The 288,358-nt window shown below is 47.0% G+C and overlaps 4 protein-coding genes across 4 annotated transcripts; 2 read left to right on the forward strand and 2 right to left on the reverse strand.

Moving 5' to 3' along the window:
- Nucleotides 1–72,965: 72,965 nt before the first annotated feature.
- LOC136577851 (uncharacterized) lies at nt 72,966–74,072 on the forward strand. The gene has a single exon (XM_066577775.1). It carries the CDS (start codon nt 72,966–72,968, stop codon nt 74,070–74,072), a length of 1,107 nt encoding a protein of 368 aa, XP_066433872.1.
- A 3,590-nt stretch (nt 74,073–77,662) lies between these two features.
- Nucleotides 77,663–130,320, forward strand: LYPD1 (LY6/PLAUR domain containing 1). Its single transcript, XM_066575245.1, has 3 exons — nt 77,663–77,769; nt 117,988–118,122; nt 129,921–130,320. The coding sequence occupies exons 1-3, from the start codon at nt 77,721–77,723 to the stop codon at nt 130,148–130,150; spliced, it is 414 nt and encodes a 137-aa protein (XP_066431342.1). The 5' UTR covers nt 77,663–77,720; the 3' UTR covers nt 130,151–130,320.
- A 334-nt stretch (nt 130,321–130,654) lies between these two features.
- Nucleotides 130,655–212,116, reverse strand: GPR39 (G protein-coupled receptor 39). Its single transcript, XM_066575244.1, has 2 exons — nt 211,085–212,116; nt 130,655–132,232 (listed from the first exon to the last, which is right to left on the reverse strand). Exons 1-2 carry the CDS (start codon nt 211,926–211,928, stop codon nt 131,739–131,741), a joined length of 1,338 nt encoding a protein of 445 aa, XP_066431341.1. The 5' UTR covers nt 211,929–212,116; the 3' UTR covers nt 130,655–131,738.
- Nucleotides 212,117–228,101: 15,985 nt separating this feature from the next.
- SLC35F5 (solute carrier family 35 member F5) lies at nt 228,102–275,927 on the reverse strand. The gene is made up of 16 exons (XM_066575246.1): nt 275,829–275,927; nt 272,380–272,431; nt 269,768–269,911; nt 264,765–264,908; nt 263,180–263,242; nt 262,950–263,034; nt 260,036–260,226; nt 259,746–259,827; nt 259,546–259,633; nt 259,373–259,437; nt 258,067–258,171; nt 247,041–247,200; nt 245,284–245,374; nt 237,629–237,783; nt 237,388–237,479; nt 228,102–229,944 (listed from the first exon to the last, which is right to left on the reverse strand). Exons 3-15 carry the CDS (start codon nt 269,882–269,884, stop codon nt 237,395–237,397), a joined length of 1,431 nt encoding a protein of 476 aa, XP_066431343.1. The 5' UTR covers nt 269,885–269,911; nt 272,380–272,431; nt 275,829–275,927; the 3' UTR covers nt 228,102–229,944; nt 237,388–237,394.
- Between the last annotated feature and the right edge of the window lie 12,431 nt (nt 275,928–288,358).

The raw sequence follows: 288,358 nt of genomic DNA on the forward strand, positions 1-288,358 counted from the left end.
GTTTCTAAATTATTGAGCCTGCATCAGGGTAAGATGACGGCCGAGAAGTTTTGTTCACAATTTCGACAGTTTTGTGTAGATTCTGGGTGGAATGACCGGGCCTTAAAGGACCTTTTCTTGACCAGGCTCTCTGAGTCGGTAAAGGACTTGTTGTTGGGTCACCGGGAGCCTAAGACGTTAGAGACGGCAAAGACGTTAGCAGTACAGGCTGACCGGAGGGCTAGAAGGGTCACCAGACCAGAGAGTCTCGCCTTGGCCTGTAAAGAGTTCGCCCGGAAACCAGATTGAGAAGATGGAACTGGGATACCTGTCAGCATCTGAGCGTCGGGCTTTCCGACGACAAAGAAACAGGTTGTGCTTCTACTGCGGGGACCCTGGACATCGTGTCGCCACCTGTGACCAGAGACGGCAGCAGGAAGACTTCCGCTCCTAGGCGATCTCCGGAAGGATCGCCTAGGAGCTCAGGTACTTCCGGGTTTTTCCAAGTTGCTTCTCCCCTGTTCTATTCTATTGGGTTCCTGCCTCATTTCTGGTCATGCTTTTGTTGACTCAGGGGAGGCAGTTCATTTTGTGAATTTCGAGTTTGTCAAGTCAATAGCTTCTGAGTTGTAGATTTAAATCCCAGTGAACAGGTCTCTGGAATTGATGCTTCCCCACTGGCCACGGATCTGATAAAGAAGATTACACTGGAACTAAGGTTATCTGTGGGAGCTCTACATAGAGATTTGTACATTTTTGGTGATGGAAGGTCTATCGGTTAATGTCGTGTTGGGGCTATCGTGGTTGCAACTACATAACCTCGTTATCGATTGGGTAGCTTCCGAGTTGATACAGTGGGGTACAGGATGCCAGGACCATTTGACAACTGTCCAGTTGCATTCCTCTGGTTGTGAGGTGGTCGGTCTACCTAAGTATTTAAAAGGATCCGCAGATGTATTTTCCAAACAGCTTTTGGAAGCTTTCCCCCCTCATAGGGAGTGGGATTGCAAGATTGATCTCCTTCCTGGAAGTAAGATTCCTTAAGAGGGTGTCTACAATGTTACTGTGCCGGAATGGGAGGCTATGAAAGAGTATGTAACTGAGAGTTTGGCCAAGGGCCATATACACCATTCTGAGTCTCCTGCTGGGGCCAGTCTGTTCTTCGTGGAGAAGAAGGATGGTAGTCTCCGGCCTTGTATTGATTATCGTGTGTTAAATATCATTACTGTAAAGAATCAATACTCGCTTCCATTGATTACCGATTTACCTAATCCGGTTGTGGGGGCTAGATGGTTCTCCAAGCTCGATCCGAGGGGAGCTTACAACCTGATTAGAATCCGTGAAGGGGATGAATGGAAGACCGCATTCAATACTCCATTCTGGCATTTTGAATGTTTGGTAATGCCGTTTGGATTATGCAATGCTCCGGCTGTGTTCCAGTGCTTCATGAACGCCATTTTTCATGATATCACAGGGGCGTTCATGGTGGTATATTTGGATGACATATTCATTTTCTCTCCCGATTGGGAATCTCATGTGAGGCATTTACATGTTGTTCTTTCGCGTCTTCAAGACAATAAATTATTTGCCAAATTGGAGAAATCTCATTTCGGGGTGAAAAGGTGTCGTTTTTGGGCTATGTTATAACCCTTTCCGCCATTCAGATGGATTCCAATAAGGTCGTGCCATAAGTGAATGCTGCCAACCGACCAGTCTAAAGGCACTGCAGTGCTTTCTTGGTTTCGCAAATTTTTAGTGTAAGTTTATCAGGAATATTTCTGTGGTGGCCAAACTATTGACGGACCTAACCAAGAAGGGCGCTGATTTAGTTAACTGGTCACCTGAGGCAATAGAGGCTTTTGTATGTCTGAAGAAGGCATTCTCGTCAGCCCCTGTATTGATACAACCTGATCTTAACCTGCCTTTTGTGGTGGAGGTAGACACATCTGAACATGGGGTGGGTGCGGTTTTGTCACAAGGCTCCGTCTCTCTTGCCAAATTACAGCCGTGTGCTTTCTTTTTCAGGAAATTCGTTCTGTCGGAAAGAAACTATGATATTGGCAATAGAGAATTATTGGCCATCAAATGGGCGTTTGAGGAGTGGAGACATTTTCTGAAAGGGGCTAAGCATCAAGTTACAGTATTTACTGTTCATAAAAATGTGATATATTTAGAGTCCGCCAAACGTCTTAATGCGTGACAGGCCCGGTGGGCCTTGTTCTTCTCATGCTTTAATTTTGTCGTTACATATATTTCAGGGTCTAAGAATGTCAGGGCTGATGCTTTATCTCACAGTTTTGGAGCTCCAGAGCAGGAGGATTCCCACATATCCAACCAGATTTTGGCAGCTCAGGCGACGCCCCGGTTTCTCTTCCAGAAGGGAAGCTCTTTGTACCCAGTGCCTGTTGGTTGAAGGTGTTGGAGGAGGTTCATACATCAGTCTTAGCGGGTCACATTTCGTGGGACATTTCCCTGTTACCAGAGTCATCAATCCGGTGGCTTTTGAGTTGGCATTACCGGAGTCATGGAGGATTCATAAAGTTTTTCATAAATCGTTGCTGAAGAGATACGTCCCTGCCAGTGGTTGCTAATTGTTCTCCAGCTAACATCCGCCCAGGTTGCTCGCTCCAGTCTTCTGACCCAGTTTGCTCTGACCTATCTGTCTTCCTCTGGATTCCTTGATAGTTCTTTGGTGGTTATTTGACCCTCTTAGTCCTGACTTGGATTTTGTTATATAACAAGTATCTCTGCACTGGGCCTTGAGTAAGAAAACATAGGACTGGCTCATGCTCTCTTTCTCTGGGGTACGCTCATTCACTGTTCATGCTGATCCTTGCACTTAGGAAATCTCTCCTTCTCTTCCATCTTCAACACATAAGGGTTGAAGGTGCCCCCATGTGTCTCTGTGCTTTACTTTCTCTCAGCTCCAGAAGATGGAAAACCCTGAACTGAACTCCTTTCCTACTCTCAATCACTCACATTTATAGCCTCACTCATACCACGTGACAGGACATGAATTGATACATTTACCAGACAGTCAGCTCATACCTTGCAGACAATAACCTCTCATTTGCTGTAGCTGTGTAATACACTAACAGAATGACAAGACAGTTTTGCACAGAGCATCTACATAAGACATACATGTATGACATTATGAAGGGGGCCAGGAAAGCATATACTGGACCACTACAAAATCTTGTATCCCAGCTAGAGGTGGTGCAACAGGGTACCAGAGCCTCCATGCCCACCCGTATCACATCTTGTATCCAAGCTAGAGGTGGTATGATAGGGTACTAGAGCCTCCATGCCCCCCTGTATCACATCTTGTATGTAAGCTAGAGGCGGTACAACAGGGTACTAGAGCTTTCATGTACGCCTGTATAAGATCTTGTATCCAAACTAGAGGCAGTACCACAGGGTACTAGAGCCTCCATGCCCGCCTGTATCACATCTTGTATCCAAGCTAGAGGTGGTACAATAGGGTGCTAGATCCTCCATGCTTGCCTGTATCACATCTTGTATCCAAGCTAAAGTTGGTACGATAGGGTACTAGAGCCTCCATGCCCCTTCCCCGTATCACATCTAGTATCAAAGCTTGACGCGGTACAACAGGGTACTAGAGCCTCCATGCTCACCTGTATCACATCTTGTATCCAAGCTAGAGGTGGTACAACAGGGCACTAGAGATTCCATGCCCACCGTATCACATCTTGTATCCAAGCTAGAGGCGGTATAACAGGGTACTAGAGCCTCCATGCCTGCCTGTATCACATCTTGTATCCAAGCTAGAGGCGGTATAACAGGGTACTAGAGCCTCCATGCCCGCCTGTATCACATCTTGTATCCAAGCTAGAGGCGGTATAACAGGGTACTAGAGCCTCCATGCCCGCCTGTATCACATCTTGTATCCAAGCTAGAGGCGGTATAACAGGGTACTAGAGCCTCCCTTCAAGGTGTGAGTTTTCCAGAACAAATGACGCTTTTGCTTTGATATTGTCATCACTTATATCAATGCTGAAGTTACAATCACACAAGTTTCAAGTTTCATCCCATCTGACAACTTCTAGGGGAGGGAAGTTACTGACAATTAGTGAGTATATATATATGTATATAATATACACACATACACACGTATATACAGTACTTCTAGGAAGGGATGAGTTTGAGAATGAGTGTAATTCTCAGCTCAGCCACATGGCTAATGGACAGAGACATTACTGATAACCAGCCTAGGATTTTGAGAACTTGGTTGAAGTATTTACAAATCTGCCCATTGCGGTTGGTTCTCTGGGTATCTATAGATTGTGTTCAAACCGCCATTACTAGTTTACTGGTTGTTACCAAAGTATTACTTGTTCTGCTTCTGCTGTGCATTACTGCTGTTGTATCTGATAGTTGTTCTATAGAATGCATGGAGGAGTCGTTATCATTCCACTCCAAGCCGGCTGTCGTCAGGTTCAATCAGCCGAACCGTACATTCTCTGTACTTACTCTTCTGTTTGCAAAAAGCTGCATAACCGCTCGTCTTCTGCAGTTTATTAGTGCTAATAAAAATGTCCATTCTGTAAATCCGTTGTCCGCTTGGCATCCAGGGATCCGCGCCGCCCACCCTCTGCCGCGACACGGGCGCCACATTTATAGAGTGATGTATAATATCATCACACTAAATTAAAAAACAACTTTTCACAGAATAACCGAGAGACAGAAGTAGTTCATCTCCCGGCGTCAGTCGTGGCAGGAGGATCCGGACGGAGTTCTAGATCTCCAGATCACCAGAAAGTGATCTAAACTGTAGAAATCAGGTTTATATTAATTATGCTAAATAAGTAAATCAATTTATATTAAACTTTTTGGCGATTTCTTATATTTTCGATGTCATGCTCTATGTTTAACCCCTTAAGGACCAGGCTGTTTTATACCTAAAGGACCATACACTTTTGGGGAATTTTACCCATTTGGTGGTTTTTCTGCCCTTTTCCTTTTTTCCTCGAGCTACCAAAGTTACTTTTGCTCCTTTTTTTCCCCGTGACGTATAAGACTATTTTTTATGTCTTTTTTTTTCAGCTTTTTAGTGACCCTTATCAAGCATCCGTGGCCAAAACGCGTTGCATCTCATCTCCTTCCCCGCTGGGAAAAGTATTTGCTTACATCTGTACAACTTGTACAACTATATTTCTGTATATCTCTGTGGATTCAAAAAGATTATATTACTCTTCCCGGGCTCATTGTGCCATGAAGGAGGATCTTCTAGTGATCTACAGGCCATCTGGGACCCTAAGGTTGGGTTCGGGGGGGGGGGGGGATTTGCCGCGGAAATTCCGTGCGGAATTTCACCGCGGCAAATCCGCATGCGGCCGCTAATCCCGGGATTAGCCAGCCATGTGGACGAGATTTCTCAGAAATCTTGTCCACACAGGACGGCAAATCCGCTGCGGCTAAGCCGGCAGAAGCCGCCGCTGCGGCCCGGATTTGCCGACCACAGCGTGTCCATTTTTTTCCCGCTGTGGCCGCACGCTCCTTTATGGAAGCGCCGGCCGCAGCGGAAGAGCGAGCGGCCGGGCTGCTTCAAAGCCACCATGGGTTTTGAAGCAGCGGTTCTCCCGGCGGAAATCTCACGGTTTTTCACTGCGGCCGAACCGCGAGATTTCCGCCAAGAATCCACCCTGTGAGAACCCAGCCTAAGGCCTTAGTCAGACGGGCGTTTTTTCGCGCGATTTGCGGATCGCATGACGGATGCCCATCCGCAAATCGCGTGACCGGTGCCCGAAAATCACCCGAAAATCTGCTCCTAGCCGCGTTTCATTAGAAACGGGCCGGAGCTGTCCAGCGCATTGCATTCAATGGAGCGGCACTACAGCCCGCTCCATTAAAAGCAATGCACTGCGGGCGAGTGTGGGATGAATTGTCGGGAAGGGCTTAAAGGGGTTGTCCCGCGCCGAAACGGGTTTTTTGTTTTTTCAATAGCCCCCCCCGTTCGGCGCGAGACAAACCCGATGCAGGGGTTTAAAAAAAAAAAAAACGATAGTACTTACCCGAATCCCCGCGCTCCGGTGACTTCTTACTTACCTTGCGAAGATGGCCGCCGGGATCTTCACCCACGGTGGACCGCAGGTCTTCTCCCATGGTGCACCGTGGGCTCTGTGCGTTCCATTGCCGATTCCAGCCTCCTGATTGGCTGGAATCGGCACACGTGACGGGGCGGAGCTACGAGGAGCAGCTCTCTGGCACGAGCGGCCCCATTCAGAAGGGAGAAGACCAGACTGCGCAAGCGCGTCTAATCGGGAGATTAGACGCTGAAATTAGACGGCACCATGGAGACGGGGACGCCAGCAACGGAACAGGTAAGTGAATAACTTCTGTATGGCTCATAATTAATGCACCATGTATATTACAAAGTGCATTAATATGGCCATACAGAAGTGTATACCCCCACTTGCTTTCGCGGGACAACCCCTTTAAATATATAAGCCCTTCCCTGCAATTCATCCAGAAAAGTGTTAAAATAAAGAATATATATATACTTACCTGCTCCCGGCAGCCGGAGTTCCGCGCGGCCGGCCTGCAGTGGGTGTGAAGGGGGTGTGAGTCAGACCTGCCCCCTGATTGGCTCAGCGCTGGTTTTATAAAATCGCGGCAAAAAACGCCCGTCTGACTAAGGCCTAAGGGTGGAGGTTCCTATCCCTTTTGTTTCCACATTGGGGAACCCCCCCCCCCCTCCCATGTGAGTATCCCGGCGACCCGTTTTTTGTTCACTTCTTAGAAGCGCACGTCTTCATTTCCTAGCAGTATCTCCCCCCCAATATCTGCCATTTTGGGGGGCCTTTTCTTTTGCGTGTACGTGCTGCTCTCCTACTTCGGAGGATTCTAAGAGAACGAAGGAAGCTTTGTCGGGTTTTACATCTGATTCATCCAGGCGCGGTCCACCTCCACATTTAAGATGCAGTGGAACTTGTGGTCCTGCGGAAAATTCTGCACCAAAGTCTGCATGACCAATGGGACGATTTTGATGTGGAATTGTGCAATTCTGCATCAAAATCCGCGTTGAGACCTGCGGATTTTGGTGCGGTTTTGGCAACTGTGTCCAACAGAAATATTGTTTTCCATGTAAAGTACCCTAACGGGCTGCAGGTCTGTGCAGTCCACGTCTCCCTCTGTTGGTCATTACCGGCAGTGGACGACGACTTCTTAAAGACGCAGGCGCACACCAGCTGCATAATGCTTGGTCTGTGGCTGACTCGCTCGCATTATTTAGCACTGCGGTACGTGTTTTTAAAGCAACCAGGTTCCGTGGTTCATACGAGATAGTGAAGGGGTTTTTATTTGCCAGTCTGGATTTTTCAGACTGCTTCCTGACTTTGCTTATTGATTACCTGTCTGCTCTGCCAATATCTGTTTTCTCATATTAGCATGAACTCTGCCAGCCCGGAGCTCCAACCTGCCTATCAATTCTCATATCACGCTTCGGAGTGCCGTCAGCAGTTGCTGTTGAAGACTATTTCAGGGATATGACCTTGGGGTTTGTGATGGACATTTTAAGGTGAAGATGAAGCAATCCTTTAGACTTCCTCCGGTGTAGCCCAAAGCCATAAATAATAGTGATGCTGCGGGTTCACTGTCTGCCTTGGCAGGTAGGAAAAAAAGAAACAATGGAGATGTGTGGTAAGCAATGACTTAAATACAGTTGTAAGGTTTAAATGGTTGTCCAGCTGTAAACTGTTGGTGACATATCCTCAGCATGGGTCATCAATTGAAGATTTCCAGAGACCCCCACAAGTCAGCTGTTTGCGTTGCATTTGTACAGTGAGCTGATTTCTAAAGAAAGCAGGTGGCTCTGTTCCTACTGCAGTGGCTCAGTTTGGTATTACAGGCAAAATTACCATTCATTTCAATACCTGCAATACCAAACCTGGCCACTGCAGTGAGAACAGAGCTGTCTGCTTCCTGCAGAAATCAGCTCATTGCACAAGTGTATTGGGCTGGCAAACAGCAGATTAGCAGGGGTCCTAGGCATCAGAACCCCATTAATCTTCAATTAATGACCTATCATGGAGATTGGCCTTCAGCCGTTTGCAACTGGATCACTCCTTTCACTGGTGCTAACAGGGATGTGGGAGGAATCAACTACATAGATTCTGCGCTTTTGTACAGGATGTCCTGAAAAATAACCCTTAAAGGGTTTTTCCGGGATTAAACTATTAGTGACCTATCCTCAGGATGGGTGATCAATAGTTAATCTATGAGGGTTCGCCCCTTCGAATTCCTGCCAATCAGCTCATTAAAGAGGCCTGAGAGCAGCTCAGTCCCATTCAAGTGAGTGGGATTGAATGGCAATACGAGTGACAGCCATTATACAATGTACAGTGCTGTGCCTAGTATGGACTGAAGTTGCCACAGAACTCACCTGAGTGTCTCTGCCATTTCAGTCAGCTGATTGGCAGGGATCTCCAGTGGCGGATCCCCACCAGTCAACTATTGATGACAGATCCTGAGGATACTGTAGGCCATCAACAGTGTAGTCCAGGAAAACGTCATTAACCACTTCATGACTACCTAATGTAAATTCACGTTGGGCGTTCGCGAAGAATGTATCTAGTTGAGTCCGTTTCATATACTGCAACTATCAGCTGTTTCTGACAACAGATGGTAATTGCTGTGATCAGAGTTAGCTCTGATTGCAGCAGTTAACTGCTTAGATGCTGCGGTCACAGTTGACTGTGCATCTAATCAGTTAGTGGGAAGGAGCGAACCCTTTTCCGCAGCCCATTGGCACCTCTTGTGATGCAATCGGGGGTTGTCGATGGGCTAGCATGGCAGCTTGGAACCTACTTAAGGCTTCCTGGCCTGCCATGCATAAATGCCATGCATAAATACTCATGGCACGATTTGATAGGCAATATTAAAAATCACTATATACTGCAATACTGAAGTATTGTAGCAAATAGTATAAGCAGCTAGTAATTATTAGGAAATTATAGCACCAGTGTTTATGGTGGCACAATGCGCCACACAGCTCTGCTACATGCACGTCACACACACAGTTCTGTACATGTACATCACATACAGCTCTGCTATATTCTTAATACAACTTGGAGGAAAAGCAACACAGCAGAGTCCTGCACACCAATCACCCCCTAGAGGATCATGTGACCCTGGACTCCTCCCACACAGGTGACTGATCGCATGACAGTGACATCGTCACAGGTCCTCTAAGAACACGGCTGCAGTATGTGTTCGCTAGTATTCCACCCCCCTACAAACCCCGGCCTCAGTTGCTATGGAATACTAACGAACACCTAGCCGGACAGCAGCCGTGTGCTTACAGGACCTTTGATGACGTCACTGTAATGTGATCAGGGGCGGAGCATGTTACTCACTCACGGACAAGTGGTCATTAGTACTTTAATTAAATTATTTCAAGTTAAAGTCTCCTGTGGGGACAAAATAAAAATGTAAGAAAAAAGAATTATTAAAGTTTCTTAAACAGCAGAAAAAACTTAAAAATATTAAAAGAAAAAAAACCTTTTCCCATAAAAAGTCTAAACAATTCAAAATCTCAACATATTCAGTATTGGCTTGTACATAAAAGTCCATACTATTAAGTACTAGAGATGAGCGAACGTACTCGTTTCGAGTAATTACTTGATCGAGCATTGCTATTTTCGAGTACCTGGCTACTCGGGTGCAAAGATTCGGGGGGCGCCGGGGAGCGGGGGATGGCGTGGTGGAGTGGGGGGTAGCAGTGGGGAACAGGGGTAGCCCTCTCTCTCTAACTATCCCCCCCACTCCCCTCTGCAACCCCCCGCTTACCCACGCCCCCCCCTCCGAATCTTTTCACCCGAGTAGAGAAGTACTCGAAAATTGCGGTGCTCGAGTGAAAAAGGGGCGTGGCCGAGTACGTTCGCTCATCTCTATTAAGTACACAATATTTATCCTGGTGAAGGCCATAAAAATGTAAAAATGAAACAGAATGACAGAATTGCGATTCTTTTCTTTTTTTTTTATAAAAAAAAGTGATTAAAAAGTCAAATGTTTCAAAAAATGTAACTAATAAAATCTACAGCTCACCCTGAAAAATTAGGTCCTCACACAGCCCAATCAACTAAAAGAATAAAGTTACGGGTCTCAGAATATGGCAACAGAAAGCAATCCCTGCTTAAGAGAAAATGTTATTAGATTTTTTTAAAATAGAAAAACTATATCAATTGTATCCCCGTAATCATACTCACACACGGAACAAAGTTCATATGGCATTTCTACTCCACTGTGAATGCTGTAAAACTAACTCACCCCCAACCCCCAAAAAATGGCACAATTCAATTTTTTTTATTTCTCCCCACTTAAAATTTTTTTAAAGTTTTTCCATACATTATATGGTACCTTTACCCCTTTACTGCTGAGGTAAAATGAAAGCTGCGCTGTGATTCGTTGCTATGGGCAACACAGATTTTCTTTAAAATCTCAATCCAAGTTAATGTGTATCTCGTTCAAGTTTTTATCCCGGCCACGCGGGGTATCCCTGCTAGCTGAATAATCGCATACGCGCGGCAACATTGTCTGCCCTCACATGTCTGCCTGTTTGGGGAGGCCTAGCTTATGCGGAGCACCCCCTTCCCCTCCACTCCGCTGCACTTAATAATCAGATACGTGTGGCAACAACCTCTACCCTCTGTGCAGGCCTAGCTTATAATGTGCACCCCCTTCCCCTGCGCCTCGCCGGTCCCGTGTGTCACATTGTAGCGTGGAAGCTGCATGGTGAGGAGCACCTGAGTAAAAGTGTGATTCACAGGAGTGCGTGGGACTGAGCTAAAGGAGGAGACAGTCCTTGCATCGGAGAGAATCTTCCTTTTGGGAGTTTTACAGTCTACCAGCAAGAAGGCAGGAAGAGAGACTGAAGTGCCGTGACGCCAGTACCCAGCCAGCTGTAAGTTATACCAAGCCGCCCCTCTTGGAGAACATTAACCCTTTACCGTGCCACCTGTTTGTTCTCCGCCAGTAAAGACGTTGAGTTGCTCAGCAACATGTTGGCCCAGGAGTTGTAGGATTCGGATCTGCATTGCATGCCAGCCTGGACAGCCTATGGCCCGACCCTGCTCTCCCCGCTGGATCCAAGCCTGGGGCAATTTCTGATGGGCTCAAGAGCTACGGCAAGCTGGGCATGAGCATTCGACTGCCTGACTTGAGCGAGGAGGCCCTCAGGCAGAAAGTCTCCGGGGACCGATCAATCCCACCAGTGATGAATCTTATATCTATGGAAAAATGAAAAAAATTGTTTTTAGAAAGATGGGAATGAAAAAAAACAAAAATGAAAACTCTCTGGTTCGAAAGGGGTTAAATTGTGTAACTGTGTCCTTCCTATGAAGCGAATAACTTAGTAGAGAATGTAAGAAACCCAAAGAGGAAGATCAACGAGCGTAGCCAAGTTCAACGGCGTTGAAAGTGTGAACATACTGCGGCAGGAAAGTCATCTCAATGCGATCAGCGTCAAGGTAGACTCGTCTGCATCTCTACTCTCATGAACGACAGTGAGAAGATCTCTGCTTGCTGTCGGTCTGGAGATATTTAAGATTCCGGAGAACAGACTTCGCAGCGTCGCCGCTTTCTCTGCACCTGACGTTATCCAGGAGAGATATGCGATGAAATCTGACACATCATATCCACAAAGTCATTCACACAAAATGATATCTTGATGCTTCTTCTGAGTCCCGATCCGACCTCTGAAGGCGAAAATTGATGTTGCAGAAAAAAAAATTGGAAGATTTCATGTTTCTTTCAAGATCTTCTTTATGACCCTGTCTTCTTGGAATGAAGCGGTGATCCCAACGCCTCCCGGCTGCTCCTAAGATAGAATTATCCATCCATAGTGCCGCCATCGCTCTGTGGAACATTTGCAGTGCTTTAAAGGGAACCTGCCATCAAGTCTTCACAATGCAATCCATGATAAACCTTTAACAGCGCTGATAATGAGATTTCCTTATCGCAATTTGGTTCTGTAATCCGCGCCCGGTACCGTCACAATCTGCTTTTGAAGTTTTCCCATGCTGTATTAAAATGAGTTGATGAGAGTTAGATTTGTCCCTCAGCGCCGGGCCGGGCCGCCCCTGTTCTTGATTGGCATGCATACTGATTTCCCGTCATCGCTGCAATCATGTAGCAAACCCTGCCCGCTCCTCAGCTCTCATTTACTAGCTGTAGCTTCAGAGGCATACTGCGCATGCGCCATGAGGATCGTTACTCCCACTGCGCCCGAGGTCAGATGACTGCGAGAGTGATGATCCTCAAGGCGCCTGCGCAGTATGCCGCTGAAGTCTCAGCAAGTAAGGGAGAGCCACGGTATGCGGGCAGGGTTTGCTACGGCGCTTGCGCAGGATTAGCGCAAAGACAGGAAATCAGTATGCATGCCAATCAAAAACAAGGGCGGCGCTGAGGGACAAATCTGACTCTTTTAGGCTCATTAACATAGAGTGCAGGAACACTTCAAAAGCAGATTATAAAGGTACCAGGCGCGGATTACAGAACTAATTAGCAATAAGGAAATCTTATCATCAGCACTGATGAAGGTTTGTCATGGATTACATTGTAACGACTTGATAGCAGGTTCTCTTTAAGCAAGGAAGAAAAGAAAACCCTATTGGAAAGAAAATCTGATTTTCCACAGAAATATTCCTGGCTGTACCGGAGATGGAACCAGGTGGCGCCAAAAACATGGAGACTTTTCACTCAGTATCAACATCTACTAATCTACCTAAACCGGATATCTTCATCTTAGTATTTGGTGCCCCCATAACTCCTCGGCAGCCCGCTGTCCTGAGCTCATATTTGACTCATCACTTTCATCCGCTTCCTAAACTCAATCACTTGCTCGCTCATGTCACCCGTGTCACCTGCACCTCAAGCATCTGCAGAATTTGAATTCGCCCTTTTCTTACCGCTGAAACGGCAAAAACCTTTACTGTGTCCCTGATCCACTCTTGTCCGGACTCCTGCGACTCACTACTAATCAGTCTTCTCACTAAACACTCTCTTCTCCAATCCATCCTGAATGTACCAGTAGCAGCCAGGATCAGCTTTGCGTCCAACAGGTACATTGATACATCCACAATGTTTTAGACACTACATCGGTGCCTCCACCCTGTACCAGTCACTACATCGATGCCTCCATCCTGTGGCAGTCACTAGTCCAATGCCTCCACCCTGTGCCAGTCACTACATCGATGCCTCCATCCTGTGGCAGTCACTAGTCCAATGCCTCCACCCTGTACCAGTCACTACATCGATGCCTCCATCCTGTGGCAGTCACTATTCCAATGCCTCCACCCTGTGCCAGTCACTACATCGATGCCTCCATCCTGTGGCAGTCACTAGTCCAATGCCTCCACCCCATGCCAGTCACTACACCAATGTCTTCACCTTGTACCAGTCACTTCACCGATGCCTCCATCCTGTGCAAGTTACTGCACTGATGCCTCCTCCCTATGCCAGACAATACACCGATACGTACAAACTGTATCAGTCACTAAATTGATGCCTCCACCCTGTACCAGTCACTACATCGATGCCTCCATCCTGTGGCAGTCACTAGTCCAATGCCTCCACCCTGTACCAGTCACTACACCGATGCCTCCACCCTGTGCCAGTCACTATACTGGTCGCCTATCCACTACTAAATATAATTGGTGTTATCATGTTAAAGAAACATTTATGTTCGCAGCTTATAGTACTACCGTATTTTCCGGCGTATAAATCTTCTCAAAAGTTGGGGGTCGTCTTATATGTCAGATATGGTCGCCGCATACGGTGGGGGGAGCTCAAAACCGACTGCAGGCGCATCCCCGCTGCGACCGTATGAAAGCAGGAGGGAAGTCTATACTCACCTCCCGCGGTGTGTTGTCCTCCCGATGGCCTGCGGCGCTGCTGCAGGCTGTTGCTTCCTCCTCCATGCCGACAGAGCATTGCTTTCTGGATGCGGGGCTTGAATGCCCCACCTCCAGAAAGCTAATGCTCTAATTGGCTAACTCAGTGGGGCGTCAGCCAATGAAAGCCGACGCTGGGTTAACCAATCACAGCCATTCAATGACCTAATTCAAGCCCCGCATGCAGAAAGCAATGCTCTTTCGGCATGGAGAAGGGAGCAACAGCCTGCAGCAGCGCCACAGATCATCGCAGAACGCCACGGGAGGTGAGTATTGATTTTTTTTTTTTTTAGTACATATTTTAGCTGGAAAAGTTGGGGTCGTCTTATAAGCTGGGAAATACGGTACATTTCATTCCAGGGTTCTACTTATGCAACACCCCAGAGGGGTGACCCTGGGCACCTGACTAATGTGAAGAGTGGGGAGGGATAAGTGCTGACTTGTCACGGTGGCACTTACCAGGCTCTGGTACCAGAGGGATGACATGTAACCAAATCCAGAGCAGGATCGCAGGCCAGCTTCGACACCCCTAGGATAGGGAATGCCAATAAAAAGGATGAGGGGGGTTGTAGTTATCACTCGTGATGCCACCCTTCCTACACACTGGTATGTTACGTGGTGGAGAAAAGCACACAGAGACTTGTGTATAGTACCTCGGGTCCCCAGGAATGGTTGAGGCCCTGTAGAACTTTACTTGAAGAATTAACTTTAACACAACAGGTATTCAAGGCAATGTAGGTACAATTCACTTTAAATGAACACAGACAAGAGCTCAGAGGTAGGGAGGATACACAGGCTGAACATGGTCCTACAGTCCACGTTATCTGTATGTCACTGCTCCTGGACTGGGAGCACTCCAGAGGAGGAAGAGGGTAGGGGTCGCTCCGCAGACTCTCTGGCAGACAATTAGTTATAAAAAAGACTCAAACAATGACACCCCGCACAGCAGGTGTCCAGGGGTAGGAGTTGTGTTTTAGGTTTCGCCTTGCACACTCCGTGACTGAGCAGTGTGTTCTCAAAGGGGATGAAAGTCAGACACTCAAGATAGCCTGTTTCCGGATATATACACTCTGTTTTGGAGGCACCGGGACGGCTTCTTCTTAAGTGTGGGGAAACTGTAGGGGCCCAGAACACCATCCTGGTCCCCTCCATAAATGTCATACATGTTTTGTCCTATGTGGATGCACTGTGCAAAGCTGTCATGTCATATCCAGTGTGTGTGTTGAACAGCTGCGGCGCTTGAGAGGTTAGAGTGTATATATCCGGAAACAGGCTATCTTGAGTGTCTGACTTTCATCCCCTTTGAGAACACACTGCTCAGTCACGGAGTGTGCAAGGCGAAACCTAAAACACAACTCCTACCCCTGGTCACCTATATATAAGGATGTACCCACCCCAGTGTACTCTGACTAAAAGAAGTGTAATTTCTATGTGTAGCTTTTATTTATGACAGCGTGTAAGGACTGACTTGCAAGTATGTTAGAGAAAAATCTACTAGGCTGCACAGAATCCAAAGCACTAGTATTGCTGTGGAGCTTCTTACATAACACTTTTCTCCAAAGACTAGTAGTGTAAGATCAGTGGAATGAACCTCACTGTTTCTTACTTAGAGGAGAAACACACTGTTACCTTACCAAAAAATATGAAAGGGCGACTGGCAGGAAAAAATAGCAAAAATATCATTGGCTCAGTCAGTAGCTTAAGTCAATATCGCTGTCCGTGATTTGAATGAGGTGAATGAAATGCCCCGCCCCCTGTGACAGACTGAACGGGCTGCTGAACACTAAAGACTGGACTAGGGGTACACAAGAGACCTCCAGTCATACACATATAACTAGCATACCATATACACAGTCTCAAGCATACGGTAAGTGTACTAAATTAGTATGAAATTGATTATATTAGACTAAACATTAATTATGCATGAAAATATTAAATGACTTCATGCATGAAAAATTGCTGTAGAGAGAGGATGAGCAAATTCATTTGTTAAACTTTCAATACACCTTTACTTTTCTTCCTCCAGCACATACCTAAACATTTTCAACTTTTCAACATGAAAAAACATTACTTTGCAGTCCTTGTGCAAAAAAACAAGAAATGAAGGATTGTCTCTTATGCAAAGAGTCCTTTTTAGAATTCAAATTTGGTTTTAGGCCTCCCGATAAGCTGGGACATGTAGATTTCTCCGGTCTCCGAGTCTGTGGACCAGCCAGACGGGGATGGGATACTTTCCCAGGAGGAGACTCCCAGCGATGCCACTGATGAGGGGTTATCCGGGTTGTGGAGCCGTCTCTTTACCTCCCTCGGCAGTGTGGCTGGCAAGTCCAGTTCTTTAACTTTAGGAGGCCCAGTGAGCGGAGGCCTCAGTTCCTTCCACAGCAGAAGGTGCTCTCAGGCACTGAAGTGTACCTTTACCCCCGGGTCCTCAAAATCCCACAGGAAGGAATGCAATACCGGGGGTATGAGTGCTCGCATCAACTGGTTGTCCCTGTGAACCACTATCCAGGGCAGTGGTGGCTCCTCTCTCCCCTGTGGTCACAGTCGCAGCGCTCTTCTGGGTCGCTGCAAGTCCAGTGAAGAAATCGCCTGCAGGCTTGGGTGGCTTCTGGAGCCTACAAGATTGCAAGGTGCCTGGAGGGATCAACCTCTTCTTCAGCAGCAGTAGTCCGGGCGTGTTGTGCTCCATCTCCTTTAGGATGGGACCAGCATGGTGTTCTGGGCCAGTACACTTACTTATTTTTGTTGTTTTCAATGCCTCTTAAAAATTTTTGTCAATAAACGCAAAAGTGTGGAAAAATGCATTAAATAATAAAACAGATATTTTATGCCTTCAAGCAACCCATTTTTCTTCAAATGCCTTCAAATTTTCTCAGAAAAAGTACTCAAAAATGTACATGTCATGCGCTGATAAGAAAAAAGCAAGATTATTGATTGCTTTCAAGGAGGGTGTAGATTTTAAACTCTTTGAGTCTTACATCAAACCCTTAGGCCTCATGTCCACGGGGAAAATAAGAATTAAAATCCGCAGCGGATTTTAACTCTTCTCCCGCGCGCGGATCCGCACCCCATAGGGATGCATTGACCACCCGCGGGTAGATAAATACCCGCGGATCGTCAATAAAAGTGATTTTTTTAAAAATGGAGCATGAAAAAATCTGGACCATGCTCCATTTTCATGCGGGTCTCCCGCGGGGACGGCTCCCGCGGGCTTCTATTGAAGCCTATGGAAGCCGTCCGGATCCGCGGGAGACAAAAATCATATTTTACTCACACGCTCCGGTTCTTCTCTTCGGCGCCGCGCCATCTTCTCTCAGTCGCGGCCAGATCATTTTGCTTCGGCCCGGCGCATGCGCGGGGCACGTCACCGACGTCATCATGCACATCCGCCGAGCCGAAGAAAGAAGATCCGGCCGCAACGAGAGAAGATTACGCCGCAGCGAAGAGAAGAAACGGAGCGGATGGGAGGTGAGTTTATTCTCATTTATTCTTATTTTCAGCGCTCATGTCTGCGGGGCAGGAGGGACCCGCTACGGATTCTACATGGAGAATCCGTAGCGGATCTGATTTTCCCCGTGGACATGAGGCCTTAGGTGGATTTGTTATATTATTGGGGATTATAAAAAAAACTCAATTATTACTTTAGCTAACATTTCTTCTCCTAACTCCTCCCAGATCAGATTTGTAAACGAAACTATCAGAAAAATTAGCTCATTACAGAAGGGTAAACTCGTCATATGTAGAGATTTTAATACGATCCCAGACACAGTTCTCGACTCTACTGGACATTCTAATAGAACTTCCCCCTCACTCGCTCCATGGTTGCACAAAGAAGCCCTTCACGACTCTTCCAGGTGTCTAACTTCTTCCTCTGGAGTATTTACCTTCTGTTCTTCTAATCACAGATCACTTTCCGCATAGACTGATTTCTGGTGGATAAATTAACTCTCTTTTCGGTTATCTCGTCTCAAATTGGGGTTACTACATGGGCGGATCACTCTCCCATTACTCTGTGCCTTTCCTTAGCTTCTCCTCTTAATAATGCTAGGCCATGGGGGAACAATTTGTTCCTTATGAAGAATGTTCTATTCAATAAGATTATTTCTTCAGAATTGAAAGAATATTTTGCACACAACGCCGAACAGATGTATTTACTGGAACGCTCACAAAGCATTTATAAGAGGGGTCTTGATTAAAATTAGCTTCCAACATAAAACCTTTAAACAATCTCGCATCAATGACCTTCTTAAACGAATTACTGCTCTTCAGCAGGTGTTACAAACCTCTCCTTCGGGTCCCCATCATGGCGAACTTCTCAAATTGAGAAATAATCTCAGACTAATCCTACTGGAAGATTACGAAAGAAGAATGTAAAATCTCTCGGCAAATCTTACTACTCTCCCATTAATAAACCCTCGAAATTAATGGCCTCTTCTGTTAAACAAAAACAGATAAAATCCAAAATTCCTTATTTATTTAGTCTTGATGGCTCTGGCGTCCAAATCACACATTCTTAACCTTTTCCAATCCACTATCTGACCTGTGAAGACATTATGATTTAAGGCTGTACAGCTCCGATATTGGAAGATGTCCGTCGGGGTTCTCTTACTGTATATTGCCAGCCACTCTGCTGTCGGAGCCTATCCAACGTGTCACCCCATGCAGTACTGGCTTTAGCCAGCAGATAGCGCCGTTGTATAACGGCAGAAAAAGAGTAAGCCTCCTAGGAAAACCAGAATACAAATTAAATTGGAAGGGGTTAATGCTCCCATCTCCCCAGATGAGGTCACAAAAATAATCAATCCGCTTGAAACTCTTTATGTTTTACTTCTTATATTATGTTTTACATTTTACTGATTTTACTGATTCGATTATGTTTATATTACTCTCTTATCTACCAGCAATATTGTCATTGACTCTCGTAATGTTCTCTGGAAATTGTTTGTACCTTTTGTTTATTTGCAAAGTTTTTTCCAATCAACGTTCTTAATGAGAAGAAAAAAGAAAGCTTGTATGTACTCCAAAATAGTACCAAAGAAACTACAGAACATCACGCAAACAACGAGCCCTCACACAACTATGTTGATGGAAACATTTTTAAAAGTTATGCGAGTTAGAAGATTGCGGCAGGAAATTTTTTTCCCCAAGATATTTTTTTGTTTTACAGTTGTGCGACAAAAAAAACTATAGAAATGTTGTATTTTGTAATTGTACCGTCCCACAGAATAAACGTATCGTGTCATTTTTACCAAAAAGTGTACGCTGTAAAAACAAGGCCCAAGATGATGGGATTGTGGGTTTTTTTCTTTTCATTTCACTCCACTTTGAATTTTTTACACTTTTTTTCAGTACATTATATGGTACAATAAATAGTATCCTTTAAAAATACACAGTATTTAATAGCAATGTGAAACACTGAACAAGAAGGGAAGAAGAACTGCATGATTTTCACCGATAATCATGAAGTTTAACCCCATCTCGCTCCATGATGTATAGGTACGTTATGGAGCGGCGGGGTATGTATGAAGAGAGGTTGCGGGGAAACCTCTCTTCATACAGTGCGGGCGTCAGCTGCTTATTACAGCTAACACCCACGTGCAATAGCCGCTATCGGCTATTAACTATTTAAATGCCGCTGTCAATTCTGACAGTGGCATTTAAAGCCCCTGAACGATGTTCGGGGGTCCCGCACGGCCCCCCCACGGTGAGATCGGGGGAGCCGTACAGGTGTCATGGCAGCCGGGGGCCTTCTTAAAGGCCCCAGGGCTGCCTTACCAGACTGCCTATCAAGCCATCCCCTTGGGGTGGCTTGATAGACTGCCTGTTAAATGGCAGTATGACGTAATGCTGTAGCATTACGTCATACTGCAGGAGCGATCAAAGCATCGCTGGTTGTAGTCCCCCAGGGGGACTTCAAAGTAAAGTAAAAAAAAAAATCAATAAAGTTTTTTTCAGTGTAAAAAAAAAAAGTTATAAAAGTTTAAATCACCCCCCTTTTGCCATATCTATTATTAAAAAATCTAAATCATAAAATAAAAATATGTATTTGGTATCGCCGCGTCCGTAAAAGTCCGATCTATCAAAGCAGCGCATTATTTTTCCTGCACGGTGAACGTTGTCCGGAAAAAAAATCTCCCAGAAAAAATGCAATAAAAAGCGATCAAAAAGTCATATGTTTTCTAAATTGGTACTATCCGAAACTACAGGACATCCCGCAAAAAATGAGTCCTTGCACAACTACATCGACGGAAAAATAAAAAAGTTATTGCGCGCACAAAATGACTGCAGAAAATAATTGAAAAAATGTCTTTGAAAAAAAAAAAAAAGTCGTATAGTAAAAAAAAAACTATACCGACCCATAGAATAAAGTTATCATGTTGCTTTTGCTGCCGTTTGTGCGCCGTAGAAACAAGACGCACTGAAAGATGGCGAAATGTCGTGTTTTTTTTCATTTTACTCCATTTTGAATTTTTTAAAAGTTTTTCAGTACATTATATGGTATTTTAAATAGCACCATTGAAAAATACAACTCGTCCCGCAAAAAACAACAAACCCTCATACAGCGACGTCGATGGATAAATAAAGGAGTTACGATTTTTTTGAAGGGGGAAGTAAAAACGAAAATGGAAAAAGAAAAAGGGGCTACGTCATTTAGGGCTTAAACAGGCTGCACGAATGCAAACGAACTAGTAATGACGTCATCGTCCCGATCGCTTGGGAAAACAAGAATCGTTAGATTCTCGTTGTGTCTAAAAAGGGTCTTAATATAGTAAAAAAAAACCTGCCTAAAAGCAGGTCGATCTCCCTGACAAGGACTGACACCACATCGGGAATCTGGGGGCTACCGAAACTGTCCCTGATGGAAAATGGGGCGACCAAATCGGATGTTAATGACAATATACAACAATATAAAGAAGCAGATGAAACGCTAGAATAATTAGAAAGGACACCGGCGAGATGAGCGTGGTGATCAGAACTCTGGTAACAGAGGCTGAAATATATGTACTAGGAGATATACTAGTGAGATTTTATGACTAGCGGTCCTGGAATATACAAAGTGGCCACAAAAATGAACCCTGCACCACACTGTTATGAAAGCCGTCCAAAAGAAAATCTGTGTTGCCCAGAGCAACCAATCACAGCGCAGCTTTGATTTTACGACAGAAATACAAGGCTAGGTTCACACAGGATGGATTTCCAGCGAAATTCTCGCGGATTGGCCGCACCAAAAAACTGCAGAAATTCCGCTGGAAAAGTGCAGCTGCGGGTTTTGAAGCAGCTTCGCCACCTGCATTTCCGCTGTGGCCATCTCTCCCCATAAAGAGGAGAGAGGCCGCTGAGGAAAAAAAAAGAATTGACATGCTGCGTCTTTGTTTTCTGCACCGCATGGCTGTTTCCACACAGCTTGGTCGCAGAATGTGGACGAGATTTTTGCAAAATCTGGTCCACTTTGCTGGCTAATTCTGGATTAGGAGCTGCGGGCAGAGTTGCTGTGCGGACAATCAGCATGGGAATTCCGCAGCAATTCCAACCCGTGTGAACCCAGCCTAAGAAATGAATGCTGAGCTGTGATTGGTTGCTATTGGCAACAAAAATTACAGGGGAAGTCGTTGAGTTTTCGATTTTTAATTAGGCCAGTATTCTTCGCCGGGTGCTGATGAACGCTCACTTAAAATTTCACTCCAATCGGACTAAAACTGTGGATTTGTACACGACACAAACAAAGAAACAGATTTTGCGATTTATACATAAAATGATAGTGGCTGACACCACCCTGCTGACCAATCAGACCCCATACCCCCGGGTGACATGACATGGTGGGCACCCAGTGCCAAACAACACCGCACATGCACCAGCATTCCTTCCACATGGGTTGATGTCACGTATAACACATGCTACACTGCGATCATGTCGTGGCCGGTGCACCGTGATAGCTGCATGCACCCCCTAATGATACAAATAAAAACTACAGCTCATCCCGCAAAAAAAAGCAGCACTTACACAGCGCCATCGCCGGAAAAAGTTTTTTAAAAATTTCCAAGTTCTGGACTTTAGTATTTGGTGACAGAACACAAGTTTCTTTTTCATTTAAAACTGCTAAAACATAAAAAAAAATAAGTAAACTTGGTCTCACCAGAATCGCACTGACCGACGGAGTAACAACACTAAGTCATGTTTACTGCACCATGAACAAAAAGAAAATCCAAAAAACAGTGGCGCAATTGCATTCTTTTCCCCTTTCACTCAATTCACAAGCTGTTCAGCACGTTAGGCCTCATTCAGACAAACATCATTTTTGTACACCCATAGCCACGCAAAACAATGGTGTTTCACGTGTGGAAAAATCAGGCAGATTCACACTACTGAAGTATCCCGACATGATCTGAGTTGCGAGGTGCGTGCTTTCAAGGTTCCCATAGGAGTCAATTGAAACGCCTGCGCAGCTCGCATCAAAGATAGGACTATCTTTCGCGAACCTCGGAGCCGACATGTGAGTTTGCACTCACATGTCCTAGCTTTGTTCAGTGCGTGCAATTACGTGCGCCTAACTTTCTTTCATGTGAACCTATTGGTTCCTTATAGAAGCGTGTTTTGCGCGGCTGCCAGCTGTACAAAGTTTACGTTCGTCTGAGCGAGGCCTTATGTGGTACAAAACAATAAGCCCTCGTGTGCTACGTCAATGGGAGAAAAAGGTTCTATCGCTTGGATAGCAGGCATGTCGCACTGCAAATGAATATATTTGTGTATGCTTCCTTTAAATACTGTTGTTTGCTAATGTTAGCTTTAACACTGTGTCCCCAGGGAAGGACAACCCGCGACTGGCACAATGCACCAAATGCTCCCGATCGCCCTGGTAATCAGAGTGTGGTATAAATTGGAGGGTGGTGCCCGCTGCCTGACAGAGTGAGTCAGGATAGAGACATTGAAATCAGACAATGAGTGTCTTTGAAGTGCCACGCTAAGACCTACGAGGAAAGGCCCATTTAGACACAACGATTATCGCTCAAAAGATGTCGCTCAAGTGACTTTTGAGCGATAATCGTTGTGTCATTTACAGTGCAAGATGATCGCTCAAGATGAGCGATCACCTTACACTGCCAGCGGAGGATGCAAAAGACAAGTAAGTTGTCCCCGCTTGTCTTCTACATACAGCTGTTCCCCTTCTCCGAGCGCCCGACTGTTATACAGCCGAGCACCCGGAGCGGAGGATACAGAAGACAAGCGGGGTGTCCCCGCTGTTATACAGCCAAGCGCTCCGTGCCAGGTATGGAGAACAGAGCTGGACCGCTCAGTTCTTCATATTCAGCCTGTTATCAGGGAGCGGGATACAGCTGAAACAATAGTATCAGCTGTATCCCGCTGTGAATCACTGATAAGCACGCTGAAAGATGACGATGAGCGACGGCATAACGAAAACTGCACGATGTAAGTGTAGTTACACACAACGATTATCGCTCAAAAGACGACTTTTGAGCGAATTTTGAGCAATAATCGTTGTGTCTAAATGGGCCTTTAGAGAAGTGAGGGACATGCTACTAAGGTCCATCGGTTGTACGACGCCAAGGAAGAAAACCAAGATCCACCTGATCTTCAATAAACCCATGAGGTTTGACGATGGATGTGGGCTCCATTACTTCTCGAGGTGGTGAGACCGGAAAGAGTAGCAGTTAACAAAAGTGGGAGACAAGGTGGTGTCTGAAAGACCAAACTTGAGTGGCCAGAGCTGGGCGAATGACGTGGATGCCAAGTTCCCCTTGGAGGTTTTTGGAGACTCAGATTGCCGGTAGACCCCTGTTCAACCCTCAGATACTTCAATACCTGTCAGTCAATCCCTATCCCGCAGAGATGGACACTACCCCAGACCACCTCCCACATAGGGGCAGAAAACGACACAGAAAGAAACGGAGAACACCTCAGTAGTGAAAGAGCGAATCCGCCTGTACTGGGGTCCCCCACAGTCCACCATCCCAATTAATACGTACTCATAAAGTGATTGTGGTCCTTCCACAGTCCCTCGTCCTCCATCCCTGGGCTCAGACATCTCCTTTTCATCAGCAGGCCGGAGAGCGCAGACTGTGCGGTGTCATAATGAAATTGTCATGAAGAGAAATAAGAGGTTGTCAGGAGCCGGAATCCTATTCTCCAGAACAAGGTCTCCTGGAGACTCTTCATTGTCCCGTCCTGCTACACAAATCCATTTCTTATTTTATCAGCGAGGACACAATCTATTTTCTTGCATTCTATTACACCTTCAGCAAATTAAGTAAATAAAATCCTTTCAACTTGGGATCTGCTTTCTCCCAGGTGCTTTATTATCTCCCGGTAGATGGGACTCCGGAGTGATTTGTGTGCGCAGCACAGAAAGGAGATAAGGAGATTTTTCAAAAGCAATTACTGAAAGAAGCCGTTTTAATCATCACTGTTTCAATTTCTTTCTTAAAGTTTCCTTGGGCACATAAATCAAACGCTATTTCTTGCTATATTTCTTGTCACATTTCTTATACCCTATCTGCTCATTTTGCATATCGTCATTGAGTATTGCATAGCAGAGTTATGGTAAATGACCCCAGCGTCACTTCGTGGCGCTGAATCTACTGTAATCTAAAAACCGTCCCAATGTAATGGAAGGAATATACAATGTGCTTCATTCAGAATGAAAGAAGGATAGAGCAGAGTGAAACTGACAAAGGCAGCGTCCCTCTGTAAGTTCCTCCAGTCATGTCAGGACTATTCATGGCCCTTTCTCACCTTTTACAAGTTCTCCTCTGCTGTAAACCTTACTCATTTCACAACATGAAACCAGACTCCAGAAAATGCAATAGAGAAAGAGGACAGAGTACAAAGGCCCAAGAGTTCACTCGACCAGAATTACAGAGGACAGAGAACTACGGCCCAAGGGTTCACTTGACCAGAATTAGAGGAAATAGAACCACGGCCCAAACATTCACTCAACCAGAATTACAGAGGACAGAGTGCCAAGGTCCAAGAGTCCAGCCGACCAGAATTACAGAGGACAGAGGACCAAGGTCCAAGAGTCCACTCGACCAGAATTACAGAGGGCAGAGTACAAAGGTCCAAGAGTCCACTCGACCAGAATTACAGAGGACAGAGTGCCAAGGTCCAAGAGTCCAGCCGACCAGAATTACAGAGGACAGAGGACCAAGGTCCAAGAGTCCACTCGACCAGAATTACAGAGGGCAGAGTACAAAGGTCCAAGAGTCCACTCGACCAGAATTACAGAGGACAGAGTACCAAGGTCCAAGAGTCCAGCCGACCAGAATTACAGAGGACAGAGGACCAAGATCCAAGAGTCCACTCGACCAGAATTACAGAGGACAGAGTACCAAGGTCCAAGAGTCCACTCGACCAGAATTACAGAGGGCAGAGTACAAAGGTCCAAGAGTCCACTCGACCAGAATTACAGAGGACAGAGTACCAAGCTCCAAGAGTTCACTCAACCAGAATTACGAAGGAAAGAGAACTGCGGCCCAAGAGTTCACTTAACCAGCATTACAGAGGACAGAGTACCAAGCTCCAAGAGTTCACTCAACCAGAATTACGAAGGAAAGAGACCCACGGCCCAAACGTTCACTTATCCAGCATTACAGAGGACAAAGTATCAAGGTCCAAGAGTTCATTCGACTAGAATTACAGAGGAAAGAGAACCATGACCCAAACATTCACTCAACCAGAATTACAGAGGACAGAGTACCAAGGTCCAAGAGTTCACTCGACCAGAATTACAGAAAACAGAGTACCAAGGTCCAAGAGTTCACTCGACCGGAATTACCGTGGACAGAGAACTACGGCCTGGTCCACTTGACCAGAATTAGAGGAAAGAGAACCATGGCCCAAATTTTCACTCAACCAGAATTACAGAGGACAGAGTACCAAGGTCCAAGAGTTGACTCAACCAGAATTACGAAGGAAAGAGAACCACAGCCCGAATGTTCACTCAACCAGAATTACAGACGACAGAGTACCAAGGTCCAAGTGTTCACTTATCCAGAATTACCGTGGACAGAGAACCATGGCCTAAGAGTCCACTTGACCAGAATAAGAGGAAAGAGAACCATGGCCCAAATTTTCACTCAATCATAACTACAGAGGACAGAGTATCAAGGTCCAAGAATCCACTAGAACAGAATTACAAAGGAAAGAGAACCACGGCCGAAACGTTCACTCAACCAGAATTACAGAGGACAGAGTACGAAGTTCCAAGAGTCCACTCAACCAGAATTACACAAAGGACAGAGTACCAAGCTCCAAGAGGTCACTCGACCAGAATTACAAAGGAAAGAGAACTGCAGCCCAAGAGTTCACTCAACCAGCATTACAGTGGCCGGAGAACCACAGCCCAAGAGTCCACTTGACCAGAATTACAGAGGACAGAGAAACACGGCCCAAGGGTTCACTTGACCGGAATTAGAGGAAAGAGAATAACGGCCCAAACGTTCACTCGACCAGAATTACAGAGGACAGAGAACCACGGCCCAAGAGTTCACTAGACCAAAATTAGAGGAAAAAGAACCACGGCCCAAGAGTCCACTCGACTAGAATTACAGAAGACAGAGTACCACGGCCCAAGAGTTCACTCGACTAGAATTACAGAGGACAGAGTACCACGGCCCAAGAGTTCACTCGACAGGAATTAAAACAAGATCCGGGCTACGGCTCAATAACAGCCAATGTGTCTCCATTCTCATACTACACCAGCCCTGAAGTGCTACTTCCCCTGCCCTTAAAGCCATGGAATTCCTCGCAGCTTTAAGCCGCCAGAGAATTTGATATGAAACTAAAATTCATCAGTTAGTAATATAGCCAAGAACAAGTCCTGAACTCCTGACAATTACAATATCTATATACCTACTCTGTAAGGACGAGTTAAAGCAAGCCCCCTCGGGACACCCATTCTCATCAGCAGTCAATTCCGATTGCCAGATTGGTGTCACAAAGGAATTCTTTCCCCTTAAAGGGGAAAATTGGCTTCTACCTCATTGTGGCTTTTTTTTTGCCTTCCTCTGGATCAACATCTGGGGCTGGTGGGGTGGGGGGGGGGGGGTAATAGGCCGAACTGGATGGATATGTCTTTTTTCGTCCTTACATACTATGTTACTGCGGCATCTAAATGGCCGCAATCAGATACATTAAATAAATGATCGATGAAATAAAAAAAGAGATCACAATTGCACCTTTTATGGGAGGGTTTTCTTTTCACGCCATACATGATGCAGAATGACCTGTTAACTTCAGAAAATATATATAGTTTTTATTTTTGCACTACTTTAAAAAATAAAAGCCTAGAATTGCTTTCTGTCGCTATCTTCTGACATAACTTTTCTTATTTTTTCATTGTTGGAACTTTGTGATGGGTGATGGACGTTCTGTAGTTTCTATTGGTACTATTTTGGGGTACATATGACTTTTCGATTGCTTTTTACTAATATTTTTTTTAGGAGACGGGGTGACCAAAAAACGGCAATTCTGACATTGTGTATCTTTTTTTCTGCCAGTATTTAATTTGAAGGATAGAAAATATTTTATTTTAAAAGATTGGACCTTTGTCGATGCTGTGATACAAAATCTGGTTTTTTTTTCTTTTTATGTTAAAAGTAGGAAAAGGCTTTTTAACCTTTAGTATTTATGTTATTCTATGTAATAATTTAAAAATCTTTATCTTAAGTTTACGTTTTTTGTAGTCTCCATAGTGGACTTGAACTTGCAATCGTTTGATCAGTTTTAGAATTCACTGTAATACTTCATTATTGCAGTATATTGTACTTTTACAGGCAGCCACAGACAGGACTTAATAGAGAAAAATCCATGGTAGGCCTTCAGGCCTTTACAAGGCTCCTTTCTGCCATGGCAACAAATTTCACCTCAGAATATCGTAGTGGGGGCTGTTTGGGACACAGAGGGAGGCCCTGCCCTGTGTCAGGTCTGCAGCCCCGCTGTGGTCCCATTGGTTGTTGTGATCGCAGGAACTTCGGTGACCGCTGCAGCCAATGAGCAGCTGCAGTATCATCGCTTGTTCTCCTGGTATCGGCACTCACATCCTGAGCGCCATGATGTCAGGAGTTCAAGAACGTGACGCTAAAGCCTCTCATTGGTTGGAGCAGTCATGTGATTTCCTGTGACAATCACCAGGAACACAGGTGATTTCCTGTGACAATCACCTGCAACACTGGATCCCAGCGGCCGCAGAGGGTCAGTGGGTCTCTGTTATTTTATTAACACAGGTAGTGCTATTGAAAAGGGGTTCTCCAGTAAACAGGCAACCCCTTTAAGGGAGAGCAAGCAGAGACCAGCAGACCTGGGTCCATGGAGGCAAAAGAGAGGTGGTTGCAGATCAAGTCAGATAACCAATGAGTCTGAAGACCAGGTTGCAGGTGACTCATACATGGCCCACAGCAGTACGGCATCGGCGCTTGGGAGGAGAGACCGGGACCAGTGACAGATGATGAGTGATGTCAGATGAGATGTGGTAGCATGTGAGTGATGGTGAAGCAGGTGAGCAACAGACTGGTGTGACGAGAGACGCAGCCTCAGACTGGAAAGCATGGCAGTAACTATCCCATGAGTGTGCCAGTCCGCTCTAAGGAGCTGCGCCCTCCCATGGACTATAGGAGTTTCTTTTATTGTGTGCTGCAAAACAGTAAACTTCCTAAAAGAATGTTCCTAAACTTCCTAAAAGGCCCAATGTCCACGGGCGAATCGGATTCCGCATGTGGGAGCCCGCAGTGGAATCCGACCCTGCCCGCGGCTCAGGACACTGCTTACCCGTCCAGGTCTTCTGTGTGCTGTCTCGGTCTTCTTTTTTCTTCACTGCGGATAAGTGAATATTTGAGCGAACATTAATGCACATTAGTGTGGTGTCCCACCTCTCTCGCGAGAGTTACCGGGGACCATCTTTGTTATATAAGGTATTAGAGCTGCGCAATCAACTGAGAGTGCAGCAGACGCAGCTAGAGGTGCCAGCAGCGGGTGTACGCTGCTTGGCACTTGAGAAAGCCCCAAGACTGTGAGAAGGGGACAAGCAAAGTACAACTGGTGAAGTGGCGGAGGCCGTTGCAAGCTGGAGTCGCTATATTGAGCTCGGATGGGGGGCTCAAAGGCAAAGCCAGAAAGCAGCACCAGAGACTTCCATAGCTGAGGAGGACGCAACATTAGTGGAATAGAAATACCATAAGACTGCAAGAAATAGCGACAGGAGGAGCTTTGTGCCAGCGCTCCAAGGTTTGAACAGGAAGGATACAGTCAATGACATGTGAGATTACGGTTTACGGCATTTGGAATGACTAGTCCCTCAAGGTTTCAGAGAAAGGGCAGCGTGATATAAGGAGTGGCAATATGGAGGACCAAGAGATATGAGGGACCAAGTGATACCCATGAAGTAGTAAGTGGGGCCCCCATGAATCGGTGTGCACACCAAAAAAGACTGTTTGAAGGCCAGTAGTAGCTCAACGAGTTATGGGTTCAGAGTAATGGGTGGCATATATAATTTAGGTACTGGTGAGTCTGCGGATATATATGTGGGATGTCATGGCGCAGCAGGTCCCTGTCCAGTATAGTTTAGTAAGAAGTGTCAAAGCAGAAAGTAATCATCACCCTCCTATGGAGTGGCAAAAGTAACTACCATCGTTCAGTAGAGTTCAGTTTTTATATATGCCTCCTCCGTCAGTCATCGCCGCGCCGTACACAACGCCATCATCCTGCTTCACATATTCCTACTGCCATTCTACTACAAGATGCATTCACTGGAGACCATTTTTCTCCAGTCCAGACAGGCCGTTGGCCAGCGGGTCGCTTCCCCTGACAGTGAACTGATTGTAGGTCACCCCTCGCTCGCACCCTTCGTGATCAGCAGTTCTCTCCAGAGAGACGTTTGTACCGAGCGCCAGAGAACAACGAGTTCAATGTACAGAACAACCACAAACTGCAGCTAATAATCATTTCATAAATATGGAAATTAAAAGTGAACCCTTCACCCGCGTGTAATCACATTAACTAGGAAATGGCGCTTTCCATGTAAAATGATCTCGATCTGAAGATTTTGTCTCCGCTGTTAAATTTTATCGAGCTCCTCACTTTGCATTTGTTTGGTTATCTGATCTCTCTGCTAAATTGATTAACAAGCAGGATATCAACGAGTCCATAATTCACTTACAGATTAATTAGATTCTGAGTTAATATCCAGTCACGTCTTGGGCCCCGAGCCAATGATGTCGCTATCAGCAAGAAGCTGACCAAACAGCTCCCATGTGGGTTAATCTCCAGATTAAATACAGCCAGCCCTTACAAACCCTAACGGCAAGGTCAAAGCTGCAGTTAAAGACCACCGCCCCACAAACCCTAACGGCAAGAAAAAAGCTGCACCTATAGACCACCGCCCCACAAACCCTAACAACAAGGTCAGAGCTGCAGTTATAGACCCCCACCCCACAAACCCTAACAGAAAGGTCAAATCTGCAGTTATAGACCACCACCCCACAAAGCCTAACAGCAAGAACAAAGCTGAACCTATAGACCACCACCCCACAAACCCTAACGGCAAGAAAAAAGCTGCACCTATAGACCACCGCCCCACAAACCCTAACAGCAAGAACAAAGCTGAACCTATAGACCCCCACCCCACAAACCCTAACAACAAGGTCAGAGCTGCAGTTATAGACCACCACCCCACAAAGCCTAACAGCAAGAACAAAGCTGAACCTATAGACCACCACCCCACAAACCCTAACGGCAAGAACAAAGCTGAACCTATAGACCGCCGCCCCACAAACCCTAACAGAAAGGTCAGAGCTGCAATTAAGGACCACCGCCCCACAAACCCTAATGGCAAGAATAAAGCTGAACCTATAGACCCCCACCCCACAAACCCTAACAACAAGGTCAGAGCTGCAGTTATAGACCACCACCCCACAAACCCTAACAACAAGGTCAGAGCTGCAGTTATAGACCACCACCCCACAAAGCCTAACAGCAAGAACAAAGCTGAACCTATAGACCACCACCCCACAAACCCTAACGGCAAGAAAAAAGCTGCACCTATAGACCGCCGCCCCACAAACCCTAACAACAAGGTCAGAGCTGCAGTTATAGACCGCTGCCCCACAAACCCTAACAGAAAGGTCAAAGCTGCAGTTAAAGACCACCGCCCCACAAACCCTAACGGCAAGAAAAAAGCTGCACCTATAGACCGCTGCCCCACAAACCCTAACAGAAAGGTCAGAGCTGCAGTTATAGACCACCACCCCACAAACCCTAACAGAAAGGTCAGAGCTGCAATTATAGACCACCGCCCCATAAACCCTAACAGCAAGAACAAAGCTGCACCTATAGACCGCCGCCCCACAAACCCTAACAGAAAGGTCACAGCTGCAGTTATAGACCACCACCCCACAAACCCTAACAGAAAGGTCAGAGCTGCAGTTATAGACCACCACCCCACAAACCCTAACAGAAGGATCAGAGCTGCAGTTATAGACCGCCGTCCCACAAACCCTAAAAGCAAGAACAAAGCTGCACCTATAGACCGCCACCCCACAAACCCTAACAACAAGGTCAGAGCTGCAGTTATAGACCACCACCCCACAAACCCTAACAGCAAGAACAAAGCTGCACCTATAGACCGCCGCCCCACAAACCCTAACAGAAGGATCAGAGCTGCAGTTATAGACCACCACCCCACAAACCCTAACAGAAAGGTCAGAGCTGCAATTATAGACCACCACCCCACAAACCCTAACAACAAGGTCAGAGCTGCAGTTATAGACCACCACCCCACAAATCCTAACAGAAAGGTCAGAGCTGCAGTTATAAACCTCCACCCCACAAACCCTAACAGAAAGGTCAGAGCTGCACCCACAGACCGCTGCCCCACAAACCCTAACACCAAGTCAAAGCTGTACCTATAAACCACTACCCACAAACCCTAACAACAAGGCCAAAGCGGCAGCTATAGACCACTGCCCCACAAACCCTAACACCAAACTCGGAGCTACACCTATAGACTTGATGCCTCACAAATCTAACAGCAAGGTCAAAGCTGCACCAATAGACCCAGCCGTGTTGTTGGCAACAGCTGAAGGCCGGTCCCAAGCCTGGATATATGGGGAGGGTAAAGCAACGTCAAACTACTGCACTACCAGTGCCAAAATACGTTATGGATCACAACTAGAGATGAGCGAACACCAAAATGTTCGGGTGTTCGTTATTCGGAACGAACTTCCCGCGATGTTCGAGGGTTCGTTTCGAATAACGAACCCCATTGAAGTCAATGGGCGACCAGAACATTTTTGTATTTCGCCGATGCTCGCTAAGGTTTTCATGTGTGAAAATCTGGGCAATTCAAGAAAGTGATGGGAACGAAACAGCAACGGATAGGGCAGGCGAGGGGCTACATGTTGGGCTGCATCTCAAGTTCACAGGTCCCACTATTAAGCCACAATACCGGCAAGAGTGCCCCCCCCCCCCCAACAACTTTTACTTCTGAAAAGCCATCATTAGCATGGCATACCTTTGCTAAGCACCACACTAGCTACAACAAAGCACAATCACTGCCTGGATGACACTCCGCTGCCACTTCTACTGGGTTACATGCTGCCCAACCGCCCCCCCTCCCCCCCACAGCGCACACCAAAGTGTCCCTGCGCAGCCTTCAGCTGCCCTCATGCCACACCACCCTCATGTCTATTTATAAGTGCATCTGCCATGACGAGGGACCGCAGGCACACACTGCACAGGGTTGGCACGGCTAGGCAGCGACCCTCTTTAAAAGGGGCGGGGCGATAGCCCACAATGCTGTACAGAAGCAATGAGAAATAGAATCCTGTGCCACCGCCATCAGGAGCTGCACACGTGGGCATAGCAATGGGGAACCTATGTGCCACACACTATTCATTCTGTCAAGGTGTCTGCATGCCCCAGTTAGACCGGGCTTTTTAATTCATAGACACAGGCAGGTACAACTCCCTATTGTGAAGTCCCTGTCGACCGACAGCATGGGTGGCTCCCTGGAACCCACTGGCGGTACACAAAAATATCCCATTGCATTGCCCAACACAGCTGAGGTAGTAATGTCGTGCGTAATACAGGTGGGCTTCGGCCCACACTGCATGCCCCAGTCAGACTGGGGTTCTTTAGAAGTGGACACATGTAGGTTAAACTCCCTGTGGACCCACTGCCTGGGTGGGTGCCAGGAAGCCACCGGCGGTACATAGAAATATCCCATTGCATTGCCCAACACAGCTGAGGTAACGTCAGCTGTAATGCAGGTGGGCTAAAAATTAATTTGATTACACTGTAGGCGAGGGCCCACAAAAATTGCTGTATCAACAGTACTAATGTACATCCAAAAAATTGGCCATGGCCAGCCAAGAGGGCAGGTGAAACCCATTAATCGCTTTGGTTAATGTGGCTTAAGTGGTAACTAGGCCTGGAGGCAGCCCATTGTAACGAAAAATTGGTTCAAGTTAAAGTTCCAACGCTTTTAAGCGCATTGAAACTTATAAAAATTGTTCAGAAAAATTATTTGAGTGAGCCTTGTGGCCCTAAGAAAAATTGCCCGTTCAGCGTGATTACGTGAGGTTTCAGGAGGAGGAGCAGGAGGAGGAGGAGGAATATTAGACACAGATTGATGAAGCAGAAATGTCCCCGTTTTGGATGGTGAGAGAGAACGTAGCTTCCATCCGCGGGTGCAGCCTATGTATTGCTTACGTATCGCTGCTGTCCGCTGGTGGAGAACAGAAGTCTGGGGAAATCCAGGCTTTGTTCATCTTGATGAGTGTTAGCCTGTCGGCACTGTCGGTTGACAGGCGGGTACGCTTATCTGTGATGATTCCCCCAGCCGCACTAAACACCCTCTCCGACAAGACGCTAGCCGCAGGACAAGCAAGCACCTCCAGGGCATACAGCGCTAGTTCAGGCCACGTGTCCAGCTTCGACACCCAGTAGTTGTAGGGGGCAGAGGCGTCACCAAGGATGGTCGTGCGATCCGCTACGTACTCCCTCACCATCCTTTTACAGTGCTCCCGCCGACTCAGCCTTGACTGGGGAGCGGTGACACAGTCTTGGTGGGGAGCCATAAAGCTGGCCAGGCCCTTAAAGACTGTTGCACTGCCTGGGATGTACATGCTGCTCGATCTCCGCACCTCCCCTGCTACCTTGCCCTCGGTACTGCGCCTTCTGCCACTAGCGCTGTCGGCTGGGAATTTTACCATCAGCTTGTCCGCAAGGGTCCTGTGGTATAGCAACACTCACGAACCCCTTTCCTCTTCGGGAATGAGAGTGGGCAGGTTCTCCTTATAGCGTGGGTCGAGCAGTGTGTACACCCAGTAATCCGTTGTGGCCAGAATGCGTGCAACGCGAGGGTCACGAGAAAGGCATCCTAACATGAAGTCAGCCATGTGTGCCAGGGTACCAGTACGCAACACATGGCTGTCTTCACTAGGAAGATCACTTTCAGGATCCTCCTCCTCCTCCTCCTCCTCCTCCTCAGGCCATACACGCTGAAAGGATGACAGGCAATCAGCCGGTGTACCGTCAGCAGCGGGCCAAGCTGTCTCTTCCCCCTCCTCCTCATCCTCCTCATGCTCCTCCTCCTCCTCCTGTACGCGCTGAGAAATAGACAGGAGGGTGCCCTGACTATCCAGCGGCATACTGTCTTCCCCCGCCCCCGTTTCCGAGCGCAAAGCAGCTGCCTTTATGGTTTGCAGGGAATTTCTCAAGATGCATAGCAGAGGAATGGTGACGCTAATGATTGTAGCATCGCCGCTCACCACCTGGGTAGACTCCTCAAAATTACCAAGGACATGGCAGATGTCTGCCAACCAGGCCCACTCTTCTGAAAGGAATTGAGGAGGCTGACTCCCACTGCGCCGCCCATGTTGGAGTTGGTATTCGACTATTGCTCTACGTTGTTCATAGAGCCTGGCCAACATGTGGAGCGTAGAGTTCCACCGTGTGGGCACGTCGCACAGCAGTCGGTGCACTGGCAGCTTAAAGTGATGTTGCAGGGTGCGCAGGGTGGCAGCGTCCGTGTGGGACTTGCGGAAATGTGCGCAGAGCCGGCGCGACTTTACGAGCAGGTCTGACAAGCGTGGGTAGCTTTTCAGAAAGCGCTGAACCACCAAATTAAAGACGTGGGCCAGGCATGGCACGTGCGTGAGGCTGCCGAGCTGCAGAGCCGCCACCAGGTTACGGCCGTTGTCACACACGACCATGCCCGGTTGGAGGCTCAGCGGCGCAAGCCAGCGGTCGGTCTGCTGTGTCAGACCCTGCAGCAGTTCGTGGGCCATGTGCCTCTTATCGCCTAAGCTGAGTAGTTTCAGCACGGCCTGCTGACGCTTGCCCACCGCTGTGCTGCCACACCGCGCGATACCGACTGCTGGCGACATGCTGCTGCTAACACATCTTGATTGCGAGACAGAGGAGGAGGAGGAGGAGGGTGCTTTAGTGGAGGAAGCATACACCTCCGCAGATACCACCACCGAGCTGGGGCCCGCAATTCTGGGGGTGGGTAGGACGTGAGCGGTCCCAGGCTCTGACTCTGTCCCAGCCTCCACTAAATTCACCCAATGTGCCGTCAGGGAGATGTAGTGGCCCTGCCCGCCTGTGCTTGTCCACGTGTCCGTTGTTAAGTGGACCGTGGCAGTAACCGCGTTGGTGAGGGCGCGTACAATGTTGCGGGAGACGTGGTCGTGCAGGGCTGGGACGGCACATCGGGAAAAGTAGTGGCGACTGGGAACTGAGTAGCGCGGGGCCGCCGCCTCCATGATACTTTTGAAGGACTCCGTTTCCACAACCCTATATGGCAGCATCTCAAGGCTGATGAATTTTGCTATGCGGACGGTTAACGTTTGAGCGTGCGGGTGCGTGGCGGCGTACTTGCGCTTGCGCTCCAACAGTTGCGCAAGCGACGGCTGGACGGTGCGCTGAACTACACTGCTGGATGGGGCCGAGGACAGCGGAGATGAGGGTGTGGGTGCAGGCCATGAGGCGGTAGTGCCTGTGTCCTGAGAGGGGGGTTGCATCTCAGTGGCAGGTTGGGGCACAGGGGGAGAGGCAGGGGTGCAAACCGGAGGCGCTGAACGGCCTTCGTCCCACCTTGTGGGGTGCTTGGCCATCATATGTCTGCGCATGGTGGTGGTGGTGAGGCTGTTGGTGTTGGCTCCCCGGCTGAGCTTTGCGCGACAAAGGTTGCACACCACTGTTCGTCGGTCGTCAGGCGTCTCTGTGAAAAACTGCCAGACCTTAGAGCACCTCGGCCTCTGCAGGGTGGCATGGCGCGAGGGGGCGCTTTGGGAAACACTTGGTGGATTATTCGGTCTGGCCCTGCCTCTACCCCTGGCCACCGCACTGCCTCTTGCAACCTGCCCTGCTGATGCCCTTGACTCCCCCTCTGAAGACCTGTCCTCCTGAGTAAGCGTTGCACACCAGGTGGGGTCAGTCACCTCATCGTCCTGCTGCTCTTCCTCCGAATCCTCTGTGCGCTGCTCCCTCGGACTTACTGCCCTTACTACTACCTCACTGCAAGACAACTGTGTCTGATCGTCATCGTCCTCCTCACCCACAGAAAGTTGTTGAGACAGTTGGCGGAAGTCCCCAGCCTCTTCCCCCGGACCCCGGGAACTTTCAAATGGTTGGGCATCAGTGACGATAAACTCCTCTGGTGGGAGAGGAACCGCTGCTGCCCAATCTAAGCAGGGGCCCGAGAACAGTTCCTGGGAGTGTTCCCGCTCCTGAGCAGGTGTCATTGTAGTGGAGTGAGGAGGCTGGGAGGAAGGAGGAGCAGCAGACAGAGGATTCGGATTTGCAGCAGTGGACGGCGCAGAACTGCGTGTTGACGATAGGTTGCTCGAAGCACTTTCTGCCATCCAGGACAGGACCTGCTCACACTGCTCATTTTCTAATAACCGTCTCCCGCGTGGACCCATTAATTGGGCGATGAATGTGGGGACACCAGAAACGTGCCTCTCTCCTAATCGCGCAGCAGTCGGCTGCGACACACCTGGATCAGGAGCTCGGCCTGTGCCCACACCCTGACTTGGCCCTCCGCGTCCTCGGCCGCGTCCACGTCCTCTAGGCCTACCCCTACCCCTCAGCATGCTGTATTACCAGTGATTTGATTTCACAGGCAGGAAATAAATTGGCGCAAGACTGCAGCCAAATATAATTTTATCCGTTTTTTGAAAACGAAAGGCCCCACTGCCTCTAGTGAATGAATAATCAAAGTTTAATAACTGTGCTGTGTCCCTGCTAATGTGTCACAGAACGTGAGGGTAGCAGAGTTATTAACTCTGGCAGAGCAGGTATTTTTTTTCCCAATTAAGGAAAGCAAATGGCGAAGCTAGGAGTAAAACGTAGCTGGGTGCGTCTGATTTTTAAACGTTGCACATGCAGCCGACACGTGTCCACCGCCCTTAGGACGGACAGAGGCTGGACAAATACAATTATTTTCAGTTTTTTTCCACCAAAAGGCAGCACTGCGTATATTCAATGAACATGAGAAGTTTAATAACTGTGCTGTGTCCCTGCTAATGTGTCACAGAACGTGAGGGTAGCAGAGTTATTAACTCTGGCAGAGCAGGTATTTTTTTTCCCAATTAAGGAAAGCAAATGGCGAAGCCAGGAGTAAAACGTAGCTGGGTGCGTCTGATTTTTAAACGTTGCACATGCAGCCGACACGTGTCCACCGCCCTTAGGACGGACAGAGGCAGGACAAATACAATTATTTTCAGTTTTTTCCACCAAAAGGCAGCACTGCGTATATTCAATGAATAATAACTGTGTTGTGGCCCTGCCTACACAATTCTTTCCCTGCAGTATCAATGGAGGGTGCAATGCTCTGCAGAGGCGATTTTGAGAAGAAGAAAAAAATGCAGCACAGCTAACAGCAGCCAGCACAGTACTGCACACGGTTAAATATGGCCCTAGAAAGGACCGTTGAGGTTCTTGAAGGCTACACTCACTCCTAACACTCTCCCTGCCTATGCAGCACTTCTGTCCCTAATGCCGGGTGCAACCCTCTGCAGAGGCGATTTTGAGAAAAAAAATAATTGCCACTGCTAACAGCAGCCAACACACAGCTATCAGTGGCCCTAATAAGGACCTTTGGGGGGTCTTGAAGCCTACACTAACTACCAATTCTTTCCCTACAGCAGCTCCGGTACAAACAGCACTGTCCCTCATCTAACTCACACGGCATCTGAGGCGAGCCGCGGGAGGGGCCGACTTTTATATTCGGCGGACACCTGATCTTCCCAGCCACTCACAGCAGGGGGGTGGTATAGGGCTGGAACAACACAGGAGGAAGTTGTAATGCCTTCCCTGTCTTTCAATTGGCCAGAAAAGCGCGCTAACGTCTCAGGGAAGGAAGTGAAAGTAACCAGAACACCGCATGGTGTTCGTTACGAATAACGAACATCCCGAACACCCTAATATTCGCACGAATATCAAGCTCGGACGAACACATTCGCTCATCTCTAATCACAACCAAATGAGTCCAAATATGGTGCTGGATGGCATCGGTCAAGCCACCAGGGAAGAACAAGGACAAAACTTGAATAACTAGGGCATTAACAACGCAGGCAGGACAAAGCCATTTGTACGCTGATGCAGCTCCATGCGAAAGGTTTTGTTTGCGTTTCTCAAAGATTCACACTGTGGCATAAATATGGGAAAATTGGAAATCCTAAAAAATGAAATGGAACAGCTCAACATTGACCTGCTGGGTATCAGCGAGATTCACTGGACAGGCAACATTTTTTTTCAATAGTGATTATTACACTGTTTTCTGCTCAAGCAATGAAGTATAATAGAAGCCAGCAGCACTCACCACAACCCATAAGGGGGGGAAACAAGGAATATTTTCCAAAAAGTGTATATTGCACGCCTGTACCGGGATTGAATCCAAGTCCCATAGAAGTACAGCAATCAAAAAGATAAAACAGGCAGCAAATATTTGGTGCAAAAAACAGACTTTATGCCTCCATAGGAGAGCAGAATAGTTACCGCATCATCTCCCAAATGGCGAAAGACCGAATGTTATGGTCGAAACGTCGCCATTTGTGAGATGATGCGGTAACTATTCTGCATTCCTATGGAGGCATAAAGTCTGTTTTTTGCACCAAATATTTGCTGCCTGTTTTATCTTTTTGATTGCTGTTCTGCTCAAGCAGTGACACCATCAGATGCAATGGAGTGGCATTCATCGCAAACAAGGCAGTCGCCAAAGATGTCCGTTGGTTCAATGCCATAAACAATAGGATCATATCCATACGCATCAATGGGAATCCTCGCTCGATCTCAATTCTGCAAGTTTATGCACCCACAACCAATGCAACAGATGAGTACATTGCAATCAATCAGACCCCTGCCAAGGATACCACTTTTATAATAGGGGATTTCAATACAAAGATCGGCTCTGGAGAAGATCTACCAGTCGTTGGCAAATTCGGATTGGATGAGTGGAATAATGCAGGCGACCGTATAGTGCAATGTTGCACGGAAAACTGCCTGTCGATCATAAACACATGGAGATGCCATTTGTACACATGGATGGCCCCAAATGGTGTGCATTGAAACCAATTCGACTACTTCCTATGTCAACTGCGTTGGAAAAGCTCAGTTCGGGCCGTGAGAACTCTTCCGGGTGCAGACTGCGGCTCTGATCATCAGCTCCTTGTCGCAAAAATCAAGTTCAGATTCAGCAACATCCAAAGGTCACCAGCAATACGCCGTTTTGATGTAGACAACATCCCCTCACAATAGGCAGGCGAAGTGAATAACAGATTTGAAGGACTCCGCAGCATCGGAAAAGACCCTGACGAATTATGGGCGGAAATCAAATCCATCACACTGAAAGCAGCAACAAATCATCCACTTCAAAAAATCAGCAAAACGACTGCAACGGCTATTGGATGAATCCATCAGAATCACCAACAAGCGCCGAGCAGCTAAAGCAGCGGGCACCATTGTTGAAGTCAGACAGCTAAATACGGAATTTCACAGAAAAGTTAGATGAGACAAGAAGAACTACTGGAACGACCAATGTGCGAAAATGGAAGAAGCAACCAGCAAGGCCACACCTGAGCTCTCTTTAGTATTAGTGTATCTTGACGCCACCGGAAGTTAGGGGTTTGACAAGAGGAACGCCCCTCTCCCACCCCTAGCTCCCGATTGGTGGCAGATGTCAAGGTCCTGGAAGGTCCTACCGGGCACAATGTAAGTAGCCAGTGTTCCCCCGCATGGTATGGGCTCCCTGCTGTGCTTCTCCAGCGTTGTAATTGCAGCGCTGGCTGTCACAGTGGCCTCCCTGCTGTCCGCTGTCTGTGCAGTGGCCTTCCTGTTCTGCTCCTCCTCCTGCATGCGTGGGGTACCTTTCTGTGTGTGTCCCACAGCGCTGCGGAGTTGGTGCTGCAGCGGCGGCGGCAGGGAAGGCGCTTCAGCCCTGTGTGTGGTCCCTGCTCAGGGCTACCCTCAGTATGAATGCGGTGCCTGCAGGGAAGGAGATAAACTGGGCTGTTTTGTCCCTGCTGAGGCCCCCCTTTGCGGTGAATAGGCCTTCCGGTGGTCGGGAAGTACCTTTACGCCGCTGTGCTGCTAGAGCTGACTGCAGCGGGAGGCGCAGGGTCACTGCCGGCGGTAGGGAAGTACCTTTCCACTGCTGGGCCTGGGTGGCTGCAGCGGGAGGCGCAGGGTGGCTGCCAGCGGTCGGGAAGTATCTTTACGCTGCTGTGCTGCTGGGGCTTGCTGCAGTGGGGGTCGCTGTATTATTTCCCCATACATCTCTTGTGGGCTGCCAGGACCTGCAGCCCTTCCAATTCTGCAGCCAATCAGGTAAGGGGGCATCCCCCCCTGTCAATCTTGACTCCACCACTTGTTCATGGTGGCGTCAAGATACACTAATACTGCTCTCTTCACCCAGGTGAAGCAGACCCGGGCGCCATTTGCACCACGCAAGGCAGCAACCAGCAATGACTGGGATGGCAAATTATTACAATAAGAAAATAAAACCAAGGTGGCGAGAATATACAGCAGAGCTGTATGCAGGCCATCAAACAGACAACCCGCTGGATCATGTACATCAAGTAGAACAAGAACAAGGCATTCTGGAGGAAGAAGTCACATGGGCCCTGAAACAACTACCAAACAGGAAAGCTGCGGGCATTGATCACATACCAGCCGAACTGCTCAAAGCATTGTCAGTCAAGATCCTAACCGAACTATGTCAGAAGATCTGGAGCTCCAAATCGTGGCCCAAAGACTGGACAAGATCTGTCTTCGTCACACTTCCAAAAAAAGGTGATGCTCAAGAATGTTCCAATTCCCGCCCCATCACCCTCATACTTCACGCAAGCAAAATTCTTCTGAAGAGCATACAAAAACGCATAACGACTGTTGTTGAACGGGAACTGCCGGACGTTCAAGCTGGCTTCCGCAAAGGTCGTGGCGTCAGAGACCATATCGCGAGCCTGCGCTGGATCATGGAGAAGACCCTGGAGTATCATCAGGACGTGTACATGTGTTTCATCGACTACAGCAAGGCATGTGATTGTGTCGAACATGACGAGCTTTGGAAGTGTCTGTAACAAATGGGCGTCCAAGAACATACTAAACAGCTTATAAGGCCACTTTACAACAACCAAGAAGCAACAGACAGGACAGCTTATGGCAACACGGATTGGTTTGGAATCGAGAAAGGTGTATGTAGTGTCCCAGAGTAACATCCTGGTCCCCTCCATAATTGTCATACATGTATTGTCTTATATGTGTATTGTGCAAATCTGTCATGTCTATTTTCTGTATGTGTGTTGCACAGCTGCAATGGCTGAAGGGTTAAAGGGGTTGTCCCGCGAAAGCAAGTTGGGGTATACACTTCTGTATGGCCATATTAATGCACTTTGTAATATACATCGTGCATTAAATATGAGCCATATAGAAGTTATTCACTTACCTGTTCCGTTGCTAGCGTCCTCGTCTCCATGGTGCCGTCTAATTTCAGCGTCTAATCGCCGGATTAGACGCGCTTGCGCAGATGGGTCTTTTCCCTTCTGAATGGGGCCGCTCGTGCTGGAGAGCTGCTCCTCGTAGCTCCGCCCCGTCACGTGTGCCGATTCCAGCCAATCAAGAGGCTGGAATCGGCAATGGAACGCACAGAGCCCACGGTGCACCATGGGAGAAGACCTGCGGTCCACCATGGGTGAAGATCCTGGCGGCCATCTTCGCAAGGTAAGTAAGAAGTCACTGGAGCGCGGGGATTCGGGTAAGTACTATGCGGGTTTTTTTTTAAACCCCTGCATCGGGTTTGTCTCGCGCCGAACGGGGGGGCTATTGAAAAAAAAACAAACCCGTTTCGGCACGGGACAACCCCTTTAACTCCCTTAAAATCATTGCCTGTCAGCTCTGCTGCATGCTGAATGTATCTATCCTGCTGTGTCATGTGGTACAAGTGAGGTGATAAAAGAGAGTGTCTGAGAGCGGGAAGGGGTCTTCTTCAATCTGTGTTAGAGTAGGGTTGAATCTTACCTGCTACTGAGGGCTAACACAGAGCCGCATGGGAGCACCTTTAGCTTCCATATTGGTGAAGATGGAAGAAGAGGAACGAATACCCGTAGCACATGTAGAGTGGATGTAACAAGAGTGAGTCCATTCCAGAGAGAGAGCGCACAACCACTTCATCCTACTTCATACAATGCAGGTACCCATTCACACTACAGGCACTTATTTTTCCTGTGTGGCCGTCCGCCAATAGGATCCCCTCACAGAGGTACATGGCAGCCCCACCTCTGCTTCACAGACATAACACCAAGGCCTGAGCTGCACATACAGACTACAAACCCCAATGTGGCAGGTTGGGGTGCAACGCAGGTTCAGGATGGCACAGCACCTGACTGACGGAGACAGAGTCGGCACATTTTCATTTTAAAATAACTTTATTTACTAACAGCAGCATGGACATTGTTTCGCTCCATACGAGGGTTCCCCTATTTTAACATTGCATAATAACTGGTCATAAATGCTCTCTCTTAAAGCGACAGTATTCTTTATTTCTACAGCAACTTGAAATATACTTTCACTTTAAATCCACTTTCACTTTAATGGGCATCCGTCGCTGTCAGATAAATCTTGTCTCAACTCCTTGGCCGCAGCAAGGCACATGATTTGCCACTTCACTGTCAGTGTCCTTTGCAACTTCTCTTGTCTTCGGCATAACTGTTACATACATCCCACTCCGCCATAGACCCTGGCCTCACATGCCTTGTGTAGACCCCGGCCTCACATGCCTTGTGTAGACCCCGGCCTCACATGCCTTGTGTAGACCCCGGCCTCACATGCCTTGTGTAGACCCCGGCCTCACATGCCTTGTGTAGACCCCGGCCTCACATGCCTTGTGTAGACCCTGGCCTCACATGCCTTGTGTAGACCCCGGCCTCACATGCCTTGTGTAGACCCTGGCCTCACATGCCTTGTGTAGACCCCGGCCTTACATGCCTTGTGTAGACCCCGGCCTCACATGCCTTGTGTAGACCCCGGCCTCACATGCCTTGTGTAGACCCTGGCCTCACATGCCTTGTGTAGACCCCGGCCTTACATGCCTTGTGTAGACCCCGGCCTCACATGCCTTGTGTAGACCCCGGCCTCACATGCCTTGTGTAGACCCCGGCCTCACATGCCGTGTGTAGACCCCGGCCTCACATGCCTTGTGTAGACCCCGGCCTCACATGCCTTGTGTAGACCCTGGCCTCACATGCCTTGTGTAGACCCCGGCCTCACATGCCTTGTGTAGACCCCGGCCTCACATGCCTTGTGTAGACCCCGGCCTCACATGCCGTGTGTAGACCCTGGCCTCACATGCCTTGTGTAGACCCCGGCCTCACATGCCTTGTGTAGACCCCGGCCTCACATGCCGTGTATGAACAGCCTCCTTACAAACAGAACGCATCACATGACGTAAACGTCACTTTCGTATCCAGATGTCATCACATTACAATACTGGTGGTTTAATCCTCTCCTCACATTTTACGGGAATCCAGATTACAGCTCTGACGTGCGTCTTGCTGCGCCATTACATCGCAAACACATCATATACATTACCCATTCATATTAACACTTTATGTAAAACATCGCATTGCGCCATAACCATATAACATTACGACCACCTAGCCATTAAAATGTGACAGCATAAATTACAGTCCCTGTGAGTCCATTACCCCCATCTTGGCCAGGGATTCAGCCTTACGCAGTATTGGGGGTTGCAGCCCTCTCACGCTTTCAGAAATCCTCCTTTCACCCCGATACTTGTTTACAGTGACTTTGGCAAGTCTTTAGCATCACCCTCTGGCACTGCAGGTTGCTTCACCCCTGAGGGTTTGGTCTGTCTTCCATTCTTTGGCTACCCTCAGGTCCTCAGGGCCCTTTCGTGTATTGCAGGTCAGCTCCCCATTCTGGGGACGTGCCTGCTATGTAGCTCCACTTCAATGGAGGTGGGCAGGGCCTTGCCGTGCTCGTGTTGTTATCAAGGAGGCATTCTTCTGGGCGGTGACGTGCTAGCCACAACATCGCCTGCATTATTATGGGGATACAAGAACATGGCACCTTGCACCCTCTTTCTGTTTCCCCTCCTCAGCTGTGTCTCTCTGGCTGGTGAAGGGGAGCTGTCCGCACAGCGCCGCTGACAGGTACTGGCAAGCACCTTGTTCTTCCTTCCCTCATCCTCTCTCCTGGCCGCATTCAGACTGGGAGGGGACATGGTTTACACTAACATGTGTAAAAGGGCAGGTAAAAGCATCACATCTCCAGCATGTGTTAGATCCTCTGTTCAGACTAATTTTCCTCCCCATGGTGCTGGCAGATGTGGGCACCATCCTGCTCTCCCTGTAACCTGAGCTTTCTTACTTGCTTCCAGCACTGCTATGCTTAAATTGCTCTAGGGCTTCTCTGCTCAGTTGTAGGCTCTTTGCCAATCGCCTTCCTATATAGCTGTGATGGGAGTTCACATCATTGTTGCAGAGTTGATGTTGTCTGAAGTCCTACTCTCTCGCTCCCAGTTTGCCCTTGTTTGTGCAAATATCCTGTTTGTATTCCGTGTTCTGTTATTTGTCGTCCTGTCTGTTCTTGCACTCCTCTGTATATATTCGAAACCTGTTCCTCTGTGTTTCCTTACAAGCCTGTCTCTTCCCCTGTCTCTTATTTCCTCATGATCCTGGTGTGTCTTTTGTAATATAGGTGTTCTGTCCTGTCAGGGTCAGACAGTGCCTACAGGAAGACTGCGGGGTTATCCTTATCAGGACGCCAGCCCTGCTTGCACTCAGGGTCTTCGCTCTCCTGTATACTAACTCAGGGCTAGGCACCTTTCCTAGTTTGCATTCCCAGACTGGGTCGCAGTCATCTGGTATCTCATCTCCGCACGCTAGAGGATCAGCTGTCGGCCTTGCCGGATCGAGTCAATGCATAGCTGGTAGGTTGTCGCAGTGGGTCCACTTCCCTAACATTATGTAGACAGCCAAACTGCTAGATGGAGGAGCAATCACACAGGTGAGGGTATTCATGAACAACCACTCACACACTTTCCTTATACTGAGCAGGGCGGCTACTTAGTACTATACTTGCACACAGATATAGCATATAAAGGGTGCCAGGCCACATGATACGTGTAGTGCACCAAGCAGGCTTACAACCTATTAATAACACCATATTTCAATCCAGCGGGCTGCCCTGCACTTCATGGGTGAACCACACTAGCACCCTGGGCTCCCCCAGCATTCAAAGTCGCACTGCAGGTTACTGATAAATATGAGGCATTGGTTAATATTTTGACTAAACTACACAAGCTCACAACCCGCGTCAAGGGTCCTCGTTTACTTGTGAGTCACTGCACTAACATCAATCAAAATCATTGAAAAAGGGAATATATAGAAAAAAAATCACAGAAAGCAGCCATATACTTACCAATGTACTAATACAAGAGGGCAGGTAGAATCATCACATCCTTCAACATGCATGTACACATTGGTAAGTATATGACCGTTTTCTGAGATTTTTTTTTTTATATATTCCCTTTTTCAGTGATTTTGACATGTGTAAGAGGGAATGTGGCAATGCTACCCTTTATACCAACATGAAGACCGGAGCTGAACCCATTGATCGCTGCCTCACAAACGCTAACACAGGAACTGGCAAACCTGCCTTTGTCTCTTCTGTGGAAGAGCCACCTACTCAAAATGATGAGTGTTTCAAATTATTATAGCTATTGCAAACAATTTCTTCTCTTCTGAAACACATGAAAATTGTACAGGGCCATTACACAAAAGAACTCACATACATATAACACGACAAGTCGTTTCTTCATTATCACCACTATGAGGGGTCATCTTTTTAGTATTACTGTCATCATCAGTAGATGAAGTCTTCTCAGCAGCATCACCATCATCAATAGCAGTCGTCTCTTCAGTATCGCTATCATCATCGGAAGCAGAAGTCTTTTCTTTAGTATCACCCTCATCATCATCAGTGGTAACATAGTAACATAGTATGTTAGGCTGATTGAAGACAATATCCATCTAGTTCAGGCTGTTTTAACCCACTCCTTGTTGGTCCAGAGAAAGGTGAAAAACAAAACCGACAAGCCAATTTAGCTCATTTCGAGGAAAAAAATTCCCTTCTGACTCCATATGGGCAGTCAGAGTAATCCCTGGATCAACATTTGAGATCAGCTGGCCACCTAATGTCTATATCCTGTAATGTCATAGGGCTCTAGAAAGGCATCTAGTCCCCTCTTAAACTCCTCTATGGATTTTGCCATCACCACTTCCTCAGGCAGAGAGTTGCACAGTCTCACTGCTCTTACAGTAAAGAACCCCCTTCTGTGTTGGTGATGAAACCTGCTTTCCTCTAGATGTAACGGATGCCCTCTTGTTACCGTCGCAGTCCTGGGTATAAACATATCATGGGAGAGATCCTTGTATTGTCCCCTCATGTATTTATACATAGTTATTTGGTCGCCCCTTAACCGTCTTTTTTCCAGGGTAAATAATCCCAGTTTTGGTGCCTCTCTGGGTATTCCAGTCCTCTTATTCCATTTATTAATTTAGTAGCCCTTCTTTGAACCGCCTCCAGCACTGTGACATCTTTCCTGAGCACCGGTGACCAGAATTGTCCGCAGTATTCCATGTGAGGCCTGACAAGTGCCTTATATAGTTGTATAGATAGTTGAATAAAGTGATTCCTTATATCCTTAATTTGGTCAGAATAAAACTAATGTGAACTGTAATTGACCTGAGCCTGTAAACCCATTTAGGTATGCCCATTGTGTAGATCCTGTAACCAAATGGGGCAAATGTGTATCCTGTAAACAAATGAAGATTTGTAACTATCTGACAAGGAGCCATCAATTACTGAAGGGTCTTGTGATCTTTGACTCGTAGATGCCTGAGGGATTGGCCACCCACAGGTGTGTAGGACTCATAGTTGTCAATAGCCGCACGTACACATTTTTCTTTGTATATCAGCTGGGGCAGAACGAAGATGGTCAGAGCAAACTGGACCGGCACTAGGGACGCCTTATGCAGTGGGGAATTTCCCTAGGAGAAGCTCTGATCCATTTCATTGATGCTCTCCCAACTGATAGTAAATTGGACAGATGATGGAAAAAGACTCCTAGGTGATGGCCTCTGTCCAGTGGTGGGTATGGATCCAGCTGAACAGATGTCGTTTATGTGTTGTAAGTATATTCATGTGTAATGTTAATGTCTTCATGTATTTTCCTTGGTGATATCAGTTTAACCTTTGCCTAAGAAATAGTGTAAAAGTATGCAATATCACCTATTTTATGTAAATTAGTTTAACTATCATCCATTTTATATAATTTTGTTAATTTATTATCTTATTAAATAAATTGTGTTGTATCAACCCACTTGTCCTTCTTTAAAGCCATATCCGAACTAGTTGCCTTTCGAGTTGGCAATACAATAGTGCAAGAATAATGTTCTCGCCCTTCGCCCCTATACCTCTTTTAATGCACCCCAAGTTTTTATTAGCTTTTGCAGCAGCTGACTGGCATTGGTTACTCCAGTTAAGTCTACAGTCCACGAGTACCCCCAGGTCTTTTTCCATATCACCTTTCCCTAGCAGTACCCCATTTAGTGTATATTGGTGACATGCGTTTCTCCTGCCCATGTGCATAACCTTACATTTATCAATATTGAACTTCATTTACCATTTTTCTACCCAAGCCACCAACTTATCTAGGTCCTTTTGTAGCTGCATATTGTCCTCCGTTGTATTAATTACCTTGTATAATTTCCTATCGTCTGCAAATATTGATATTTTACTGTGCAGTCCCTGAACCCTGTGGCAACCCACTAGCAATGGTGGCCCAATCAGAGTATGAACCATACATTACCACCCTGTTTTCTGTCTCTAAGCCAGTTCTTTACCCAGATACACACGTTTTCCCCAGAACGAGCTGCCTCATTTTATATATCAGCCTATTATGCGGCACAGTGTTAAATGCTTTAGAGAAGTCCAGATATACGAGATCAATAGACTATCCCAGGTCCAGCCTAGAACTTACTTTATCGTAGAAGCTGATCAGATTGGTCTGACATGATCGAATCTTCATGAACCCATGCTGGTGAGGAGTTATTCCATTGTTCTCCTTGAGGTATTCTAGGATGGCGTCTCTCAGAAACCCCTAGAATATTTTTCCAATTATTGAAGTGAGACTTACCGGCCTGTAGTTACCAGGAGTCTCTTTTAGACCCCTTTTTGTATATTAGAACCACATTGGCAATGCGCCAATCCAGTGGTACAACACCGGTCTCAATAGTGTCCATAAATATAAGAAATAGTGGTCTAGCTATCACGTCGCTTAGTTCGCTTAGAACCCTTGGGTGTATTCCATCTGGCGATTTACCGATTTTAATCCTCTTTAACCGGCTCTGCACTTCCTCCTGTGTTGGGCATGCAATATTTAGCAGGGGTTTCGTTCTATTCCCCTGCATCTCGTGTGACATTTCTTTTTTGTTTGTGAATACACTTGAAAAGAAACTATTTAATAGATTTGCCTTCCCCTCACCATTGTCTTTTATGGTTTCTCCTGCATTATTCGTTAAAGGGCCAGTGCTTTTAGTGCAAATCCTTTTACTGTTTATATACTTGAAGAATAGTTTAGGGTTATTTTTGCTCCCTTTGGCAATCAGTCTTTCTCCCTCCTCCTTAGCAATTGATCTTTTCTTTACATGATTTGTTTTTTTTCCCTGCATGATTTTAGTGTTTCATCGCTGTCTTCTTGTTTTAATAGTATAAATGTTTTCTTTTTTTGTTTATTGCCCCCTTACAGTCTTGTCGAGCCACATTGGTTTTCTTCTACTTGTAGTTCTTTTATTTTTAAAGGGAATGAACTGCTCACATGAGATAATTAGGATGTTTTTAAACTTCTCCCATTTGTCCTCTGTACTGTTATTTTTGAGGATGTTGTCCCAATTAATGTTACCGATAGTAATTCTCAGCTGATCGAATTTTGTTTTTCTAAAGTTTAGTTTATTTGTCACTCCCTGATAAGGCTTCTTATTGAATGAAAGCTGGAAATTAATTATATTGTGGTCACTATTTCCCAAGTGTCCCCCAACCTGCACCCCTGTGATTTTGTCTGGTTTGTTAGTTAATAGTAAGTCCAGAGTGGCCCTACCTCTAGTTGGCTCCCGCACAAGTTAGGTAAGGTAGTTGTCTTTAATTGTTCTCAAGAACTTATCCCCATTGTGAGATTTGTAGGTTTCGTCTTCCCATATTATATCTGGATAATTAAAGTCCCCCATAATAATTACTTCATTGCAGTTTGACACCTCTTCTATTTGCCTTAATAATAAGATTTCCATTTCTTCTGTTGCTTTAGGTGGCTATAATAAAATACTGATAGGGGTTTTCTATTTTTTTTCTTCCTGTATTTCTACCCACAGAGATTCCACGTGTTTATCTCCTGCACCCATATCTTTCTGTAGCCTCGGCATTAAGTAGGATTTAATGTACAGACATACCCCTCCCCCTTACTGTTCCCCATGGTCTCTTCTAAAGAGATTATAGTTATCTCTTCAGTATCACCACCATCATCATCAGTGGTAGTAGTCATCTTTTCAGTATCACCTTCATCATCAGTGGTAGTATTCGTCTCTTCAGTATCATCACCATCATCATCAGTAGTAGTAGTCGTCTCTTTAGTATCACCACATCATCAACAGTGGTAGTATCAGGAACGGCGGCTCTCGGGGTCTCCGTGCCTGCACCGCCAGTTGTAACACACGGGCTGCGGGGGTGCGGCACAGGGGAGCCTTGGTCTTTGTGACCTCCCTTGGTTGCCATAATCCTGGACGCCGGCTCCGGGCACGCGCTCCCAAGCTTAGGGAGCGGGCACCTAGGTAGCTGGGTTGCTGGGGACGCCGTGGGTGCCGTCCTGCGTCACATCCCCATTGCCCTGACACCCGGGCGTGCTTGCTCTGTCTCTCTTTAGCAAATGCGGGGGGATGTTTCTCCCAGTGTCTGAGATTGGGTCCTGTGGCTGTCAGGCTCCACCCCCCACCCCCCAATCAGCTGCTGGGGCGGGAGTTCTGCTAGCATTTAAACTGCTCAGTTTCCGTCAGACCTTGCCAGTGTATGTTTGCTCTCCAGCTACACCCGCATTATCTTGAATTGATGCCCTGTTTTGACTCGCTTGCTTTGGACCTGACTTCGACTTCGCCTGACCCCTTGTACCGTGTTCTCTCCTGTTGCTGACCCGGATTGCCTGACCTGCTTTTGTGTTTGTTTGTTTTCCTGTATTTGTCTGTGAGTCTGACTCCTGCCCCGCATCCCTAGTGTGGCTAGGGACTGCCCCCCAGTTGTCACCCTAGGGCCTAGCCTAGGGGGGCAAGTAGGTCGGGACAGGGGTTGCGGGTAGGATTAAGGACTTCCACCTGCCCGAACTCCAGTTGTGACAGGTAGTAGTCATCTCTTCAGTATCACCACTATCATCATCAGTGGCAGTAGTCATCTCTTCAGTATCACCACCATAATCATCAGTGGTAGTAGTCATCTCTTCAGCATTACCATCATCATCACCTAAAGTGGTCGTCTCTTAAATATTACCATCATCATCAGTGGTAGTAGTCGTCTCTTCAGTATCACCACCATCATCAGTAGTAGTAGTCGTCTCTTCAGTATCACCACATCATCAACAGTGGTAGTAGTCATCTCTTCAGTATCATCACCATCATCATCAGTGGTAGTAGTCATCTCTTCAGTATCACCACATCATCATCAGTGGCAGTAGTCATCTCTTCAGTATCATCACCACCATCATCAGTAGTAGTAGTCGTCTCTTCAGTATCACCACATCATCAACAGTGGTAGTAGTCATCTCTTCAGTATCATCACCATCATCATCAGTGGTAGTAGTCATCTCTTCAGTATCACCACATCATCATCAGTGGTAGTAGTCATCTCTTCAGTATCACCACATCATCATCAGTGGTAGTAGTCATCTCTTCAGTATCATCACCATCATCATCAGTGGTAGTAGTCATCTCTTCAGTATCATCACCACCATCATCAGTAGTAGTAGTCGTCTCTTCAGTATTACCACCATCATCACCTAAAGTAGTCATCTCTTCACTATCATCATCATCATCAGTAGTAGTAGTCGTCTCTTCAGTATCACCACCATCATCATCAGCGGTAGTAGTCGTCTCATCAGTATCACTGTTACGTGTGCTGTTGAGACATGTTGGTACAATTGTGATTCCAGCAGCACAGCACTCTCAGGGTTAATGATTGAGCTGGCTGGGTGTGGTACTTCCTGCTAGCCAATCTCCTGGATCTGTGCTCACATATAAACCCAGCTCCTGGTCAGTCTCTGTATGGCCCCTAAGGTGAGCAGTCATAAATGCTTGTCTGGTGAGGTTTGCAGTGTGATCTGGTTTATGTCCGTTTGTATGTTTAAATTCTGTCAGTTTTGTGTCAGCGTGCTGTGTGAACTCTGTCCGGTTCTGCTGGACTCCTGGTTAGTGTAGGGACTAGCAGTATAGCCAAGAGCCGTGAAGTGGCCTGCTAGCTTCCACATATTGTACAACATGTCAACTAATACCTGGTATTTATATTCAGCTTCCTATCTGTTACTAGTAGTTGCATGTTGTATGCGGTGTATTCTGGGTCTGTCATGTGGCATGTGAATGCATCCTGTTCTGGTGCGTGGTTCCTAGAATCAGCTAGGGCCCAGATCCAAAGACCGCTGGGCTGCCCTTATTGGGGCAATGTCCCCGCTTAGGTAGGGCCAGGTCTACCTCCTTATAGCCAGGGGCAGTTGCTTGAAACCCGTGTGCATACCCAGTCTCCCTTTGGTCACGATCGTGTGGGTCCCGTGCTTTGTCTGCCCACACGATCGTAACAATCACCACCATCATCATCAGTGGTAGTAGTCATCTCTTCAGTATCACCACATCATCAACAGTGGTAGTGGTCGTCTCTTCAGTATCACCACCATCATCAACAGTGGTAGTAGTCATCTCTTCAGTATCACCACCATTATCATCAGTAGCAGCTGCCTCTTCCTCTTTGACAGTATTCAGACTAATTAGTACTATTAATAGATGAACATCTATGGATCTAGTGATTAAATAATGTAGCGTTGACTCGCCTCATGCAGCGACCTCAGTCCTAGGTGCTCATTCTGTCAGTTACTGTAGATTTCACCCCTGAACACAACCATTATACATTGTGCATTCAATACGTCTCTTGTCATTGTACTGGGGCCAAGGAGAGATAGGACCTGCAGGACAAAATGCTTCACCTATACAGAAAGCATTAATGAAAGACTAATCTTACATTCTGCAGCACTTTACAATTCTTCAGATTAATATGTAAAATCCACATTCCACTTTAGAAGACCATTGCATCAATACTGATACTGCCACCATGGAAATGTGACACTCTGGCCAAGGACCTTGGTGCAACTCTTTGCCAGTAGAAGAGAAGAATAAAGGAGCTGAAGGATGATTTGGAGATCCCATTGTCATCACTTTATCATTTTGTCTCCATTGTGGGGGTCCCACAGTGCAGGCAGATTACGAGATGGAGCAGTAAACAGTAACAGTCTTTACTTGGCATCTGAATCAGCACTACAGTCAATTTAACTTAACACACAGTTTCTGAATGTTGCAACACAGTTTGGCAACGGTGACTTTACTACTTGGCAACACTGTCTCAGCTAATCGGCCTTCATGGACTCATAGTCTGTCTGTTTATACTGTATATTCACTGTCTCTTTAACTACCCAGCAAGCCTGGCATGACTCCATGAACACTCTCAGCAACATGACAGGTCCACGACCAGAGCTCCCACAGCTACAATGGTCCAACTAACAGGACACTCTTGGCTCTGACCAGGAGGCCTTGGGGACTTTACACTGCTCATGTTTTCAAGCTGCACCAAACCTCCTTGACAGCAGCCTCCAGGCTTTCCTTCCTGGCTCATGACTGTGACCATACCCAACCTTGCACCAACCTCACACACTTGCTGCTCACTCCACCAAGGTCAACACAACAACAAAATAGGCACCACCCTGTGCCCTGCCTTTTGTTCATCAGATGCACATGCTCTGCCCAGCATGGTGACCTGGTGATGTATACCTTCCAATAGACCCTGTGACTGGGAACAAGACAACTCCCACCATGTCGACTCGAGCCACAACAAAGACTGCTACATGAATTGGTTGCATAATACAAATCGACAATACGCAATAAACCTCAGCAGCGATGCAATAACCATCAGTACCACTGCATTTCTCCTAATAGACATTGGCATTTATATCGCTTTCCCCAACAAGCATCTTTAACTGTTCTGGGGTCAGCAGGATGGGCACTCCCTGTGGGCATAGGGCTTTCCTCCTGGAGTAATGGGCTCACCCGTGCAAACTCAACCCATACTTGGAGTTGTGGCAGTCCAGTCCTTGGATTTCGAGTAAGCAACCCCCTTGCCCTGCTCTCCTGTCACTGCGGAGGTTGCATCTCCCCTTGCAGTGACATCACTCTGAATAGAGCGCAGGCTGTATGATCAGCGCTCCATTCATTTCAACTGGGCTGACGGAAATACCGGAGCGGGTGCTGCTTGGGTATTTTGGCAAACCCATTAAAAGTGAATTGAGCGTTGGTGCGCTTGCAGTAACCCTCACAATGAGAAGGACAGGGGCACATGGGCACCCCGTTCTTGAGTTCTGCAGGGCCCCCCCCCCACCAATCAGTGAACTTTAAATTCTGGTACAACCCCTTTAACTTTTTAATCCCTTTTGCACCTGGGCTGCTATGAAGCTTCTATGTCTTTAAAAGGAGTAACCCTAAAACCAACACTTGAGGAGAGAAGACGTCTGCTCTGGGTTTATTATCTTCTCCAGAAATAACTGTAGACGGCTTCTCGCTGCATCATTCCCATTGTCAGTTTTACGGCTTTGTAATTGTTCCATCTGAATTCTAGGGGGATAAAAACCTGCAAATTCTTCCAGCAGGCTGGGATTTATGATAAGACTGTGATTCCTGCTCTGTAGTAAAGTACATATGTTTCATCGATACGAGGGCCGACTCCTCCCTATTTGTCCGCGGTGTCATCGTCAAGCTGCCTGCGCCGTGAAGCAGCTGATGCCGTTTGATAAAAATGTCGACTCCGATCTCCATGTTCAATTTTTAAGTGGTTGTAAAAATGAGATGTGCGCACCGTATCTCTGCCTGTGAGGCTGCCTGCACCAACACTGCATCCACTAGTAGCATGACTGATGAAGTTAGGGCTCACTCACAAGGGCGTACGGGGGCAGCGTATTACGTACGCATTTTTCACGCAATCCTAAAAACCCATTGATTTACATTGGCCTAATCAGACATTCTGATTGAAGGCTGTACAGCTCCCGATGTCAGAAAACATCCGGCAGGGTATTCTTACTGCCGATTAATGGCCAATCTGTTGTCGAGGGGCCTCTCCAGCATGTCACATACCGCAGTACTGGCTCTAGCCAGCAGATGGTGCCATTATATAATGGCAGAAAGAAAAAGCCCCGTAGGAAGCCCTGAATCCAAAATTGGATTGCAAAGGGTTAAAATATGCAGTAAACATGCATGTTACATGCGTATTTAACTGTATACTGCGTGTTATGCATGTGAAAAATAGGCGTGTAATACGCAGACCCCCTACACCCGTGTGAGTGAGCCCTAACCCACAGACTGTGAAATCAGAAGGGGACAAGGAGATGAATGAGGCGGCAATAAGCAGCAGAAACAAAAACTTTACCGTGCAAGTATTTACAGTCAGTCTCCTCATTGGAGGGTTCATTTACTTAAAACATTGCACAACCCTACACAGAGGCGAACAATATAACACGTGGACTTAAAGGGAACCTGACTTTAAGTCTTTACAATGTAATCCACTATAGACCTTTAACAGCGCTGCTAATGAGGCTTCCTTATCGCCTTTGGTTCTGTAATCCGCGCCCGGTACCGTCACAATCTGCTTTTGAAGTTTTCCTGCACTGTATTCTAATGAGCTGAAAAAAAGTTAGATTTTGCAGAAAAGAGTCAGATTTGTCCCTCAGCGCTGCGCCAGGTACTCCCATGTTTTTGGTTGGCATGCATACTGATTTCTCTTTCCTGTAATCCCGTAGCAAACTCAACATCTGAGCTCTCCTTTACTAGCTGTAGCTTCACCGTCATACTGCGCATGCACCATGAGGATCGTTACTCCCACTGCTTCCAAGCTCAGATGACAGTGGGAGTAACAATCCTCAAGGCGCATGCGCAGTACGCCGCTGAAGTCTCAGCAAGTAAGGGAGAGCTGAGGGGCGCGGGCAGGGTTTGCTACGGTGCCTGCGCAGGATTATAGCGAAGACGGGAAATCAGTATGCATGCCAATGAAGAACATTTTAATATAGCACGGGAAAACTTCAAAACAGATAATAAAGGTACCGGGCGCGGATTACAGAACTAAATAGCGATAAGGAAATTTCATTATCAGCGCTGTTAAAGGTTTATCGTAGATTGCATCGTAAAAACTTGATGATAGATTCCCTTTAATGTCGACCACCCAGAGACTGGATAGACATTTGTCTGGGATGATTTAGTGATCCTGCATGGAGCAGGGGGTTGGACCCGAGGACCACAAAGGTCCCTTCCAAGTCTGTGATTTATTCTGACCCCACGACATTAGCTCTGTATTTCACCCACTGCAGTGCCAGCCTCAGTAGACCTTTACTTATGGCCCTTGGTCTGCTGGGCTAAATTATACTTGGGTCCTCCTGTCTGGCACTCACAAGGGGGCCCGAATCAAATGTGGCTATTGCCACTCTCCCTTGAAGTAGCCTTTGGAGTTTCATCTAGCCACATCTTTAAGCTGCACCTCAACTCTTTTCTCAGTAATTGTGGCTTTCAGCACCTGGACTGATGCTGCATCACCCCTCTAAGCATGTAATTGGTCATACACGTGTTTAACAGGTGGCCCAGGGCAGAGTCCACCTCCCCAAGATCAGGTCAGCTGATAGGTGTTGTAGTCTCTGGGTGGGCCAGGCACCTACCTGTAGCTCAGGTCACAGAATCCTACAAAGAGAACCTGGCATCCACATCATCTGCCCAGCTCTGGCTGCTCATGAACGGTCACTCATCAACCGTCTTATCTCCCGCTATTCGTAACCGGTACTCCTTTTGGTTCCCAGGCTCAGTCTCCTCACTGCAAGAAGCAATAAAGCCCACATCCATCATCAACCTAATGGGTTTTATTGCTGTCTATGCAGAGGGATTTCGCCTGGGCGCTGGGGTGGCACAATCACTGGAGCTTAGTTGATTGTCCCCGTTTCACTAACTCTTAGGTGTTAGGCTTGGCACATGGAGAGACTGTCTCTCAACTCACAATATCTCTAACCTGACTCACTCAGCCATGTGGTGGGCACTGCCCTCCAATATATACCACAACCAGGGTGAAGGGGATATTTGGTGCATTGCTCCAACCACGGATTACCATTACCAGCGCCCAGGGGGCACAGTATTAAAACAAATGTTACTAGCATTATTTAAAGATGCAGTACAAACAAAATGTCCATGGGCCATGCAACACCCTCTCACACATGTAACAGACATTCTTCGCTGATGATGATCACAATGATTGTACCATGTAATGGGTTTTATTAGAGAAGTGATCATACATGTACTGGACATTTTACTTTAGTGATGATTGCTATGAATTTAGCATGTAATAGCTATCACTAGGAAGTGGTCATAGATAGACTGGACATTGTTTCATAGTGAAAACCATTAAAGAGGTTTTCCTAGCTGAGACTTTTATGGCATATCGACAGGAAATTCCAGAAAAGTCAGATGCAATGGAGTGATGGAATAATCCTCCAGAGGGCCAACTATTGGAAGGTAGCTATGAGTCAGGCCTGGCAAGAATACATATACAAACAGATTTTGGGGGGCTTCTTGTCCCTTAGTGCACAGTCCAGTTTTGGTTGGCTGGGTGACTTGGAAGGGACCACCAGGGTCATCGGGTTCAACGCTCTGCTCAATTCAGGATTCACTAAATCAACCCATATATATGGCTTTCCAGCCTCTCTTTGAAGACTTCCATTGAAGGAGAACTCACCACCTCCCATGGTAACCTGTTCCACTCATTGATCCCCCTCACTGTCTAATATCTAATCTGTGTCTCCTCCCTTTCAGTTTCATCCCATTGCTTCTAGTCTTTCCTTGTGCAGATGAGAATAGGGCTGATCCCTCTGCGCTGTGACAACCCTTCAGATATTTGTAGACAGCTATTAAGTCTCCTCTCAGCCTTCTCTTCTGCAAGCTAAACATTCCCAGATCCTTTAACCGTTCCTCATAGGACATGATTTGCAGACTGCTCACCATCTTGGTAACTCTTCTCTGAACTTGCTCCAGTTTGTCTATGTCTGTTTTAAAGTGGGGTGTCCAGAACTGGACCCAGTATTCCAGATGAGGTCTGACTAAGGAAGAGTAGAGGGGGATAATGACCTCACGTGATCTAGACTCTATGCTTCTCTTAATACATCCCAGAACTGTGTTTGCCTTTTTTGTTGCTGCATCACACTGTTGACTCATGTTCAGTCTATGATCTATTAGTATACCCAAGTCTTTTTCACATGTGCTGCTTAGCCCAATTCCTCCCATTCTGTATGTGCCTTTTTCATTTTTCTTGCCCAGATGTAGGACTTTGCATTCTCCTTGTTAAATACCATTCTGTTAGTCGCCGCCCACTATTCAAGCTTTTCTAGATTTTTTTGAATACTCTCTTCCCTAGTGTTAGCTATCCCTCATAGCTTTGTGTTGTCAGCAAATTAGACCAGCTTCCCCTCAACTCCCCCCTCTAGATCATTTATAAAAATGTTGACCAACACTGGGCCCAGGACAGAGCCTTGTGGTTCCCCACTTGATACATTCTTCCCTTTGGATGTGCAGCCGTTTATGACCACTCTTTGAGTACGATCACTCAGCTAGCTAGTTTTGAATCCACCTCTGCAGAGCCTCCAAAGGATTTGTCATACATGGCTTAGCAGGGGTTAACATAGACTGTCATACTCATCCTCCTTCTTCTGCAATTATTACTCTGTGTCATGGTAAAATGATCAAATGTCTAATCAAAATTGAAAATGCAAAAAGTTCCAGTAGCTGAAAGCTCCTCGCGTATCAGTGAAATTATCTGCAACCCAACCCTGGTAGCGACGACGGGAAGTGGGAGCTGCAATAAGTGACCATGTAACAAGAGCCGCCAAAGAGAGAGAGAGAGGAGCCCAGGCTGGAGGATCACATTGCTTCTGGAGCCCGCCGGATGCAGGACATGGACCTCTCATTAGTCACATTCAGCGCTGGAGGGGCTGCTGCTCTCAGGAGGTCACAGACAAATGATCCTCAGATTTCTATACAAGTAGCAGAAACGCTTCATTATTATAGAACTGATTTCCCCTCCGACTGCAGAGCAGCTTATTATGTGCGGAGGCTTCACGGGAAGGTTCTAACGTCCTCCGTCGCTTCTCCTTCACCTTTGTGCATTGGAAGAATGAGACAATCTCCTCAGAAAATGTTCCCTTCTGTCTAACTGCTCTACTCATGCACTAAATAACAGTCCTGCCGCGCCGGGGTCAGGCTGCCGAGAGATTGTCTATGAATATTGTGCTGTAGGTGATAATGTATGAGAATCCGACCGGAGTCTGCGCCTTTTTCACTTCTTTGAACTATGACGAGAGTGAGATCTTGTCGGTGGATACAGAATTCTTTGTGCTCTCGCTGTATAACTAGCTCCATGTAGCAGAGCTAAATTTGCCACTGAACTGTTGATTTGGTACATTGTAAAGTGGATGTACGCCACGCATCTGCAGTCGCATAAAAGAGCGCAGACATCAGCTCCGGTGTGTTACATAATGAATTCAGCTCTGTTCCATCTGTAGTTCTCCATGTATTCTGTGTGCGCTGATCCGTGGCGTGTCAAGAATATTTTGAGAGAAGTCACATGACACCTGGTGAGCGTCTGCAGCGCCTGGGTCACTTCTTATATGGTGCTGCATTCACATCACATAGGCACATAACCCTAATAGGAATGCACCTCACTAGAACGTTATCGCCCATTAACCCTTGTGTCACAAAGAAGTGAGGTACTGTATGCCGCCACTGCTATAATAATGCAAGAATATTATAACTGCTGTCAGGATTTGGACTCCTACGTCCCATTCACATCATGCTTTTGTCAGACGTTTAGCACATACACCAAGAAAATTTCAAACACGCGCACTAAATGTGACCATAGGGATCCATTAGTCAGACATAGAAGATTACGACAGATTGAGAGCACATGGACCATCTAGTCTGCCATCTATATAGAGACATGGAAGGTGACGGCAGGAGGAGAGCAAATGGACCATCTAGTCTGATATCTATATAGAGACATTGAAGATTACGGCAGGCAGAGAGCACATGGACCATCTAGTCTGCCATCTATATAGAGACATAGAAGATTATGACAGACTGAGAGTACATGGACCATCGAGTCTGCCATCTATATAGAGACATAGAAGATGACGGCAGGAGGAGAGCACATGGACCATCTAGTCTGACATCTATATAGACACATAGAAGGTGATGGCAGGAGGAGAGCAAATGGTCCATCTAGTCTGATATCTATATAGAGACATTGAAGATTACGGCAGGCAGAGAGCACATGGACCATCTAGTCTGACATCTATATAGAGACATAGAAGATGACGGCAGGCAGAGAGCACATGGTCCATCTAGTCTGACTTCTATACAGAGACATAGAAGACAACAGGAGGGGAGCACGTGGTAGATCTAATTTTGCCAACTATGTACATAGAAGACTAATGGCAGGAGGAGAGTACATGGTCCATCTAGTCTGCCATCTATATATAGACATAGAAGATGACGGCAGGCAGAGAGCACATGGACCATCTAGTCTGACATCTATATATAGACATAGAAGATGTGGGCAGGAGGAGAGCAAATGGTCCATCTAGCCTGATATCTATATATAGACATAGAAGATGACAGCAGGCAGAGAGCACATGGTCCATCTAGTTTGACTTCTATACAGAGACATAGAAGACGACAGGAGGGGAGCACGTGGTAGATCTAATTTTGCCAACTATGTACATAGAAGACTAATGGCAGGAGGAGAGTACATGGTCCATCTAGTCTGCCATCTATATATAGACATAGAAGATGACGGCAGGCAGAGAGCACATAGACCATCTAGTCTGACATCTATATAAAGACATAGAAGATGACGGCAGGAGGGGGGTACATGGTCCATCTAGTCTGCCATCTATATATAGACATAGAAGATGATGGCAGGCAGAGAGCATATGGACCATCTAGTCTGACATCTATATAAAGACATAGAAGATGACGGCAGGAGGAGAGTACATGGTCCATCTAGTCTGCCATCTATATATAGACATAAAAGATGACGGCAGGCAGAGAGCACATGGTCCATCTAGTCTGACTTCTATACAGAGACATAGAAGACGACAGGAGGGGAGCACGTGGTAGATCTAATTTTGCCAACTATGTACATAGAAGATCAATGGCAGGAGGAGAGTACATGGTCCATTTAGTCTGCCATCTATTTACAGACATAGAAGATGACGGCAGGCAGAGAGCACATGGACCATCTAGTCTGCCATCTATATAGAGACATAGAAGATTACGACAGATTGAGAGTACATGGACCATCGAGTCTGCCATCTATATAGAGACATAGAAGATGACGGCAGGAGGAGAGCACATGGACCATCTAGTCTGCCATCTATATAGAGACATAGAAGATTACGGCAGGAGGAGAGCACATGGACCATCTAGTCTGCCATCTATATAGAGACATAGAAGATTATGACAGACTGAGAGTACATGGACCATCGAGTCTGCCATCTATATAGAGACATAGAAGATTACGACAGACTGAGAGTACATGGACCATCGAGTATGCCATCTATATAGAGACATAGAAGATGACGGCAGGAGGAGAGCACATGGTCCATCTAGTCTGATATCTATATAGAGACATTGAAGATTACGGCAGGCAGAGAGCACATGGACCATCTAGTCTGACATCTATATAGAGACATAGAAGATGACGGCAGGCAGAGAGCACATGGACCATCTAGTCTGACATCTATATATAGACATAGAAGATGTGGGCAGGAGGAGAGCAAATGGTCCATCTAGTCTGATATCTATATATAGACATAGAAGATGACAGCAGGCAGAGAGCACATGGTCCATCTAGTTTGACTTCTATACAGAGACATAGAAGACGACAGGAGGGGAGCACGTGGTAGATCTAATTTTGCCAACTATGTACATAGAAGACTAATGGCAGGAGGAGAGTACATGGTCCATCTAGTCTGCCATCTATATATAGACATAGAAGATGACGGCAGGCAGAGAGCACATGGACCATCTAGTCTGACATCTATATAAAGACATAGAAGATGACGGCAGGAGGGGGGTACATGGTCCATCTAGTCTGCCATCTATATATAGACATAGAAGATGATGGCAGGCAGAGAGCATATGGACCATCTAGTCTGACATCTATATAAAGACATAGAAGATGACGGCAGGAGGAGAGTACATGGTCCATCTAGTCTGCCATCTATATATAGACATAGAAGATGACGGCAGGCAGAGAGCACATGGTCCATCTAGTCTGACTTCTATACAGAGACATAGAAGACGACAGGAGGGGAGCACGTGGTAGATCTAATTTTGCCAACTATGTACATAGAAGACTAATGGCAGGAGGAGAGTACATGGTCCATTTAGTCTGCCATCTATATACAGACATAGAAGATGACGCAGGCAGAGAGCACATGGACCATCTAGTCTGACTTCTATACAGAGACATAGAAGATGACAGCAGGAGAAGAGCAAATGGTCCATCTAGTCTGCTTTTTTATAGTTTCTTCCTGTAACATATATAAAGGATTCCATCATGTCACTTTCCCTTATTTCCTCTTGTAACATAACATACTACATATTCTTTATGAATTGTAAGCTCCTATGGTGAAGACTCTAAGGCCTCATGTCCACGGCAGATTTGATTGGCGGAATCTGCACAGGTCACACGCACGGAAGACCCACAATTTAAGGTGCCCATAGGGAAGCATAGGCACCTGCAACTGAATTTAAGCATGCGGATTTGATTTGCGGGCCATTTGGTGTGCAAAACAAATTGCAGCATGCTCCATTTCAGTGCGGACTCCGTGCGGACGGGCTCAATAGAAGTCAATGGGTGTGGACAATCTGCAGTGCATCCACAAATACAATTGCAGATGCACTGCGGATTTGAAGATTAAAATCTATTAGGGAGGTGGGGAGACGGGGTTGCGGATTTTTTTTTCTGTGAGGATGATCCCCAGTGCATCTGCGTACATTCGCGCAATCTCCCGCTGCAGAAATCTGCATGCTGAATCTGATCCGCCCGTGGACATAAGGCCTTAGGCCCCTGTTACACAAGAGGATTATCATTCAGTTAATCATTGGATTGGACAAAACTGAACGATAATAATCTTTCACAGGCAATGATTAAGGGCCGAACTATAATTTGTTCCCTCAGTGTTCATTTTATGCAGGCATAAAAACTTAACGCCAATCCGCCCGTGTAAACATGCAGTCGCTCATCTATGAACAACTACCCGCTTACTCTGAGTGGAGGCGGGCAGCCGGAAAAGATCTCTGGCGCGCTTCACCTTCATTCAGTGAGCAATTATTGCTCTTATGTGAAAGCACAGGAGCGATAATCTTTGGGATGTCAGGTGTATAAAAGGCATCCTTACTCATCCCTCATGTCTTGTATTTCCTTATAGGCTGTAAGCTCCTATGGTCAGGAATTTTACTGCTCCCACCTCTTCTATCCCCTCCTTATAGGCTGTAAGCTCCTATGGTCAGGAATCTTACTGCTCCCCCCTGTTTGTATCTCCTCCTTATAGACTGTAAGCGCCTATCGTCAGGACTCTTACTTCTCCCCCCTGTTTGTATCTCCTCCTTATAGATTGTAAGCTCCTATGGTCAGGACTCTTACTCCTCCCCTACCTCTTCTATCCCCTCCTTATAGGCTGTAAGCTCCTATGGTCAGGAATCTTACTGCTCCCCCCCTGTTTGTATCTCCTCCTTATAGACTGTAAGCTCCTATGGTCAGGACTCTTACTTCTCCCCTCCTGTTTGTATCTCCTCCTTATAGACTGTAAGCGCCTATGGTCAGGACTCTTACTTCTCCCCCCTGTTTGTATCTCCTCCTTATAGACTGTAAGCTCCTATGGTCAGGACTCTTACTGCTCCCCCTCCCTGTTTGTATCCCCTCCTTATAGATTGTAAGCTCCTATGGTCAGGACTCTTACTCCTCCCCTACCTCTTGTATCCCCTCCTTATAGACTGCAAGCTCCTATGATCAGGACTCTTACCCCCTCCCTTATGTATATTCTTCTTGCTCGTTATAGATTGTAAGCTCCTGAAACGACCCTTGCACTTCATTATTATTATTACTGGAGTTAAAGCCCGGCTGACTGATGCGGCTGCACATCACTGACTCCTCTGAATGTGATTCTAGATCTCCAGCAGGAGAATGTCTCTGAGTTTGCGGTTATTTTCCTGGTGTCTATGACTCGCGCTACAATCACTAAAATCTCATCTGTATATAGATTTTCTGATTGAGTTTCATTGTGTGGGGAGCTGTGTGCGAATAACGACTTCTCATCCTTACATCAATTTTGCTGTTTAATTGTCTTGATCAAATGAGTCAAAACAACAGTTAAATCTCCAGGGCGGAAAGTAGAAGCTGAAGATGATGATGTGACTGCGGAGCAGTAAGCCGGTATACAGGACCCAGCATACAGATGCTGCAGGAATACAGCTCTCAGCTGGAACACGGGCGAAAACTGCAACTGTCCATCCCTTCTACTCATTTCATGAATCTGCACTAATTGCGGTCAGTTTACTTTCTAAAGGACGAATCTCTAGAAATACACTATGGTTACAAAAGTATTGGCCCCCCACCAATCCTGTGCTGTCAGGTGCATTGGATACGCAAATCTGATGTGTGAGCATTAGGTATAAAGGAGAGGATCACACATCATATCCCAGTACAGAAACCATCAGGATGCCAGATGGAGCGCTGACAACGGGGTCTAGTGGTGGGATGTCACCTGACAACCGATTGGTATGGGAAATCGGGGTGCTTTTGGACCTTCTAAAACCCACTGTTGGCCATAATATTCGTAAATGAGTTGCAGCCACGTTCAAGGAGACCTCGTAACTGACAGAGTATACAATGAAGCCTTGTACCAAGTGTGAAGAAACCATGTACATCGTCTGCCCTCGCCCAGGGGGTCTCATGTGAACTGCATGTGAAGGCTTACCATGGAAGAGCAGCTGCACACAAGCCCAATATCACAGCAGTGAAGGCACAGAGGTGCTTGAGAAGGCAATTGGACTATAAATAAGTGGAAGCAAGTGTTGTGGACAGCTGTACACCGTCTTCCTATTGGATGGCTGCACTTGGGTGTGACAATTGCCTGGAGAGCAGTTTCTATGCAACTTCCCAACCACCAGGTCCAGTTATGGTGTGGGGGTGTTTCTGCTAGGAAGGACTAGAGTTATTGGTTATAGTGAGGCCCACATCAATGGTTACAGAGACATCCTGGTCAATGTGGCATTGCCTACCCTGTGGCAATGCTTTGGTACAGCTATGTCTCTCTCCCAACATGATCGTGCACCATGTCATAGAGTGCAGTATTGAGGCCTGGGTTGAACGTCTACAAACTTCATTGGCTTAAAGTCCGGATCTCTTTCCCATCGAGCGTCTTCAATACAAACTAGAACGCTGTATCCATGTATCCATGCATGTCCAACATACTCGTCACCCCCCACATCACGGTCTGAAGTTCTCCTCAAGGAATGGAGGCAAATCACTTCACACATCTACTGGAATTTGGTGGAAAGCAAAGAAGGGTTACTGCAGCCATTGAGGCCAAATGTGGCCCAACACCGGACTGGAAAATGTGAATAAAATCAAATTTCAACTCTATCTTTATGTGTCCCAACACTTTGGTAAATATAGTATATATGGAATGCCATCAAGAAATGATAGAGTGAAATAATTCACTTTAAGTAATTAAATTCTCAAACGACGGGCTCCTGGAAAGTCTACAGTGGCTTCTGCCATTCACAGTTATTGATGGTGGTGATTTTCAGTCTTCCATGCTGAACACGCAGGGTAGACTAAAGGGGAATGCTCTCACATGGTCTGAGCTTCCTCAGAAGGGATAGAGGAAGATGCGAGTCAACGGCTGTCCTCAAGATCTTCTGCTAAGACACTTAGGTCATTGCTAATCTCCTGGTTCTGTGTTTGGGGGGGACCTTCACGTGCAGGTAGAATAAGAGACAAAACATGGAACCTGAAAGGCAATAAACTGTACTTGGCGGTTGTTTCAGTGATAGTCACTTAATGGGAATCAGCGGTACATTCACCTGAACTCAACAAACCCTTTAGAATGCTGCGAGAGAGTCTAGAACTCGCCAACAACTCTGTTACAGTGTTTGACTCAAGCACAGGCCAAATCGTTACACTCTTAAAAAATACATAGTCATTCTGTTACATTGTGGCCCACAGTAATATCTCAGTCCTCACTTAATTTCGATGTAAGCCACTTTAGCTACATATGTTTCTCAAATGTTCTCAGGCCTTCTTGCAATGTACACAATCTCTTGATTTCTATCAGCCTCTCGTGACTCCATGCCTCTCAACACATCACTTAGAGTTTTTAAGACCCCTACTCCTTGCAGTGGATATTCCATATGGTGGTTATAGGGCATAACGGCGTGCTACAAGCATATTACTGGACACTGGGATCCAATTGTCCAAACACCTTTTCAGTTGGAGTTGGGAGACGCTTCTTCCAGAATAGAAATAAGCAAATAAATCTCATCAATTTTAGCAAGGAAGTCGGAATTTTCTTATCAAGAGTGTTGATTGAAATTCTGTGATGTGACCCCAACGGTCTAAGTCAGCGGAGAGCTGAACTGGATACAACTTTTCCAGCATGGAGAATAACGTGAGCAGAGCTCAGAAGCCCATCCTTTCAGGGTCACCGCCATATCATTTTCTTGCTTCATGGTTTGGTTTGTCCTGGCTAGATTACAAAAGACCAACCATCACAGATGTCCAAACAGTCCCATTCTATTCCCTTTCCCCTTGCCGAAAAATATACTCCACTCAAAACAATTAAAGCAGTTGTCTCACTTCTAGCTGTTTTGCTGCAGGAAGCAGACAGCTCCGCATAGTGGCCTAGATTGGTACTGCATGCCTATTCACTTCAACAGGATTCAACCTGCAGTACCAACCTGGGCCACTGCACAATGTACGGAGCTGTCTACAACAAAATAGCTAGAAGGGAGGGCAGCCCAATTAAGGGAACACTTAAATGACACCTGAGATTTCAATGAACAAAAGACATCCTCAGTGTGAATCTGTTCGCATCTGTGAAGATAATGGGGTGCAAATGGCCGACCTGCCAACTCTGATGTTCTCTAGCAAATACTTATGGAGCTGCATGGTGCTGGGCTGGGAGTACAGGTCCCACTACAAGACATCGGGCCCTCATCCCATTCTCATGGAGTCTATGTATGACAGTTTGGTCAATAGCCCACTGGAGGTCATTTTGTATGGCTCTGCAGGCTTCTCCTGTTCTCCGGTCTTATGCTGGGTTGATGCACTTCTGTCCAGCTCTCATCATGTAACCCGTGTCCTGCTATCTGCTCCATACTCTTGCTCTGGGGGACACAATAAACCTTCTTGCTCCGACATGTATGGATGTGCCATCCTGGAGGAGCGGGACTACCTGTACAACCGGATTGGGCAACAGGTAGCACCTCATGTACCGGTAGTAACAGGGACACCAACACAAGGTAGAACTAGAGAAGAATCAGTCAGGAAGGAGAAGATGAATTGTCTCCAGTCCCTTTTTTTGGGGTGTCTTCTTCTGTTGTCACTTTCATTTGCGCCAAAGCAGGTGACATGCAGTCACAATCGCTTCTGCTTCCTAACTGGACAGATTGATATCCCTGAAGTGGAAGTGACTTGGGCTTATCCTTTGATGTGCAAGTGTTCCCGACATTTTTTGAGCGGTGTAGACATGGTGATTTTTGCTGCGAGGTACATGCAGCATTATCAGGTTTTTATCTGTGAGAGGCAATGTAAAACTAATTAAACCATTGCGTCATCGCGATATCCCAAACCCAGCAGTGGAGCTGAGCGAGGTAGCTGTTCTATAAATCACCAGCCCACTCAGTCTGTAGTTGGGAGGATTTGCAGGCAGCGATGGAGAGCCGCAGTCGGGTTGTGGAATCAATAAGCCAAACTTTCAACTCTGACTCCAACTCCACTATTTTTCGACACACCGACTCCGGCTGCGACTGCTTCCTAAATGGCTCGAGTCCACGAGATGTGATTGTTCCCAGCAAGAGAAACCAAGTCATGGCTAACAAAAATACATCATGTTATAGCGAGCTTTCCAACTGCTATCCACAAGATGAACAAGTTAACACGCCGCTCATGACCACCCCCACCCACCCACCTGTATATTGACGTTAGCACTGAAGTCTCACAAGTCTCACCGGCCGGGTCTTCCAGAGCGTATGCAGTGCACCGGTGAAGTTGAGATGTATACTCCTCGCTTCACTGTGTATGTGCAGGGAAGTCAAGGCCGGAGCAACTCACGGCGCGTTCACGCAAGGGCTACCAGTGCTAACATCATTATACAGGGGAAGGTGGCGAGCAGAAGTTGGGTTTCTGCTGTGAGGCACTGACTCTGAGGGATGATGGCACCACTTCTTTTGCTTGAGATGGTGCATTTGCATACTCTGGCGCAACATTTAAAGTAAGAATTTGTACAAAACCGTGTGTGCCCTGCTTACGTCGTGCTGCGCAGCACTATGGCGGCAGTTTTAAAACTATTTTTCTGCTGACTGTTTCCCTTTATTTGTATGAATACATACATTGTAAATCATATACAGAGCTGTCAGGGCGGAGCGGGCTCCTTCCATGGACGCTTCTCATCACACGTGACGCTTCAGCCGGCCGCTTTGGATGGACTTTACTTCGAACACTTAGCACCCCTCTATTTACCTGCAGTTACAGTAATACGGTATATATGTTCTTTCACTTACTTGTTGACTCGCATATGATAATTAGTAATGATACATTTATTGGAACATCAGGATTTTCCGTTATGAAGCGATTGATGCCCTAACCCTCTGGATAAGTCATCAATAGTTGATCAACAGGGGTCCACCGCTCAGCATCCTTGGCACTCAGCTGTTATTGGGCCCCCTGTCAGTGCAGACAGCTCCATCTACATCGCAGAAGCTCAGTTTAGTAATGTTGGCACGGCTCCCATTTAATTCAATAGTAACCTGGGCTGCTACAGTGTGTACGGAGCCTGCAGCTTCCATCTCTGTCCACACCGATAGCAGGTCCGATAACAGCTAATTGCTAGGGATCCAGAGCGGCAGACCCCTGCTGTCAGCAATCGTTCAGACCTGGAAAATCCCTTTATGTAGGACTGAGTTGTCCTCTGGATCAAAACGGATCAGCCAAGTTGGACTTCGTCATAATTGGATTGGATTGTTTCACTCCACCTATCTTTTTCAATTGTCTGGTTTTCATCATAATTGGGACAGCCTCACTTACCATCCGGATATTCATCCTGGATGGTCTCCGTACTGAGTGCTAAGAGACTGGACACATTGCTCGGCAGAGTGGGCACCAGTCCACAGTCAGTGGTTCAGGAAGGAACCTGGTCCGAGGCAGTGAGGGCCGTCTCTTGAACTGCCACCTATAACCAAAATTTTCATTAAAGGGATTGCACCAAAAATGACTTATTGCCTACTGGCAGTCTGTTTAGTGAAGGTCCCATCCTGAGGAATCTCATGTCCCCTTCTTCCTCACTGTGGGCTTTCTGTACCCCCAAAAGAGGAGATTTAATGGAGTGGCAGTTGCACATATGCAGCGCCCCACCGTTCATTTTCAACGGGACTGCCGGATATACCTAAGCCTTGCACTTTGCTATTTCCTTGAGCCCAGGGAGCTTGGCCTAGCAGACTATGTGAGTGGATATGCAGCTTGGAGCTCCGCTACAAAATCGTACAATTAGGGTCCCTACCCACTAGCAATATTTTTTCTAGCGATGCGAGATCGAATGCCTCACAGCGCAGAGAAAATGCTGCGATATCGCACACTGTCTTCAACGGGGCCGGCGGCAGCAGCGCCAGCCCTATTGAGAACATAGGGAGTACATCACGGACTTCTGCCACAGCTGTGATAGCTATGGCAGAGGATTCCTTCATCCCCGCAGGGACAGCTGTCACAGCTGTGGCAGAAGTCCGTGATGCTATCCCATTGCTTTGAATGGGGCCGACACTGCTTCGCCCCCATTGAAAGCAGTGGATTGCAGGCAACCCCCGCAGTGATGATTTTTGGGGAAGGGCTGAAAATCAGTCCTAGCTGTAAAAAAAAGTTAAAAAAAAAAATTATACAGCCGTCCGGCTATTCTCTCCGTCACTGCAGTCTTCTCCTGTGTTCTGGAGGCCGGGGATTGAAAAATCCCCGCCCCAGAAAGCGCTGCTCTGATTGGCTGAGCGCTCAGCCAATCACAGGCAGCGCTCAGCCATTCATAAGATAACTCCCACCTCGGCTGTTTAACCCCCTAGATGCCACAGTCAATAATGACCATAGCATATAAATAGTCAGACAGAAGGAGAGGCTCTCTCCATCACCCCATGACACTCTGCCCTCCTGCAACCCAGTCATTGGCTGCTGATGGGTTGTAATGGCAGCCGAGGACCTAACGATAGCCTATTAGGCTGGGTTCATACAGGGCGGAATTTTGCCGCGACAAATCTGCTTGCGGACGCTAATCCCAGAATTAGCCAGCCTCGTAAACGAGATTTCTCAGAAATCTCGTCCACACGGGACAGCAAATCTGTTGCGGCGCGGATTCCCTGGACGCAGTATGTCCATTCTTTTTTTTTTTTTCGTTGCGGACGCGCTCTCCTCAACAGGAAAGCGTGCGACCAAGCCACTCCAAAACCCGTGGCTAAGTGCCGTGGGATTTGAAGTAGCGCTTTCCTGGTGGAAATCTTGCGGTTTTTTTGCTGCGGTCAAACCGCGAGATTTCCGCTGGGAATACGCCGTGTGGGAACCCAGCCTTAAGGTACCTCTCCAAGAGATGGCTATCGTCCAAATCATTCCAAAGAACGAATGCAAACAGTCATTCCATGTAAAAACAACCACATACAGGGCTGCGAGCGAAACGTCACTCAAGAGCCGCTGGCAGGTTTATTTCAGTTCACCTAAAAACATAATGACTGGTTGATCACAAGCCGTCTGGTATGAAGTCACCGTCTTTCGTACTTGAATGACTTGCAAACAAATTTGCATGGATTACCCCCCTACCCCCCACCCCCCCTCCCTACAAGTTATATCTCAGCAAACAAGTAATGAGCGACGCTCGCTCTGTGTAAAAGCAAATGAACAACTGCTGTTCGCACGCTTCAGCGATGATTCTGAGCGGCTATCTGAAGGATCATCAGTGTATAGGGACCTTTAGGTAATCAGGATGGCTGTCAGTATTCTATGACCAGGCAGGTTGGCGAGTGCCACCTAAAAAAAGGTAAATAAAATGTTTAAAAAAAAAAAAAAACATAAAAAACTTTTTCCTATTAAAAATATTTTATCACATCAAAAAATAAAAGAGAACGAGCGTTCGTCAGCGCCCGCTCACAGCAGCGCCCGTTCACAGCATCGCCCGCTCACAGCAGCGCCCGCTCACAGCATCGCCCGCTCACAGCAGCGCCCGCTCACAGCAGCGCCCGTTCACAGCATCGCCCGCTCACAGCAGCGCCCACTCACAGCATCGCCCGCTCACCGCAGCGCCCGCTCACAGCATCGCCCGCTCACCGCAGCGCCCGCTCACAGCATCGCCCGCTCACAGCAGCGCCCGTTCACAGCATCGCCCGCTCACAGCAGCGCCCACTCACAGCAACGCCCGCTCACAGCAGTGCCCTCTCACAGCATCGCCCGCTCACAGCAGCGCCTGCTCGCAGCAGTGCCCTCTCACAGTATCACCCGGTCACAGCATCGCCCGCTCACAGCAGTGCCCTCTCACAGTATCACCCGGTCACAGCATCGCCCGCTCACAGCAGTGCCCTCTCACAGTATCACCCGGTCACAGCATCGCCCGCTCACAGCAGTGCCCTCTCACAGTATCACCCGGTCACAGCATCGCCCGCTCACAGCAGTGCCCTCTCACAGTATCACCCGGTCACAGCATCGCCCGCTCACAGCAGTGCCCTCTCACAGTATCACCCGCTCACAGCAGTGCCCTCTCACAGCATCGCCCGCTCACAGCAGCGCCTGCTCACAGCAACGCCCGCTCACAGCAGCGCTCGCTCACAGCATCGCCCGCTCACAGCAGTGCTCGCTCACAGCATCGCCCGCTCACAGCAGTGCTCGCTCACAGCATCGCCCGCTCACAGCAGTGCTCGCTCACAACATCGCCCGCTCACAGCAGTGCCCGCTCACAGCATCGCCCGCTCACAGCAGCGCCCGCTCACAGCAGCGCCCACTCACAGCAGCGCCCGCTCACAGCATCGCCCGCTCACAGCAGCGTTTGGATTTCCATTTTGAACAGTCTTTTTATTTTTTTTTAATAAACATCAAACAAACGGAAATCATCGTTTTTTCTTCTAGCTCATCTGCAGAGGCACTCATGAAAAAAAACAAAAAACGGACAGTTTGTATCAGTTTGTTTCCATTGTTTGCTTCTGTTTATGTCCGTTTTTAATGGGTCCGTTTTCTATTCTTAGTCTTTCCTCCTGCAGTGCGATTCCGCTCGTGAGTTTCTCATAGTGCTGTCGTGCACGCTGTGCGACTCCAGTGAGAACAGCGCTGCGACGGAATCCCTAAACGGAAACTAAAGGCACCATTCCCCTCTATTGTGAATCACGCAGCTCTCCGGTGACCGTTTTACAAGGTTAGCTGTCTGCGCTATTCTGTACTCCAAATATAATGGAAACAAACGGTAACCTTGTAAAGCGGTCGCTGAAGCGCTGTGTGATTCACAATAGGAGGGAATGGGGCCTTTAGTTTCCGTTCGGGGATTCCCTCGCAGCGCTGTTTTTAGTGGAGTCACACTGCGTGAATATTTGCGCTATGAGAAAGCTCCGTAACCTTCTGCACGTGCTCACTAAAAGGGGTTGTCCCGTTATCAGACAATATTCCCCCTATACCACCAACTGCGCTAAAATAACACGTGATTCACAGAGAGGCGGAAAAAGGGCCCGTGACTCACATGAACCCAAAGAAGCGCCCGTGACTCACTAGGACCCAAGATAAACACCTGTGACTCACAAGGACCCGAAAGAAGTGACCGTGACTCACAAGGACCCGAAAGAAGTGACCGTGACTCACAAGGACCTGGAAGAAGCGCCCATGACTCACAGGGACCCGGAAGAAGCGCCCGTGACTCACAAGGAACTGGAAGGCGCGCCCATGACTCACAAGGACCCGGAAGAAGCGCCCATGACTCACAAGGACCCGGAAGAAGCGCCTGTGACTCACAAGGACCCGAAAGAAGTGCCCGTGACTCACAAGGACCCAGAAGAAGCGGCCGTGACTCACAAGGACCCGGAAGAAGCGCCTGTGACTCACAAGGACCCGGAAGAAGCGCCCGTGACTCACAAGGACCCGAAAGAAGCGCCCGTGACTCACAAGGACCCGAAAGAAGCGCCCGTGACTCACAAGGACCCGAAAGAAGCGCCCGTGACTCACAGGGACCCGGAAGAAGAGCCCGTAACTCACAAGGACCTGGAAGAAGAGCCCGTGACTCACAGGGACCCGGAAGAAGCACCTGTGACTCACAAGGACCCGGAAAAAGCGCCCGTGACTCACAAGGACCCGGAAAAAGCGCCCGTGACTCACAAGGACCCGAAAGAAGCGCCCGTGACTCACAAGGACCCGGAAGAAGAGCCTGTAACTCACAAGGACCTGGAAGAAGAGCCCATGACTCACAGGGACCCGGAAGAAGCACCTGTGACTCACAAGGACCCGGAAAAAGCGCCCGTGACTCACAAGGACCCGGAAAAAGCGCCCGTGAGTCACAAGGACCCGGAAGAAGCGCCCGTGACTCACAAGGACCCGGAAGAAGCGCCCGTGACTCACAGGGACCCGGAAGAAGAGCCCGTGACTCACAGGGACCCGGAAGAAGAGCCCGTGACTCACAGGGACCTGGAAGAAGCACCTGTGACTCACAAGGACCCGGAAGAAGCGCCCGTGACTCACAAGGACCCGGAAGAAGAGCCTATGACTCACAAGAACCAGGAAGAAGAGCCCGTAACTCACAAGGACCCAGAAGAAGAGCCCGTAACTCACAGGGACCCGGAAGAAGAGCCCGTAACTCACAAGGACCCGGAAGAAGAGCCTATGACTCACAGGGACCCGGAAGGACCACCTGTGACTCACAAGGGCCTGGAAAAAGCGCCCCTGATTCACAAGGACATGGAAAAAGCGACTGTGACTCATAACATAAGGAGTGGCTGACTCTTGAGGTATAATCGTCTCTTTGCCCGGTGAGGCTCTGGTAAGCTCCGGTGTTGTGAAGTATAACCGTGAAATTGCCCGGTGAGGCTCCGGTAAGGACCGGACTCATGAAGTATAACATCACACTGCCCAGTAAGCTCCGCTGTTGTGAGGTATAACCGTCACCGTGCCCTGTGAGGTTCCGGTAAGGACCAGTCTTATGAGGTATAACGTCACATTGCCCGGTGAAGCTCCGGTAAGGACCGGTCTCATGAGATATAACCGTCACATTGCCCGGTGAAGCTCCGGTAAGGACCGGTCTCATGAGGTATAACCGTCACATTGTCCGGTGAGGCTCCGGTCTCATGGGGTATAACCGTCACATTGTCCGGTGAGGCTCCGGTCTCATGAGGTATAACCGTCACATTGCCCGGTGAGGCTCCGGTCTCATGAGGTATAACCGACACATTGCCCGGTGAGGCTCTGTCTTATGAGGTATAACGTCACATTGCCCGGTGCGGCTCCGGTCTCATGGGGTATAACCGTCACATTGCCCGGTGAGGCTCCGGTATCATGGGGTATAACCGTCACATTGCCCGGTGAAGCTCCGGTAAGGACCGGTCTCATGAGGTATAACCGTCACATTGCCCGGTGAGGCTCCGGTCTCATGGGGTATAACCGTCACATTGTCCGGTGAGGCTCCGGTCTCATGAGGTATAACCGTCACATTGCCCGGTGAGGCTCTGTTTTATGAGGTATAACGTCACATTGCCCGGTGAGGCTCCGGTCTCATGGGGTATAACCGTCACATTGCCCGGTGAGGCTCCGGTAAGGACCGGTATCATGAGGTATAACCGTCACATTGCCCGGTGAGGCTCTGTCTTATGAGGTATAACGTCACATTGCCCGGTGCGGCTCCGGTCTCATGGGGTATAACCGTCACATTGCCCGGTGAGGCTCCGGTCTCATGGGGTATAACCGTCACATTGCCCGCTGAGGCTCCGGTCTCATGAGGTATAACCGTCACATTGCCCGGTGAGGCTCCGGTCTCATGAGGTATAACCGTCACATTGCCCGGTGAGGCTCCGGTCTCATGAGGTATAACCGTCACATTGCCCGGTGAGGCTCCGGTATCATGAGGTATAACAGTCACATTGCCCGGTGAGGCTCCGGTATCATGGGGTATAACCGTTACATTGCCCGGTGAGGCTCCGGTCTCATGGGGTATAGCCGTCACATTGCCCGGTGAGGCTCCGGTATCATGGGGTATAACCGTTACATTGCCCGGTGAGGCTCCGGTCTCATGAGGTATAACCGTCACATTGCCCGGTGAGGCTCCGGTCTCATGGGGTATAACCGTCACATTGCCCGGTGAGGCTCCGGTCTCATGGGGTATAACCGTCACATTGCCCGGTGAGGCTCCGGTCTCATGGGGTATAACCGTCACATTGCCCGGTGAGGCTCCGGTCTCATGGGGTATAACCGTCACATTGCCCGGTGAGGCTCCGGTCTCATGAGGTATAGCCGTCACATTGCCCGGTGAGGCTCCGGTCTCATGGGGTATAACCGCCACATTGCCCGGTGAGGCTCCGCTCTCATGAGGTATAACCGTCACATTGCCCGGTGAGGCTCCGGTCTCATGGGGTATAACCGCCACATTGCCCGGTGAGGCTCCGCTCTCATGAGGTATAACCGTCACATTGCCCGGTGAGGCTTCGGTCTCATGAGGTATAACCGTCACATTGCCCGGTGAGGCTCCGCTCTCATGAGGTATAACCGTCACATTGCCCGGTGAGGCTCCGGTAAGGACCGGTATCATGAGGTATAACCGTTACATTGCCCGGTGAGGCTCCGGTATCATGGGGTATAACCGCCACATTGCCCGGTGAGGCTCCGCTCTCATGAGGTATAACCGTCACATTGCCCGGTGAGGCTCCGGTCTCATGGGGTATAACCGTCACATTGCCGGTGAGGCTCCGGTCTCATGGGGTATAACCGTCACATTGCCCGGTGAGGCTCCGGTCTCATGAGGTATAACCGTCACATTGCCCGGTGAGGCTCCGGTCTCATGGGGTATAACCTCACATTGCCCGCTGAGGCTCCGGTATCATGAGGTATAACCGTCACATTGCCCGGTGAGGCTCCGGTCTCATGAGGTATAACCGTCACATTGTCCGGTGAGGCTCCGGTCTCATGAGGTATAACCGTCACATTGCCCGGTGAGGCTCCGGTCTCATGAGGTATAACCGTCACATTGCCCGGTATAACCGTCACATTGCCCGGTGAGGCTCCGGTATCATGGGGTATAACCGTCACATTGCCGGTGAGGCTCCGGTCTCATGGGGTATAACCGTCACATTGCCCGGTGAGGCTCCGGTCTCATGGGGTATAACCGTCACATTGCCCGGTGAGGCTCCGGTCTCATGGGGTATAACCGTCACATTGCCCGGTGAGGCTCCGGTATCATGAGGTATAACCGTCACATTGCCCGGTGAGGCTCCGGTCTCATGGGGTATAACCGTCACATTGCCCAGTGGGGCTCCGGTATCATGAGGTATAACCGTCACATTGCCCGGTGAGGCTCCGGTCTCATGAGGTATAACCGTCACATTGCCCGGTGAGGCTCCGGTCTCATGAGGTATAACCGTCACATTGCCCGGTATAACCGTCACATTGCCCGGTGAGGCTCCGGTATCATGGGGTATAACCGTCACATTGCCCGGTGAGGCTCCGGTCTCATGAGGTATAACCGCCACATTGCCCGGTATAACCGTCACATTGCCCGGTGAGGCTCCGGTATCATGAGGTATAACCGTCACATTGCCCGGTGAGGCTCCGGTCTCATGAGGTATAACCGTCACATTGCCCGGTGAGGCTCCGGTATCATGAGGTATAACCGTCACATTGCCCGCTGAGGCTCCGGTCTCATGAGGTATAACCGTCACATTGCCCGGTGAGGCTCCGGTCTCATGAGGTATAACCGTCACATTGCCCGGTGAGGCTCCGGTCTCATGAGGTATAACCGTCACATTGCCCGGTGAGGCTCCGGTCTCATGAGGTATAACCGTCACATTGCCCGGTGAGGCTCCGGTCTCATGGGGTATAACCGTCACATTGCCCGCTGAGGCTCCGGTATCATGAGGTATAACCGTCACATTGCCCGCTGAGGCTCCGGTCTCATGAGGTATAACCGTCACATTGCCCGGTGAGGCTCCGGTATCATGGGGTATAACCGTCACATTGCCCGCTGAGGCTCTGTCTCATGGGGTATAACCGTCACATTGCCCGGTGAGGCTCCGGTCGGCTCCCTCACAGTTGTAGTTCAGAGCCCAACAAGTCGCCACAAGAGCGGACCGAAGAGCCGTTCACCCCCGTCACCTCGCGGCTCCTCTCACCGCAGCGGACCGTCTTGCCGGGGTAAGGAGACCCCAGAGCAGAGGCTGCCGACACCCCCCCATATAACCCGCCGGCGCTGTGGTTGTCGGTCGGACTCCCCAAGTTGTCAGCTCCCGGCGCAGCCCCGCCCCTGTGACGTCAGGCCGTGGGCGGGGCCGGCGGTGCGGCTGGTGCTGAAGCTGGAGATGCTGCTCACACCGGAGACCACGGGAGTCCGAGAGCGGAGCCGCCGCCGCCGGGAGCATGGCCGTGTGAGCCGGGAGAGCGGCGACCATGTGGCTCCAGCTGATGTGCGCGACCTGCTGGGGGCTGCTGAGCGCAGGTGAGACTCCGGGACCCCCAGTGTCTGATCCTCAACACCCCAACTTTACTCCTGCACCCCGGGGAGCCCCAGTGTCTGCGCCTGCACCCCTAAATGTCTGCTCCTGCACCCCAAATTGTCTTCTCCTGCACGCCCGATATCTGCTCCTGCACCTCCAGTTGACTGCCCATGCACCCCCACTATCTGCTCTTGCACCCCCAGTATCTGATCCTCAACACCCCAACTTTACTCCTGCACCCCGGGAAACCCCAGTATCCGCTCCCTCACCCCGAGAATCTGCTCCTGCACCCCGGGGAACCCAAGTATCTGCTCCTGCACCCCCCAATTGTCTGTTTCTTCACCCCCAGTATCTGTTCCTGCACCCCGGGGAACCTCAGTATCTGCTCTTACACCCCCAGAGCACCTGTCTGCTCCAGCACCCAGGGAATCCCCAGTGCCTGTTCTTGGAACCACAGTGTCTGCTTCTGCACCCTGTAATTCCCTACTGTCTGCACCTCGGGAACCCCCAGTTTCTGCTTCTGCACGCCCAATGTTTTCTCCAGCACCCAGAGTGCCTTCTCCTCTGAACCTTGTGAACACATATCACCCCAGTGTCTACTCCCACACCTTGTGACCCCCCCAGTGTCTGCTTTTACACCTTGTGACCCCCCTCCCCAGTGTCTGCTCCTATACCTTGTGACCCCCCCGTGTCTGCTCCTATACCTTGTGACCCCCCATAGTGTCTGCTCCTATACCTTGTGACCCCCCCGTGTCTGCTCCTATACCTTGTGACCCCCCCATAGTGTCTGCTCCTATACCTTGTGACCCCCCCGTGTCTGCTCCTATACCTTGTGACCCCCCCATAGTGTCTGCTCCTATACCTTGTGACCCCCCCATAGTGTCTGCTCCTATACCTTGTGACCCCCCATAGTGTCTGCTCCTATACCTTGTGACCCCCCCATAGTGTCTGCTCCTATACCTTGTGACCCCCCCATAGTGTCTGCTCCTATACCTTGTGAGCCCCCCATAGTGTCTGCTCCTATACCTTGTGACCCCCCCCCCCCCGTGTCTGCTCCTACACCTTGTGACCCCCCCAGTGTCTGCTCCTACACCTTGTGACCCCGCCCCCAGTGTCTGCTCCTACACCTTGTGACCCCCCCAGTGTCTGCTCCTACACCTTGTGACCCCCCAGTGTCTGCTCCTACACCTTGTGACCCCCCAGTGTCTGCTCCTACACCTTGTGACCCCCCCAGTGTCTGCTCCTACACCTTGTGACCCCCACAGTGTCTGCTCCTACACCTTGTGACCCCCCTACAGTGTCTGCTCCTACACCTTGTGACCCCCCTACAGTGTCTGCTCCTACACCTTGTGACCCCCCTACAGTGTCTGCTCCTACACCTTGTGACCCCCCCAGTGTCTGCTCCTACACCTTGTGACCCCCCCAGTGTCTTCTCCTACACCTTGTGACTCCCCCACAGTGTCTGCTCCTACACCTTGTGACCCCCCCAGTGTCTGCTCCTACAGCTTGTGACCCCCACAGTGTCTGTTCTTGAACCTTGTGACCCCCAGTGTCTACTCTTACACTTTGTGACCCCTGCAGTCTCTGCTCCCACACCTTGTGACCCCTGCAGTCTCTGCTCCCACACCTTGTGACCCCCCACAGTGTCTGCTCCCACATCTTGTGACCCCCACAGTGTCTGCTCCCACACCTTGTGACTCCCCCACAGTGTCTGCTCCCACACCTTGTGACTCCCCCACAGTGTCTGCTCCTACAGCTTGTGACCCCCCACAGTGTCTGCTCCTACACCTTGTGACCCTCCCCAGTGTATATTCTTGGACTCCCCCAGTGTTTGCTCCTGCATCTTGTGACCCCTCAGTATCTGCTCCTACACCTTATGACTCCCCCAGTATGTGCTTCTGGACCCCCCAGTGTCTGATCCTGCACCTTGTGACCTCCCAGTGTCTGCTCCTGGACCTCCCAGTGTCTGCCCTGGACCCCCAAGTGCATGTTCCTGGACCCCGCAGTGTCTGCCCTTGGACCCCGCAGTGTCTGCCCCTGGACCCCGCAGTGTCTGCCCCTGGACCCCGCAGTGTCTGCCCCTGGACCCCGCAGTATCAGCCCCTGGATCGCGCAGTGTCTGCCCCTGGACCTCCCAGTGTCTGCCCCTGGAGCCCGCAGTGTCTGCCCCTGGACCCCGCAGTGTCTGCCCCTGGACCGCGCAGTGTCTGCCCCTGGACCGCGCAGTGTCTGCCCCTGGACCGCGCAGTGTCTGCCCCTGGACCGCGCAGTGTCTGCCCCTGGACCCCCCCCAGTGTCTTCCCCTGGACCGCGCAGTGTCTGCCCCTGGACCCCCCAGTGTCTGCTCCTGGACCTCCCAGTGTCTGCCCTGGACCCCCAAGTGCATGCTCCTGGACCCCGCAGTGTCTGCCCCTGGACCCCCAGTGCATGTTCCTGGACCCCGCAGTGTCTGCCCCTGGACCCCGCAGTATCTGCCCCTGGATCGCGCAGTGTCTGCCCCTGGACCTCCCAGTGTCTGCCCCTGGACCCCGCAGTGTCTGCCCCTGGACCCCGCAGTGTCTGCCCCTGGACCGCGCAGTGTCTGCCCCTGGACCCCCCAGTGTCTGCCCCTGGACCCCCCAGTGTCTGCCCCTGGACCGCGCAGTGTCTGCCCCTGGACCGCGCAGTGTCTGCTCATGTACCTGAGAGCCTCTATGTTTACTTTGATACCCCTAGCCCTGCTCCTCTGTATTACTTGTTGCACCCTGATCTGTGTCCTCTGTTGTACTGTAACCCTGATGCTTGTCTCCCTTCCATTACTGCTTCCCTTCTGCACCCCGATCACTATGGCCACTGTGTGTCCCCTGTATTACTTTTCTGCTGCACCCTGATCAACATGTCCCCTGTATACCTGCTCCTCTGCTGTACTACAATCCCCGTGTCCCCTGTATTCTTGCTCCTCTGCACCCCAATCCCTGTGTCCCTTCTGTTCCCGCTCCCCTGCTGCACCCCAATCCCTGTGTCCCCTGTATTCCTGCTCCTCTGCTGCACCCCAATCCCTGTGTCCCCTGTATTCTTGCTTGTCTGCGGCATCCCGATCCTCAAGTCTTCTGTATTCTTGCTCCTCTGCACCCCAATCCATGTCCCCTGTATTCTTGCTCCTCTGCACCCCAATCCCCGTGTCCCCTGTATTCTTGCTCCTCTGCACCCCAATCCCTGTGTCCCCTGTATTCTTGCTCCTCTGCACCCCAATCCCTGTGTCCCCTGTATTTTTGCTCCTCTGCTGCACCCCAATTCCTGTGTCCCCTGTATTCTTGCTCCTCTGCACCCCAATCCCTGTGTCCCCTGTATTCTTGATCCTCTGCACCTCAATCCCTGTGTCCCTTGTATTCTTGCTCCTCTGCACCCCAATCCCTGTGTCCCCTGTATTCCTGCTCCTCTGTTGCACCCCAATCCCTGTGTCCCCTGTATTCCTGCTCCTCTGTTGCACCCCAATCCCTGTGTCCCCTGTATTCCTGCTGCTCTGCATCCCAATCCCTGTGTCCCCTGTATTCCTGCTCCTCTGTTGCACCCCAATCCCTGTGTCCCCTGTATTCTTGCTCCTCTGCACCCCAATCCCTGTGTCCCCTGTATTCTTGCTCCTCTGCTGCACCCCAATCCCTGTGTCCCCTGTATTCTTGCTCCTCTGCACCCCAATCCCTGTGTCCCCTGTATTCTTGCTCCTCTGCTGCACCCCAATCACTGTGTCCCCTGTATTCCCACTCCTCTGTTGCACCCCAATCCCTGTGTCCCCTGTATTCTTGCTCCTCTGCACCCCAATACTTGTGTCCCCTGTATTCTTGCTCCTCTGCACCCCAATCCCTGTGTCCCCTGTATTCTTGCTCCTCTGCACCCCAATCCCTGTGTCCCCTGTATTCTTGCTCCTCTGCTGCACCCCAATCCCTGTGTCCCTTGTATTCCTGCTCCTCTGTTGTGCCCCTAATTTCTGTGTCCCCTGTATTCTTGCTCCTCTGTACCCCAATCCCTGTGTCCCCTGTATTCCTGCTCCTCTGCTGCACCCCAATTCCTGTGTCCCCTGTATTTTTGTTCCTCTGCACCCCAATCCCTGTATCCCCTGTATTCTTGCTCTTCAGCACCCCAATCCCTGTGTCCCCAGTCTTCTTGTTCCTCTGCTGCACCCCAGTTCCTGTGTCCCCTGTATTCTTGCTCCTCTGCTGCACCCCAATTCATTTGTCCCCTGTATTCTTGCTCCTCTGCTGCACCCCAATTCCTTTGTCCCCTGTATTCTTGCTCCTGTGCTGCACCCCAATCCCCGTGTCCCCTGTATTCTTGCTCCTCTGCTGCACCCCCACCCATGTCCCCTGTATTCTTGCTCCTCTGCTGCACCCCAATCCCTGTGTCCCCTGTATTCTTGCTCCTCTGCTGCACCCCAATTCCTTTGTCCCCTGTATTCCTGTTCCTCTGCTGCACCCCAATCCCTGTGTCCCCTGTATTCTTGCTCCTCTGCTGCACCCCAATCCCCGTGTCCCCTGTTTTCTTGCTCCTCTGCACCCCAATTCCTTTGTCCCCTGTATTCTTGCTCCTCTGCTGCACCCCAATCCCTGTGTCCCCTGTTTTCTTTCTCCTCTGCACCCCAATCCCTGTGTCCCCTGTTTTCTTGCTCCTCTGCACCCCAATCCCCGTGTCCCCTGTATTCTTGCTCCTCTGCTGCACCCCAATCCCCGTGTCCCCTGTTTTCTTGCTCCTCTGCACCCCAATTCCTTTGTCCCCTGTATTCTTGCTCCTCTGCTGCACCCCAATCCCTGTGTCCCCTGTTTTCTTTCTCCTCTGCACCCCAATCCCTGTGTCCCCTGTATTCTTGCTCCTCTGCTGCACCCCAATCCCTGTGTCCCCTGTATTCTTGCTCCTCTGCTGCACCCCAATCCCTGTGTCCCCTGTATTCTTGCTCCTCTGCTGCAGCCCAATCCCTGTGTCCCCTGTATTCTTGCTCCTCTGTACCCCAATCCCTGTGTCCCCTGTATTCCTGTTTCTCTGCACCCCAATCCCTGTGTCCCCTGTATTCTTGCTCCTCTGCACCCCAATCCCTGTGTCCCCTGTATTCTTGCTCCTCGGCACCCCAATCCCTTTGTCCCCTGTACTCCTGCTCCTCTGCACCCCAATCCCCGTGTCCCCTGTACTCCTGCTCCTCTGCACCCCAATCCCCGTGTCCCCTGTACTCCTGCTCCTCTGCACCCCAATCCCTGTGTCCCCTGTATTCTTGCTCCTCTGCACCCCAATCCCCGTGTCCCCTGTATTCTTGCTCCTCTGCTGCACCCCAATCCCTGTGTCCCCTGTATTCCTGTTCCTCTGCACCCCAATCCCCGTGTCCCCTGTATTCTTGCTCCTCTGCACCCCAATCTCTGTGTCCCCTGTATTCTTGCTCCTCTGCACCCCAATCCCTGTGTCCCTTGTTTTCTTTCTCCTCTGCACCCCAATCCCTGTGTCCCCTGTATTCCTGTTCCTCTGCACCCCAATCCCCGTGTCCCCTGTATTCCTGCTTCTCTGTAGCTCCCCACCCCTGTGTCCCCTGTATTCCTGCCCCTCTGCACCCCAATCCCCGTGTCCCCTGTATTCTTGCTCCTCTGCACCCCAATCCCCGTGTCCCCTGTATTCTTGCTCCTCTGCACCCCAATCCCCGTGTCCCCTGTATTCTTGCTCCTCTGCACCCCAATCCCCGTGTCCCCTGTATTCTTGCTCCTCTGCACCCCAATCCCTGTGTCCCCTGTATTCCTGCCCCTCTGTAGCTCCCCACCCCTGTGTCCCCTGTATTCCTGCCCCTCTGCACCCCAATCCCCGTGTCCCCTGTATTCCTGCTCCTCTGCACCCCAATCCCCGGGTCCCCTGTATTCCTGCTCCTCTGTAGCTCCCCCACCCCTGTGTCCCCTGTATTCCTGCTCCTCTGCACCCCAATCCCCGTGTCCCCTGTATTCCTGCTCCTCTGTAGCTCCCCACCCCTGTGTCCCCTGTATTCCTGCTCCTCTGTAGCTCCCCCACCCCTGTGTCCCCGGTGTTGCTGCCCCCCATTGTTGGTGTCCGCTGTGCATTGTCTGCCTCCAGTATTTCCGCAGCCCCCCGGTCCGCCGTCGTGTCTTTCTCCCTCTCAGCGGCCTCCAGACTGTGTTATTACGCTTCCATTAGTGACTGTGCTGCGAGTGATCGGGGAGCGCTGACGCCGGTGATTAGCGGTCACTTTGTGCATTTCATGTCGTGTTTGCTGCTCGGAGATCCGTCCTCGCTGTGTTGTGTCTTTATTAGCTTCTGATCTCAGTATTACACCAATAGGGGGAGCAGAAGTAGAACTTCCACTCTGAGGGCAGCAACAAGCGCTGCTCCCCGTGAGACCCTCGTTCCATATTAACCCCTACAAATCCTGTCTAGTTGGGCCTTCCGTTCACCGCAGCTGACGATCGCCCTCCCAGTAGCGCCGGTGAAGACGTTTGGACCGAGTCGTGCGCGTTGTTCGCGTTCAGGACATGGAAATAACATATTTTTCATGTATGGCTGCATCATAAGACCGTAGTCACGCGGCCAACGGCGATTTCAGTCAGTGAAAAACGGACAGATTTTATTGCGAGCGCGTTTTACATCAGTTTTTGTTGTATTTTTGCGCTAACTTGCGAGTGTCATCCGTTTTTTGCAGCAAAAAAAAAGAAGGCGGCCCAATTGATGTGATTGAAAACACCGGTCAATGTGTGAAAAAAGCGGATCGCACATGCCTGCTGCGGGAACGCAGTCCGTTTTTTTCATGCAAGAATTGGCATTAATGATCGATTTTTCTGCATAAAACGCACCAAAGTCGGACATGTGCGAGTTTTAAAACTCAGACCATTGGTCCAGGAAAAAGTGCCCCGTGCGAATGACGTCATACACTTTAAAGGTGCGTTCATATGGGGCGGAAACGCGGCCGAATAAATGGCAGCATTACCGTATACAAACCCGCGTCTGAATCCGCACCATAGATGTAGATTTTGACCAGGATTGAACCGCGGATCCGCAGCGGATGTTAGTAGTTACGTCGCTCCCCCTCACCTCGGAATACACGGTGCGGTCAGCTATCCCGCACAAGCCCCCCGGTGAGCACTGCACCACCGGACCAGCGACTCGGCACTCGCTAGAGGCTACCGGGGGCTTATGGGGTACGCTGACCGCACCGTGTATTCCGAGGTGACGTGTGAACGCACCTTGTAGATTCCAGTTGTGTCAATACAATTTGGGACGCGACTTGGATGATAAACTCGCCCCTGAAAGTAGCCCCCAGGGCCGCTCTCACACCGGTTTCTTATCGCGATCAGGGCAGCGTCCCGAGCGCCGCACTAGTGGCAGTACAACATCCCATTGATATCGATAGGGCCTCACAGATCTCTGCTTCATGACGCTAATAACGCCGCAATTTTTGAGAACAGTCTTCTTTATTATTCTGCGTTTTCGCGTTTTTACTGTCGCATCACCCATCACAACGATGGAGTATGTTAGAAAGCTGCAATCAAAGAAGCTGATCAAAATCACAGTAAAATGCCGCTGCTTTGAACGACGTTGAACTGAAAGCAAGTGAGAGAGAGCGACCCGAGGCCTCAGTGTGGGGCGTGAAATGTCGCTTCCATCCACATCTCTGACTTGGTCAATATAATATATAGGGTCAGTCTGATGGTAGAGGTGACGCTCAGTATTCTCCTTGTCCTGTATAATGTTATATAGGGTCAGTCTGATGGTGGAGGTGACGCTCAGTATTCTCCTTGTCCTGTATAATGTTATATAGGGTCAGTCTGATGGTGGAGGTGACGCTCAGTATTCTGCTTGTCATGTATAATGTTATATAGGGTCAGTCTGATGGTGGAGGTGACGCTCAGTATTCTGCTTGTTATCTATAATGTTATATAAGGTCAGTCTGATGGCGGAGGTGACGCTCAGTTTTCTGCTTGTCATGTATAATGTTATATATGGTCAGTCTGATGGGGGAGGTGACGCTCAGTATTCTGCTTGTCATGTATAATGTTATATAGGGTCAGTCTGATGGCGGAGGTGACGCTCAGTATTCTGCTTGTCATGTATAATGTTATATAGGGTCAGTCTGATGGTGGAGGTGACGCTCAGTATTCTGCTTGTCATGTATAATGTTATATAGGGTCAGTCTGAGGGTGGAGGTGACGCTCAGTATTCTGCTTGTCATGTATAATGTTATATAGGGTCTGTCTGATGGTGGAGGTGACGCTCAGTATTCTGCTTGTCATCTATAATGTTATATAGGGTCAGTCTGATGGTGGAGGTGACGCTCAGTATTCTGCTTGTCATATATAATGTTATATAGGGTCAGTCTGATGGCGGAGGTGACGCTCAGTATTCTCCTTGTCATGTATAATGTTATATAGGGTCAGTCTGATGGTGGAGGTGACGCTCAGTATTCTGCTTGTCATGTGTAATGTTATATAGGGTCAGTCTGATGGCGGAGGTGACGCTCAGTATTCTGGTTGTCATATATAATGTTATATAAGGTCAGTCTGATGACGGAGGTGACGCTCAGTATTCTGCTTGTCATATATAATGTTATATAGGGTCAGTCTGATGGTGGAGGTGACGCTCAGTATTCTGCTTGTCATATATAATGTTATATAGGGTCAGTCTGATGGCGGAGGTGACGCTCAGTATTCTGCTTGTCATGTATAATGTTATATAGGGTCAGTCTGATGACGGAGGTGACGCTCAGTATTCTGCTTGTCATGTATAATGTTATATAGGATCAGTCTGATGGTGGAGGTGACGCCCAGTATTCTGCTTGTCATACATAATGTTATATAGGGTCAGTCTGATGGTGGAGGTGACGCTCAGTATTCTGCTTGTCATACATAATGTTACATAGGGTCAGTCTGATGGCGGAGGTGACGCTCAGTATTCTGCTTGTCATGTATAATGTTATATAGGGTCAGTCTGATGGTGGCGGTGACGCTCAGTATTCTGCTGGTCATCTATAATGTTATATAGGGTCAGTCTGATGGTGGAGGTGACGCTCAGTATTCTGTTTGTCATGTATAATGTTATATAGGGTCAGTCTGATGGTGGAGGTGACGCTCAGTATTCTGCTTGTCATGTATAATGTTATATAGGGTCAGTCTGATGGTGGAGGTGACGCTCAGTATTCTGCTTGTCATGTATAATGTTATATAAGGTCAGTCTGATGGTGGAGGTGACGCTCAGTATTCTGCTTGTCATGTATAATGTTATATAAGGTCAGTCTGATGGCGGAGGTGACGCTCAGTATTCTGCTTGTCATGTATAATGTTATATAGGGTCAGTCTGATGGTGGCGGTGACGCTCAGTATTCTGCTGGTCATCTATAATGTTATATAGGGTCAGTCTGATGGTGGAGGTGACGCTCAGTATTCTGTTTGTCATGTATAATGTTATATAGGGTCAGTCTGATGGTGGAGGTGACGCTCAGTATTCTGCTTGTCATGTATAATGTTATATAGGGTCAGTCTGATGGTGGAGGTGACGCTCAGTATTCTGCTTGTCATGTATAATGTTATATAAGGTCAGTCTGATGGTGGAGGTGACGCTCAGTATTCTGCTTGTCATGTATAATGTTATATAGGGTCAGTCTGATGGTGGAGGTGACGCTCAGTATTCTGCTTGTCATGTATAATGTTATATAAGGTCAGTCTGATGGTGGAGGTGACGCTCAGTATTCTGCTTGTCATGTATAATGTTATATAAGGTCAGTCTGATGGTGGAGGTGACGCTCAGTATTCTGCTTGTCATGTATAATGTTATATAAGGTCAGTCTGATGGTGGAGGTGACGCTCAGTATTCTGCTTGTCATTTATAATGTTATATAGGGTCAGTCTGATGGTGGAGGTGACGCTCAGTATTCTGCTTGTCATGTATAATGTTATATAAGGTCAGTCTGATGGCGGAGGTGACGCTCAGTATTTTGCTGGGTATATATAATGTTATATAGGGTCAGTCTGATGGCGGAGGTGACGCTCAGTATTCTGCTTGTCATGTATAATGTTATATAGGGTCAGTCTGATGGCGGAGGTGACGCTCAGTATTCTGCTTGTCATATATAATGTTATATAGGGTCAGTCTGATGACGGAGGTGACGCTCAGTATTCTGGTTGTCATATATAATGTTATATAAGGTCAGTCTGATGGCGGAGGTGACGCTCAGTATTCTTCTTGTCATGTATAATGTTATATAGGGTCAGTCTGATGGCGGAGGTGATGCTCAGTATTCTCCTTGTCATGTATAATGTTATATAGGGTCAGTCTGATGGTGGAGGTGACGCTCAGTATTCTCCTTGTCATGTATAATGTTATATAGGGTCAGTCTGATGGTGGAGGTGACGCTCAGTATTCTGCTTGTCATGTATAATGTTATATAGGGTCAGTCTGATGGTGGAATTGACGCTCAGTATTCTGCTTGTCCTGTATAATGTTATATAGGGTCAGTCTGATAGTGGAGGTGACGCTCAGTATTCTGCTTGTCATATATAATGTTATATAGGGTCAGTCTGATGGCGGAGGTGACGCTCAGTATTCTGCTTGTCATATATAATGTTATATAGGGTCAGTCTGATGGTGGAGGTGACGCTCAGTATTCTGCTTGTCATGTATAATGTTCTATAGGGTCAGTCTGATGGTGGAGGTGACGCTCAGTATTCTGTTTGTCATCTATAATGTTATATAGGGTCAGTCTAATGGCGGAGGTGACGCTCAGTATTCTGCTTGTCATGTATAATGTTATATAGAGTCAGTCTGATGACGGAGGTGACGCTCAGTATTCTGGTTGTCATATATAATGTTATATAGGGTCAGTCTGATGGTGGAGGTGACGCTCAGTATTCTGCTTGTCCTGTATAATGTTATATAGGGTCAGTCTGATGGCGGAGGTGACGCTCAGTATTCTGCTTGTCATATATAATGTTATATAGGGTCAGTCTGATAGTGGAGGTGACGCTCAGTATTCTGCTTGTCATATATAATGTTATATAGGGTCAGTCTGATGGCGGAGGTGACGCTCAGTATTCTGCTTGTCATATATAATGTTATATAGGGTCAGTCTGATGGCGGAGGTGACGCTCAGTATTCTGCTTGTCATATATAATGTTATATAGGGTCAGTCTGATGGCGGAGGTGACGCTCAGTATTCTGCTTGTCATATATAATGTTATATAGAGTCAGTCTGATGACGGAGGTGACGCTCAGTATTCTGGTTGTCATATATAATGTTATATAGGGTCAGTCTGATGGTGGAGGTGATGCTCAGTATTCTGCTTGTCATGTATAATGTTATATAGGGTCAGTCTGATGGCGGAGGTGACGCTCAGTATTCTGCTTGTCATGTATAATGTTATATAGGGTCAGTCTGATGACGGAGGTGACGCTCAGTATTCTGGTTGTCATATATAATGTTATATAAGGTCAGTCTGATGGCGGAGGTGACGGTCAGTATTCTGCTTGTCATATATAATGTTATATAAGGTCAGTCTGATGGCGGAGGTGACGCTCAGTATTCTTCTTGTCATGTATAATGTTATATAGGGTCAGTCTGATGGTGGAGGTGACGCTCAGTATTCTCCTTGTCATGTATAATGTTATATAGGGTCAGTCTGATGGTGGAGGTGACACTCAGTATTCTGCTTGTTATATATAATATTATATAAGGTCAGTCTGATGGTGGAGGTGACGCTCAGTATTCTGCTTGTCCTGTATAATGTTATATAGGGTCAGTCTGATGGCGGAGGTGACGCTCAGTATTCTGCTTGTCATATATAATGTTATATAGGGTCAGTCTGATAGTGGAGGTGACGCTCAGTATTCTGCTTGTCATATATAATGTTATATAGGGTCAGTCTGATGGCGGAGGTGACGCTCAGTATTCTGCTTGTCATATATAATGTTATATAGGGTCAGTCTGATGGCGGAGGTGACGCTCAGTATTCTGCTTGTCATATATAATGTTATATAGGGTCAGTCTGATGGCGGAGGTGACGCTCAGTATTCTGCTTGTCATATATAATGTTATATAGGGTCAGTCTGATGGTGGAGGTGACGCTCAGTTTTCTGCTTGTCATATATAACGTTATATAGGGTCAGTCTGATGGTGGAGGTGACGCTCAGTATTCTGCTTGTCATATATAATGTTATATAGGGTCAGTCTGATGGCGGAGGTGACGCTCAGTTTTCTGCTTGTCATATATAACGTTATATAGGGTCAGTCTGATGGTGGAGGTGACGCTCAGTATTCTGCTTGTCATGTACAATGTTATATAGGGTCAGTCTGATGGTGGAGGTGACGCTCAGTATTCTGCTTGTCATGTACAATGTTATATAGGGTCAGTCTGATGGTGGAGGTGACGCTCAGTATTCTGCTTGTCATGTATAATGTTATATAGAGTCAGTCTGATGACGGTGGTGACGCTCAGTATTCTGCTTGTCATGTATAATGTTATATAGAGTCAGTCTGATGACGGTGGTGACGCTCAGTATTCTGCTTGTCATGTATAATGTTATATAGGGTCAGTCTGATGGTGGAGGTGACGCTCAGTATTCTGCTTGTCATGTATAATGTTATATAAGGTCAGTCTGATGGTGGAGGTGACGCTCAGTATTCTGCTTGTCATGTATAATGTTATATAGGGTCAGTCTGATGGTGGAGGTGACGCTCAGTATTCTGCTTGTCATGTATAATGTTATATAAGGTCAGTCTGATGGTGGAGGTGACGCTCAGTATTCTGCTTGTCATGTATAATGTTATATAAGGTCAGTCTGATGGTGGAGGTGACGCTCAGTATTCTGCTTGTCATGTATAATGTTATATAAGGTCAGTCTGATGGTGGAGGTGACGCTCAGTATTCTGCTTGTCATTTATAATGTTATATAGGGTCAGTCTGATGGTGGAGGTGACGCTCAGTATTCTGCTTGTCATGTATAATGTTATATAAGGTCAGTCTGATGGCGGAGGTGACGCTCAGTATTTTGCTGGGTATATATAATGTTATATAGGGTCAGTCTGATGGCGGAGGTGACGCTCAGTATTCTGCTTGTCATGTATAATGTTATATAGGGTCAGTCTGATGGCGGAGGTGACGCTCAGTATTCTGCTTGTCATATATAATGTTATATAGGGTCAGTCTGATGACGGAGGTGACGCTCAGTATTCTGGTTGTCATATATAATGTTATATAAGGTCAGTCTGATGGCGGAGGTGACGCTCAGTATTCTTCTTGTCATGTATAATGTTATATAGGGTCAGTCTGATGGCGGAGGTGATGCTCAGTATTCTCCTTGTCATGTATAATGTTATATAGGGTCAGTCTGATGGTGGAGGTGACGCTCAGTATTCTCCTTGTCATGTATAATGTTATATAGGGTCAGTCTGATGGTGGAGGTGACGCTCAGTATTCTGCTTGTCATGTATAATGTTATATAGGGTCAGTCTGATGGTGGAATTGACGCTCAGTATTCTGCTTGTCCTGTATAATGTTATATAGGGTCAGTCTGATAGTGGAGGTGACGCTCAGTATTCTGCTTGTCATATATAATGTTATATAGGGTCAGTCTGATGGCGGAGGTGACGCTCAGTATTCTGCTTGTCATATATAATGTTATATAGGGTCAGTCTGATGGTGGAGGTGACGCTCAGTATTCTGCTTGTCATGTATAATGTTCTATAGGGTCAGTCTGATGGTGGAGGTGACGCTCAGTATTCTGTTTGTCATCTATAATGTTATATAGGGTCAGTCTAATGGCGGAGGTGACGCTCAGTATTCTGCTTGTCATGTATAATGTTATATAGAGTCAGTCTGATGACGGAGGTGACGCTCAGTATTCTGGTTGTCATATATAATGTTATATAGGGTCAGTCTGATGGTGGAGGTGACGCTCAGTATTCTGCTTGTCCTGTATAATGTTATATAGGGTCAGTCTGATGGCGGAGGTGACGCTCAGTATTCTGCTTGTCATATATAATGTTATATAGGGTCAGTCTGATAGTGGAGGTGACGCTCAGTATTCTGCTTGTCATATATAATGTTATATAGGGTCAGTCTGATGGCGGAGGTGACGCTCAGTATTCTGCTTGTCATATATAATGTTATATAGGGTCAGTCTGATGGCGGAGGTGACGCTCAGTATTCTGCTTGTCATATATAATGTTATATAGGGTCAGTCTGATGGCGGAGGTGACGCTCAGTATTCTGCTTGTCATATATAATGTTATATAGAGTCAGTCTGATGACGGAGGTGACGCTCAGTATTCTGGTTGTCATATATAATGTTATATAGGGTCAGTCTGATGGTGGAGGTGATGCTCAGTATTCTGCTTGTCATGTATAATGTTATATAGGGTCAGTCTGATGGCGGAGGTGACGCTCAGTATTCTGCTTGTCATGTATAATGTTATATAGGGTCAGTCTGATGACGGAGGTGACGCTCAGTATTCTGGTTGTCATATATAATGTTATATAAGGTCAGTCTGATGGCGGAGGTGACGGTCAGTATTCTGCTTGTCATATATAATGTTATATAAGGTCAGTCTGATGGCGGAGGTGACGCTCAGTATTCTTCTTGTCATGTATAATGTTATATAGGGTCAGTCTGATGGTGGAGGTGACGCTCAGTATTCTCCTTGTCATGTATAATGTTATATAGGGTCAGTCTGATGGTGGAGGTGACACTCAGTATTCTGCTTGTTATATATAATATTATATAAGGTCAGTCTGATGGTGGAGGTGACGCTCAGTATTCTGCTTGTCCTGTATAATGTTATATAGGGTCAGTCTGATGGCGGAGGTGACGCTCAGTATTCTGCTTGTCATATATAATGTTATATAGGGTCAGTCTGATAGTGGAGGTGACGCTCAGTATTCTGCTTGTCATATATAATGTTATATAGGGTCAGTCTGATGGCGGAGGTGACGCTCAGTATTCTGCTTGTCATATATAATGTTATATAGGGTCAGTCTGATGGCGGAGGTGACGCTCAGTATTCTGCTTGTCATATATAATGTTATATAGGGTCAGTCTGATGGCGGAGGTGACGCTCAGTATTCTGCTTGTCATATATAATGTTATATAGGGTCAGTCTGATGGTGGAGGTGACGCTCAGTTTTCTGCTTGTCATATATAACGTTATATAGGGTCAGTCTGATGGTGGAGGTGACGCTCAGTATTCTGCTTGTCATATATAATGTTATATAGGGTCAGTCTGATGGCGGAGGTGACGCTCAGTTTTCTGCTTGTCATATATAACGTTATATAGGGTCAGTCTGATGGTGGAGGTGACGCTCAGTATTCTGCTTGTCATGTACAATGTTATATAGGGTCAGTCTGATGGTGGAGGTGACGCTCAGTATTCTGCTTGTCATGTACAATGTTATATAGGGTCAGTCTGATGGTGGAGGTGACGCTCAGTATTCTGCTTGTCATGTATAATGTTATATAGAGTCAGTCTGATGACGGTGGTGACGCTCAGTATTCTGCTTGTCATGTATAATGTTATATAGAGTCAGTCTGATGACGGTGGTGACGCTCAGTATTCTGCTTGTCATGTATAATGTTATATAGGGTCAGTCTGATGGTGGAGATGACGCTCAGTATTCTGCTTGTCATGTATAATGTTATATAGGGTCAGTCTGATGGTGGAGATGACGCTCAGTATTCTGCTTGTCATATATAATGTTATATAGGGTCAGTCTGATGGTGGAGGTGACGCTCAGTATTCTGCTTGTCATGTATAATGTTATATAGGATCAGTCTGATGATGGAGGTGACGCTCAGTATTCTGCTTGTCATATATAATGTTATATAGGGTCAGTCTGATGGCGGAGGTGACGCTCAGTATTCTGCTTGTCATGTATAATGTTATATAGGGTCAGTCTGATGGCGGAGGTGACGCTCAGTATTCTGCTTGTCATGTATAATGTTATATAGGGTCAGTCTGATGGTGGAGGTGACGCTCAGTATTCTGCCTGTCATGTATAATGTTATATAGGGTCAGTCTGATGGTGGAGGTGACGCTCAGTATTCTGCTTGTCATCTATAATGTTATATGGGGTCAGTCTGATGGTGGAGGTGACGCTCAGTATTCTGCCTGTCATGTATAATGTTATATAGGGTCAGTCTGATGGTGGAGGTGACGCTCAGTATTCTGCTTGTCATCTATAATGTTATATAGGGTCAGTCTGATGGTGGAGGTGACGCTCAGTATTCTGCTTGTCATGTATAATGTTATATAGGGTCAGTCTGATGGTGGAGGTGACGCTCAGTATTCTCCTTCTCATATATAATGTTATATAGGGTCAGTCTGATGGCGGAGGTGACGCTCAGTATTCTGCTTGTCATGTATAATGTTATATAGGGTCAGTCTGATGGTGGAGGTGACGCTCAGTATTCTGCTTGTCATCTATAATGTTATATATGGTCAGTCTGATGGCGGAGGTGACGCTCAGTATTCTGCCTGTTATATATAATGTTATATAGGGTCAGTCTGATGGTGGAGGTGACGCTCAGTATTCTGCTTGTCATGTATAATGTTATATAGGGTCAGTCTGATGGCGGAGGTGACGCTCAGTATTCTGCTTGTCATGTATAATGTTACATAGGGTCAGTCTGATGGCGGAGGTGACGCTCAGTATTCTGCTTGTCATGTATAATGTTAGATAGGGTCAGTCTGATGGCGGAGGTGACGCTCAGTATTCTGCTTGTCATGTATAATGTTATATAGGGTCAGTCTGATGGTGGAGGTGACGCTCAGTATTCTGCTTGTCATGTTCAATGTTATATAGGGTCAGTCTGATGGTGGAGGTGACGCTCAGTATTCTGTTTGTCATGTTCAATGTTATATAGGGTCAGTCTGATGGCGGAGGTGACGCTCAGTATTCTGCTTGTCATGTATAATGTTATATAGGGTCAGTCTGATGGTGGAGATGACGCTCAGTATTCTGCTTGTCATGTATAATGTTATATAGGGTCAGTCTGATGGCGGAGGTGACGCTCAGTATTCTGCTTGTCATATATAATGTTATATAGGGTCAGTCTGATGGTGGAGGTGACGCTCAGTATTCTGCCTGTCATGTATAATGTTATATAGGGTCAGTCTGATGGTGGAGGTGACGCTCTGTATTCTGCTTGTCATGTATAATGTCATATAGGGTCAGTCTGATGGCGGAGGTGACGCTCAGTATTCTGCTTGTCATGTATAATGTTATATAGGGTCAGTCTGATGGTGGAGGTGACGCTCAGTGTTCTGCTTGTCGTGTATAATGTTATATAGGGTCAGTCTGATGGTGGAGTTGACGCTCAGTGTTCTGCTTGTCGTGTATAATGTTATATAGGGTCAGTCTGATGGCGGAGGTGACGCTCTGTATTCTGCTTGTCATGTATAATGTTATATAGGGTCAGTCTGATGGTGGAGGTGACGCTCAGTATAATGCTTGTCATGTATAATGTCATATAGGGTCAGTCTGATGGGGGAGGTGACCATTAGTATTCTGCTTGTTATATATAATGTTATATAGGGTCAGTCTGATGGCGGAGGTGACCATTAGTATTCTGCTTGTTATATATAATGTTATATAGGGTCAGTCTGATGGCGGAGGTGACGCTCAGTATTCTGCTTGCATTGTATAATGTTATATAGGGTCAGTCTGATGGTGGAGGTGACGCTCAGTATTCTGCTTGTCATATATAATGTTATATAGGGTCAGTCTGATGGTGGAGGTGACGCTCAGTATTCTGCTTGTCATGTATAATGTTATATAGAGTCAGTCTGATGGCGGAGGTGACGCTCAGTATTCTGCTTGTTATATATAATGTTATATAGGGTCAGTCTGATGGTGGAGGTGACGCTCAGTATTCTGCTTGTCATGTATAATGTTATATAGGGTCAGTCTGATGGTGGAGGTGACGCTCAGTATTGTGCTTGTCATGTATAATGTTATATAGGGTCAGTCTGATGGTGGAGGTGACGCTCAGTATTCTGCTTGTTATATATAATGTTATATAGGGTCAGTCTGATGGTGGAGGTGACGCTCAGTATTCTACTTGTCATGTATAATGTTATATAGGGTCAGTCTGATGATGGAGGTGACGCTCAGTATTCTACTTGTCATGTATAATGTTATATAGGGTCAGTCTGATGGCGGAGGTGATGCTCAGTATTCTCCTTGTCATGTATAATGTTATATAGGGTCAGTCTGATGGTGGAGGTGACGCTCAGTATTCTCCTTGTCATGTATAATGTTATATAGGGTCAGTCTGATGGTGGAGGTGACGCTCAGTATTCTGCTTGTCATCTATAATGTTATATAGGGTCAGTCTGATGGTGGCGGTGACGCTCAGTATTCTGCTGGTCATCTATAATGTCATATAGGGTCAGTCTGATGGTGGAGGTGACGCTCAGTATTCTGCTTGTCATCTATAATATTATATAGGGTCAGTCTGATGGCGGAGGTGACGCTCAGTATTCTGCTTGTCTTATATAATGTTATATAGGGTCAGTCTGATGGTGGAGGTGACGCTCTGTATTCTGCTTGTCATGTATAATGTTATATAGGGTCAGTCTGATGGCGGAGGTGACGCTCAGTATTCTGCTTGTCATGTATAATGTTATATAGGGTCAGTCTGATGGTGGAGGTGACGCTGAGTATTCTTCTTCTCATGTATAATGTTATATAGGGTCAGTCTGATGGTGGAGGTGACGCTCAGTATTCTGCTTGTCATGTATAATATTATATAGGGTCAGTCTGATGGTGGAGGTGACGCTCAGTATTCTGCTTGTCATGTATAATGTTATATAGGGTCAGTCTGATGGTGGAGGTGACGCTCAGTATACTGCTTGTCATGTATAATGTTATATAGGGTCAGTCTGATGGCGGAGGTGACGCTCAGTATTCTGCTTGTCATCTATAATGTTATATAGGGTCAGTCTGATTGTGGAGGTGACGCTCAGTATTCTGCTTCTCTTATATATTGTTATATACGGTCAGTCTGATGGTGGAGGTGACGCTCAGTGTTCTGCTTGTCATGTATAACATTATATAGGGTCAGTCAGATGACGGAGGTGACGCTCAGTATTCTGCTTGCCATGTATAATGTTATATAGGGTCAGTCTGATGGTGGAGGTGACGCTCAGTATACTGCTTGTCATGTATAATGTTATATAGGGTCAGTCTGATGGTGGAGGTGACGCTCAGTATTCTGCGTGTCATGTATAATGTTATATAGGGTCAGTCTGATGGCGGAGGTGACGCTCAGTATTCTGCCTGTCATGTATAATGTTATATAGGGTCAGTCTGATGGTGAAGTTGACGCTCAGTATTCTGCTTGTCATATATAACGTTATATAGGGTCAGTCAGATGACGGAGGTGACGCTCAGTATTCTGCTTGCCATATATAATGTTATATAGGGTCAGTCTGATGGTGGAGGTGACGCTCACTATTCTGCTTGTCATGTATAATGTTATATAGGGTCAGTCTGATGGCGGAGGTGACGCTCAGTAATCTGTTTGTCAAGTATAATGTTATATAGGGTCAGTCTGATTATGGAGGTGACGCTCAGTATTCTGCTTGTCATGTATAATGTTATATAGGGTCAGTCTGATGGTGGAGGTGACGCTCAGTATTCTGCTTGCCATATATAATGTTATATAGGGTCAGTCTGATGGTGGAGGTGACGCTCAGTATTCTGCTTCTCATGTATAATGTTATATAGGGTCAGTCTAATGGTGGAGGTGACGCTCAGTATTCTGCTTGTCATGTATAATGTTATATAGGGTCAGTCTGATGGCGGAGGTGACGCTCAGTATTCTGCTCGTCATGTATAATATTATATAGGGTCAGTCTGATGGTGGAGGTGACGCTCAGTATTCTGCTTGTCATGTATAACATTATATAGGGTCAGTCAGATGACGGAGGTGACGCTCAGTATTCTGCTTGCCATATATAATGTTATATAGGGTCAGTCTGATGGTGGAGGTGACGCTCAGTATTCTGCTTCTCATGTATAATGTTATATAGGGTCAGTCTGATGGCAGAGGTGACGCTCAGTATTGTGCTTGTCATATATAACATTATATAGGGTCAGTCTGATGGCGGAGGTGACGCTCAGTATTCTGCTTCTTATCTATAATGTTATATAGGGTCAGTCTGATGGTGGAGGAGACGCTCAGTATTCTGCTTGTCATGTATAATATTATATGGGGTCAGTCTGATGGTGGAGGTGACGCTCAGTATTCTGCTTGTCATGTATAATGTTATATAGGGTCAGTCTGATGGTGGAGGTGACGCTCAGTATTCTGCTTGTCATGTATAATGTTATATAGGGTCAGTCTGATGGTGGAGGTGACGCTCAGTATTCTGCTTGTCATGTATAATGTTATATAGGGTCAGTCTGATGGCGGAGGTGACGCTCAGTATTCTGCTTGTCATGTATAATGTTATATAGTGTCAGTCTGATGGTGGAGGTGACGCTGAGTATTCTGCTTCTCATGTATAATGTTATATAGGGTCAGTCTGATGGTGGAGGTGACGCTCAGTATTCTGCTTGTCATGTATAATGTTATATAGGGTCAGTCTGATGGTGGAGGTGACGCTCATTATACTGCTTGTCATGTATAATGTTATATAGGGTCAGTCTGATGGTGGAGGTGACGCTCAGTATTCTGCGTGTCATGTATAATGTTATATAGGGTCAGTCTGATGCTGGAGGTGACGCTCAGTATTCTGCTTGTCATGTATAATGTTATATAGGGTCAGTCTGATGGTGGAGGTGACGCTCAGTATTCTGCCTGTCATGTATAATGTTATATAGGGTCAGTCTGATGGTGAAGTTGACGCTCAGTATTCTGCTTGTCATGTATAATGTTATATAGGGTCAATCTGATGGTGGAGGTGACGCTCAGTATTCTGCTTTTCATGTATAATGTTATATAGGGTCAGTCTGATGGCGGAGGTGACGCTCAGTATTCTGCTTGTCATATATAATGTTATATAGGGTCAGTCTGATGGTGGAGGTGACACTCAGTATTCTGCTTGTCATATATAATGTTATATAGGGTCAATCTGATGGTGGAGGTGACGCTCAGTATTCTGCTTTTCATGTATAATGTTATATAGGGTCAGTCTGATGGCGGAGGTGACGCTCAGTATTCTGCTTGTCATGTATAATGTCATATAGGGTTAGTCTGATGGTGCAGGTGACGCTCAGTTTTCTGCTTGTCATGTATAATGTTATATAGGGTCAGTCTGATGGTGGAGGTGACGCTCTGTATTCTGCTTGTCATATATAATGTTATATAGGGTCAGTCTGATGGTGGAGGTGACACTTAGTATTCTGCTTGTTATATATAATGTTATATAGGGTCAGTCTGATGGCGGAGGTGACGCTCAGTATTCTGCTTGTCATGCATATTGTTATATAGGGTCAGTCTGATGGTGGAGGTGACGCTCAGTATTCTGCTTGTCATATATAACGTTATATAGGGTCAGTCTGATGGCGAAGGTGACGCTCAGTATTCTGCTTGTCATGTATAATGTTATATAGGGTCAGTCTGATGGTGTAGGTGACGCTCAGTATTCTGCTTGTCATATATAACGTTATATAGGGTCAGTCTGATGGCGAAGGTGACGCTCAGTATTCTGCTTGTCATGTATAATGTTATATAGGGTCAGTCTGATGGCGAAGGTGACGCTCAGTATTCTGCTTGTCATGTATAATGTTATATAGGGTCAGTCTGATGGCGGAGGTGACGCTCAGTATTCTGCTTGTCATGTATAATGTTATATAGGGTTAGTCTGATGGTGGAGGTGACGGTCAGTATTCTGCTTGTCATGTATAATGTTATATAGGGTCAGTCTGATGGTGTAGGTGACGCTCAGTATTGTGCTTGTCATGTATAATGTCATATAGGGTCAGTCTGATGGTGGAGGTGACGCTCAGTATTCTGCTTGTCATGTATAATGTTATATAGGGTCAGTCTGATGGTGGAGGTGACGCTCAGTATTCTGCTTGTCATGTATAATGTTATATAGGGTCAGTCTGATGGCGGAGGTGACGCTCAGTATTCTGCTTGTCATGTATAATGTTATATAGGGTCAGTCTGATGGTGGAGGTGACGCTCAGTATTCTGCTTGTCATGTATAATGTTATATAGGGTCAGTCTGATGGTGGAGGTGACGCTCAGTATTGTGCTTGTCATGTATAATGTTATATAGTGTCAGTCTGATGGTGGAGGTGACACTCAGTATTGTGCTTGTCATGTATAATGTTATATAGGGTCAGTCTGATGGTGGAGGTGACGCTCAGTATTCTGCTTGTCATGTATAATGTTATATAGGGTCAGTCTGATGGTGGAGGTGACGCTCAGTATTCTGCTTGTCATGTATAATGTTATATAGTGTCAGTCTGATGGCGGAGGTGACGCTTAGTATTGTGCTTGTCATATATAATGTTATATAGGGTCAGTCTGATGGTGGAGGTGACGCTTAGTATTGTGCTTGTCATATATAATGTTATATAGGGTCAGTCTGATGGTGGAGGTGACGCTTAGTATTGTGCTTGTCATATATAATGTTATATAGGGTCAGTCTGATGGTGGAGGTGACGCTCAGTATTCTGCTTGTCATGTATAATGTTATATAGGGTCAGTCTGATGGTGGAGGTGACGCTTAGTATTCTGCTTGTCATGTATAATGTTATATAGTGTCAGTCTGATGGCGGAGGTGACGCTTAGTATTCTGCTTGTCATGTATAATGTTATATAGGGTCAGTCTGATGGCGGAGGTGACGCTCAGTATTCTGCTTGTCATGTATAATGTTATATAGGGTCAGTCTGATGGTGGAGGTGACGCTCAGTATTCTGCTTGTCATGTATAATGTTATATAGGGTCAGTCTGATGACGGAGGTGACGCTCAGTATTCTGGTTGTCATGTATAATGTTATATAGGGACAGTCTGATGGTGGAGGTGACGCTCAGTATTCTGCTTGTCATGTATAATGTTATATAGGGTCAGTCTGATGGCTGAGGTGACGCCCAGTGTTCTGCTTGTCATCTATAATGTTATATAGGGTCAGTCTGATGGTGGAGGTGACGCTCAGTATTCTGCTTGTCATGTATAATGTTATATAGGGTCAGTCTGATGGTGGAGGTGACGCTCAGTATTCTGCTTGTCATGTATAATGTTATATAGGGTCAGTCTGATGACGGAGGTGACGCTCAGTATTCTGGTTGTCATGTATAATGTTATATAGGGACAGTCTGATGGTGGAGGTGACGCTCAGTATTCTGCTTGTCATGTATAATGTTATATAGGGTCAGTCTGATGGCTGAGGTGACGCCCAGTGTTCTGCTTGTCATCTATAATGTTATATAGGGTCAGTCTGATGGTGGAGGTGACGCTCAGTATTCTGCTTGTCATGTATAATGTTATATAGGGTCAGTCTGATGGCGGAGGTGACGCTCAGTATTCTGCTTGTCATGTATAATGTTATATAGGGTCAGTCTGATGGTGGAGGTGACGCTCAGTATTCTGCTTGTCATGTATAATGTTATATAGGGTCAGTCTGATGGCGGAGGTGACGCTCAGTATTCTGCTTGTCATGTATAATGTTATATAGGGTCAGTCTGATGGCGGAGGTGACGCTCAGTATTCTGCTTGTCATGTATAATGTTATATAGGGTCAGTCTGATGGCGGAGGTGACGCTCAGTATTCTGCCTGTCATGTATAATGTTATATAGGGTCAGTCTGATGGCGGAGGTGACGCTCAGTTTTCTGCTTGTCATGTATAATGTTATATAGGGTCAGTCTGATGGCGGAGGTGACGCTCAGTATTCTGCTTGTCATGTATAATGTTATATAGGGTCAGACTGATGGCGGAGGTGACGCTCAGTATTCTGCTTGTCATATATAATGTCATATAGGGTCAGTCTGATGGTGGAGGTGACGCTCAGTATTCTGCTTATCATCTATAATGTTATATAGGGTCAGTCTGATGGTGGAGGTGACGCTCAGTATTCTGCTTGTCATGTATAATGTTATATAGGGTTAGTCTGATGGTGGAGGTGACGCTCAGTATTCTGCCTGTCATGTATAATGTTATATAGGGTCAGTCTGATGGTGGAGGTGACGCTCAGTATTCTGCTTGTCATGTATAATGTTATATAGGGTCAGTCTGATGGCGGAGGTGACGCTCAGTATTCTGCCTGTCATGTATAATGTTATATAGGGTCAGTCTGATGGCGGAGGTGACGCTCAGTTTTCTGCTTGTCATGTATAATGTTATATAGGGTCAGTCTGATGGCGGAGGTGACGCTCAGTATTCTGCTTGTCATGTATAATGTTATATAGGGTCAGACTGATGGCGGAGGTGACGCTCAGTATTCTGCTTGTCATATATAATGTCATATAGGGTCAGTCTGATGGTGGAGGTGACGCTCAGTATTCTGCTTATCATCTATAATGTTATATAGGGTCAGTCTGATGGTGGAGGTGACGCTCAGTATTCTGCTTGTCATGTATAATGTTATATAGGGTTAGTCTGATGGTGGAGGTGACGCTCAGTATTCTGCCTGTCATGTATAATGTTATATAGGGTCAGTCTGATGGTGGAGGTGACGCTCAGTATTCTGCTTGTCATGTATAATGTTATATAGGGTCAGTCTGATGGTGGAGGTGACGCCCTAGTAAATCCAAAGGTTTCAGTTTGATTTCATTGCGTTCGGTTTCAATTTTTTTGGACAGAAAAATAACGCAGTCTGCAGCCTTCTCCAGTTTTCATTTTTAGGCAGTAAAAAAAATACCTGGCCCTTCATTGTTGTCTTTCCTTCAAAAAATACAAACCAGAGAGAATGGAAATAAAGTGTAACAAAGGAAGTCCCGGTGAGGATTTTACTGGATTCCCCCCCCCCCCCCGTATTTTCTGTTGCTCTTAGGATGGAACTGAAAGGCGGAAACCGGAAACCGAACCTCTGGTGTGGATTTGATCTCAGTCCGATCCAGCTCTGCAGTCGCTCCGTAGAAGCTGAAGGAGAACCATCCCACAACCCTCATCCTGATACCTTTACACCTATTAACCCCTTAGTGATGCAGCCTGAATGACCTGCTCATTTTTCAGGGTTTTTTTTCATCATCACATTCCCGGAGCCTTGCTTCTTAATGTTTCCCTCCACACAGCCGTATGAGGGCTTGTTTTTTGCGGGACAAGTAGTATTTTCTAAAGGCATCATTTTTGGTCACATATAATGTATCGTATAACTTGTTCTACTCTTTTTAGGGAGATTGGTGGGATAAAACTTCAGTCATGTGTTTTTTGGATTTAGTGTGCACAATATATAATGTGATAACCTTCTTCTCTGGATCAGCTGGATTCCGGCAACACCGAGTTTATAAAGTTTTTTTTTATGTAGAACTATTTTTGTACACTCAAAAAAACCACTTTTTTTTTGTTGCTTTTGTGTCGCCGCAGTCCAAGAGTCATAAGATATTTATTTTTCCATTGACGGAGGGCTCGTTTTCTCCAGTCTTCATTTATCCAATTTTTGGGAACCTAACATTTTGATTGTTTTTTATTCAAGTATTTTTCTAGAGGCAAAACGAACAAAATCTGAAATTCTGTTATTGTGAGCCGAGATGGAAAAAAGTAGCTATTTTTGCCGATTTTTGAATGCTTTTATTTGTGCGCGTTAAACAATGTACTCATTTTTTTCTCTGGGTCATTATGAACGCAGCGATACCACATGTGTGATTTTTTTTTTTTTTACATAGCAAAGTGGAAGAGATGGGCTTTTGATGTATTTGTTTTTATTTTTAATATTTTTACTACTAATTTTTTTTATTTTTTTTGTCCCACCCGCGGACTTGATTATCAGCATCTGTTTTCATTCTTCTAATACACTATTCTGTAAATTAGTATAGCAGTGCGTTAGAAAGCCTATGAGGTCAGCCAGAGACTGTAGCTGGCAGACACAGAGGCTATAGTCGTGCCTCCTGGTGTCATAGCAGCCCATCGGAAGCCTGCAGTCACATTGCGGGGGTCCGATCGATGACAGAGGGAACGCCCCCTCCTCTGTCTGCTTTTTACCTGCTGTGGTCACAATGACCGCGACATGTAAAGGGTTAAATAGTGGGAACCAAAGGTCTCTTTGGTCCCCATTGTCAGAGCAGGTGCCCGGCTATCATTTGACAGCCGAGCACCTGCTGCCTCCAGCTCGGGAGACCTGCGCCGGGCTTCTAATGCAGCACCGTCTTTTGATGGCGCTGCGGAATAAAGCCCCTTCACGGCCGCCATAAAATCACCTACTTTTTTCAACTTTAGTCTGTTGTATGGCGGCAGCTTCAATGGTTATTTCAGGCTATTACTATTGATCTATCCCCAGGATAGGTCAGCATTATTTGATTGGCGAGTGTCGGCTGCTTGGGATAGTCCGTCGATCAGCTGATCCTTTGGCCTGCTGTCAGTGCAGCAGGGCCAGGTGTCCTCATTGGTTATCAGGACCAGAAGTGTAATAAAGGCTTTGGTTCCATAGAAATCAGTGGGAGTGATGCCTCCTATTATACCTCTGGATGACCACCGATGGTAATGTCCGGCCACGCTTCAGTAACAGTGGGGCAGAGGATCAGCTTGTTCCGCAGGGATCTCAAGCGGTGGACACTCGACGATCATCTATTGACAACCTGTGCTGAGGATAAAAAGTATATGGATACCCTTTAAAGCTATTCACTGGTCCCAGACAAACCAAGATGGCTGCTTAACTTTTGACTACCTGAAGCATACTGTGCGGATATAGAAGCTCTAATACCCTGTTGTACTGCCTGTAGCTTGGATACAAGATGTGATACAGGTGGGCATGGAGGCTCTAGTACCCTGTTGTACCGCCTCTAGCTTGGATACAAGATGTGATGCGGGAGGCATGGAGGCTCTAGTGCCCTGTTGTACCGTCTCTAGCTTGGATACAAGATGTGATACAGGCGGGCATGGAGGCTCTAGTACCCTGTTGTACCACCTCTAGCTTGGATACAAGATGTGATGCAGCGGGCATGGAGGCTCTGGTACCCTGTTGTACCACCTCTAGCTTGGATACAAGATGTGATACGGGCAGGCATGGAGGCTCTAGTACCCTGATGTACCGCCTATAGCTTGGATACAAGATGTGATGCAGCGGGCATGGAGGCTCTTGTACCCTGTTGTACCACCTCTAGCTTGGATACAAGATGTGATACGGGCGGGCATGGAGGCTCTAGTACCCTGTTGTACCGCCACTAGCTTGGATGCGAGATATGATGCGGGCAGGCATGGAGGCTCTAGCTTGGATATAACCATTGATTATATATTTTTGAATTCACAATAGCCGTCTTTCTCTTGGCCTAAAAAGTTTCCCCTGCAGCTTGTATGTGACACTGGATCACCGTCTGCCAAACTATTTTCCGTCTATATTGGTGTTTCCACGTATTTATTAGTGTGATCTGGCGGTGTACTTACTTTCTGCGGTCGCACCTTTCAGGTCAGCAATGCTCTTATACTTAGATCTTCTTAGGAGGCGATCTGCTGATGATTGTGGCCCCCGGAGCTCGGTATCTTCCTTTTGTGATGCGCTTCTTTTATTTGTTTGAAGTAAAGTATTTTTGCAGTTTTTCATTAAGTTTGGCCGTGCGCAAAGTTTTTAATGCTTTGCAGTTTCATGTTTCAGTATCCTCTGTAGGGATGCAGCACTGACTTCGGGGTCCCCATAATCTGTTGGGACCTCTCTTCTGTAAGCGTGTCCCACTTCTCTTCGGTCACTCTGGCCCTGGTTTTGGCTCTTGCTGCATTATTGATTAAAGGGGTTTTTCAAGTTACATTTTTGTTTTAAACGCCAGCTGGCAATATGGACAAATAATAAGAGCTCACACTCTCCTGAACCCCCACAACTCCAACGCCGTATCCTCACCGCTGGGCCTGTTTGCATGCTGCAGTCCGTCTATATGCAGAAGATCACAGACTGCTGCAGCCAATCACAGGGCACCACTGACGTCAGTCTGTATATGGAAGGTCACAGACTACTGCAGTTGGTGGTGCACTCCGATCGGCTGCAGCTGCCCATGACTTTCCGTATACAGATGCGGCACGGCTCTAGGAGGATTCTGTTCTGGTGACATGTGGGGTGACAATTACTACTGGAACCACTATGGCGGACACTATTATTACTGGAGTCACTATGGGAGGCACTATTAAAATTGGAGCCACTATGGGGACACTAATACTACTGGAGCCACTATGGGGGGCACTATTACTACTGGGGCTACCAATATAGGAGATTCTTACTACTGGGACCACTATCGGATCACTATTACTAGTAGGGCCACTATGGCAGACCCTATTACTTCTGGATACACTATAGGCCGGTGGAGCTATAGGCAGTGGAGCTATAGGCCGGGGACAGTCTGCCCTCACGGAGCGCAGCTATAGGCCGGGGACAGTCTGCCCTCAGGTGATGGAGCTATAGGCTGGGAACTGTCTGCCCTCACAGAGCTATAGGCTGGGAAAAATCTGCCCTCAGGCAGTGGAGTTATAGGCCGGGAACAGTCTGCCCTCAGGCAGTGGAGCTATAGGCTGGGGACAGTCTGCCCTCAGGTGATGGGAGCTATAGGCTGGGAACAGTCTGCCCTCAGGCGATGGGAGCTATAGGCTGGGAACAGTCTGCCCTCAGGCGGTGGAGCTATAGGCTGGGAACAGTCTGCCCTCACGCGGTGGAGCTATAGGCCGGGGACAGTCTGCCCTCGGGCGGTGGAGCTATAGGCTGGGAACAGTCTGCCCTCACGTGGTGGAGCTATAGGCCGGGGACAGTCTTTCCTCAGGAGGTGGAGCTATAGGCTGGGAACAGTCTGCCTTCATCGGTGGAGCTATAGGCCGGGGACAGTCTGCCCTTGGGCGGTGGAGCTATAGGCCGGGAACAGTCTGCCCTCAGGAGGTGGAGCTATAGGCCAGGGACAGTCTGTCCTCAGGAGGTGGAGCTATAGGCCGGGGACAGTCTGTCCTCAGGTGGTGGAGCTATAGGCCGGGAACAGTCTGTCCTCAGGTGGTGGAGCTATAGGCCGGGGACAGTCTGTCCTCAGGCGGTGGAGCTATAGGCTGGGGATAGTCTGCCCTGAGGTGGTGGAGCTATAGGCCAGGGACAGTCTGTCCTCAGGTGGTGGAGCTATAGGCCGGGAACAGTCTGTCCTCAGGTGGTGGAGCTATAGGCCGGGGACAGTCTGTCCTCAGGAGGTGGAGCTATAGGCCGGGGACAGTCTGTCCTCAGGAGGTGGAGCTATAGGCCGGGGACAGTCTGTCCTCAGGAGGTGGAGCTATAGGCCAGGGACAGTCTGTTCTCAGGTGGTGGAGCTATAGGCCGGGGACAGTCTGTCCTCAGGTGGTGGAGCTATAGGCCGGGAACAGTCTGCCCTCAGGTGGTGGAGCTATAGGCCGGGAACAGTCTGCCCTCAGGCGGTGGAACTATAGGCTGGGGATAGTCTGCTCTCAGGAGGTGGAGCTATAGGCCAGGGACAGTCTGTCCTGAGGTGGTGGAGCTATAGGCCGGGAACAGTCTGTCCTCAGGTGGTGGAGCTATAGGCCGTGGACAGTCTGTCCTGAGGTGGTGGAGCTATAGGCCGGGAACAGTCTGTCCTCAGGTGGTGGAACTATAGGCTGGGGATAGTCTGCTCTCAGGAGGTGGAGCTATAGGCCAGGGACAGTCTGTCCTGAGGTGGTGGAGCTATAGGCCGGGAACAGTCTGCCCTCAGGTGGTGGAGCTATAGGCCGGGAACAGTCTGTCCTCAGGTGGTGGAACTATAGGCTGGGGATAGTCTGCTCTCAGGAGGTGGAGCTATAGGCCGGGGACAGTCTGCCCTCAGGCGGTGGAGCTATAGGCTGGGGACAGTCTGCCCTCAGGCGGTGGAGCTATAGGCCGGGGACAGTCTGCCCTCAGGCGATGGGAGCTATAGGCTGGGGACAGTCTGCCCTCAGGCGGTGGAGCTATAGGCCGGGGACAGTCTGCCCTCAGGCGATGGGAGCTATAGGCCAGGGACAGTCTGCCCTCAGGCGGTGGAGCTATAGGCTGGAAACAGTCTGCCCTCACGGTCTTAATGAACAGCTGAACTTTGGTGTTGTTTGGACGAGGGTGTACCTGTTCTCATTTGAAGGCCCAGGTGACACAAGGAGTCATTTTTCTTGACTCCATCCCAGCAGCTCCCTTTCTTTTTCCATAGTTCTCCGTAGTGTTGGCGCCACTTCTCTCCACGCATAAAAAAACAAAGCGTTTCTTTTATCTCCACATGCTGAGTCTGCTATTGATTTTTCCGTACTCTGTAATTACTGTCATCGTTTGCACTCGTCTTTCCCTCCTTCTTTTATCTACCTCTGAGCCACCTCTTTGTATATGGAGTGTATACAGCATTTTGTCGCAGGTTTTCTGTCCCCTTCCATTATCTGTACATTTAGGCTAGGTGCTACACAGCGACACGTGTTGCGCAACATCAAAAACTTGTGCAAGTGCCTGTTTCAGAGCTGTTAAATAGCTGCATGGCCGACACGTTGTAGGTGCGTATGACGAACATTGATGTCTATGGTGAAAAAGCTGCATGCGACCTGCGACCATAATCCGACCGGCTTGGATTTTCTGTGACATTTGTGTTGCACAGTGCGATTTGTGTTCCAGTTGCACTGGAAAGCAGGTCATAAAGCGATACAATTCACAATCCTTGGATGCACTCTGGCCCTAGCCGTATCTGAATATGCCCACTTAAGGCCTCATGTCTACTGCTAAATTGTAATTTAAAATCCGCAGCGTGATCCGCGCCCCATAGGGATGCATTGGACACCCGCAGGTAGTTAAATACCTGCGGATGTCATTTTCCCCTGAGGCGCGGATTGCGTCTGCGGGAAAACACGCGCAGCATGCTCCATTTTTAGTGCGGGTCTCCCGCGGGGACGGCTCCCGCAAGCTTCTGTGGAAGCCGTCTGGATCCGCGGCACACCCGTACCTGAATTTCTGCTCTTTGGCGCGGTAGCGCGGGAGAGCAGGAGTTTTTAAAAAAAATGGAGTGCCCGGCGCATGCGCGCAGCACGCTGCCGACGTGCCAAGCACATCCGCTGGGCCGAAGAAAGAAGATCCGGCCGAGACGGAAGGAAGAGCCGCAGCGTCCGGACAGGTAAGTTTAGGCCTCATGTCCACTAGCCAAATGGAATTGCGGATTCCGCTGCGGATTTCTGCTGCGGAATCCACATTCAATTTTGCCCATAGGGAATCATTGGCCATCCGCGGTCAATTAAATTGAATTTTGCACCCGCGGATGGCATTTTAATCTTCCTTTTAGCCTCATGTTCGCGGGAAAGGAGGGACCCGCTGCGGAATTCTGCATGAAGAATCCGCTGCAAGCCTGATTTTCCCCATGGACATGAGACCTTAGTGTTGCAACCAGAGGCGTAACTTGAAGCTCCCGGGCCCCAATGCAAAACCTGTAACAGGGCCCCTAACTATAATGCTTTATTCCTAGTACTGGGCTTGGTGTTTCAGGCCATTCTTTGCCTGTTATACCAAGCCTGGTCACTGCAGTAGTAACAGAGCTGTCTGCTTCCTGCAGAAGTCAGCTCAGTACAAGAGTGCACTGGCCAGTGAACAGTTGATCACGATGGTCCTGGCGACAGACCCCCCTGCCAATCTACTATTGATCTCCTGTCCTGAGGATAGGCCATTAATAGTTTACAATTGAACAACCCCTTCAAGACGCTATCTGAATAGCAAATTGCTTGTCAATTATGTCATGATAATCCATTCTTGCAACTTTCGACGTTACATCCCACGATGCGGGAACGCTCTCCTCATTGCCAGGATGCATACTGGGACCTCTTCCTATTGGTTCACACTTGCATACATGATTGCTTCAGATGCCCCTAGTGGTGTGGAATAATGGATTTGGCGCCTCGGAGTAGCGTACAACAGAGTTAGACACACGACTGATTTTCCATATGCAGATATAGTATACTTTGTAAATATGGTTCACAGTGACATTCGTCGTTACTACCCCCCTCTCTTGTGTAAACCCCTTAAGATCATGGACGGCTTTGGCCATAGGGAAACCACTACTTTTTTGGTATTTTCATCACCACCTTTCAAGAGCCATAACTTTATTTTTCCGTCGACATGGCCGTATGAGGGCTTGTTTTTGTCGTCTGACTGTAGTTTTTATTGGTATCATTTTTGGGTACATATAATTTATTGTACAGATCAAAAGAAGACCCGGCCGCCAGAGGACACAATGGCCGATACTGTTAGAGCCGATACTGTCAGAGCCGATACTGGCATGGGTATCACACAACTGAAGGAAGTAAAACCAAAAACCACGGAGGGAGCTCGCCTTTAGGGTCGCCGTATGGCGTGACACGGGGGTTGCCCTAATGATGCCCCAGGGCTGATAATGTGTAACTGGGTAACATGTTATGTAGTGTATAACTTGCTAATGTTTTGTTGGAGCTGAGTGAAAAAAACCACAATTTTCCATTTTCATTTGGTTGCAGCGTTCCTCATGCTGTATAAATAATTTTTTTCTGTGGGTCGGTACGATTATAACAATTCTAAAATTATATATTTTTTTTTAGGTTTTTTCGCTTTTGCACAATAAAACACTCTTATTTTTTGGAAAATATACACTCACTGTCAGGAACAATCCCACCCAACAATCTCGGAATGGAATGAAACGTTCTCGTTCATATAAGTAAGTGATTACAATATCAGAGTAAAAGGACTATATATTGTGGAGAACCGACGCCTTGTAGGGAGGCTCCAGTACCCTGTTGTACCGCCTCTAGCTTGGATACAAGATGTGATACAGGGGCATGGAGGCTCTAGTACCCTGTTGTACCGCCTCTAGCTTGGATACAAGATGTGTTACAGGGGGCATGGAGGCTCTAGTACCCTGTTGTACCACCTCTAGCTTGGATACAAGATGTAATACGGGCGGGCATGGAGGCTCTAGTACCCTGTTGTACCACCTCTAGCTTGGATACAAGATGTTATACGGGCAGGCATGGAGGCTCTAGTACCCTGTTGTACCACCTCTAGCTTGGATACAAGATGTGATACGGGGCATGGGGGCTCTAGTACCCTGTTGTACTGCCTCTAGCTTGGATACAAGATGTGATACTGGGCATGGAGGCTCTAGTATCCTGTTGTACCGCCTCTAGCTTGGATACATGATGTGATACGGGGCATGGAGGCTCTAGTACCCTGTTGTACCGCCTCTAGCTTGGATACAAGATGTGATATGGGGGGCATGTAGTCTCTAGTATTCTGTTGAATTGCCTCTAGCTTGGAAGTAAGATGTGATACGGGTGGGCATGGAGGCATACAGGTTCCATATCACTCCACATTTACTGTAATTGAGCCTCTAGATTGCACATTTCAAACACAAGGCCTGCCACCTCATTTTATGTGACCCTGACAGGCATTACACTCACCCAGTACCCAAAAGCAGAAAAATTTGCGAAAATGCCAAATGTTATTTGAAGAATTTTGATGCTGTGAATTTAAGCAGTTTCATACATGTGTATACAGTATATCCATGAAAAAACAACAGCTTCCACAATCCCACATAATATATTTCTGTATTCCATGAAATGAGCAGGAATCCTTCATAATGTCACAAAACCTTTATGTCCGAAATGGAATAACGAACTGACATCAAAGTATCCCATAGGCATCAAAAAGCAACAGATTATCCCAATAAATTTAAAAATAAATATGATTAAGATAAAAGAAAAAAAAATTACAAAACAAATATAAATATGTGACAAAACAACCATCACATTGTCTGCGCAATGGAGCGCTAGAGATATATTGTTGTGTCCCAAATCAGGGTTAGTGTGAGCTGCTCGGAGAATCACAGATCACACTCTGCATTGCTGTGAATCACAAATGATTCTGTTTATTTGTTAACCAGCCAAAGAATTTATAGTCCTTCAAAACAAATGCATTGAAAGGTCACCTTAACTCGTTACGCCTCTTTTACTACTGATTAGTAAACTTAGCACATGCAGTGACATCAGTCTCTGGGTGAACCTCTAGTCGTACGCTGTCTGAGATCGTTAATTGGTAATCTATATGTATTCCTAAACTTAGTCTCAATCTATATTTATACCTAAGCTTAGTTTAAAGGGGTTCTGTAATTAAAAAAAAATTCTATACTTACCTATTCCTCCCCAGGCGGTCTCCTTACCAGATCTTCACCTCACCGATCTTCTCCTGGCTCCTCCAGTCCTCCAGGTCACATCACCTCCAGCCGTCCGGATCCTCTTCTTCCTGTGATGAAGCTTACATTCTGCTTCCTGCAGGTCAATGTATCCTATGTCACTGTCTAGCAGGAAATGACGAATCCTCATCAGCCTGCTTTAGCACCACTGTGCATGCGCGATGTCTTGCCACTAGTGTTTCATATACTATATGAAACACTAGTTGCGAGATATCGCGCATGCGCGTTAAAGCAGGCTGCCGGGTTTACGGCAATCCCTGCTAGGCAGTGAACGCTACATCACTCGTAGGGTTCACTGCCCTGCAGGAAGTGAACCGCGCCTAATGGACATTCCAAAGCAGGAAGAAGAGGATCCGGACGGCTGGAGGTGACGTGACCCAGGGGACTGGAGGAGCCAAGAGAAGATTGGGGATGTGCTATGTGCTAAGATGTGCTAAGAAGACTGCCTGGGGAGGAATAGGTAAGTATAGAACTTTTAAAAAAATTTTTAAATGACAAAACCCCTTTAAGGTTTATATATTCAGTCAGCTGTCTGGCTACACATTGAGTGAAGGTCAATTGCAGCTTTTTTTTCTTCAGACCCTGCAATCTTATGAACAACAATATGTGTGGCAAGTAACTTGGAAAATAGAAACAAGATGTTGTTCACCAGACACTATGGAGTTTCCAAATCCATTTGGACTGTCTTTGCAAAAGACCTCCGCTTAAATTGTCCCCGCGCCTCCCGAAAGCAAAATGGTCATCCTGCACTTTTTGTAACCAAGAATTACAAGAATAAAACCTTTTGAAATGATGTGGAATATGCTTTAGTTTGTCAATCTTATCACAGCCTCAGTATCGCGCATGTGTTCTCATACACGAACCTTTAGCTCATGACTAGTCGTACCTGTATATATGTTGGGGCAAGGGCGTATCAACATCGGTAAATTTAGGCTGGGTTCACACAGGGCGTATTCCCGTCGGAAATCTCGCGGTTTGGCCGCAGCAAAAACCGCGAGATTTCCGCCGCGGATTAAGCCGCGGCGGCTTTGAAGCGGCAAGGCCGCTCGCTTTTCCGTTGCGGCCGGCGCTCCATAGAGGAGAGCGCGGCCGCGACGAAAGCAAACAAAAAAGAAAAGTAAATAGACATGCTGCATATTCTGAAACCGCAGCCACGGTTTCAGCCGGATTACCGCAGCGGATTAGCCGTCCCGTGTGGACCAGATTTCTGAGAAATCTCGTCCACATGGCTGGCTAATCCCGAGATTAGTGGCCGCGGGCGGATTTGCCGCGGCAAATCCGCCCTGTGTGAACCCAGCCTTAGGCCTCATGTCCACGGGGAAAATCAGGCCCGCCGCGGATTCTCCATGCAGAATCCCGCAGCGGGTCCCTCCTTTCCCGGAGACATGAGGCTGAAAATAAAATTAAATTCACCTGTCCGAACACAAGCCATGGCAGACCTGGACACCACTGACTGGCATCTGGTTGCATATACAGTATTTCATGTTAACCTCCCGCTTCCCATGACATACATGTATGATATGGGGCACAAACGAAATTATGACTCTTCCAATGGGTTCACGGGCCTAAAACATGTTAAATCAGGACATATGATAGATTAAGGGTGATTTAGGGTCTAATATAATAAGAATAAGACTCTTACAGGGTTGCCCTTGTCAGGATGGTGTTTCATAGAATGAATGGTGGAGTTGGAAGGGACCTCCAGGGTCATTGGGTCCAACCCCCTGGTCAATGCAGGATTCACTAAATCATTTCAGACAGATATTTGTCCAGTCTTTGAACACCATTGAAGGAGAACTCACCACCTCCTGTGGTAACCTGTTCCACTCATTGATCACCTTCACTGTCAAAGTTTTTTTCTGATATCTAATGTGTGTCTCTTCCCTTTCAGTTTCATCGCAATGCTTTTAGGATTTCCTTGTGCAAATGAGAATAGGGCTGATCCCTTTGCACTGTTACAGCCCTTCAGATATTTGTAGACCACTATTAAGTCTCCTCTCGGCCTTCTTTTTTGCAAGCTAAACATTCCCAGATCCTTTAATCGTTCCTCATAGGACATGATTTGCAGACCGCTCACCATCTTGGTAACTCTTCTCTGAATTTGCTCCAGTTTGTCTATGTCTTTTTTTAAAGTGGGCTGCCCAGAACTGGACACAGTATTCCAGATGAGGTCTGACTAAGGAACAGTAGAGGGGGATAATGACCTCACGTGATCTAGACTCTATACTTCTCTTGATAAATCCCAGAATTATGTTTGCCTTTTTGGCTGCTGCATCACATTGTTGACTCATGTTCAGTCTATGATTTATTAGTATAAACAAGTTTTTTGTGCTGCTTAGCCCAATTCCTCCTATTCTGTATGTGCTTTTTTCATTTTTTTTGCCCAGATGTAGGACTTTGCATCTCTCCTTGTTAAATACCATTCTGTTAGTCGCTGCCCACTGTTCAAGCTTTTCTAGATCTTTTTGAATACTTTCTCTTTCTTCCCTAGTGTTAGCTATCCGTCCTAACTTTGTGTCATCGGCAAATTTCGGCAAATTTGGTCAATTTCCTATCAATTCCCTCCTCCAGATCATTTATAAAAATGTTGACCACCACTGGGCCTAGGACAGAGCCTTGTAGTAGCCCACTTGATACATTCTTTCACTGGGATGTGCAGCCACTTATGACCACTCTTTGAGTACAATCACTTAGCCAGTTGTGAAGCCACCTAACAGTTGCCTTGTCAATCCTATATTTGGCCATTTTTTCAATAAGGATGGTATAAGATACTTTGCGAAATCCATTACTAAAGTCAAGATATACTATATCCACCGCATTTCCCTGATCTACCCAGTCAGTGATTCTGTCATAGAAGGAAATTAGATTCATCTGGCATGACTTGTTTGTTACAAACCCATGCTGGCTCTGGTTAAGTACTCCATTTGTACTTGCATACATGCTGTTTACTAATTTGTTCAAAGATCTTTCCCGGTATAGAAGTCAGGCTCACAGGCCTGTAGTTTCCTGGATCCACCTTCTTCCCTTTTTGGAAGATAGGGACAACATTTGCCCTTCTCCAATCTTCTGGGACTTCTCCTGTTCTCCAGGAATTTTCAAAGATTATGGCGAGTGGTTCAGCAATTACCTCCACTGCTTCCTTTAGTATCCTAGGATGTAATTCATCTGGACTTTGGGACTTGAATTCATGTAAGTTAGCTAAGTGTTCCCTCACCATCTCTCTGCTTATAGATAGCCTGCATTCTTGTATTCCCCCAATAGCACAGGGAAGATCAGTTGATGTTCCATCTACTTTCTGAGAGAAAACAGATACAAATTAGGAATTTAAAAGTTCGTCCTTCTCAACACCATTCTTAACCAATTCACCATTTTCATCTTGTAAGCATCCAATAGCATCTTGGACTTTTCTTTCGATTTTGACCTATCCCCAAAATCCTTTTTTATTGCTTTTGGCCTCTGTTGCAAGCCTCAATTAATTATTAGCTTTAGCTTTTCTGACACTTGCCCTACAGTTTCTGCAGACCGCATTTAATTATTCTTTATATATCCCCCCCCCCCCTTCCCATTTGATAAACATACTTTTTTCTTCCTTTTTAACATGTATGCAAGTTCTGTGTTCATTAGAGATGAGCAAGTATACTCGCTGAAGGCAATTGCTCGAGCAAGCATTGCCTTTAGCGAGTATCTCCCCCGCTCGAGATTGCAGGTTCGGGTGCCGGCACGGGGGAGCGGTGAGTAGCGGCTGTCAGCAGGAGGGAGCGGCAGGGAGAGATAGATCTCCCCTCCGTTCCGCCCCGCTCTCCCCCGCAGCTCCGTGCCCGCTGCCGGCACCCGAACCTGCAGTCTCGAGCGGGGGAGATACTTGCTAAAGGCAATGCTCGCTCGAGCAATTGCCTTTAGCAAGTATACTCGCTCATCTATAGTGTTCATCCATCCTGGTCTCTTTAAATTCTTCCCACTCTTCCTTCTTTTAGGGATTGTCAATGATTTTGCTTTGAGAATCTCATTTCACAATATTTCCCAACCTTCTTGGACATTTCTGTCCTTAAGAACATCCGGCCATTGGATTCTTCCTCTCCTCTTTCTGGGTTCATTAAAATATGCCTTTCTGAAGTCCAACCTTGAGGTCTGAGTTTTCTCCCGTCTTCCTTCCCTTCTTATCCAACATCCAAGGATATCATGCTCACTGCCTCCTAAGGTCCTAGCCACCCTTACTTCCTTAACTATTACCTCCCTGTTGTTAGGAATTTGGTCCCAGATAGCAGATCCCCTTGTTTTCTCTTCTACCTTTTGGAAGATAAAATTGTCAGCAAGAGCGGATAAGTATTTGTTGGATCCAATACTTTTACCGGAGAGAGATTCCCCACAAATGTCTGGATGGGTAAAATCTCCCATGATCACTATGCTGTGCTTTTTTGAGAGCTTGGCCATCTGATGTAGAAAGAGTTCCTCCATATCTTCTGCTTGTCCAGGCGGCCTATAGTAAATGCCTACAATGGTGTCCTTTCTGTTGTTCTCTCCTTGTATTCTTACCCAAACAGTTTCTACAGAACTCCCAGCTCTGAAGCTTGAATCTCTGTGGAGATGAATGTTCTCCTAACATACAACACAACACCTCCTCCCCTTTTATTAGGTCTGTTTCTTATAAATACGTTGTATCCTTCAAGCCTTGTATTCCAATCATGTGTATCATCCCACCAAGTTTCCGTGATGCCTATGACATCATATTTCTCTTCCTGTGTTAGGAGCTCCAATTCTCCTTGTTTCTTTCCCATGCTCTGAGCATTTGTGTAAAAACATGTTAGTTTGTGATCGATGTCTCTTGCTCCTCTACTTGCCTTCTGACTTGTCTTTGTTCTTTCTTTCCACTTCTAATAGCGAGGTTCTTAAATGTATTAATTAGCTGTATATTTTTACCTGGCCTTTCACTTCCTTTTCCATATTGTTCTAGTTTAAAGCTCTCCTAATGAGTGAAGCAAGGCGCCCACCAAATATATGCTTACCTGTTTTTGTAAGGTGCAACCCGTCTCTAGCAAGCAGTCCATCATATAGGTAATTCACTCCATGGTCTAGAAATCCAAATCTGTGTTGACGGCACCATTGACGTAGCCAGTTGTTCACCTCTAGAATCCTGTTCCACCTCCCATGACCATCCACTGGGAGGATGGAGCGCAAGACCACCTTGTCTCCTAGCTCCTTCACCTTCTTTCCAAGATCTTCAACATCTCTATGGATAGTTACAAGGTCCTTTTTTGCAGTGTCCATTGTCCCTACATGTATTAGTAGGAATGTGTGGTGTTCTGTAGGACTGAAGAGTCTTGACAGCCTATCAGACACCTCTTTGATTTGTGCACCTGGAAGATAGCACACCTCTCGTGAGGTGTCTGGTCTGCAGACAGTGACCTCTGCTCCTCTCAATAGGGAATCCACCACAACCATGGCTCTCCTCCTATTCTTCACAACAGCACTTCTTTTTCTCCATTCAAGAGGACTCTGTGTGCTTACTACTGGATCCCTTGAAGATCACCAAGCATGAATGAACGTGATGAAAATTAGTGTCCGAGTGTTCTTTTGTTTTCTACATGTGTCTCGGTTTTTGGTAACATATTTATGTTCTGCTTGCTGACTTCTATTTATCGTCTGCAGTCTCATTTTTGGAGACCTCACTGTTATGACATGTACTTATTGTTCGATAGTTGATTTTTTTGGCTGTTTTGTATTTGTAGGATAAATGTTTTTGTGAAGCTCTCACATGTGCGAAGGGCATGCTTTTTACATTTGGTCAAGTCAGGATGTAGATAAATTAACCCATTAAGTGCTGTATTGGGTATCTTCCCTGCATTAACCCTGAATGTAGTTGGTAGTTTGGAGAGGTAGTGAGCTCCGGGCTGGGTAACATGGAGATTTGTCATGCAGCTGCGGCTCTGTCTTTTCTCTTGCAGGCTTTGCTCTGCAGATCCAGTGTTACCAGTGCGAGGAGTTCCAGAAGGATGACTGCTCCTCCCCGGAGTTCATTGTGAACTGCACCGTCAATGTTCAGGACACGTGTCAGAAAGAGGTGATGGAGAAAAGTGACGGTGAGTGTGATGTGGCCTGAGGACAATGCTCCAGGGTTGCTTCTTCATTCAGGTGGATGTGTGAGGAGATTGTTGCCTACTTCTCATCATCTCGTAGCTTTCATGGACAGGCCGATGTTGTGGGATTAGGACTTGGCCTCATAAACCAGTGTTGTTCGCACGCATGATTTCTTTTTTCTGGTCATCCAGGTTTAGTCTGTTGTGAAATGGCCAGAATAGAGTATTGTTTGGTCATCAGATCAGAAGTAAGTAGTTTGGGTCATTCTCTTTTCCCGCCTCCCCTCACTCTCCTGCCTCTGCCCATTTCCCCTCGCTCTCTTGCCTTTCTGCTCGCCCTTCCTCACTCTCCTGTCTCCCTGCCTGTTTCCCCTCACTCTCCTGCCTCTCTGCCCATTTCCCCTCGCTCTCCTGCCTCTCTGCCTGTTTCCCCTCACTCTCCTGCCTCTCTGCCCGGTTTCCCCTCACTCTCCTGCCTCTCTGCCCGGTTTCCCCTCACTCTCCTGCCTCTCTGCCCGGTTTCCCCTCGCTCTCCTGCCTCTCTGCCCGGTTTCCCCTCGCTCTCCTGCCTCCCTGCCTGTTTCCCCTCACTCTTCTGCCTCTCTGCCTGTTTCCCCTCGCTCTCCTGCCTCTCTGCCCATTTTCCTCGCTCTCCTGCCTCTCTGCCCATTTTCCTCGCTCTCCTGCCTCTCTGCCCATTTTCCTCGCTCTCATGCCTCTCTGCCCATTTTCCTCGCTCTCCTGCCTCTCTGCCCGTTTCCCCTCGCTCTCTGCCCGTGGCCCCTCCTCTCCTGCCTCTCTGCCCGTTTTCCCTCACTCTCATGCTTCTCTGCTCGTTTCCTCTCACTCTCCTGCCTCTCTGCCCGTTTCCCCTTGCTCTCCTGCCTCTCTGCCCGTTTCCTCTCACTATCCTGCCTCTCTGCCCATTTTCCTCGCTCTCCTGCCCCTCTGCCTGTTTCCCCTCGCTCTCCTGCCTCCCTGCCCATTTTTCCTGCCTCTGTACCCATTTCCCCTCGCTCTCATGCCTCTCTGCCTGTTTCCCCTCGCTCTCCTGCCTCTCTGCCTGTTTCCCCTCGCTCTCCTGCCTCTCTGCCCGTTTCCCCTCGCTCTCCTGCCTCTCTGCCCTTTTCCCCTCGCTCTCCTGCCTCTCTGCCCGTTTCCCCTCGCTCTCCTGCCTCTCTGCCCGTTTCCCCTCGCTCTCCTGCCTCTCTGCCCGTTTCCCCTCGCTCTCCTGCCTCTCTGCCCGTTTCCCCTCGCTCTCCTGCCTCTCTGCCCGTTTCCCCTCGCTCTCCTGCCTCTCTGCCCGTTTGCTTTCGTTCTCCGGGCGCTCTCTTCCTGCCTCCACCATATCTCCAGGTGCTCTCTGCCCGTCTTCCTCTCTTTCCCTGGGTGCTCTCTACCGGCCCTTACCCTCTCTTTCCCTGGGTGCTCTCTACCGGCCCTTACCCTCTCTCCAGACACCCTCTACCCGCCTCCCCCCTTGCTCCCTGGGTGCCCTCTACACACCTTCCCCCCTTGCTCCCTGGTTGTTCTCTACCCACCTCCCCCTCTCTCCCCCTGGGCGCTCTCTACCCAGCTCCCTCCTCTCTCTCCATGGCCCCTTTCTACCCGCCTGCCCCCTGCCCTCTCCTTTAGCCGCTTTCTACCCGCCTCCCCCTCTCTTACTGGGCACTTTCCTGTCTCTTTCCTTCCCGCTGCCTCCTGACACTTGTTTAGGGCCGCGTACTTGTGTATCTTTTATTTCTGCATCCGTTACACACGCGGTAATCTTCAGTATCGTCAAACGTGATCCCTCCACGTCGTCTATTCTACCATTTCCCGGTGTTATTTGTGAAACCTGCCTCTAGCTTGCGGCTAATCACCCTCCTGGGGGAGAGGCCGATGTAAAGTCTTATCTGAGCGCCGGACGCACAGACCTCGGAGTGCAGAGCGGCGCTCTACGTAAATAACACATTAGGATGTGCAGATTCCAGCGTGTGATGAGTGGAGAGACCCTTGTATGAAGAGGCGTCGCTATGTGGACAACAAAGCTATAAACGTCTCCTTTGTAGCGGCGCCGCTGCACTGCACATCATGAAACACTCGCCCCCCCCCCCTCGTCTCCAGCCCGGGAGCAGAATTACCCGGACCCACAGAATTACTGGTGTTTTACAGTGATGAAAGCGCGGCTCAGAGTCTAAGAAGATCTGATAGGAAAAGATGCTTCCAAAGCGTGAAAAGAATTTGATGTGAGGCTGCGGGTGATGGAGTCGGCGTGATTTACACATCTAAGTGATGCGCCGAGATGGGGCTTCCAGGGCCGCCGCCTGCAGCTGACGATAAACAAACTTGCAAGTGAATAGAAAGTTACAGTGTGTGTCATTAATTTTCTCCACGCAGTAAACCTGACGGTGGATATATTGCGCTCCGGCACCCGCAGGCCATGTTCTCTTATTAATAAATTGCTTCCAATTTTTCTCTCCCCACAATACTTTTAGGCGTGCGACAGATAAACCGGATTAAGGGTCTTAAATAAGGTGCGTTGTAAATACAGGGGTGCCGAGCGGATTCCTGCGGATCGGGTTTGGCGCCACTCTACAGTTTACAGCACAGACATGGTGGATTCCGTATGCTCGGTGCTCCTTCAGCAAATGATATGGCCGAATGTCTTTTATGTTCCCAGCCTTGAAGAGGATTAGTCCGTTCTTCCTTCTATTGGAAATTACCAAATCTACATCTCCGGGCGTGAGCTGCCCCTATCCAACTGCCTCGTAGCCGCTGCCATTTTCCACTTGATTGCATTTAATCCTCACATGTAGAATCCACCCATATAGAGGAGCTGCCCGCTTACTGGATGGGTTTAGCGCAATGTGTGCGCACGGCGAGATGTTCCGGCTAACGTCTTCACCAACGGGAGATGGAGCCGTGACCCGTATTGGTTACCATACACATCGCTCCTTTATTAAAACGCTTATTTTTGTCAATTTACAAAATGCAATGCGATTGAACAAAAGACAAATCTAAATCACGTCAGTATTTGGTGTGACCGCCCTTCGCCTTCATAACAGCAGCCGTTCTTCTAGTTACACTTGCACACAGTTTTTGAAGCAAATCGGCAGGGAGGTTGTTCCAGACATCTTAGAGGACTAAGCACAGATCTCTTGTGGATGTCGGCTCGCTCCAATCCTTCTGTCTCTTCATGTAATCCCAGACAGACTGGATGATGTGAGATCAGGGTTAGGTGGTACTATATCATCACCATTTGTTCTTTGATACGCTAAAGATAGTTCTTAATGACATCGGCTGGATGTTGGGTTTTTTGTCCTACTGCAGAATAAATTTGGAGCCAATCAGACGCCTCCCTAATGGTATTGCATGATGGATAAGTACCTGCCTGTATTTCTCAGCATTGAGGACACCATTAATCCTGACCAATTCCCCAACTTGATTTGCTGAAATGCAGCCCAAAGCCTCCATCATAGATCACTGCTGCCTGCAGACACTCATTATTGTACCGCTCTCCACCATACTTCACTGCTGCCTTCAGACACTCATTATTGTACCGCTCTATACCATGCTTCACTGCTGCCTGCAGACACTCATTATTGTACCGCTCTCCACTATGCTTCACTGCTGACTTCAAAAACTCATTATTGTACCGATCCCCGCCATGCTTCACTGCTGCCTGCAGACACTCATTATTGTACCACTCTCCAACATGCTTAACTACTGCCTGCAGACACTTATTATTGTACTGCTCTCCACCATACTTCACTGCTGCCTGCAGACACTTATTATTGTACCGCTCTCCACCATGCTTCACTGCTGACTGCAAAAACTCATTATTGTACCGATCCCCGCCATGCTTCACTGCTGACTTCAAAAACTCATTATTGTACCGATCCCCGCCATGCTTCACTGCTGCCTGCAGACACTCATTATTGTACCACTCTCCAACATGCTTAACTACTGCCTGCAGACACTTATTATTGTACCGCTCTCCACCATGCTTCACTGCTGACTTCAAAAACTCATTATTGTACCGATCCCCGCCATGCTTCACTGCTGCCTGCAGACACTCATTATTGTACCACTCTCCAACATGCTTAACTACTGCCTGCAGACACTTATTATTGTACCACTCTCCACCATGCTTCACTGCTGCCTGCAGACACTCATTATTATACCACTCTCCACTATGCTTCACTGCTGCCTGCAGACACTCATTCTTGTACCGCTCTCCACCATGCTTCACTGCTGCCTGCAGACACTCATTATTGTTCTGCTCTCCACCATGCTTCACTGATGCCTGCAGACACTTATTATTATACCGCTGTCGACCATGCTTCACTGCTGCTTGCAGACACTCATTATTGTACCGCTCTCCACTATGCTTCACTGCTGCCTGTAGACACTCATTATTGTTCTACTCTTCACAATGCATCACTGCTGCCTGCAGACACATATTATTGTACCGTTCTCCCCCATGCTTCATTGCTGCCTGCAGACATATTATTCTACTGCTCTCCACAATGCATCACTGCTGCCTGCAGACAATCATTATTGTACCGCTCTCCACAATGCTTCACTGCTGCCTGCAGACACTCATTATTGTACCGCTCTCCACCATGCTTCACTGCTGCCTGCAGACACTCATTATTGTACCGCTCTCCACAATGCTTCACTGCTGCCTGCAGACACTCATTATTGTACCGCTCTCCACAATGCTTCACTGCTGCCTGCAGACACTCATTATTGTACCGCTGTCCACAATGCTTCACTGCTGCCTGCAGACACTCATTATTGTACTGCTCTCCACCATGCTTCACTGCTGCCTGCAGACACTCATTATTGTACTGCTCTTCAGCCCTTCAGCAAACAAGCAGCCTTATATTACAGCCAAATATGTTACATTATGACTTGTTACTCCTGACACCATCTTTCTGCACCCCAGTTGCGTAGCCTTTTTTCCTACGTGGAAGGTATGGCTTTTTGGTCTCAGTTCTTTCATGAGGACCACTTCGGGCCAGATCTCTCTGAACAGTAGGTGGTTGTACCCGGGCCCACTGGTTTCTGGCAATACTGAGCTGATGGTACTGCTGGACATCTTCCGATTTTGAAAGGAAGTAAGCCTGATATGTCTTTCAATTGCTGTACTAAGTTTCCTAAGGCGACCACTGTGTCTACGGATCTCTACGTTGTCTGTTTCTTGTTGCTTCTTGAAAAGAACTTAAAACCCCAGTCTGCTGTGAAATCTTTGCCTGGGAGAGACCTTGCTGATGCAGTAGAACTACCATGTGTCTTGTTGCTGTGCCTGTGACGTGAAACTGTCTTCCACAACCTCACCTTTGTAGCAGAGTTTGGCTGTTCCTCACCCAGTTTTAAGCCTCTTACAATACTGCTTCTGGTTCCATTAATACTTGTGTTTCAACCAACATATGAAATTGATGATCATTATCACCTGTTTGGTATAATTCGTTAATCATGCATGTGATCTATATATATGATAGTACAGTACATATAGTACACATACAGGATAGTACAGTACATGTGTGTATATGTATATAGGATATGACATAATATGCATACATACCGGATAGTACAGTACGTTTATATATATATATATATATATATATATATATATATATATATATATATATATATGGCATTACATGTATACATACAGGATAGTGCAGTACCTGTAGTACATATATATAGGATAGTACATTACATGTAGTATATATATAGGATAGTACAGTACAGTACATGTACACATATAGGATAATACAGTACATGTAGTATATATAGGATAGTACAGTAGATGTAGTGTATATATATATATATATATATATATATATATATATATATATATATGGCATTACATGTATACATACAGGATAGTGCAGTAACTGTAGTACTAATATAGGATAGTACATTACATGTAGTATATATATATAGGATAGTACAGTACATGTACACATATAGGATAACACAGTACATACAAACAGGATAATACAGTACATAAATAGGATAATACAGTACATGTAGTACATATACAGGATAGTGCAGTACATGTAGTATATAAATAGGATAGTACAGTTCATGTATACATAAAGGATAGTACAGAACATGTACACATATTGGATAATACAGTACCTGTAGTATAGATAAAGGATAGTACATACAGTACATGTAGTATATATATTGGATAGGTATATAACATTGCAGCTAGAGGGCAGCGCAGTACATGTAGTACAGGTGTATAACATTACAGCTAGAGGGCAGCGCAGTACATGTAGTACAGGTGTATAACATTACAGCTAGAGGGCAGCGCAGTACATGTAGTACAGGTGTATAACATTACAGCTAGAGGGCAGCGCTGTACATGTAGTACAGGTGTATAACATTACAGCTAGAGGGCAGCGCTGTACATGTAGTACAGGTGTATAACATTACAGCTAGAGGGCAGCGCTGTACATGTAGTACAGGTGTATAACATTACAGCTAGAGGGCAGCGCTGTACATGTAGTACAGGTGTATAACATTACAGCTAGAGGGCAGTGCAGTACATGTAGTACAGGTGTATAACATTACAGCTAGAGGGCAGTGTTGTACATGTAGTACAGGTGTATAACATTACAGCTAGAGGGCAGTACAGTACATGTAGTACAGGTGTATAACATTACAGCTAGAGGGCAGCGCTGTACATGTAGTGTGTGTGTATATAGGTCAGTACAGTACATGTAGTATAGGTGTATAACATTACAGCTAGAGGGCAGTACAGTACATGTAGTACAGGTGTATAACATGGCAGGTAGAGAGGGGTACAATGCCTGTAATGTTATATACTGTACCTACACTGCATGTAATGTACCCCTCTCTACCTCTACTGTACTGCCCCCTCTCTGTAATGTTATATAATGTGCCTATACTACATGTAATATACCCCTCTCTACCTCTACTGTACTGCCCTCTCTCTGTAATGTTATATGTAATACCTATACTACAAGTAATGTACCCCTCTCTACCTCTACTGTACTGCCCCCTCCATGTAATGTTATATAATGTGCCTATACTACATGTAATGTACCCCTCTCTACCTCTACTGTACTGCCCCCTCCATGTAATGTTATATAATGTGCCTATACTACATGTAATGTACCCCTCTCTACCTCTACTATACTGCCCTCTACCTGTAATGTTATATACAATACCTATACTACATGTAATGTACCCCTTTCTACCTCTACTGTACTGCCCTCTCCCTGTAATGTTATATACTGTACCTATACTACATGTAATGTACCCCTCCCTACCTCTACTGTACTGCCCTCTCCCTGTAATGTTATATACTGTACCTATACTACATGTAATGTACCCCTCCCTACCTCTACTGTACTGCCCTCTAACTGTAATGTAATATACTGCACCTATACTACATGTAATGTACCCCTCTCTACCTCTACTGTACTGCCCTCTAACTGTAATGTAATATACTGCACCTATACTACATGTAATGTACCCCTCTCTACCTCTACTGTACTGCCCTCTAACTGTAATGTAATATACTGCACCTATACTACATGTAATGTACCCCTCTCTACCTCTACTGTACTGCCCTCTCCCTGTAATGTTATATACTGTACCTATACTACATGTAATGTACCCCTCTCTACCTCTACTGTACTGCCCTCTAACTGTAATGTAATATACTGCACCTATACTACATGTAATGTACCCCTCTCTACCTCTACTGTACTGCCCTCTAACTGTAATGTAATATACTGCACCTATACTACATGTAATGTACCCCTCTCTACCTCTACTGTACTGCCCTCTAACTGTAATGTAATATACTGCACCTATACTACATGTAATGTACCCCTCTACCTCTACTGTACTACCCTCTGCTTGTAATGTTATATACAGTACCTATACTACATGTAATGTACCCCTCTCTACCTCTACTGTACTGCCCCCTCCCTGTAATGTTATATAATGTGCCTATACTACATGTAATGTACCCCTCTCTACCTCTACTGTACTGCCCTCTCTCTGTAATGTTATATGTAATACCTATACTACAAGTAATGCACCCCTCTCCACCTCTACTGTACTGGCCTCTAACTGTAATGTAATACACTGCACCTATACTACATGTAATGTACCCCTCTCTACCTCTACTATACTGCCCTCTACCTGTAATGTTATATACAATACCTATACTACATGTAATGTACCCCTCTCTACCTCTACTGTACTGCCCTCCCCTTGTAATGTTATATACAATACTATACTACATGTAATGTACCCCTCTCTACCTCTAATGTACTGCCCTCTACCTGTAATGCTATATACAATACCTATACTACATGTAATGTACCCCTCTCTACCTCTACTGTACTGCCCTCCCCTTGTAATGTTATATACAATACTATACTACATGTAATGTACCCCTCTCTACCTCTAATGTACTGCCCTCTACCTGTAATGCTATATACAATACCTATACTACATGTAATGTACCCCTCTCTACCTCTACTGTACTGCCCTCTAACTGTAATGTAATATACTGCACCTATACTACATGTAATGTACCCCTCTCTACCTCTACTGTACTGCCCTCTGCTTGTAATGTTATATACAATACCTATACTACATGTAATGTACCCCTCTCTACCTCTACTGTACTGCCCTCTAACTGTAATGTAATATACTGCACCTATACTACATGTAATGTACCCCTCTCTACCTCTACTATACTGCTGTCTCCCTGTAATGTTATATACAATACCTATACTACATGCAATGTACCCCTCTCTACCTCTACTATACTGCTGTCTACATGTAATGTTATATACAATACCTATACTACATGCAATGTACCCCTCTCTACCTCTACTATACTGCTGTCTACATGTAATGTTATATACAATACCTATACTACATGTAATGTACCCCTCTCTACCTCTACTGTACTGCCCTCCCCCTGAAATGTTATATACAGTATCTATACTACATGTAATGTACCCCTCTCTGCCTCTAATGTACTGCCCTCTACCTGTAATGTTATGTGCAATACCTATACTACATGTAATGTACCCCTCTCTACCTCTACTGTACTGCCCTCTAACTGTAATGTAATATACTGCACCTATACTACATGTAATGTACCGCTATCTACCTGTACTGTACTGCCCTCTAACTGTAATGTAAAATACTGCACCTATACTACATGTAATGTACCCCTCTCTACCTCTAATGTACTGCCCTCTAACTGTAATGTAATATACTGCAATAATACTACATGTAATGTACCCCTCTCTACCTCTACTGTTATATGCTGTACCTATATATTACATGTAATATACCCCTCTCCGCCTCTAATGTAATGCCATCTCCCTGTAATGTGTTACACTACATATAATGAACTCCTTTACTTCTACTGTACTGACCTCTACTGGCAGTACAGGTACAGTATATAACATTACAGGGATATGGCAGTACAGTAGAGGCGGAGAGGGGTACATTACATGTAGTATAGGCACGGTATATAACATTACAGGGATATGGCAGTACAGTAGAGGCAGAGAGCAGTACATTACATGTAGTATAGGTACAGTGTATAACATTACAGTTAGAGGGCAGTACACTAGAGGTAGAGAGGGGTACATTACATGTAGTATAGGTACAGTTTATAATATTACAGGGAGAGGGCAGTGCAATAGAGGTAGAGATGAGTACATTACATGCAGTATATGTATGGTATATAACATTACAGGGAGAGTACAGTACAGGTAGATAGCAGTACATTACATGTAGTATTGGTACAGTTTATAACATTACAGGGAGAGGGCAGTACAGTAGAGGTAGAGAGGGGTACATTACATGTAGTCTAGGTACGGTATATAACATTACAGGTAGAGGGCAGTACACTAGAGGTAGAGAGGGGTACATTACATGTAGTCAAGGTACGGTATATAACATTACAGGGAGAGGGCTGTACAGTAGAGGTAGAGAGGGGTACATTACATGTAGTCTAGGTACGGTATATAACATTACAGGGAGAGGGCAGTACAGTAGAGGTAGAGAGGGGTACATTACATGTAGTCTAGGTACGGTATATAACATTACAGGGAGAGGACTGTACAGTACAGGTAGATAGCGGTACATTACATGTAGTCTAGGTACGATATATAACATTACAGGGAGAGGACTGTACAGTACAGGTAGATAGCGGTACATTACATGTAGTCTAGGTACGATATATAACATTACAGGGAGAGGGCTGTACAGTACAGGTAGATAGCGGTACATTACATGTAGTCTAGGTACGGTATATAACATTACAGGGAGAGGGCTGTACAGTACAGGTAGATAGCGGTACATTACATGTAGTATAGGTGCAGTATATTACATTACAGTTAGAGGGCAGTACAGTAGAGGTAGGGAGGGGTACATTACATGTAGTATAGGTACAGTATATAACATTACAGGGAGAGGGCAGTACAGTAGAGGTAGGGAGGGGTACATTACATGTAATATAGGTACTGTATATAACATTACCGTGGGAGCGGTAGTCTGTATTGTTACGTATCTTGTTGCTTTTTACCTCAGCTCCATTAGGGCAGATCTGTAATCTGTGACTAGAGCTTCTCTGCAATTCATCCAAATGAAATGAGGACCGCACGTGTGGTAGGGTCAGCAGCTTGTGTGTGGTAGGGTCAGCAGCTTGTGTGTGGTAGGGTCAGCAGCTTGTGTGTGTTGTAGGGTCAGCAGTTTGTGTGTGGTAGGGTCAGCAGTTTGTGTGTGGCAGGGTCAGCAGTTTGTGTGTGGCAGGGTGAGCAGTTTGTGTGTGGCAGGGTGAGCAGTTTGTGTGTGGTAGGGTCTGCAGCTTGCGTGTGGTAGGGTCAGCAGCTTGTGTGTGGTAGGGTCAGCAGCTTGCTTGTGGTAGGGTCAGCAGCTTGTGTGTGGTAGGGTCAGCAGCTTGTGTGTGGTAGGGTCAGTAGTTTGCGTGTGGTAGAGTCAGCAGCTTGTGTGTGGTAGGGTCAGCAGCTTGTGTGTGGTAGGGTCAGCAGCTTGTGTGTGGTAGGGTCAGTAGTTTGCGTGTGGTAGGGTCAGCAGCTTGCGTGTGGTAGGGTCAGCAGTTTGTGTGTGGTAGGGTCAGCAGTTTGTGTGTGGTAGGGTCAGCAGTTTGTGTGTGGTAGGGTCAGCAGTTTGTGTGTGGTAGGGTCAGCAGTTTGTGTGTAGTAGGGTCAGTAGTTTGCGTGTGGTAGGGTCAGCAATGTGTGTGTGGTAGGGTCAGTAGTTCACATGTGAAGGAGTCCACAGTTCATATGTGGTGGGATTGTCAGTTCACATGTTGGGAGTTAATAGTTCATATGTGTGGTGGGGTAATCAGATTATGGACAGTGGTGGTCAGTTCACATGTGGTGGGGTCATCAGTCTAGGGTCAGCAGTGTCCATGGGGTGAGGTTGCCCGTCTGTCTGCGGTGGGATCACCAGTTTATTCCCGCGTGCCGAAGGCCTGGTGTCTGTAACACAAGTTGATGCAGTAAAGTTGAGTAATTTATGAGAAGATGTAAGGCTGTCCTGGATGATGGTTGGCGCTTTTCCTTCGGTAGCGGGTATCAGGTGACCTTGAGACGACGTCCTTGGTTCTTTTGTGGGTGTTCTCGGCACATTATGCTGATTATTGTACAATCATGAGGAGGTTCCTTTGGCTCGATGAGGCCAGGCTGCGGGATTCAGAATATCAATAGTTCATTTCACAGATGATGGTTTCTCTGATCAGCCAGTAATTGGTTCTTCTTGTTTTCTAGGGATATTGTATCGTAAGTCATGTGCTTCGTCAGCCGCCTGTCTCATCGCCTCTGCTGGATACCAATCTTTCTGCACCCCGGGCAAAGTCAATTCAGTGTGCATCAGCTGCTGTGACACCTCTCTGTGCAACGGTCCCCGGACCAAGAAGAACCGGAATTCGGCTGCAGCTCAGAGTTGGGGAGCCCCGATGTCGCTCCTGTCGCTCCTCCTGTTAGTAGAACTGCTGTAACTTGTTTGTCACTCAGGACTGGTCCCTGCCAGAACCTTGCAGCCGGGGACATGAATTCTTGTTGGTTTGTTTCCAAAGCAAGTTCAACAGAACACCAAAAATCTATTTTCTTATACTTTCTGAATGAGGTTTTATGTCTTCAGTTGTTCTTTCGATTTGCACTTAAATAAAGGCTGAGGAACAAGTGGATGCAAAGCAGCTTCTTGACATGTTCCCTGTAGGGTCCCTCTGCCTTCCCTTCGACTCATCTGTAGACAGCCCAGTGTCGCTTCAGGTACATTGTTACGTCTCGGGTCTTACATAAAGAACAGGAAAAACATTGATCCTAGTCCAGCAACCTCCGTAAGACCCCCAACCAGCAGCCCACCGTGTTCCTCTCACTTCTCTCATGTGCAAGCAGAAGGTGTAGACGCCACCTCGCTTACCTACCCGTCTCATATCTGTCTATCATCTCTGGCGTGACTGTTTCTGTTTACCAAATGATTAAATCAACTCATCAGGACATTGTCAAAAGAGAACTATGAAAGTTTATTAGAGATACGATACATTGTTTTCTGTAACTTTTCAGTATAGTAGACCATCCTTCAGCATCCAGACCCCAAACAAAGATGCTTCCCTAAGACAGCAATGCCCCCCCCATGTACCCCGTCATACCTCTTTCCCACCATATTGTATCACTTCATGCATCTTCCTACCATATTGTATGTCTCATCATGCTTCTTGCTACTATATTGTAGCTCATTATGCCCCTTCCCACCATAGCATTTGTCTCATCATTCCTGTTCCCACCTTATTGTATGTCTTCTCATGCCCCTTCCCGCCATATTGCATCATGTAATTCCTCTTCCCACCATATTGTTTCACCTTATACCTCTTTCCACCATATTATATGCCTCATCATGCCCCTTCCTGCCATATTGAGCCCCATCTTGCTGTTTCCCACCATCCTGTGCCTCATCAGGTCCCTTCCCACCATATTGTCTGTTTCCTAATGCCTGTTTTCACCATAGTGTATGCCTCTTTATGCCTCAGCCCACCCTATTTTATGTATCGTATGTCTCCTCATGCCACTAAATTGTACTATGTCTTATGGCTCGCCCCTTCCCACCATATTGTATGTCTCCTCATGCCACTAAATTGTACTATGTCTTATGGCTCGCCCCTTCCCACCATATTGTATGTCTCCTCATGCCACTAAATTGTACTATGTCTTATGCCTCGCCCCTCCCCACCATATTATATGTCTCCTCATGCCCTTTCCCACCATATTGTGCCTCCTTATACCCCTTCCCACCATAGTATATGTCTTATCATGCCCCTTCTCACCATGCTGTGTGTCCCATGCCACCATATTGTCTCCTCATACCCCTCCCCACCATGTTATATGCCCCCCATGTCCCTTACCCACTATATTGTCTTTCCCAATGTCTGACTTGTGTTACACTGCTGATCTTCCCTCTTATCCCGTACTGTTTCACGGAATCTGTTGGCACTATAAATAAAGTGTAATAACAATAAAAGCACAAGTAGATTGCTCCAAGTAACTGTGTAGCTGGTGGTGTGTCATCTCTGCGGGGATCAGAATGACTCAGATTTCACTTTCACAAACGCCGTTCCTTCCAGACGTCGGCTGTATCGTTACTTCCATCCGACCTTGTTGGGAAGACGTTGGCACCGGGTTACTCTCTTGGCCAGGGAGACTCCTGAAGGTCCGAAATGAGCTCTGTGGATTGGACCTGCTCCTCCTTTTCGAGGACATGAAGATCAGCGGCCGCTTGTAGTTGGTGCTGCTGGCGGCAGAATTCAGGTTGGCTCTCCGGAGCCTTTCGACATTGATGTGCTCCAGTGTCAAGCGACAACGAAGGACCTGAAGGAAAACGTCTCTGAATTGTTTGGAAGAGATGTTGTATAAGAGCGGATTCACCACAGAGCTGAGGTAGAAAAAGGTGTCGGCCACTGGGAGTAACGTCATGTAGATACGGAAGTAGCGGACCGTCCATTCCTGCTTGGGTACACTGGCTGCCATGATACGGAGGATCTGGTTGGGCATCCAGCAGATGGTAAGAGTCAGAACGATGAGCCCTGTGGAGAAAAGGCAAAGCTATTAAACCGTCTGTGCTGCCTCCTGGTGTCCCAGCTATATTACATCATGTGGCACATGCAGCGGGCGCAGTCACCTTGACCGGGTCATTATTTAAACAGGTGAATGTAGCAGCAGTCCCGTAGGTGTCGAGAAGCAAAGTTGTCGCCGTAATAGATTCTGCAAACTATGTTTATTGATCAGCGCCGCTCGACTGCGCTCTCATTGTTCTGGGAGAAGGAGGGGCTGCGGACGTTATGCTTGTTCTAGAGCAGCGAAGCCGCACAACTAACTCTTCCAATTGATTATTTCTTAGATAAATCCAAGGACGCGCGTCTGAGATGAAGTCCTCAGAATAAAACCAATATCCATTAGTGCAGAGGGGAATTCTGCTGTATATGATGGCTCATTCCATAATCCATCATCTGCGTTGTGACTCATCATGTGACTGCTATGGGTACTGTCTGATATCGCTCGGCGCTGGCCGCTGTACACTTTTATTGTAGCCCAAACAGAATGCAATATCCAGCTGCCCCGAAGGAGCCCGCCAGCACTATTCTGTATGAATTACAAATCTTATGGAAAGTTTGTGCCAGAAACAGTAACAGAGGGCGGGAGCAGTCATGGCGGTCAGCGCGGGCGATGGGCGGCACGTTTACGCCAGGAAAAAAAAAGTAATAAAACTTGTGATTCATGTAATAAATAAAGATTGTCTCTGCTGCACATTCTCGATCAGGCGTGCATGAATAGAGTCTCTGGCTCGGGGGTGAATGGTCGCAGTGTCTACAGCAGGGGTGGTAGCAACAGTGTCCAAATCAGGCATGCATGGGCACAGTCTCTGGATCAGGGGTGTACAGTCACAGTGTTTGGATCAGAGGTGCATGCTAACATAATAAGCCTGAAAAAATACATATTTCCATCTAATTCAGACTATAACCCCCCCCCCCCATGTTGATCTAGATGAAGGCAAAAAAAACCCAATAAGATAGAAGCCAATTTTCTTCATTTAAAGAAAACAAAAATTACTTTCTGACTGCAATTTGGCAATTAGAATAATTCGCGGATCACCGACCCTTCTGACTAATCAGTGATATATTGTAATATTATTACACTCCAGTCCCATCTTGTACTGAGTTCGCCATCACCACGTCCTCAGGCAGAGCGTTCCACAGTCTCACTGCTCTTACAGTAAAGAACCCCCTTTTGTGTTTGTGATGAAACCTGCTTTCCTCTAGACGCAGAGGATGCCCTCTTGTTACAGTCCTGGGTGTAAATAGATGATGGGAGAGATCTATTTACTGACCCCTGATATATCTATACATAGTTATTAGAGCGCCCCCTTATTACAGTTCTGGGTATAATAGATGATGGGAGAACTTTCTGTACTGACCCCTGATATATCTATACATAGTTATTAGAGCACCCCTCAGATGTCTCTTTTTCTAAAGTAAATAATCCCAGTTTGATAGCCTCTCTGGGTATTGTAGTCCGCCCTTTCCATTCATTACTTTAGTTGCCGCCTTTGTACCCACTCAAGCTCTGATATGTCCTTCTTAAGTACCGGTGCCCAAAACTGTCCACAATATTCCATGTGTGGTCTGACCAGTGACTTGTAAACATGAAGAGCAATGTTCTTGTCATGTGCCCTATGACCTCTTCTTATGCCCCCCGTGATCTTATTGGCCTTGGCAGCAGCTGCCTGACACTGGTTGCTCCAGTGTATGCTTACAGTTAACTACAACCCACAAGTCCTTCTCCATATCAGTGTTGCCCAGTAGAGATGAGCGAGCGTACTCGGAAAAGCACTACTCGCTCGAGTAATTTGCTTTATCCGAGTATCGCTGTGCTCGGGTCTGAAGATTCGGGTGCCGGCACGGAGCGGGGAGCTGCAGGGGAGAGCGGGGAGGAACGGAGGTAAGATCTTTCTCTCCCTCTCTCCCCTGCTCCCCGCTGCGACTCACCTGTCAGCCGCAGCGGCACCCGAATCTTCAGACCCGAGCACAGCGATACTCGGATAAAGCACATTACTCGAGCGAGTAGTGCTTTTCCGAGTACGCTCGCTCATCTCTATTGCCCAGTGGTTCCCCCTTTAGTGTGTAATGGTGACATGCATTTCCTGCCCGCATGCAGAACCGTACATTTATCAGTGTTACACCTCATTTACCACTTTTCTGCGCCAACTTATCCAGATCCAGTAACCGCATTCTGTCCTCTTGTTTGTTAATTATTTTACAGTTTTGTATCATCTGCAAATATTGATATTTTACTGCACAATCCTTCTACCAGGTCATTAATAAATATATTAAAGAGAATAGGGCCCAAAACCACCCTCTGTGGTACCCGACTAGTAACCAATCAGAATATGGACCATTTATAACCCCCCCTCTGTTTTCTATCACTGACCACTATTCTATTACTTACCCGCTTACACACATTCTCGCCCAGACTAAGCATCTCATCTTATAGACCAACCTGTTATGTGGCTCAGTATCAAATGCTTTGGAAGAATCCAGATACACAAGATCCAATGACTCTCCCCGGTCCAGTCTAGAACTTACCGCCTGGTAGAAGCTGATCAGGTTGGTGTGACAGGAGCGACCCCTCATAAACCCGCTGATACAGAGTTATACGGCTATTTTCCTTGAGGTCCTCCAGGATGGCATCTTTTAGAAATCCTTCAAACATTTTATCCACAATAGAAGTCAGACTTACCGGCCTGTAGTTTCCTGATTCACTCTTAGACCTCTTTCTGAATATCGGCACCACATTGGCTATGCGCCAATCCAGTGGAATAGACCCTGTCACTGTAGAGTCCTTAAATATAAGAAACATATTTAAGCTCTGCACTTCTTCCTGGGTTAGACTGGTGACGTTTAGTCTAGAGTTTACATTATCACTCTGCATCGCATCTGACATTTCATTTTCCTCTGTGACTACACTGGAGAAAAAAATATCTAATAGATTTGCTTTCATCTCATTACCCTCCTCAATTTCTCCTACATTATTAAAGGACCAGCACTTTCAGTATTAATCTTCTTACTATTTATATAGCTGGAAAACAGTTTAGCGTTAGTTTTACTCTCTTTGGCAATAAGTCTCTCTGTCTCCACTTTTGCTACTTTTATTTGCCTTTTTACGTAATTTATTTTTTCCTTGCAGTTTTTCAGTGCCTTTTTGCTGCCTTCTTGTTTAAGTAGTTTAATCACTTTCTTTTTGCTGTTTATTGCCCGTTTATATCTTTATTAAGCCACATTGCTTTTTTCGCATTCCTATCTTTTTTATTCCTGTAAGGTATGAACTTCTTACAGTAAAGGCTCAGTTACACCAAAGACGATCTTTCAAACAATTGAAAGATTGACAGTTCTAGTGATTATTTTGCATAAAGTGATAATAGACACTATTGTCCATTAGCACTTTATCAGCTTCATTCGCATGTAAATGAACCTCCAGGAGCTGTTTGTAGAACACAGCAGATGGTCTGAGCTCTGCACACAACTCCTTTGTTCTCGCACGAGCTGTCCGCTGAATACAATGTAATCTCCGACAGCCCATGAAGAACACAGCTTGTGGTCTGTGTTATCTATTCTCTGGCTGAACAATGGAGTAGGGTTAAGGGCTGATTGAACTTTGCCTTCCTAAAGTTTAGTATTTTTGTAGCTCCCCTATAAAACTCCCTATTGAAAGACAATCTGAAATGTATTATATTATTGTCACTATTTCCCAGGTGCCCCCCAATCCAGCTGTGTTGGTTAATATTAAGTCCAAAATGGCCGACCCTCTAGTCGGGTCCTGTACAAGTTGGGTAAGGTAATGATCTTTAGTAATCGACAGGGATTTGTTACCTTTATGAGATCCACAGATTTCATCTTCCCAGTTTATAACTGGATAGTTAAAGCCCCCCATAATAATTACCTCCTTGTGATCTTCTGCTTCATCTATTTGCCTCAGTAATAGATTTTTGGTGGCTTCTGTTATACTTGGTGGTCTGTAGAAAACCCCTATGGAGCGTTACAATATGTTATAATCACTAATTACTTCAGAAGAGTTGATGATCCAGGGATTATTGTGATTGCCAGATTGGAGTATTTTGCCTTAAATGGGAAAAATTGGCTTCTACCTCATTGGGTTCTTTGTCTTCCTCTGGATCAACATGGGGAGGCGAAAAAGACTGAACTAGATGGACATATGTCTTTTTTGGGTCAAACATACGTTACTATGATTTCATTATTGTTTTTCCCCCCATGTATTTCTACCCATTGAGACTCCACATGTTCATCTCCCTACTATATATCTTTCCGTAATGTGGGCTTTAACCCCTTAATGACACGGCCTATTTTGGCCTTGAGGACCAAGCGATTTTTGGTATTTTTCTATCTCCATTTTTCAAAAGCCATAACTTTTTTATTTTTCCGTCGACACGGCCATATAAGGGCTGTTTTTTTGCGTGGCGAGCTGTAGTTTTTATCGGTGCCAATTTTGGGTACATAGACAATATCGTAAAACTTTTATTATTTTTTTTTATGATAACAGGGAGAGAAAACGCATCAATTCTGACATAGATTAGTTTTTTGTTTTTTTTTACAGCGTTAATCATGCAGCATAAATGACACACTAAATTTTTTCTGCGGGTCGGTACGGTTAAAACGATACCAAAATTCTTATATTTTTTTAGGTTTTTACACTTTTTTGCAATAAAAAGCCTTTTTTTTGGAAATCTTTTTTCTCTATAGCTTCATTTAAAGTCCTGTAACTTTTTTATTTTTCTATGTACGGAGCTCTATGAGGGCTTATTTTTTGCGAGACGAGCTGTAGTTTTTATTGGTACCATTTTGGGGAATGTACGGCTTTTTTGATCACTTTTATTGCAATTTTTGTGAGGCAAAACGCTAAAAATTAGCATTTTGCCTCTTTTTTAGCGGGGTTTTTTTACGCTTTTTGTTGTACAAAATAAAAAGCGTGTTCAACTTTTTGTACACGTCGTTACGGACGCGTCAATACCCAATATGTGGGGTTTTAATTTTTTTTTTACCTTTTTTTATGCTAATATTAGAAAAAGCATAAAAAAGGGGTTTTTCACATTTTTTTTTTACATTTTTCTTTTCTTTTTTTTCACTACTTGAGTCCCTCTGAGGGACTTGCAGCACTATGCCTATGATCGCTGTCATAAGGCACGGCAGAGCTACTGCTCTGCCATGCCTTATCGCTTATACAGCGATCATAGGCAATACAGGACGCGTTGCCATGGTGACAGGCTGGGCTCTCGCGATGACATCGCGAGAGCCGGCCGGAGACACAGAGGGAGCGCGATCCCTCCGTGAACTCTTTCCCTGCCGCGATCTACTTAGATCGCGGCAGGGAAGGGGTTAACAGCAGGGGGCCAGCTGTGACTGACAGCCGGCTCCCGCTGCGGGATAGCGCCAGGTCAGTCATGATCTCGCACTATCCCGATGACGTACCGGTACGTCATTTTGCGCAAAGTACCAGGCTCCCATGACGTACCGGTACATCATGGAGCGGGAAGGGGTTAAACAGCATGTTATATAAAGACAAACCCTTCCCCCCTTTCCATTTTTTACGATCCCTTCTGAACAGACTGTAACCCTGTAAGTTCACTGCCCAATCACAGCTTTTCATGCAACCAGGTCTCTGTTATTCCCACTATGTCGTAGTTTTCCTCAGACATGATTACTTCCAATTCATCAATCTTATTGGTCAGCTTTCTAGCAGTAGTCACCATACAGTTTAGAAGGTTCTGGTTATTTTTCTATATTACATGTATCCCTACTATTTATTCTGCCAGTTCTAACTGTACTAACCCCTCCCACTTTTCCAACCCCATTTCCATTACTTAGTCCCAGGTCACTGTTTTCTCCATCCCTCTGGTTGCCCTCCCCCCTAGTCCCTAGTTTAAACACTCCTCCAACCTTCTAGCCATCTTCTCCCCCAGCACAGCTGCCCCCTTCCCATTGAGATGCAGCCCATCCCTGCAGTAGAACCTGTAGCCGACAGCGAAGTCTGCCAGGGTCTCCAGGAAACCAAACCCCTCCTTCCTACACCAACTCTGGAGCCACTTGTTTACCTCCCTTACCTCCCGCTGCCTTTCTGGTGGGGCATGTGGTATAGTTAGTATTTCAGAAAATACTACTTTGGAGGTCCTTGCCTAAGCTTACATCCTAGTTCCTTGAAATCATTTTTAAGGACCTTCCACCTACCTCTAACTTTGTTATTGGTGCCAATATGTACCATGCCCGCTGGATCCTCACCAGCCCCTCCCAGTAATCTGTCAAACCGATCCGCGATGTGTCAAATTTGAGCACCAGGAAGGCAACACACCATCCGACGATCCCGGTCTTTGTGACAGATTGCGCTGTGTGCATATCCTACTCTCCCAAACTACCATTCACCCCCACATCTACCCTAGCGAGGGCCTTCTCAGTGAGCAGCAAACTATTTTCCATATTGTCAGTGGATCTCAGTGTTGCAAGCTTTTCATTTAGATCCAGGATCTGGGTTTTCAAATGTGCAACAAGCTCACATCTCACACAGCAGTATGCACCCTCGAACGGATGCTCAAGGACTGCTACATGGCACAAGATGTACACTGGACGACATTGTTAGTCATGGAGCACATTCTATATGGGGAATGTACAGATTGATTAGATTAAAAAGTAATATATGCAAAAATTAAAATAGATAAGCAACAATTAAATACAAATGACTCTTCTTAAGTCCATGAATCTCAAGTCACACACTTAAACAACACACTTTGAATACAGTACACTTAGAATAAAGTATGCACGATCACTTATGTTTGCTTTATGTAGCTCTTAGCTGTAATACTCCTCTTCTGTTAGGTCAGGGGTGGTGGGCACAGTGTTTAGCTTAGGGGTTTATGGTCACAGTCCTTGGATTAGGGGTACATGATCACAATATCTAGATCAGGGCTAGTGGTCACAATATACACATCAGGAGTACATAACCTTTTCTGGTCCAAGTACCATATGGTCAGATTGTCCCACTCCCAAGGGCTGTGGTGCAGTTCTACTCTATTCGTATCTGACACATGTCATTTTTTGTGCAAAACACAAAAATCAAACCTTGTTAAGCATTGCCTTCTTTTAGGATTGTCTTACAAGGGTTATATGGGCATGCGGGCTGGCATGTCTGTGCCCTGAAGGTTGGGGGCTGCAAAGAACAGGTTTGTTGATGTGATGTGAAGGACATGGTAATGCAGGACAGCACGCTTCGAAGTTAACAGCGCCATTGAGAGATGTGAGACGGAAATGTACATGAGATGTCCGTTTGCAGCTACGGTTTGTGAGTCTGCAGTGAGGCAAAGCTTTAAAATTTAGGATGTACTTTGCCACCTCCGGTGCGTTAAGCCACAAGGTACTGCTGCCTTGGACTTCGGAGAAATAGTACAGAGTACAATGTTTGAGTATGGAGTATTACCACTACCATGTGAGTCACTGGATACTATGAAGTCCCCTGTCACCCCGAGAAAGGAAAAAAAAAGTATCCCTGCACCTATGGTGCGTTTAACCTGCGTGTTGCGGAATACGGGGCACGGAGATACCTGTTATTGGTGGGTGACTTTTGGTTTATGTAATGTTTTAAGTGCCCGTATAGTGGCGCAGAGTTAGCAGGGCCCCTACATAAGTTTGAACGTGTTTGTCTCGTGCAATGGTGTTGTCAATATGTATGCATTTGATGTGTATTGCACCTCTGCAGCACTTAATTGGTTAATGTCTGGTTATGTCTGGAAAATGTATCATGTTGTGTGTCATGTGACTGTGAAATATTTATGTGTTTGCAAGGTGTAGTGCAAGGGTCTTCTTCTTCTGTCCTTTGGCAAGAGAGAGTCAGCCTAGGAGAAGTCTGAGAGTCTGCCCACACACAGACACTACCTAATTGGTCGGAGTGTGGATGTGAAGAATGGAGGAAGCTGAGCAATTCCCTATTGCATGGCCTATATAAAAGCATAAGATAGGGGCGGCGCCTTGGGAGGTGAGAACAATAAAGTACATGAAGAGGCGGGACCAAAGTCACGTGATGATGGCCCCAACCCTCTCATGTACCTTGGGGTGGGATGCCGATCATGTGACGTCTGCCACGTGACTTTGGCCCCGCCCCCTCTACGTCACCATAATGGCACCGCGCATTGTAAGTACACATAAGTACACAGGTGATGCTCGCCATGTGACCATGGCTCCGCCCCCTCCACGTCATAACAATGGCTCCCTATATTGCAAATACATGCGTATCTCTAGACCAAGACATCGAACATGTGACTATGATCATGTGACATTTAGTCCCGCCCTGTCCGAGTAATGGCGCCACCCATCACATGGAACTCACTGGAGGGTATGTGTATTAGATGGTTATATATATTGCTTATTGTACTTATATTGTATACTTGAAAAAGGCTTGTTCTGCCGAAACGCGTTGTATGTACATAGGACTCCCCAGGTGGAGAGTCCTTCTGTTACCTCTTTAATAAACTGAGTCATTCTGACCGCACGGATTGGCTGTGGACCTGGTTATACCTGGCATAGGACGCCGGACCTACAGCATTATACAAGGCCTTCCTGGACCAAGAGAGGGGGGAGTTATTTACCCGGTGTACACTGGGTTCCTCCCCTCTCCCGAGTGAGTACAACCCATTTCACTTTTGATTGGAGCGCAATAGAACTCTTCTTTATATCTATTGTATGGCCTGGGATTATTCTAGCAGGAATACGTCGATGCTGCCACTAAGTACCGGGTGAGAGGAAGGATTGTTGCTTGGCATGTTCTGGCACCATAAGTGTGAGTGTGAACCGGTAGAGAGTTGGAGAGAAAGACAGAAAGTCGCCGGGAGCGGGATCACACAGATAACCCAACTGTGGATTGTCCGAATTGCCCCGTGTATCCTCCCTGGCACACCACCTTGTCTTGGATATCTGTGCCAGCCAGCCTGTTATGAAAATTTCAGTAAACGGACGTTACCGACCGTTCCCGGTTTTGTTCAGAAAAGTTAACCCTGTGTGTGGACCAAGTTATTTTACAACGACAAGCTTCACCACAGAGGATGGAATAGTGACGTCACGAGTGACAAAACGGACATTGAAGTAATAGAAAAAAGACATATATCAGCGCCTCATCCCAAGAAAAATCATCTCCACAGCAATAGTAAATGCTTCCAAATGGTAACTCACCTGGTGCTTGGCAGGAAATCCCCAAGGGATCTCTGCCAGCACCTAGTGTCCACATTAACCTCTGAACCTCCTTGGTCTCTGTCACGAGCAGCAGCCGGGAAGAAAAGCTCACTGAACAATCAGGGCTTAAAAGAATATCCGTCACAGAAAAAAGAAGAAAAAAATCTTCCCCGCGCTCCAAGGGTTAAATATGAATGCAGACCGCTGGTCCGTAATAGTAAGACTATTTTATTGCTACGCGTTTTGGCGTGATAGTACGCCTTTTTAAAGCAAAAATCCATATAAGCACCAAACATAAAACCACCTTATATAAATATACACGCCAGACGGATGCGCATGCGCAGAAGCCCGGGAGCCCCTGGCAAATTCAAAATCTCCTGGCTCCCGGCTTCTGAAGGTAGCCGGAAACCAGGAGATGTCACCGGGGGCGCCGTGAGCGGTCCCCGGGTCCGTGATAGCGGCGATCACGAAAAAGTTTTAAAAAGTTTAAAAAAGTACAAGGATCGGATCCATGAGGGGAGGTGAAAATACTCACCTCGGGTCCTCCGCCCATGTCCCCAGTGTTCCGGGACCTGAAGTCTCCTTCTGCGCATGCGCGCCCGATGATTGACGCACTGAGGGGCTCAGGCCCCGGGAAATTCGAAATCCCTCTGCTCCTGGCTACCATGTGTAGCCAGGAGCAGAGGGATGTCACTGGAGAGATGATCACTGTTATCCAATGGGGTAAAAAAAGAGTGTAAAAAAGTAAATAAAAAGAAAAAGTAAAAAAAAGTTTAAAAAAAGCTTACATTTCATCTCCCCTCATGGATCATATCTGTGAGGGAGGATGTAAGTACGTACATAAGGTCCTCGGATTCTGCGCACACGCCCGTTGCCAAGATGGCGGACGCATGCGCAAAAGACGTGGATTGCCAGCATAACTTAAATTCTCCCTGCTCCTGGCTACAAAACTGAGCCAAGAGCCTGGAGATTTCACGGAAGGCCCCGGTGAGCCGTTCCTGGTCACGTGTTCGCCGTTATCCAATGGATAATGGCGATAACATAAAAGTTTTTAAAAAATTGAAGTTTCATGTCCCCTCACTGATGCAATCGGTGAGAGGAGATGAAACTTTTTACCGGAGGCCTCCGTATTTGAACCCCGACGCAATCCTCCTTCGTGAACCTTCCCGGATTCTTATGCGACCACTGGCAAAATGCCGGACACATGTGCAGAAGTCGGGGAGCCCAGGAAACTTAAAATCTCCTTGCTCCCAGCGAACAATGGTCGCCGAGTGCCTGGAGCAGTGACCTGGTTGAGCGGTCCCCGGTCACGTGATAAAAAGGTAGCGATCTATCTTAGGCCGATCTCACATGACCGGATAGGAATTACGGATTCCGCATGCGTCTGATCCGCGGTAATACGCAGATCAATCGCATTGGATTACACAATTCCGCTCACATTAGCGGGTTAGAATTGCGTAATCCACTCGCAGAAAAGAAAACGCAGCAGGTTCTATTTTACTGCAGATATCCACAACATAGAGCCTATTGTGCTCCATGATCGCGGATATACCCGCAGCCCATACGCAACTACATTGTGTACAGGCTGCGGGTACCTGTGTCATCGCTAAGCGACGGTGCGGGAGATACAAACAAAAAAATATATACTGCGCATGACCGCCTGTGTGAGTAGGCAGTTATGCGCAGTACATTACGCGGCCGTACGCAGGGTCAGAGCCGGGCTTACAGCTGGGATCCGCTGCGGGCCTCCACAAGTGGATTCCACATCCGGCCGTGTGAGCCCGGCGTTATTCAGACCGCTACCTGTAATCCGTAATTTACAAGAAGCCCCGGGAACGCTCGCCTTCATGCAGTTCCAGGAGCAGCTTGTTGAGCGCCTTCTGTGTGAGACCGCCACACCGCAGTGAGCTTACGAAGCCTCACAGAGCGCCACTTTTTATACCCCATACCCGCCACTGAGGTCAAGAAATACCCCCCAAAAAGCATGAGAGGAGGGGGGGGATACTCTGTTTTATTGCCCCATGTACCCATCCCAACCAGCCTCCGTAATTACCCCTGTCTTCGGAAATACCACACAGTTCACATTATTACTTTTATCTAAGATTTGGGGAACGCCAAAAAGGGCGCAGAGGGGGGGGGGGATATTTTTAGGGAGTCCATTTTTATTGCGTAAAAGTCAGCAATGGGGCCTGGAATTTATTCAGTTGTGCCCTGCAATCCAACGGGTGCTCCTTCCATTATAGGCCTTGCAATGTGTCCTGTAAGTAGATTAGGGGCACAATGGGTATGTTTCTGAACACGGGACTAACGAGGGGATCCATTTTGGGGTGAAAATCTTCATTTCTATGTACACTGTACAAAAAAAATATATTTAAATTGACAAAATTGCCAAAAAAAATGAAAATCGTAATTTTTTCCTTCTGCTTTGCTTAGATTCATTTAAATACTGTGGGGTCAAAATATACAGTACACCGCGAGAGGAATTTGTTAAGGGGTCTAGTTTTCAAAATGGGGTCATTTGAGGGGGCTCCTTATCGTTTTGGCCGCTCAATGGCTCTATAAGGGGGCAATGGGGCCTGGAATTTATTCAGTTGTACCCTGAAATCCAACGGGTGTTCCTTCCATTATAGGCCTAACCATGTGTCCTGTAAGTCTATTAGGGCCACAATGGGTATGTTTCTGAACACGGAACAAACAGGGGGATCCATTTTGGGGTGAAAGTCTTTATTTATATGTATGCTGTACAAAAAAATGTTTTTAAATTGACACAATTGCCCAAAAATTAAAGTTGTAATTTTGTCCAACTGCTTTGCTTAGATTTATTCAAAAATTGCAGGGTTAAAATACACAGTACACCCGTAGATAAATTCGTTAAGGGGTCTAGTTTTCAAAATGGGGTCATTTGTGGGGGTTTTCTATGGTTTTGGGCGCTCAAGAACTGTACATGTGTGCTATGGGGCCTAAAAGGACTTCAAGGCAAAATCTATGTTCTGAAAGACATCGGCTGCTCCTTTCATTTTGGGCCCCGTTGTGCATCCAGACATAAGATTAGGGCCACAATGGGTATATTTCTGAACACCGGACAAACAGGGGGATCCATTTTGGGGTGTAAATCCTCATTTTCATGTAAACTATAGGAAAACAAATTTGTCTTTAAAATGACATATTTGCAAAAATATGAAATTTTACTTTTTCTCCTCTAAATTGAATTACTTCCTGAAAAAAAACTGTGGGGTCAAAATCCTCCTGACCCCCCTCAGTGAATACATTAAGGGGTGTAGTTTTTAAAATGGGGTCATTTGTGGGGGATATATCATTCTGACACCGATGAACCTTTGCAAACTTGGGTTGGTGCAGGAAAACAAAGTGTTCCTCAAAATGCTGAAAAGTAATGTTAAATTTGTACGTCTCCTAAATGGTTAAAAAAAACATAAAAGTTTTTCAAATGTGCGTCCAGAATAAAGTAAATAGATGGAAATATATATCTTAGCAAAAGTTTGTACAGTATGTTTGGACATATTTGATATATTACAATTGAAAATGTGAAAAAATGATAATTTTTTCAAAATTTTCCAAATGTTGGCACTTTTAATATATTTACGCAAATTCTATCAGCCTATTTTCACCACCTAAATGAAGTACAACATGTGGCGAAAAAACAATGTCAGAATCACTTGGAGATGCAAAACATTTACGGAGTTATTCCATGCAATGTTCTAGTGTTTCCCGACATTTTGTAGCGTTTCACAATCCCCGTACCAAACATCTTAGGGTAACCCCATTACAACACATTTTTCCTGTTCCATCAGCCAATTGAGAAAAAAATAAATATTCTGGATCTACCGTTTAAATACATGAACACTAAAAATCTGATAAATAATTTTAGAGAACGTTTCATAAAAAACTTTTCATTATATGCATGGAGCTGTCACGTCCAGAGCTCATGTGGCTTTATTCCCTGCAGGACACATGTTTTTACGTCCTCAGGGAATAAAGCCCACTTGGGCAGAACGTAAAAACACTATGGGCTGGTCATTAAGGGGTTAAATTATTCATTTCGAAAAATATTTTTTAAATGAAAACTATATTGATTAAATTGTTTATTTTTATTATAAATCTCTTTCAGGGAAAATATAACGTTTTTTATATATATGTGTTTTTAGATTCTTGTGTGTCCACGATAAGATTATGGTTTTATAGAGGAGGCTGAATTGTAAATATGGAGCGACCGCTTTACTTTAAAATAGAGCCTGAATACAAATCGGCTGTGTGGACGCGAATGGAAGGCATCAAGCGTTCCACGGATTAAAGACTCCGGTCCCATGACCAGAGTCACATGACTAGATCATGTGATTGAATCTCCTCCCAGAAGGAGGGCGGACTCTCGGACGGCGTCTGTAGCGAATACATGTGTAAGGTAATCCTGTGTATATTTATATAAGGTGGTTTTATGTTTGATTTCCATATGGAGTTTTGCTTGAAAAAGGCGTAATTTCACGCTGAAACGCGTAGCAATAAAAATAGTCTTACTATTACGGACCAGCGGTCTGCATTCATATTTAACCCTTGGAGCGCGGGGAAGATTTTTTTCTTATTTTGTCTAAAGCGGACATTGAGGTAACTCCTGGTTACTTATGCCCTGTGACCACCTCCAGTAACTTGACCAGTCCTGAGCCTCCCCGCAGGGGAGGAGATGGTGGAGCCGCCATGACAGACGCAATCTCTATATTTCCCGCCATCTCCTCGCCTGTTGGCCCACTCCTCGCACGTTGTACCCGCACCTCCTGTGGAGTGAAAGCGCTACATTAACCCCTACACTGAAATATATTTTTATAAAACCGTATAACCTCCGTCTATCAACGTTGCGCCATCCTGAACCCGTCGGACCAAGATCGGAGGCATTAATATGCGCAAACATTTAAGAGTAGAGCGAGACTAACGATATACAAGCCAGCAACAACGCCTGGAGAACACGGAGGGAGATGAGCGGAGGGAAGTGCTGCAGCTTCCAGGATGCAATTATTAGGAGATTTGTTCCAGACTTTTCTGCAACTGTCACAAACATCTTTACGGAGTTTGTTAAAGGGGTTGTCCCGCGGCAGCATGTGGGGTTATACACTTCTGTATGGCCATATTAATGCACTTTGTAATGTACATTGTGCATTAATTATGAGCCATACAGAAGTTATTCACTTACCTGTTCCGTTGCTGGCGTCCTCGTCTCCATGGTGCCGTCTAATCTTCAGCGGCTAATCGCCCGATTAGACGCGCTTGCGCAGTCCGGTCTTCTCCCTGGTGAATGGGGCCGCTCGTGCCGGAGAGCTGCTCCTCGTAGCTCCGCCCCCTCATGTGTGCCGATTCCAGCCAATCAGGAGGCTGGAATCGGCAATGGACCGCACAGAGCCCACGGTGCACCATGGGAGAAGACCCGCGGTGCATCGTGGGTGAAGATCCCGGCGGCCATCTTACTAAGGTAAGGAAGAAGTCGCCGCAGCGCGGGGATTCGGGTAAGTACTAAACGATTTTTTTTTTAACACATGCATTGGGTTTGTCTCACGCCGAACGGGGGGGCTATTGAATAAAAAAAAAAAACGTTTCGGCGCGGGACAACCCCTTTAAAATCTTAGCAGCTGCTGCAGGAACCCCTCAGTCACTTGTGGAGAGGAGTCCTAACTGCAGGAATGTCTGCAGCAAATCTGCTACACGTGAGCGAAACCCCCATGGGCACTCACGGTAGTGCCAGCGCCTGCCCCCACCACAGTCCCCAGGTCACCTTCAGCATCGTTCGCACCATCTCAGCGTTCTGCGGCGCGCCATGACAATCGGCGCAGATTCTTCCAAACAAATTTTGAAATCGATATTGTGGAAGAAAAAAAATAGATATGTCAACTCTGTGCATCGGGTGGCCACGCGGGTGTGCCCACTGACTAAGGCCGGCCTCATATGAACGCATGTGTATTTGCGTGCGCATGAGCACTGCGTATGCTCTGTGAATTGCACACTGCTTTTTTGCGTGAGCATCGGCGTATAGTTTGCAGTGTTTTGCGCATTTGCGTGCAAAAAATATTTTAATGGCTGGGACATCGGTGCGGATAACTAATTAGTCGTATGAGTTCGGGCTGGGTTCTTTTCCTGTACAATTACGCAACGTATCACGCATCTCCGAACGTATTTTGTGTCCGTTTGTCCATCCCTATTGACTTTTAGTGCGCAAATGCGCAGGACAATAAGAGCACGCTACGGGTTGTGTTTTTTGGCGCGACCGAAATGCACAGGAAAAATACGCATATGGGAATGATCAATAGGTTCCATTCACTGCATAATGCATGCGCCCATGCGCCGGTGTGAAGCGGCCTGAGGCTAGACTCACACACAGATCTGCATGAAGTCTGCGGTGAAGCTCCGAGGCTCGGCCTTAGAATTCTGTTGTGGGCTAAACTGTCATCCACATCAGAGAAACGCCCGCGTCCGTCCCTACAGACAAGAGTAGCTCATTCAATATGCCGTGTCTGTGGATACCGGACAGCGCAGCGGCGGGCGTCTGTTCTGGCTGAAGCGAGTGGCGAGTTTCCCAGATAGAACTTACATCTCCGCTTCACACCACAGAATCTCCGGGGATCTCGCAGCCTCCATTATTTGTGGTTTGCTTGTTGGGATATTGAGATTACACGCCGACGTCCGTGCAAAAGCGGCAACATTTCGTTCTAGGCCGGGGAATCGTAAATAAACTTGTCCCACAATATGGATAAACTGCGAGCTCTGCCGGGAGAGCCACACAAGGACACAAGCGATATCAGTGTCTGCCTTCCAATAGGTGGCGCTGCAGAGGTACTGTTCTATCTTCCCTATTTGCATATTTCCCAGAGGAGCATGGGTGGCCTCATAAGTCTCCTCAACTCACCTTCTAGTTGTTCACCCTAAGGAGAAATGATACCCTTCCTGTGCACCTACAGTATTTGTATATCTGTATACCTCTGTATATGTCCATGTCTAATAAACTATGTGTATGTATGTAACTGCATTGAACAGCCCCTTTATTAGAGACCCCCATCTAGCAGAACTGCAGGAATTCATCATGGCGCCCATCTACAGGTATCAGAGGACTCTAGTGCACCAAGGAAACCTTCTCCACATCATTGCTGCAGCTCCACCAGCCTGGCAGGAAGGGGTCATTGGCTTACGTCGCTTGTGCCAAATTCTGACCTCCCATCAGCAACAGAAATCTGGATTCATCTACCCAGGTGATGTTTTTTTGCTGCTAGGTGATACAATTTTTCCACTCTTTTACCCGCTAGAGTTTCACCTTTTGGTTTCTCTTACACACAATGGCGCTGCAACTGGTCGTCCGCTCTTATAGCCCATCGGTGCGGAGGAACGGCGAGTTGTGCGTTCGGACACGTTAGTTGGAGCTCCAGCGTTGTATTTAGCTGACTGTGCAGCCTGTTGGGCAGAACGATTCCTGACATCCTCCTCCGACTCCTTTCGGTGACGCGTTGTTTCCGTCTATGGGATCTCCTATCGCTGGATGTTTTTCGTAGATCGCGCCATTCTCGGTATACTCTTCACACCGTTACATGAGCAAAAACCCCCGCAGTTGGCAGTGAGGCCCCAGCTAGTCTACTAGCACCGATGACCCGGCCTCGTTGGAAGTCGCTCCAATCGCTGAATTTTCCCATTTATTGTGGATTCACACTGAAACTGATCCACGGAGAACTTGTCACGTGACTTTATGCTCCGGGGTCACAGGGGGAATTACCATACAGGGAAGCGCCAATCGTGAGAGGGAGGGGGCTCTAATAAAGGGTCCGTTCAATGCTAGTGTATATTTATATTTACCTAGGTTTATCTTTGCATGTGTATAGATATGTGTATGTATGTCTGTATGTATGGAATTGCAATAAAAATATGTGAACCCATTGGAATACTCTGGATTTCTGCACTGATTTAAAAAAAAAAAAAGTGATTTATTTGCGTTGAAATCATAATTATAGACAAACACAATGTAATAAAACAACGACAGATTCTCTTTAATGGAATCACCTTTAGCCAATTAGCTCTTGGAGAAGCCATTACCAGAAGAGGTTCACTTACTTTTTCTCCCTACACTGTAGATAATAAACAGTCTGTCTGTGGGTTATTAATAACGTTTTTTTTTATAATGTGATTTAGATAAAAATCAGACACATTTTATTAGCAATCAGCCCAAAACTCCAGAGGGTTCATTTAATTTTTTCTTGCAACTGTGTATTGGTGCATCTATGTGTAACTTCGTGTACTTATGAATGAAATTTTCTATGTGTGACTTGAAGAATCACTGATGGAGGCTCTAGTACCCTGTTGTACCGCCTCTAGCTTGGATACAAGATGTGATACAGGCAGGCATGGAGGCTCTAGTACCCTGTTGTACCGCCCCTAGCTTGGATACAAGATGTGATACAGACGGGCATGGAGGCTCTAGTACCCTGTTGTACCACCTCTAGCTTGGATACAAGATGTGATACAGGCAGGCATGGAGGCTCTAGTACCCTGTTGTACCGTCTCTAGCTTGGATACAAGATGTGATACAGACGGGCATGGCGGCTTAATACTCTGTTGTACCACCTCTAGCTTGGATACAAGATGTGACACAGGCGGGCATGGAGTCTCAAAAACCAACAAGACCTCACATGGGTGTCCAGGAAAGATGCCACTGGACCTTGGACACATGGCAGAAGGTTGTCTGGAGTGACGAGTCCCATTTCCTGCTGAACTATACAAATGGCTGGGTCCATATCTGGTGTAAACAGCATGAAGCCGTATCCCATGTGTGAACCATTGGGGTTCAGCAGGCTGGTGGTGGCTGTGCCATGGTGTGGGTAGCTATAGGGACCTGTTATCCATCAAGCACAGTGCCATCTTTCAACAAGACAACTCTTCATGGCATCAAGCTCGGATCATTAGGGAGTAGTTGGAGAAACGCGACAATGAATTTTCCACACTGGCCCCCAAACTCACCGGACTGTAACACTATTGAACATGTTTGGGATATGCTGGAAAGGGCTATGAAATCTGCTCCCACTTATCTGCAGAATGTGCACCAGCTGACGGAGTTGTTGCAGTGGGCATGGGTTGAGTTGAGTATGGAGGATGTTCGCCACCTTGTGCCATCTGTTCTGTGATGTCTGAAGGCCGTGATTACCTACAAAAGGTGGACCAACCCATTATTGACTAGGTGCTCCTAACGCATTATAGTCCAGTGTATATGTATACACATCTCTGTGCAGATATGTGTATCTCTCTGTATGGATATGTGTTACAATCCCAAGTGGGATAATTTCCCTTGCTTGTCCTTAGCATTACAGGATCAGCCGGCGGTTTAGTGGGGATTGGATTGGTCTCTCATTTGTGGCTTCTTGATCGTGTTTTATGTGCTTCTCCGCCGCTCAGGTTTCTACTCGTTAAGACTCTTGGAATTTGCTGTGATTAAGGAACAAGAAGATTCTGTCCTTGTAACTGCTGAGGTTTCTTGTATTTAATGAAGAAGCTCTGATGGTTGCAAGATCTGAAGGAAACGTCTGTCAATAGATTGAGCTCCAGCGTGAAGGCTGTGAATGTAAGACGCTGATCCGTGTGCGGCCTCCTCCGGCTCTTATGACTTCTCCCTTTACATATTCAATATTTCAGCCTTTCCCCTTCAGGGTTGCGTCTGATTAAAAGCAGCCGAGATGTAGAGTCATTGGACTGTGACACAGGGACTCTTTCATCCTCGAACAGTTAATAAGCTGATATCCTGCTGCTCTCCATGGCAGCAAACTCACAGCTTCACAATCAGTCTGTGACTAAACTGCCTAAACACATGCCTCCAGTATAGCACAAGGGCAGCCATAGGGATATCCAGAGAAGTGCCCACACCAAGGACCTTGGCACCAAATGTGTCACCAGAATGTCATTTATGGCCGTGAGCCACAAGGAAACAAATCTACGTAAATCATCTGCATTTAGTGCAGAACTATTAACCCCTGTCCTGCCAGCATGGAGTACAATCTCCTTTTGGTCATACAAAGAAGTCTGCTATTTATATAGAGGATGGCAGCAGGGGGAGAGCACATGGTCCACGTAGTCTGACATCTATATTGATAGAAGATTATGACAGGGGGAGAGCATATGGTCCATCTAGTCTGTCATCTATATAGAGACATAGAAGATAAAGGAGAGCACATGGTTCATTTAGTCTGACCTCTATACAGAGATATAGCAGATGATGGCAGGAGGAGAGCACATGGACTATATAGTCAGCCATTTATATAAAGACATAGTAGATGACTGTAGAAGGAGAGCACATGGTCCATCTAGTCTAATATCTATATCAAGACACTGAAGATGACGAGAGGAGGAAAGCACATGGACCATCTAGTCTGATATCTACAGCATATAGTGATATAGAAGATGACAGCAGGAGGAGAGCACATGGACCATCTAGTTTGACATATATACAGAGACGTAGAAGATGACAGCAGACGGAGAGCACATGGACTATCTTATTTATATCTAAGAGGAGAGCACATGGCCCATCTAGTATGACATCTATAGAGTCATAGAAGACGATGGTCCATGTGCTCTCCTCCTGCCATCCATATCTATATATAAGCATAGAAGATGATAGCAGGAGGAGAGCATATGGACATCTAGTTTAACTTCTATACAGATACATAGAAGAGGACAGCAAACGGAGAGCACATGGACAATCTAATTTCATATCTAGGAGAAGAGCACATGGCCCATCTAGTATGACATCTATAGAGTCATAGAAGATTATGGTCCATGTGCTCTCCTCCTGCCATCCATGTGTATATATAAGCATAGAAGATGACAGCAGGAGGATAGCACATGTCCCATCTAGTCTGACCTCTATACAGGGACATAGAAGATGACAGCAGGAGGAGAACAAATGGACCATGTAGTCTGACCTCTATGAAGAGACATAGAAGAAGATGGCAGGAAGAGAGCACATGAACGATCTAGTCTAACCTCTATATAGAGACATAGATGTTGACAGCAGGAGGAGAGCAAATGGACCATCGAGTCTAACCTCTATATAGAGACATAGAAGATGACAGCAGGAGGAGAGCAAGTGGACCATCTAATCTGACCTCTCTGTAGAAACATAGAAGATGATGGCAGGAAGAGAGCACATGGACCATCTAGTCTGCCTTAATATTTCTTGCTTATTCTTCTTTTAGGATATGTTAATTACATTTGTATTCATTTATACTGTAAGGAATATTTCCAGACATATCTTGTGTGGTTAAGCCTTACCATGCTGCCCATGGCTTACTTCTTAGCTTGATGAAACTTTACCATTGTGCCACCTTAAGACATGAGGGTTGACCATTAGATTACAGTACACAGAAATGCATTATTGTAACAGCAGGGTCACTGTATGATTTCAAAATAAAAAGCAGAATTGTCCAAGGGGTAATATATTGGTGACCTGACAACCTGTATTAGTTATGTTCTTCATCTTGGTAATGTCTAAGGAAAGCTGTAAATCTGGAAAAATCCATGAGATATAGAGAAATGCGCCGACCACAGCCGGGACCTTCAATGTCTGTGGAGATCACAAATTACATGAAAGTGTGATTAAGGTCATGGTGGGACCTGCAGTGAGATTTATTACACCTTCACAGTCCAATCACAACAGAAGTCCTGGGACCACCTGGGGATAGAGTATGCTACCTATAGACCTGTGCCACCCTTAACACAAGTTGTAACCCCTTCATGACCCAAGAGTCATCTTACCTGCTAATTTTTAGATTAATCAGAACCTGGTAGAGCAGGTCTACCACTTGTGGCGCTATATTCAGAACAGGACAGCTTCAGGATTTCTATGGTGGCCCTGCTTCATAAAGCGATCACTGAGCTGAGCTGCTAAGAACTGAAGTTCTGTCTAGAACACATATAACGGCCCCTTTATGAGCCGTGGGATTTCTATATGTTACCTGAGCTATGTATGAACTATAGGGAGTTTATATGCACAGATCCACAACATACCGACATGTAAGGATGGGTTCTCACAGGGCGGATTCTCGGCGGAAATCTCGCGGTTTGGCCTCAGCGAAAAACCGCAAGATTTCCGCCGGGAGAACTGCTGCTGCAAAACCCGCGGCGCTTTGAAGCGGCCCGGCCACTCACTCTTCCGCTGCAGCTGGCGCTCCCATAGAGGAGAGCGCGACCGCAGCGGAAAAAAAAATGGACATGCTGCGGTCGGCAAATCCGCGCCACAGCGGTGGCTTCTGCCGGCTTAGCCGCAGCGGATTTGCTGTCCCGTGTGGATGAGATTTCTGAGAAATCTCATCCACATGGCTGGCTAATCCCAGGATTAGCAGCTGCATGCGGATTTGCCGCGGCGAAATTCCACACGGAATTTCCGTGGCAAATCCGCCCCATGTGAACCCAGCCTAACAGCTCTGGAATCCAGGGTGCAAAGATGTCCAAGACTAAATTGCTTGTGTCTTAAGCTGCCATAGCGACTTCCTGTAGCTGCCACTAGGAGGTGCTCACTACTGCATACAGATTTATACAAATACCACTGATTTCAGTACTGGCTGTATACATCCATATGCTTTCAACTCCCCCTAGTGGTGGCTGCAGGCAACCAGAATTGTAATATATGCTGATATATGCTTATTATATAATGATACATTATGAAATAAATCAGCACAGATTTTTAGATGGAAAAGCGGTGGACGTTAACATTAAAGGGAATGTATCACCTATATTCTTCTACTAATGAACCAGATTGTGAAACCTTTTCAATTTTTCTAATTTATTTTTATTCTCTGACTGTAATTTTTTTATTCTATTGTCTGTAGATGAATGTGGGTCAGCCATTCTGCCTGGGCTGTAGAGATATGCCTTGTATCAGCCATTGGTATCTATGTGAAAGTGTTATGAGCATGCTCTGTAATCTGTGCAGAGAGAGGGAAGAGGTGAGTTGTGACCATCGCCTATAGACTTCAATGGGAAAGTGTGAGCATGCTTTGTGATGATCTGTGCAGAGAGGGGGAGACAAGCTTTGGCATCACCTACAGACGTCTATGGGAAAATGTTGTGGACATGTGTTATAGCCTGGCAAGGGATGAGGAGGAGGTAAGGCATCACCTATTGCGAAAGGTGAATCTTGTGTCATAAAGCGGAGCTGTGACCATTACCTATAGACTTCTATGGGAAAGTGTTGTGGGTATGGTAACTGATCTCTGCAGGGTGGGAAGGAGGTAAACTGTAAACCTTATTGTCCTCTATGAGAGAGTGTTGCCCTGTGACCTGTCCAGAGAGGGGTACAGGTAAGCTGTAACCATCAGCTATAGACTTCTATGTGAAAGTATTGTGGGCACGCTCTGTGACCTCTGCAGGGAGAGGAGGAGGTGAGCTGTGACCACTAGCTTATCCTGAAAAGTATTATGAGCATGTCTTGTGTTCTTCAACTATACATTTCATTTTGAAAGTGTTGTGGGCATGCTCGTGAGCTCCGCAGGAAAGGGAGGAGGTGAGCTGTGATCATCATCTATTGTCTGAACGATTTTAGAATTTTTTAAATATAGATTATGACCTAGAAAATAAAAAAAAAATCACTAAAAATTCTTTCAAAATGCATTTAACATAAAAACTTGATTTATACAAGAAGTTGTTATCTGATGACACATTTGCGGCGCTCCCAGGGGCATGGGCTCATTCTGTGTAAATCCCCCCAATATGAATTAGCATTTTGTAGTTCTCTGACTGATTTGCAGAACGTTCCCTTCCCTCTGTGTATTTAGGACTTTGGAAGGAACTACTGTACAATCAGTATTATTAATCTCCAATATAGCATTTTAGTCCATTGTGTAATTCAGTCTGCGATCACGGAGCCCTCCACTCCCCAGCGCCCGGCTCAGATCAGAGGAGTCAGATTTTGCATGCTTAATCGGCCCGTTACATTCTGTTGTCTATTAACCCGTATGACCCTTGTGCTTTGTCTCTGATTAGCTGACTGATTAGTTTGATAGGGCATCTATATATATTCTACTCTGATCTGACTGCAAAAGGCACTTAAGGACCCATCAACGAGAATTAAAGTGCCTCCGACAGACTGGATATCTGAGAGACATCAGCAGGACGTAAATGTGCCAATGGGGGTTCATATAATTGCATCCCTAAGGGTTAATAACAGCTTGTCCTGCACTCTACATACTGACGTGTCACTCCTGTACAGTATATGGCACATTTACACTATGTTGACAGAAGTATCGGGACGCACATAGAAAGTGGTGAAATTGGCTGTTCTTCCCATTTCTCAGCCCGGTGTTGGCCGCCTTCGGGCTCCATGACTGCAGTCCCCCTCCGCGGCCGCTTTCCACCAGGTTCCCCTAGATGTGTGAGGGATTTGCCTCCATTCCTGGAGGAGCTTCAGGTAGTGATGGGGGGGATGACGGGCGTGTTGGGCGTACAGATACGGCGTTCTAGTTTAAGATTGGGACATCGACACAAAAATATCGATAGTCGAGGGTTAAAGGGGTTGTCCCGCGAAACAAAGTTGGGTCTATACACTTCAGTATGGCCATATTAATGCACTTTGTAATGTACATTGTGCATTAATTATGAGCCATACGGAAGTTATTCACTTACCTGCTCCGTTGCTGGCGTCCCCGTCTCCATGGAGCCGTCTAATTTTCAGCGTCTAATCGCCCGATTAGACGCGCTTGCGCAGTCCGGTCTTCTCCGTGTTGAATGGGGCTGCTCGTGCTGGAGAGCGGCTCCTCGTAGCTCCGCCCCGTCACGTGTGCCGATTCCAGCCAATCAGGAGGCTGGAATCGGCAATGGACCGCACAGAAGACCTGCGGTCCACCGAGGGTGAAGATCCCGGCGGCCATCTTCACAAGGTAAGTCAGAAGTCGCCGGAGCGCGGGGATTCGGGTAAGTACTGGACGGTTTGTTTTTTTTATGCCTGCATCGGGGGGGGGGGGGCTATTGAAAAAAAAACAAAAAACGTTTCGGCGCGGGACAACCCCTTTAATAAAGCAATAATCAACAAAAAAATTATAGTTTTCTTTTAAAACTTTAAACTGTTGAATTTCTTATTAACTTCTAACTATTAATAACAGGAAAATAGATTAAAGTTACAGATGAAAATAAAAAGTTACAGATGAAACATAGAATTATAATGAGGTCCCAATAATCGTTATCTAATGTGCCCAGAAACATTAATTTGCTCGCATGCTCCAGTAGTTGGCCGCTGGAGCTGACGGATGTCAGCGTGATCTCTGTGATTGTGGGGCTGCGTGTCCTGCATTTTTTCAAGTTGCCGCTGAGGGACGAACGGTCTCCATGGCAACTTGTAAACAATTCAAGGCTGATAAAGTGAACGCAGTGCCCCCAGCATTATTGTAATTGCGTTAGATGGGTCTCCTATCTTCTCTGTGGGCACTGCGCTTGCATTGGATGCTGAACGCATGACATGTCGCGTCTCCTTTTCTGGATGCGACCTTCGTGCGTTCAGCGCAGCCCTCCATCTTTCATTTAGAAAGCATTGCCGACGCCCATGGCGTTAGGCGCAAGCGTTCAGAGCCTGCGTCTAACACGATGAACACACGCATGTCAAGGAGGGGCTGAAGACCCCACTTGTTCTGAGAGTCGTTTGGCCTGGAGCAAACCTGATTGGTGACAAAGAGTCACCTGACACTTTCCAAAAGTTTCTAGAACTTGTTTAAAAGTTCATCAGTGCCTCGAGCAAAACTACATCCTGTACAACACAAAGGAAAGGGCGGGATCTAAAGAAAGAACATCTGGTCACCAGACAGAAATCGATATTATATCGCCTTAAACAATCGATGTTACCGATATATCGGATATAACAATATCCATGAAAAGTATCGCCAAAGCATTAGCGGTATATCAATATTTCCATATATGGATTTTCGATGTCCCAACTTTATTCTACTTCATCCCGAAGACACTCGATGGGATTGAGACCCGGACTTTGGGCGGCCAATAAACTTCGCAGACGTTCTGCTCCTCAAACCAAGCCTCCATACTGCGTGCCCTACGACATGTTGTAGAGCTGCACCCAAGTATTACCACAGGGTAGGGGATGCCACATTGTCCGGTTGTCTCTGTACCCGTTGCTGTTGCGGGTGAAACATTGGAAAAGGGAGACTGATCGTGGAAACTCATTTTTATTTATGAGGATCAGTATTGATTGCATTTTTTTAGGATCAACTTAAAACAAGATTGTAGCACTACCTATTTTTATGGAAACAGGGTATTGGTGCCTACGTCATTTACAGGGTGCGGAAAGGGAGGGAGGCCTATCTATGCCTAAATCATTCATAGGAAGAACTATCTGTACCAACATCATTTACAGGAGGAGACAGGAAGGAAAAGCTAGCGATGTCTACATCATTTACAGGGAAACACAAGGAGGCAGTACTATCTGTAGCTTTATAATTTACAGGGTGAGACAGGGAGGTAGTACTATCTGTACCTACATAATTTACAGAAGAAGACAGGAAGGCAGTACTATCTGTACCTATATCATTTATAGGAAGAGACAGGGATGTAGTACTATCTGTACCTACACAATTCACAAGGCAGCAGTAGCAGCTCTGCCTACATAATTTACAGAAGAAGACAGGGAGGCAGTACTATCTGTACCTATATCATTTATAGGAAGAGATAGGGAGGCAGTACTATCATGTACCTATATCATTTACAGGTTTAGACAGGGAAGTTAGTACTATCTATACTTACATCATTTACAAGGAAGCAGTACTAGCTGTACCTACACAATTTACAGAAGGACACAGGGAGACTGTGCTATCTGTAACTACATCATTTATAGAGTGAGAAAGGGAGGCAGTACTATCTGTACCTATATCATTTACAGGAAGAAACAAGAAGGCAGCACTATCTGTGCCTACATCATTTACAGGAGGAGACAGGGAAGAAAAGCTAGCGGTACCTCCATTATTTTCAGGAAAAAACAAGGAGACAGCAGTATCTGTAGCTACATCATAGATGAGGAGGCAGTACTATCTGTGCCTCCATCATTCACAGGAAGAGGCCGGTAGGCAATACTATCTGTATCTACATCATTTACAGGATAAGACAGGGAGGTACTACTATCTGTATCTACATCATATACAGGGAGGCAGTACTATCTGTGCCTCCATCATTTACAGGGTGAGACAGGTAGGCAGTACTATCTGTATCTACATGATAAACAGTGAGGCAATGATACAAATTATATAGAGCCTACAAATTATATTAACTATAGAGAGCCTACAAGCCCTACAGAACAGGAGGATTCAACAGACTGTACAGCCCCTATGAAGCTCCCTTCAGGCTGATGTCACATGCAGCCATTAAAAAAATGCGTTTTGGGCATTTTTGTTGCGTTTTCTTAGTGCCGAAAATCGCATTGTTCAGATGTTCCCTGTAGGTCTATAGGAAAATATGAAGAAGCCCTACAAAGAGCGTTTTACTTGCTTTTTTTTTTCTCTCTCTTGCCGTGTTTTTTAGCGTCCATGATGTTTTTCTAAATCCCAGCATGCTCTGGATCGGGTGTTTTTGTGTTTTCCCATAAACAAGCTATTAATAGAAGAAAAAAAACACCAGAAAAAAAGCATATGGACAAAAAAAAACACCACTAAAAGAAATCTATAGAAAAAGGAGTGTCTGAAGGAAGCCCTGAAGGGATCCAGCTGAAAAGACAAATAATTGATCGCCCCTCCTCAGCACCCACTCACCGGCTGGCAGGCGCGGCGGCTCCGTCGGCACTGCGGTGTTTGCGATAACCACAGGAGGACTCTACACATTGTGCGGCTTATTGCGGGAGGGGGATCATACTAGAGGCGAATCCTCCTGCCGGGGGCGCTCTACGCCGGTCGGCAGTGAAAGTTTCCAGGAGATTCTTGAGCTCATTGCTGGAACTTTAAGTAAAATAATAACACCGGGAAATTATTTCTAGATCTTGGTTTTTCTGTAAAATGCTGAACAGCAGAAACGTCAGAATATTCCCCGGGAATCAATAGATTTACTCAGACATAACACAGTTATAGAGAGATGAAAATCACTGCGGCTGCTGGCGGAGGGGGCTGCAGCCTCCGGAGGGAACTACTGTGTACACAGGATATTAGATGTGTATATGGTGTATTATACTGCGTACTGTGTGTATATACTGTGTACTGGGTGTATATACTGTGTACTGGGTGTATATACTGTGGCATGCAGTGTATTATATGTGTCTGTATACGGATTATATTGCATTTTAATCAACTTGTTTTTATTAAATGTTTTTGCATTAGACGGGGTTTCCGCACTTGGACCAAGCATCTAATGATAAACATACAATTGTATAAAAACATGTATATATTTATCCTTTATCATTGTCAATAAATGTGATCAATAGTACCTAAATATGATTTTCCCTTTTTTTAATTTCGTACGGAGGGTAGGGGGTCAGGGAAAGAGGGAGGGGGAGAGGGGGGAGGCATCCGGGTATTCTTGTATCTTGACACCACCGGAAGCTAGGGGTTTGACAGGAGGAACATTATATGTAAGCCTCACAGGAAAATAGACCCTCACCCTAACCCTCAAGGGCCGCTACATTAAAATGCTAAATAAAATGCAGACGCTGGCCTCTCCTTTAGCAGCCACTGCCAGCGGCTCTGCTCCTACCGTCCGCGCTCCGTGTCCTGCTCTCATGCTGCCGCCGCTCCCTGCAGCGTCCGCTGCCAGCGACTCTGCTACTGCCGTCAGCGGTGCTCCCTGTCCTTGTGCCACTGGAGCTGCATGTGCCAAAGCCACAGCCCCTTCTCGGACCGCCTGCACTGTGTCTCCTCCTGCCGCTGCTCCTTTGGCTCCGGACGCCGCTGGCTGTCATCCTGCCGCTTTCTCGTCTCCTCCTGCCGCTGCCACCGCCGCTGCTTCCTCTGCTCCAGCCGCTGTCCCAGCCTGTCATGATGCCGCCAACGCTTCCCCTCCTGAGGCCACACATGCCCCCAGTCAATCAGAGGCTGGGGGTGTGACTATATGTCAAACTCCTGTATTATGTCACCACCTCTAACTTCTGGTGGCGACATAATACAAGAATACTATCTGAACACATTCTGGGTAAAAAACCTTCAACATATTTCAACAATTTAACCAATACTAAACTAAATTGACACCATAAACTTCTTTAATTTGCCTCCTGCGTCTCTCCTCCTCCATAGAGTCCCAAGCAGATACAGATTGTCTGTCCCGGAAACGTACATGCGGTTCCTCATCACGCCCCTCGTGTCAGTAACACCCCGCCAACTGGGGGGCTTCCGTCATAGATCTTGTCGCATACCATGTAGTTGTTCTGAAGGACTCATGTATTGCTCTTTTTTCTCTGTGCAGTAGGATATCAATAAAACTTTCCCATATCTTGAAAAATCACCCTACCTGTGGCCTCAACCCAGTCCATACGTGTAAGAAAGGAGAGCTTCTCCAAGAAGAGTTTGAGGGGAGGGGGGGGGGGGTGCCGCATCAATCCATGTCTGTAAGACCGTTTTGACCCCTGCCATGGCCACCATAAACAAACGCTTACGGCTTGCCAGGGTATATCTTTGTTTATCTGAATTTATATATACCCGAAGATTACCCAGACCGGGTCCAATGGGGCTGCAGAAGTCAGATTAGTTGTAGTGAAGCGGTGTACTCCGGACCACCGCGCAGTCCCACAGACAGTGACCTGCCCCCAGCTCCCCACATCTGAAGCATCTGCCATTATTGTATGTTCCCCTGTTGTAGCCTCGCTGCGGTGATGTACGCTCTGTGATATAGTTGCAAGGTCATCTCGATATATCTACTTGATGGAAGAGAGACTATACTATATCGTAATGCTGTTAAGAGCAGCGGTATTGATAGATCAGGTATGTCTAGGGACCACCTGGAAAGGTCAGTTATTGAAATATTATGGTCTATCGGGATGTTTAGAAATTGGTAGTTTCTGGTTATATGGCGTCGCGCACCAGGGGGGTGTTACAGCTGCAACTGCTTCAGTCCCAGCCACTCATCCTAACCAGTGTAATATATAGTATAATACACACTATACCCAGTGTAATATATAGTGTAATGCACACTGTACCCAGTGTAATATATAGTATAATACACACTGTACCCAGTCTAATATATAGTATAATACACACTGTACCCAGTCTAATATATAGTATAATACACACTGTACCCAGTCTAATATATAGTATAATACACACTGTACCCAGTGTAATATATAGTATAATACACACTGCACCCAGTGTAATATATAGTATAATACACACTGCACCCAGTGTAATATATAGTATAATGCACACTGTACCCAGTGTAATATATAGTATAATACACACTGTACCCAGTGTAATATATAGTATAATACACACTGTACCCAGTGTAATATATAGTATAATGCGCACTATACCCAGTGTAATATATAGTATAATGCGCACTGTACCCCGTGTAATATATAGTATAATACACATCCTAACCAGCGTAATATATAGTATAATGCGCACTGTACCCCGTGTAATATATAGTATAGTACACACTGTACCCAGTGTAATATATAGTATAATGCGCACTGTACCCAGTGTAATATATAGTATAATGCGCACTGTACCCAGTGTAATATATAGTATAATACACACAGTACCCAGTGTAATATATAGTATAATACACACTGTACCCAGTGTAATATATAGTATAATACACACTGTACCCAGTGTAATATATAGTATAATGCGCACTATACCCAGTGTAATATATAGTATAATGCGCACTGTACCCCGTGTAATATATAGTATAATACACATCCTAACCAGCGTAATATATAGTATAATGCGCACTGTACCCAGTGTAATATATAGTATAATGCGCACTGTACCCAGTGTAATATATAGTATAATACACACAGTACCCAGTGTAATATATAGTATAATGCGCACTGTACCCAGTGTAATATATAGTATAATGCGCACTGTACCCAGTGTAATATAGTATAATACACACTGTACCCAGTATAACATATAGTATAATGCACACGGTACCCAGTCTAATATATAGTATAATGCACACTGTACCCAGTGTAATATATAGTATAATGCGCACTGTACCCAGTGTAATATATAGTATAATACACACAGTACCCAGTGTAATATATAGTATAATGCGCACTGTACCCAGTGTAATATATAGTATAATGCGCACTGTACCCAGTGTAATATAGTATAATACACACTGTACCCAGTGTAATATATAGTATAATGCGCACTGTACCCAGTGTAATATATAGTATAATGCGCATTGTACCCAGTATAACATATAGTATAATGCGCACTGTACCCAGTGTAATATATAGTATAATGCACACTGTACCCAGTGTAATATATAGTATAATACACACAGTACCCAGTGTAATATATAGTATAATGCGCACTGTACCCAGTGTAATATAGTATAATACACACTGTACCCAGTGTAATATATAGTATAATGCGCACTGTACCCAGTGTAATATATAGTATAATGCGCACTGTACCCAGTATAACATATAGTATAATGCACACTGTACCCAGTCTAATATATAGTATAATGCACACTGTACCCAGTGTAATATATAGTATAATGCGCACTGTACCCAGTGTAATATATAGTATAATACTCATCCTAACCAGTGTAATATATAGTATAATACACTGTATCCAGTGTAATATATAGTATAATAAACACTGTACCCAGTGTAATATATAGTTTAATGTGCCCTGTACCCAGTCTAATATATAGTATAATACACACTGTACCCAGTCTAATATATAGTATAATGCACACTGTACCCAGTGTAATATATAGTATAATACACACTGTACCCAGTGTAATATATAGTTTAATGTGCACTGTACCCAGTCTAATATATAGTACACTATATATGAGACTGGGTACAGTGCATATTATACTATATATTATACTGGGTACAGTGTGCATTATACTATATATTATACTGGGTACAGTGTGCATTATACTATATATTACACTGGGTACAGTGTGCATTATACTATATATTATACTGGGTACAGTGTGCATTATACTATATATTACACTGGGTACAGTGTGTATTATACTATATATTATACTGGGTACAGTGCATATTATACTATATATTATACTGGGTACAGTGTGTATTATACTATATATTACACTGGGTACAGTGTGCATTATACTATATATTACACTGGGTGCAGTGTGTATTATACTATATATTATACTGGGTACAGTGTGGATTATACTATATATTACACTGGGTACTGTGTGTATTATACTATATATTATTCTGAGTACAGTGTGCATTATACTATATATTATACTGGGTACAATGTGTATTATACTATATATTACACTGGGTACAGTGTGCATTATACTATATATTAGACTGGGTACAGTGTGTATTATACTATATATTACACTGGGTACAGTGTGCATTATACTATATATTATACTGGGTACAGTGTGTATTATACTATATATTACACTGGGTACAGTGTGCATTATACTATATATTATACTGGGTACAGTGTGTATTATACTATATATTACACTGGGTACAGTGCGCATTATACTATATATTACACTGGGTACAGTGTGCATTATACTATATATTATACTGGGTACAGTGTGTATTATACTATATATTATACTGGGTACAGTGTGTATTATACTATATATTACACTGGGTACAGTGTGCATTATACTATATATTATACTGGGTACAGTGTGCATTATACTATATATTACACTGGGTACAGTGTGCATTATACTATATATTATACTGGGTACAGTGTGCATTATACTATATATTATACTGGGTACAGTGTGCATTATACTATATATTACACTGGGTACAGTGTGTATTATACTATATATTACACTGGGTATAGCGTGTGTCATATGGAATATATAGTGGTTCAGTAATACAACCAGGTGTCTGTACAACACTGATCAGTGATATACATGAGCACTAAGTGTAAATTAAATAGGCCAATTTGAGACAACTTGTGATAAAAGCTACCAGCTCAAAGAAAATGAAAAGTGTGAGTGAAGTCTCTCTGTGGACGGAGGGAAACATGACTGGGTGTGAGAAGGCGGTAATGTTATGGAGTTTGGTTTAGCAGGGTGTGGTTGGGTGAAGACAGTGTGGGGGTGCCCTTAGTAGGAGGGATGACTGTAGTTTCCCACCCACCCTCTCTTGAGTTGTATGGTAACCGGATGAGAAATGTGGTCATGAGGCATACAGACAAGAAAATAGAGGGAATGTTGGTACTGATGATGGTGGAGCCCAGAGTACAGCTGGATCAACTATCATCAGACCCATTAATTTCAGGTGCCCTCGAGGTGGGGCGAGTGCAGTTGAGGGTGAGGGACGGGCTGACGGGGCTGTACTGCGGTTTATCTCTTCATGACTGCATCTCTCTTTAATTAAATTTAAAATTGTCAAATGGATTAATGTTTACCTATTAGTGGTTAATAAGAGGCTACTGTGGCCATTAAACCCAGTCACACAGTGTGGTGTCATTATTTATAAGCTATCAACATCCACTTCATCAAGATCCTGCTCTCCTATGTGTGTGCAGTGCATGGAGACATCATAGCAGCAGTCTACACCCACCAGCTCAGGGATGGAGAAGAGATCCTACTCTGCTGTGTGTAATGTATGAATACATCATAGCAGCAGTCTACACCCACCAGCTTAGAGATAAATAAGAGATCCTGCTCCTCTATGTATGCAGTGTATGAAGATATCATAGCAGCAGTCTACACCCACCAGCTTAGAGATAGAGAAGAAGAGATCCTGCTCACCTATGTGTGCAGTGTATGAAGACATCATAGCAGCAGTCTACACCCACCAGCTCAAAGATAGAGAAGAGATCCTACTCTCCTGTGTGTAATGTATGAATACATCATAGCAGCAGTCTACATCCACCAGCTCAGAGATAGAGAAGAAGAGATCCTGCTCCTCTATGTGTGCAGTGTATGGAGACATCATAGCAGCAGTCTACACCCACCAGCTTAGAGACAGAGAAGAGATCCTACTCTCCTGTGTGTAATGTATGAATACATCATAGCAGCAGTCTACACCCACCAGCTTAGAGATAGAGAAGAGATCCTACTCTGTTGTGTGTAATGTATGAATACATCATAGCAGCAGTCTACACCCACCAGCTTAGAGATAGAGAAGAGATCCTACTCTGCTGTGTGTAATGTATGAATACATCATAGCAGCAGTCTACACCCACCAGCTTAGAGATAGAGAAGAGATCCTACTCTCCTGTGTGTAATGTATGAATACATCATAGCAGCAGTCTACATCCACCAGCTTAGAGATAGAGAAGAAGAGATCCTGCTCCTCTATGTGTGCAGTATATGAAGATATCATAGCAGCAGTCTACATCCACCAGCTTAGAGATAGAGAAGAAGAGATCCTGCTCCTCTATATGTGCAGTGCATGGAGACATCATAGCAGCAGTCTACACCCACCAGCTTAGAGATAGAGAAGAGATCCTGCTCTCCTGTGTGTAATGTATGAATACATCATAGCAGCAGTCTACACCCACCAGCTTAGAGATAGAGAAGAAGAGATCCTGCTCCTCTATGTGTGCAGTATATGAAGATATCATAGCAGCAGTCTACACCCACCAGCTTAGAGATAAAGAAGAGATCCTGCTCCTCTATGTGTGCAGTATATGAAGATATCATAGCAGCAGTCTACACCCACCAGCTTAGAGATAGAGAAGAAGAGATCCTGCTCCTCTATGTATGCAGTGCATGGACACATCATAGCAGCAGTCTACATCCACCAGCTTAGAGATAGAGAAGAAGAGATCCTGCTCCTCTATGTATGCAGTGTATGAAGATATCATAGCAGCAGTCTACATCCACCAGCTTAGAGATAGAGAAGAAGAGATCCTGCTCCTCTATGTGTGCAGTGTATGAAGATATCATAGCAGCAGTCTACACCCACCAGCTTAGAGATAGAGAAGAGATCCTGCTCCTCTATGTGTGCAGTATATGAAGACATCATAGCAGCCGTCTACACCCACCAGCTTAGAGATAGAGAAGAGATCCTGCTCCTCTATGTGTGCAGTGTATGGAGATATCATAGCAGCAGTCTACACCCACCAGCTTAGAGATAGAGAAGAGATCCTGCTCCTCTATGTGTGCAGTATATGAAGACATCATAGCAGCAGTCTACACCCACCAGCTCAGAGATAGAGAAGAGATCCTACTCTGTTGTGTGTAATGTATGAATACATCATAGCAGCAGTCTACACTGACCAGATTAGAGAGATAGCGAAGAGATCCTGCATTCTTATGTGTGTAGTGTATGAAGACATCCTAGCAGCACTCTACACTCAGCAGCTTACAGATAAAGAAAAGATCCTGCTTTCCTATGTATGTAGTGTATGGAGACATTATAGCAGCTTTCTACACCCAGCAGCTCACAAATAGAGAATATACCCTTCTCCCCTCTGTGTGTAGAGTATGGAGATCTCATAAGAGCAGTCTACACCCACTAGCTCAGAGATAGAGAAAAGATCCGGCTCTCCTATGTGTGTAGTGTATGGATACATCATAGCAGCAGTCTACTCCCATCAGCTCACAGATAGAGAAGAAGAGATCCTGTTCTCTTATGTGTGCAGTGTATGAATACATTATAGCAGCAGTCTACATCCACCAGCTCACAAAAAGAGAAGAGATCCTGCTCCACTATGTGTGTAGTGTATGGAGACATCAAAGCAGCAGTCTACACCCAATAGCTCAGAGACAGAGAAGAAGAGGTCCTGCTCTCCTATGTGTGCAGTGTATGGATAAATCATAGCAACAGTCTACACCCACCAGCTTACATAATAAGAGAGCAGTATCTCTTCTTCTCTATGTGTGTAGTATATAGATACATCATAGCAGCAGTCTACACCCACCAGCTCAGAGATAGAGAAGAGAAGATCCTGCTCTCCTATGTGTGTAGTGTATGGATACATCATAGCAGCACTATACACCCACCAGCTCAGAGATAGAGAAGAGATCCTGTTCTCCCTCTGTGTAATGTATGAAGACATCATAGCAGTAGTTTACACCCACCAGCTCACACATAGAGAGGAAGAGATCCTGCTCTCCTATGTGTGCAGTGTATGCACACATAATGGCAGCAGTCTACACACATGGAGAAGAGATCCCACTCTCCTGCGTGCGCAATATATGGATACATCATAGCAACAGTCTACACCCACCAGCTCAGAGATAGAGAAGAGATCCTGCTCTCCTATCTGTGTAGTGTATGGATACATCATAGCAGCAGTCTACACCCACCAGCTCAGAGATAGAGAAGAGATCCTGCTCTCCTATCTGTGTAGTGTATGGATACATCATAGCAGCAGTCTACACCCACCAGCTTAGGGAAAACTGATAATTATAATTAGATGGAGTCTACAGAGGCAAACCTGTGGATAAATGCAGGATACAAGTCACATAATGTCTAGATATAGTGTTATTTGTCATGCACACTCATGGCAGCTTATTCTGGAAAGTGCAGGCATGCTTTAAGAGATACTGAGAGCTCGGCAGATTCAGGTTATTGTTACCTGTGACTGAGCCCTTCCATAGGTGATAGCTGACTCCCAATCGTAATCATATGTGACTAGCTTTCCAATACTAGAGTGGGTGCAAAATTCCTTTATCTGTCTAAGCTAATGAGCAATGACCGGCAACGAGCATGTTGGTCAGCGCTGGTTCATTCTGGGCAGATGCATTATGGGGCCGATTGTTATTACAATTCGCTCCCATAGAGAAATCATTGGTCATCTCTGCGCCGCCTTCTTCTCACATTTGACCAGTGAGCAATTTTATGCTCACACAAGCAAGCAGATGAGCTGATGAATGAGCATTCGTTAGTTCATTGGCTGATCGTTGGCACTTTATTTGCCCAATCATTGAGCCGTGTAAAAGTTAGTAAAAATGTCCTTGCTTGATTATCAGGCGGTGTAAAAACCTCTTAAGCTTTTCAGGCCAGCGGACACCATGGAGCTCCACATCATCGTCCTCGTCACCCTGCACCAGAGCTGCAGGGGCCGGAGGCGATGGCTGTCCTACGCTGCGGATGTAGACACCACAGAGAGGCACCTGCTGCTTGCAGCCTCATCCCCCTCCTGCATGCTAGCAGCAGACAGTTGTAATTACTGCCGGGTCCCGAGTGACTGATCACAAGCAAGAAAAAGGACAGAAATCAATGGAAAGATGATGGACACGGTCAACGCTTGTCACAACCCTAAGAGCGTCTCCGCTGCGGAGAGCCAGCTGTGTAGAGCATTCACCTTCTCAGATTTCCCATATTTTGTGCCTGTGCTCAACGTCTGCATCTCCAGATCTATCTCAAGGATTAAGTGATTTACTATCTGTGTTTACATTTATTTCCCACCTGGATACAAACTGATAAATCAAGTGATGAAGTGCGCGCCGCTCTCACCGTGCAGATCATTGCTGCGAAGCGAGCGCTGGATTAATGACTGCAGCGAGAGGCAGGGAAGTGTTTACACTGAATGCAGCTGGAATGAAAACTGAAGAAACAAGACAAATAGAATTACTTCTCCTGCGCACAAAGACAGAAATGACACCGCGCACGCCGTCTATGGAGAAGACACTAAATTGTTTTACCATGTGTCACAGACACGGTAGCCCCCTACTCAAAATGCACAGCCGGTGACCCTGTGCCCAATGCAGAAAAATGCCATCCGAGACCATGCACAATCTTAGACTACACAAGGTGGACGTATCTGCCAGCCTAGACCGTTCACCAGCTGAGACTACACAAGGTGGATGTATCTGCCAGCCTAGACCGTTCACCAGCTGAGACAACACAAGGTGGATGTATCTGCCAGCCTAGACCGTTCACCAGCTGAGACTACACAAGGTGGATGTATCTGCCAGCCTAGACCGTTCACCAGCTGAGACTACACAAGGTGGATCTATCTGCCAGCCTAGACCGTTCACCAGCTGAGACTACACAAGGTGGACATGTTCGCCAGCCTAGACCGTTCACCAGCTGAGACTACACAAGGTGGATGTATCTGCCAGCCTAGACCGTTCAATAAAAAAATGAAACAGGCAGCAAACTTCGTCAGGTGCAAAAGTCAAACTTTATGCCTCGCTATCTGTGAGAAGCTGCGGTAATTATACTGCTCTCCTATGGAGGCATAAAGTTTGACTTTTGCACCTGACGAAGTTTGCTGCCTGTTTCATTTTTTTATTGCATTTACTTGGGGTTTGGATTCAATCCCGGTACAGGCGTGCAAACCTATGCTCCTTGAAAGAGCATTTTTGTTCCCCCCCCCCCGTATGGGCTGTGGAGAGTGCTGCTGGTTTCTATTATACTTGTTAGCCTAGACCGTTCACCAGCTTAGACTACACAAGGTGGACGTATCTGCCAGCCTAGACCGTTCACCAGCTGAGACAACACAAGGTGGACGTATCTGCCAGCCTAGACCATTCAGCAGCTTAGACAACACAAGGTGGACATATCTGCCAGCCTAGACCGTTCACCAGCTGAGACTACACAAGGTGGACGTATCTGCCAGCCTAGACCATTCAGCAGCTTAGACAACACAAGGTGGACATATCTGCCAGCCTAGACCATTCAGCAGCTTAGACTACACAAGGTGGACGTATCTGCCAGCCTAGACCATTCAGCAGCTTAGACTACACAAGGTGGACGTATCTGCCAGCCTGGACCGTTCACCAGCTTAGACTACACAAGGTGGACGTATCTGCCAGCCTAGACCGTTCACCAGCTGAGACTACACAAGATGGACGTATCTGCCAGCCTAGACCATTCACCAGCTTAGACTACACAAGGTGGATGTATCTGCCAGCCTAGACCGTTCACCAGCTGAGACTTAACAAGGTGGATGTATCTGCCAGCCTAGATCGTTCACCAGATTAGACTATACAAGGTGGACAAATCCAATAATCTGGACTGTGCACCAGCTTTGATTACACAAGGTGGACATATTCGCCAGTCTGGACCGTTAACCAGTTTAGACTACACAAGGTGGATATATCCGCAAGCCTGGACCGTTTACCAGCTGAGACTACACAAGGTGGACATATCTGCCAGCCTAGACCATTCAGCAGCTTAGACTACACAAGGTAGACGTATCCGCCAGCTTAGACAACACACCAGTTTAGACTACACAAGGTGGCTGTATCTGCCAGCCTAGATCGTTCACCAGTTTAGACTACACAAAGTTGATATACTTGCCAGCTTAGACAATGCACCAGTTTAGGCTACACAACATGGAAGCATCCGCTACCCTAGGCTATGCACCACTTTAGACTTCACAAGGTGGATGTATCTGCTACCCTAGACCACACACCAGCTTAGACTGCACAAAGCATCTGCCTGCCTAGAACATGCACCAGCTTAGACAAGGTGGATGTATCTGCCATCCTAGACCATGAAGCTGCTTAGACTACACAAGGTGGATATATCAGCCATCTTATACCATGCAACAGCTTTGATTGCACAAGGTGGATGTATCTGTTGCCTTAGACCATGCACCAGCTTAGACTACGCAAGGTGGACATATCTGCACCATATTCAGTTAATGAACCTATATCATGACTCCACATTATGCTGCCGTTATGTGTTTATAGTTTTGCTAGACCCTATGAGTGTGTTACCCCTCCGTACTGTAATGTATACTATCCCATCATGGTTTGTTGCAGCCTGGATAATAACACGGGAGGGAACAATTGCTTCTGCTTTCAGACCAAATAGGTGATGCCAGTACCCTCCTGATGGCCACTCACCCCACCCTAGACAAGACAATGGGGACTCTTTACACTTTCTGTTTGGATGCTGGCGGCACTCTCTTGTGCCCCTCAATTAGTACAGCCCTGTCTGCTATAGGGCAGGTCACCCAAGGTACATCCCTACTCAGGTATTTAAGGGCCAGAGCTCGGGCGGTATGAAGAGACCTGCATGTAGACCTTATTGGAGAGGGGGCTGAAGCTCCAGCCTGCACCTCAGAGGGATACTGGATAAGATCCACTTCATTGAGATACTTGCATATTGGAGAGAGGAGCTAATGCTGTGGCCAACACCTATGGGGGACATTGCTCAGGAAGAGGATCTGGAGCTCTGCTGCCCCTTGTGGCCAATAAGTGGATTTCACCTGTGGACTACGTTACAATTCCTCTGCTGAACTGTACCCTATTCCGTGATCTATTCTTGCACTGTGTGAAAAGTTTCTGTCTCGTACACTTTCTTAATGGGAATGGGAATATGTCACCTATATTTAGGTTGTTTCCCGATGACCCATTCCCTTTAAGGCGCAGTAAACTGTCACCTTGTAGCACTGGGGTCCTGGGTTCAAATCCCACCAAGGACAATATTTGCATGGAGTTTTATGTTCTCCCTGTGTTTGCATGGGTTTCCTCCCACACTCCAAAAACATACAGCTAGGTAAATATAGACTGTGCGCCCCAATGGGACAGACCCCAATGTGAAGCGATATAAAGTGCTGTGTAATATGTATGTGCTGTATAAATAAAGGTGATTATTACTACGGTGATTCTTGCTCAGGTGTCCTATTACTTTGGGTAGGCGAGTGTGTATCCACCAGCCCAGACTATAATTCTGGGTATTGTAGTCTACCCGTTCTGTTTATGGTGCCCCTAGACCTATTCTGATGCCTCCCATTATCCTATTTGCCTTGGCAGCAGCTGCCTGACACTGGCTGCTACAGTTACGCTTACAGTTAACTAAAACCTCCAAGTCCTTCTCCATCTCAGTGTTCCCCAGTGGTTCCCCATTTAGTGTGTAATGGTGACATGGATTTCCTGCCCATGTGCAGAACCGCACATTTATCAGTGTTAAACCTCAGTTGTCACTTTTCTGCCCCCAACTCATCCAGATCCTCTTGCAACCGTATGAAGATCTATATGTTACCGCATTCTGAACTCTCGTAAATTACTTTACGTAGTTTTGTATCATCTGCAAATATTTTACTGCACAATCTTTGTATCAGATTATTAATAAATACTAGTAATTATTAGGAAATTATAGTACCAGTGTTTCTGGTGGAGCAATGCGCCACACAGCTGTGCTACATGGTACATTCATTATGATCCCCACATGATCACGCGCACAGCTCTACTACATGGTACATCCATGGTGATTTCCAGACATCACCAGCTCAGCAAACTCCTGGATACAGTGATCAGCCCCTGGTCATGGCATTCCTAACTCCACCCAAACAGGTGATCACATGACGGTGACGTCATCACAGGTCCTGGTGGCTGCTGTCGGTTTATCCAGTATACAGTACGCATATTAGCAGTTTACGCTTAGGTTAAGCAGCGCTGCTGATTAGAGCCACCTGATTGGCTCTTCGGCACCACGTGACTACACAGCGTGCACGTGCATTGCCTTCAGCAGCCGTGCACTACACACTACAGTTAAGCAGACGTGCACTACACACTACACTTAAGCAGCACGGGGTTAGGGTTTAGGGTTAGGATTTAGGGTTCGGTTTAGGGTTAGGTTTAGGGTTAGGTGTAGGGTTAGTTTTAGTGTTTAGGGTTAGTGTTTAGGGTTAGGTTTAGGGTTAGGGTTGGGGTTAGGGTTAGGTTTAGGTAATCCTAAACCTAAACCTAACCGTAAACCTAACCCCGTGCTGCTTAAGTGTAGTGTGTAGTGCACGTCTGCTTAAGTGTAGTGTGTAGTGCACGGCTGCTGAAGGCAATGCGCGTGCACGCCGTGTAGTCACGTGGTGCCGAAGAGCCAATCAGGTGGCTCTAATCAGCAGCGCTGCTTAACCTAAGCGTAAACTGCTAATATGCATACAGTACTTTCTACCAAACGACAGAATGGCTCCTCCCACAGCAGTAATGTCACCGCAGGTCCTTCAGCCCACTGGATCTCTGTGGTGGCGGTAGGTCGGTGTCTTCTGTCAGGACCGCTGAGTTGTGCCTGAGATAAGAACGGCTTAGTTCTATTCTCATTTTATTATTTTTGTCCCCCCTTCAACTTTGTTGTTCCTCTATCGGTCAGGCTCTGTGTTTTATAAAGGTTGTAGGACCTGCGATGATGTAACTAGGGGGCGGAGTGATGGCATCACCAGGGGTGGAGCATGACAAGCACCCACACACAAACATACATACTCATGGTCAAGTGGACATTAGTAGTTTGATATGAAGAGAATAGGACCCCAAACTGCCCCCTGTGGTACCCCACTAGTAATGGTGACCCCATCCAATACTGCCTCCTGTGGTACTCCACTAGTAACAGTGACCCCTCCAATACTGTCACCTGTTGGACCCCACTAGTAATGGTGACCCAATCGGAGTATGGACCATTTATAACCCCCCTCTGCTTTCTATCACTGACCAATTACTTACCCACTTACACACATTCTCCCCAGACCAAGCATCTCATCTTATATATCAACCTTTTATACGGTACAGTATCAAACACTTATTCCTCTTATAACACTCTAGTACTAATATAACCTCCAGAGACATTTACATCATATATATGATATCAGCTACCCCTCATATAACGCTCCAGTACTGACATAACCTGCAAAGACATCATATATGTGACTGATACCAGCCGCTCCTCTTATTACACTCCAGTACAATATAATGTCCAAAGACATATAATATGTGATTGATATCAGCGGCTCCTTTTATAACGCTCCCTCACTATTATCGGTCTCTGTCCTTATTGCAGGCCGACCCCCTCCCGCTGCTTTGTTCCTTGTGGTTTGTGGCGACTATTAGACGGTAACAGCTGCACGATGCGAGGGACGAGGAGCGCCTCAGCCTCCAAGTAAATAAATAAGGAGGAGCGTGTACTTAAGGGGCTTCTGTGCGCAGGTCTAATGGCTTCACCTGTGATCACACACTCCGGTGATGGGGCTGCAGATATACACTTGTTGGAGGAGGCTCGGTAAATATGGGGGCGCTTCCTCTCGTGCCTGTTGAATTATTCATTAGACGCGATGCTTGGAACAGTTTGCATTGAGCCGGGGCTGCGAGACGTCTCAGTCTATAAATACTCAGCTAGAGGCTGCCGTTCTGTTTACCGTCCCCGGCTCTTGTTCTTGGAGACAGATCCGATATGTCACTGTCCTTCCTCCAAATGCCATCACATTCACGCTATTAGCATATGCATTAGCCGCTTCCAGCTGCCGTCCCGGTGAGTGGCTGCTGCAGAGAAGCCCGCGCCACTAATGAGCCCGTTAATGAACTTCCTGCAGCGGAAATTGTCACTTAGAGATGAACGTTAAAAGCAAATCTCTCAGCCAGCAAAACGAAGTGCTGCACAGAGCGACCTCGAGACGAGAGAGGATTCATGCGCCTCACTCCGACAGCCGTCTTCCATGTTCTTCTATCTTCATAACAAGCTTGACGTTACTGGCACACAGTCGCCGACTCGCTGCCAGAGGAGAATAATGCTTGTGTTACCCCAGATCGGGAAGGAAGGGGGGGAGAGAATGGATGGTATATAGCAAAGTGGGAAGCCATCACGACATCATTAACAAAGGTCAGATGACCACCAGACTATGACATCACAGCTCAGAAATATAAGATGACCCCACAGATTATAATATAACCACAGCAGAGAAATAAACAGCTTCCAAACTATGACATCACCGTAGTCAGAAATATAAAATAACCTACAGACCATGACATCATCACAGCTCAGAAAAATAAGGTTGACCATCCACAGATAATGGCATCGCCAGAGCTCGGAAATATAAAATGAGCCTCCATATCATGATATCACCAGAGCTCGGAAATATAAAATGACCCCCCCAGGTTATGACATCACCAGAGATCAGAAATACAAGGTTGAAACCACAGATGACATCATTAGAGCTCAGAAGCATAAGATGAGCTTCCAGACTATGATATCACCACACCTCAGACTATGACATCATCACCAGAGTTCAGAAATATAAAATAAGCCCCTCCCATTTATGACATCACATTTTAGAAATGTAAGATTGAAGCCCCCCCGCCCCCAGATTATGAAACCATTACAGTGATGTCATTACAGGTCAGCAATATAAGATAACCATCAGACCATGACATCAGCAGCAGCACAGCTCAGAAATATAAGACGTAAGCCCCCTGCACACGGGCGGAAATTCTGCAGCAGGATTTTCCACAGATTTTCCGCCCGTGCCCGCCAGCATAGGATTGCATTGCAAAACACAGCCGCAATTTGTCTGCGTGAAAAGACACGGGGAAAACAAATTGCGGCATGTTCTATTTCTGTGCGAGTCTCCCAGAGGCCCGCACAGAAATGTCAGTGGTGACTGGCCGGCTCCGCTCTGTGCATGCGCCGGCAGACGGCGCATAGCAGGAGACAGAAGATGCTGGGAGCGGGTGAGCCGCAGGCCTCTGCAGGAGCACGGGTCCGCATCCCGCTGCGAGAATAATTCTCGCAGCGGGATCCAACCCGGTCATCTGCAGGCGGCCTAAGGGCTCCTGCGCACTTGCGTTTTTCTCACGCGATTGTCAATGGGACTTTCTATTGTTAAGAACGCATCACACAAGTATCACAAAGCACCAACCTGCGATGCGTTTTTAACATAAGAAAGTCCCATTGACAATCGCGTGAAAAAAAACACAGCGATATTGCGTGAAAAAAACGTGCAAGAAAAACGCAAGTGTGCAGGAGCCCTGATCCCCAATGTGGCTAACCTGTCTTACGCACAATCGTTTCTACGAACAATCAAACTATCAATATGCCAGACTAAACTAGTAGATCAAGGGAAAAAAGGTTTAAAAAAAAAGCAACAAAAAACAGAGTTTCTACGTTGTGTCGAATAATCAGCTGTAATTGGATGTTGATGCCATACACACAGGGACTGGCTGAAAAAAAATCCAACGCGGCCGATCCGTTCTCTGGCAGACAGTCGTTGGGTTCGGTATTAAGGAACAATTACTGACGTGAAATTGTAAGCTTATTATCTGCCGTTTAGGTAACTTTTATACTATATGTACATCTGCTGAGTAGATGTGTTCATGTTTACTACCATGCTTCTCCAAATATAAGACCCTGTCTTAGGGTGACTACCCACTAGCGTTTTTAGTGCGTTGCGTTTTTAACATTAAAAAGTCCCATTGACAATTGGAAAAAAAGCAGCGAATTCGCAGCGGAAAAAAACGCTAGTGGGTAGGCACCCTTATATTAATTTTTGCCCCAAAAGAGGCACTAGGTCTTATTTTCAGGGTATGTCTTATACTTACCTAGCAGATTCGGTCCAGGTCCCTCCCACTGCTCTCTGGAGCACCGACACGCTTCTTGCAGTCCTCGGATCACTTCCTGGTTACACGATTTATAAATCCCGCCTCCAGAAAGCGATGGCTCTGATTGGCTGAGCAGCGCTCGAAAACCAATTAGTGGTCAATGAACTAATGCGAGGGCTGTGATTTGTTCATCGAACGCTGCATTGATTGGTTCTTCGATTGCTGCTCAGCCAGTCACAGCCATTGCGTTGTGGAGGTGAGATTTATGAATTGGCTGATCTACGGCATTGATTGGCCAATTCATAAATCCCGCCTCCACAATGCGATAGCTGTGATTGGTTCATCAAGCGCTGCATTGCTTGGCTGAGCAGCGCTCAAGAACCAATCAGAGCCATGGCTTCCTGGAGGTAGGATTTATGAATCCCATATAGGTTTGCCACCCGGCCGGTAAACCACGGGCCTGGCCAATATTTTTTCTGTCAGGCCGGTGCCGGTATTTTTTTTTTTAACCAGACGGTATTTTCAGAGCCTTCACTGCCCCCTAGCACCGGTTAACTCTCCTTGGCAGGGAAAACACAGACCTGCAGAGTCGGCAGCTTCCAGTGCCTCCGATGACGTAATGTCATGTGATACCCTGTGTGGGAGAAGTCAGGGATCACATGACCATGGGGGCTAAGTAAATGTAGCACTCTGCAGCGGTGGTAGGACTCTGCAGCTGTGTGTGTATGTGTGTGTGTTGGAACTGTGGGGTTCTGGATGGATGGATGGATGGATTAAGTAATTGGAGGTGTGTGTGTTGGAGCTGTGGCGTTCTGGATGGATGGATTGAGTGATTGGAGTTGTGTGTGTGATGTGTGTGGGGGTCAGGATGGATGTAGCAGAGCTGTGTGTGTGATGTTTGGAGCTGTGTGATTGATGTCTGGGGATTAGGATGATGTAGTGGAGCTGTGTGTGTGATGTCTGTGGATCAGGATGGATGTACTAGAGCTGTGTGTGTGTGATGTCTGGGGATCAGGATGGATGTAGCGGAGCTGTGTGTATGTGATGTCTGGGGATCAGCATGGATGTAGCGGAGTTGTGTGTGTGATGTCTGGGGATCAGGATGGATGTAGCGGAGCTGTGTGTGTGTGATGTCTGGGGATCAGCATGGATGTAGCGGAGTTGTGTGTGTGTGATGTCTGGGGATCAGGATGGATGTAGCGGAGCTGTGTGTGTGTGATGTCTGGGGATCAGCATGGATGTAGCGGAGTTGTGTGTGTGATGTCTGGGGATCAGGATGGATGTAGCGGAGCTGTGTGTGTGTGATGTCTGGGGATCAGCATGGATGTAGCGGAGTTGTGTGTGTGATGTCTGGGGATCAGGATGGATGTAGCGGAGCTGTGTGTGTGTGATGTCTGGGGATCAGCATGGATGTAGCGGAGTTGTGTGTGTGATGTCTGGGGATCAGGATGGATGTAGCGGAGTTGTGTGTGTAATGTTTGGAGCTGTGTGATTGATGTCTGGGGATCAGGATGATGTAGTGGAGCTGTGTGTGTGATGTCTGTGGATCAGGATGGATGTACTAGAGCTGTGTGTGATGTCTGGGGATCAGGATGGAGGTAGCAGAGCTGTATGTCTGATGTCTGGGGATCAGGATGGATGTAGCAGAGCTGTGTGTGTGATGTCTGGGGATCAGGATGGATGTAGCGGAGCTGTGTGTGATGTCTGGGGATCAGCATGGATGTAGCGGAGTTGTGTGTGATGTCTGGGGATCAGGATGGATGTAGCGGAGTTGTGTGTGTGATGTCTGGGGATCAGGATGGATGTAGCAGAGTTGTGTGTGCAATGTCTGGGGATCAGGATGGATGTAGCAGAGCTGTGTGTGTGATGTTTGGAGCTGTGAGATTGATGCCTGGGGATCAGGATGATGTAGTGGAGCTGTGTGTGTGATGTCTGTGGATCAGGATGGATGTACTAGAGCTGTGTGTGTATAATGTCTGGGGATAAGGATGGAGGTAGCAGAGCTGTATGTGTGATGTCTGGGGATCAGGATGAATGTAGCAGAGCTGTGTGTGTGATGTCTGGGGATCAGGATGGCTGTAGCGGAGCTGTGTGTGTGTGATGTCTGGGATCAGCATGGATGTAGCGGAGTTGTGTGTGTGATGTCTGGGGATCAGGATGGATGTAGCGGAGTTGTGTGTGTGATGTTTGGAGCTGTGTGATTGATGTCTGGGGATCAGGATGATGTAGTGGAGCTGTGTGTGATGTCTGTGGATCAGGATGGATGTACTAGAGCTGTGTGTGTGTGATGTCTGGGGATCAGGATGGAGGTAGCAGAGCTGTATGTGTGATGTCTGGGGATCAGGATGGATGTAGCAGAGCTGTGTGTGTGATGTCTGGGGATCAGAATGGATGTAGCGGAGCTGTGTGTGTGTGATGTCTGGGGATCAGCATGGATGTAGCGGAGTTGTGTGTGTGTGATGTCTGGGGATCAGGATGGATGTAGCGGAGCTGTGTGTGTGTGATGTCTGGGGATCAGCATGGATGTAGCGGTGTGGTGTATGTGTGATGTCTGGGGATCAGCATGGATGTAGCGGAGTTGTGTGTGTGTGATGTCTGGGGATCAGGATGGATGTAGCGGAGCTGTGTGTGTGTGATGTCTGGGGATCAGCATGGATGTAGCGGAGTTGTGTGTGTGATGTCTGGGGATCAGGATGGATGTAGCGGAGTTGTGTGTGTAATGTTTGGAGCTGTGTGTATGTGATGTCTGGGGATCAGGATGATGTAGTGGAGCTGTGTGTGTGATGTCTGTGGATCAGGATGGATGTACTAGAGCTGTGTGTGATGTCTGGGGATCAGGATGGAGGTAGCAGAGCTGTATGTCTGATGTCTGGGGATCAGGATGGATGTAGCAGAGCTGTGTGTGATGTCTGGGGATCAGCATGGATGTAGCGGAGTTGTGTGTGGTGTCTGGGGATCAGGATGGATGTAGCGGAGTTGTGTGTGTGATGTCTGGGGATCAGGATGGATGTAGCAGAGTTGTGTGTGCAATGTCTGGGGATCAGGATGGATGTAGCAGAGCTGTGTGTGTGATGTTTGGAGCTGTGTGATTGATGCCTGGGGATCAGGATGATGTAGTGGAGCTGTGTGTGTGATGTCTGTGGATCAGGATGGATGTACTAGAGCTGTGTGTGTATGATGTCTGGGGATCAGGATGGAGGTAGCAGAGCTGTATGTGTGATGTCTGGGGATCAGGATGGATGTAGCAGAGCTGTGTGTGTGATGTCTGGGGATCAGGATGGATGTAGCGGAGCTGTGTGTGTGTGATGTCTGGGGATCAGGATGGATGTAGCAGAGTTGTGTGTGCAATGTCTGGGGATCAGGATGGATGTAGCAGAGCTGTGTGTGTGATGTTTGGAGCTGTGAGATTGATGCCTGGGGATCAGGATGATGTAGTGGAGCTGTGTGTGTGATGTCTGTGGATCAGGATGGATGTACTAGAGCTGTGTGTGTATAATGTCTGGGGATAAGGATGGAGGTAGCAGAGCTGTATGTGTGATGTCTGGGGATCAGGATGAATGTAGCAGAGCTGTGTGTGTGATGTCTGGGGATCAGGATGGCTGTAGCGGAGCTGTGTGTGTGTGATGTCTGGGATCAGCATGGATGCAGCGGAGTTGTGTGTGTGATGTCTGGGGATCAGGATGGATGTAGCGGAGTTGTGTGTGTGATGTTTGGAGCTGTGTGATTGATGTCTGGGGATCAGGATGATGTAGTGGAGCTGTGTGTGATGTCTGTGGATCAGGATGGATGTACTAGAGCTGTGTGTGTGTGATGTCTGGGGATCAGGATGGAGGTAGCAGAGCTGTATGTGTGATGTCTGGGGATCAGGATGGATGTAGCAGAGCTGTGTGTGTGATGTCTGGGGATCAGAATGGATGTAGCGGAGCTGTGTGTGTGTGATGTCTGGGGATCAGCATGGATGTAGCGGAGTTGTGTGTGTGTGATGTCTGGGGATCAGGATGGATGTAGCGGAGCTGTGTGTGTGTGATGTCTGGGGATCAGCATGGATGTAGCGGTGTGGTGTATGTGTGATGTCTGGGGATCAGCATGGATGTAGCGGAGTTGTGTGTGTGTGATGTCTGGGGATCAGGATGGATGTAGCGGAGCTGTGTGTGTGTGATGTCTGGGGATCAGCATGGATGTAGCGGAGTTGTGTGTGTGATGTCTGGGGATCAGGATGGATGTAGCGGAGTTGTGTGTGTAATGTTTGGAGCTGTGTGTATGTGATGTCTGGGGATCAGGATGATGTAGTGGAGCTGTGTGTGTGATGTCTGTGGATCAGGATGGATGTACTAGAGCTGTGTGTGATGTCTGGGGATCAGGATGGAGGTAGCAGAGCTGTATGTCTGATGTCTGGGGATCAGGATGGAGGTAGCAGAGCTGTATGTCTGATGTCTGGGGATCAGGATGGATGTAGCAGAGCTGTGTGTGATGTCTGGGGATCAGCATGGATGTAGCGGAGTTGTGTGTGGTGTCTGGGGATCAGGATGGATGTAGCAGAGTTGTGTGTGCAATGTCTGGGGATCAGGATGGATGTAGCAGAGCTGTGTGTGTGATGTTTGGAGCTGTGTGATTGATGCCTGGGGATCAGGATGATGTAGTGGAGCTGTGTGTGTGATGTCTGTGGATCAGGATGGATGTACTAGAGCTGTGTGTGTATGATGTCTGGGGATCAGGATGGAGGTAGCAGAGCTGTATGTGTGATGTCTGGGGATCAGGATGGATGTAGCAGAGCTGTGTGTGTGATGTCTGGGGATCAGGATGGCTGTAGCGGAGCTGTGTGTGTGTGATGTCTGGGATCAGCATGGATGTAGCGGAGTTGTGTGTGTGATGTCTGGGGATCAGGATGGATGTAGCGGAGTTGTGTGTGTTATGTTTGGAGCTGTGTGATTGATGTCTGGGGATCAGGATGATGTAGTGGAGCTGTGTGTGATGTCTGTGGATCAGGATGGATGTACTAGAGCTGTGTGTGTGTGATGTCTGGGGATCAGGATGGAGGTAGCAGAGCTGTATGTGTGATGTCTGGGGATCAGGATGGATGTAGCAGAGCTGTGTGTGTGATGTCTGGGGATCAGAATGGATGTAGCGGAGCTGTGTGTGTGTGATGTCTGGGGATCAGCATGGATGTAGCGGAGTTGTGTGTATGATGTCTGGGGATCAGGATGGATGTAGCGGAGTTGTGTGTGCAATGTCTGGGGATCAGGATGGATGTAGCAGAGCTGTGTGTGTGATGTCTGGGGGACAGGATGGATGTAGTGAAGTTGTGTGTGCGCGATGTGTGGGGGTCAGGATGGATGTTCTGCTGGCGCTGCAGTGACAGTGTCGGGACCTAAGGAGGAGAGTGGAGGAGCAGTACATGCGGTACGAGGTATGTACCATGTACTGCATGCAATCTTGTATGTTTAGGTGGTATATGTTATTCTAGCTGTACATATAATTACATACAGGACATATCTACCTTACATCAGCATCACTATATACAGGGGAGCTATATCTCCTGTATATAGTGATAGGGTCCATGCTGGGGTAACCTGGGTATCTCCTGTATATAATTATATATGTGTAGATTGTATGCGATGCGAGTGTCTGCAGCGTGTTCTTGCGAGTAGATGACGTGTGATTCACACTAAACATCATCCACTCGTGAGAACACGCTGGCCTGGATCCCACACACGCGCACAGCCGCTGGACGAACACTAACGTGTTTCCCCGATAATAGGACCTACCCTGTTTTGGGGGGAGGCTTGAAATATAAGCCCTCCCTCGAAAATAAGCCCTAGCTAACCTAAAAAAAAAAAGAATCAATACTCACCTGGTCCGCGGCTTCCCAATGCCTCATGATGGTCTCTGCCGGCGCTGCGGCAAACTGCAGTGTCCTCTGCTCTGACATCTCAGCTTCTTTCTGGTGACAGGGATTTGAATACCCCACTTCTAACAAAGCGAGCGCTGTGATTGGATCGAGTGCCCACCAATCACAGCCGGCGCTCGATAAGCCAATCACAGCCATTCAGTGATGTCATTCACTGAGTGGCTTGGATTGGCTCCTCGAGTACCGACTGTGCCTCTTTTCGGGCAAATTTTAATATAAGACAGTGCCTTATTTGGGGGAAAACACGGTAGAAGAGATGATTCTGATGGCTGCCCGCCATCGTGGTTGTCATCATTCCACCCTGAACACAACAAGACCTAACTGTTGATTTATCATCCCAGAAGAACCAGTGATTGTGTAACCTCTTACTGACCGGCCTATTTTGTACCTTAAGGACCAAGAAATTTTCATTGTCACATTGCATATGAGGGCTTGTTTTTTTTTTGGGGGGGGGGGGGGGCGGGGATGAATATTTTAATGGCACTACTCAGGGGTACATTGTTGTAGAACTTTTATTACATTTTTTTGAAAGGGGGGAAGATGGAAAAAACATCTAGAAATTTTGCCACTGTTTTTGGGCTTTATTTTCACAGCGTTCACCATCTGGCAAAAATAACATGATAACTTTCCTACCTTTCCTAGCAAAATCACTGCGACACCAAGTTTAAAAATATATTTTTCCATTTTTTACTACTTTTGCACAATAAAAACACATTTTTAAAGAAAAACAATTGAATCTGCATCGCTGCGCTCTAAGACCCGTAACATTCTTATTGTTCTGCGAGGGCTTGTTCTTATTGGTACCAGTTTGGGATACATCTTACTTTTGGATTGCTTTTTATTGCATTTTTTTTTGTGAGGCAAACAAAAGACAAATAGCAATTCTATTGTTAGTTTTTTAAACCATTTTTACGGCGTTCACTATGCGAGATAAATAGCTAAATATTTTCATCATTTGGATCGTACTGCTTTTTAAAAATCATTTTTGGTATTGTATCCATGTAAAACGGATTGCAGTGCATTCTATTATGTCTATGACAGCAGCCTATTAAACTCTGCAGGAAGCGGGGCCTAAGAGGCTGAGTTACACGGCAGGCACTGCCTTAAAAAGATCCATATTCACGTTTTAAGGCCATTAGTGACGTCAGTAAAATGCATATTGTTGTCTCTAATGGGTGAATACAGTTTAGTCCAAAGCTCATTACCAGCGGCATAAACCGGACTGTCCTTGATGCTGGGAGATTCAGTGTTTCTTGCAGGCAATATTTAGTCATTATATCCACATGCCTTATTCTTATCAAACATAGTTAATGTATGCACACGTCTCAGTATGTATTTATTCGTCAGTACGAATCTTTCATAACAACTTGCTATGTTTGTACTGTAATAAGGTGTAACTTAAAGCGTTGTCCCCTCTGATTGGACAACTACACATTTCTTTGCACTATTAATAAAGAGAACACTGAGCTGGTCCCTCAGAAAGAGCACAGTGGTGACTTCACACACAGCTGACATTTCTTTCTCTGATGATTATCGCTAACTAATTTGAACACATGAGAAATGTTAGATCCCGTAAGCCTTATTGCTGATTGTAACTTTAAAGGAGTACTCCAACAATGGTATTGCATGTAAGACCTCGATAGTAATGACGTCGTGAACATCATGCGTCCTCTGGGAAAGGCTGTGACTTCTATGGGGCAAAAGAGGTTGAGTTCCAGGAAGTGATGTAGATATTGAGCACATGTCCGGAAGGCCCAAAGTATTTACAGCTGTCTTCCTGCTACTAAATACAAGTGTAAAGTAATTTTATGATGGATGTGAGGTAGCAACAAGCTACTGGACACTGCCAGCGGCAGAGAGTGTCATAATGGGGTAGACCTGAGGTGAATTGGTAAAGTTGATGCCAACAATATTCGGTGTCTTGTGAGTAAAGATGTAGCCCCAACGGGGCGGTAGAGGTCTAGACTGCCACAAGTGAGTCAATATCAGGCAAAGTAAGTAATTATGCTTGGCTGGTGACTGATAGCCAAGAACAGGAAAAGAAATCAAAAGAAGACGTACCTAAGTGCTACACAAAATGTGTTATCAAGCTATGTGATCTAAAGAGACCTCCTACATAGAACTATTGCTTATTTTTTTTCAAAAAACATGCTTCTTCCGTCTATCACTACCGCGCCATAATGTACCACACATCTGCTTCAATTGTTCCAAAGTCACCCCCCACATGTCCCCTACTGGACCCTTGTAGCCCATTATAGAGTCAGCACGGGGCCCTGGAAGAACCTCTTCTAATGATATGGGCCAGTCCAACAGCATCAGCACCACTTTATCCCTCTTGATGCATGCAGCTTGCCAGAGGCACCATAAACGCTCCGCAGGTCATCCATAAAGAACACCAAGGCCCCAGCGCCCGCTGCAGGATGCCGGAGAGCCACGGCTTGCAACAGGCCAGATTTTGGCCAAAAGCTTTTCTGATTTACAGGGTCTATCTGGAAAAATGATCAAAGTGAAAAATCAGATGTCTTCCAAGTAATTTGTGATGTCATCTGTGAAATTTTTAGCGTTTGGCTATAAATCACCGCTGCGCACACATGAGGTATAATAAACTGCATTTACCGCTCAGCACGGCTGCAGACGTTCGTTTAGTCAGGATTTCTTTTTTCTTTGCCTCTAGTCAAGATTGTAAAATGAAGGAGAAAAACAAAAGGATTGTATAAATGTGAAGCCCAGAAGCGGAGACGTCGTCACACCAAGAATCGCTGGTTGTCAATAATCACGTTGTATCAGCATCAATGAGCAGAGCTCAGCTCTGGGGGCTGCATGCGCTTAGTGCCGCCTCAGTCCTGCAGTCAGCTTCATTTTAATACACCAAGCTGTCACGGGCCAAGACGCTAACTGATAGTCCTGAAGGGTGAAACCATTTATAGCAAAGAAGCGACTCCCCTCCCCCTTCGCTCTTTCAGGCTGTGACAAGCACTGATTAGCTCCATGCCGCCTAGTGGGACCACAATGTGAACTGTCCAAGCGGATTAGGAAAAAATCATTTCTTTATTCTACTTGCACTAGGACCTCGAGATAAAAGATGTCTTCAGTCACCGGCAGCACCACCAGACATATACCAGTCACCAGACAAAATGCTCTACAAGAACAACATAGTTCTACAGATCAAACCCTGAAACCAAAACCGTTACTCTGACCCCGACACCGGACTGGGACTCTCGCCCCGGCACCGGACTGGGACTCTCGCCCCGGCACCTGACTGGGACTCTCGCCCCGGCACCTGACTGGGACTCTCGCCCCGGCACCTGACTGGGACTCTCGCCCCGGCACCTGACTGGGACTCTCGCCCCGGCACCTGACTGGGACTCTCGCCCCGGCACCTGACTGGGACTCTCGCCCCGGCACCTGACTGGGACTCTCGCCCCGGCACCTGACTGGGACTCTCGCCCCGGCACCTGACTGGGACTCTCGCCCCGGCACCTGACTGGGACTCTCGCCCCGGCACCTGACTGGGACTCTCGCCCCGGCACCTGACTGGGACTCTCGCCCCGACACCTGACTGGGACTCTCGCCCCGACACCTGACTGGGACTCTCGCCCCGACACCTGACTGGGACTCTCGCCCCGACACCTGACTGGGACTCTCGCCCCGACACCTGACTGGGACTCTCGCCCCGACACCTGACTGGGACTCTCGCCCCGACACCTGACTGGGACTCTCGCCCCGACACCTGACTGGGACTCTCGCCCCGACAGCTGACTGGGACTCTCGCCCCGACACCTGACTGGGACTCTCGCCCCGACACCTGACTGGGACTCTCGCCCCGACACCTGACTGGGACTCTCGCCCCGACACCTGACTGGGACTCTCGCCCCGACAGCTGACTGGGACTCTCGCCCCGACAGCTGACTGGGACTCTCGCCCCGACACCTGACTGGGACTCTCGCCCCGACACCTGACTGGGACTCTCGCCCCGACACCTGACTGGGACTCTCGCCCCGACACCTGACTGGGACCCTCGCCCCGACACCTGACTGGGACCCTCGCCCCGACACCTGACTGGGACCCTTGCCCCGACACCTGACTGGGACCCTCGCCCCGACACCTGACTGGGACTCTCGCCCCGACAACTGACGGCGACTCTCGCCCCGACACCTGACGGCGACTCTCGCCCCGACACCTGACTGGGACTCTCGCCCCGACACCTGACGGCGACTCTCGCCCTGACACCTGACTGCGACTCTCGCCCCGACACCTGACTGCGACTCTCGCCCTGACACCTGACTGCGACTTCAATTCTAAAATCTGATTACAACTCTGACTTCCAACACCTCATGTCAGTGATTTCAAACCTAAAACCTGACAGCGTCTCTGACTGTATAGCCTAATTACTGCTCTGACCCAGAAACTTGCCTACTGCACTAACCCTGACTGCAACTCCGACCCTAAAACTTGACTACTGCTCTATGACTCCAACCATAAAATTTGATTACTACTCTGACCCTGACTCCAACTCTAAAACATTACTACGCTGACTGCAACTCCGACCATAAAACCTGAATACTGCTATGACCCTGAAACCTGGCTGTGACTCTCCAATCGTGAAGCCTAACTACTACTCTGACCCTGACAGCTGACTGCATTTCTAACCATGAAACTTGACTACCTTGCTGACGCTAATACATGATTGCAACTCTGACCCAAAAACCTGACTACTTCTCTAACTCTGAAAGTTGAGTACAGTTCTGACTCTAATACAAGACTAAAGTTTATCTTAGCCTTCGCCAGTATTTACAGAATAGTAAGAGCAGTGTGACAGAAGATTAGTCATAATTGGCATGGTTAAAAAATATTCCTGTTTTAAGCAGGGCCAGATTATATGCAAGGCCAGTGGGGCAATAACCCAGGGCCTCCGCCATCATTCAAATAACTCTATGTTATTAATAAAAACTATTCATTATCTAGCAGTATTTAATGCTGCCAAATATCCTGTTCAAATGAGTAAGAGACCTCAACATCCTCAACTGACTACATCCTGCCTGCTGCCTCAGGTCTCTGCTTTAGCTACATCCCAGCTGCTGCCTCAGTTCTGCTTTAGCTACATCCTGGCTGCTGCCTCAGAACCCTGCTCTAGATACATCCCGGCTTCTGCCTCAGGACCTTGCACTAGCTACATCCCGGCTTCTGCCTCAGGACCCTGCTCTAGCTACATCCCGGCTACTGCTTCAGTACCCTGCTATAGCTACATCCCGGCTGCTTCATCAGGACCCAGCTCTAGCTACATCCCAGCTGCTTCTTCAGGACCCTGTTTAGCTACATCCTGTCAGCTGCCTCAGGGTCCTGCTCCAGCTACATCCTGTCTGCTTCCTCAGGACCCTGCTCTAGCTACATCCCAGTTGCTGCCTCAGATCCCTACTCTACCTACATCCTGTCTGCTGCCACAGGGTCCTGCTCTAGTTACATCCCGGCTGTTGCCTCAGGACCCTGCTCTAGCTACATCCCGGCTGTTGCCTCAGGACCCTTCTCTAGCTACATCCCAGCTGCTGCCTCAGGACCCTGCTCTAGCTACATCCCGGCTGTTGCCTCAGGACCCTGCTCTAGCTACATCCCGGCTGCTGCCTCAGAACCCTGCTCTAGCTACATCCCGGCTGCTGCCTCAGGACCCTGCACTAGCTACATCCCGGCTGCTTCCTCAGGTCCCCACCCTACCTACATCCTGTCTGCTGCCTCAGGGTCCTGCTCTACCTACATCCTGTCTGCTGCCTCAGGACCCTGCTCTACCTACTTCCCGGCTGCTTCCTCAGTTCCCTGCTCTAGCTACTACCCGGCTGCTGCCTCAGGACCCTGCTCCACCTACTTCCCGGCTGCTGCCTCAGGTCCCTGCTCTAGCTACATCCTGGCTGCTGCCTCAGGGTCCTGCTCTACCTACATCCTGTCTGCTGCCACAGGGTCCTGCTCTAGTTACATCCCGGCTGCTGCCTCAGGACCCTGCTCTAGCTACATCCCGGCTGCTGCCTCAGGACCCTGCTCTAGCTACATCCCGGCTGCTGCCTCAGGACCCTGCTCTAGCTACATCCCGGCTGCTGCCTCAGGTCCCTGCTCTAGCTACATCCTGGCTGCTGCCTCAGGGTCCTGCTCTACCTACATCCTGTCTGCTGCCACAGGGTCCTGCTCTAGTTACATCCCGGCTGCTGCCTCAGGACCCTGCTCTAGCTACATCCCGGCTGCTGCCTCAGGACCCTGCTCTAGCTACATCCTGGCTGCTGCCTCAGGACCCTGCTCTAGCTACATCCCGGCTGCTGCCTCAGGACCCTGCTCTAGCTACATCCTGTCTGCTGCCTTAGGTCCCTGCTCTAGCTACACCCTGTCTGCTGCCTCAGGTCCCTGCTCTAGCTACATCCTGTCTGCTGCCTTAGGTCCCTGCTCTAGCTACATCCTGTCTGCTGCCTCAGGTCCCTGCTCTAGCTACATCCTGTCTGCTGCCTCAGGTCCCTGCTCTAGCTGCACCCTGTCTGCTGCCTTAGGTCCCTGCTCTAGCTACATCCTGTCTGCTGCATCAGGAGGCATATTTGTAGTTTCCGCTTAGGTTAAGCAGCGCTGCTGATTAGAGCCACCTGATTGGCTCTTCGGCACCACGTGACTACACAGCGTGCACGCGCATTGCCTTCAGCAGCCGTGCGCTACACACTACACTTAAGCAGACGTGCGCTACACACTACACTTAAGCAGCACGGGGTTAGGTTTAGGGTTAGGTTTACGGTTAGGTTTAGGGTTAGGATTACCTAAACCTAACCCTAACCCCAACCCTAACCCTAAACCTAACCGTAAACACTAACCGTAAACACTAAAAGTAACCCTACACCTAACCCTAAACCTAACCCTAAATCCTAACCCTAAACCTAACCCCGTGCTGCTTAAGTGTAGTGTGTAGCACACGTCTGCTTAACTGTAGTGTGTAGTGCACGGCTGCTTAACTGTAGTGTGTAGTGCACGGCTGCTGAACGCAATCCGCGTGCACGCTGTGTAGTCACGTGGTGCCGAAGAGCCAATCAGGTGGCTCTAATCAGCAGCGCTGCTTAACCTAAGCGTAAACTACAAATATGCCATCAGGAGGGTCCTGCTCTACCTACATCCTGTCTGCTGCCTCAGGGTCCTGCTCTAGCTACATCCTGTCTGCTGCCTCAGGACCCTGCTCTACCTACATCCTGTCTGCTGCCTCAGGGTCCTGCTCTAGCTACATCCCGGCTGCTGCCTCAGGACCCTGCTCTAGCTACATCCTGTCTGCTGCCTCAGGACCCTGCTCTAGCTACATCCTGTCTGCTGCCTCAGGACCCTGCTCTAGCTACATCCTGTCTGCTGCCTCAGGACCCTGCTCTAGCTACATCCTGTCTGCTGCCTCAGGACCCTGCTCTAGCTACATCCTGTCTGCTGCCTCAGGTCCCTGCTCTAGCTACATCCTGTCTGTGTCATCAGGGTCCTGCTCTAGCTATATCCTGTCTGTTGCATCAGGTCCCTCCTCTAGCTATATCCTGTCTGCATCTGCGTCATCAGGGTCCTGCTCTAGCTACATCCTGTCTGTTGCATCAGGACCCTGTTCTACCTACATCCTGTCTGCGTCATCAGGGTCCTGCTCTAGCTACATCCTGGTTGCTCACTCAGCACCCCCCTTCAGCTACGCCTCCAGCTGTTCACTCAGTACCCCAATCCAGCTACCCCTCTGGTGGCTACCTCTACATCTCTACCTCTATAGCTATACACCTGATGGCAACTTGTACAATACTTTACTGCTACACAACCGTTGTGTCTGCTAGGAATGAACTAATACTATGAGTAGGATCAGCGGACATCTAACAAATAACAGCAATCCCTACGTAAGGGGCCTGAACATCATGTGAACACCTACAGCCAATAGGCAGAGGTAACAAGAACACGTTACCATCTCTGGGGTAAAATCTCTCCAGATACAATATTTGCTGATTCTGATGCGAAAACAAGAGGAAAAGAAGAAAAAAACTGCTGCCTGAAGCAGAAAATGGGAGAGGAACATCTTGACTATGTAACGACTCCACCAGCTCCAACTCGAGCGCGCGGCCTTAACTGCCGCTTATCACGCATAATTATTTGTCAGAAACTCCATTCTATTAGATATAAATGCAGATGAGTGGAAGTCGTCATACAAATGAGGACACAGCACATTAAAAATGTAAATTAAGAATTAAATAGCAAAACAGTGGAGGGATGCCAAATGCAAATCGCTCCAGCAGCCGCCGATTCCAGATGATTTTCCAGGGGGAGCGCGGGCTGCTCAGAGCGGAATTTAAAGCCTGTTTACAAGAGTGTGGGACGGAACTCTACAAGAGTCATTAGATCTGCTCCAGGCATCGGTGACTTTTATCCTGCTCATTGGTGGGAGGATGGCTTATATATCCCATTATCCCATAACCAAGCTGTGGCCAGGGATTCCAGCCGCAACACTCCACTGCCCTTCTAGATCAGCAGTTCTGGAGACATTGCTTCTGTCCTCCAAGGGACCTGCAGAAAGAGAACTCCTGAACCAGGAGAAGCACTGGAATGGCATTTATGTGGAATTAAAGTCAGGAGGGGTACTGTTTCCCCTTGTGGAGAGCACCAGGTTAGGATTAGGAGACTTCTAGGCCGTACAATGCTCCCTGGGAAATTTGGTATGCAAAAAAGAGATGGTACAATGCCTCTTCTCCAGAAGTCATGTTACAAGGCCTGTTAGAAGGTCGCACAGTGCCTTCCAATGGTTTGTGCTAAAGAGGGATTGTACCTTCTCCTACTTGCATGTGGAATAAAACGGACTACACTATTCTACCAAAAGTAATGGGACACCTGAGCAAGAATCACAAGTAGTATTTAGTTCAGATGTTAATACTTAGTGGGGCACTTTTGGCCCTAACGACATTGGATACTTTCTGTGGCATACTTTCTATTAATGTCTGACAGGTGAGTTCTTTCGAAAAAGGGGCATTGGGCCACCTGCAAAGGTGCAAGGGACGTTATCATCAGACAGATGAGCAGTGGAAGAACGTTCATTGGAGTGACAAATCACACTACTTTATCTTCACATCAGATGGCCGTACCTGGGTGTGGAGGAGGCTGTGGAACACCTTTCACCTGAGTGTGTTGAGCCAACAGTTAAATACGGCAGAGGTTCTGTTGTGGGCTGGAGATGTTTTACATAGCATGGTCTCGTTCCGTTGGTTGTGATGACAAGAACCAGGAACTTGGAGGTGACCCTGACATTGCAGACAATGTGCTGCCGACAATGTGACAATACTCTGGGAATGGTCGGCCATACTTCCGACAATACTCTGGGAATGGTCGGCCATACTTCCAACAAGACAACGCGCCTTGTCACACATACAACACTGCTTTACTTTGGTTTGAGGATATGAATGTTCCACCTAAAAAAATAGGAACAGAAGAAGGTGGACCAGTAGGCAGATTGGACACAGTAATATGAAAATATAGAAGTTGACCACAAGCTCAGCAACTTATGGCTCATTTACACAGGATGGGCTGTTGGGCAAACAATGCCTGACAGCTAGTCCCAGTGATGCTCACCCGTGTGCTGTTACACAGAAGCAAGTATCGCTGGAATTGCTCACAGCGCTGCCGGCATGGCGGCGGAGCGGCTAGGGAGCGTTCTTTCCCCCGCCACCTCCATTCACAGTAAAGAGTCGTTCAGAAGTGAATGGCTGCTGTTTACACTAAATGGCACATCCTTAAAGGGGTTGTCCCGCGAAAGCAAGTGGGGTTATACACTTCTGTATGGCCATATTAATGCACTTTGTAATGTACATCGTGCATTAATTATGAGCCATACAGAAGTTATCAGAAGTTATTCACTTACCTGTTCCGTTGCTGGCGTCCTCGTCTCCATGGAGCCCGTCTAATTTTCAGCATCTAATCGCCCAATTAGACGCGCTTGCGCAGTCCGGTCTTCTTCTCTTCTGAATGGGGCCGCTCGTGCCGGAGAGCGGCTCCGTGTAGCTCCGCCCCGTCACGTGCCGATTCCAGCCAATCAGGAGGCTTGAATCGGCAATGGACCGCACAGAAGCCCTGCGGTCCACCGAGGGAGAAGATCCCGGCGGCCATCTTCACCAGGTAAGTAAGAAGTCACCGGAGCGCGGGGATTCAGGTAAGCACTGTCCGGTTTTCTTTTTTAACCAGTGCATCGGGTTTGTCTCGTGCCGAACGGGGGGCTGTTGAAATTTTAAAAAAACCGTTTCGGCGCGGGACAACCCCTTTAAGTATTCTGCATGCAGAAACCAAACGACTGAACCAACCCTCATCGAGTCGCTGCATTCATTTATACGGGACGATTATTGCTTAAATTCCCAGGGGAGCACAGGAATTTGAACGATTCTAAACGATACACGTCACGTGTAAGAGGGCCATTAACCAGCTGCTACCGCCATGACTTGTGGACTTGTGTAGGGGGGTCCCTTTTTTTTTGTTGTTTGCTGTTGATGGGGGCAAAAGGCAGAGATGATAGTAATGAGTTTTGGCATCTGCAGAGAGTTCATGTAAATGCATAGTGTTATCGCCACCTGCTGGCTGAAAACTATTGTTTAATTTGAATTATTTCAACCTGGGAGAGGTGCGGATCACATGGGTGGAGGAGAGGAACCACATGCCAGATGTATCCTTATGGGTGTCTCGGCTTAATCAGTAGTTGGGGCACATCCCATCTCTGCTGGGTCGGCTGCCTGTTACTGAACTAGGGACCTACAACTTCAGAACAGCCGGAACGGTCGTACGGAGAGAAGTGAAACATTCGTAACCCGCTGCCTGGCTTCACGTCTGGATTTTGAAGCCGCCACGCGGTCTCCCTCCCTCCCGGGACAGCGTTCTGCCAAGAATTACAGTCTTATCCTGTTCGCTTCATTTAATAAAAAGACCTGTTTGAAAGCCGCATGAGTCAGAGCGATGTCCGGCGTTAATATATACACATCATATTCTTCATTTTTACCACCCAAGTAATGTACAATGCCAGGATTACGTGGATGTGCAAAACCTTTACAGAGTTATACTCCGTACGGGCTCCTTCACACAAACTTATTTGCATGTGCGATATTTATGCACGCACTACGCAGAGAATAGAACCCATTGATTTCAATGGGTTTGTTCATATTTCCGTATTTTGCACTCACATTTGGGCCGCAAAAGAAAAAAAAAGCAGCGTGCTCTAGGTCCCCACAGAAGTCAATGGGGTGGTGCGCACATTCGTGGGCAATCCGCAAGGAGATGCATAATACGCTGCGGAATTACACTGGAAAAAGAACACACGTCGAACTAATAAGTTATTCCAAGCAGCACAACTTGTTTGCCGTGCGCAAATAAACATGTCCTACGGGTACAGAACTATACGCACACACAAAGCACTGAGGCTCATGCAAATACGCATGCGCCTGTGTGAAGGAGCCCTTTAACCCCTTGAGTGGCACGCCCGGAAATTTTCCGGGACGAGCTCCACTGCTCATAGCGACATAGCCCGGAAGATTTCCGGGCTATGTATCACTATGGGAGCTGCAGAGCACAATGCCACAAGCTGTGACAGTGTGCTCTGCCTGCACAGACCCACAGAGAACAAAGCAAGGGCTTTGAAAAACCAGCAGAAGATATTGCCGATATGCCGGCAATCTCCTGCTTTGTTTACAGGTTGCCATAGAGACCATGGGCTTGTCAGAAGCAAGCCGATGGTCTCTGTGGCAGGGAGAGCTGGTTGTTAGCTGTCAGAGGACAGCTAGGTACCAGCTCTTACAGCAGAGATCAGAGAAAAACTCCGATCTCTGCTGTGTTAACCCTTTACATGCTGCAGTCTATGTGACTGCAGCATGTAAAGGGCTGTCACTGCAGCATGTAAAGGGCTGTCACCATTGGACCCCCGGAATGTGATCAGGGGTCCTGATGGGTCCCTGTGGGACAAAAAAAAAAAAAAAATTATAAAAAAAATTATAAAACACTTGTCTCCCTTTACTTTGTAAAAAATCAAAAATACAATCACACATGTGGTATCCGTGCGTCGTAATGACCCAGAGAAGGAAGTTAATACATTATTTAACCCCTTAATGACATGGCCCCTTTTTTTCTTTTTTCCCCATTTCTTTTTTTCCTCCCCCCTGTTTAAAAAATCACAACTTGCCCCGCAAAAAACAAGCCCTCATATGGCCATGTCAATGGAAAATGAAAAAGTTATGGCTCTTGAGACGCAACTGCAAAATTAGTTGAAATTCAATGATTAGACCATTTAAAAAAACCTGCCCTGGTGGGTCTGACAGGGTGGTAGGAAACCCGCCACTCAAGGGGTTAAAAGGGACACATGCCAGATTTTCAAATTTTGGCCTGATCATAAAGGCACAGACAGGCCTGGTCTTGAAGGGCAACAGACAAAAAATATATATGCTCACCACCTCTTGCTTTTCCACCCCACTTCAATGGTTCGGCTTGATATCCAGTCATCGAGGCGAAGTCGTGTAGTCCTTCACGATATTCACACAGAATAAATCCAAAAAAGGTTAGCCATCGGTAGCATGAATAAAATAAGCCTTTATTGAAAAAAGTGTCACGGCATAAGTCACATCCCTTATGTCTATGTGACTTATGCCGTGACACTTGTTTCAATAAAGGCTTATTTTATTCATGCTACCGATGGCTAACCTTTTTTGGATTTATTCCTAGTCCTGAAGGGGTTAAGGGTCACCTCTGCCATACATAACCTTCTGCCGTATTCTTTTTGAGGGCCATCACATCTTGACAAGTCTTATTTATTGAGGTAACAGTGTTAAGCACAACTTTAGATACACGTTGCAGTAACTATACACAATCCTCGTAGTTCCAGGTGATCAATGAAAGTTAAACAGTCCTGCGTGGTTAATCTGGCCGGGCAGACACTTACAGCGGGACTGCGCCCGATGCCCATTCATCCTCATGCTCAAGCACTCACAAGGTCTTTTCCTATATTTCTGCCACTTGCAAATGTTGCATCATCCTCCTGTAAGCGGGCGCTCCGCATCCTCCCTTACAATGCCAGTGGCTCAGCTGTATGGAGTCTACTGCTGACAGCCATGTAGTGCAGGCGCCGGAGAGTGACATTTTGTAGAAGCCACTAAAAGAGACCTAGCAGATGTAAGAGAGGGCACAAGAGCAGTGTGTGCTCCGCAGCAGCCAGCAGAGGCCTAGCAGACGTAAGGGAGGACATGAGAGCAGCGTGTGCTCCACAGCACCCAGCAGAGGCCTAGATGACATAAAAGAGAACATGAGAGCAGGGTGTGCTCCGCAGCACCCAGGGGAGGCCTAGCAGACGTAAGGGAGGACATGAGAGCAGCGTGTGCTCCGCAGCACCCAGCAGAGGCCTAGCAGACATAAAAGAGAACATGAGAGCAGGGTGTGCTCCGCAGCACCCAGTGGAAGCCTAGCAGACGTAAGGGAGGACATGAGAGCAGTGTGTGCTCCGCAGCACCCAGCAGAGGCCTAGCAGACATAAGAGAGGACATAAGTTCAGCGTGTGCCCTGCAGCACTAGCAGAGGCCTAGCAGACATAAGAGAGAACATGAAAGCAGGGTGTGTTCCGCAGCACCCAGTGGAGGCCTAGCAGACATAAGAGAGAATTGAGACTACGTGGCAGCAGCCATTTAAGAACTGTGACCGGAGCGCTGTCCCCATGCTGAAGGAACAGCGCAACAATAAGAGGTGATGAAAGGGACCGGACAATGGTGGCCGAAGCTGGTGAACAGAGAGTGCCGAAAAAGAAAAAAAACAACGTGGAAGGAGAGGGCTCCCCTCTCGCAGGGACCTGGTCCCAAAATAGATGACAGCGTAATGGATCTAGAACAGCGAAAGCTGCCAGATATGTGAGGCCGCCCACAGTGACTAAGTGTGAGCACAACTGTCAGACTTTATGGACTGTGACGGACAGACGTAACTAGTGATTAGGTGCTGATATGTACACTGGTAGTGTGGGGGATAACAAGGTGTACTGGTAATGCTGGGGTTAATGATGTGCATGTACTGGTATGGCAGAGCACTTCATGGAAGCACTACGTTCAATAGAGAAGTTATAGTATGGAAGTGATATACTGCATTTAGTGCAGCTGCATTTGATGTACCTTACACACCCATGATACATTGAGGCCATGAGTAGGTGGAGCTCTGAAAGTATGTATGTGCAGACGACATCTATGGTGTGTTGAAGCCACGGACCTCCAGAAATGAAGTATGCAACACTAGTTTGAAGCAGGACAGTAAGCAGAAAGTTGGAGGTGCCTTGCCATTTCGAGAGTTGAGACATTTTGCTAACGTGGAATGATGGTTAAGATTTATGCAGCATTCAAATAGCGAGCCGTCCGATGGAGCGGAAGTCTATTCCGGATCTAGTGCCGTAAAAATTTTGCTAAAATAAATCTGACCTTCATCGCCATCTGTCGTCTGCTGCGCCATTTTGAATCTGTTGCTGCGACAGTCATACAGCGCTGCAGCATATGCTGGCGCCATATAAATCCTGACCATACGAGCTGCTCTCTCCATTATCTCTCGCTGACTGTAATGAATATTCTCACTGGAACATAAAACCTCGCAGAACCTTCTCAATCTGTGTAACCAAATCAGATGATGAGACGAAGCGAAGAAGGAAGAGGAGCGAGTAAATCGTATAATTAATAAGTGGAGCCAATGCACATGGGGAGCACAAAGGAAAATCACCGCTGCGGCCCGTGAAACGCGTCTGCTGCTTAACGAAAGACCAGTGTGAAACATTACAGTCATTAAACTGCACAAACTCAATTTCCGACTATTACAGGCGTCGCTCTCTGTCATCTTCTGCGGACACTAAAATTCATGTTCTGTATCATTACCAAAACATTATGTTACGGGGCTGAGGCGAGACAACACAGAGGACGCCAAGCGTGCACTTTTACAGTTTCCTGGTGAAGCTGCAGAAAAAGACGACGTTGGCAGATATTCACCTGAGAGAGGAATCTCACTGTTGTGTGCAGAGGCCTCGCGCTGAAGGAAGCTGTGACCGACGTCATCGTGTCACACAAGAACGGCCAAGCAGATCACTCTTACTATCCAGGGACTAGTCCAAGGTGAAGGGCGGCTGGTACATCGATGACAGCGAGACCTGGGATACCCTCCCATCATTAGAAGAGGTGTAGCAGGGTGCGGCGCGGCGCCCAGGAACTTTGGATATGATGTAGAGTAAGGAGATGCATTTGCAAAAATACAGTTTTATGTCGTTATGGGTCTGAGGGTAGCGGTAAGGACGAAAAACCCTGAGGTATGTCAGGATAAACAATATTAACGGATGTCTGTCACATTATTTTTGGCCAGAAGGAGGAATGCAGGGGCACCTTTACTTTTGAGACTCCTGTCTTCAGATATTGCCGCCGCAGTTCTTCCTGCGCTGCATGCAAATCAGTGGTGGAGTGTCCGATGGGCGGTCCACCTCTGCAAGCAGTCCGGGCTGTCTACCTGCCTCCTCAAAGAAGGGAGGGAAGGTTTGAAATGAATGACGCCTCCACCTCCTTCAGACATTATGCTCTCCACCAAACGTGCCTGCACCGCACTGAGATCGGTCAATGGCGCTGTGACTCCTAAATGCCGCCCCCCTATACTGACTGCACTCCTCTTAGCGCTCTGTTATACTCTACACTCTTTGTTAACAAGGAATATCGGATTTTCAGTATTATATGTCACACCGTTATTAGAAAATCGCACAAGTTTCTATAATATCTTAGTACCCCGCAAGCCCAAACCCTTTTTGGATAGTCCCCAAATGGATGGATCAAACCTTATGATCGGATATAGTTCATGATTCCGCTACTACTTCCGTGGTATGTGTGCATGCAATTATCAATGGACATAGGTCTTAGTGCCAGTTTTTCGCACTGTTAGCAGAGGGAGCATAAGCTGGTTGGGGAGCTTAAACTGTTAGCTACCCTCTGGGGTGGTCACTGTGAACCCCAAGATACATAACAGATGCCTCCCCTATATGGCGTTAATGGAGTTACAGCACCAACAGTTCTCAGCCGCAATCCTTGAACAGAACATCAGCACCCCAGCTTGTCCAACAACACAGCAGAGCTGTCCCACAAGTCAGCAGCTAACAGAAGGCTCCAAAACCACAACCAGACCCCTTTTATATCCTCACAGTCTACCAGAATCTTCCAGCAGGTTCCTTAAAGTAACAGTTCTTATTCGCTTGTATTAAAAAAAGTATTTTTATTTGAGTTGGAGCTCCCTCTTGTGTCCAAACGTGGTACTGTAGTCTGTCATAGATCAGAGACCTTGCTACAAACTGACCGAAGCATGTTTTGCTTCCACAACCAGGAGGCTGAAGAGTTTCTCCACATCTTACACTCTTCAGCTGAATCCAACTTTTCAGACGTCTGCTACTTGCTTTCACACTCCACAACAGCGGCTTGTTCTGCAACAGCAGCTCACTAGACACATTTAGAGCTGGTTGCAGCCACATGCTCTAAAAGATCCTGCTTTAGTTAAACTGAAATCAGCTGTTGAACTTAGTTTAAGGGAAATGTGCTGCACCAAAACCTTTTCAGGCAATTAGAGGTTGAACCTAGAAAAGACGTATTGCGCATGGTGATTATAGTAAGGTGATCTTCCCAGATTTCATTGCAATAGTGAAAACATGGCTGCTATGAGCAGCAACCATGGGTGCAATTTTACCACCCAGGAAGCTGAGTCCGCTATTTTGGATTTCGGTTGCTAAACTAAGTTCAACTAGTTTGATCTGCCAAAATCAGGGGATCAATTGAACCTAGATTTGAAATAAGATTACAGGCTAAACCGCATTGGGACAGTGTGTTTCTACTTGACCTTAGATCAACTCTTGTTGATCTCAGATCAAAACTTTGATGCAACCGGCCCTTAGACTGTACGGAGAAAAAAGAACCAGCTCACCTACAGGTTGCACGAACTTGACCGAAATCAATTGCAGAAGACGCCAAGAGAAGGATCCAGCATTTATAAAATCACAGCTTTATTGAGACACATTAAAATCCCAACAGGAAGGACATACAGTGGCGCATCAAGTCGACGCGTTTTAAGCTGTCACAGCAGTTCTAAGTCAGCATAAGAACATGGCGCACCTGCTCAAGTTAAGAAGAAACAGGCAACAAATAAACAAAAAAGTAACCATGTGACTAAGCAGAAGAAAAGGGAGATGGAACACCTGGCAATTAACCCTTCGTAGTGCAAAATCAGGTCAGATCTCTTGTTTAAACCAGGGGGGGGGACGTTGGTTTTCAACCAAAAAACATCGACTCTCCATCCCTTAATCGGGATTCAGCTGTTAAAGCGGTCAGCAAATCGTCAAGCTCGTCTGAAACACTTGGCCAACATACTTGCTGAACCTGCAGCTGGCACTCAGGACATTATGGAGTTAAACATCCTCTTGACGCGGTTAAGTAATTTGCTTTACAAGGAGACTCGCCCATGGTGGGATTGGTCTACTTTGACTAACTATATCACTATAAATATTGTTCCCCGAGGCTTACGGATTCGCAAACATGCTGGTAATTTTTCATCTATGTGCGCTGCAGGCATTGAATGGGTCAGTCGTCCCATTAGGGGAGGTGACCACTATCAAAAAGTACTTAATAGAGAAACATACCGGATTTTTTCAGTTTAAGACCAGCACCCCCTTTGGTTTAACCCCTTAAGGACCAGGGTGTTTTGGTCATAAAGGACCAGACACATTTTAGGGATTTTATCCATGTGTTTTTTTTACTGCCCTATTTCTTTTCTTCAGCTACCAAAATTATTTTTGTTCCTTTTTTATATCTTTTTCACTTAATTTACTTTATTAAATGGGTTCCTCTTTTTTTTCGGATGTTTTGGTACACAATTTGGATAGTCTCAGATTACAGGGCGCATATGGCGACAGTTTTGGTTGGCGTCGAAGGTGGGTCGTTTTATTTTTAAAATATTTTTATTTTATCCAGATTTTTTTTTTCCTTACTTCCTTTTGTAACTATTTTTTATCATCAGTCTCTGGAGGTCATTCACATGGTCTCTTTTTTTATTTCACCGTTTTCTACTGTAGCTGTGGGCATCCATAGGAGCCCCATTTACATGGAAAACACCCCCCTGTAGTGACAATAGTAACAGGGGGCACCCGGCGGTCAAATAACAAAGTGACACTTCTACATTCTCTCTGCACTACATAGCGCTCATTGAGTGCTATGTAGCCTGGAAAGGGAAAGGCCGAATCAGTTAAAAAACACTTTTACCTTCTCCTCAGGATCCTCGGCTGTCACTAACAGCCAAACCTAACCTGCTCCTGCTACACTGCAGGAACAGGAGCTTTAATCCCACACTATATTTTTTACAATCGTCCGGGATTAAAGCCTAGGACCAAGCGTCATAAATTTACTGTATTTGGTCCTTAAGGGGTTAAACTAGCGAACTGACCTAATTTTGCCCTACTAAGGGTTAATTGCCAGGTGTTCCAGTCCCCTTTTCTCTCCCTTTTTTTCTGCTTAGTCACATGATTACTTTTTGGCTTATTGGTTGTTTCTTTTTAACCTGAGCAGTTGCGCCATGTTCTTGTGCTAGGACTAGGAGCTGCTGTGACATCTTGATGCCGGCCCTTAGAGGTTCACTTCATTGGCGCACTGTGCTGCGGCCAACTTGGCTTGGAACCGCTCTGCTACAATGTTGCACATTACACTGATGCATGCAGCCCGCCATCAGCAGATGCATCCCTGCCGCACCCTACCATTTGTTGATGGACTCACACACCCGGCACAGCATGGCGACTTTAGAATCGCCACCAGACTGAGATCAAGACGCTACGCACGATGTCCACAATGGCCATGACAGGATCTGTTACAACACTAGCAATTGCACAATGAAAATGCTGGAACTACCGGATGCGGTATACGCTGGAGCCAAAGAAGCCCCTTGACTATAATGAGGTCCGTCTGACTTCTGACCAACATTTCACTGGATGAAATAGACTGCATGATGTGCTATTTTGTCCTGAATTTCCTGCTGGATCTGCGAATAGAACCTCCGACACAGATGTGAATGGGGCCTAACGACAGCATTTACCCAACGACACGAAGCTAAACATTTCCACCCCCCTTACAAGCACCTTGATGCAGAGAAGAAGCTTCTTCCAAGTCAGTAAAGTTTCAGGAGAAGAATATTAGTAAAGACAAGTAATACTCTGCGGCCATGTTACTGGGGAGGGGGCATAACGGAGGGCCCGAGCCTGCGGCGCGTTACACTTGTCACCTATATGTCTTGAATGAAGGCAAGTGAATGAGGAAAGCTGCGCATCTGTCGGCATTCTTAAGGAGAAGCGGACTGAGCTGAGCCTGATAATTACTCACGCTTGCTTTTAATAAATGATAGTTGCAGACATTAAATGCGTCTCTCCGGGAACGACCGAGAAGCTTTAAAATGGAAATGAATGAATATAAATGTAGAAATTATCATTATTTCCTGATAATACATTCAGAATTATGCGGGGAAGGAAATGTCATTTGCGTTGCAGGGTGCTGAGCGGCAGTAGAGACACATTGATTTGTATAATGGAGAGGCAGACAAGTGTCCGTCCTGGGCGCAGATTATCCCGCTCCGGCTGATTCTTCCGGGCTCATCTCTTCACGCAGTAGATGAGACGTTTATCCCAAAGTGACCTCAACATCAAGTGCGGGGAAAGCAAATTCTAGGCCCACAGCCCACACCCATCCCCAGGCCGGTGATAGGGGGTTCTCATGACGTGTGCAGGTCCCATCGTCAGATCACGCCACGGGCATTCTCCCATTTGTATGTGGGCGGTGGAGACAGGACCGCCCTTGGAGCAATAATGCTGATGGGATCCTAAGCAAATGAGCCCAAAAAGTGGACCAACCCTCCCCGTCAGCTCTTGCTACCTATTAGTGATCTCAAGGAACCTGCAGAATGGCCATATTATCATATGCTAAAAAGCATTATGCAATCCCCTCAAGTGTTGGCCAAAATTAAACCATGAAGTCCAAGGATGGATGGAAGCCCAACGGGCCCTAACAACTTGTATGGGGCAAAGATATTATTGTTGTCAGCTCCTTACAGATATATGCACAGGTTGACTCATCCTGAGGTTGTGCGCTTCATTTCTCTGTGGCAGTTCCAACACCTGAGCAGAGCAGACTCTCCTCCTCTGTGGTGTCATCTTTTAGCAAGTTCCCTCTAGTGGCAGGTGAGCATTACTACACACTCTAGTGGTCGGCATGTGGTACTATGTAGATCCCAGCTTCTTCGTGTGACCGGAGTGTTTGGTGTTAAACATACCTTAAACAATCTTCTTGTGATCGGCACATAGTCCTAATGGACCTGAGGTGGCCAATGTATGGTACTACAAGGACCTTAACTTTCTCTTGCGGCTGGCCTGTCATACTACACAGCCCTGAGCTTCCTCTTGTGGCCAACCTATGGTACTACATAGACCTGAACTCCCTCTCGTGGCCGGCATGTGGTACTACACAGACCAGAGTTTCTCCTTCTGGTTGGCACATGGTGCTACATGGACCCAAGCTTCTTCTTGTGGCTTGATGGTACAACACGAATCTGAGCTACCTCTTGTGGCCAGCGCGTAGTACAATACTGATCTGAGCTACCTCTTGTGGATGGAACGCGTTACTACATACCAAAGCTCAAAATAGTAGATGAGATACAGTCATAATTTAGAAAACCTACCTCTTAAATCACATGATTCCATAGGACTGCCTATGGAAAAATCTTTCTGGGCATTTACACATCACATCCTGTATTAGAGCCCATCCTGACTCCATTATTTGTGTCTTTGGTTACCTGTTCATCTACCTAACCTTGGCTTTTGACTCCATTTCTGAACCTCTGACTATGACCCTAACCTGTGCCATTTATAGGCTTTGAACCTGAGCCCCCGACCCAAACCTTGGCTTCCTTTTGACTATTCTCTTGGATCTCAGTTTGGCACAGCTTCTGCATATAATCTATCTCCAGCTGGACACTTTAAGGGGGCCTTTGAAAGGCAATGACCTGAAGGTCCCTGGCAGCTAAGTCCATGGCACCTAACGGTGGTCTACACTGAAGATTGCTAGACTCTATGCCCCAACACTGCCAATGCTACCCCTAAACTGGTGAAAAGCAATTCATTACATCTTGCCAAGTTCATCTGCATTCTATACGTCATATATGGAGGAAGATGAATCCAGTTGTTGGGGTTGTGGGTAAGGGCAGGCAGAACAGGAACCAGAGTATGATGCAAACACTGAGCTTACAAAGATATATTCCTCTAACTAGACTCAGTCCAGAGATATCAGGCCTTTCTGGGCTGTACAGCTTATAAGACAATTGTCCCTTTTAGTGTGTGCCACTAGCTATTTGGAGACCTGCTTCATATATAGCTCAAACGAGTTCCTTGTGAGCTTCATAGCAGTGGAAACTTCTGCCTGGCTAGAACCCTCCTGCATAGTCACCGGAAGTCCTACGGCCTCTGAAGTTGGTCGATCTGCCAGCTTGTTAAATCAGAGGTTCTTGACATCAGCCATTCTCAACTCCAGAAGTCCTCAGCAACAGCTCAATGAGCATAGCAGAACTGTCTCCCCTAAACTCTCCACTAGCTATACCCACCAGAGTCTACTCTCTAGATGTTTCCAGCAAATTCCTATTGGGCATGCTCAGTAAAGTCCATAGAATATAATAGCTTCTATTCAATTCTATTGGCAATAGTCTCTACCTGTATGTGAGTTCCCTCTAGTGGTCAACTGTAATACTACAGTGTGCATCACTGTCCATCAACTTTAATGGGACATGCTTTATACTTATTGTAGCAGGGGCAGCCTGCCACCCCACTACACCTGCACATAGTGTGATCTCACGATGGGACCTGTACATAGCCTGATCGGACGAGCCTTCACATGAATTGTGCTTCTGCCATTCCCAGCCCTGCTCCCATGGGACATTTGAGGCCTACAGCCATAAAGAATGATAATTATGTATATAGCGCTTATGGCACAGTAATGAGAAGTAGCAAAAGACGCTAAAGAGAAACCGAGATGCATATGCCGGTGAGAGATGCCAAGGGATGAGAATATGTATTTTAAGTTGCAGACTATATTAAGAGTACTGTCGCTTTAAGCACAAATTTATTACGCAATGTTCAAAGTTTCCCGTACCCTCCTACGGAGAGCAATTACTGGTTATTATGCAACCGTTCAGTTCAGTTATTTTTATAGAAAAAGAATGTGCCGCCTCTGCCTCCGTTTGTCATCTCCACGTCATCCTGAACCGGTGTCGCACCACAACCCGCGACCAGTGACAATAAGAAGCATTGTTCGCTTGTCATACAGAAAGAAAGGTGTTTCTACCCCAATACTTGATATGGGATGGAGAAGCCAACGTCTTCTGCTCTCAAGAGATGAATTCCTTCTCTTAGTGGTTGGAGGGGATCTTCAAATAGAACAGTTATGAGGTGTAGAGCGGTGGCCAGTGTAAGGTCCTGCAATATCCCAGTTTGCGGGGTTTGAAGTGAGACAGGACGGGCTCTGAAAGCTTTAGCCTAGACCCTTTAAGATCACCAGCATCTTCCGATCCACATAAGTGGGTGGAGGAGACAACAGGTCTTGGCGCCCAGAGTCAGGCCACAAGGGTTCTGGTTGCACCCTGGCAGTGAACTGTGCCCTTTGAGTGGGGACCCACAGATAGCGTCCATAGGACATATACTTAGAGGAGGACATTTAGATGCTCAAAAGGTTTAATGAAGTTCTCCACAATCTGTTTTGCATTTATCAGGATGCCTATAGGGTGCTTGCAACATTTCAAGAAGCCCAGTTTGCCGGGTCCAGGTACACACAGTGCGTGAAATAGCCCGTTACTGGCCTTGCAATCCAAGATGGCAGGAACGGCCAATAACATCCGTGGAGTTGGAGAGTGGAAGGAAAGCGCAGGCAGAATGTCAGACCTTCCTGGTAATACAGAGTCTTAAAACTGACGTAGGGCTGCAGTCCTGCACACAGATCCCACACAGGGGAATATCCCCTGACTCTGCTCATATAGCATAGCTGCATAGCTGTCCTCCTTCCTGTCCCTCACAGAGACCACACTCCCACCCCTACGTAAAGGAGCAGACTGCTTACATGTGACGCATGCAACAATACATAGATAAAACAGTGCAACCATATTACACTACCCGGCTACAAGGTGCGTCTTCTCATGAACTCCCCAACTCTTATCTGCATTACTCCTCATATTAAGGTATCTTGCTGATTTTAACCCAATTCCTTCTCTTCACATATCCACCACAGCCACTTGGTGAATATAAGACATCTCAGTGTATGAACCTGAAGTGTAGACTCAACTGATAACAGGTAACAACTTGAAGTGGGAAGGGTAAGGGGTTAAATCCCTTTTGATATGCCTGCCTATACATAGGTAGAAATACCTTCAGAAACAAAGGTCACATGATTGTGATATCACTGAGGTTCGGAGAGTCATTAGGACTAGCTCTGTGTGCTAGACTAAACCTTGCCCCCAGGTGATATCATGACAGCCATCTTGTCCCATAGACTTGAGTGGTGTATGTGGTGGCAGCAGGAGCTGCTTCACAGAGACAGAGAGAAACTCCAGATCGGTGTGGGAGGTGGCAGCAGTGTGAGAGCTGCATGCAGGCTGTGAAGGACATGGCGGCAGCAATTACCAGAGACTCAGCCGAGAGGGCCTGATGATCCAAGGGCCAAATGAATACAGACATGAGCAGAAGATGTTGTTCCCCCGAAGAAAATGACGACACAGTGCACAGCTTGGACTGAGGGAGTATCTCCCAGGGACTGTGATACGGGGGATGCAAGAATTGGGATGACGCAGTGGGATGTGTTGTGTTTAGTAAGATAATGGAAGTTACATGATGTTTACCCGATGGGAGTTATAGGATGGTCACATGTTATAGGATATTCGTTGATACGATGTAAAGTGTAAAATGGTGTAGTGGGGTACGGAGCACTTTGGGGATGACAGTACTACTCGCTTATACGAAATGAATGTTAGATTCACTTGAGATTAAAGTTACTCCAGATGATATTCGCCCCTACGATGCGTGTGAGTCCGCAAGGACACGCAGCTCCTAAATTCAGTGACGTGCTCCGGCACCTACGATGCATTAGGCCACGAGGTTGACGTGCCGCGGACCTACGGTAATACAGAGTACACTGATGACTGTGAAGAACCACGAGAACAGCGGTTAGAGAGATGGATAGAAGTACAAGTATGAAGAGCCTTGTCCCACCAAAGTAATCCCCTTATGTGTAGTGGAAACAGCGGCAAGAGACGCCGAGGGAAGCAGAGGAGATGTACCCGGCCCCTATGGTGCAACGAGTATGGAGACGTATGTTACAAGTGTGAAATTGCAATTAATTGTATAGAACGTTAAACGTATTTGTACCCTCCCACGGAGCGACGCAGAATTCCAGTTTGTTTAGTAAAGTTCGGTTCTTATAAAATGTGCCACCGCCGCGCCGCCATATAAAACACCACCACCTGCTTCATAATCAGGATCTATACAAAGCGCGTGAGAGAAGAGGCCTGGCGCTCATTCCACCTCCCTGTCACCCGGGCCGATTGATTCCTCAGATCCCTCTGGGATGATCATTTGTCATCATCAGTTGATTATCCTCGCATTGATTGGACGCAGCAACAGAGACGGAGTGCGCGCCTCTTCCTGGGGGATTTCATCTGCTGCATTGATGGATTTGGTCTGGTAATAGATTTTGTCATTGAACAGCTCCAGTTCAGCTCTGAACGATGGATAGGACAACGACTCCCAGTCTCCGAAGGCTTCCAGTGCGTGAATGATCTCCAGTGAGACGGATGTCATGTCCTCTACCCCCCGGTGATGTATATGCGAGCAGCGATATCCACATGAGCACATTAGGTCTGCGTATATGATCCTTATGGTTATTTATATGGAGCCAACATATTCCGCAGCGCTGTACAGAGTAACAAACAAGCACAATGGATGGAAGAATCTGTGAGGATGCGAAGAAGAAACAACAAGACCGAGGAAGGACAATAGTGCCCCCGATGGAGACATCAGGGTAAGGCCACATGCACACCAGCCAGAACCTCGCACGAGTTTTGTGCATTGCAAGACGCGCAAAACTCATTCGAATATGAACGTCATTCTTTTGAATGGGCGGGGGGTGTTACGTTCATTACTGGAGGACTCTGGTTTCATGCTGAAACAAATTGAACTATTATTCTAACGGTGCATATCTAGTATTTTCCGGGACCCCCAGGGTGCGTAGCGTAAATAATGTTGTAAACGATGTAAAGTATCAGGCAGCTCTATGGATATATTGCAGCAGTATAAACTGTAACAAAGCTAAGTCCTTAAAGGGGTTTTCCAGGCAGTGACGGCTATTGGTGCCGGGATATACCAGGGTTGGAGCGGAAGCTGCTGCTCCGACCACAATGTAGTGGCCAGCTCTTGTCATTGCAGGCACAGCTCCTATTGATTTCATAGAGACCCCAGCATGCAATAACGAGCGCCAGCCACTACGCGGGTTGGATCAGTGACTTCCACTCGGACTCTTGTGTATCCCAGCGCTGTCTGGAAAACCCTGTTAACGGTGTTCCCCCCGTAATGTGGGAAACTGTGGCACACAGGTATTACCACCTACTAGTAGTAGAGGGAGAGGAGTGGATGCTGTCGGCGTCACCCCGAGGCGTTCGTGTGATAGAGCTGCTGGCTAATTCTCGGCTTGCAGAAGAAATTCTACGGTTGGCAACGTGATGCGGCGGAGCTCAAGTAAATTGTTCATTAGATCAAGGCTGGTGAAAAATAATTATCTGCGTTGAGCAGTTCCAGCCGGGCAGCAACCAGCGCACTCACTGCACTTGGGTTTTGTTCCAGCACCGCCCGCTGTACTCACGGAGGATGCCGCCCTGGGCTCCTTCTGGCGTCTGCACTGCGTGTAGTACGTTTACGAACGCAGACACCAGGGAAGGAGTCCAGGTCTGGGGGGGAGTTTATAGCGGCATCCGGAACTGAACTTCTGATAAGTGAATGTGCTTGCTGGTCTGAGGCTTAGACTATGAGGGGGACCAATATTGCTACTGGGGCCACTTATGAGGGTCCTATTACCACCGGGACTGCTAACAAGGCCCTGTTACTACTAGAGCCAATATGGGGGCCGCTAATGAGGACCCTATTATTACTGGGGCCACTTTTGGGTGCACTATTACTACTGGGACCAATAGCGGACTCACTTTTACTATTGAGGACCACTTAGGGAGACACTTAGTATTAAGGCCACTGAGGGGGGCACAATTACTAGTTAGTACCACTAGAATAATAGGGTTAAATACATAAGCTGTGATTAGCCATCCCCCTAACCAGACTGACAAACCACGCCCCTTTTACTTTGGACGGTATTATTTTTGTGACCAAGGTGGCAACTAGAGATGAGCGAGCATACTCACTAAGGCTAACTACTCGAGCGAGTAGTGCCTTAGTCGAGTATCTGCCCGTTGCGGCAGTGAGCAGGGGGGAGCAGGGGGGGGGGGGAGAGGGAGAGAGAGATCTCCCCTCCATCCCCCCCCCCCCCCCCCCCCCGCTCCCCGCCGGCCTCCGAATCTTTAGAGACGAGCAGGCAGATACTCGACTAAGGCACTACTCGCTTGAGTAGTTTGCCTTAGCGAGTATACTCGCTCATCTCTAGTGGCAACCCTATCAGTAGTGAATGCAATGTTTTGCTACAACAGTAGTCCTGCTGACCGATAGCCATCCGTATAGAACACAATAAGACCTCGTTCACATTGACTTGGCGCCTGTCAGATTTTTCCGATGTGGATCTGACTGTTGAGTCAATGGCAGAACTGCAGTACCGAGCCTTAGGCCTCATGTCCACGGGGAAAATCGGGCCCGCTACGGATTCTACATGTAGAATCTGCAGCGGGTCCCTCCTGCCCCGCGGACATGAGCGCTGAAAATAAGAATAAATGAGAATAAACTCACCTCCCATCCGCTCCGTTTCTTCTCTGCGTCGCGGCCGGATCTTCTTTCTTCGGCCGGCGGATGAATTCGTCACGCCGGCGGCACGTCGCCGGCACGTCGTCGACGTGCCGCGCGCATGCGCCGGGCACATCCGCCGAGCGAAGCAAGGGAGATGCGGCCGCAAGAGAAGAGAAGACCTTCCCGGCCCGCTGCGGGTGAGTAAATGCTTTTAAATTCCTATTTTAGTTCTCCCGCGGATCCGGACGGCTTCCATAGGCTTCAATAGACCCGCATGAAAATGGAGCATGGTCCAGATTTTTTCATGCTCCTTTTTTTTTTAAATCACTTTTATTGACGATCCGCGGGTATTTATCTACCCGCGGGTGGTCAATGCATCCCTATGGGATGCGGATCCGCGCGCGGGAGAAGACTTAAAATCCGCTGCAGATTTTAATTCTTATTTTGCCCGTGGACATGAGCCCTTAGAGTTTGGGCGCAAATTTACATGCAGAGCTGCAGCCGGACTCAGCGCTCAATGGAGGAGATCTGCATGCAGCCGCTCGACACAGATCCCACTAGAAGAATTGGTGTGGCGACACGGTGAACTGGTGGCACATCAAGTCTTCAACCCGGGTTGGACCCGATGACCGGGGAGGTCTTTCCAACTCTACCAGTCTAGGAATGGAACGATAAAAAGATGCAGATTTTGCAGCCAAAATATCCGCAGGTGAGGATTGTCCGCAGTGAACAATCCACAGCAAATCTGCAGATCTGCACCGAAAAGTGTATATTTTGATGCGGATTTCACTCTTGGAGAAAATCCGCAGTGCAAATTGACACACCGTGTATGTAAAATCCACATCGCAGGTCTCTTTACATCGTGGATTTTCTCCGGAGTGACTAGATACAATTTCTAGAATCTCATACATGACACCAGCATCGTAAGTGCAGCGGATTTCACGCAACTAATTCAGGTTCAGAAAATACACTGCATTTCCAACCCGCGTGAACGAACCCCAACGCTGGCTTCACACAAGCCGTAAATGCTACGAAAATTTATGCTGCAGATCTAAACCTGTGAACTACAAAAGATAAAATCTGCAACAAAAAACACGCAAAATCGGCACCATGTAGGAGCGTATTTTGCCACTACAAATTTCTGGTGCATTTGCTGCAGGTTTTCCACTGCGGAGAGCCTGCAGCAGATACACTGCGTATGAGAATACCCTGTGAAGACGCAGTGAACACACGCAAAATACACTCAGTTTCGATGCATGAAAACGATGCAACGTTCATGCGCCAAAACTGCATACGCCTGTGAGAATGAGCCCCACGGGCAGATTTTCCAGCTTTTCCCCGAGCAGCACACACAGTTTCTAATGGTGGTTCTTACCCAAGAAGACGATAGTCTGTTTCCGGGCAGATGTGGCTTCGGAGCCGTTACTTTTGGTCATTTCACCTGTCACTCTTGTCCCCGACTGACTTTTCACGGTGATCATTCCCTTTTTCATTACCATCAAAGTCACCATCATCTTCCGACACATGAAGGCCACGGCGGCAAGCACCACGATGTAGACTGCAAAAGCGCTGAAGATGCTGGCCTGAAATGCCGTCCACTTCGAATTGAGGTTGGTGCAAAGGGAAAAGTTACTGTGCCGATGGTGATTTATAGAATCGTTGCATTGTGAGCGCCGGCCAGACATTGGGCTCAGCGGATATTCCGCACCCATGGCGAAAATCAAAGGCAGCGCCACACACACTGACGTCAGCCAAGCGAAGCCAATCATCAGCTTCACAATCCGCGAGCCTGAAAGGGCCTTGAAGCGGAACGGATGGCAGATTGCCATGTACCGCTCGAAACTGAGAGTGCCCACATGGAGGATGGTGGCGTAGCTGCAGGCCTCGAAGAGGAAGCAGTACAACTTACAGGTGATGTCTCCATGCGAAGAGGAGAAGGGAAACCAAATAACCGAGTACAACTCCACCGGCATCCCCAGCAAAAGGACCAGGAGGTCGGAGCAGGCCAGGCTGATCATGTGATCCGTCACCCCCTTCTGTAGGTAGCCCTTGTCTCTCAGCACCTTGGTGGTCTTTATGGTAACGCTGTTCCCCAAAATCCCGGCCAGAAGGATAACTCCATAGACTACAGTCAGGGAGATCTTCACCATCAGCCGAACCTCAAAATCATGGATGTGGGAATGGTCAATGAGATGCCCGCAGGGATCCTCGTTGGCCATGGTCGTTGGGTCCTATAGCATGACCAGAGCTCAAGGAACCTCAGTATTCGGAGCAGGTCTGCCGTACGCCCCCATAGTTCTCAGTGACAAGAGAGCATTGTGAGGGCGTGGAGCCGGCGTGAAAAGGCCCGCCACTGTGAGGAAATAGTTGCGGCCTGTAATCTGCGCTGCACATGGGGCGTCGCCACCAGCCGTCTTTGGTTACACATTAGCCAGGTAGATCCGAAGATATGAGATTGAGAAACTGTACCAGGTGAGGGAGGAGGGCCGGAGTCGTCAGCTCCAGGCTAGTAAATCAAAGTCCTGCTCGTGTGCATTCCAACCTGCCAGGACAAGCCAGGGCGCTCTCATAGCTACCGGAATATTCTGCATCGATATCTGCACCAAAATCTGCACCTCTAACATACAGATTTGCAGCGGAATTCAAACATTTGCAAATCCTCATCCAATTCCGTATAAGGGAGTTTTCACGCGGGACGGAAGAGGCCGACGCACGGCAAGCCGCGGTACATTCCGCGCCAAGATTCACAGGCGACCTGCAGAATTTGATGCAGAATTCAAAACGCCTGCAATTCACATTAAAATCCGCAGTCAGACCTGCAGATTTGGGTGTGGATTTGGCTGCATGCTGCGGAGTAATTCTGTCCCTAAGGGCTCATTCACATGGGCGTATATACTCTCTGTAGCACATGCGCAATACGGAGAGCTGAATCCCCTTTGATCTGCATTGGGGTATTCGGTCCCGCGTTTTTCACACGCGTGAACAAACAAAATTCGCAGCATGTCCCTGCAGCCCGAAAAAGCCGATGGCGCAAATACGCAGGGAATACGCATGATACATGAAAAACGCAGTTAATACACGTGCAAACGAAAGTGCAAGCAGGGCCGGATACGCAGGGATCCATGCTCCAATGCATGAAAACGCTGCAGACCAAAAACTGCATGCGCCTGTGTGAATAAGCCCCAGCGGTACGTTTGCATTGTGGGGTGGAATCTGCTTACAATACATGTCGCATTCATTCTTTACACTGCAGATTTTTTTGCGTCATGTACGTAAAATCTGCGCCACGAGAAAAAAAATAACGCATCAATTGTTAGGGGCTCCTTCACACGGGAGTATTTGTGCGCGGAAAACTTATGCGCACAACACGCAAAGGATTGAACCCATTGACTTAAGTGGGTTTGGCCACATTTTGGTATTTTGTGCGCGCCCAAAAAAACTGCCTGCTCTGCTTTTCTGCACATTTGTATACCAAAGGTCCCCGAAGAGGTCAATGGGGGTGCGTACGTGCGCGAACGATACGCAAGGAGACGCAGGAAGCGCTGGAGAAAGAACACATCTGTTACTCATTCGCCATTTCAAGCGTAACGTTATCCGTGCACAGATAAACATGCCCCGCAGGCGGAAAAAGTACAGCTGAATGCGCAGATTCGTACGCAAAAAAGTATCATTTGTACCACAAAAACGCAGCGCTGAGGTACGACGCAAATGCGCTGTTGATCGTGTAAAGGAGCCCCAAGAGCGATGGACAGAAAACGTTCATTTGAATGGGTTAATTCACACAAGTGGGTTTTCCTCGCGGAGCGACAGAACAAGCTTGAAAAATCGCGGTACGACCTCTTGCCTGCTATCGGAGCGTAAGAAAAAGAATCAAAAGTCACGCAATTTGCATGTGAGAGCGGTGCGATGTTAATGCGTGTTACTATGGCGACCATAGAAAAAAACAAAAACAACAAAACATTAAGTGCAGAGCTGTGAAAATTGTGCGTGATGTAAAAGAGAGATGAGACGGACGGCGGCGCAAACAGACGGCCAGAAATGTGCGCAAATAGTGCTAAAAAAAGGAGTCACCTGGTGGTGACAGCCGGACGCAGGAGGAGGAGCCAACTGCCACACCTGCGGACCCTGCAAGCGATTGATGCACGCCGTCTTAGGCAGCACATAAACAGGTTGGATTCCGCATGCAGGAACCTGCAGCGCAGTCCGACTCTGCGCCCAGCCGGCGCCCGCGTGTACCTGTCCTGTGGATGTTCTGCTCCACTCACCGTCGGACATGCGCAGTGCAGATTTTTTTGGTAAAGCTCTGCTGCCCCCGTGCCGCCGCTAGGCGATGACACGGAATCCGCAACCTTATCACAATGTCAATTGCGGGAGGCCCGCGGGTCCAAACGCTTCCATTGACTTCAATCAAAGCCGTCCGCACAGAATCAGCGCAAAAATAGGACATGCTGCGATTTTTTCCTGCAAGTGGAAATCAAATTCCTTGTCCTGTCGTGGGAGCGGAGATGACAATGTTGTATTCTTGCTAATCGATGCGGAATGCCACAGATCACCTGTGCAGGTGACCATCGCGGATTCCGCATTACAAATCCGTCCGCATGCAGCCGGAAAACCTGGAGATCCAAAAGCTCTAAATGAAGATGCGAGATGTAAAATAATGGTGGTGAGGAAATAAGACTGCGCAAAAGAAAAATCAGACCTGAGGGGGGGGGGGGGTAGGATGGTGAATCCCCCCTGAAGAGACACCCAGGAGAGCAAAGCAGTCCAGCATGGATATAGAGGAGTTCCTTCAGTACCGGTGATATACTGTCCGTTGGACGGCGCTATAGGCGCAGGGACTGGTTATTTATGACTAGCGGTCCTGGAATATACAAAGTGGCCACAAGTATGAGCCGAGCACCGCACTGTTATGGAAGCCGTCCAAAAGAAAATCTGTGTTGCCCGAAGCAACCAATCACAGCGCAGCTTTCATTTTACCTCAGCTGTGTAAGAAATAGCAACCAATCACAGCGCAGCTCTCGCTTTACCTCAGCAGTGTAAGACATAACAACCAATCACAGCACAGCTTACATTTTACCTCAGCAGTGTAAGGAACAGTAGCCAATCACAGCACAGCTTACATTTTACCTCAGCAGTGTAAGAAACAGCAACCAATCACAGCGCAGCTTACATCTTACCTCAGCAGTTTAAGAAACAGCAACCAATCACAGCGCAGCTTTCATTTTACATCAGCAGTGTAAAAAACAGCAACCAATCACAGCGCAGCTTTCATTTTACATCAGTAGTGTAAGAAATAGCAACCAATCACAGCGCAGCTTTCATTTTACATCAGCAGTGTAAGAAATAGCAACCAATCACAGCGCAGCTTTCATGTTACCTCAGCAGTATAAGAAATAGCAACCAATCACAGTGCAGCTTTCATGTTACCTCAGCAGTATAAGAAATAACAACCAATCACAGAGCAGCTTTCATTTTACCTCAGCAGTGTTAGTAACCGTTAAAGCACTTTTTTCTCCCCTGTCCTCCTGCACACAGGACCTCCGACACATCCAATACATCTTTGGAGTCGTGTCACCCCCAGGCATCCTGTTGTCCTATCCAGCCGAACTGACGAAGGGGTTCTTCCCCGAAACGCGTATTCCATTGCTGGTTTTTAATTTCTGAAAAAATAATAAAAAAGAAGTGCTTTCACCATCACACATTGGACTTTGATCTACATCTTCTAGTAGCTTAGAGTGTTGCGCCTCCATACCAGTTCTTTTCACATCCTTTTCGCTACACTCACGCCCGCACTGGTGGAGCGTCATCTGGTTGGCAGCACCTCCACCATTCAAAATACTCCATCATTGAAAGCTCTGTGTACTCCATAGATATCCCACCACCCTCACTGGGTCTGGCTCCACCCTCCTTTTTCATTTCTTTTACTCACATTAGAAACAGCAACCAATGACAGCGCAGCTTTCATTTTACATCAGTAGTGTAAGAAATGGCAACCAATCACAGCGCAGCTTTCATTTTACATCAGTAGTGTAAGAAATGGCAACCAATCAGAGCGCAGCTTTCATTTTACATCAGTAGTGTAAGAAATGGCAACCAATCACAGCGCAGCTTTCATTTTACATCAGTAGTGTAAGAAATGGCAACCAATCACAGCGCAGCTTTCATTTTACCAGTAGAACAAATAAAAGCTGAGTTGTGATTGGCTGCTATTGGCAACAAAAATTACAGCGGAAGTCGGTAAGTTTTTGATTTTCGGTGTTCCCAGACACCCTTTACAAGCATCACCGGTTGTAGAGATTAACCATCTCTATATGCTTCAAGAGGGAGTCTAGGAACACCGAAGAGCGTTGTGTTTCCCCTCATGGGATGTCCTGTGCCTTCTTCCCCATGTGATGTCCCATACTGGACTCCTTTGGTCTGCCACACATATCTTCAGGAGGGATGGGGGGGTCACCATCCCCCCCCCCCCCCCCCCCCCCCCCAGTGAGGGTAACTATATTCAACTCTAATCTTTCCCACTCTTCTGAGTGCAGAAAGTGTTTTTTCCTCATCCTGTGTGTGTCGATGTGCGTGCGGCGCGCTGTGCGTGAAGATGGCATGTTTTGTTTTGTTTTTTTAAATCGAACCCACGTGTAACGCCGACGTTTATAGTGCGATGTGATTTTCTTTCTTACCCGCAGCAAATAATAGGCGAGAAAAAAAATCTAAAATGCGTATGTGTATAACATAACGTACATGTATAACGACCCATTAAACACAAAGGGCGGCGTTTACGGAAGTCTCGTTAGTCACAGAACTCGCCCATTTGTGTCTGTTTACGCATCGCGGATTTCCTACAGCAGAGAAACCGTGCGGATATCGACGCAGATCCACCGTGGATTTTACCTTCGGGCTCCATTACACCGACGATCACGAGAAAATCGCTGCAAAATCGCGTCTTTGTTCCGGGGATTGTTGAGAGGCAGCGATGCTTTTTCCTGTGAATAATCTCGCTTCGCCGCTGCCCACGATTTTCTTGCGCAAAAGTAATGAGTTTTTATTGTTAAAAGCGCATTGCACGAAAATTGCACGCTCGTGCGCTGCGATAAAAATAAGGCTACAAAGGGAAAGATGGGCGATTTATAGAAAAAATAATAAAAAAGGAAAATCGCGAAAAGCAGAAAGACGGGACGCGCTGCGATATTTTTTTCCCCACTCCACATCGTATGAGTGAAAACATCGCAAATGTGGAGGAAACCATTGAAAACCATTGGTTTCATAATTCTGCGTTTTCCCTAACTTTCGCATCACGTGATTTTATTGCCAGTGTGACGGTGCCCGCGGGGGCCTTCAGTCTGGCGAGACAATTGGGCACTGATTATGGAACCAATTCATTTCAACGGTTTCATTCTCATTTGCGATATTTTCACTTCTGCGATGCTGCGTGAAAAAAATAAATAAATTTAAAAAAATCGGGCATGCGCATTCTTTTTACGATATCGCCCATTGTTTTCAATCAGGCCGGCGGCAGCAGTGCTTGAATATATGGGAGACGATTGCGCTCTCCTGCCGCGGCTGTGGCCCCGCAGGGATGGGAGGCAGTTTCCTTGTCAAAACGCCTCGCACCCACAGTTTTTAGAACGACTGCGAGGGCGATATCAGGCCGTGAATCACAGCCCAATATCACCCTCGCCAGTGTGCAGGAGCCCTCAGAGAGTGAAATCTGTTGCAGATCCACTCCAGGCCGGGCTCACACGAGCATAAGTTTCCCGCTTATTACGCGTGCAATATATGTGCATGTGATACATGGTAATTTGCATTGGATAATACGCGAGCGCAAAAAAGAAGCATGTTCTATTTTGCTGTGTATTACGTGTGAGAGGTGCCATTGTTGTCTATCACATTGCGTATGGGTGGCGTATATGTACGCAGAGGGGGGTGTATAGGGGGTGCAGAGGGTACGGTCGGACCTGGGCCCAGGAGCCCATAAAATAGGGCTGGAGCCAAGGCCTGCAAGGAGAAGGCAGCCCATGATAGGGTTAACAGGGAGTGAAGGGGTTAACAAAGATTAGCGGGGAGAAGAAAAGTGCGGGGAAAAGAAGGAGGAGGAGCCACAACAGAGAGCAGTTGGTCAGTTTGGAGAAGACAGGAAGTACAGCAAGACAGCGTGGAAGTGAGAAGAGCCCGAGGAAAAATCCTGCTTCCGGAGAAGATGGAAGCGATGCGGAAGAAGATTCGGGCAGCAGAGCACAGTCCGGACTGACTGCAACAGATGATGGAGGAAGCCCTGGAGACGGCTGTGATGGAGCCTGGAGCTGCAGCAGCAAGTGTGAGGAGGCCACAGAGAGCACGGTCTCCCCCGCAACCCCCACTGGGGGGGAGAGCAGGCCTGCGAAGAGTGGCATCTGGCAATGGGTCCAGCTCCCAAAAAGGGGCGGGGCCTAGGCTGAACTGACAGTAGAAGCTGGAGAATGCGCAGGCAGTGCTCACCTGGCAATAAACTGGTCGGGGAGCAACCCCGTTGTGGTGCCGGACCCAGGAGGGCCAGATGTTCGGGGAGTCTGAGGGAACGGTGGTTCCGAAGATAGGAAGGAGGAGGATGGTGGTGAGAAAGGAACAGGGAGAAGGTCAGAGGCGGCTGGGAGACCTGTGGAGCGGTTTTTCAACCTGGCGCGGATCTGGCGGTCGGAGAAGACATTGTAAGGATGAGGAGATGGCCTGTCGGGATGGAAAAAGAGCGGCTGGTGGGTTCACAGCCCCTGCACAGCCTGGTGAGAAGCTCTAGGCTTGTCCGTATAACATGGACAGCTGTGTTGAGCTTTCTGGGGGATAGTTTTAAGGGCTATTTTTGGGGGGCAATGGAGTGTCTGCGGGCACACGTGGGGCGAGTAATGATTTTAGGTCATATTGGGGGAGGGCCTGTTGGTATAGTTGCAGAAGCACAAAGTAGGGCCTGCTCTGTCGCCTGTTTTTCGGCATGGACGTTACCGTCTGGATTGTCATCCGGTAGGGGTGGCATTCCCTGCGGGATTGCTGCAGGCACGTCCAAGGGGAAACAGGCGTCGGGAGTAGAGGTGCGGTTCAATCTAGGAGGGGATTCATCTGGATAGAAAAAAGGGGTCGTGTACATCTGATTTGAGGGTCCGTTAGGAGCACAAAAAAAGTGCGGGAAAATTGTTCCTGGCTTTAAGGTTATCTGGATTCCAGTGGGGAAGCATGCAGAGTTTATGGGGGGCAGACCGGGCTGTGATACAACTAGTAGTTTAGGCAGAGGAAGGCTGATCGCCCTTCCATTAGATGGGATCAGAAGGAAATTGGGCTTTGGTTAGGCCTCCTTCCCACGGACGGATTTCCGCCGTGTTGCCCGCAGCTATTAGGTTATATTGAACCTAATAGCTCAATGCTCACGGTGCGGAATTCCGCACCGTGAAATCACCCGTCCTCACCCGCGGCATGCTCTATTTGCCGCAGGCGTACGCGCGGCCGGCTTCCATTGAAGTCAATGGAAGCCGTCCATTCACGCTATCTTTCGCTGTAGCACAGCGGCAGATAGCGTGAAATCACTACTCCGCCTACTGCCGTCGCGTCATATGACGCGGCCGCCCGCGTCATGTGACTCTGTGGGCGTGTCTTGTGACATGGCCGGCGTATCACATGACGCTGCGGCGCGTCACGCCGAAGCGTCATGCGGGACCCAGGACACCGGATCCGCTGGTAGGTATGGGGTCTCTGGGGGGCGCCGTGACGGGCTTCGCCGTGGAATATTCCACGGCGGAGCCCGTCACGGCCGTGTGCAGCCGGCCTTAAGGGGATGACCCCGATGCGGTACAGGCAGCCCCATTTTCAGAGGGAAGCTGAGTTGTCAAGCTTGGCCAATGGTTCACAGGTGGGAGCCATTTTGGACAGTTGAGGAACATAAGCCAGGTTGGTGCTGGCAATTTAAGGAAGAGCAAGGCAAATTTGAAGCGCGGTGCAGATTTAAACATGTCTACTCACATTGTAAATGGAGCGTCGCATGGACCGACAAAATGCATTAAAAAGGAAAGGGAAAGGGATGATGCCGGTGAAACTGGTAGAGAGGGTGCCTTTTCTAAATGGATATCCTGATAGGTTGAAGGCGGAGGGTTGTTTACAATGGTTTTAAAATAGCCGCCCCAGAGCATTGTGCCCCGTTTTGCAGTCAGCACTGAGGTTCCTGCAGATAGTTGCAGAAACATTGGAAAAGGAGGTTGTTTTTATGGTGCATGGGGGGATCTTTTGAAGAAACCTCCTTTTATGGATTTGGTAGTATTACCACTAGGTAGAGTCCCTAAAAAGAAGCCGAATAAATTTTGGTTGATCCATCATTGGGTGTATCCAAAAGGGGCCTCGGTTAACGAATTTGATATGGCTGTTGGCTGTGTAAGAAAATATGTAAAGGGGGCAATGTTGGCAAAAGTTGGACATTGAATCGGCTTTTCATTTACTTCCGGTGGTCCCTGAGAGCATTCATTTGTTGGGATGTTACTGGGAAGGTAGTTATTTTGCAGATAGAGGTCTGCCCATGAGTTGTTCAATCTTGTGCTGATTTTGAGGCGTTTAGTTCGTTTTTGGAATGGGTGGTGAGAGACACAGCAGGAATCAGTGCGGTCATCCACTACTTGGATGATTTTTATGCATAGGTCCAGCAGGGTCGCCAATTTGCGGGCTGTTGGGAGCAGTGGAATGGGTTGCGCAGCGTTTCGGGGTGCCATTGGCTCCCGACAGGACAGAGAGTCCTACAACACGTTTAAATTTTTGGGTATCGGCATTGACTCTGAGGCAATGGAATGCAGGTTACCGTAAGAGAAATTGGAAGCGTTGAAAGAAGAGGTGGTTTGGGCCAGGAAGGCTGACAAGTGACTTTGTGCAGGTGTTTAGGTGGGGCCTTTTTTCAAGGCCAATGGTGTGTCGGCCGGTGATCAGATGATTGGGTGTATACAGGTTTAGTAAGGAATTTGGTGCTGTTGGAGTTCTTCCCAATTGTTGTTGCAATTGCGCTCTGGTGAGATCAGTTTCGGGATAAAGAAACGTGGTTCCATTGGGATAATTTGGGGGTTGTACAGGCAATTCTAATTTGACATCATCTTCCCCCCCCTAGTGGTGAATCTCTTGTGCCATGGTTGTTGAATGCGGAGATTTTGGTGGTGCACGGTCGATAATTCCCCTGCAGATTCGCTTTCTGAATTCCACGGGGAGCGGTTTGGGATGTTGGCCCCAGGAATGGAAGAGGAAGAGAAGACATGCCCGACCCAACTTTGGTACTTACTCTGGGTACGTTGATGGCATATGAGTCGGCTTGGTGGGAATGGGAGTCATGGTTGTTAGATTTTGGGAATATTAGAACAGAGGAGGATAGTGTTTTTTTTTTGTTGGGGTTGGTTGGAGAATAGGTCAGCAGGGGGGTTTGTAAATGGCTAAGGCTAACCAGTCTATGGCAGCCTTAGCATATGTTTTTGAAATTGGGGAAGTACAGGATGTAACAAAGCATGTTTTGAGGGATCAAGCCTTAAAAGGCCTTAGGAGGGGAGTGTAGAGATTGATCACGGGATATTAGGTATGACATGCTTAGGCTGCTAACATCATATCAGGCATTGATAAATGGTCGGAGAGTGTACCCCATAAATCGTGGTTTGACGCAAGGTCAATAAAGGGTTTGAACAAGGCTCGGATAAAATTAAATTGGGAAGTTTTACATTTTGTGCGTCGTAATTCAGGAGTGGCGGTTCGCCACTTGGATTTATAAACTGGGCACTGTCATTTTGGAGTGCATCTAAACGATGGAGTCATTGATTTATGGTCATTAGCGATTCCGGAGGGGAACGAGCAAGCAATGGTTTTGTGGCATACGGTGCAGGCTTAAGGGGGTCAAGCCATGCTGGCTGTGGCGGTTAGGGGGATGGGGGTCCTTGGAGTCGGAGAAACGTTGAGTAGGGGGAAAGCAGGGGCAGTATAGCCACCTTCCCCCTTTATTGATTAACTAGCCGATATACCGGGCTTCGCCCGAGTTAATTTGGTACTGGTGTTTATCTGGTGTTCACACGGAAAATCTTATGAAGTCGTCGTTACTTTAGAGATACCGGGGAAAAAAATATGTTCACCATTTTCCATGGTTCTTTGCGTTACCCAGAAAACACCATGTGGAGGTAACCATGCGACATTTCCTTTATATAAAATGACATTGGGAAGTGAGAGAATTAGATTCCGTACATAAAATTTGGACGCTAATTCTTTTGCGCTTCGAATTGAATAATCGAGTTGGGACCCATTAGCTTTTCCTATTTATGACAATCAATGCTCGTGCCAAATTTTATGTTTCTACGACATTGGAAAGTTGGAGAATTAGATTACGTACGTGAAATTTGGACGCTAATTCTTTTGCGCTTAGAATTGAATAATCGAGTTGGGACCCCTTTCCTTTTTCTGTTTATGACAATCAATGCTCGTGCCAAATTTCATGTTTCTACATCGGGAAGTTGGAGAATTAGTGACGAGTCAGTCGGTCAGTCAGTGATGATAGATGATTATGGTGGGTCTGTCACCTCTCGTCTCTGACAAGCCGGAGTCCCTGCAGAGATGGTGGGAGTGTCTAGCGTTGGAATGGCTAGTGGGTCTCTGAGTCAGGAGGTAGATGACTGGAGGCAAGTAGCGATAATGGGTCTCCCGAGTCAGTTGGTGTGCAGTGGGAGGCATTACAGTATATTTCCCTGGTTGGTGACGTGACAGAATTGTTTGGGGCTCCAAAGACCTCCCTCTTTCCTGGGGTAAAAGGTTTATTTTATATAAATGTAGGTTTATAATAAATGGCTGCTGTGGCCAATTTATCCAAAATCAAGGAGAGTCTGTCGTTAATTAGGTTATTGGAGGTGAATTGGTGGAGGTATTACTCGGTGGGGGCTACGACAGGAACGACTCAGTTATACCCAGGTCAAGTCTCTCTTCCCCATACTGCAAACCAATACTATCAATGAAGCTTTATATTTGGGGGCCCAGTTCCAAATTTTGCACTGGGGCCCGGCAGCTTCAAGTTACACCTCTGTATGGACAGATCCATGTGCCGTCGCACAGGTAGACGCGTGCGCAGCTGCAGATTTCTAGCAGGGGTTTTAGAGGTGAAATCCGTGCAAAAGCAGCTCCATCAGACGCCGCCGTGGGAACGTAAGAGCGGCGCTTAGTCTTTCGGACAGGTTGCTGGCTGCGGTGTTGACGCTGCTGCAGCGAAGACTCCGAGCTGTTCCCTATAAACCCATTTATCCTACGAAATGGCCCAAATCCTCGGAGCCGCGCGTGTAATAAAACATCTCCGGCATAAAAGCGCCAGGCTCCAGGAGGACATACGAGATTTCCAGGCAGCGTGCTGGGGATTAGATTGAATTACCGTAATTGTATCATATATCTTTCTCTATGTGACCCTTGAAGGAATCTTCAGGCCGGCGATCTTGTTCTCGTCTCCGCAGGACGCCTCAGGGACTCATTCGTCCCCGTGTACGGAGATCTCTGTTTGCCTTATGACTGAATCCATCGCGGCCGCTGACATTTTAATCACCATAGTCCTGTACGTTGTCTGTGGCGCGGCCCTGACTGCTCAGGACACGGACGCCAGCCGCCGGCGCAGCCGCCGCCATTCCTCCTCTTTTACATCATTTTCGGCTGGTTACTTCCGAGATTTGTTTCTCCCTCGTAATTACTGTGAAGAAGAAAACTCGTAATGAGGAGGAAGGAGAAATGTAGATGTGTGCGCAGCGGGAGATCCGAGCACAAACACATCTATATACACACCTACACCGCACACAACAGTCAGCACACACACATCTATATACACACCTGCACCACACACAACAGTCAGCACACACATCTATATACACACACCTGCACCGCACGAGTGTCAGCACACACACATCTATATACACACACCTACACCTCACACAACAGTCAGCACACACATCTATATACACACACACCTGCACCGCACAAGTCAGCACACACATCTATATACACACACCCGCACCCAACACAACAGTCAGCACACACATCTATATAAACTCCTGCACCGCACAACAGTCAGCACACACATCTATATACACACCTGCACCGCACACAACAGTCAGCACACACATCTATATACACACACCGGCACCCAACACAACAGTCAGCACACACATCTATATAAACTCCTGCATCGCACACAACAGTCAGCACACACATCCATATATACACACACCTGCACCGCACGAGTGTCAGCACACACACATCTATATACACACACCTGCACCGCACAACAGTCAGCACACACATCTATATACACACCTGCACCGCACAATAGTCAGCACACACATCTATATACACACCTGCACCGCACAATAGTCAGCACACACATCTATATATATATATCTATATATATACACACACACACACACACACACACACACACACACACACACACACCTGCACCGCACAATAGTCAGCACACACATCTATATACACACCTGCACCGCACACAACAGTCAGCGCACTCTTCTATATACACACACCTACACCGCACAACAGTCAGCGCACTCATCCATATACACACACGCGCACCGCACAACAGACAGCGCACACATCTATATACACACACCTGCACCGCACACAACAGTCAGCACACACATCTATATACACACCTGCACCGCACGAGTGTCAGCACACACACACACATCTATATACACACACCTGCACTGCACAATTGTCAGCACACACATCTATATACACACCTGCACCCAACACAACAGTCAGCACACACATCTATACGCACACCTGCACCGCACACAAGTCAGCACACACATCTATACGCACACCTGCACCGCACACAAGTCAGCACACACATCTATACGCACACCTGCACCGCACACAAGTCAGCACACACATCTATATGCACACCTGCACCGCACACACATCTATATACACACCTGCACCGCACACAAGTCAGCACACACATCCATATACACACACCTGCACTGCACAAGTCAGCACACACATCTATATACACACACCTGCACCACACACAACAGTCAGCACACACATCTATCTACACACACCTGCACTGCATAACAGTCAGCACACACATCTATATACACACACCTGCACCCAACACAAGTCAGCACACACATCCATATACACACACCTGCACTGCACAAGTCAGCACACACATCTATATACACACACCTGCACCGCACAACAGTCAGCACACACATCTATACACACACCTGCACCGCACACAACAGTCAGCACACACATCTATACACACACCTGCACCGCACACAACAGTCAGCACACACATCTATATACACACCTGCACCGCACACAACTGTCAGCACACACATTTATATACACACACCTGCACCGCACACAACAGTCAGCACACACATCTATATACACACCTGCACCACACACAACAGTCAGCACACACATCTATATACACACCTGCACCGCACACAACAGTCAGCACACACATCTATATACACACCTGCACCGCACACAACAGTCAGCACACACATTTATATACACACACCTGCACTGCATAACAGTCAGCACACACATCTATATACACACACCTGCACCCAACACAACAGTCAGCACACACATCTATATACACACACCTGCACCCAACACAACAGTCAGCACACACATCTATACACACACCTGCACCACACACAACAGTCAGCACACACATCTATACACACACCTGCACCGCACACAACAGTCAGCACACACATCTATATACACACCTGCACCGCACACAACAGTCAGCACACACATCTATACACACACCTGCACCGCACACAACAGTCAGCGCACACACATCTATATACACACCTGCACCGCACACAACAGTCAGCACACACATCTATATACACACACCTGCACCGCACGAGTGTCAGCACACACACATCTATATACACACACCTGCACCGCACGAGTGTCAGCACACACACATCTATATACACATACCTACACCTCACACAACAGTCAGCACACACATCTATATGCACACAACAGTCAGCACACACATCTATACACACACCTGCACCACACACAACAGTCAGCACACACATCTATACACACACCTGCACCGCACACAACAGTCAGCACACACATCTATATACACACCTGCACCGCACACAACAGTCAGCACACACATCTATACACACACCTGCACCGCACACAACAGTCAGCGCACACACATCTATATACACACCTGCACCGCACACAACAGTCAGCACACACATCTATATACACACACCTGCACCGCACGAGTGTCAGCACACACACATCTATATACACACACCTGCACCGCACGAGTGTCAGCACACACACATCTATATACACATACCTGCACCGCACGAGTGTCAGCACACACACATCTATATACACATACCTACACCTCACACAACAGTCAGCACACACATCTATATACACACACACCTGCACCGCACAAGTCAGCACACACATCTATATACACACACCGGCACCCAACACAACAGTCAGCACACACATCTATATAAACTCCTGCACCGCACAACAGTCAGCACACACATCTATATACACACCTGCACCGCACACAACAGTCAGCACACACATCTATATACACACACCGGCACCCAACACAACAGTCAGCGCACACACATCTATATACACACACCTGCACCGCACACAACAGTCAGCACACACATCTATATGCACACAACAGTCAGCGCACACACATCTATATACACACACCTGCACCGCACACAACAGTCAGCGCACACACATCTATATACACACACCTGCACCGCACACAACAGTCAGCACACACATCTATATACACACACCTGCACCGCACACAACAGTCAGCACACACATCTATATACACACCTGCACCACACACAACAGTCAGCACACACATCTATACACACACCTGCACCGCACACAACAGTCAGCACACACATCTATATACACACCTGCACCGCACACAACAGTCAGCACACACATCTATATACACACCTGCACCGCACACAACAGTCAGCACACACATCTATACACACACCTGCACCACACACAACAGTCAGCACACACATCTATATACACACCTGCACCGCACACAACAGTCAGCACACACATCTATATACACACCTGCACCGCACACAACAGTCAGCACACACATCTATATACACACCTGCACCGCACACAACAGTCAGCACACACATCTATATGCACACAACAGTCAGCACACACATCTATATACACACACCTGCACCACACACAACAGTCAGCACACACATCTATACACACACCTGCACCGCACACAACAGTCAGCACACACATCTATATACACACCTGCACCGCACACAACAGTCAGCACACACATCTATATACACACCTGCACCGCACACAACTGTCAGCACACACATCTATATACACACCTGCACCACACACAACAGTCAGCACACACATCTATACACACACCTGCACCGCACACAACAGTCAGCACACACACATCTATATACACACCTGCACCGCACACAACAGTCAGCACACACATCTATACACACACCTGCACCACACACAACAGTCAGCACACACATCTATACACACACCTGCACCACACACAACAGTCAGCACACACATCTATACACACACCTGCACCGCACACAAGTCAGCACACACATCTATATACACACCTGCACCGCACACAACAGTCAGCACACACATCTATATACACACCTGCACCGCACACAACAGTCAGCACACACATCTATATGCACACAACAGTCAGCACACACATCTATATACACACACCTGCACCACACACAACAGTCAGCACACACATCTATACACACACCTGCACCGCACACAACAGTCAGCACACACATCTATATACACACCTGCACCGCACACAACTGTCAGCACACACATCTATATACACACCTGCACCGCACACAACTGTCAGCACACACATCTATATACACACCTGCACCGCACACAACAGTCAGCACACACATCTATATGCACACAACAGTCAGCACACACATCTATATACACACACCTGCACCACACACAACAGTCAGCACACACATCTATACACACACCTGCACCGCACACAACAGTCAGCACACACATCTATATACACACCTGCACCGCACACAACAGTCAGCACACACATCTATATACACACCTGCACCGCACAACAGTCAGCACACACATCTCTATACACACCTGCAAGTTACTATGCATACATCACACACGTACCGCGCACTCCCGCAAATTCATACAATATTCCACACACAGCGCAGTCCTGCAAGTTACCGTACGCATATCACAATATTCTGCACACACCACATGCACAGTATTCCACAGATCACACAAGAAACAACAATTACTTGTTATTCACAAAACTAATATTTATTTGGACAAATCAACACTTTATGAAAAATAAATCATCACAAAGAAATCAACCTGAGATTAAAAGGCGACTTGTGCGCCCCCCGCAGGAAGCGAGGGGCGCAGCCTGTAGTGTGGAAGGAACATCGGAAGACGTACAGAGGTTCCAGTAATAAAGTCTTTTCTTCCAGCAGAGCGCGGCCGGCTCAGAAGTATTTACCCCCCCAATATGATTCCAGCTGGGAGCCGCTATTCTCCGGGGTAACAATGTCATCATTATTTGCCGCCTCTTATTAGCGCGGCTCGGATCGCGACGCTTCTCTCCATTTCCTGCCTCAGCTGCTTTATGCGGAGAGAAATCCATCAACATGAAGATTATTTAGTGCAAATTAAAAGCTTCTCGCTGAAACAACACGGCGGAGAGGTTACCTCAGGCCAAACCCTGCGAACGTGACTGCGGCGCCGGCTGCCAGGGCTGTCTCCAAGGAAGAACCGCACAGCTGACAATAAATGGAGGGTGGGGGTCTGCATGAACGTGAACCAAGGCTGAATGCTGACAGCTATATGTAGTGTCCATCTGCCAGCCGCTGCCCGCTTCCTGTATGGCCCATCGATACGTTCACCCGCCGACCGCCCCCCCCCCCCCCTCTCCCCCCTTCAATATGTCCACCTACCGTTCACTGCCCCTCCACCCCTTACATCCACTTGTCGGCAGCTACTACCCTATAGTCAGCTGGCCACTGCCCACCCCGCATACGGCCAACTGCCGGTTGCTGCGCACCACCCCAAACGTCTGCCCAACACTGACCACCATCCCAAATATCTGTTGGCTGCTGCCCACCCCCGTTACATCCACCTGCCGACTGCTGCCTACCCCCAATATGTCCACCTGCTGATAGCTGCCCCCAATACGTCCACCTGCCGGTCTCTACCCACCATCAATAAATCTTCCCGCCGGCCGCTACCCACCCAGAGTCGTTGCCCCCCTCCACCCTCGATCCCCGTCTCATCACATGACCGCTTGCATCATACATGACGGGATACATGGACACACAACAACTAATACCGTTCTGGGATCTGTAGGTAGATGGAACGCAGCCAATAACGGTGACATAACTGTTGCACCCAGACAACACTATCAGAGAACTCAACAGGAAACAGTCACCTTATTACGCACCGAAAAGTCACATGACCAGCATGCATTTGGCTCCGCCCTGCAAAAGTCGCTGCATATCACAAATATCTCGCACTGCAAAAGCACAAGTGCAACTCGGAGAGACCGTCCTCAATAAACATGACTAACGGCAGAGGTCTGGGGACTAGGAGTCACCACATGGAGACCCGGCGTCACGGCCGGCGTCCTACATCCACCTGTCGCTCATGTCCACATCAAATCCTCCTCTCACTCTGGGTGTTTGCATAGAGAGTTGGGGATCCCAAAAGTGACACAGGGGCTGCATGTGACCCCCAAGAGAAGAAGGGCTGCAGCAGCTACCTGCTGCTTTATGGCACAAGAATTGTTCCAGTAGGAACCGTCCAGAAGTAACAACCAAACCCGAAGTCCCGACAACATCCCGCCCCGCCGTTCTCTCCACCCGATAATAGATCTTCACCTTTATTTTCCAAAATCCCACAAGACACAAACTAGACAAAACTCAAAATTCTTTACAAGAGAGGAGAAAAGCCGCTTTCTACGGACTCTCCTGAGGAGGTTTCAGCCGCCCCGTGACTGGAGGAATCATCCACAGCAGCGGTGGCCCATGAGGCAGGAGACATGATTGGAGCCGTCCCCGGGAGTCGGCAGCTGCAGGTCTTCACGGATCAGACACTTTCTTCAGAGTGCTGGACAAGAACAGAGACTGAGGATTATATGATGTCACACTTGTCCATTATATTGCCTTATAGCGCCATTAACACCTTCCCAATATAAATACACAGTCATGTAGTGTAGACCGGAGGAGAGGAGACGCTGATCATACAGTCATGTAGTGTAGACAGGAGGAGAGGAGACGCTGATCATACAGTCATGTAGTATATACAGGAGGAGAGGAGACGCTGATCATACAGTCATGTAGTATATACAGGAGGAGAGGAGACGCTGATCATACAGTCATGTAGTGTAGACAGGAGAGAGGAGACGCTGATCATACAGTCATGTAGTGTAGACAGGAGACGCTGATCATACAGTCATGTAGTGTAGACAGGAGGAGAGGAGACGCTGATCATACAGTCATGTAGAGTAGACGGGAGACGCTGATCATACAGTCATGTAGTGCAGACAGGAGGAGAGGAGACGCTGATCATACAGTCATGTAGTATAGACAGGAGACGCTGATCATACAATCATGTAGTGCAGACAGGAGGAGAGGAGACGCTGATCATACAGTCATGTAGTATAGACAGGAGACGCTGATCATACAATCATGTAGTGCAGACAGGAGGAGAGGAGACGCTGATCATACAGTCATGTAGTGCAGACAGGAGGAGAGGAGACGCTGATCATACAGTCATCTAGTGTAGACAGGAGGAGAGGAGACGCTGATCATACAGTCATGTAGTGTAGACAGGAGGAGAGGAGACGCTGATCATACAGTTGTGTAGTGCAGACAGGAGGAGAGGAGATGCTGATCATACAGTCATGTTGTGTAGACAGGAGGAGAGGAGACGCTGATCATACAGTCATGTAGTGCAGACAGGAGGAGAGGAGACGCTAATCATACAGTCATGTAGTGTAGACAGGAGGAGAGGAGACGCTGATCATACAGTCATGTAGTGCAGACAGGAGGAGAGGAGATGCTGATCATACAGTCATGTAGTGCAGACAGGAGGAGAGGAGACGCTGATCATACAGTTGTGTAGTGTAGACAGGAGGAGAGGAGACGCTGATCATACAGTCATGTTGTGTAGACAGGAGGAGAGGAGACGCTGATCATACAGTCATGTTGTGTAGACAGGAGGAGAGGAGACGCTGATCATACAGTCATGTTGTGTAGACAGGAGGAGAGGAGACGCTGATCATACAGTCATGTAGTGCAGACAGGAGGAGAGGAGACGCTAATCATACAGTCATGTAGTGTAGACAGGAGGAGAGGAGACGCTGATCATACAGTCATGTAGTGTAGACAGGAGGAGAGGAGACGCTGATCATACAGTCATCTAGTGTAGATAGGAGGAGAGGAGACGCTGATCATACAGTCATGTAGTGCAGACAGGAGGAGAGGAGATGCTGATCATACAGTTGTGTAGTGTAGACAGGAGGCGCTAATCATACAGTCATGAAGTGAAGACAGGAGGAGAGGAGACGCTGATCATACAGTCATGTTGTGTAGACAGGAGGAGAGGAGACGCTGATCATACAGTCATGTAGTGCAGACAGGAGGAGAGGAGACGCTAATCATACAGTCATGTAGTGTAGACAGGAGGAGAGGAGACGCTGATCATACAGTCATGTAGTGTAGACAGGAGGAGAGGAGACGCTGATCATACAGTCATGTAGTGTAGACAGGAGGAGAGGAGACGCTGATCATACAGTCATCTAGTGTAGATAGGAGGAGAGGAGACGCTGATCATACAGTCATGTAGTGCAGACAGGAGGAGAGGAGATGCTGATCATACAGTTGTGTAGTGTAGACAGGAGGCGCTGATCATACAGTCATGAAGTGAAGACAGGAGGAGAGGAGACGCTGATCATACAGTCATGTAGTGCAGACAGGAGGAGAGGAGACGCTGATCATACAGTTGTGTAGTGTAGACAGGAGGAGAGGAGACGCTGATCATACAGTCATGTTGTGTAGACAGGAGGAGAGGAGACGCTGATCATACAGTCATGTAGTGCAGACAGGAGGAGAGGAGACGCTAATCATACAGTCATCTAGTGTAGACAGGAGGAGAGGAGACGCTGATCATACAGTCATCTAGTGTAGATAGGAGGAGAGGAGACACCGATCATACAGTCACGTAGTGTAGACAGGAGGAGAGGAGACGCTGATCATACAGTCATCTAGAGTAGACAGGAGGAGAGGAGACGCTGATCATACAGTTGTGTAGTGTAGACAGGAGACGCTGATCATACAGTCATGTAGTGTAGACAGGAGGAGAGGAGACGCTGATCATACAGTCATGTTGTGATAGACATGATGATTAGTCAGTGTAAAAGGTCTATTGATTTGTACTAAACTAGATGTATTACGCAGCTGTAGTGACTTTAACTCTTAGAGGCTAATGACTGCATAATTTCATTATAGTAATTGCTGGACAATGGCATGGTGAAAGATGTGTGTTTTGTGACTTCAGCCTAATGTGGAACTCTGCTGCATAAGGAAAGAGTTAAATCACAGTGTTATATGTTATTGCTTGTGTTCATCTTGAGTGTTTTCCCAGTCCTTTCCCATCCCCCACACAGAATCTTCTTCAACAAAGAGATACTTACTTTCAGTTTCAGTTTTGAGCACATGTTTGTAAGACAAAGACTTGCTTATACATTGGACTTGAGAGAAGGTGGACAGGAAGGAGGGGGGATTCTATATGATCCGACAAATGAGAATCCTATATGTTACTGATGTAATCTGTTGCACGCCCATTGAAGGGCAGGTGTTATGCTTTACAATAAAAGGGGCTGTCTGGGTGTTTCTGACCAGAAAGCCATTTTGGATATGAGACTGATAACTTGTGTCTGATCTGGTCGATGATATGTGCACACTATACAATTTGGAAGCTACAGAATACCCCGAAACCTGCTGGAGGAAAATATGATCCAGTTCAATGTAGTGTAGACAGGAGGAGAGGAGGCGCTGATCATACAGTCATGTAGTGTAGAAAGGAGGAGAGGAGACGCTGATCATACAGTCATGTAGTGTAGACAGGAGGAGAGGAGACGCTGATCATACAGTCATCTAGTGTAGATAGGAGGAGAGGAGACGCTGATCATACAGTCACGTAGTGTAGACAGGAGGAGAGGAAACGCTGATCATACAGTCATGTAGTATATACAGGAGGAGAGGAGACGCTGATCATACACATGTAGTGTAGACAGGAGACGCTGATCATACAGTCATGTAGTGTAGACAAGAGGAGAGGAGATGCTGATCATACAGTCCTGTAGTGTAGACAGGAGGAAAGGAGACGATGATCCTACAGTCATGTAGTGTAGACAGGAGACGCTGATCCTACAGTCATGTAGGGCAGACAGGAGGAGAGGAGACGCTGATCATACAATCATGTAGTGTAGACGGGAGGAGAGGAGATGCTGATCATACAGTCATGTAGTGTAGACAGGAGACGCCGATCCTACAGTCATGTAGTGCAGAGAGGAGGAGAGGAGACGCTGATCATATTCATGAAGTGTAGATAGGAGAGGAGACGCTGATCATACAGTCATCTAGTGCAGACAGGAGAAGAGGAGACGCTGATCATACAGTCATGTAGTATATACAGAAGGAGAGGAGACGCTGATCATACAGTCATGTAGTGCAGACTGGAGGAGAGGAGATGCTGATCATACAGTCATCTAGTGTAGACAGGAGACGCTGATCATACAGTCATGTACTGTAGACAGGAGGAGAGGAGACGCTGATCATACAGTCATCTAGTGTAGACAGGAGGAGAGGAGACGCTGATCATACAGTCATGTAGTGCAGACTGGAGGAGAGGAGATGCTGATCATACAGTCATCTAGTGTAGACAGGAGACGCTGATCATACAGTCATGTACTGTAGACAGGAGGAGAGGAGACGCTGATCATACAGTCATCTAGTGTAGACAGGAGGAGATGAAATGCTGATCATACAGTCATGTATTGCAGACAGGAGGAGACGAGACGCTGATCATACAGTCATGTATTGCAGACAGGAGGAGACGAGACGCTGATCATACAGTCATCTAGTGTAGACAGGAGGAGAGGAGACGCTGATCATACAGTCATGTAGTGCAAACAGGAGGAGAGGAGACGCTAATCATACAGTCATGTAGTGTAGACAGGAGGAGAGGAGACGCTGATCATACAGTCATCTAGTGTAGACAGGAGGAGAGGAGACGCTGATCATACAGTTGTGTAGTATATACAGGAGGAGAGGAGACGCTTACCATACACTCATGTAGTGTAGACAGGAGACGCTGATCATACAGTCATGTAGTGTAGACAGGAGGAGAGGAGACGCTTACCATACACTCATGTAGTGTAGACAGGAGACGCTGATCATACAGTAATGTAGTGTAGACAGGAGGAGAGGAGACGCTTACCATACACTCATGTAGTGTAGACAGGAGACGCTGATCATACAGTCATGAAGTGTAGACAGGAGGAGAGGAGACGCTGATCATACAGTCATGTAGTGTAGACAGGAGAGAGGAGACGCTGATCATACAGTCATCTAGTGTAGATAGGAGGAGAGGAGACGCTGATCATACAGTCATCTAGTGTAGATAGGAGGAGAGGAGACGCTGATCATACAGTCACGTAGTGTAGACAGGAGACGCTGATCATAAAATCATGTAGTGTAGACAGGAGGAGAGGAGACGCTGATCCTACAGCCATGTAGTGTAGACAGGAGGAGAGGAGACGCTGATCATACAGTCATGTAGTGTAGACAGGAGGAGAGGAGACGCTGATCATACAGTCATGTAGTGTAGACAGGAGGAGAGGAGACGCCGATCATACAGTCTTGTAGTGTAGACAGGAGGAGAGGAGACGCTGATCATACAGTCATGTAGTGTAGAAGGAAGAGAGGAGACGCTGATCATACAGTCATCTAGTGTAGACAGGAGGAGAGGAGACGCTGATCATACAGTCATGTAATGCAGACAGGAGGAGAGGAGACGCTGATCATACAGTCATCTAGTGTAGATAGAAGGAGAGGAGACGCTGATCATACAGTCATCTAGTGTAGACAGGAGGAGAAGAGACGCTGATCATACAGTCATCTAGTGTAGACAGGAGGAGAGGAGATGCTGATCATACAGTCATGTATTGCAGACAGGAGGAGACAAGACGCTGATCATACAGTCATCTAGTGTAGACAGGAGGAGAGGAGACGCTGATCATACAGTCATGTAATGCAGACAGGAGGAGAGGAGACGCTGATCATACAGTCATCTAGTGTAGATAGAAGGAGAGGAGACGCTGATCATACAGTCATGTAGTGTAGACAGAAGGAGAGGAGACGCTGATCATACAGTCATGTAGTATAGACAGGAGACGCTGATCATACAGTCATCTAGTGTAGACAGGAGGAGAGGAGACGCTGATCATACAGTCATGTAGTGCAGACAGGAGACGCTGATCATACAGTCATGTAGTGCAGACAGGAGACGCTGATCATACAGTCATGTAGTATAGACAGGAGGAGAGGAGATGCTGATCATACAGTCATGTAGTATAGACAGGAGGAGAGGAGACGCTGATCATACAGTCATGTAGTGCAGACAGGAGACGCTGATCATACAGTCATCTAGTGTAGACAGGAGACGCTGATCATACAGTCATGTAATGCAGACAGGAGGCGAGGAGACGCTGATCATACAGTCATCTAGTGTAGATAGGAGGAGAGGAGACGCTGATCATACAGTCATCTAGTGTAGACAGGAGGAGAGGAGACGCTGATCATACAGTCATCTAGTGTAGACAGGAGGAGAGGAGACGCTGATCATACAGTCATCTAGTGTAGATAGAAGGAGAGGAGACGCTGATCATACAGTCATCTAGTGCAGACAGGAGGAGAGGAGACGCTGATCATACAGTCATGTAGTATAGACAGGAGACGCTGATCATACAGTCATCTAGTGTAGATAGGAGGAGAGGAGACGCTGATCATACAGTCATGTAGTGCAGACAGGAGACCCTGATCATACAGTCATGTAGTGCAGACAGGAGACCCTGATCATACAGTCATGTAGTGCAGACAGGAGACCCTGATCATACAGTCATGTAGTGTAGACAGGGTTACTATAGGGTGTGATCTTTTATGAGGAGGAAGATTAGGTCAGAGGTGTAAGTTGGGGACGGGTTGTGTTCTTTCTACAGCACTGCCAGGATTTTACGAGATCAGCAATGAGATAAAGGTCTAGTAGACAGGAGAGCCGGGTGAGCAGTGAGGAGCCTGGATATGTGGACTGATAGAGCGGAATGTCATATGGCACATCAGCAGATGGTACAGCTCCGCACTGCACGATCCATCTACACAGACAGACCCTGAAAGAGGGGGCATGCATAGAAAAACACACACAGCTGTAAGAAAAAAAATAAGTGAACCCTTTGGAATCTCCTGGATTTTTGCATTGATTAGTAATAGAGATGAGCGAACGTACTCGGATAAGCACTACTCGTCCGAGTAATGTGCTTTATCCGAGTACCTCCCCGCTCGTGCTGAAAGATTCGGGACGCGCTGCGGAGCGGGGAGCTGCAGGGGAGAGCGGGGAGGAACGGAGGGGAGATCTTTCTCTCCTTCTCTCCCGCCCGCTCTGCCCCGCTCACCGCTGCGACTCACCTGTCAGCAGCGGAGCGCCCCGAATCTTTCAAGACGAGTACAGCGGTACTCGGATAAGGCACATTACTCGGACGAGTAGTGCTTATCCGAGTACGTTCGCTCATCTCTAATTAGTAATAAAATGTGGCCCGATTTGATATAAGTCCTAAATCTAGACAAACACAATGTATCAAATGTCACACTGACAGTTCTACCACTCATGCCTTTTATTGTGACCTATCATCCTCAAGTAGGAGGTCACGTGACCGGTGAGCTTATAACGCGCCTTCCTGCTACACAGTTACACTCTCTTCATCCTATTGGTGCAGCTTTCCTCACTGAGTAAACTGGGCGGTGCTACTGTGCAGTCACATGACAAGGGGCAGTCCCCAGAAGGACCTATATCACTTCCTGGCTGCTGGCCGTTACCACCTCTATGTATTTACCAGTAACACTACTCTGCCTGGGCACTGAAGTGTTAATTCGAGCAGATTAACCCTTTGTTCAAGTAAGGAGCTTGAAAGCGTCAAGAGGGTTCGACCGCACTCACAAGAGAACACCCAACGACTTCTACAGGTGCGGGCGTTCACTTTACCTACTGCTATCCCGGGACTTTTGGCACATCTGTGTATAATGTGTACCTACCTCATTGGTGGTCCAGCAGCTATGAAAGGCTATGTATATGCAATTTAATGCATATGAAGACACAGCAAATTAGGTGGTAGGCAATATGTAAAAGAGCTGTAAGTTCCTATGTGTTGACTAATAGTGGGTAGTGTTCGGGGACAGGAATATATATAAATAGTAGAACTAATATTGCACTTACCCCCGGGCTAGGAGCAGCTGGTGGCGCCGTCGTCCGGGCAGACGCTGTGCAGGGGGATCAGACTCTCGCTCTGCTCGTTGTCCTCTGATGTCCTGAGATGGGAAGGTGATTACACTGGAGTTTATCTACATTGTGTGATCTGCTGATTAGCAGCCAGCTCCACAGGAACAGCTAATTAAGCCCATTAATGAGTCACATTTGTCTGATACAAATAAACATTGGCAGGTTGCCAAGGACGTACCTCGCCATACGATGCTTCCTGCATATGAAAGCAAAGATCCTGCGTACGGCGACCATGACGGGATCCCAGTTGTTATAATGACACAGGAGAGTAACGATGAAGAAGGAGATAAAGACCGGGAGAGCACCAGCGAAGAACACCCACGAGAAGCTCACCTGGAACCAGTCAGGAGACGTTACATCACTATTAGCAGTATTATGAAACACCATTAAATCTGGGGTGCGATACAGATTAAAGCGGGATATATATAACATGAGCGGAAAGTACAATGAACATGACTGCAAAAAAGGAGGGAGGACCCTGCCGCAAGAGCTTACAATCTACAAGGGAGGGAGGCAGTAGGTGTGGGGAGTGGCTGCTCACACACTATCCAGAAGTAATGGGATACCCGAGCAAGAATCACAAGTAGTATTTATTTCCACATCTCAATATTTAGTGGGACTCCTTAGGCCTTAAAGGGGTTGTCCCGCGGCAGCAAGTGGGTCTATACACTTCTGTATGGCCATATTAATACACTTTGTAATATACATTGTGCATTAATTATGAGCCATACAGAAGTTATAAGAAGTTTTTCACTTACCTGTTCCGTTGCTGGCGTCCTCGTTTCCATGGAGCCGACTAATTTTCGCCGTCTAATGGCCAAATTAGCCGCGCTTGCGCAGTCCGGGTCTTCTACTGTTCTCAATGGGGCTCCGTGTAGCTCGTCACGTGCCGATTCCAGCCAATCAGGAGGCTGGAATCGGCAATGGACCGCACAGAAGCCCTGCGGTCCACGGAGAGAGAGGATCCCGGCGGCCATCTTCAGCAGGTAAGTAAGAAGTCACTGGAGCGCGGGGATTCAGGTAAGCGCTGTGCGGTGTTCTTTTTTTAACCCCTGCATCGGGGTTGTCTCGCGCCGAACAAGAAGGGGGGGGTTGAAAAAAAAAAAAAAACCGTTTCGGCGCGGGACAACCCCTTTAATGATATTGGATACTCTTCAATGTGGGGGTATCAGGATATAAGGTCTGAGATGTATAGGGGGACAGGTTGTATATAGATTACATGTGGGGGGTATCAGGATATTAGGTCAGAGATGTACGGAGGGACAGGTTGTATATAGATTACATGTGGGGTATCAGGATATTAGGTCAGAGATGTATAGGGGGACAGGTTGTATATAGATTACATGTGGGGTATCAGGATATTAGGTCATAGATGTATAGGGGGACAGGTTGTATATAGATTACATGTGGGGTATCAGGATATTAGGTCTGAGATGTATAGGGGGACAGGTTGTATATAGATTACATGTGGGGGTATCAGGATAATAGGTCAGAGATGTATGGGGGGGACAGGTTGTATATGGATTACATGTAGGGGGTATCAGGATATTCGGTCAGAGATGTATGGGGGGGGGACAGGTTGTATATGGATTACATGTGGGGGTATCAGGATATTAGGTCAGAGATGTACGGAGGGACAGGTTGTATATAGATTACATGTGGGGTATCAGGATATTAGGTCAGAGATGTATAGGGGGACAGGTTGTATATAGATTACATGTGGGGGTATCAGGATATTAGGTCAGAGATGTGCGGGGGATCAGGATATTAGGTCAAAGATGTAAGGGGGACAGGTTGTATATAGATTACATGTGGGGGTATCAGCATATTCGGTCAGAGATGTATGGGGGGACAGGTTGTATATAGATTACATGTAGGGGGTATCAGGATATTAGGTCAGAGATGTATGGGGGGACAGGTTGTATATAGATTACATGTGGGGGGTATCAGCATATTCGGTCAGAGATGTATGGGGGGGACAAGTTGTATACAGATTACATGTGGGGAAATCAGGATATTAGGTCAGAGATGTATGGGGGAGGACAGGTTGTATATAGATTACATGTGGGAGGTATCAGGATATTAAGTCAGAGATGTATGTAGGGGACAGGTTGTATATGGATTACATGTAGGGGGTATCAGGATATTCGGTCAGAGATGTATAGGGGGGGCGGGTTGTATATAGATTACATGTGGGGGGTATCAGCATATGGGGGGCAGGATGTATATAGATCACATGTAGGGGGTATCAGGATATTAGGTCAGAGATGTATGGGGGGACAGGTTGTATATAGATTACATGTGGGGGGTATCAGGATATTAGGTCAGAGATGTATGGGGGGGACAGGTTGTATATAGATTACATGTGGGGGTATCAGGATATTAGGTCAAAGATGTATGTAGGGACAGGTTGTATATAGATTATATGTTGAGGGTATCAGGATATTAGGTCAAAGATGTATGTAGGGACAGGTTGTATATAGATTACATGTTGAGGGTATCAGGATATTAGGTCAGAGATGTATGGGAGGGACAAGTTGTATATAGATTACATGTAGGGGGTATCAGGATATTCGGACAGAGATGTATGGGGGGACAGGTTGTATATAGCTTACATGTGGGGTTATCAGGATATTAGGTCAGAGATGTATGGGGGGGGGGACAGGTTGCATATAGATTACATATGGGGGGGGTATCAGGATATTAGGCCAGAGATGTATGGGGGGGGGGGGAACAGGTTGTATATAGATCACATGTGGGGGTATCAGGATATTAGGTCAGAGATGTATGGAGGGGACAGGTTGTATATAGATAATATGCTGATACCCTCCCACATGTAATCCATATACAACCTGTCCCTCCATACATCTTTGACCTAATATCCTGATACCCCCCCCCCCCATGTAATCTATATACAACCTGTCCCCTCCATACATCTCTGACCGAATATCCTGATACCCCCCCACATGTAATCTATATACAACCTGTGCCCTCCATACATCTCTGACCTAATATCCTGATACCTCCCACATGTAATCTATATACATGTCCCCCTATACATCTCTGACTTAATATGCTGATACACTCCCACATGTAAAGTCAGAGATGTATTGGGGGACATGTATATAGATTACATGTGGGAGGTATCAGGATATTAGGTCAGAGATGTATGGAGGGCACAGGTTGTATATAGATTACATGTGGGGGGTATCAGGATATTCGGTCAGAGATGTATGGAGGGGACAGGTTGTATATAGATTACATGTGGGGGGTATCAGGATATTAGGTCAGAGATGTATGGTGGGGGACAGGTGGTATATAGATTACATGTGGGAGGGTATCAGGATATTAGGTCAGAGATGTATGGGGGGACATGTATATAGATTGCATGTGGGGGTATCAGGATATTAGGTAAGAGATGTATGGAGGGGACAAGTTGTATATAGATTACATGGGGGGGTATCAGGATATTAGGTCAGATGTATGGGGGGACAGGTTGTATATAGATTACATGTGGGGGTATCAGGATATTAGGTCAAAGATGTATGGAGGGACAGGTTGTATATGGATTACAAGTGGAGGATATCAGGATATTAGGTCAGAGATGTATAGGGGGACAGGTTGTATATAGATTACATGTGGGAGGGTATCAGGATATTAGGTCTGAGATGTATGGGGGGGACGGGTTGTGTATAGACTACATGTGGGGGTATCAGGATAGTAGGTCAGAGATATATGGGGGGGACAGGTTGTATATAGATTACATGTCCGGGGTATCAGGATATTAGGTCAGAGATGTATGGAGGGGACAGGTTGTACATAGATTACATGTGGGGGGGTATCAGGATATTAGGTCAGAGATGTGTGGAGGGACAGGTTGTATATAGATTACAAGTGGAGGATATCAGGTCAGAAATGTATAGGGGGGACAGGTTGTGTATAGATTACATGTGGGGGTATCAGGATAGTAGGTCAGAGATTTATTGGGGGGACAGGTTGTATATAGATTACATGTGGGGGTATCAGCATATTAGGTCTGAGATGTATGGGAGGGCAGGTTGTATATAGATTACATGTGTGGGGGGTATCAGGATATTAGGTCAGTGATGTATGGCATGTATGATGGGGACATGCTGTATATAGATTACATGTGGGGGTATCAGGATATTAGGTCAGAAATGTATAGGGGGACAGGTTGTATATAGATTACATGTGGGAGGGTATCAGGATATTAGGTCAGAGATGTATGGAGGGACTGGTTGTATATAGATTACATGTGGGGGGGGGGGTATCAGGATATTAGGTCAGAGATGTATGACGGGGACATGTTGTATGTAGATTACATGTGGGGGGTATCAGGATATTAGGTCCGAGATGTATGGAGGGGACAGGTTGTATATAGGTTACATGTGGGAGGATATCAGGATATTAGGTCAGACATGTATGGAGGGACAGGTTGTATATAGATTACATGTGGGGGAATCAGGATATTAGGTCAGATGTATGGAGGGGACAAGTTGTATATAGATTACATGTGGGGGGTATCAGGATATTAGGTCAGAGATGTATGACGGAAACATGCTGCATATAGATTACACGTGTGTGTGTGGGGGGAGGGGGGTATCAGGATATTAGGTCCGAGATGTATGGAGGGGACAGGTTGTATATAGCTTACTTGTGGGAGGGTATCAGCATATTAGGTCAGAGATGTATGGGGGGGGGGGGGGGACAGGTTGTATATAGATTACATGTGGGGGGGGGGGTATCAGGATATTAGGTTAGAGATGTATGGAGGGACAGGTTGTATATAGATTACATGTGGAGGGTATCAGGATATTAGGTCAGAAATGTATGGAGGGACAGGTTGTATATAGATTACATGTGGGGGGTATCAGGATATTAGGTCAGATATGTATGACGGGGACATGCTGTATATAGATTACATGTGGGGGGGTATTAGGATATTAGGTCCGAGATGTATGGAGAGGCCAGGTTGTATATAGCTTACATGTGGGAGGGTATCAGGATATTAGGTCAGAGATGTATGGAGGGGACAGGTTGTATATAGATTACATGTGGGAGGATATCAGGATATTAGGTCAGAGATGTATGGGGGGGGGGGACAGGTTGTATATAGATTACATGTGGGGGGTATCAGGATATTAGGTCGAGAGATGTATGGAGGGACAGGTTGTATATAGATTACTTGTGGGGGGTATCTGGATATTAGTTCAGAGATGTATGACGGGGACATGTTGTATATAGATTACATGTGGGGAGGTATCAGGATATTAGGTCAGAGATGTATGGGGGGGGGGACAGGTTGTGTATAGATTACATGTGGGGGGTATCAGGATATTAGGTCAGAGATATATGGGGGAGGACAGGTTGTATATAGATTACATGTGGGGGGTATCAGCATATTAGGTCAGAGATGTATGGAAGGGACAGGTTGTATATAGATTACATGTGGGGGGGTATCAGGATATTAGGTCAGAGATATATGGGGGAGGACAGGTTGTATATAGATTACATGTGGGGGGTATCAGCATATTAGGTCAGATATGTATGACGGGGACATGCTGTATATAGATTACATGTGGGGGGGTATCAGGATATTAGGTCCGAGATGTATGGAGAGGACAGGTTGTATATAGCTTACATGTGGGAGGGTATCAGGATATTAGTTCAGAGATGTATGACGGGGACATGTTGTATATAGATTACATGTGGGGAGGTATCAAGATATTAGGTCAGAGATGTATGGGGGGGGGGGGGACAGGTTGTATATAGATTACATGTGGGGGGTATCAGGATATTAGGTCAGAGATGTATGGGGGAGACAAGTTGTATACAGATTACATGTGGGGAAATCAGGATATTAGGTCAGAGATATATGGGGGAGGACAGGTTGTATACAGATTACATTTGGGGGGTATCAGCATATTAGGTCAGAGATGTATGGAGGACAGGTTGTATATAGATTACATGTGGGGGTATCAGGATATTAGGTCAGAAATGTATGGGGGGGACAGGTTGTATACAGATTACATGTGGGGGGTATCAGGATAATAGGTCAGAGATGTATGGGGGGGACAGGTTGTATATAGATTACATGTGGGGGGTATCAGGATATTAGGTCAGAGATGTATGGAGGACTGGTTGTATATAGATTACATGTGGGGGTATCAGCATATTAGGTCAGAAATGTATGGGGGGACAGGTTGTATACAGATTACATGTGGGAGGATATCAGGATATTAGGTGAGAGATGTATGGGGGGGACAGGTTGTATATAGATTACATGTGGAGGGTATCAGGATATTAGGTCAGAAATGTATGGGGGGGGGGACAGGTGGTATATATATTACATGTGGGAGGGTATCAGGATATTAGGTCAGAGATGTATGGGGGGGGGGACAGGTTGTATATAGATTACATGTGGGGGGTATCAGGATATTAGGTCAGAGATGTATGGGGGAGACAAGTTGTATACAGATTACATGTGGGGAAATCAGGATATTAGGTCAGAGATATATGGGGGAGGACAGGTTGTATACAGATTACATTTGGGGGGTATCAGCATATTAGGTCAGAGATGTATGGAGGACAGGTTGTATATAGATTACATGTGGGGGTATCAGGATATTAGGTCAGAAATGTATGGGGGGGACAGGTTGTATACAGATTACATGTGGGGGGTATCAGGATAATAGGTCAGAGATGTATGACGGGGACATGTTGTATATAGATTACATGTGGGGGGGTATCAGGATATTAGGTCAGAGATGTATGACGGGGACATGTTGTATATAGATTACATGTGGGGGTATCAGGATATTAGGTCAGAGATGTATGGAGGGACAGATTGTATATAGATTACATGTGGGGGTATCAGGATATTAGGTCAGAGATGTATGACGGGGACATGTTGTATATAGATTACATGTGGGGGGTATCAGGATATCAGGTCAGAGATGTATGACGGGGACATGTTTTATTTAGATTACATGTGGGGGTATCAGGAAATTAGGTCAGAGATCTATGGGGACACAGGTTGTATATAGATTACATGTGGGGGTATCAGGATATTAGGTCAGAAATGTATGGGGGGACAGGTTGTATACAGATTACATGTGGGGGTATCAGGATATTAGGTCAGAGATGTATGGGGGGGGGGACAGGTGGTATATATATTACATGTGGGAGGGTATCAGGATATTAGGTCAGACGTATGGAGGGACATGTTGTATATAGATTACAAGTGGAGGATATCAGGATATTAGGTCAGAGATGTATGGGGGGACAGATTGTATATAGATTACATGTGGGGGGTATCAGGATATTAGGTCAGAGATGTATGGGGGGACAGGTTGTGTATAGATTAGATGTGGGGGTATCAGGATATTAGGTCAGAGATGTATGGAGGTGACATGTTGTATATAGATTACATGTGGGGGGATTCAGGAAATTAGGTCAGAGATCTATGGGGACACAGGTTGTATATAGATTACGTATAGAGATATTTCGTGTTTTAACCCTATGGATACGGATATGATGAAGCTAATTGTTCGGTATCTGTACGTCGGAGATGGATATGATGAAGCTGCTGACAAGGGATCTATGTTGCTTTACTCCTCCGAGCCTCCAGCTAAACACTCCTTTCACTCTAAAATTTGCCGATCTGTTGGCATGTTGAGTATAACTCATCAGGAAAAGAAGAATATAAAGCATATGGAGTGAGCGCTGGAGGCACTAAATACACATAGCACAGCAACCAGACATGGAGAGAACTGCACACTCAGGGGAAACGGTGCAAATAACGGCCATTACCTTCTGCATGCAGATGTCCGCAATGATGGAGAGCGGGATGGTAAGACTGAGGGCAAGGGTGCCAACCAGAGAGGAGGTCAGGAAGCAGCCCCTGAAACACAGCAAAAGCACAAATGTAACCCGGAGGGACAAACAGCTGCTCCGTCCAGACGTATCAGGAAGAGAGCAGAAGACAGGAATGTAGCGCCATCTAGTGGTAGAGTCCAGCAAAGCAGCTAGACAGCAGCTAGACCTGTTTGAGTAACATGAAGGATGAGGAGACACGGACTACAGGGAAGGAGAGAAGCGGCCCTTCCAGATGGAACAATTCATCGCTGGAAGGAGTGATGTCAGAGCGATGTCAGAGCGATGTCAGAGCGATGTCAGAGCGATGTCAGAGCGATGTCAGAGCGATGTCAGAGCGATGTCAGAGCGATGTCAGAGTTCGCTCGTGCGGCCTGTTCATACGGTCGCTGAATTGTTAAGTCGTTCACATTCTGTGCCAGTAAATGAGAACGAATGAACGTTCGGCATTTTAACCAGACAATTAGCGAGCGAGCCAACGATGATCTTCCTGCTTGCATGAAATGAATGATGAGCGAAAATTTTTTCAGCCGATCGTTGGCCGTCTTTACAGCGAAAACTCAGTCAAACCAGCAGGGATATTTTTTTTAACGATTATCATTCCGTCTAAAAGCACCTTAAGGAACTCAGCCAGCATACTGTGTTGGGGGGCACATTGGGTCATCACACAGCACAGGAGAATCCATCATCAACAAAAGTGGGAATTATCATACTGCACAGGAGCAATCATCATTATATGGGGTAATCATCCCACCGCACAGGAGCAATCATCTTTAAAAGGGGGAATTATCATACTGCACAGGAGCAATCATCATTATATGGGGTAATCATCACACTGCACAGGGGCAATTATCACTACATGATGGTGGAAATCATCACTCTGCACAGGAGCAATCATCATTATATGGGGTAATCATCACACTGCACAGGGGCAATCATCACTACATGATGGTGGAAATCATCACTCTGCACAGGAGTAATCATCACTACATGATGGTGGAAATCATCACTCTGCACAGGAGCAATCATCATTATATGGGGTAATCATCACACTGCACAGGGGCAATCATCACTACATGACAGGTGGAAATCATCACTCTGCACAGGAGTAATCATCACTACATGATGGTGGAAATCATCACTCTGCACAGGAGTAATCATCACTACATGATGGTGGAAATCATCACTCTGCACAGGAGCAATCATCATTATATGGGGTAATCATCACACTGCACAGGAGCAATCATCACTATATGACAGGTGGAAATCATCACACTGCACAGGAGCAATCATTTTATGGGGTAATCATCACACTGCACAGGGGCAATCATCATTATATGAGGGAATCATCACACCGCACAGGAGCAATCATCACTACATGACAGGTGGAAATCATCACACTACATGGGGCAATCATCACTACATGATGGGAGAATCATCAAACTGCACAGGAACAATCATAATTATATGGGGAAATCATCACACTGCACAGGAGCAATCATCATTATATGGGGAAATCATCACACTGCACAGGAGCAATCATCATTATATGGAGGGAATCATCGCATGGCACAGGAGTAATCAACCCTACATGACATGGAGGAAATCATTATATGTGGTGGGGATGGGTGGCTTTATCGCCATCTTTAAGCCCTGATGTGCCCGTCTCATAGATGAATGCATCAGATACTCACCACAGCCAGAGGAATTCGGATAGCACGGTGCCCACGAGGCCGTTGATCACCAGGTACATCCACACCAATTTATTGGGAAATTCAAAAGCTTCAAACTCTGTGTAGTGCAGCAGGAAGAACCCCGGCCAGAGGAGGAGGAGGTTAAAGAGGCCGACGAAGCCTGAAAGACAAGGCATCACCATCACACCAATCCCCCTGAGGCGTCAGGACCCCCAGTCACAAGGCGCAGTCACATGATCCGATGCCGGTATATGTCATAGAGAACCACTTATCAGGATAGAACCATATCATCTTCTAATAGAATATAACTATAATCTACACATATGTACATACATTATATATATATTCTGCTAGATTCACTGGTAAACAAAAAACATTGTTTCAGAGCCGTTAGAGACTAATATTGGGGACTGTCGATTCCAAATCTGATCTCAAATTTGCTCACTTTTTGCTTTTACGATATACCCCGTTTTCATGGATTTTACCAGGAATATTACCTTTCTGTTACTCCGGCTTGCAGGTTGTTACTCCGTGGCTCCATTTCCAGGATGTGTACTTCTAGCTATTCTCAAGGATATGCAGAGATATTTTTGGGTGACCTCCGGCATCTCCAAATAACATATCAGGCAGATAAAGATATGCGAACGCTGTGGTGGCCGGGGAGCGCTTTATTGTGGAGCGGCACGGATCGCATGTTAGAATATGCCAGCATCGAGACTGATCTGGAGAGGATTAGATATCCTGTACCTGGTGGGTCATTGTGTGGTGTGAAAATGGTGAACTTACTGCTGGGCCAACAGGCAGGTTACACAGACGACACCTAATTCTTGTGCTATTAGGAGAGCAGGGCTACAGCCGACCACGGGGTGAAAAAGGAACGGCCACCAAGAATCAGTTTGATGCCCGGTGACAAAAACATCATTAATGATTCTCTGGTTGATAGGAAAAAAAACTGTCTTTCCCCCGCTGCATATAAAACTTAGTTTGATGAGGCAATCTGCCCTTGATCACATTGGAGACGGCTTCCACCATGTATGTGTAACCTTTCTGAGTGATGAAAAGAAAAAGGCAGGAATATTTGACGGACCTCCGATAAGAAGTCACCTCAGGGACGCCCACTCCCCTCGGGGACGCCCACTCCCCTCGGGGACGCCCACTCCCCTCGGGGACGCCCACTCTCCTCGGGGACGCCCACTCTCCTCGGGGACGCCCACTCTCCTCGGGGATGCCCACTTTGCTTTCTCTAATGTGGTGCAGAAGTTCCTTGGGGACAGGGAAGCTGACAACTACCAAGAGATTGTGGAGAAGCTGGTCTTGAGTTTTCAATCACTTGGATGTAAAAGAAGTATCAAGGTGCACTACTTACTTGGGCGGTCTGCCAGAGAATCTGGGTGATGTTAGCGAAGAGCAAGGTGAACGCTTCCATAAAGATATTAAAGCAATGGAAGAACGCTACCAAGGCCGATGGGACTCCAATATAATGAGATGTTCCAAATACAACACATCACAGAATGTCAAAGAAGAGGAAGTTCCTGCAGCCGTAGCACGTCCAAAACTTATAAACTTTTTGGATCTCCATTTTTACTTCTCCACTAGGAGCAGAAAATTACAGTTTCTAGCAAAAATGCAAACCTGATGTGACGGACAAAATCTGATGATATTTGGATTCAGAACCACAAAATCAGCCAAAATCCATTGGAAAACCTTGTGCCAGAAACACTGCGCTGATCGGTGTATCATCTAATCTATCTATATATATATAAAGACGAAAGCCCTCACTGACTGACTGGCCAAAAGTTCTCCAACTTCACGATGTCATAGAAACATGAAATTTGGCGCAAGCATAGATTATCTCCAAAATAGGAAAAGAAATCGGGTCCCAACTCGATTATTCAATTCTAGCGCAAAAGAATTTGCGTCAAAATTTTACGTACATAATCTAAATCTCTCACTTCCCAATCTCATAGAAACGTGAAATTTGGCACAGGCATTGATTATGTCATAAAAAGGAAAAGCTAATGGGTCCCAACTCGATTATTCAATTATATGCGCAAAAGAATTAGCGTCCAAATTTTACGTGCGGAATGTAATTTTCTCGCTTCCCAATGTCATAGAAACGGGAAATTTGGCACGAGCATTGGTTATGTCATAAGTAGGAAAAGCTAATGGGTCCCAACTCGATTATTCAATTCTAGCGCAAAAGAATTTGCGTCAAAATTTTACGTACATAATCTAAATCTCTCACTTCCCAATCTCATAGAAACGTGAAATTTGGCACAGGCATTGATTATGTCATAAAAAGGAAAAGCTAATGGGTCCCAACTCGATTATTCAATTATATGCGCAAAAGAATTAGCGTCCAAATTTTACGTGCGGAATGTAATTTTCTCGCTTCCCAATGTCATAGAAACGGGAAATTTGGCACGAGCATTGGTTATGTCATAAGTAGGAAAAGCTAATGGGTCCCAACTCGATTATTTAATTCTATGCGCAAAAGAATTAGCGTCCAAATTTTACGTACGGAATCTAATTTTCTCACTTTCTGGTGTCATAGAAACATGAAATTTGGCACAAGCATTGATTATGTCATAAATAGGAAAAGTTAATAGGTCCCAATTCCATTATTCAATTCTAGCGCAAAAGAATTGGCGTCGAAAGTTTGCGTGCGGAATGTAATTTTTTCACTTTCCGGTGTCATAGAAACAGGAAATTTGGCACGAGCATTGATTATGTCATAAATAGGAAAAGCTAATGGGTCCCAACTCCATTATTCAATTCTATGCGCAAAAGAATTAGCGTCCAAATTTTACGTATGGAATCTAATTCTCTCACTTCCCGGTGTCATAGAAACGTGAAATTTGGCACGAGCATTGATTATGTCATAAGTAGGAAACGTTCGTAGGTCCCAACTCGATTATTCAATTCTATGCACAAAAGAATTAGCGTCGAAATTTTACGTACGGAATGTAATTTCTTCACTTTCCGGTGTCATAGAAACGTGAAATTTGGCACGGGCATTGATTAGGTCATAAATAGGAAAAGTTAATAGGTCCCAACTCGATTATTCAATTCTAGCGCAAAAGAATTGGCGTCGAAAGTTTACGTGCGGAATGTAATTTTTTCACTTTCCGGTGTCATGGAAACTCGAAATTTGGCAGGAGCATTGATTATGTCATAAATAGGAAAAGCTAATGGGTCCCAACTCGATTATTCAATTCTATGCGCAAAAGAATTAGTGTCCAAATTTTATGGACGTAATCAAATTCTCTCACTTCCTGATGTCATTTTATATAAAGGAAACGTCGCATGGTTACCTCCCCGTGGTGTTTCCTGGGTAACGCAGAGAACTATGCAAAATGGTGAACATATGTTTTTCCTCGGTATCTCTAAAGTAACCACGACTTCATAAGATTTTCCGTGTGAACACCAGATAAACACCAGTACCAAATTAACACGGGCGAAGCCGGGTATATCAGCTAGTCTATATATATATAAAGACGAAAGCCCTCACTGACTCACTCACTGACTGACTGACTGACTGACTGACTGACTGACTCGCCAAAAGTTCTCCAACTTCCCGATGTCGTAAAAAGATGAATTTTGGCACAAGCATAGATTATCTCCAAAATAGGAAAAACTAATGGGTCCTAACTCGATTATTCAATTCTAGCGCAAAAGAATTGGTGTCAAAATTTAACGTACATAATCTAAATCTCTCACTTCCCGGTGTCATAGAAACTCGAAATTTGGCAGGAGCATTGATTATGTCATAAATAGGAAAAGCTAATGGGTCCCAACTCGATTATTCAATTCTATGCGCAAAAGAATTGGCGTCCAAATTTTACGTACGGAATCTAATTTTCTCACTTTCCGGTGTCAGACACGTGAAATTTGGCACGAGCATTGATTATGTCATAAATAGGAAAAGCTAATGGGTCTCAATTCGATTATTCAATACTAGCACAAAAGAATTGGCGTCGAAATTTTACGCGCGGAATGTAATTTTTTCACTTTCCGGTGTCATAGAAACGGGAAATTTGGCACGAGCATTGATTATGCCATAAATAGGAAAAGCTAATGGGTCCCAACTCCATTATTTAATTCTAATCGCCAAAGAATTAGCGTCCAAATTTTACGTGTGGAATGTAATTTTCTCACTTTCCGATGTCATAGAAACAGGAAATTTGGCACGAGCATTGATTATGTCATAAATAGTAAAAGCTAATGGGTCCCAACTCCATTATTCAATTCTAGCGCAAAAGAATTGGCCTCGAAATTTTACGTACATAATCTAAATCTCTCACTTCCCAATGTGATAGAAACATGAAATTTGGCACGAGCATTGATTGTGTCATAAATATGAAAAGTTATTGGGTCCCAACTCGATTATTCAATTCTATGCGCGAAAGAATTAGCGTCTAAATTTTACGTGCGGAATGTAATTTTCTCACTTTCCGGTGTCATAGAAACGGGAAATTTGGCAGGAGCATTGATTATGTCATAAATAGGAAAAGCTAATGGGTCCCAACTCGATTATTCAATTCTATGCGCAAAAGAATTGGCGTCCAAATTTTACATACGGAATCTAATTCTCTCACTTCCTGATGTCATTTTATATAAAGGAAACGTTGCATGGTTACCTCCTCGTGGTGTTTCCTGGGTAACGCTGAGAACTATGCAAAATGGTGAACATATGTTTTTTCCTCGGTATCTCTAAAGTAACCACGACTTCATAAGATTTTCTGTGTGAACACCAGATAAACACCAGTACCAAATTAACTCGGACGAAGCCGGGTATATCAGCTAGTATATCTATATGCACTATATACATAAATAGATATGATATATATACAGTGTATCTTTATCTGTTTAGTCGGGCCATCTCTCTGACACTTTACGGATCGGCCCTTTCCGCGGTTCTGTTTTGTACGGCTTCTTTCAGTTCCATCATTTGCACGTTGGTCTCGGCTTTGATAGTACGAATCCGGCACGTTCTTTGGAGGCCGCAGTCTTCTTTTGCCGCTGACCGCTCCAAGCAGTATCCATGTTTCTAATGAATTAGCTCGCATTATGTGGCCGAACGATGAGAGTTTCTGTTCTGTAATTTCGCCCTCCATTGAAGACTTCGGTTTGGCGCGGTCTAGGACTGCTTTGTTCCCGATTTTGGTGGGAAAAGGAATTCTTAGGCATCGATCTTCCTCCAGTCAATTTTCATCAGTGTCCACTTTCGCAGCTGATGATTGCATTGGCTATCCGGCATTTGGTTGCAATGCTTATGTCTAGGTTTGTCCAGATCTCATCCATACTTTACATTGCACCGCACATTTCCACGATTCATTGTTTTATTCTGGGACCCGCTGAGCCCGATTTTTGATCCAAAGAAGATGAAGTCATGAATTGCATACAGTAAGAACGGTCAAAAATAGAAATGTTAATAGTTTTATTTTATCAATTTACAAAATTAAAAGTAACTAAAAAAAAATGTAAATCACATCAGTATTGGGTGTGATCGCCCTTCGCCTTCAAAACATCATCACTTCCAGGAACACTTGCATAAAGTCAGGGATTATGTAGGATTATAGTCTGGTTAATCATACACCCAACAGGTGATAATGACCATCAGTTTTATATGTTGGTTGAAACACAGTTATTAACTGAAAAGGAAACAGCTGTGTAGGAGGCTTAAGACTGGGTGAGGAACAGCCAAACTCTGCTACAAAAGGTGAGGTTGTGGAAGACAGTTTCACATCAGGTCATACACCATGGTAAGACTGAGCACCACAAGACACAAGGTAGTTGTGCTGCATCAGCAAGGTCTCTTCCAGGCAAAGATTTCACAGCAGACTGGGGTTTCAGGATATGGCTTTCAAACACTTTTGAGGAAGCAGAAACAAGCAGGCAATGTTGAGGACCATAGACGCAGTGGTTGGCCAAGAAAATTTAGTGCAGTAGATGAAAAACATAGAATCATAAATTTGGAAGGGACCTCCAGGGTCATCAGGTCCAACCCCCTGCTCAATGCAGGATCACCAAATCATCCCAGACAGATGTCTGTCCAAACGCATCATGCTTTGAAATTAGAAGATGTCCAGCTGTGCCATCAGCTCAGAACTGGGAGAAACCAGTAGGACCCTGGTACACCCATCTACTGTTTGGAGAAGTCTGGCCTTAAGTGGTCTTCATGGAAGAAGTGCAACCAAAAGCCATACCTTCTATGTAGAAACAAGTCCAAAACAACTGTACTATGCACGAAGACATAGGAATTGGGGTGCAGAAAAATGGAAGCAGGTGCTCTGGACTAAGGAGTCAAAATGTGAAATATTTGGCTGTAGCAGAAGGCAGTTTGCTGCAGAGCGGTACAATAATGAGTGTCTGCAGGCAGCAGTGATGCATGGCGGAGAGCGGTACAATAATGAGTGTCTGCAGGCAGCAGTGATGCATGGTGGAGTGGTACAATAATGAGTGTCTGCAGGCAGCAGTGATGCATGGTGGAGAGTGGTACAATAATGAGTGTCTGCAGGCAGCAGTGATGCATGGCGGAGAGCGGTACAATAATGAATGTCTGCAGGCAGCAGTGAAGCATGGTGGAGAGCGGTACAATAATGAGTGTCTGCAGGCAGCAGTGATGCATGGTGGAGAGCAGTACAATAATGAGTGTCTGCAGGCAGCAGTGAAGCATGGTGGAGAGCGGTACAATAATGGGTGTCTCCAAGCAGCAGTGAAGCATGGTTGAGAGCGGTACAATAATGAGTGTCTGCAGGCAGCAGTGAAGCATGGTGGAGAGCAGTACAATAATGAGTGTCTGCAAGCAGCAGTGAAGCATGGTGGAGAGCAGTACAATAATGAGTGTCTGCAGGCAGCAGTGAAGCATGGTGGAGAGAGGTACAATAATAAGTGTCCGCAGGCAACTTTTAAGCATGATGGAAGCTCCTTGCAAGTTTGGGGCTGCATTTCAGTAAACGGAGTTGGGGATTTGGTCACGAAAAATGGTGTCCTCAATGCTCAGTAATACAGGCAGATACCTCATCCATCGTGTTGTACCATCAGGGAGGCATTGCATTGGCTCCAGATTTATTCTGCAGTAGGACAACAACGCCCAACATCCAGCCGATGTCATTAAGAACTATCTTCAGCGTAGAGAAGAACAAGGAGTCCTGGAAATGATAATTTGGCCCCACAGAGCCTGGATATCATCATCATCATCATCATCCAGTCTGTCTGGAATTACATGGAGACAGAAGGATTGGAGCGAGCCGACATCCACAGAAAATCTGTACTTAATTCTCCAAGATGTCTGGAACAACTTCCCTGCAGAGTTCCTTCAAAAACTGTGTGCAAGTGTACCTAGAAGAACGGATGCTGTTTTGAAGGCGAAGGACGGTCACACCAAATACTGATGAGATTTACATTTGCATTTTGTTAATTGACAAAAAAATAAACAATTAACACCTTTATTTTTCAAAGTATCCTTACTTTGCATTTTTTCCACAGCTGCCCAAAATGTTTGCACAGAACTGTATGCGTCATACAAGACCACTTATGATATACTCATACATTCACTAGATGATGTCATAAGCGATCTTAAGCTTCATTCACATCTGCGCTGAGGGTTTCAATTTCCTGCTTTATTATGGGAGCAGAAAAACAGAATCCAGTGGCGGACCGCATCCATCTCAGGGCAGCAGCGCGCAGCGGTACTTGGTCCTGTGTAATAGAACTCAACCACAGAGGCTGCGTATATGTAACCTCTGACACGAATAGGCCCTATGCAAGCTCCTATGGGATACCTATAGGTCTACTAGAATATATATGGGTTACATGACATATACCACTTATGATATAACACTTCAGTAGACATACAAGACAGACCCCTTATGATATACTTCTAGATCTACTAGAATACGGGACATAAACCTATATGTATTAGAATATTCTATAGGCCGGGCTCACAGGACCAGATTGGATATTGCATGCAGGAGATCCGCAGCGGATTCCAGCTGTCAGCCCAGCCGGTGACCCTGCGTACAGCACTAACATGTTCTGCGGATAATCGCGAAGGCTTGCAAGCGGTCATGTACAATAACAGGATTTTACTTACTGTAAAATCACTTTCTCGTCACGTTAATGGAGGAGTACAGCAAGACGTTGGGTATAGCTACTGCCACTAGGAGGCGACACTAAGCAGAAAAGTGTTAACTCCTCCCACTACCTATATTCCCCCTGCAGGCTAGCCCAGTTTGTATGCCAGCAGTAGGAGCAGCCAAGTAGGACATGAGAACAATAGTTAATAAATAACAATACTTTAGAACGGTAACTCCGTGTACCACCATGTGCGACCGCACTGAGAACACTCCATCCAAGAGGAGTACATGTTACAGTCCTAATAAACAGACTAGGCGGGTGCTGTCCCCCCCAATGATCGTTACGAGAAAGTGATTTTACGGTAAGTTACACCAAAAATCCTGTTTTCTTGTCTGTATCATTGGGGGACAGAGCAAGACCTTGGGACGTTGCAGAGCAGTACCCAAGGGGGTGGGAAAGTATAAGAAGCCGCATGTGTAAAGGAGCGTAAACAGCTCTTCAACTGCAACTGGCGTGCTCGGAGACGGAGCATTAAGGGGCCACAGTAACGGTGCCATCCACCCATCAGATGAAAGCTACCGCCAAGGAAACTCCATGGGCACCCGCTGTCCGAGTCATATGTGCCGTAACATGGGCTGAGCATATGATGTCCCTGGTGCGGCAACCACATACTGCCGCGAAGCGGAGCCAGTGCGAGGAGCCCACCTCGGAAACCCAAGGACAAGACTTGTGTTGTTGGGAGTACCGGCAGAGAACTAGGGCGACTGAAGAATGCCACTTGAGAGAGGTAATCTTGCGAAGTCTGATTGAGCCTACTTGTGACCGGCGCCTCCCGTGGGACCAGCTGAAGTCTTTATGGACACGGACATCACATGCAGTGAGGAAACATGCAACAGGTCGATAACGACCTTCTACTGATGGCAAAGGAAATTCTGCCCGATACAGCCTCCTGCTTTGGAGGGAGACGAGTAGCCAAGGCAAGTTGGACGTGACGTCAGCACCAGCGGCATGAAACTTCAAAGAGCTGGGGACCTTCTAGCTGGCGACCTAGTTGAACGGCAGGGTCCGCTAAAATCCAGACTGTAAAACACCCAGCTAGGTAGGCTGTCTTTAATGACTGCACCGCTGTTGAAGGGTTAGTAGGAAGTATCCCAGCCGAATGCATGGGATACTAGCAGAGAGAACGGGAGACGGAGACACATGGCTCAAAAATACTATTAGTATTAGCCCTCTGAGACTGTGACAGTGGCCACAGCCTCCACCTTCTGCATGAAACATATGGCTTTTGAATCTAGCCCTGTAATTGGCATCTGAGTTGTCAACTAGGGTCGGCTCCTTACCTAGACTAACCAGGCACCATAAAATTTGGCATTACTACAAGATAACACAAGTACGTGAATTTCGCTGGTTCCTTTGTGGAAACATCCGGAGTCGGGAGGCGAGTGCTAAGAATTGAAAGCAGTATCAGTGTATACACACAATGGCAGGCACAGTGACACAGGAGGGGGCACCTGTTACAGGGGCAGGGCAGTAAGGGGGGAGATACTCACCTACTCTACTGGGTGTCCTGATGCTGGGAGATACTCCCTCAGATCCAGCAGTGAACCCCATCTGCTTGTCGACCGATGAAGAGGGGGAATGCTCCGGGATGGGGAACCCTATAGCTGGCAGGTAGTGATCTATTGCACAAGGGCATGATCGTGCCACCTTCTCTTCTTGGAGGAGGACAGACATTTGCCGTCTACCCTCCTCGTGTGGAACAGGGAGAGTCCTGCCTACCCTGTGTGCCCACATCCCTGTAGTCCTAAAGACCTTGATTGAGGAGGTCTGCCTCCTACAGACACTGATCTAAAACTGAGCTAGTTTGGTGCTTGCAGGAGGCGTTAGCATTAGTAGTATAGCTAGTAGGAGGAGTTAGCACTTTTCTGCTTAGTGTCGCCTCTTAATAGCAGAAGCTATACAAAGGTCTTTTGGTATCCCCCAATGATACGGACGAGAAACAGGTTTGTTTGTATTTCTCGGGCCGTGACATGGGCACCTACATCCCATACGCAATGTTAATTGCGTATGGGCTGCAAGTCGGACACCTCCATGGAAATCAATGGAGGCCGTCCACACATCCCTCAGCAGATTAGAGCATGCTGTGATTTTTCTTCTGCTTGCAGAAAATGCAATTCGTATCTGCAAATGTGAAGAAGAAATCGAAAATACGTACATGCCTTTCAATTCCCGTATTTTGACGCAGATCGTCCATGTGGATGGCTATCACAGAATCTGCAATTCAAATCCGGTAGTGTGAGACCAGCCATACTTACAATATTCTGGAAGATGTATAAGTGTTTGTCATTTTAAACCACGTATGACATTATATAATATTCCTGCAGTGTATAATATATGTCATGCATACGATATAACACTCTAGTAGTTGTACAAGTATGCCCTGTAAATCCACTTATGATATATATCTAACAGATATGTAAGTAAACTATACATCTTTCATGCTGACAACAGCGGTATACAGCCGGACCCTGCAGTCGTACTCCCTTCTCTATATCCCCTACTTATACCAAATGTTCAGCAGCACCAAGTAGGTGACACATGGAAGACTATAAGAAACTGCAGGGCACACACAACTTATTTACTGTCCCTTAGCGTGGGGGACACGTCGTCTGCATGGAAGGAGGTTTAGAAAGGCGAGAACCCATTAACTAACGCACTTTTTAATGGTGCAGGAAGCCTCGTTCAGCTTCGCCCCCAGTTTTGCTCTTCGACATTCGTGGTTGGGATGTTGGCAGCACCAACATCAGTCACACCAGTCAGAATACCCGTGGGTGCGGCGCCGTTCAGAGGAGAAAAGATGTCAGGGTTTCCTTTCATTTATAGGCAGCAGATCAGAGAAGGTGTCAATTGTAACCTGCTGTCATCTCAAACAGACAATACTCACCAAAAAACATGGGGATGTCGAGCTTCTCCTCCCGGTCAACCTTCCTCTTTATCATGACAATGTAGACAGCATACAGGATGGCACCGAGCAGCGACCACAAAGAACCTGAGGACAAATACAGGAGTATCAGAGGTGCAGCCACCAAGCCAGCGACAGGGACACAGCTCAGACTCCGCCCACTTGACACAATCCCATCCACTGTGCACTGTATGATCTTTGTTACAAAGACAATGTCACAGTGTAGATCAGAGCAAGGGACCTACATCATTCTAAGTAATTGGACACCTCATAACCCTTCCCAATGTAGTGTTGGCCCTCATCCGACATTAAGATTTCACTGCATAGCTTCGATGTCGGACAAAGGCCAACATATGTTTCTAACAGTATGCATAACAGCCTCCGAAATACGTATGAGAATGGCCTCCCCACATGAGTGCTGTCCTGCATACCGTTACCAACATATGCAGAGCGGCCTCCCCACATCGGAGCGCTGTCCTGCATACTGGATAGCCCAGATTGAGGGATCTACTGGGCAGTGTCACAGCAGAGCTCAGATTGAGGGATCTACTGGGCAGTGCCACAGGAGAGCCCAGATTGAGGGATCTACTGGGCAGTGCCACAGGAGAGCCCAGATTGAGGGATCTACTGGGCAGTGTCACAGGAGAGCCCAGATTGAGGGATCTACTGGGCAGTGTCACAGGAGAGCCCAGATTGAGGGATCTACTGGGCAGTGTCACAGGAGAGCCCAGATTGAGGGATCTACTGGGCAGTGTCACAGGAGAGCCCAGATTGAGGGATCTACTGGGCAGTGTCACAGAAGAGCCCAGATTGAGGGATCTACTGGGCAGTGCCACAGGAGAGCCCAGATTGAGGGATCTACTGGGCAGTGTCACAGGAGAGCCCAGATTGAGGGATCTACTGGGCAGTGTCACAGGAGAGCCCAGATTGAGGAATCTACTGGGCAGTGTCACAGAAGAGCCCAGATTGAGGGATCTACTGGGCAGTGTCACAGAAGAGCCCAGATTGAGGGATCAACTGGGCAGTGTCACAGAAGAGCCCACATTGAGGGATCTACTGGGCAGTGTCACAGAAGAGCCCAGATTGAGGGATCTACTGGGCAGTGTCATAGGAGAGCCCAGATTGAGGGATCTACTGGGCAGTGTCACAAGAGAGCCCAGATTGAGAGATCTACTGGGCAGTGTCACAGGAGAGCCCAGATTGTGGGATCTACTACACAGTCTAGTTAAATGGGAGCATCCAGATACAATTTTACAGAAAATAATGAAAGACGGCTCATGGACTTCACCTATGGTGTCCTTATCTCTGGAGTTTTCAGATCCTGATAAGCTGACGAGCACCACACCGCCAATACTGTGAACAAAAAGAACGAGGGAGGATGTGAGATGGGGAGGATAGGGAGCACATCATACTGTTCAATACGATAGGGATGTCAACATCAACAAGAGAATCGCCATTCACCTCAAGACAACAGCCAGTAATTTAGAGAGAGTGAACCGGTCGCCACTGTTACTGGGAAAGATGGATGCCAGGATCAGAGTAAAAAGACCTGAAATAAAGACCGCAGCTTCAGAATGATGGCGCCCTCCACTGGCCATGCAGCCACTCAGATCGCTGAGTTACAAACAGTCCATCAATGAGTAAATAGTCTGTGAACCCACCTGACGTAGACGAGATGATGTTCACAATGGCGACCTGCGTTGCAGACAGCGCCTCCTGGTAGGAGTAATTGGCCAAGAACCACTGTGAAGAAGAAGGAGCAAAATGCAGCTGATCACAGAGAATACAGAGGGACATCCACCAATGCTGACCAGGGATGAACATACACACCAAGTCATCCAAAGGACATCATTCAGCATTTACTACATCACCCCGAGGCTCTTCCCACAGCGACAGACGGCTGATGTCAGAAAGCAAACACGGGAGACGATCACAAAGTCACAACTCTTACCACAAAACAGAAGAAGAAACTAATCTTGGCTACTTGGCAGATGGTGAATTTTCCGCTCGCTCTCAGCCCTGACTCGCTGTCTCTGACTGGCGGGTGCGACATGCGGGATAATTTGGCTTCCAGTGCCTGACTTGACGGGAGCTGACGGACTTCCATTAAGTTACTGAACCGGACACGTGGCTTCTTGGCAGCTAGAAATGAAAATGCATAGTATAAATCCAAACAAATGTGTACGGAGGAAGCAGAACCGGACTCCTAGCAAGTGACCAGCAACCAGAAGTGACCCCAGTGGATGATCTACTACACAATGCAAAGCCTAAGGAGACCCTGATACACAGTATCTGATAGGTAACCCTTCCCTCACACATCAGCATGAATGGAACACTAAAATCCCAGTAATCCCATCCCTTGCCATCTCACTTACATCCCATAAATGAGTAGCGCTTTCCCTGGCAAGAATGTATCTCAAATGTCCTTACAGGGAGGCACTTCAGTAGCGGAAGACATACGAGATACGTCCTTGCTACTAGCGACTCTCTCAGGCTGCATTGCAGCTAGATCAACAATCTTGCTTTTGTTTAAAGTCAAACATCGTGGCTTTAAGACAAGACTGGGACTGTGGTTGTAACTGCTATACAGTTTGACGTTGAGCATATTGAAGTGGAAGCTGCATATACTTGCAACTCTCACTCTCGACTGTGTTTCTACAGGCTAGATTATAGTGGTCAGCGTTATCAGTCTTGTTATAAAACAATGCCAAGACTGATGTTCTAGCTGCAATATAGCCTGAGATACAGCAAGTATCCTCCCCTCTACAGCCAGCATGGAGGAGAGGCACAGATCCTCCTGTCTGTTCCTGTATAACTATATGTGGTTATCTAATCACCCCTATGCACCTTATTTAGCTGTTATTGAATCCACAACCCAGATGATGTTTACAAATGTTAGTATCATGGCATGAAGTCAGTTGCACAAATAGTAGCACTATACACAAACATCAAAAAATGTATACATTTTGTACAGCCCCTATCCTGTCTGTACACATCTTTAGTGCAATACATGCTGTATGTTTTAGTATATATCAGACAACTGAAAGAAGCAGTGCAAAACATGGAGGGAGGAACGACTAAACGGCTAACAACAACGTTTCAGAAGCAATATCTGTCAAACGTTCTATGTACTAGATTACTAGAGAGGAGGTCTGGATGTAGAGAAATATATCATCCTAGCAAAAGTAAGTGAACACCTGAGCACGAATCACTATATTTATTTCCATCTGTTAATATTTAGTGGGGCTCCTTTGGCCCTAATCATAATGGATACTCTCCATGGCACACTTTCTAGTAATGTCTGGTATTTTCCTCTGTTCTTCCTGCAAACGTCTGAGGAATTCTTTCAAAGAAGATGCATCGGCCCCTGTGTAATGATGAAAGGCAGAAAGTTCTATGGAGTGACGAATCACACCACTCCTTCTTCACATCCGATGGACGTACCTGAGTGTGGAGGATCCTGGGGAACGGCTTTCACCTGACTGTGTTTTGCCAATAGTTAAGTACAGCAAAATTTTTCCACTTAATTAAAAAAAAAAAAAACTAATTTAGAAATTGATGGCAGCAACACACCTCACAAAAGTAAGGAATCAAATTGATAGAGTTTTGTGAATGACATCCCATTCTTGGATTCTAGCGGCTCCACAATCCTCGGTCGTCTTTGCTAGATTTTTTGTTTTATAATGCGCCAAATAGTTTCTATTGGTGAAAGGTTCAGCGCTCGGACTCTTCTTTTTTGGAGCCATGCTGTTGTGATGGATGCAGGGTGTGGTTTAGCATGGTCTTACTGAAATATACAAGACCTTCCCTGGCAGAGATGTTGTCTGGATGTTGTTCTATAACCTCTATATACCGTCAGCATTGGATAGTGCCTGTCAGGATGTGTGCGCTGCCCGTGCCATAGGCACTAATACAACCCCAGACCGTCACGGATGCAGAACTGTGCGCTGATAACAGGCTGGATGGTCTCTCTTATTAAGTCCACAGGATACGGCGTCCGTGGTTTCCAAAAAGAATTTCAAATTTTGATCAAACTGACCACAGAACAGTTTTCCATTTTGCTTCAGTCCGTTTTAAATGAGCTTTGGTCTAGAGAAGACGCCGATGCTTCTGTCTTCTTTGCATGATACAGCTTTAACTTGCATTTGTGCATTGTACGATGAATAGTATTCACAGAGAAGGATTCCTGGAAGTGTTCCTGAGCCCAAGTAGTGATTTGGATTATAGAATCATGCCTGTTTTTAATGCAGCGCCGCCTGAGGGCCCGTAGATCTCGAGCATCCAATATTGCCCGTCAGCCTTGTCCCTTGTGCACGTGAAGGTCTCCAGATTCTCTTGATGATATTGTGGTCTGTAGATGTTGGGATATTTACAGTCAATTTTCCGTTGAACAGTTTTTAGATGCAGCTTTTCACAGATTGGTGACCTCTGACCATCTTTGCTTCTGAGAGACTCGGCCTCTCTAATATGCTCTTTTTATACACAGTCATGTGACTTAATTGAAAATTGACCCTTCAGCTGTTTTTCGTTATTATCACTTACTTTTCCAGCCTTTTGTTACACCTGTCCAAACTTTTTTGAGTTTGTTGCTGCCATCAATTTCTAAATGTTATTTTGTAAAAATGAAATGGAAAAATGTCTCCCCTCCCCCCCGCCTCTGATATGTTCTACTGTGAATAAAATATGGTTATGTGAGATTTCCAAATCTTTTTTTCTTTACATTTAAAACAGCTTTCCAATTATTTTGGAATTGGGAAGGACAAAGTATTTGCTGCACCAGAACTGCGTCGCAGCTAGAATCCCCGGGGATTAATTCTCGAGAACCCCGCGGGAGACTTGTGTACGGTGCGTGATGTTCTACTCACATTGCTCATTATTCTGATTTTTTAGTGTGAGGATCTTTTCATTCTGCAGGTCATGAAACTTGACGGGAACGTAGAGAGGCTCGCTCTGCAGGAAAGATGGTAGAAGAAAGGGGGTCAGATTACAGCAACTTGTAAGGCCACAGAATAACTTTCTTCATGTGTCCTCGACTGTCCACCATTACAGGGCTCCCTGAACGGATTCTGAGGAGCTCTACGGGTTATTTCCTTACCAGGGTATGATTCACATTGTTGTCGGCTGTGCATGCTGGAAAGTAAGCTTCGGCATCTGCAAACTAAGAAGGAAATGCAGATTTAAGAGCTGAGAAAATCATCATTCGAGTCATCCTTGCACCGACTTCTGCTCATTACAAGGACACAATCAATAAAAACCGAAGATGAAGACCAAGGAACTAAAACCGCAGCTCCTGAACTCTGCTGCACCTCGTCTACTGTCTCAACCGCTCTCGTCAGCCCCTTCATCAGCCATCCGTCACCCCAAAATGTAATTAATCATCCCCACTCATATACACTAGAAACAAGACTTCTCTCGTGTTGCCCCTTCCTTCTGGAAATCTCTCCCTCACTCCATCCAACATTTTCTAAACTTCTAAACGATTACCGAAAACTTACCTCAAGTGTGACCTCCTAACTAAAGGGTCCTCCAAGCAGGTCTCGAACCGATATAGCTAAAGCTGCTAACTAGAATACTGACCTCTTGTATCTCCCTTTATAGACTGTAAGCTCCTATGGTCAGAACTCCTACTTCTCCCCATCCTGTAAGCTTCCAGTTTTGGGTCAAACTTTGCTAAAAGTTTGGTTAAGCGCAAACCCAAACGTCAAGCGGGGGTTCAGCCGAGATGAAACGCTAAAATTCTTGTTTTTCTTTTAGAAAGGATAAAAAAGGAGAAGCAAAATCTTTCTCCATCTTTTTTCTTTTTCTTCATTACCTTTGTCTTAAGACCATCTCAAAAGTACTTAGGTCACCTAGCGGTGTATCTAAGAGTGTTATACAGGCCTTCTATGGCTCTCAGTGTTATATACTAGTTTTAGGGGTATGGATGAAGTTCCGGTTTGGTTCAAACCGATTCAGACCGAACTGAACTTTTTGTCTGAATTCGGTGAACCGGGGCGAACTGAACTTTGGGAAATGTCGCTCATCACTAGTCAGAACTCTTGCTCTTCCTCCATCTCCTCTTTATAGATTGTACGCTCCTATGGTCATGACTCTTACTCCTCCCCTAGCTTTTGTATATCCTGCCTCTTGAAGACTGTAAGCTCCTATGGTCAGGACTGCATCTCCTCCTTATACAGGGTTTGTGAGAATGCTTCACAGAAGTGTATTTTGCAGGTCAACATAAGCGATGCTGCTGACAAGGGGTCAACATGTTACATGACCCACACATTCTATGTGACACGTCAAGCAGGCTATGTATGACTGTGTTGTAAAACGGATTCAATAAACATGTATGCAGACTGTATGGAGACTTTTGACTCCTGTAGATTGTAAGCTCCTATGGACAGCTCTCTTAATCGTCCACCACCTTTTGTATCTCCTGCTTCTTATGGTCTGTCCTTTTATCTCTTGCACCCTCAGTTATCAGACCATGTACTGCACAAACACAGAAATGGGGGAGCCACATGCCAACTGTGGGGTGCGAACAGGGTGATACACCTACTACAGCGCCCCCAGCGCCTCGTCCCTGGTACCCCCCTCAGACCCAGAGTGACCCCCTTGTTACTGAAGGATGCCATATAATACAGGGATTATTTACGGAGTCCTCTTAGACCGCACAGGAACGCTGCAGACAAACTCACCAGAGTGGAGCGTCTCCCTCGTAGGCGTTTGGTGCACTGCTGTCTCCACGGCCGCCAGACCAAGAATCCCAACAGATACAAGACAAACATGGACGTCTTCGCAAAAGTGCTGAAAAACGGTTTGTTGAACTCCTGAAATATGTACTGAAATTAAAGAAAGAGGCGAATGAGAGACGGACAGACGGAGGGTCAGCAGATCGTTGGATAATCAACTTGTACTGTAAAGACGCAAAGCAGAGGAGACGCCAGACATCTGCAGCGGCTTCATCCATGTCCTCAGCACTTTTCTAAGAAATATGCAAGGAAAATGAAGAGGTTACATCTGCAGCGCCACACCAGCACTACCACCGCTCAGACATCTACTAGAGGTTACATCTGTAGCACCACACCAGCACTACCACCGCTCAGACCTCTACTAGAGGTGTCCTCTGTAGCACCACACCGGCACTACCACCGCTCAGACATCTACTAGAGGTGTCCTCTGTAGCACCACACTGGCACTACCACAGCTCAAACCTCTACTAGAGGTGTCCTCTGTAGCACCACACCGGCACTACCACCGCTCAGACATCTACTAGAGGTGTCCTCTGTAGCACCGCACCGTTACTACCACAGCTCAGACATCTATTGGGGTGTCCTCTGTAGCGCCGCAGCGGCACTACCACCACTCAGAAATCTACTAGAGGAGTCCTCTGTAGCGCCGCACCGCCACTATCACCGCTCAGACCTCTACTAGAGGTGTCCTCTGTACCACCACACCGGCACTACCACCGCTCAGACATCTACTAGAGGTGTCCCCTGTAGCACCACACCGGCACTACCACCGCTCAGACCTCTACTAGAGGTGTCCTCTGTAGCACCACACCGGCACTACCACCGCTCAGACATCTACTAGAGGTGTCCCCTGTAGCACCACACCGGCACTACCACCGCTCAGACCTCTACTAGAGGTGTCCTCTGTAGCACCACACCGGCACTACCACTGCTCAGACATCTATTAGAGATGTCCTCTGTAGCACCGCACTGGCACTACCATCGCTCAGACCTCTACTAGAGGTATCCTCTGTGGCACCGCACTGTTACTACCACCGCTCGGACATCTACTAAAGGTGTCCTCTGCGGCACCACACCGTTACTACCACCGCTCAGACATCTACTAGAGGTGTCCTCTGTAGTACTGCACTGTTACTACCACCGCTCAGACATCTACTAGAGATGTCCTCTGTAGCACCGCATCGGCACTACCACCGCTCAGGCCTCTACTAGAGGTGTCCTCTGTGGCACCGCACTGTTACTACCACTGCTCGGACATCTACTAGAGGTGTCCTCTGTAGCGCCACACCAGCACTACCACCGCTCAGACATCTACTAGAGGTGTCTCTGTAGCACCACACCAGCACTACCACCGCTAGGTGTCCTCTGTAGTGCCGCACCAGCACTACCACCGCTCAGACATCTACTAGAGGTGTCCTCTGTAGCACCGCACCGGCACTACCACCGCTCAGACATTAACTAGTGGTGTCCTCTGTAATACCGCACCGCCACTATCACCGCTCAGACATCTACTAGAGGGGTCCTCTGTACGCCACCCCGCCACTATCACAGCTCAGAAATCTACTAGAGGTGTCCTCTGTAGCGCCGCACTGGCACTACCATTGCTCAGACATCTACTAGAGGTGTCCTCTGTAGCACTGCACCGTTACTACCACAGCTCAAACATCTATCGGGGTGTCCTCTGTAGTGCCGCACCGACACTACCACCGCTCAGACATCTACTAGGAGTGTCCTCTGTAGCGCCGCACCAGCACTACCACCGCTCAGACATCTACTAGAGGTGTCCTCTGTAGCACTGCACCGTTACTACCACAGCTCAAACATCTATCGGGGTGTCCTCTGTAGCGCCGCACCGGCACTACCACCACTCAGAAATCTACTAGAGGTGTCCTCTGTAGTGCCGCACCGACACTACCACCGCTCAGACATCTACTAGGAGTGTCCTCTGTAGCACCGCACCGCCACTACCACCGCTCAGAAATCTACTAGAGGTGTCCTCTGTAGCACCGCACCGCCACTACCACCGCTCAGACATCTACTAGAGGTGTCCTCTGTAGCACCACACCTCTAGTAGATGTCTGAGCGGTGATAGTAACAGTGCGGTGCTACAGAGGACACCTCTAGTAGATGTCCAAGCAGTGGTAGTATTAGTGCGGTGCCACAGAGGATACCTCTAGTAGAGGTCTGAGCGGTGGTAGTGCCAGTGCGGTGCTACAGAGGACATCTCTAGTAGATGTCTGAGCAGTGGAAGTGCCGGTGTGGTGCTACAGGGGACACCTGTAGTGGAGGTCTGAGCGGTGAAGCACCACAGCGGAACTACCATTGCTTAACCATCTACCAGAGATGTCCTCTGTAGCACCGCACTTGGACTACCACCATTCAGACATCTTTTACAGGTGTCCTCTGTAGCGCCGCAGCGGCACTACCACCGCTCAGACATCTACTAGAGGTGTCCTCTGTAGCGCCGCAGCGGCACTACCACCGCTCAGACATCTACTAGAGGTGTCCTCTGTAGCGCCGCAGCGACACTACCACCGCTCAGACATCTACTAGAGGTGTCCTCTTTAGCATTACACTGGCACTACCACCGCTCAGACATCTACTAGAGGTGTCCTCTGTAGCACCACACCGGCACTACCACCGCTCAGACATCTACTAGAGGTGTCCTCTGTAGCACCACACCGGCACTACCACCGCTCATACATCTACTAGAGGTGTCCTCTGTAGCACCACACTGGCACTACCATCGCTCAGACATCTACTAGAGGTGTCCTCTGTAGCACCACACTGGCACTACCATCGCTCAGACATCTACTAGAGGTGTCCTCTGTAGCACCACACCGGCACTACCACCGCTCAGACATTTACTAGAGGTGTCTCTGTAGCACCGCACTGCCACCACCACCGCTCACAGGATTGTGACCCAATTCCACTCCATACACAGCATACGATGGCCGATTGTGACAACTGACACACACTGGCCCGCAACGGCCGTGATCAGCGATCATGCTACCATGTTTCCCCGAAAATCTAACCTATCTTGATTTTTGGGGAGGCTTGAAATATAAGCCTTACCTAGACTACATAAAAAAAGGAATACATTAGCAAGCAGGTACTTTTTGCACTCCTCTGCGCTTCTTGCCTTTATCGGCCGCTGAGAGAAGATCACTTCCTGGTTGCGGCATTCATAAATACCGCCTCCAGGAAGCGATGGCTCTGATTGGCTGAATAGCGCTCACTGAACCAACACGATGGCTGTGATTGACTGACTGAGCACCGGTCGAAGAAGCAATCAGAGCCGCCATGTTGTGGAGGCGGCATTTATGAATTAAGTTCCATGAATGTGATGGAGATTTGTTTAATATCAGAGGTATTGACAAAATTTAAATCAGCACTAGAGGGGAAGAATAAACAAAAATCATAATAATTCTTGCCCCAAAGGAATGGAGATGGATTTATACTCTTAACCCTTTCCAATCCATTTATTTTTTCTCATCCATTCTCCCCAGCTCCAAATAAATTGGAGCTGGGGAGAATGGACGAGAACAAAATACATTTTCCCTCCACCCTCCTGAACTGACAAGAGTTCAGGAGGGTGCAGGTGCTCACTGCACCATGGGGAGGCCCGCTTACCTGTCCGGCGTCTTCCGCATTCCCCCTTCTGCCTCCTGGCTCGGTGATCCTGTGACCACTGGGGTCATGTGGCACCCGGTGGTCACATGATCGCCGGGTCGGGAGGCAGAAGGGAGAATGCGGAAGACGCCGGACATGTAAGCAGGCCCCCCCACAGTGCAGGCTCCCGGCTCGGCATTCATGCGACCGCTGGGGGTCAGGTAACACTGGCGGTCACATGATCGCCGGCCGGAATCTCTGTGCATTACATAACGCTAATTGAGCGCTATGTACTGTGTAAAGGAGAAGGCAGAAAGGGTTAAAAACCCTTTCTGCCTTCTCCTCGGGGGTCCTCGATGAGGATCAGTGCAGGAGTGCATCTGCACCTGATGTGTCTGATGATCGGGTGCAGATGCACTCCTGCACTGCAGTGTCGGGCCTGCCCCGACATCGGAGCTGTGGAGGGAAATGATGATGTCGGGGCAGGCCCGACATTGGATTGGAAAGGGTTAATACATTTAATACTTGTGGCCTAAATCAGTACGTCAGCTTCGTTCCATTTTTGTGGAGCCTCTCATTCGATCTGACGTCACCATTTTTGTATGGCGTTTTTCTGATATTTTTCATATATGTACAGCAGTCTTTTTTCCTCATTTTAGCGGTTTGTGTCGTCCTGATCGGTCCTGTTGGTCCAGTTGATCTAGCTGTATTGGTCTCATGTTTTTTCTTCGTCTCTCTCCTTGATATACATGTATCACCCTGTGCTATTTGTTTTCCATCTCGCAGGTGATGAACCAAATGCAACATACGATGGATTCGTTTGGCTTGTTTTTGGGTGGGCGTTCAGCCCCTTATTCACTTACTGTTTTTTCACTGATGTATATATTTTTGGATACTATTTCTTTTCTTTTCACTTTTGCACTGCACTCGGGGCGCACTGTGTGACACTTTATTTCTGTCTTTTTGAAAATCATTGTATCTAGATTTTTTTTATGTTTTAGAATATTATTCACATATTTATGATTGTTTCAATGTTTTTGGTCCATATAGTGGTCAGCGCTTGTAACTGCAGGCACAGCTCTCATTGAAATCAATAAAAGCTGCTCCTGCAGTTACAAGCGCCAGCCACTACACAGAGGTCGGCGCAGAGGCTCTGTGCTTTTGTGGTGCTGACAGCATGCGCCTGCTCAGCTGATCGGTCGGGGTCCCGAGCGATCAACTATTGAGGACCTATCCTAAGGATAGGTCATCAGTACTATTCTCCCTGGAAAACCCCTTTAAGGGGTTAATAATGCATTGAAGCTCCACACAGACAACACGATTGTTTCCTCACTCACAGAAGTCAACTCTGAAGAAGCCACCCAGATGATGTCCACCAGTAACAGGATCAGTATTCCCAGCACCAGGCGTCTGCGCGGCAAGCTGGAGCTGCCAGTAGAAAGCACGCGATTCATAATGTCAACCCAACCACGTGCCACCAGCTGTAAAGGAAGAGGGAGATGGGATTACAGAGAAGCCCAAGAGTCACAAAGTCCGGCAGCCCGACCGACAGGATCAATACTAACTCATCAGTCTCATCCATAAAGCTTCCACAGAGCTGCACCGCCCTGTATATCCCTCTCATCTGTCTACCGCTAACCCATGCTCTCCGCTCTCGTAATGATCTCAGACTACGCTCCTCCATAATTCGAACCTCCCCCTCCAGGACTTCTCCCGAGCTGCACCAGTTCTCTGGAATGCGCTACCTCATACAAACAACTTATCACCGATAACCACAGTTATGAGTGCGCCCTAAAAACACATCTCTGTAGGGAGGCCGATCACATCCGCTAATTGAACTATTCTCCATATACCTCTCTACTACATTCTCCCGACGGAGCCTGATCAATTCATCCATCAGTATCCCCCACACACCCTAATGCACCCCATGTCTCTAAATACACACACACACGATGGCTGACCATCATGCAGAACAAGCACTGTAAGCTCTTTTGTGTCCCCCTATTTCCTCATCGACTGTAAGCTCGTGTCCCCCCTATTTCCTCATCGACTGTAAGCTCGTGTCCCCCCTATTTCCTCATCGACTGTAAGCTCGTGTCCCCCCTATTTCCTCATCGACTGTAAGCTCGTGTCCCCCCCTATTTCCTCATCGACTGTAAGCTCGTGTCCCCCCCTATTTCCTCATCGACTGTAAGCTCGTGTCCCCCCCTATTTCCTCATCGACTGTAAGCTCGTGTCCCCCCTATTTCCTCATCGACTGTAAGCTCGTGTCCCCCCTATTTCCTCATCGACTGTAAGCTCGTGTCCCCCCCTATTTCCTCATAGACTGTAAGCTCGTGTCCCCTCCTGTTTCCTCATAGACTGTAAGCTCGTGTCCTCCCCTATTTCCCCATAGACTGTAAGCTCGTGCCCCCCTATTTCCTCATAGACTGTAAGCTTGTGTCCCCCCATTTCCTCATAGACTGTAAGCTTGTGTCCCACTATTTCCTCATAGACTGTAAGCTTGTGTCCCACTATTTCCTCATAGACTGTAAGCTCGTGTCCCCCTATTTCCTCATAGATTGTAAGCTCGTGTCCCCCTATTTCCTTATAGACTGTAAGCTCGTGTCCCCCTATTTCCTCATAGACTGTAAGCTCGTGTCCCACTATTTCCTCATAGACTAAGGTCGTGTCCCACTATTTCCTCAGACTGTAAGCTTGTGTCCCACTATTTCCTCATAGACTGTAAGCTCGTGTCCCACCATTTCCTCATAGACTGTAAGCTCGTGTCCCACCATTTCCTCATAGACTGTAAGCTCGTGTCCCACCATTTCCTCATAGACTGTAAGCTCGTGTCCCCCTATTTCCTCATAGACTGTAAGCTCGTGTCCCCCTATTTCTTCATAGATTGTAAGCTCGTGTCCCCCTAAGCTCGTGGGGGGGGGGGGGGCAATACTTGGGATCCCTGCTGTCTGAAGTGGCCGTGTGAGCGCTGCAGCCACTTTACTACATCCCAGGCACAGCGCCGTACCTTGTATAGTGGCTGGATCTGGTAGTGCTCATCAGAGTGCTGCGGTCTCTTCAAGCAGCTGATGCGTGGGGGTCCTGAGTGGCAGAACCCCACCAATATCTTAGTCCCGAAAACCCCTTTAAATCTAGATAGTAGGAGTGACGACTTAGAACGGTCGGATTTTTCTATTTTAGAATCCATTGGCGGTTTTGGATTGAAAAACTGCATTAATAAATGTGAATGTGTCCGGAAGGTGCTGCGGCTGATCCGTGTACGGCTATATACTGTGATTATATATATATATATATATATATATATATATATATACATATATATACATATATATATATATACATATATATATATATACATATATATATATATACATATATACACACACACGTGCTGCAGTCCCCTACAAATTATGTACCCCATTTTAGGCTGTATCTACACACCACCTACCACATCTATATACATTCTATATGTAATCCATGATATATACACACAGCACCATCCCTGTATACGTGCCACATATACTGTATATACAGTTCTATATAACTGCTATAAGTAACCTATACTAGATTGTACAAACACACCACCACATATATATCTCACGCACTATGATATATACACCACCCCTGAAATACCCTGCACTCCTTATATTTACACGCCCCGCATATATGTGATACATACTAAATATACGCACACGATTTACATGCTTTCGCCCCGTACCGCGGCCTTCTGTGGGTCCTCATACACCCGTCGGGCCTCATTAATGAGAGCGTCCTGAGCTGCACGCACGTCCTTACAATACGGGAAAATCAGACAATATTGTCCCAAACCAATCAGAGCCGGACGGACATCCCTATAGAGCGGGGGCAGGGTGACGCGTATTCATTCGCACGTTGCAGCCAGACAGGGACCCCCTTCTCCAGCAGCCCTCGTACAGGAGTCGGTTACCTTCTGACACGCACTGCGTCTGAGCCGGACGACAATCACCGCGCTGCAGCATCTGTATGGAAATAGAAGCACAACGTAAGTGGAAGCGACAGCCGTAGAATCCGGGGGGGGAACCCCTACAGGAGCGCCGCGTATCTAACAGGTATGAACAGTGGTTATACGTCACATATAGGGCACATATACAGGATGCGACAGGTATGAGCAATGCGTACAAGTCACATACAGGATACATATTCAATATATACAGGATGTGACAGGTGTGCGCAATGCTTACTCAACACTTATAGGATATATACAAGGTGTGACTTCAAGGAGTAGAGAGTATATCTATACTGTTAAGGTCATATATAAAAGACATATACAGGATGTGAAGTTTGCATATATCACATACAGGAGACATATACAGGGTGTGACTGGCATGAGCATTGTGTATACCTCACATAGAGGTGGCATATACACTGTATACAGGATATGACAGGTATGAGCCGTGTGTATACATCACATATAGGTGACATATACACTGTATACAGGATATGACAGGTATGAGCCGTGTGTATACATCACATATAGGTGACATATACACTGTATACAGGATATGACAGGTATGAGCCGTGTGTATACATCACATATAGGTGACATATACACTGTATACAGGATATGACAGGTATGAGCCGTGTGTATACATCACATATAGGTGACATATATAGTGTATATACAGGATGTGACAGCAATGAGCAGTGTGTATACCTCACATATAGGAGACATATACAGGATGTGACAGGTATGAGCAGTGTCTATACCTCACATATAGGTGACATACAGGATGTGACAGGTATGAGCAGTGTGTATACCTCACATATAGGTGACATATACAGGATGTGACGGGTATGAGCAGTGAGTATACCTCACATAAAGAGGACATATACAGGATGTGACAGGTATGAGCAGTGTGTTTACTTTACATGTAGGAGACATATACAGGATGTGACAGGTATAAGCAGCGGGTATACCTCACATATAGGTGACATATACAGTATACGACAGGTATGAGCAGTGTGTATACCTCAAATATAGGTGACATATACAGGATGTGACAGGTATGAGCAGTGTCTATACCTCACATATAGGTGACATATAAAGTATATACAGGATGTGACAGGTATGAGCCGTGTGTATACCTCACATATAGGTGACATATACAGTATACGACAGGTATGAGCAGTGTGTATACCTCAAATATAGGTGACATATACAGGATGTGACAGGTATGAGCAGTGTGTATACCTCACATATAGGTGACATATACAGGATGTGACAGGTATGAGCAGTGTGTATACCTCACATATAGGTGACATATACAGGATTAAACAGGTATGAGCAGTGTGGATACCTCACATATAGGTGACATATACAGGATGTGACAGGTATGAGCAGTGTGGATACCTCACATATAGGTGACATATACAGGATGTGACAGGTATGAACAGTGTGTATACCTCACATATAGGTGACACATACAGGATGTGACAGGTATGAGCAGTGTGTATACCTCACATATAGGTGACATATACAGGATGTGACAGGTATAAGCAGTGTGTATACCTCACATATAGGTGACATATACAGGATGTGACAGGTATGAGCAGTGTCTATACCTCACATATAGGTGACATATACAGGATGTGACAGGTATGAGCAGTGTCTATACCTCACATATAGGTGACATATACAGGATGTGACAGGTATGAGCAGTGTGTATACGTCACATATAGGTGACATATACAGTGTATACAGTATGTGAAAGGAATGAGCAGTGTGTATACCTCACATATAGGTGACATATACAGGATTAAACAGGTATGAGCAGTGTGTATACCTCACATATAGGTGACATATACGGGATGTGACAGGTATGAACAGTGTGTATACCTAGCATATGGGTGACATATACAGTATATACACAGGATGTGATAGGTATGAGCAGCGGGTATACCTCACATATAAGTGACATATACAGTATATACGGGATGTGACAGGTATGAGCAGTGTGTACAGCTCACATATAGGAGACATACAGTATATATACAGGATGTGACAGGTATGAGCAGTGTGTATACCTCACATATAGGTGACATATACAGGATGTGACGGGTATGAGCAGTGTGTATACCTCACATATAGGTGACATATACAGGATGTGACCGGTATGAGCAGTGTGTATACCTCACATATAGGTGACATATACAGGATGTGACAGGTATGAACAGTGTGTATACCTCACATATAGGTGACATATACAGGATTAAACAGGTATGAGCAGTGTGTATACCTCACATATAGGTGACATATACAGTATATACAGGATGTGATAGGTATGAGCAGTGAGTATACCTCACATATAGGTGACATATACAGGATGTGACAGGTATGAACAGTGTGTATACCTCACATATAGGTGACATATACAGGATGTGACAGGTATGAACAGTGTGTATACCTCACATATAGGTGACATATACAGGATGTGACAGGTATGAACAGTGTGTATACCTCACATATAGGTGACATATACAGGATGTGACAGCAATGAGCAGTGTGTATACCTCACATATAGGTGACATATACAGTATATAGGGGATGTGACAGGTATGAGCAGTGTGTATAGCTCACAAATAAGTGACATATACAGTATATAGGGGATGTGACAGGTATGAGCAGTGTGTATAGCTCACATATAGGTGACATATACAGTATATATACAGGATGGGACAGGTATGAGCGGTGTGTATACCTCACATATAGGTGACATATACAGGATGTGACAGGTAAGAGCAGTGTGTATACCTCACATATAGGTGACATATACCGTATATAGGGGATGTGACAGGTATGAGCAGTGTGTATAGCTCACATATAGGTGACATATACAGGATTAAACAGGTATGAGCAGTGTGTATACCTCACATATAGGTGACATATACAGTATATACAGGATGTGACAGGTATGAGCAGTGTGTATAGCTCACATATAGGTGACATATGCAGTGTATACAGGATGTGACAGGTATGAGCAGTGTGTATAGCTCACATATAGGTGACATATACAGTATATACGGGATGTGACAGGTATGAGCAGTGTGTATAGCTCACATATAGGTGACATATACAGTATATACGGGATGTGACAGGTATGAGCAGTGTGTATACCTCACATATAGGTGACATATACAGGATGTGACAGGTATGAGCAGTGTGTATACCTCACATATAGGAGAGATACCCATCACGTGACACATATAACAGTGCACGGGTCCCATATGGGTAATCTACATACATTGCATGTGTGACCGGCACGCAGGGGGTGTATATTTATGCCATACAGATCCCATGTATACGGTATATATCATGCAGGGGGTGTATACTTATGGCACTCTCCCCCCTCCGCTCACCTGGCCTCCTGTCGGTACCGGACACCCCAGTGTGAGGCTCCGCTCTCCACCGCTGATCTCCGGTGACACTTCCGGGTATCAGTCCGGACTCAACTCTCGCGAGACTCGCAGCAGCGGGGAGACTGGGCATGCGCGGTCATAACGAAGGCGTATGAGAGCTGCGTCCACGCGCAGTACCTCCGGTGTACCACCTGCGGGCGGGGGCGCTAGTGAGCGGGGAGGGCGGTAGTCTGTCCTTCAGTGCAGACACAGTCAGCAGTAATGTGCAGTACAATGTATGAGAAGTGCGCGGCGCGTTCTACCGGCTGTCCGCGGGCGATGCGGTATCACGCGCGAAGCTCCGCCGCAGGAGCCGCTGCCGAATTTCCGCCGGTCAGCCCTATCTAAAAGAAAGGCTGACTGCGGAGAATTGGGGCAATTTGCAGCATGCTGTGAATCGCCCGCCGCAAGTGGCGAATCGCAATGATTCTCCGCTTGTGAACTGGTGCCGCGCTGAAGCCATGAACAGGGGGCCTTCCACAGGAATTCCGCAGCGTTTATCGCGCAGTTGGCCCGGTCGGTGCGTTCACACGGGGAGAATACACTGCGGAAAAGTCCGCCTCACATCAGAAAACATGGCGGCAGCCGGTAGGGGCCGCCGAGCCACTGGCAAGGTGATGCAGAAGTGGAGTCACCTGACCAGCCGCGCAGCGCGAACTAGAGCCTGCGGGGGTCTGCGGCGACAGCGCCATGTATGCGGCGAGGGGAGCGATGCCGGTTTATATGCAGAAATGCTGTGGAATTTGTCAGCATTTACCGCAGCGGAAAATCCGCACGTTCCGCCCCGCGAGCGTTTCCTCAATACGCAAAATCCACATGCAGAATGTCAACATGGAGCAGCCAGTTCCAGCGCGTTCCCGCATCAAGAAGTGGCGGCGCTTCTGTGTAGTTCCCACGTTGTTTTTATATTCCATATACGGATTCTGCCCATTGGCAGCGCAAATTCTGCATGCGGAGCTGCGATGTCTGCAGGGGTGCATTTCACCTAAATTCCACCTCAAAACCCCGACGTTCTGCCGCAGTAATCGTCACGGAGCCGCGCACGGCTTTAGCCCCATCAGGGATGTGAACACGCTGGAATTCGCCACAGAAACTGCGCCATTGTTTCGTGGTTTTTGTTAATGGGCAAATTCCATTTTCCGTGTCAGGATTCCACGCTTTGATCTCAGCCATCGACAAAGCAAATTCCGCCACAAATCTCGCACGTTTTCCTCAGCCGTGTTGAAACGGCGTTACCGCAAAAAAAAATCCTCAGCGGAAGAGAATCGGCACGTTTTCCAGTCTCCGGGACGCTTTACTTATTGCGGATTTCCACTGATAATTCGTTTCTTGCAGCGCAGCGGGTGAATTGCGCATCAGAATCAGCACGTTGTTTCGGATTTCCTCCGTGACGTGTAAACCCACCTTCGTGTTCGTTCCTGCGCGGTGAAAAATCAGCACCAAAATCTCCACCATTACTGCGGACGTTGACACGAATTTTTCAATACCGGTAGCAAAGGTGAAATCTGCTCCCCAGAACGGGTCGTTAATAGACGATCGCCGCTGTCCGCACGGACAGCGCAGGAAGCGCATCGCACTGACCACAGAGCCGCGGCACGGGGTGGGAATGAGAGCTGCGCCTGCAATACCAACCCGGGTCGCCGCGCTGTGATCAGTGCAGTGTGGGCTGCGCTTTCCATGGTGGCGGTGCCAGTAATCACCTGATCGGGGAAGATCTAAGCGGCAGATCACAACCGATCACCTGCTGGTGACCTTGAGGATAGGTCATCAGTAGAAAAAGAACAACAAAACAGTCCTGGACAATCCCTTTAATCACCCCAGGGCACCTGAGGCATTGTGGGGTGTCTGTATTGGGCTACCTACACACGGGCGAGAGCGTGATATCAGGGCAAGAAACGCCGCACGATATTGCTCTCGCTAGAGTGCGTTTTCACGGCGATTCGGTGTTTTTCAGTAAAGCAGCGATTCGCCGGCGCAGTAGAGGATCGGCAAGTGCCTCCCATTGTCTTTAATAGGGCACCTCGCATCGCACCCGCGTACAGCTCACGCACTGCGCTAATGAATACAAGGAGCGACACGAAAAAATAGGACATGTAGCTTTTTTCCTCCCCCCGGCACCGCATTCCATCGCCCGTGGATACGACTCCTTTTAAAAGAATGGGGTTCACATTCGCGCAATATTTGTGTGTCTCACTGAGCTCCGCCCCCACTCCACTGTTTGCAATGTGAGAGGGGTGGAGCTAAGTTCTGCCCCATCCTGCCCCCTCTCATTGCAAATAGTGGCGGGGGCGGGAGCTCAGTGCACTGCTCCCGGCCCGTCCTTCGTCCTCCCCCTGCAGAGAGGAGCAGCGTATATCATCCGGGCGTGAAAACCCGACCGACATACGGACGTGCGAATAAACCGTCAGCGTGGTTTAGGCAGAACAATTTTCGTTCAAATGAGCAAAACTGAGTGTTAATCGGCCTAAACGCGGGTGATAATCGGCCTAAACGCGGGTGATAATCGACCTAAACGGGGGTGATAATCGTTCACTTTTCGTTCGTCGTTCATTTTATGCATCATAAATCCTTTGTCGGCTCATTCGCTTATCGTTCAGTTTAACCCATTAAGGACTAAACGAAAAAGAAGGGGGTTTGGTCCGGCGTCGCCAGTAGAGCAAAGTGTGATTGTTCTCAGTGAGAGAAACAAGTAATCTTGTAGGTATGATAGCTTTTAATGGCTGACAAAGATACATCATGTTACAGCGAGCTTTCGGGTTCTTCTATCGACCCTTCATCAGGCTGAAATGAAACTGGTTTGGATGGGGCACAGATTGAGGAACAGTCTCAAATTTCTGTGTGAACATTTATTTAAATCAAGAGGGGTGTCCCCCTCCATTCTGCATCTGTATGTTATAATTGTGCCCCATCCAAACCAGTTTCGTTTTAGCCTGATGAAGGGTCGATAGGAGAACCCGAAAGCTCGCTGTAACATCATGTATTTTTGTTAGCCATTAAAAAAGTTATCATATCTACAAGTTTACTTGGTTTCTCCCACAAAGGACCAAGCACTGTAAATGTACAACGCTTAGTCCTGGGCTTTAATCCCAGTCGATAGTAAAAATACGGTGTGGGATTAAAGCCCCTGCTTCTGAAATCAATCAGAAGCAGGTTGGGTTTTCAGCTGTTAATCACAGCTGATAACCCGGAGGAGGAGGGAGAGGTGGTTTTTACCCTCCACCTTTCTCGAGTACACAGAGATCAATGAGACCTATGTACTAAAGAGTGAAAGTGCAGGTGTTCCTTCCACTACAGGAGTCGGCAGTCATGTGACCGCTGGGATCCCCAGCTACAGCAGAGCTGCAGGGTTATAGTAGACCCTGATCAGCTCTGTCAGTGACTAATGTCACTACAAGGGATGTCCTATGGATGCCCTAGCTGCAGTTGAAAAACGTCAAATAAAAAAAAAAAAAAAGACTGTGAATGACCCCCAGAGGTCTTATATGACGTCATGAGGGACATAGATAGTAAAAAGAATATAATTCCATACATCAGTAGAACAAAATTACAGAATTAGACAACAATATATACATAAGAAAGAGAATAAGCCAAAACCAACGCCAACCGAAACATCGCTATAAGCGCCCTGTAATCCAAAACCATACATATTATATAAAGGTCCGAGACTAAATTAGGAACCCCATACTTTATTTTGGTGTAAATATACTAATTTAAAAAAAAACTATAAATGTTAAAAAAAATCATTTTTTAGCATTTTACCCCCAATAAAACAAAAAAAATAACTGAAAAAAGTCAGTGAGAAAGATATTAAAAATTAGTCCTATATGTCACGGCAAAAAACACAGCAAAAATAATTTTGGTAGCTAAAGGAAAAAAAAAATAGGGCAGTAAAACCGCCACATGGGGGAAATCCCTAAAAAGTGTCTGGTCCTTAAGGTACAAACAGTCTGGTATTAAGGGGTTAAACAGCGCTTGTTCAGTCCCTCTCATTTGCGCATACACGGACTGAATAATTCTCGTTTGAAGGAGCCAACGATGTAGCTGCCAGTGTAAACAGGCGGCACGACAGCCAATGAGCCAGCGGTGACGTCACTCGCTCTTTTTACTATCCTACTGCCCTAATCTAAGCACTGGCTGCAGGAGAAAAAAAAATAACAGTATCCATCACCTGAGAAGTGCTGTCAGCCGGCCGCATCTTCTCCTCGGGTCTCCGACACTATTCTCCTTCATCTCTTCTGGCTGGGGATTCAAAAATTCCCGCCTCCTGGAAGCACTGCCTCTGATTGGCTGACACTTAGCTAATCACAGCCAGCGCTCGATGAACCAATCACAGCCATTCATTGAGTGCTGACTCTGATTGGCTAAACGTCAGCCAATCACAGCATGTCCTATTTTTCAATCCCCGGCCAGAAGAGATAAAGAAGACCAGTGCTGGGGACCAGGAGGAAGCCGCAGCAGCGTTGGATAGCGCTTTTTGGTGAAGTATACTTTTTCTGCAGTTAGGGCTTATTTTCAGGGTAGGGCTTGATTTTCATGCATGTGCCGCATCGTGATGTTTTGTTGTTTTTTTTGCAAAAGGCATCACACTTACACAGGAAAGCGCGATACCGGTGCGAATTTTCATCTGCCTGTGTGCGCACGCTTAGGCCTCACGTCCACGGGCGCGCACGGATTCCGTCTGCTTAATCCAGCAGCGATATCTGCCCGTGCCCACGGACATGGAGAGGAAAGTACATTTTCTTTCACGTCCAGCTCCCGTGCGGGTCTCCTCCGTGCCAGCCGGATCTTCTTTCTTCTGCACTGTACATACGCAATGCATTTTTTTTTTAGTCTCCTGCTTTCCCGCGGATCTGTGGCACGTCTGCAGTGTCAGCTACAGGTGTGCCGCGGATCGGACGGCTTCCATTGACTTCAATGGAAGCCGTCCCGTGGGATCTGCAGAAAAATGGAGCATGCTGCGATTTCTTCCTGCGCATGTGATCCGCACACCGGGGGAAAAAAGTCACATCCGCATGCTTTAAATTGCCTTGTGGATGTAAATGTAGCCCTGTGTGCGGCAAGAGGTGCGGATCTGCCCCGTGGATTTTAGAAGCCTCAGGCTTCTCTCACACGGGCGCTCTTTCACAGCGTTTAAAAACACCCGCTAAAAACGGAGCTTCTCAGATGAGCATTTACAATGGGCTGCTGATAAGAGATAAGTGAGCATACTCGTTAAGGCGATTTACTCGAGAGAGCATCGCCTTTTTCGAGTACCTGCTAGCTCGTCCCTGAAAATTCGGGGGGGCCTCAGGGGGTTGCGGAGGGGATTGGGAGGGAGAGAGAGAGGGATCTCTCTCTTATTCACCAGATCTAGCTCCCTCCTACTATCGTCTATTTCCAAAACTGAAGAAACACCTCAAGGGACCGAATGTCACCCCATTTCTGATGCCAGGGCTGCTACGGATGACTGGTTTGAGGCACAACCGAAATCCTTCTTTTTGCAAGGCTTACAGAACTTGGAATCCCGATGTAAGAAGTGTGTTGGCATCAGTGGAGAGGATGTGGGAGAAATGGAAAGTGTCATCTTCCTATCTCGTTTCTTTCTGGGTGAAGCCACAGACTGATCAGCTCCCCCTCGTACAATGTATCAGAGCACCGCCCCTCGTATAATGTATCAGAGCACCGCCCCTCGTACAATGTATCAGAGCACCGCCCCTCGTACAATGTATCAGAGCACCGCCCCTCGTATAATGTATCAGAGCACCGCCCCTCGTACAATGTATCAGAGCACCGCCCCTCGTACAATGTATCAGACCACCGCCCCTCGTATATGTATCAGAGCACCGCCCCTCGTACAATGTATCAGAGCACCGCCCCTTGTATAATGTATCAGAGCACTCCCTTTCGTATAATATATCAAAGCACCGCCCCTCGTATATTGTATCAGAGCACCACCCCTCGTATAATGTATCAGAGCACCACCCCTCGTATTATGTATCAGACCACCGCCCCTCGTATATGTATCAGAGCACCGCCCCTCGTATAATATATCAGAGCACCGCCCCTCGTATAATGTATCAGAGCACCCCCTTTCGTATAATATATCAGAGCACCGCCCCTCGTATATTGTATCAGAGCACCGCCCCTCGTATATTGTATCAGAGTACCGCCCCTCATACAATGTATCAGAGCACCACCCCTCGTATAATATATCAGAGCACCGCCCCTCATATAATGTATCAGAGCACCGCCCCTCGTATAATATATCAGAGCACCGCCCCTCGTGTAATGTATCAGAGCACCGCCCCTCGTATAATGTATCAGAGCACCGCCCCTCGTACAATGTATCAGAGCACCGCCCCTCGTATAATATATCAGAGCACCGCCCCTCGTACAATGTATCAGAGCACCGCCCCTCGTACAATGTATCAGAGCACCGCCCCTCGAATAATGTATCAGACCACCGCACTTCGTATAATATATCAGAGCACCACCCCTCGTATAATGTATCAAGCACCGCCCCTCGTACAATATATCAGAGCACCGCCCCTCGTATAATATATCAGAGCACCGCCCCTCGTATAATATATCAGAGCACCGCCCCTCACATATTGTATCAGAGCACCACCCCTCGTATAATGTATCAGAGCACCGCCCCTCTTACAGTGTATCAGAGCACCGCCCCTCGTATAATATATCAGAAGAGCACCGCCCCTCGTATAATGTATCAGAGCACCGCCCCTCGTACAATGTATCAGAGCACCGCCCCTCGTATATCAGAGCACCGCCCCTCGTATAATGTATCAGAGCACCGCCCGTCGTATAATGTATCAGAGCACCGCCCCTCGTATAATGTATCAGAGCACCGCCCCTCGTACAATGTATCAGAGCACCGCCCCTCGTATAATGTATCAGAGCACCGCCCCTCGTACAATGTATCAGAGCACCGCCCCTCGTACAATGTATCAGAGCACCGCCCCTCGTATAATGTATCAGACCACCGCCCCTCGTATAATGTATCAGAGCACCGCCCCTCGTATAATGTATCAGAGCACCGCCCCTCGTATAATATATCAGAGCACCGCCCCTCGTACAATGTATCAGAGCACCGCCCCTCGTACAATGTATCAGAGCACCGCCCTTCGTATAATATATCAGAGCACCGCCCCTCGTATAATGTATCAGAGCACCGCCCCTCGTACAATATATCAGAGCACCGCCCCTCGTATAATATATCAGAGCACCGCCCCTCGTATAATATATCAGAGCACCGCCCCTCACATATTGTATCAGAGCACCACCCCTCGTATAATGTATCAGAGCACCGCCCCTCGTATAATATATCAGAGCACCTGCCCCTCGTATAATGTATCAGAGCACCGCCCCTCGTACAATGTATCAGAGCACCGCCCCTCGTATATCAGAGCACCGCCCTTCGTATATGTATCAGAGCACCGCCCCTCGTATAATGTATCAGAGCACCGCCCGTCGTATAATGTATCAGAGCACCGCCCCCCGTATAATGTATCAGAGCACCGCCCCTCGTATAATGTATCAGAGCACCGCCCCTCGTACAATGTATCAGAGCACCGCCCCCCGTATAATATATCAGAGCACCGCCCCTCGTATAATGTATCAGAGCACCGCCCCTCGTACAATGTATCAGAGCACCGCCCCTCTTACAATGTATCAGAGCACCGCCCCTCGTACAATGTATCTGAGCACCGCCCCTCGTACAATCAGAGCACCGCCCCTCGTACAATGTATCTGAGCACCGCCACTCGTACAATGTATCAGAGCACCGCCCCTCGTACAATGTATCTGAGCACCGTCACTCGTACAATGTATCAGAGCACCGCCCCTCGTACAATGTATCAGAGCATCGGCCCTCGTACAATGTATCAGAGCACCGGCCCTCGTATAATATATCAGAGCACCGCCTCTCGTATAATGTATCAGAGCACCGCCCTTTGTACAATGTATCAGAGCACCGCCCCTCGTATAATGTATCAGAGCACCGCCCCTCGTATAATGTATCAGAGCACTGCCCCTCGTATAATGTATCAGAGCACCGCCCCTCGTATAATGTATCAGAGCACCGCCCTTCGTACAATGTATCAGAGCACCGCCCCTCGTACAATGTATCAGAGCACCGCCCTTCGTATAATATATCAGAGCACCACCCCTCGTATAATGTATCAGAGCACCGCCCCTCGTACAATATATCAGAGCACCGCCCCTCGTATAATGTATCAGAGCACCGCCCCTCGTACAATGTATCAGAGCACCGCCCCTCGTATAATGTATCAGAGCACCGCCCCCCGTATAATGTATCAGAGCACCGCCCCTCGTATAATGTATCAGAGCACCGCCCCTCGTACAATGTATCAGAGCACCGCCCCTCGTATAATGTATCAGAGCACCGCCCCTCGTACAATGTATCAGAGCACCGCCCCTCGTACAATGTATCAGAGCACCGCCCGTCGTACAATGTATCAGAGCACCGCCCTTCGTATAATATATCAGAGCACCGCCCCTCGTATAATGTATCAGAGCACCGCCCCTCGTACAATATATCAGAGCACCGCCCCTCGTATAATATATCAGAGCACCGCCCCTCGTATAATATATCAGAGCACCGCCCCTCATATATTGTATCAGAGCACCACCCCTCGTATAATGTATCAGAGCACCGCCCCTCTTACAGTGTATCAGAGCACCGCCCCTCGTATAATATATCAGAGCACCTGCCCCTCGTATAATGTATCAGAGCACCGCCCCTCGTACAATGTATCAGAGCACCGCCCCTCGTATATCAGAGCACCGCCCTTCGTATATGTATCAGAGCACCGCCCCTCGTATAATGTATCAGAGCACCGCCCGTAGTATAATGTATCAGAGCACCGCCCCCCGTATAATGTATCAGAGCACCGCCCCTCGTATAATGTATCAGAGCACCGCCCCTCGTACAATGTATCAGAGCACCGCCCCCCGTATAATATATCAGAGCACCGCCCCTCGTATAATGTATCAGAGCACCACCCCTCGTACAATGTATCAGAGCACCGCCCCTCTTACAATGTATCAGAGCACCGCCCCTCGTACAATGTATCTGAGCACCGCCCCTCGTACAATCAGAGCACCGCCCCTCGTACAATGTATCTGAGCACCGCCACTCGTACAATGTATCAGAGCACCGCCCCTCGTACAATGTATCTGAGCACCGTCACTCGTACAATGTATCAGAGCACCGCCCCTCGTACAATGTATCTGAGCACCGTCACTCGTACAATGTATCAGAGCACCGCCCCTCGTACAATGTATCAGAGCATCGGCCCTCGTACAATGTATCAGAGCACCGGCCCTCGTATAATATATCAGAGCACCGCCTCTCGTATAATGTATCAGAGCACCGCCCTTTGTACAATGTATCAGAGCACCGCCCCTCGTATAATGTATCAGAGCACCACCCCTCGTATAATGTATCAGAGCACCGCCCCTCGTATAATGTATCAGAGCACCGTCCCTCGTATAATGTATCAGAGCACCGCCCCTCGTATATGTATCAGAGCACCGCCCCTCGTATAATGTATCAGAGCACAGCCCCTCGTATAATGTATCAGAGCACCGCCCGTCGTATAATGTATCAGAGCACCGCCCGTCGTATAATGTATCAGAGCACCGCCCGTCGTATAATGTATCAGAGCACCGCCCCTCGTATAATGTATCAGAGCACCGCCCCTCGTATAATGTATCAGAGCACCGCCCCTCGTATATGTATCAGAGCACCGCCCCTCGTATAATGTATCAGAGCACCGCCCCTCGTACAATGTATCAGAGCACCGCCCCTCGTATAATGTATCAGAGCACCGCCCCTCGTATAATGTATCAGAGCACCGCCCCTCGTACAATGTATCAGAGCACCGCCCCTCGTACAATGTATCTGAGCACCGCCCCTCGTATAATATATCAGAGCACCGCCCCTCGTATAATGTATCAGAGCACCGCCCCTCGTATAATATATCAGAGCACCGCCCCTCGTATAATGTATCAGAGCACCGCCTCTCGTATAATATATCAGAGCACGGCCCCTCGTATAATGTATCAGAGCACGGCCCCTCGTATAATGTATCAGAGCACCGCCCCTCGTATATGTATCAGAGCACGGCCCCTCGTATAATGTATCAGAGCACCGCCCTTTGTATAATGTATCAGAGCACCGCCCCTCGTATAATGTATCAGAGCACCGCCCCTCACATATTGTATCAGAGCACTGCCCCTCGTATAATATATCAGAGCACCTCCCCTCGTATAATATATCAGAGCACCGCCCCTCGTATAATATATCAGAGCACCGCCCCTCGTACAATGTATCAGAGCACCGCCCCTCGTATAATGTATCAGAGCACCGCCCCTCGTATAATGTATCACAGCACCGTCCCTCGTATAATGTATCAGAGCACCACCCCTCGTATAATATATCAAAGCATGGCCCCCCGTATATGTATCAGAGCACGGCCCCTCATATAATGTATCAGACCACCGCCCCTCATATATTGTATCAGAGCACCGCCCCTCACATATTGTATCAGAGCACCGCCCCTCGTACAATGTATCAGAGCACCGCCCCTCGTATAATGTATCAGAGCACTGCCCCTCGTATAATGTTCAGAGCACCGCCTCTCGTATATGTATCAGAGCACCGCCCCTCGTATAATATATCAGTGCACCGCCCCTCGTATATGTATCAGAGCACCGCCCCTCGTATAATATATCAGAGCACGGCCCCTCGTATAATGTATCAGAGCACCACCCCTCGTATAATGTATCAGATTACCGCCCCTCGTACAATATATCAGAGCACCGCCCCTCGTATAATATATCAGAGCACCGCCCCTCGTATAATATATCAGAGCACCGCCCCTCACATATTGTATCAGAGCACCACCCCTCGTATAATGTATCAGAGCACCGCCCCTCGTATAATATATCAGAGCACCTGCCCCTCGTATAATGTATCAGAGCACCGCCCCTCGTATAATGTATCAGAGCACCGCCCCTCGTACAATGTATCAGAGCACCGCCCCTCGTATAATGTATCAGAGCACCGCCCCTCGTATAATGTATCAGAGCACCGCCCCTCGTATATGTATCAGAGCACCGCCCCTCGTATAATGTATCAGAGCACCGCCCCTCGTACAATGTATCAGAGCACCGCCCCTCGTATAATGTATCAGAGCACCGCCCGTCGTATAATGTATCAGAGCACCGCCCCTTGTATAATGTATCAGAGCACCGCCCCTCGTATAATGTATCAGAGCACCACCCCTCGTATATGTATCAGAGCACCGCCCCTCGTATAATGTATCAGAGCACCGCCCCTCGTACAATGTATCAGAGCACCGCCCCTCGTATAATGTATCAGAGCACCGCCCCTCGTATAATGTATCAGAGCACCGCCCCTCGTACAATGTATCAGAGCACCGCCCCTCGTACAATGTATCTGAGCACCGCCCCTCGTATAATATATCAGAGCACCGCCCCTCGTATAATGTATCAGAGCACCGCCCCTCGTATAATATATCAGAGCACCGCCCCTCGTATAATGTATCAGAGCACCGCCTCTCGTATAATATATCAGAGCACGGCCCCTCGTATAATGTATCAGAGCATGGCCCCTCGTATAATATATCAGAGCACCTCCCCTCGTATAATATATCAGAGCACCGCCCCTCGTATAATATATCAGAGCACCGCCCCTCGTACAATGTATCAGAGCACCGCCCCTCGTATAATGTATCAGAGCACCGCCCCTCGTATAATGTATCACAGCACCGTCCCACGTATAATGTATCAGAGCACCACCCCTCGTATAATATATCAAAGCATGGCCCCCCGTATATGTATCAGAGCACGGCCCCTCATATAATGTATCAGACCACCGCCCCTCGTACAATGTATCAGAGCACCGCCCCTCGTACAATGTATCAGAGCACCGCCCCTCGTATAATGTATCACAGCACCGTCCCTCGTATAATGTATCAGAGCACCACCCCTCGTATAATATATCAAAGCATGGCCCCCCGTATATGTATCAGAGCACCGCCCCTCACATATTGTATCAGAGCACGGCCCCTCGTATAATGTATCAGAGCACCGCCCCTCGTATAATGTATCAGAGCACCGCCCCTCGTACAATGTATCAGAGCACCGCCCCTCGTATAATGTATCAGAGCACTGCCCCTCGTATAATGTTCAGAGCACCGCCTCTCGTATATGTATCAGAGCACCGCCCCTCGTATAATATATCAGTGCACCGCCCCTCGTATATGTATCAGAGCACCGCCCCTCGTATAATATATCAGAGCACGGCCCCTCGTATAATGTATCAGAGCACCGCCCCTCGTATAATGTATCAGAGCACCGCCCCTCGTATAATATATCAGAGCACCTGCCCCTCGTATAATGTATCAGAGCACCGCCCCTCGTATAATGTATCAGAGCACCGCCCC

Source organism: Eleutherodactylus coqui, chromosome 8 (genome assembly GCF_035609145.1).
Source record: "Eleutherodactylus coqui strain aEleCoq1 chromosome 8, aEleCoq1.hap1, whole genome shotgun sequence".
Lineage (NCBI taxonomy): Eukaryota > Metazoa > Chordata > Amphibia > Anura > Eleutherodactylidae > Eleutherodactylus > Eleutherodactylus coqui.

Coding starts and splice junctions, on each gene's coding strand:
- LOC136577851 (XM_066577775.1), top strand. CDS start 72,966: ATGACTCACAGGGACCCGGAAGAAGCGCCCGTGACTCACAAGGAACTG.
- LYPD1 (XM_066575245.1), top strand. CDS start 77,721: ATGTGGCTCCAGCTGATGTGCGCGACCTGCTGGGGGCTGCTGAGCGCA. Junction 77,770..117,987: donor CTGGGGGCTGCTGAGCGCAG/GTGAGACTCCGG, acceptor TTTCTCTTGCAG/GCTTTGCTCTGCAGATCCAG. Junction 118,123..129,920: donor GGTGATGGAGAAAAGTGACG/GTGAGTGTGATG, acceptor CTTGTTTTCTAG/GGATATTGTATCGTAAGTCA.
- GPR39 (XM_066575244.1), bottom strand. CDS start 211,928: ATGGCCAACGAGGATCCCTGCGGGCATCTCATTGACCATTCCCACATC. Junction 132,233..211,084: donor ACAGACTATCGTCTTCTTGG/GTAAGAACCACC, acceptor TTTTCTCCACAG/GGCTCATCGTTCTGACTCTT.
- SLC35F5 (XM_066575246.1), bottom strand. CDS start 269,884: ATGAATCGCGTGCTTTCTACTGGCAGCTCCAGCTTGCCGCGCAGACGC. Junction 260,227..262,949: donor AAATCAGAATAATGAGCAAT/GTGAGTAGAACA, acceptor TTTCATTTCTAG/CTGCCAAGAAGCCACGTGTC. Junction 259,634..259,745: donor CATCATCTCGTCTACGTCAG/GTGGGTTCACAG, acceptor TCTTTATTTCAG/GTCTTTTTACTCTGATCCTG.